This window comes from Leguminivora glycinivorella, chromosome Z (genome assembly GCF_023078275.1).
Source record: "Leguminivora glycinivorella isolate SPB_JAAS2020 chromosome Z, LegGlyc_1.1, whole genome shotgun sequence".
Classification (NCBI taxonomy): Eukaryota; Metazoa; Arthropoda; class Insecta; order Lepidoptera; family Tortricidae; genus Leguminivora; species Leguminivora glycinivorella.
Window position 1 is genome coordinate 34,151,475 of NC_062998.1, and position 288,358 is coordinate 34,439,832.

Consider the following 288,358-nt stretch of genomic DNA (forward strand, 5'->3'; position numbering starts at 1 on the left):
AATCTCCAAGAGGCCTTGATTGGAATGAAATAAAAAAAATTGAAAAATACTACAAATGTGAGAAAACTGGCCACTTTTGTTTTGTATGGCAACTTTTAAACGGTAAGAGATAGCCGGGGCTGCTCGACCAAATGTCATACAGGGTTTTAAGTAGAAAAAAGTTTCATTAAAAAAATCAATATGGCTGACTTTTTTTTTGAAAAATTTCAAAATGGTCCTAGCGCGCTGAGATTTGTCACACGGGTGGACGGCCACCCGAAGATTAGCTTCGCTGAAATTTGTTATGTAGGGGTTCTCGGGGTTGGAAAATCGATCTAGCGTAGCCTTAGGTCCCGGAAAACGGCGAATTATGGAGTTTTAATGAGTTTTTCTTTCGCGTTAGTAAACGTTAAATATGGTCGTTAATTTCGCCCCGCGCACATCGGCTGCGCTTAGCTCAGTCGTACGAGGTCGGTCTAATGTTCGCAGATAGATTGCAGGTGTCAGGGTTTCGAATCCCGGCCAGAAATTAAGTTTTAATTTTTTGTTTCGTTTTTTTTTTGTTCTTGTATTTATAAGTTTTTTTTTCTAAAGACGTGATATAATAAAATAGAACCGAGCGAAGCTCGGTCGTCCAGATGTTTTAGGATATTATTTATTGATTGGCTGCAAGAAATGCCTAGGAGTATTGGCCGAACGGTAATTAACAAAAATTACACAGTCAAAAGGTTAATTGTCATTAACCATTAAAAATTAATGAACGCCAATTGTCATTAAAGTTAATGTATTTCGAAAAATAACAAACAAATTATCATCGTAATTAAAGAAATCGTCACGGTGAGTTCGTGGGTGAGCAGTATCCAAGATAGAGCTGACACTGAGCTGACACTGGCTCGGCTGTACCTAGTAGAACTCAGGTTTGGTACAATATAGAGATTATATAAAGACACGCTGTTTTGGTACGACTCATCATGATAAGCGCTTGGGAAAGTAGTACCTAAGCTTAGCTCATGCTGAACCCTGAGTCCTGTTAGCGTAGCCAGCGTTTTTGGGTATCTCTTTATGATATCACTGCATGATTTGTTTTGTTGATTTTTACGCTGGGTGACGTTTGCTCTTAACGCGGTTGTACAAAATGGCCGAGGCGATGCCAGTCACGGACGTCTGAAAACTGTCACGACTTCGAAACTAGTCTCCAAAGTACTATATAAAAAGTTTTCACAAAACAACAGTTAAAGCTTTTGAAATGGTTGATACTGTAGGTATCTCGAAAATAATAGATACATCATTTCCTTATTGAGGAATTATACTATGAAATAATAAAATCATCCCCTATCAAAAATAAACACGCCAGTGTTAAAGCCTGTTAAAGGTATGGCAAAAACCATCGTTTTGAACTATGATTTTAATATATATCCATAATTTTAAACAGGCCTATCACAGCTCTCGTTAAATATTACTTAGATACGAGAGACTAATACGATTGGTTGGCCAAAGGCAAGACAACTCATTGTGATTCGCTGAGACGCTGCTGCAAAAGAATACAAATACATAAACATTTTCATTAAACTTAACTATCTTATAATTTAATCTGGGGGCACGGCAGTACCCCCGCCAAGTCGAGCACGAAGCCAACACTGCCGTACCATCCTTTACTGGAACCATTTCGCCGCATTTTCAGGCCCCTATTTGAGAACCTCTGGATAAGACCGGAACGCAGAAATTTTCGTCGTCTAGTAAGCTATAATAACATACTTAAAACTCAAAATTGCAAGTCTGTACGTCGCAACACGGGTGGATAGCCGCCCCAAGATTAGTATACAAAAAGAAAATTTCAAAAAATTCAAAATGGCTGCCTTTGAACGCCAATTGAAATTTGTATGGAGGTTTTTTTTAATCGCCATAGCTCCGTAACGGTAGGAAAAAGGTTAAAGTGCTTGAGCTAATGTTGTACAGTTATCTTAGGTCCATCGAATGGCATTTACAAAATTTCAAAATGGCCGACTTTGAATTATTATTTTTTTATCTTCGGTCCGAGCGCGGTAAAATTTGGCACGTGGTAAAAACGGGGGCCAAAAATAGGAATGAGAATTTTTTTTTGGAAAAGTCAAAAACGGCGGCGAGAGGGGACAAAGTCAAATTTCCCAAAATCAAAGTCGGTCATTTTGAAATTGTGTAGTTCAAGCTTTTTTGACCTTTTTCCTACCGTTACGGAGATATGGTTATTAAAAAAAATCTTCCATACAAATTTCAATTTGCCCACAAAGGCCGCCATTTGAAATTTTACAATAATATTCTTTTTGAATACTAATCCGTCGGCCGTCCACTCGTGTGCCAAATCTCAGCGCGCTAGGACCATTTTGAAATTTAAAAAAAAGTCGGCCATTTTGATTTTTTTTTAATACAACTTTTTTCTACTCCGAGATCTGTATGACATTTGGTCGAGCACCCCCGGCTATCTCTTACGATTTAAAAGTTGCCATACAAAACAAAAGTAGCCAGTTTTCTCACATTTGTCGCATTTTTCAATTTTTTTTTATTTAATTCTAATCAAGGCTGCTTGGAGATTCTACGACCAAAATTAGAGTGCTCTACGACAAACTTGAAAAATCGTCTAAAAAAGACGGTCATTTTGAAAAAAAAATGGCAGCGTCAAAAACAACCCAGGGTCCTCTATGACATTTGGTCGAACACCCCTTGGCTATCTCCCGCCGTTTGGTCAGGCCGTCCAACATTTTTTTACCTGGAACAGGTAGACCGACGGTCGGATTTTTACAGGGTTGCAGGACAAACCTCTATACGGCCACACCAAACACTGCCACCGGCGGAACCTCCTTCTGGCTGTTTTTTGAAAAATGTCAGTCGTGTTGCAGCTTTATATTACACTAGCTTTTGCACGCGGCGTCGCTCGCGTTAGAAAGAGACAAAAAGTAGCCTATGTCACTCTCCATCCTTTCAACTATCTCCACTTTAAAAAATCACGTCAATTCGTCGCTCCGTTTTTCCGTGAAAGACGGAGAAACAAACAGACATACTTTCGCATTTATAATATTAGTATGGATAGATAAATGTAAGTAAAAAAAATACATACGTATTTTGATTACCATTTTTCTAAGGTAGGGTTAAATTCGAAACCAATTGAGGTAATGTCGAAAATCTGTAAAAAGGATACTAATGCCATATAATGAGAATAATTACAATAATGGCTACCGCAGTCTCACCACCTGTGTTTGCACACACGCGCGCGCACACAGACACACGCGGCGGGGGACTTTGTTTTATAAGGTGTACAGATATATTATGCCGCCGTGCGCTTCGTGTCCATTATAAATGAAATTTAAGGAAAATATAGGAAATAATATTCAAGTTACAATTTATTGTTTTTGGGTTTTGTATCCATTTGCATCCATAAATATTTCCCGTCATAAAAATTACACCCTGTATTGTGGAACTAAAAACTGAAATCAATAGTTACAATAATATAATCACGGTGTATGAATAGGAGCGCCGGATCGAATTAGGTACTTCAACATCGGGACAAAAGGTTCTGGAGTTTCGAGGATTTCGTAGGGAAATGTAAAATAATAGTGCATTAGGGTAATTCCGAAAGTCGTCTAATTACGAAAGTCACATAAAAATCACCATTATTTCCATCATATCAAGATTCCCTCTTCGGAATTACCAGAGCATTTTTGTCATTCGGAATTACCCTAATGCACCATAATAAAAATTTACGATAGTTTAGCTAGTTTACTTCGTTTATTTTAGATAGTAGACCTTTACGTGTTTTCGACATTTATAATTGGTCTGTTTTCGTTACTAATGTAATAAAGTTCTTAAGGTTACCTACTATGTATAAGTTTTAATTGGGAAAACTTACAAAAAAATCGGGAGAATCCCGCCAAAGCCCGACCCTCTGGCAATCTTAAATTATGTATGACTGCGCACGAGAAGTAGGTACCTACGCCTCGTGTTACAGCGCGGCGTCGCGCCAGCGGCATGCGCCAACCTGATTGGCTATCGGTTGCGCGCCATACAGCGCAAACATTTAAAATACTACTCTATTGCGTTGCGTTTTATTCTGCCAAATATTGAAAACCCATGGATGAAAGTGACCCAAATTAAAAATGATGACTTGATATCATTTTATAATAATATAGACGTCAACTTATTAACATGAAATTTTTTTTCAGGCTTTGACAGGGTTTTTATTAAAAAAAATGTTTTTATATATATAAGCAATGGATAAAATGTGACACACTTTAAGAAAATATATATATATAATAATGTCCTGAATGGTATAAGACTTCACTTACCAACTCTAATATTTTGTTAGGTGTTTTAGGGCCAATATTAGACATTTTTGAAATATCATTAAACCCATGGATGAAAATGACCCAAAATGCATATGTACATCGGCAACCACGTTGTTTTTATATAGATACAAATAATTTCTTCTCGAATATTTCTTTGACTGAACACTGCTTAAAAATAGAAATACCTAAATTTCGAATTAAGCAGGTACCTAGGACGACCCAAAATATTATTTTTATATTTGATCAATAGTCTAAAAACTATATGCAAAAAAGAAGCAACGTGAATATTATCGAAACCTCAAAAGCTATCGCTACCCGACTAATAGTAACATTCCGGGCCGAAAGGTTGTAAGTAACCGAAGTTTAATATGAAAACTTGACTTTTTTTGTTGCTCTGCTAAGTAGCTCTCGCTCTCGGTCGGCGCAGTCACACATTCGTTCTCGATCCAAATCGCTCGCGCTCGCCGATCCTATACTGAACTAAATGACCAAAGACCGATTCTCAGACCACGGAAAGATTCAGTTCATTTCGGTCATTGATGGGATTTTATTCCTAACAGTTCATAGTTCGTGAACGACACAAGCCTACGGTGCACAGAGTCATTATTATTTGTTAAAAACAAGATATTTCTAAGTTTCAAGTGAAATAATTAATTTATGATAAATTAAATGAAGAATTGATTTTCTTTTGACCTGAATTATAATTATTTTGATTTTAAATCGTGTTTGCATATCGCTAACCGTCTGCCATTGCTGGCTTGAAGGTTCCGCCACCAAGCCATAAAATAGAATTAAATAAAATCCGCCATTGTAGGGTCACAGCCGGTCTTCAGTGAGGCTCTCTCTGTTTCTATTACTACTCTATGACATACATAAAAACGCCTGTATCCCATAAGGGGTAGGCAGAGCGCATGCAACTACTAAAGCGTCAGTGCCACTTTTGGCAAATAAGGAGTTGAAAGAAAACGAAACTGTGATAGTACAAATTAATTATGCCTATTATGAACATTACATTTTATAATGAAATGCCCTTTTATTTAAAAAATAAACTGGTCAAATCACAACTTCAAATAAACGAAGTTTGCCGCATTATTATTTAGAAATGTAACATTTAAGTTATTAAAATAATCTTTCATTAGGTATTTAATACATTATTTGACGCTTGACCACAGAATATATAATAGTACAAGTACAGAAGGCTCACTGCTTTGATGTTCACGAAATGCCGCCTTTTTAAATACCTACAAAATTCTTACAAAGAAACGAGCCGCACGTGCGCGGCGTCCGGTGATAGGGTTACCAATGGATCCAAATGAATTAATACTCACATAAAATTGTGTACTATTAATACTATTATATTCAAGTCTTGGGTACTTTCTAGGTATATATACTGTATTTACATATTTTTGTTCAAGTTCCAACATCACAAGCCTTATTGAACTTTTCCGTGGGACTTAATCAGTAGTAGATCTGAGTGAGAATGTCTTATGGTATTTATTGTATTCAATATGTCTATTTAACTAAGTATTATTAGCCATTCCACACGCGGAAATCGCTTAAAAAAACCTCGCGACGTAAAGTGACAATAGAAAATGGGAACGTGCATTCCGTGAGAACGCGCGCAACCCCTGAGTAGGCCGCGAACTCGCGGCCGCCAGGATGTACTTGTAGCGCGGCGATAGAATCGCGGAGTGAGCCGCCCCTGGCTTGACATTATACCTACAGTGATCTACTCAAGATGTACAAATTAGTTTTGTGAGAGAAAAGACGGTAGACGATACCCGATGTGAAGAGACTGACGAGTTTTATGAAGCTACCCGACATAAATCATCTTCAGTTTAAACACGGCGAATAACGGTCACGCTGGCCGTGACTCGTGCCTGCAGGTTATAGTGCAATAACATTTATAAAACAAGAATAAGATAACCAAACAACAAGTGTTCATAGAAGCTGTGTAAGGTGATTTCACTGAAGTCGAATATGGATAAATACCAAGACAAAGAAAATGTAAAAGCGAAAACAAGGATTCCTTTACCATTGCCACCCCTGCCAGCTCTGCCAAACCACTTGCTTAAAAAAATAAGCGAGAGACCCCCATTGAATACATTAGCTGGCCCTAATGGACTCAGTCAAAATGTGCCCTCTAGTTTGCTTTGCGTGGCTGGACCAAGCAATGCAAAAAACAAAAGCATCGTGGATAGACTGAAAAGTCCTTTTCAAATTGACACAAAATTCGTAACAATGCAACGGGGATGTGAATATTTGGACTTTAATTTTGTTGCTTACCAAGATGATAAGCGAAGAGTTTCAGAGCAAACTGTCATTACTGTTAGCAGTGATGAGGAAAATGAATCAAATGAAAAGGAAATATATTTCACTGATAAAGACAGCCTTGCTAATAAGAGGCGGATGTCAGCAAGCACTCCGGCCCTTAACACATTAGTTCCAGCCAGGGTGAAGAATATCAAGCGAAGCTTAAAGAGACCTCATAGTAGGGAACTGCAAGGGTTAACGCCGCTGGAAAATCGGGAAAAGGTGGATGATAGAGTGAAACGGAGACTGAATTTCAATCAGACAGTTAGAGAGAGGATGCAGACACCTGATTTATGTACGTAGCATAACCTAATCACAAAATTAATATTAAAAAAAAAAAAAAACCCCGACCGCGATATAGTGGACCGATTTCCATGAGACATGGCTAAGAACACTCCCGACTAATTCAGCTTTCAAACAAAAAAAACTAAATCTAAATCGGTTTATCCGTTTGGGAGCTACGATGTCACAGACAGACAGACAGACACGTCAAATGTATAACACCCCGTCGTTTTTGCGTCGGGGGTTAAAAATGATTAATAACAATTTTTTTTTAACTTTTTCCTATTTAGATCATTTGGATTTCTATTAAAATCATATTGTGTTATTTTATTTACAGCACTGAAATCATACATGGCTAATATGGACAGAGATTACGCAGGTGAAATTCTATCATATCTTCTACAAGCCGAGAGGAAAACAGCGGCGCTCCCGCGGGTGAAGAGTGAGACGAGAGCTGGCGTTATCATCTGGCTGATGAAAATAAATGTATGTGTCATATAATTTCCTATCTAAATACAATGAGCCCGATAGGGACATGTTATAAACCTAAATATGTAAATGCAATGTACTAAGAAAACGTGACCAGCACCGGTAGCATGGTCGCGCGATAGACGATAAAATATCAGGCCGTCCCTATCGCACTATTAGTAAGTGCGATAGGGACGGCCAGATGTTTTATCATTTATCGCGCGACCATAATTGCCTGCCAGGGTACGTAGCCGAATGACACAAACGCTCACGAAACGGTCACGAAACGAAACACTCGTAGATATCTATCTCTATCGCTCTTGCGTATGGGCGCGACAGATCCAGACTACCTTTAGCGGCGTTTCGTTTTCGTTTTGCGTCGCAGAAATGCCATTCGGCTACGGCAAGTGGGCAGGCCTCCAGTTGGCCGCGGCTGTAAACGAACCAGCGTCCATTGCTATCGCGGTGCTGATTCAGATTTACACATCTTGTGATGGTTATGATTTTATTTTGATATGACTAAAATATCGATCTTGGTGATTATGATGATTGGTGAATATGGATTGAATTATTTGCTCCAAAATCAAGATTAACGCTAAACACCAAAATGATCTTCAAGGTCTTAATAAAGCTATATTATAATGTTGTCTTCGGTTACCGCGATAGTTACTCATGAAATAAAACTATGGAAACGGATTTAAAGGTCGGGATGAATTTTAAATTCATTATACGCGATTTAATCCGTTTCCATAGTTTTATTTCTATATCAAATGATTAAATTAGATATTTGATAAATAATCCATTTTGTAGTTAAAACTACGAACCTATTATTGTTTGACGAGTAACTAAGTTCGAGTTTACTTCCATAATGATATTGTCATTGACAATCGAATTCAACCTAGGGCGTAGACGGCAACCCAGCCACCATTCAAACTGCGGTGTGGTACCTGGACGCCGTGCTGGCCACCGGCAACGTGACGCTAGAGAATATGCAGCTAGTGGCCGCAGCAGCGTACTGGATAGCGACCAAGCACCACGGCCCGCTGACTCCTGCGTCCAAGCTTGTCAAATACGCCAACCATGCCTTTACGCACCAGAGGCTGTTGGAAGCGGAGAAAGTAATATTGGCTAGATTGGTATGTACCTATACTACATATATACTTCTGAAAAACAGAACCCTTATAGGACCAGTTTCTTGATCATGGGCATAAGACGCTGGAGAACATACAACTGATTCTCGCGGCGGCCTACTGGATTGTGACCAAGCCCCACGGGCCGCTGACTCCTGCGTCCAAGCTTGTCAAATACGCCAACCACAGAACTAAATCTTGATATAGTTCTGTGACGCCAACCATGCCTTTACGCACCAGAGGCTACTGGAAGCGGAGAAAGTCATATTGGCTAGATTGATATGTATCCTGATTTTTTTATGAGTTCCGTGAAGTTTGTTTGATCAGTGTTCTGAAAAGGTTGCAAGTTAAAATCTGTTTTTGTTAATGGATTTTAATTTTTCAAATAATACAAAAAAAATACCTTTCTCACTGACGTAATGCACTAAACCCTGATCCGTCCTTAACACAACATCAACAAACGTCACCTTATTTTATCAGTTTATTATAGTTATAAAATGTACTCTTTGTTTTGTACAGAAATTTCCTCTCCTACCAGTAGTGCCCCAAGACTACATCTGGTACTTCGCGTGGTGGTGCAACCATGAGCGGCCCGGCGAGATCGAGGTGGCCACCACGTTCCTCTGCCTCTGCGGGCTGATGGTGAACAAGAGCCTCTGCTCGGAGTACCCGTCCGTCGTGGCCGCAGCTTCCGTGAGGAATGCACTGTTGTTGCTGAAGAAGAAGGAGCTGATACCGAGACTACAGAAATGTCCAGCGTAAGTGGAAATTCATATTTTTCTATCATGATCACCTTAAACTATAATCTGGCACATACGAGATACCAAAATAATTATGGATCGGTCTAAAATGATTAAATTAATGATTATTTAAAACAGTGAGTAGGTATTCATGGAAGAATATATACAGCTGTTAAACCATTTGAACTCAACATGGTAGGGAATCCCCTTGTTGATGTTGGAGGGGATCCCCTTAAATGACGAGGGCTTCACTTTACGCATTATCGCCGAAAAAGGAAATTTAATGTGTGTTTATCAGCGTTTCGCCTCACTGTGGCAACCTTTAAAGTTTATGTAAATTGTTGATACTATAAATTATTTGAATATTTGTAGGGTGCTAAATCTAGGATTTTAATTTAATTTTATAAGACTCGGTTGAGTTGGCTGAAAGTAGTCGCTCAAGACCGTAACATAAAGTGAATTGTTCTGAGAGCCCTATGTCCCTATAAAGGATAACAGAAATGTATCATCATGAGGGTACCTACCAGTAAAGTTGTAGCAATTGTCTTATTCGTCTATTTTTCCTTTGGTTTTAGATACGTAGCAGCCAAAAAAAAGGCCGCGAACTTATCGCACATATGTGCCATCCTCCGCCACGCGGTGCGCGTAGTGGGCGCAAAGAACTACAGCTACAAGTTCATATTCGAGCAGTACGGAATGCCGCCCAAGTATATCGCGCAGACCATCGTGAGCTCGGCCAACGAGCTCGCTGTCATGGACACTTTGAATACCGCTGTCATATTTTGAAGGGTTCACCGGGTGGGCCCTGTAACAAAAGCCAAAAATTTTGCTGTAGGCTCCTTAAACTGACCAACATTTGTTCAGCGACTTTCAAAAATGTTGAAGTCTTAATTTATATTATTTTCATACAAAATAAATATTATCTTCACGTAATTACGCCATTATTGTTGTCATTGTCGTTGTCTGTCACGCTTTAGACAAAATTAGTAATACATTACCTCTTAGTAAAAACTTTCTTAAGGGTAATAAAATCAAAATACACGTTATTTTTAAAAGTCGCAGAACAAATGTTGGTCTGTGGAGTATACTAGTAGGCTACAGTTATTTTTCTTGCTTTTGTTACAGGGCGCACTCTTGTGGAATGAACTGCACTTGTATTTATGGTTAAAGATTTAGGGCCTATTTAGACGGTACGAGAACTCGCATACGAGTTTTATTACATTGCGGTATTTGATGGCAGTGCAAAATTGTATGTACCCTCAACAGCCCGCAATGTAACTAAAATCGCATGCGAGTTCGCACGCCGTCTAAATCAGGCCTTACTTTTATCCGTAACATCGCTCACATACATATTAAACATGAATGATTAGACATGTCTCTAAATGGTTATTCAATTAATGTTAATTAGTTTGTTTTTAATTAGTCATTCTCGGTAGGTAGTAATTTAATTCAAACATTTTGCTAAATTAATTAATTCGTTGTTTGGTGAAAAAATATACTTATTGTTTTTTCATTGTTCAAAATCATTCTACACAACATATTTAAAAATGATGTAATATTTAAATATAAAACTCGTAATGCATAGATCCGCATAGTTACTAGTATAGTTGTAATTTTATTATAGGGTGTTTAAATGTGACGTAATTACGTATTGCACAGTTGGACTTTGATTGATTAGCAACTAATTAATGACGTATTAAATTAGTTTATTATATGTATGAAATTAAATTATATATGTGACTTTATTTGTTATTGTATCTTGAATAATTGTTACATTGCCGTTAAAGAGATGCTCACAGTTGCTAGTTGTTTTGAAAAGTAGACATTAATAATGAGCTTAATTGTAAATATGTATTAGCCTAATCTGACTTTAATATTAACCATACTTAACTTTCACAAAAAAAACTATGCATTTTAATTCTATGACTAATCATGATAAAATTTATAAAACTCTGACATTCTTAATACACGACACTAGATGTAACATACTTAATAGTAATTGATCAAACCGATTTCAATGTTTTTTAACTTTAATTAAGAGGATATTGAGGGTTATCTGACTTATAAAATAAATCATTTTTTTTGCGTGGATACGTGTAAGTTTAATTTGGATAGTAAGCACCACAATGAAATTAATAATTAAATTAAAGATTTTAAAAGGATATTATTTACTTTTATTGATCACTCGTAGGACTGTATGACGGCGATGAGACTTGAAATCGCGATTTTTTTTAAACTTGCCAGTTAAAAAGGTAAATAGCCACGTGCTAATATACTTCCTCCCCCCCCTCCTCCCTCCCACCTTGCACTCATAAAATGTCATTCAATTTTGGAATAAAAGTAAAGGCGTAAAGCAGAAGCAAACACATTCATTCATAAACATTACAGAGATTATTTTACCGTGACAAAAAAGCACACGGCTGACCCTTAGTACTTACCTACGATAGGCGTACCATAGCCCCCATACAACCATTTCAGCAATAACAAAATGTAGTCGTCGTGTGCACTCGTTACGGTAACAAAATGTGTACGAATTTGTGGCTGTCAATGTCACTGTCAGAATGACTTTTAACGACACTTTATTAGTCGACGTTTGCACACATAACGGTAACAACATGTGGACGAATTTGTGGCTGTCATTGTCACTGTCAGAACGGTTTCTGACAGTGACATTGACAGAATTTGTACACACATGTGTAGGTCTGATTACCGAACTGCTCCTAAACCACTGTATCCGCAAATGACAATCTGAAATACGAAGGTTTCTCAAACTGTCTTGTGAAGTTGTGGACTGGTTGCTTTGAATCATTTAAATATGAGCGAATTAAATAATAATAAACGACGACGACCATTTAAGCACTCTTCGACATTTTATAGAAATGTGGGAAAGTTAAGAAAAGTGCAGAATGATAATACAAATAGATAAGCACTTTATAGTTACTTAATGTATTAAATATATAATTTTTAATTTACACAATAAAAGTAGGAATCAAATGAAATAGAGTACCTATTTACTGTGATATTAATAGAATTTCTGTTGCGCAATGATAGTTTTTTTCAGTACAGATGCTGCTTTTTTTAACGCAGTAGTGCGAGCAAATCAAGCAATGATTCATTTCTTGTCTGGTCGAAACTCTTAGCTTAGATTTAGGTACTGAAAATCGTCGTACGATACACGTGCGAAAAGGACATTCGCAACTCGTGTCGATTTAAAACACTCCCTTCGATCGTGTATTAATTTATCGCTACTCGTATCGATTTTCCTCTTTTCCGCACTCGTATCTACAAGTATTTTGTTTGGGTTACAAAAAAAAACACATTATTTACTCTACTACGTTTTATTTATGTCTCTTTAACATTACAAATTTGTAGATGTATAGATAAGTGCTATACAAAAATCTTGACAAAAGAAGTACAGATCGCTGAAATGAATGTTGATAGTAATATTAATGAAGACTACTTCAACAAGTTAGTGTCAATTGTGAAATGCCGCAAAATACTAGTTGCTCTATAGAAGACCATAATAATATGATCCCCGATCCTTTACAACCCAGCAGCTCGGTACGCACGTTACAATTTTTTTTTAATCTTCTTTAGTGAGGACAACTGAGTACGACGGCATATTTAATTGTTTATAAAGTTTGAGGATACCTGGAAAAAATTAATACATTAGCCATTTTGAAAATCCAATAAATATTCACTGCTTTCGGTCACGCGTGTACGCTGCGACCATTTTGCGACCGTTTGTCGACCGTTTGGTGACCGTTTGGCGACTGTTTTTTACATGGAATATTACCGTCTTAATCCATATTTTAACAACTTGATTGGTTTTCTAGGCATTATTTTTATTATTTCAGTATAGTATATGCACCGGAGCACTTAAACTTCACCAATCAATATACATAACACGCAAACACCGAGTAGTCAATAATATTATTACTGGTTAAACTGAGGTAAATTGATGGCGCGTTGATAAATTTAGACTTATTTTATGAAATCACTCGAGCAATTTAATTGGCCATGGTAATTAGCCCACATTATATTACAAATGCAAACAATATTTGTCTTTAACAAATTCTTACGCCATTACATTTTAATGTCAAATGATTTTATTTCTTTTTTACTTTGACGTCTCTGACAGTCGCCATTTGAAAAGAATGAAATGAACGAATGATTTTGGGAAAGTAGTCGCCAAACGGTAACAATGTGTGCACGCGTAGTGCACACTTCTGTCACTTTTGTGCCTGTTACCAATCGTCCCCATTTGGGTCGCCACGACTAAACGTCGACCGTACTGCGACTAAGCATTGAGACCCGAAGACCTGTGTGTACACAAAATAGGAGGATTTGCGTAGGAACGGCGACCGATTATGGTTATATGGGCCATATACACCTATCGTACTTCTGAACACCATACCTATGGCAGCAGATTTAGGAATTCCAATGAATTCTAAAAACAGAATTAGCTGTTGTCATTCCCCAGAAACGGTTACACTGCCAATCCCTTCTGACGTAGTTTCGAAAAAATATAAAATTGGATACAAGATAATACGAAACAACAAGGAAACATGAAACCGGCTAAGAGGAAAATCCACAACGTAAACCTGATTGGTAGTGGAAGCTAAGTTGATAATGCGATATTAACGTCACTGTGCCATAGAAACAAGCACCTTGCAGACATTACAGTAAATTCCATTTTAAAGACTTTACCAGTATGACGCACTCGTCGGAATTAATTATCTTGTTTATAGTCCATCCCGAGATCTCATAGAGACCGGTCATGTAGCGCACAGTGACATAGCCAAATAAATAATCTATCAATTTAAAAGTCAATGTAATTATTGATAATAAAATTTAAGTGTCTACATATTGAGACAGTGAAAACTAGAAAAATAACAGTGTACAAACAACATGAGGCTTCAGAGTAAGTAGAACCGGTTTAGGTTATGTTGAACTTTTGTAAGGTGTAGGTTACTGGGTTCGAATCCAGGACTTTTTCTCTTTTTTTTTTTTAATACTACGTCGGTGGCAAACAAGCATACGGTCCGCCTGATGGAAAACGGTCACCGTAACCTATGGACGCCTGCAACTCAAAGAGTGTCGCATGCGCGTTGCCGCCTCATTAGAAACTTGTACACTCCCCTTTGCTGTGTGTGCACAGCAAAAAGGAGTGTACAAGTTCAAAGGAGGGTTTGGGTTGCCGACGACTCAAAGGACAATAGACGGAACAAATTAGTTCCGTAAGTCCTCAGCACCCCGCACCCTCGTTGAGCTCTGGCAGCCTTACTCACCGGCAGGGAACACAACACTATGAGACACAATTTTTTGTTTTATTATTACACATAAATGTATATGTACTCGTACAGTAGTTACTGAGCGTTTTCCACAAAAAAGATTAAAAACCTATTCTCTTACATGGTAATAATTTTTGGGTTCGTCGAACTCAGAATTTCTAACATAATTATCCTAATCTGACATTTTTAAAAAATCCAAAAAGTATAGATAAATTTTAGTTTCTAAACTACGATTCGAATGATTTTTTTTTCTAATTGTTTATTTTCAATGGAGCAAGAGTATTCAAATCGCTTTTGAAATCTTAAATTAGTAAATGACAATGCAATAGTTAACTGAGTAACGTAATGCTTTAAAAACTCAAGTGGACTTTTTTTATCTAAGAAGCAATTTCGAGAAAATATTATATTTAGCGAGGGTATTAAAAGTTGTGTTTTATATCTCAACTTAATAAAGAGGCCTAGACCCGCGCTCAGGGTCATTCCTTTTGCAGAGGCTGTCCATTGCCATTCAACGCGGTAACGCGGCGAGTGTAATGGGCACCTTTGCACCAGGGGTTGCGCGGGGAGGCCTCTTCCAGTAGGTTTTTTTTTTTGTTGTTTTATACTCGATGTACGTTTTTTAGTTTTACAGTTATTTAAGTTTTTAAGTAGATTTAATTTCATTTTATTTGTAAGCTTATTTGTACCCATTTTATAATTTGAATTGAATAAAAATTTCACCCCTTAAAAAAAAACTTAATAAATAGAAAAGCAAAATGACAATAAAAAAAATAATATGTTCTCTAAGATAAAATTGATACCTTCGGCTCTCCATTCTTGCTCGGTCAATAAAAAATACGAAATTTATATCCAAAAAAATTCAAAAAGTTTATTGAATCCTGGGAATCGAACGCACCTTCACGGCGTGACAGACGACTGTTTCACCAACGACGCCATTACATAACACGCTGTTACCGACGAAATTGGGCTATACATATATAATTATTGAAATATAAATAATATTTTTTTTTTTTTAACTTCTGATTAGCAGAAACGTCTGCAATCGATGCCACTAGGCTTAGAATAAATTTAAAAGTGGAAAATGTCTGCCTTGGGTGAGACTTGAACTCACGGCCTCTGGATAGATACTCCAGCGCTCTGCCAACTGAGCCACCAAGACCCAGAGGCACCTCTGGATCCAGAGGCCGTGAGTTCAAGTCTCACCCAAGGCAGACATTTTCCACTTTTAAATTTATTCTAAGCCTAGTGGCATCGATTGCAGACGTTTCTGCTAATCAGAAGTTAAAATTTAGCATGGTTAGCGCATCTTAACTGGTGAATTTCCAATATGACTTGGAACTCCGGTTGCCGTTTAAGAAGTTTAACACTCTTACGGTAGATGTCGCTACGGGTCCCATTGACCTTAGTAGTGGAAAAATTTCGCTGGCTTGGTTGAAGTCTTGGTGGCTCAGTTGGCAGAGCGCTGGAGTATCTATCCAGAGGCCGTGAGTTCAAGTCTCACCCAAGGCAGACATTTTCCACTTTTAAATTTATAAATAATAATGTCAAATCCATACTAATATTACAAATGGGAAAGGGTGTTTGTTTGTTTGTTTGTCCGTCTTTCACGGCAAAACCGGAGCGACGAATTGACGTGATTATTTAAGGGGATTTAGTTGAAGGGATGGAGAGTGACATAGGCTAATTTTTGTCTCTTTCTTACGCGAGCGAAGCCGCGGTCAAAAGTTAGTTTATTACAAAAGGGAAAAGCTAGTTACTCTATAATCTGAAGTGGAAGAATTCGTTATTTCACCAAAGATAATGTGTGTTTGTTTGTTTGTCCGTCTTTCACGGTCAAACGGAGCGACGGATTGACATGTTTTTTAAGTGGAGATAGTTGAAGGGATGGAGAGTGACATATGCTACTTTTGTCTCTTTCTAACGCAAGCGAAGCCGCGGCCAAAAGCTAGTACAGCACGGGTAGCATGGTCGCGCGATAGACGATAAAATATCAGGCCTTCCCTGTCGCACTATTAGTAAGTGCGATTATAGGGACGGCCAGATGTTTTATCATTTATCGCGCGACCATAATTGCCTGCCTGGACCAGATTATATTGATGATAATTATTATTTGTAACCATTTAGTAATATTGTCTTCAGTTACCGCGATAGTTACTCATGAAATAAAAACTATGAAAATGGATTAAATCGTGTATAATGAATTTACAATTCATCCCGACGTTTCGAACACTACAGCGTTCGTGGTCTCTGAGCTCAACGGGTGACTGAGGAAAAATTACAATGTGCAAAAGCTACCCACATACCTACATACATATTCATATATATAATATAACTATTTAGTTGTTGAACTTGTTGAAGAAAAACATTCACACAACAATAACATAGGTCAACTAGCTCAGTAAATTTAATGTAAGGAAGTCAGCACATTACTAATACCACTAATACTATGCCCACACTATGACCTATGTACCTGACCTGACGTGTAATATTTTATTTTATCAACAAAGGCATAATAAAGATTGTATTGTATTTTTGTATGAAAATAAAAAATAGGAAAGAAATATAGTAAGAGTCTTTTTTAATACAATATTTATTCTACGAACGCTGTAAAGAGTTCGAAACGTCGGGATGTATTTTAAATTCATTATAGGCGATTTAATCCGTTTCCATAGTTTTATTTCATGAGTAACTATCGCGGTAACCGAAGACAATAATATTTATTCTATTAAAAAATATAAAAAAAACTTAATAAATCCAAAAAAAGTTCAAATGATTAAAAAAGACTCCGGAATAGAACTCGAGATCTCCTGCTTCGTAGTCAATGCGTTTGACCGAGACGCCATTTCGATTTACACTAGCAGCACACCTCGGACACTGGCTATCAAATATATGAAAGAGGCGCGTTCCTAGCACACAGTCTAAGCTCGTGTAGGTGAACGCGAACTATGCTTGTATGAGTGAAATATGACAGGTCGACTGTTCGCGTTTTTGACAGGCGGTAACTGTGAGGTAACCGAGAGGGGGTGGGTGGCACTTTCAGCGGGGAGCGGGAGTGGCCATACTGTACGATAGTACTCTTTTTTATACTGTGCTAGCAGTGTCGAAATACACGATATGTATCTTTATTGACAAAATGCGTCATTATTTCTGAGTCTGCTTGAGTTAAGTAACCCTATTGGGTTGGGACAAATCCATTTGAATTTTTTATTTATTTTAATTACTTGTACAGACACAGAGCCGTCATATTTCGCGCATTTTTAGTTGACATTGTCATCAGTGACACTTGGCTCTTGACAAGTAATTATTTAAAGAAATATCTTTAAATAATTACTTGTCAATGTATGACGGCTCTGTGTCTGTACACAAAATTTGGCACGCACATTTTCGTAAAATAAATAAAAAATTCACATGGATTTGTCCATGATTTCTGTATGAAACAATGTATTTCGTTCAATACTGCGACGATGGATAATGTATAGTAGATGTATGCGCATATTTTTATTTAGTTGTAGTGTGCGGTGACTAAATAAATGGTAGATGTTTTTTGTATGGAAAGCGAGCCACCTTAAATGTATACGCAGGCCATAGAGTCGGCCACAACGTAGGTAAAACACAGACATTTTACAAATAATTCCTTTTATTTTTTTATACACGGCAACTTTTACATATAAACAGGAAGGAAGAAAAGTTCCTTGAATTAATATGTGGCTTCAATTATTGTATAAAATATTTATTTACATCTTAATTACAATTTCATCTTATATCTAAATTACAAACCTAATTATGATTTATGCAAGGAAATATTGTATGTATCAAATTAAAATGAACAATAAATTAATGAATGTAGAGCGTAATGTGGCACGTTGACAATAGTAGTTAGATAAAATATCTGTTATTTACACAAGAAATACAGTCAAAACCGACGACGAAAATAGAGCTTTTTATGCTGAAATACATAACAGAATTAGCAGAAGACAGAGAGCTCGAAATGTCATATGTACCCAAATAGTGGATTATTACAATGTGTTGCCTACAACACATTGTACCTATACCTGATTATCATTTATTTAGTGCACATTTTTGAATACGACGACGAAAAAGATGTACTACAGTGGTCTCAGGTCTCAGTTCCGATATACCAATATGAATACTGCTAAGTATTGTACCTATTAAGTACCTGCCTGCCTATCCTACAGCAGGAGTCGCTTTGATCATATCTCAATATATTTTTAGATACTTTCATAAAACTGACCAAAACATGGACCAGAATGAAATACGAATAGCTCTAAGAATAAGTTATACTACTTATTTTTCAACGTCGAAACATAGACTTACATACTATTGAATGGCGACGAAAAGATGAATAGATGATTGAGAGAGAAGAAATTATGTACAGAAAAAAGAAAAATAGTTTTTGAGCGATGAGTTGCCTCTAGGTCCTATGCCATCCATGACAACGCAGGCACGATTGATAAAAACCTATAAATAAGCAGGTCGGTGGGGTCCGACCGAACAAACAACGAAGAGACTGCAAATTGTTTTGGTTGGAAAATGTATTCTTATTTTATATCACAGACCGATACATTACGTGATCCATTGACTATGAATGATAGATTGATTCCAAATGATGTTGATGATTTGCTTTACAAAGGCGGTTTTAGTGACGCGAATGCGAATGACATCTCTAGGCTCACACGAGCTTAATATCTACAGCACCGAAACTTGGCAATTTTAGTATCGTTTAAATCTTAGTATTAATAGGCAACACGAACATAGACACTCGTTTGGATTTATTCAATCGTCAACTAAATTACGATTTGGTTTCAGATGCCGAAACCTTACGATGAATAAAGTTGTCGATTGAAAGGAAGTGTTAAACAGAGTGCGCGCAGCAGGCTCATGTGTTGGGCTGCAGCGGCCGCGGCTTGATCATCATGGAGGCGCGCTTCAGCGTGTAGTCCCAGCCTCGCCAGCGGAACCACACGATCCCTGCAACCGGACGACCGTGGATTAGACTAGGATACTAACGGTCAGAGACAGGGACGCGTTACATCACAAAATGTCAAATTGATTTCTAATTTTGAATAATTTCTGTGTAATATAATAGGGATGACGACTAAAAATACTGAACACATATTTTTCGCTTTTTCTAATTAATGAAAAAATACAAAGATATATGTAGAGCATCAAAGTTCCGCAGTCGCTTTCGTAAAACTAGTGCCTACGCCAAATCTTGGAATTTAGTTGTCAGAGCGGACCCCAGGCTCCCATGAGCCGTGGCAAATGCCGGGATAACGCAAGGAGGATGATGATAGAGCATCAAAGTTCCGGAGTGGGGGCTTGTGACGTCACTTCTAAGTAAAAATTGTACCTAGGCGTGACGTCACGCGAAACTTCAACGCACTGTACCGTCGTAATTTTTTGTTTTTTGAGAAAAAAGAAAAAAATACGTGTCTAAAATTAATTAATAATCTAACTGACGGACTAATTAGTTTTTTTTTAGTCGTCTCGCCTATTATTGAACGTATGCAGCCTATGTAGGTAGCTAAATATCCACCCTGTATTTGATCATATCGGGTGTTCCGGAGGCGAGTGTGCGTTATATGGAGAGTTACCTTGCCGCGCGGTGAGGTCCTGCGGGTCGTGCAGGTAGAGGCCGTTGAGCCCGCGGCCGCAGGACTTCCACCACCAGCCGCCCTTCAGCATCGACGCGCAGTTCAGCGACGACCGGTCGTTGTCTCTGCAAAACGACATTCTCACGTTAACAGCCTGACAGCTCGATGTTGCTTAACCCTTTCGCTGACCGTGCTCCGCCTGTCGACGTACTGCCACTGAAAATACATATACGGGACTACGGGTATGTCCTTTTTGCGGCAGTATTTCAGCTGTCAACGTAGTGCCAGCGAATGGGTTAAGTCGTTTTTGAGATAAATTGTTTCTTTTTTGAAATAAATTCATGATTTCATGAAAGCTACTCGATAGATTGAGAGTAGTCTAAAAATCACCATTATTTAACCAGTTCTGCGATTTGCTTATGTATAAGATGCTATTTAGTGATTATATATTTTTCAAAAAGCCGCATGTGAACGTTCTACGATACTGGTGCACACTAGTTCTACTTATAGGTAGAACCTACTCAATTCAGTACCTACGGGCCGATTTTTGAGTCTCACGCGTTCGAATTCAGAAAATTGTCACTGAAAATAATAAGCAAGTTATCGTTTTCAACCCGTATTTTAGCGACAAAATCCCGTATGCGAGATTCAAAAATCGCCCCCCTAGTCGTCTCGATGTGAAATACTTTGTCTGGTCGCTACTCGTGGCGTTTTTCCCTACGATTCGCACTATACAGCTTACCTGTTGTATGTGGAGAAGGGGCTGTTGTTCGATCCGTACCAGGGGTCGTTGAGGGAATCTCCGGCGTTTCCTTCGTAACCATCTATTTCAAGTTTGTAGTATTCAGCTTCGGAATAGATCTTGAAGTGCGAGTATTGAGCATATCTGCAATTATAGAAAAAAGCCATTTATTTCTTATAGTTTTTTTTTATCTTAGATCATAAACACTTGTGGAGGAACATCAGGCAGCCGACGAAGCCGAAAAGTAACAAGCGAAACGAGCCGAAAAGTAACAAATTCGTTTACCGCAGCGAGTAAGTTGACCCTTCCAAGGGGCCAGCCAGGAACGAAACTCTTATAGAAAGTCATTTATTTAAGACGCTACAGGAGCGAAAAAATTGGGAATTTTAGTTAAATATACTAGTGTTATTGACTAGATTTATCGCAAAAAAATTGTCCATTCAAGACAACTCAGTTAAAAGATATTGCGAAAAAATCGAGGTTCCGCTCTCGACTGTTTCCTCCTTCAAAACTTAATCAATCGTAACGAAATTTGAGAATCTGAATAACAATGAAATAATCTATGTCGGACCGTTTAGATTTTTTTGGCTAATTGTTACCAATTTTGAATACCACACCTTTTTTTGCCCCATAATCAATAAGGCAGTTTTTGGAAATTTTAGATGGGCTCTAGCGTCTTCAAAAATAAGAATATCAAAAAAATCAAAACGGTCCGACACAGATAAAAATAACAATAATCTGTGTTGAAAAAATCAGTGCTCTATCTTCAAAAACCAGGGAGGAAATAGTCGAGAGCGTTTGTATGGAGAATTGACCCCTCCCGTATCGTCTTAAAAAGAGCAAACGGACATCCTCACCTTTTGTTTCCATCGAAGTCTTCAAGCTCGACACGAAGCATGTAGTCGTCGTTGTTGGTGAGCATGTAGATGTTCTCGTTGCCGAGCCAGAACTCCTTGTTGGGCTCGCCGAACCCGTTCTTGTAGTCGCTCCAGTCCCTGTTGAAGTTCTCGGCCAATACTCCGTAGTCGTCACGCCGATGGATAACCTACATACATAATATTTATTTTTTAATAGTTGGCAAAAATATAAATATCATACAGTGTCTAAATAATGACGAGTCAGTCAGTATATTGGCTCGTTGCACACCGGCAACATATCACGGTATAGGGGAGTGCTGATATGTTTCCAAGTACAGGTTATTTACCAACAACCCGCTAAAGTGAATGCTTCTTTCCTTATTCATTAGATACGAACTGTTTAAGTACCTACTTAGATATCAATTTAGATTAATACCTTTATTGAATAAAAATACCTACAATGTAAACGAGCGACGATGATGTTCAAATGTAAAAAAAATAGTATATAAGTGTTTTTAGATAACTAAATTTAAAAAAATGTATGTGCTGGATGGTTTGGGCTTCTGCATTCGTTTCGAACTTCCTTTTTTACGCACTTGTATCGTAATGTACTATTTTAACATTGCGCTTGAATAGGTAGGTACAGTACCTACATGTACATTCATTTTTGATTTGTGTAGAAATAGGTACAGTCAAGTGCAAAAATACGTATCGATTTTATCCGCTCAAAAATATGTACCGAGACCTTATTCCGCCGACATAAAGTGCTATGGGACATATTTTTGATAAGTTGTACGCACCCATATTTTTACACTTGACTGTACATAGGTAAAAGACACGTTAATTACGTTAGAAAGGCTATTTATGTATTATTATTTTAAACATGCACTACATAATTGAATCGTCTAATGCTAAGATCGAATTCACCTCACTTTTTTATGCCAGCACGCAAGTCCAATTATCAGATATTGCAACTTGACTGGCGTTTACAATTCGTTTCCATAACTTTGAGCTTCACATTTAGATAAGAATCAGATTGCGTAAATAACTAAATATATAAGTGTTTGGAGGACATCGGTCTTGTCAATCAATACGATGAGCTCTATTGCGAAATAACGATGTTAATCGCAGTCGTAAAATCGATAGCACAACATTCGCTAAATTTACAGACCGATTTCACCCATTGATAGACACTTATCGATGGATGCTTACAAGGCTAATAAGAATACAAGGTACGCAGATTCAAACATCACATTGCTTTCTACATCATATATTTGATTAACTCCTACTTTAAACAGTTGGTTCATATTTCTTTGATAATGATTAATATAATATGACATTATCTGTTTGTATGTAAGTATAGCGCTTTGGACCGAGTAGAATTGCAGCCTAATAAGTAATTGATTTAGGGCCCATTTAGACGGTACGAGAACTCGCATACGAGTTTTATTACATGGCGGTATTTGATAGCTGTGCAAAATTGTATGTGACGTCAACAGCCCGCAATGTAAATAAAATCGTCTAAATTAGGCCTTAGTTTCGAATCCAGTTGAATAACCCATTGGAGAACTTTTGAATAATAAGTACATAGGTATAACATTACTAACCAGCAATAATATAATACTGTTAGAAGCCCGCTAAAATATCTGACAAAATCTTACTCGTAGAGTACGTAAAAGTTAAAGCATGTAAAATATTTTGCGGCCTTCGAAAAGTAACATATTATATCCGGTGACTGTACAGTAACCGGCAAAAGTGCATAGCGAATTTATCAATGAATTCATTCATAATTTCTGCATGCAATTTCGCAGCTCACTGTAGGTACTACTGAATTGACAGTATTTTAACCCTTAACCATCTCGCATATGAATGTAGTACATCGCCGTGGTCGTTGTGACATCGCATTAATGGTCACGTTCGCCCACCGCAAAAGCACGTCAGTTGTTAAAGGTTAAAATAAGTACTTGCCGCTTCACAATATAATAAGTATCTACCTACATATCTAAGTTAATAAAGGATAGAAGCTAGAATCCGTAAGTCATCTATGCCTATTCTTGAACGTACTTTTTCCTAATCCTTATAAATAAGAAAGTTGTGGATCCAGTGTGAAAGTGTACTTACAGTCCAGCCACCGTCAGCGACGTTTTGCTCACAGTACACTTTGAGGAACCAGTAAGTTGTGCCCCTGATTTGTAAGTAGTACACTCCCGACTCCCGCATACCTGCGTTCAAGAGGTCCACACAAGAATAACCCTGCAATGAATGAGAAATCGCATTAAATAAATCGCAAAAAAAAGTAAATAAATATTATTGGTAAGTATATTTTTAAATAATTCGATTAAATCCTGTAGTAAGCACAAGGAGGCTTGAGTTATAGATAGTCAGAGAACGACAATACATCGAAAACATCCATTAGTCAAGGAAAAAATATGTTCATTATACAAACAAATGCCTTTCCCGGGATTCGAACTCAGGACCACCGGCTTCACCGGCAGTCACTACTCGCTGGGCCAGACACGGTCGTTGAGGCCAGTTGGAGAGATTAACAATAACTGGTCTTATCTAATAATAACTAATAAGTAAACATTTCGCCCCATAGGTACCAGAATCTTTTAGCACAACTTGTTGCAACAAGCGCGACTTCAAGTATAGACTCGCGCGCGACAAGGCAAGTTATGCTAGAAGGGCAGGAAAAAGTTGGTAAATTTACACATTTCGCTTTGAGCTTCATTTGCGCATGTAAGTAATAAAAGTAGGTACCTATGAGTAATCATGCCATAACATTTTTATTGACAATTTCTTTGAAGTCGCAAGGCTTTTCGCAATGCTTTCACTCTTCTTGGTATACTTTAGCGTCTACCAGTGTCGATGTTGATGTAGTTAAGAGCAACTATTGATGTAGTTAAAGCATTCATTATAAATTAAATATATCAGATTCGACTGACACACAATAACACTACCTATGCTACAGTCTGGCAAAAAAGAGTAGAAATAAAAAAGTGGCAACACTGTATTTATGTGACTGTTTATGTTCTGAAATAAATAAAAAAAAAAAAACACTGTAGTGTTATCCCTTTCAAATCAATATGTGTAACTGTGAAACCCCTTGGCCAAGATAAGAGCCGCTGTTTACACAGTGTTATAAACATTTGCCCTACTGTCCTCTCTTGACAAATCAATATGTGCCAACTTACGGCCAAGTAGCCCTCTACACACATGGCCAAGGGGGTTGGTGGAACTGTTGGCCATGTGTGTACAGCGGCCATGAGATAACGGGACACTACGATGTTGGCATTTTTTAATTTCTACTTTTTTTGGTCAGACTGTAGGTTGGTGTTTAACTCAATAAAATAACAGAAGGCTATATGGCTTATCTATCATATCGACGAGGTTGTAAAATATTGCCTGAATTTTGTAATTAAACGACGGGGAAATGTTGGAATGAAAATAAGATCATCATATTATAATATAATTATTTTTCATTAAAGTCATTAATTAATAACTCGTATCTGCGTATGAGGAAACCATATAAAAAACATCGCTGCATACGATAGGTTAACCCACTAAGGTTAAAAAAATACAATTCGCAATGCTTGAAATGATAACTAGAGTCAGACCAAGATAAGTTTGCAACGATTTTGACAACCTCGTCGTTGGTTTTGATTATCAGTTTCTGAGTCAAGTAGGCACTCGGAGAGCTCTGCTTTCTTCTGCGGCATGCTGGCATAACGTGCCGGACCGCTAGCTTCCCCTATTAAGTCTGTTCATTACACACGTGGAATCTGTCTTTACGTATGACGCCGCGCCGCGGTCACGCGTGTAAACATTTTTATCTGCTGAGAAAAACTCTACTCCTTAACACCGGCAATTAGAGATATATAATATGTTTACCTAAATAATTCATAGTTACAATGTAATAAGCACACTTCTTTTATATTCGTCATGTTCATGTAACATAGAAAGGAAAATCCGCGTACTTTTTTAAACTTGTTTACGTGGTAAAATAAATGGACAGAGCCTCGTTTATCCTAAACGTTAATTTCTAAAATCCAGTTAATAGCTTTTCCTTTCAAAGACTGCTTGTGGCAAGTACTTGTGGCAATAATAGCAATGCTAGAGCGACAGCCCATTAATATCCCAATGGTTAGTAATGGTCTATTTGCTGCCCAAATGTGTCAGTGGCATCTGTGTTGGTCCGAGACCTGATAATTATTCTTTCGGCTTTAGTTGCAGATTGCGCAACGCTGTTTGCAAAGATCGCGAGCTTTCCACATCACACTTACAACTTCACATGCTTAAGTTCACACATAGAAAGTATTTTAAGCGTGAGTGTGATATTACCATTGTTTTAACGCCTCATAAGAAAGCAAGTTTAGAGGCTGAGATTAGATTGGATTAGAATAGCTCAACCATTAAAAAAACTTAAAACCCTACATTTACATATTATATTTTTTTACTATAGGTACCTACTACTACTGTTGCCATTAATTACTTATTTTGAGCGGAGAATCACCAAATAAGTGTGTAGATGATTTTATTATAGTGTATAATTAGGTACTTAATGTTATATTATACCGCGCAACAAAGCGATAGATGAGTCAATTAGTTGTGAAGGAAATAAATACATTACACACTACAACTAATACCACGATTTTCAGTAAGTGCATTGAAAGAACAAAGAAAATGATGTGATTCTGCTGCTTCATTGATTAATTTTAACTAATAATAGTAATAATTATTCACGTAACATGACCAAGTTGTCTCTACTTACTGTTTACAAGCATATCGCAACGTTATTATTACTTTACTATGCCTATTCAGAAAATTATAGTAATTAAGCACGGAGGGCTGCTTTTGTCGTTAAATAACCGAAAGAAAAGGAAAGTCGTGGCTTATTTCCATTATTGCTTGGAGCGCCGTCGTCACGATTCGACTGTTTCCTGATTATAGACATCTTTGGAATTCATAGCGAGCGTAGTTTAGTTTACCCGAGTAAAGACATACTTGTAGATGCGAAAAAGATAACTAAGATATGTTTTAAGCAAATAACGGACCCCTCGCGCTGGGTAATCGTCAGATTGGAAGGTCACTTTGTTCATGTCTTATATATGAACTATATAGTAATTAATATCACCTAAAGGAAATAGATTTATGTAACTATTCATAGATTTAGGAATCATGTAGGACTAAGTAACATATGTGCACACATATTCACTTATTGTTTGGTATTGATACTCAATACTCAATATTTATTTACATTTCATGTGGACACATAAGGTCTTAAGCTAAGTACAGTCTCAACATCGATGCATCTTAGCTAAGTCCTCTGGAATAAAAGATAAAAGTAGAAAATAATGCTCGAGAAAGATGGCCGCAATAGCCGGCTCTGTTAGCTGGCCCCGTAGCCGAATGGCATTTCTCCGACGCCAAACGAAAGCGATACGCCGCTGGCTCTGTCGCGCCAATACGCAAGCGCGATAGAGATAGATATCTACTAGCGCTTCGTTTCGTGAGCGTTTCGTGAGCGATTGTGCCATTCGGCTAGCCACCCTGGTCAGATTAGCTCTTTAGTGGCTGCATACTCGTAATATTTAAGTACGTACTTAACAACTAAGACGAGTTTTTCATTTTAAATTAGGTTAACAATAATTTATTAAACACACTCGACTGAATAAACCTGTATTAAATAGTTGCATCACATGCCGCATAACAGCAGTTCACGTACGCTAAGAACAATAAACCCGCTGTAATAATTGGTAACTGTCGATTGGTGGGAACAGCCGGTTTTTGCGCGCGCGCACAAAGCCGCGGAAAGCACTGTTTATGCGCATGAACCAGATTTACGTAATAAGCCCAGCCCGATGCAACTTTTCTCGAGCGGAACTTATGTACTGTGTTTAAACATACCTCCATCTTTAAAGCGAAACCTATGGAAATAAATATAATCGTGAAAATTTTGTAGGTATATTATCTAACAGATACTAGAGAATTTTAGGGAACCCGTTGGGAATCGAGTTGTATCGACGCTCCGGTATATTATCCCAACGGCACTTTATAAATTAGGTACGAATTGGGTTGAGAATATGTTTACAACAATCCATACTTACTAATATTAAATATGCACGTAATTGCGAAAGTGTGCCTGTTTAGTGCATCCGGTCTATCTACCTCTTCACGCTTAACCCCTGGACCGATTACTTGAAATTTAGTATAACTAGAGAGAGTGAATCCCGGAAAAGGACATTAAGCAATTCTCATTTTAGAAATCGGTCTTGAAGGGGGTGAAAAAAGCGGATGAAACTTTGTATGGAAAAATCAATAAAAATATACCCTAATTATTAAGTTGCTTCAGACTAAGTCACGGGCCAAAGCATGTATTACTATAATTCTGAATACAGCTTTCAGTAGGTACTAGCCGAGTCATGTGTGAAGTTACTTAACTAATGCACTGCATTTTTATCAGTCCACTGCGATTCAAGGATTTAAAAGTTGATTGCATGTAATAATACCCACCGTTGCGTATGTACAGAACTGTTCAGAGCAGAATGTAGAGGTCGCGGGGAGGCAGGCTGCAATGATTGACGCTATAAATTGCTTAAATACTTGTGTCCGTATAATAATAGTAAGTATTTAGTAATGCCCTATAAGTTGACTGACTAGATAAATATAGACACAGCTAGCAGCGGAAATGGTAAACTCTAGTTTTAAGTATTCATACTAATTTCGTAAGCTTTTATTAAAGTTGTTTCCCTAGCCCGATGCCCATAATCAAAAGTTGCGAGTTAAATGTGACCTAGTTTTTGTTTTACAATTGAGCTATGTATCTTAGCTACCTGCGCAACTTCGTTGATAATAGTTACAATATTGTTAGGTCGTCAATTGGATCTGATGATGGGAAACGATGTTGATAACTGCCACTGCTGTGTAGGTATTTAATAAAGAAACCTAACTATTTCTTTATTAAATACCTACAGCCTAACTACCTGGGCTCCTTGAGTTGTGAGTGACAGTAGGTACCTAAGAGTAATCTACAGCCTACAGGGCTTGTACATACTTGATTAGCGCGAGATTATCTTACCGCGACATAGACTACCCGACCCGTCCTTATGTTATTCTCAATAATCCATTTACCTATTTATAAAAAGACGTGTGATCTATAGGTATGTCGCGGAGAGATAGGTACTATCGTGCGCACGCCAATCGTGTGCATGTCTGAATGATATGTTCAAAAATTTAATGCCATAATTCAGTTGAGTTCAGTAAATGTGTCAGACATATTTACTGATTAAACAACTGTATCGTAGTGGAGTGCCGACAGGAACTCTCTGCGAGCGCTGTTGCCACACCACGGGACGTAAAAGGTAAGTGCGTAGAGGCAGGCTAAATAACATTCATTTACCGCGCTGTGCCGCGAATTGAAAGGTAACGGTTGATTAACATTCCGACGCCACAGATAAACTAGCTCGAAAATAAGTTAGGTATACAAATATTACAATTATTTCTAACTAAAGTATTGTTAATAACGTACATTTAACAAATTTTAATTACGATTTTGAATCGGCGGAAGGAAAATTATAGGTCACGTCTAGGTACATTGCCACAAGGTCGTAGTAGTTACAATTAAGATAAGATAACATTTAAACGGAAGTAGAATAATATTATTCTGTCTTAAGTTGAGCTCACATTACTTTGTTAGTTTTTAATAGGCAGTGATAATGACGATTTGCTTTACAATCCCTTCAACAACTTAGGAACCTTCGCTAATCATTCATTTCCTAAAGCTGCAAAAGTATTTATCTAAACTCGTAATATAAAATATCATATTTCATACATCACCTGACTACTAATAGCAAAAGAAAAGTTATAAAAAAATAAAACATTATGGCCAATTAATATTCGTGGTGTGACATTATGAAGAGGTACCTATACGTAGTATACGCTACGGTAGGTACCTAGCTAGTTATGTCATTCGCTCGGCTATCACATGTTAATGGTGGCACGTTTATGTTATGATTGATTCAACGATATAAATGTATAGGCGCACGGTATAGGTATACGAGTATCAAGTATGAATTCGTACAACCCATGAGTAGTAATTATAATATAATAGTTTATGTAACATTGACTCACTTTCACATCTTTATAGTTGGCGACGATCTCCGAGGCGAAGGTGTTATTGCCGACGATGGGCTTGTTCTTGACGCTCGGGAAGATGATGCCACCCTTGCGGCTGCCGGGGCGCGCGCCGGCCGCCGCAGCCGCTCCCACGGCCGCCACGCCCGCGCCCGCGCTACCGCCCGGCGGCGCCGGCGCGGCGCTCGAGCTGCTTGGGGTGCTCGGGCTGCGTGCGATACAACCATTAGTCACAGTAGACGCGCGCACACCCGACTACTAAACTCGCTAATGCGTATGCGTAACAATATCTATAAGGTCAATGGTAAACAATATGTAAACATTCGCTAATCGCTTTGCAGATTCGCTTGCAGATACTTAATAATCAATCAAAAATGTCACCTGTTGACAGCAGTAGAGGTGGGCATAGTGGTGGCGGCGACGGTGCTGGTGCTGGGGTCGGTGGCGGGGTCGTCGCCGCGGAAGCGGCTGGGCGCGTACTCCACGAGCCGGTCGATGGTGGGGTCCAGCAGCAGCTCGGCGGGCACCGGGCGCTGAGCCAACGTCGCCACATCATCTTCTTGTTTTTTCAACCTTTTCTCGACCATGTCTAAGTTTTCTATTATGAGATTGGTTTTCAGTCGTAAATCGTTGTGAATTTGACCGATAGCCCGTTCCTGTCGTTGAGTTTGCGTCAGAAGTTCATCCGATTTCGGAACCAAGTCATCGACTGAACTTTTGGTACCGACTACTACATCCCATACTTCATCCATTTTTTCCGACACACTCATCATAGGGATAATTTTATTTACGAGGGTATCGATTTTACTGCCTTTTGGTGCAGGAGCTGGCGTGCTGGTAGTTGTCCTATTTTTAAACAGGCTGTTAACGTTAATAGACGCCGTTTCTGGTTCAACTATGGCCGCATGCACGTCGGCCATCATGTACAAAACCTTACCCAAATTTTCAGATACGAGATTTATATGGAATTGTAATTTACGATCGACAGTCGACATTGATGTTCTAAGCTGGTCTACTTCTTTCGTAATTTCATTAATAACCTCGGTATTCAGTCCTTTAGCAATTTCTATAACATTGAGGCTTATGGGTTTTTTCTCACTCGCTTCTGCATTGATATCGTCGACGGGTAGGAAGTTGTTATCTATCTGGTTTTTAAGACCAACTAATTTCGAATCAATGTCAGAAACCTTTTGATCCAGTGATTCCAGTTTCCGGTCTAGCAGTTGAGCATCACTAATTCGGTTGACTACCTGTCGTTTAGTGCTCGACTCAGTAAAACTCTTTTCGTCACCTCCAGGAACGTGGCTAAACAGTTTTAAATCGAGATTGCCGAGTTTCGAAATGATAGCGTCCGTTTTATGAATGTTGTCATTTACCCTCGAATCGAGAGCTTCAACTCTTCTCATGAGATGCTCAACAGCCTTGTCCAAATTTTCAATTCTCTGTAGTTTTGTTTCCAGTGTGCTTACAATGACTTCAAATACATTGAAAATATACTGCTCCCTGTAACAATAGAAAATTACAGTAAAATATACAGTCAAAAGAGTCAAAACTGTAATGATTGTAGTTTACTCAATACATTGGTATTCTCAAAGGGTTTTGAAGATGGTAAATTGGAATAAAATATTGACGCTTTGGTATATACACAGCTATCACAATGTCAAATATATTGTTCGCTTAAAGAAGAGGCTTCATTAAATTAAAGTTCACAAAAACGACACAGTCGCAAACACAGTCGCAAAAACGACGGGGTGTTATTTCATGATATTGTAACTTAATTTATTAATTTTATTTAGCTTGGTAATGTGTATTTTCTTTCTTTGTAAACGACGATCCTTATTGGGAGACATAATTATTTTTATTTGGCATCTATTATGTAATTTTTGACGATCATGATGAGAAGATAAACATAATTTTGACATGTAGCAAATTTATAGTGTAATTTTTATCATGAAATAAAGAAATCTAATCTAATCTAATCTAATCTAAGTTTGACGTGTTTGTCTGTCTGTCTGTCTGTCTGTGTGTGTGTCTGTCTGTGGCATCGTAGCTTCCGAACGGATGAACCGATTTAGATTTAGCTTTTTTTTATTGAAAGCTGAGTTAGTCGGGAGTGTTCTTAGCCATGTTTCATGAAAATCGGTCCACTATGTTTTTTGGGTTTTTTTTTCAAATTTTTAATGTCTTTATTAGGTAAAGATAAAAAGTCTACCACACTAGTTGTATGGGTAGGGTAGGTACTGTAGAGGTATTACACTTGCAGCACCAATGGAATGTATGTCGTAAAATTTTATCTCCACTTTACTTTCGATTGTATTTGAGACGTTTCCTAATTCAGTAGCTCGTAGATGGCAAATTAGTGAAATTGGCACCATTGTCCGGTACCTACACCATTTCTTGTCGTTTCGCAACGGCAGAATAGAAACCTAGACGGAGTACGCGCAATGTACGACTGTACGTGCTTGTTTCGTTTATTACTTGGACAATATCGAAGCTGCCTCATAGTTACGCGCCTCTTTATGATGGTTTATTTCGATATTAGTTTTTTATTGGGATGGTGGATTTGTAACCATTCATATACAGGTAGATGTTATACTTTTAAGTTTAGTGAACGAATGGCACAAGAAAGCAAAATGGTAATGTAGGGTGTTTTTTTTAAGTAATAGTAATGTATAGGATAAATGAATACTAATATGTAGTAACTCGTATTTAAAGCCTGACGATCATATAAATCATATAATATTTTAAAAGCATTTTCTTACTTTTAAAATAAAATATATGTTGTATACTACCTATATCAATATTTATCCCCCTGACGACCGCGTTTCAAAAGTGTGTTGGGGCACTTGGGGCTTATAATATGCACCGGTCTACTATGTGTAGCACGCGGGTCGTCAGCTGAATAAAGTTAGAGCTTATGTAGTAAGCTAATAAAAATGTGCATCTACTGTTACAATACTGTTCTGTAAACCTAATACGGGCGAACCTCTTAACGGTGGTGAGTATAGGACGTATAAAATGTAATTAGATAACTTTTACTTAAAATTTTTTTTTTTATCCATACAAATTAATTCGGCCCGCAACGTAATACAAACACACTCCCGTTAAACGCTTGTTGACAGTTGTCATTGATTGTCATCGCAACCACGTTTACAGTACATTGCTGCTGAGATTTTTTTCAAAAATTCTTTATGGGGTGAAAATTAAGAGTAAATCAAAAACACCTCTTAATTAATGATAACAATATTGAATTATACTCCTGGTTTCATTTATCGCCCTTATTACGTTTACGCGCTGTATATTAACTACCACAGCTTACTAAAACTTTAAGTGTTGCTTTCAGAAAGTGTAGCACTACTACTATTTCTGTTCCGTATCGTTTATTACAAAATAATACGTGTAATGCTATAATAACACATTTTTCCTATGCAAATCTTCCGCTTTCTTCTAAAATTATTGACGACGGACATATTATTACACATAACCTGTTATTGAATTGGCCGCTAAAAATCACACAAAACGTTCCTAAATTTGGAGGAATTATAATTTAATGACAGTCTTTAACATGCAAATTACGGCAATTATGTTGTCGAGGGAAACTATCGTTTTATTTACATAACCGTGCTGTCCTATGGACTTTTTAATCGTAGATGTTGTTTGTTATTATCTAAAATTAAATATAATGACCATTATATTTATTACTGTAGAGTTACGTATGCCAAACAAAAGAAATTGAGCGGGAGATGAAACGTAAACCCTTATAATATCTTATGTAAAGTCCTACACTTATGAACTTCCTGAGATATTTGTGATGATAGTGTTTAGTAAAACGTCCCACTTTGTCGCTTACCATAAAGACGTGATTTTCTTGTATCTTTATTTGAGTAAACTGACAAAAAGCGGGTTTATACACACTCACATTCTTGTGTTAATAATAATTAGGATATGCACAAATGGATGTAAACTTATCCTTCAACAATTGTTTTTGTGTTTATGTGCGATAAACGAATTTTTATCTTTTTTTTTATATTCGTAAGGTCAATATTCTAATGACACAAAATTATGTGTCACCCGAAGAGATAACATGCCAAGCACAAGCGAAACGCAGGCATCCTTTAGAAGTCGTAAAGATATCAAGCGTAAGTTAGAATTGGCCTATATGAGTGTATGCGGCGCGCGGCGCACCAATCTTGACGAATCATTGCACCAATGATAACTTGATAAGTTAGTTATTCCTCGCCACCAACAGCTTGATCAAACGGAGAAGGCCCGCGCACGCGCACGCTCGCCGCGGTCTCGTTATTATGCAAGCGCCTCGTAAATTCACACCTGTGGGTAAACTGGCCCGGTTGGTTGTTTTGTAAAAAGAGCTAACTTTAACAACTTTGTGACGAACTACTAGTTTTTTCTCGGCTAATTTTCTCATTTCATTTTGGTCGTAGAAACCTAATTTAATTTGAATCATTGGACTTCATGTGCCGCAGTGCGATTATAGTTGTCATTGAGACCTGGGGCCCGTTTCTCGAAAGGTACAAGCCTTGTATTACAAGTGCGCGAACTGTCAAATCGTATGGGTTGTCATGGAAACACACTTGTAATACAAGGCTTGTAGTTACCTTTCGAGAAACGGGCCACTGGAGGTACCTACAATTCCGAGCACCTTTTGACTTAATTAAAATGATATTTAATGATAATGAAATGTGTAGGGATGTGACGACCCCATCGCCCATTGGTTTTACCAGTGCAATCAGTCAACACATGGCAGATTGTGGCGAGCTGTTGGGAAACAGCGCGTACCCGAGTGCTCCTGGGGAGTTCTGTTACCCGTAATGCGGGTGGGTGGGACAGTACTCTCTACATCTGGCTTGCCTTGGCTGGCCGTCCAGAGTGGAGTCGTTAGGGCTACATGCCCCAGGGGTGGAAGTGAAAATTTGCATGAGATGCGAGTTGGTACAGTGGCTGTTGGGCAGAAAGCGGTGTACTCCTCTCGACACCCTTGAGTTCTCACACCGGTGTTGCCCTTGAGCCATCTTGGATGTCGCTTTTTGTGGGGGCCCATCTTGTGGGGACGAGTCACCGTCTGCCGGAAATAAAATTGGATACCGTTTTATTAGGCAGGCGTCCGGTTTTTTATCCATAGCCTAGTATTTAGTCCATCACATCAAAATAGACCAGTTCATTTTAGATTCCATTAACTCTCAAATAGTCCTTACACCCTGGCGGGTGTTGCCTCTGCGTGTGTCCCATGATACGGGCAAGGGCAACATCCGCTCGGTGTACCCCTTACATTTCATTAAAGTGTCGAAAGGGCCTCTACGCGTTGGCTTCGGCCCCGGGCACGCCTCCCAAAGGTCCGGAATACCATTGTTCCGTGATGGAAAAGACATGAAATGTGTAAAATTTGTAATAGTCTTATACTGAAATGTATTGATATGATTTGATTTGTTAGCAAGCACGTACGAGTATTAGTTCAGTTGAATTGTATCTTGTGTGTCCAATTCGATTAATAGAAAAAAATGGTACCACTTGGAGCCACCTAAGAGCCATTACGTACTGTCTTTATTACAATCTTTTATTTAGGATGAAGACAGATTAAATGATGCCTTTTTTTGCATGGGATTATTTGTACGTAGGTGTCATTTACTTGGTTAATAAGCGAATATACATGTTAAAGATGTGCTTACTGACTAGCAGTAGCTAGAGTTAGCCAGTGTTACTATATTCGTCCAACTTCTTATATAATTGGAGGAAGAGTAATTCATTCGTAAATATCTACTCATATATATCACAAATTTTTTCACCAAGATGCGACCAGTGTTGGCCTTATAGTTCCCAAATCATCAGCATCGGTTCGGTATTCGTTAGCTAAGTATTCGAATTTGGTTCAGGGTCTCATTGTATTGTATAGCAGGCTACGATTGCGGCGAGCGATCGGCCCGCGCAATGCTTTGTTATGCAGTATTTACTAAAGCACCAAGTATTGTTAGAGGAATATTCGCCCCGGTTAAGCTTTAATTGAGCACTACTTTCAGACAATTTGCATTAAACTATTAGGTAAGATAGTTTAGACAGAGCTTCCATAACAGTCTCAATCTAATTACCGTTTAATAATTCTTTTGCATAAGAAAATTGCAAGTATAATAATTGTACCCGAGAATTATACCTCAATAAAGGCAAAGTAATTTTCCATTGCAAATTACATAAATCATTTAAGTATTAGCGATTGATATGGGCAAGACTGTTAGGTTGATGAAAATGGAATAAGCATGTTGTTCTGTTAATGTAAGGTTATCTAGGCTTCGTAATGATTATTTATAAAATAAATAATACTCCGGTACATAGTAAGTATAATAGGAACTATCCAGTTTGTCGCGTCGATTGGGAGCCGAGAGGCCTTGCGGCGCGGCTGCGAGCGAACCAGGACGCGTAGCTAACACATAGATCGCTTACACTCTGTAGCAAAATAAACGCAACTATCATTGTCGCACTAGCTTACATTGGGAAAGTGATAGATAGCGCAAGCAATTGAAAACTTGGCTAGGCCGTCAGCGCGAGCGCAGCTCGCAGTGCAACTCCACACCTCACGTCATTCATTACGCCGTAATGTCGCTGAATTAGTTTAATGTCCTCCTCGGGTCCCCTCCAGCGATAATGAGTTAAAATTTTGCCCACACGGTCGTTAAAGTGACGTGAAGCGCCAATTATTAATTTATTACACAATACACGGTACCTGCAATGAGTTCTGCAAGAATAAGCAAACTAATATAAGTAATCAGGTTTCTGTATCAAAATTGGCTAAATGGTTTAAGCCTGCGGCGGGATCACAGATCATTATATTACTATATTATACACCGTGTTTCACTTAACACTAAAAACCTGAAAACACTTTGTTCAGAATCGAGAGTAGAATCGATTGAGCTATATCTTGATGGGGGTAATATTTTTATTTAAATTAGTATTATTAGTTATTTTTTACGTGCCCATTCTATTGTACTCGTAATACAACATTGTGTATATCGCATTGCTAGAGGTTGTTTACCTTTTTTCAGTATTTAGGGGTATTAATACTGGCCGGTTACTTGGACGATTATTTTTTCCGCTACTAGTTTGACGTTGTTTGTCAGTTTAATCTTAATGTTTATCATAAGTCATAACAAATTGAACTCGTACCTAATTACAACCTTGTCATTTTGAATATTGAGTTTATTTGCTTACTGCGATTACTTACCTGTCCAATTTGAAGTTTACTGTGACAAAGCTTTAAAGTGTTTTACAGTGACATCTTAGCTGTGTATTGGTAAACCTTATGTCGTTGCAGTAACGTACACAAATAAATAGTCTTATGGTTTATGATGGTAGTTAGCAATTATTTTATTGAGTGTAGAGCTAAAAGTCAAGTAGAGCTGTACAGAAAATTAAAAATTCGATTTAAAAAAAAGTAACGATCAGATTAAAAGATGAATACTCTAGATGAGTTTAAAAAAATAAAAATCAGTTGGGGTGTCTGAGGTTTTGAGTGATACCGGAAACACCGTGTATACCCGATTCATCATATAAGTACTTGACGTAACAGAATTGTATGGTCAAGAGATCTGTCTAAATAATTTTGAAACGTGAACTTTTTTTTAAATTATTATTTGAGCTTTATCGGCAAGTAGGTATGTGCATACATTTAATAAGAGATTATGGTTGCGTATGTCTATCAGTAGTTTTTATTTAAAGTTACCTTTAACGTGAGAATATGAAAGGTTGATTCAGATATCAGATTGAAAAGTAGGTAAATCAGGTTATTGAACGTAGAGGTAATGTAGATACAATTTCGTCTTAAAGTACCTACCAGATATTTTGCGCAAGAGAGATCTCGCAGTTTGGCGACTTTAAACATTATTGGGTTAATGTTCAAATTAGTGAAACCGTCCCAACCAGTTACAACACAGTAAAATGTTCCAATAACTTGTGACTGCTTACAACGTAACATTATAGAAATGGCATAGGTAGGTCGGTGGGTACTAACCCTTTGACAGATTTACATATGTAAAATCGTACAAAAAAGAGAACGACGTTTACGGTGTGCCGCTATTAGGACACCACATGATGGGTTAACATATTTACAAAGGATGTGATTTAATATGTAGGTACTAGGTACGTTAGTACATATTATATTTTATGTTTTGTCTTAGTTTCCATAATTATGTCAGTTTGTTCATACAAATAAACCTATTTTATGTAATAGACGCATGTTGTACTGTACCCGATAAAGTTAATCTTATATCCTCTCAAATATGTATATATTTTAGGTGTAGTTTTAAACGTTGATAAAGTTCTCTCGCTTGTATAAGTGTGCAAGGAAATAAGAAAAGTAGGTACTTACTAGGATACTTCATCTTTTCTCTTACAAATATGTAGTGTTATTAGGTACTATAGGTAGATAAAGCACACAGTTTTGGCATTAAATTATGAGAAATACTTTGAGGAAATCGTATTATTCTTCATTTCATTAAATTAAAAAGAACGTGCAATCTGAGACGAGCATACCCTACAATGATCAGGGGGCCGATTTTTGAATCTCACGTCGTTCGAATTCAGAAAATTGTCAGCGAAAATAGTAGGCAAATAGTAGGCAATTCACCGTGACAATTTTCTGAATTCGAACGCCGTGAGATTCAAAAATCTGTCCCCAGGCAACTGATGACAAATGTGTGCAAATCTTTGGTGCAAATGACATGACCTCAGAAATCTATGGCACTGACTTTGACATAATAGATAAGATATAATGAAACATGTAGGACCAAAGAGCATTGAATCACTACGTGTAGGACTCCAAATCATACCAAAATAGAAAATATTAGGATATCACTTCATGAAAACATCGTTAGATCAAAGCTCTACGTAGAGAGTGTATCAAGCACAAATTGAGGACCTTACCGCGAAAGATAAATATTCTAGCAACAAAGAGGAAAACAACGAAACTTTTGGCTATCTGCAACAACTCTAAACAAACATATGGCTTAAAGGTGCGACCACACCGCTGCTTAAAAAATGGTGACGCATCGTATCGTACCATTTTTACCGCATGCTCCACAGACCGCTGCACAAAATACGCAAACGGTAGGTACAGAATCGCAGTGACGCATCGTATCCGTACCGTTTTTACCGAATGCTCCCCACACCGCTGCTCAAAATACGCAGCCGGTACGGAAACGCAGTGACTTTCGTATGTGACACGTCGTGCGTTTCCGTACCGTGGCCGTTTTTTAAGCAGCGGTGTGGGGAGCATGCGGTAAAAACGGTACGGATACGATGCTTCACTGCGACTCCCTACCGTCTGCGTATTTAGAGCAGCGGTCTGTGGAGCATGCGGTAAAAACGGTACGAATACTATGCGTCACAGCCATTCCGTACCGTCACCGTTTTATAAGCAGCGGTGTGGTCGCACCTTTATATTTTATCTATAAAAACGCGTGCGTTGCGCGTGCTTGTGAGACGCGTATGCAATTGTTTTAAAAGTATTTCAATAAACGTCAGTCTCCTGCGTGTTTCCTTGTTAGTCATATTACTAGTTTTTAGTATTATTACACGATATTATTTTCCAGTATTTCCTATTGAAAATATACTATTATATTATAATTGTTTCAGAAAAGGCTTACGAATCATTGCATAATGGAAACTTACTCGTATATAAAGAAGCGACGAGACTTCGGAAAACAGCCCATGTTCTGTGAACAAGGGCCCGAAATGTGCGACTCCATCCTGCCCAACCCCGCGGAACAGAAAGCGTTCATCCTGCGGAACCCGGTACATCAGCCCACTCAGAACACCCCGAACTTCTCGCAGCACGAAATCAACACAAAGCGGTAGATAAAAGTACCTACTCACAGTGACAGTAGTACTAGGAGGTAATTCCTATAGCAAAACAAAGCTAGGCCGGAGCAGTGACTGTTACCTCGTGTCATTTGAACGATGATAAAAAAATACAAAACATTATTTCCTAAAATCAAACTCCTACAGGAGGCAGGGGTAGTAAATGGAAATATTCTAGTGTACGTGAACAAAATAATATTATACACGTACACGTACGAATGTTTCTGGTAGCATTAACGAATACCTTAATCAAAAACATCTTAAATTTGTATATGTATGAGGATATACACATACCTATAAGATGTTTTTTATTATTATATAAGATAGATAATATATAAATGAAATAACTTTATATAATATCATAGAACTATATGTTAACTTAATAGTATTCAAATCACTCCAGCACGGGAAGCATGGTCACGCGATAGACGATAAAATAGCAGGCCGTCCCTATCGCACTATTTGTAAGTGCGATAGGGATGGCCTGATATTTTATCGTCTATCGCGCGACCATGCTTCCCATGCAGATTGCAAGCTTGTGGTTAGCTAAACTAAATAGGTATGACTACACTTTATCAAAATATTTTTCAGAGCTAAATACACTACGACGGGAATCAACCATGCCGAAGGTGGCTGGCCCAAGGATGTCAATGTAGTCGACCCCGAAGCCACGCAACGATACCGCCGCAAAATCGAAAAGGAAGATGAATATATCAATTGCGTCAATGTTTGTTGTCCCGTAAGTTTTTTCAGTTTATCGTGATTGCAGCTTAGTTAAGAAAACTAGTGAAAAACTCAGTAAAGTTCAAATCAAATAAAATTTACAGGGCATGGAACACTACGCGTTACAAAACAACGCTATTGATATGTACCAAATATATTACTCGGACATGGCCAGCTTGCCGCCCGTAGAGAAGAACAGCATGCGGACTGTCAACGTGTACCGCGACCCTCTGCGAGGCCGCCCCGTCTCTTCCATCTGCTGGCAGCCCGACCAAATGCGATTTGCTGTAACTTACGTCGACATGAATTTCTACCGTAACCCACTTGGCAGCATCTTCGGATTCTTATGGGACGTGGAGACCCCCGCGGAGCCATTTATGAATTTCATGCCTCCGTCCATATTACTGGATTTACAATTTAATCCAAAGGACAGCACCATGTTGGCGGGAGGACTAGTGACGGGTCAGGTGGTGATTTTCGACACACGGCGCGGCAGCCAGGCGGTGTCGGAGTGCCCGCCGCATGTGGCGCACCGCGACATGGTGCGCAACGTGCTCTTCATAAACAGCAAGTCGGGGCTCGAATTCTTCTCGGGCTCACCTGATGGTGCGTGCAAATGGTGGGACGCGCGAAATATGTCGGAGCCCACTGATGAAATGATAATTGATATCGCCAAATACTCTTTTGATGTTCCTCATATGGAAACTGCTTACGGTATTAGCACAATGGAGTACGAGTTCACTATCCCGACGCGATTCATGGTTGGCACAGACAACGGTTACGTCGTTACCGGTAATCGGAAAGGAAAAACTCAGCTGGATAAATTACCTGTCGTGGTGAGATATAATAGTTTCATGTATTTAAATATTATTTCAGTAGGCAAGAAAATTGAAGCATAACCAGTAGTTATTTTATTGACATAATTTGCATGTAGTTGTGTTGTAGGTAGTAAGTAGGTCACTTTGACGTCAATTTAGTACTATTCATTTAAACGTAGGTACTTAATCGCACCTGAACCTCTACCACGAGTTATTGACTTTTACTGTGACGTAACATGTTCAGTTACCTAATCCCTGAATGTCACTGAAAATTTATGTAATTTTTGGTTCTAATAAGTAACTATTTAGAATCGCTGTACACTTTATCCATACAATAAAAGTATTTTTACGTGGCGTTTACGCTGATTGAGTAACATATTCTAAAACATCACAAAGTCAGGGTTGTAGCTTTGCATATTATACCTATATACCGTGAAATTTAAATGGCTTATATTATTATGTATTTACAGCGTTTCCACTTCAAACGATATCCATACTGATATTATAAATGGGAAAGTGTGTGTGTCTGTTTGTTTGTCCGTCTTTCACGGCAAAACGGAGCGACTAATTGACGTCATTTTTTAAGTGGAGATAGTTGAAGGGATGAAGAGTGACATAGGCTACTTTTTGTCTCTTTCTAACGCGAGCAAAGCCGCGGGCAAAAGCTAGTAATAAAATAAATACAGTTGCGTAGAACAAATAATCCAGTTGATAATGTGGTTCCAGTACCCAGCACACACTGGTTCGGTGCGGGCATTGGAGCGCAATCCGTATTTCCTGAAGAACTTCTTGTCCGTGGGCGACTGGCGGCTGCAGGTGTGGAGCGAGGACTGCCACGACTCGCCCGTGATCACGACGGCCGCCACGCGCCACAAGATCACTTGCGCTAATTGGAGCCCCTCCAGGTTTGTCCGTTTTCTGTGCAGCTGCACAGTTAGAACACATCAACAAACTTTAACTGTGACCGGCCGGCCTAGACGAGGCGATGATAGAAACGCAGCTGCAATCAACAGAACAGACAGCCTCTGTTTGGACAGCTATAACCCACTGTAACCTTTTAAGTACGGAGTAGAGTAGCTCCAGCATGTGTTTCCAAGCCAGAAAAATATTGCAAAAAATGTACATATGTGATAAGACTGATAAGACAGTAACATCACGCGATGATACTCGTAGTGGCACCACCAGGCATAATTTTCTCATAGCAGAACTGTGTGTATAACCGCCAGGTGTTCCCTGCTGCTGTGCACGGGCGCGGACGGCGTGATCTCCGCGTGGGACTTCCTGCGCAGCCAGTGCAAACCCATCGTCACCATGTATTTAGGCGATGACCCGCTTGTCAAAGTCAAGATTCACGAGCAGGTATACTTACCATGCATACTTACTTCATTATATATATTAAAGGCGATACATTTGGAAGGAGCCATAAATTAGAATGGATCAATAGTTCAGAAGGAGCAATAACATTAAATGGATAAACAGCTCGGAAAGAGCAATTAAATAAATTATTCGATTTCGAAACTACAGACTGCGACTCAGAATCCTGCGAGTACCTATACCACTCGCGTTGGTTGATGGTTACTACTCTATGACAGCTAAACATTTTTCTTGAAATACTTTTTTTTTAACAAATCCAACCAAATGAGAATTGAAGATACTATCATAAAAATCATCATTAGAAGCAGAAGTAATAAAGAAAACCAAAGTAAAACTATTAGGTGGTCCACGAACCATCGATCCGATTCCAAAACGATCGAAATTCCAATTAATATTACTTTGATACATATTTTAAAGGTTTTTACTTTGTACAGGGTTCCCTAGTAGCTGTTGGTAGTCAAAAGGGCAATGTGTCTATGTTAGAACTATCAGCATCCATGACTGCATCCGGCAAGAATGACAAGAATCTCATGTTGGCGGTAAGTTACATCAACATTCGACGTGTTTCTGTCTATTAGCTATTCAAATTGCTATACTCTATCACTATCTATATCATTTCGGGATCTACTTGGAAGTATCTAAAATCAGAAGTGTAGTAAACAAAGGAAATTTTCCCACGCATTTACTCCTTTAAAATACCTTATGACAAGAAGGTCAGCTAGCAAATTTTGACGATCTTATTAAATTCTAATTAAATAAAAATGTGGGAATATGCGTTTAGATATTTGACCGCGAGACAAAGCGTGAAAAGATCCTCGAGGCCCGGCTTCGTGAAATCCGTCTGAAGCAGCGGCAGGCGGAGGAAGGCAGCCCTCGACACAGTTTAGGCCTCGACGATCCCTCGGCCGGGGACCGCGACTTGGCCGAGGCCACTACAGACTATCAAGCTCTTGTCAAGAAGGAACTCGCTGCCATGTAGGAATTGAGCTCCACATAGCACAATAATTTTCAATGGAGTGATTTCGATGGTCATTAGCCACGTGACGTGATTAAGCTTATGTGCGTGGCATACGTGTGCTTTAGAAGAATAATGGGATTATGAAAACACATGTTCGATTAAATTAAATATGGCTCAAATTAAATTAGGTACCTATGCTTTTTTAGTTGTATCGTACCTAAATACATGTAATGAGGGTCTCGATATTGCTAGATTAGTCACATTTTGTTGTACCTAATCAGATCAGTTTTGATATCGTGAATTATCATATGAATTAGATAAATAAAATTGGAAATGGAAATCAATTATCGATGTACGATAATCTCCGATTTATCTAAATCAATTGACTTACCTTTAAATTGGCAGATACCACATTTAGCTATCCAAATTCGCAATAAAAAGGCATTGGTCATAAAACCTTGTACGTTGTCCTGGTGATGGAACACCTCATTCGCGTAAAACGGCTCATTTGCATATAAGATATAACATACTTTTGTTAGGTAAATCTCATTATAATCTTTAGCTATATGGTAAAACGTCGTGTAACATAGACTTGTAGGCGTGGAGCAAAAATATGACCATGAAAATTATTATTTACTCACTTATCTAATTTTGTTCTTAATGACCTAATAAAACTTAAGTAAATCCTCGACCAATTTCGTGTCCTTGGTTAGTCAGTAATTCGTTACGAAGTATTAAGTATTTGTGATTAATTTATATTAGGTAATTAAGTATTATAGAATAATATAGACATGAAATAAATGTCATATACAAAGAAAAAGTGATCATGGCCTCCAAGTGTCCCGAGCTGGAATCGAACCAGCGTCCTCCGTTTGTTTATAAATATAATTTAATTAATTACTTCGCATGTCGCTTAATTTAGAAAGGAAGATAAAGAAACAACCCAAAATAGTCCGTCCCATAAAAAGAGTCATTTTTCAGAATTCTCAGAACTTAAAACATACGCTGTGATTCTAAGAATATGTATGTATTTAAATAATAAAATAGTTCTTTATGTTCAATAAACGAACGTAGACAAACAGCCTTATTTGTACCAATAGTCTGAGCCAGTTTATGGCGAGCGCGACGTTATTCAAGCAAGACGGAAGACATTGGTACACGAAAGCGTTGTGGGCTCAGCTTTATAGAGTTTATAGGATAACCAATCCAGATTACGCCAACCGAACCAGATTAGGTAAGAGTACAGTCTGCAACTAATGGATGAAACAAGGCGCCTAAAATGTCTGCTGCACTCGAATACGTTCAAAGTGGCAGATATTTGAGGGATCTACGTACGAGCATATCTGCAGTTCGCGTTGAAAATATCTATCGAAACCTAATTTTATTATTATGTGTATTAACATAGCATATCTTCTAAACAGAGCACACTTGGATATTTATACTGCGTAAATAACCACCTTATGACATCATCTTATATTCTATTCTAATGCAGTATTTTTAGGAAATTATAGAGGCGAAGAGACTTAGATCGTGTATTTATTGAAATGTAAATATATCGTTTAAAGGAAATGCGCACCAAGTAATTTTATTTACTACTCTTGTTACTTACTGTACTACGACTTTTCATATACGTTATACAGGGTGGCTCATTCAAATCGGTCAGTTTGGGAAAGTCTGAAACTATAAGACATACGAAGATCTGTTCCTAGGAACCATGTCACCGATTTTAATAAAAAGAAAAACTGCATTCATGCATTTGAAAAAGAAGCTGTTGAATACTCTAACGTTGGTCACTTCGAATCGAACATCTACTAAAATAAATTAAATTATGTGAAAACAATTCATAGATACATTTACAGCTTAAGACCTACACAATCGATATTTGAATAGAAAAACATGTAAGTTTTTTTTTCAAAACAAGCGGGTTCGATTCCCCAGGATTTTTTTTTTCAAAAGTATCAATGCAGTTTTTCCTTTTATTAAAATCGATGACATGGTTCCTAAGAACAGATCTTCGTATGTCTTATAGCTCCAGACTTTCCCAAACTGAGCGATTTGAATGAGCCACCCTATATCTTTATATGCATTCAAAAGACGTGTGGTCCTCGTACACACAATTTTAAGTGTAAAACAGTCTGTAGAGGTAAATTACAAGACCGGCGATGATGTTGCTCAAAATTATTCAAATTTCGTTACAGCCATGTCATGTGTTAATTGCTTCGCGTTGCCAAATAGAGCCATACACTTTTCTAGACTAAAATGTAATCTTTAGTATCTTTACTTGCAATTGGCAACAATTGGTAGCTACAAGCCGTGAATTCTATAAATTTCGATGATTACGAATATATATTATTATAATATTTGAGCCAATTTCGCGTCTATTACTCGTTTGCAACTTATTAAACAATGTAGGAATAGAGCGAGACTGCACCTCAGTAATTTGTTGTAAAGTGTGGGTGGGAAATGTACGGTACATATATGTTGGTAATTATAAAATTTTGTTAGATTTAACGCTATTCTATGGATGTAGTAATAATTAAAAAAAAAACGAATAAATGAAATAGTACTTTTATGCACGTGTTTTTATATTGATTCATCGTCATACCTAAATCATAAATTCATCATAGTTATCGGACCACTCGAGTTTGCGCGTGTATGTAATCATGTAACGTGTTAGTGTTTTTGGAAGTTTATGTATAATATTAATGTATATAATAGTTGATTTTTGTTTAATTTATTATCTAGAGTATAAAACGCAACTTTTGATATGCATTTTGCAAGGAAAAGTAACGTATATAACCGCCAAAAAAAATGGTTGTCGAGCTTAAAGTATTCATGTCAGTGTTTGTTTTTCATCGGACATTTACTGCCACCTCTTGACAAAGGGTGAAAACTTTTAGGTAAAGGCAAAAGATACTGGAATTGTAAAATTTAATGTGTAGTGTCGCCATCTAAGCGACTATCAGGTGTTGAGCCATTTGGACGAGCATACGTTTCTCTTTATGTTTCCGAGGTAGGTACGTTTTTTCTTATCTTATATGATCTTATACCAACTTATATGGATATAAATAAATCTATTAATGATTTCCCTTGTTGGTAGATTTGCAAATCGGAAAAGTTTCTTGGGAAATCTTAAATTGGAATTAAAGTAATAATGGCCAATTAATTTCAATATAAATTCTCCTCCTCATCGTCGCTTATGTTGGCTTACAATGTGAAATTAATTTAAATTATATTTTCTACGATTTGCATTCCTAAAGGGCTCCAATGCCAGACAACTAACTCTGATGTTATTCTGCGTGTATCGATCGAAACATAATCTCTGGTGAGTGATTTTATACGTTAAATCAAAAGTATTTATTGCGATATGCAAACGGAATAATCCGTCGCTCGAGAATTTAGCCTAATAGTTGAGCAACGATCCACGAGACAGATCGTACGCGGCGATCGATAAGCTGTAATAAATGCGCAGTCCGGCCGCCGTGTCTCATGCGCATGTTTTGGATCATGTTTTGTTGCGAGACACAAAAGAAACATTACGACAGCTCATTAGGGTACAGAGGCATTAATACCTTCTTTCTACTACTCGACATTAATTTGACTACACTACAATTTTCGCAGGTATGGAGTTTGGAGCAGTAATTGAAGATTAAGGGTGCCGTGCATCCGCGAACATAAGGACACAATCGAACCATAGAACAAAAGACATCAACGAACATTCAACCCTCAACCGTGAACTTCGTTTGGATGGAATTTAGGTACATACATAATTATAATATCATGTAATTCCCCAATTAAAGGGGAATAGGGCTTGGTATCCACTCGGATACCGTAGCGGCTTTGAAATCTTATGCAAACATGTCTGATACTCGCATTTCTGTATAGTTAAACAAGTACCCAATTACTTGTACTTTATACCTATATGGCTTGTATCACATTATGTTAAATTCGTGCTAACTCTGCGAGCAGCCATTAGCTACTTTAGGTGTCTAAAGTGACCTCAATACACCGTTTAGAATTAACAACAACTAGCAAATAGGCTGTAAATGTAATTTAAGTTTTAAAATATACTTTATTAAACTTAAGAAGTACCCGTAGGTGATTGGGCCAGTAATTTCAAGAGCAAACCCATTTCAGTAGGTAGTCTTAAAATTGTTCTTATGGTAAATAAGGTATCTTTATAAACCGTGTTCTTTTAATTAAATTGATCTATCAGAATAAATCTTGCATGCAGCTGATGCAGCAAGACAGTTCAGCGTACCGGCAATTGTCATCAGACATCGTCTATTCTTCATAGTATGGACAGTTTCGTAAGCTAAAGCACGTCCTGTTACGGTCACTACGTGGTTGACGGTCCTGTCTATTATTTTTCCATTTTGCGGCAGCGGTTACGTAACTCGCGACCTTGGCGGAGTACTCTTTGAAATCTGACTACTATCCGGTGAGTGGGTCCGGAGGCTGCGACAACTACAATAGCCTTTGGGCCTCTGTGGTTACAAACGCGAGCCGGTGGCGTGTGAGATAACGCCTACTGATTTGTGATTTTGGTAATTTATCATAACGCTTGGTTCACGCCAGACGATCTGTCTGGCCTAATCGAAATGTTTTCCCCGTTTTCAACTGTTAGTGTCCACTGGTCACATATGGCACGCGTGTGCAGAGGACACATCAAGCACTCCAGGTAATAATATAAAACATGATTGATTCATTTCGATTAGTTGAAATTGATGATAATGATTATGAAATGATTGGGGATCAGTAAAAATTGTCCTGGTGCATCTTATAAAAATTACTTCTTCAAAAATATTGTTACCGTAATCAATTTTTTAACGCGTAGACGCTACATAGCGTAGATCTCTATAACCCTTCCATATAAAGTGCAAATAACCTGGCTCTGCAGTACCAATTTTTTTATGGGATAGGAGGCAAACGAGCAGACAGGTCACCTGATGGTAAGGGGAATGGGGAATTACATAATATTATATGTATGTACCTAAATTCCATCCAAACGAAGTTCACGGTTGAGGGTTGAATGTTCGTTGATGTCTTTTGTTCTATGGTTCGATGGTGTCCTTATGTTCGCGAGTGCATGACACCTTAATCTTCATATTCGCACGAATGTTGTCTACGAAGCATGTGCTTGACAACATGAGCAAAGTTTTGCGGCAGCAATGCATAGGTAATACCAAGTTATACAATATTATACATACCTTACATTTACTGGTAATAATGTAGGTACTTATTTAATTCTAGATCGTAAAACTGTTAAATCTTTTTAATAAGCCTGGCTAGCGTGAAGAAATGGACAGTTACCAGCAATAATATGTTATTGCTCGAAGGCCCCAAAAATACCTGCAACGGTCATAGTCGTAGAGCAGTAAGAGCGTGTCACATATTTTTGCAGCCATCGAAGAGTAAAATATACCAGTGACTGGAAATATTGTTGTCAGTGATACTGAAAAAATATATATACATATGTATTGTCAAGAGATATAGACACAACCTTGAAAGCAACATTAAGTATCAATAATCCAGTTGCAATTTGATAAAATGTCAACTCGCTCGTTATTTTTTGTGTATGTCGTACGTAAGTATTTCATATCCTGTCAAATTGAGCTATTTTTAGAACCTAAAGTTAAGGTCAATATCAATAGAACAGTAAATTAATGTAAACAAATATGACTACTTTTGTTATCATTCGACATCTAACCTAAGAGTTTTAATTAAATATTTTTCACTACAAATGATCTTGGATCGAACCATTCGTTTTAAACCGTAGGCCATGAATAATTTGATCTCGCTATTGTACCTAGTAGTAGTTAAGTACCTAGTCCATTATATACCTATTTCATTAAGACTATGTAATATTTATGCAATAAATGTTTAAAATCGCCATCAATAGAAATTGTCAACCATGTAAACAAACTATTATACAAAATATCAATATTTTAGCACAATTTTAGTATTTTTATGGTTGAGGATCATAATCGTGAAATGAATTGATTAAATAACACATGGATTTAGCCAGTATCTGATGAGTTAAAATGGAAATTAAAGACATTTTGACTACAAGGTTTGTTTACATTGTTCACATTTGACGGCGACTTTATGACTTTTGAAATTAACCCTCATGCAGGACTTTCATGAGTGTCAGCCAGCTCTTTGTTGGTGGGTCGAGGAATGGTAGCCACCGAAACACTTCGCATACCGTTTCATACTTTGTCAGATGTTCAGAAACTACTTTGAACAAAAAAAAATCGTAAGCCGGTTGAATGGCGGTGGGTAGGTCTTGATTATGATTATAGGCTGCTTTCTTTCTATACAGTGTACTTTCTATACACTAACAAATTAGCTTCTCTTAAGAACTGTTAAAACAAACGATTTGCTAAAATATTGAATTCATATGAAATGGAGTTGAGTGAGGTCACGGCCAACTCATAACTACTGTCTATCATTTTGCTTATGATTTTCTGATGCTTTATTTCGTGCACGGTCTAAGATATCAGATATATTTTAGAAGTTAGGAACAGACATTAAGTTCCCTTTTATATGAGTTTGAGTGATAATGTAATACCAAAATAACTAAGGTGAGTCACACAGGCAGCGATTATAATTTATCGTAAACGTAGGCAGACGATGCGTTTGTGCATCAAAACAAATGCCGTTAAATAAAAATAAAATAATAACGCCCACTTGCTCCAAACCTTTAACTCGGGGTTAGTGGGCTGTCATCTGTCAAATTCCATATAAAATGGTGGGTTAACCCTCGGGTTAATCCTCCATTTTCGTTGGTGCCAGTGGACCTAAGTGTAGATCTGTGCAAACTTAGAAAAAATAAAATTTCTAATAGTCTAAAACAACATAGAATAAAACCATTTATTGAATCATCGATGAAGCAATAGTAGCTTTGTTTTAGAAAAAAAAACGTTTAGTATCTATACCTAAGGTGTAACCATTTTTGTAAAAATGATCTAATATTCAAGAAGTGGGCTATGTTAGGCACTGAGCCTTACATGGGCCAAGTATTTTACCTACTACAAGAATTAATAAGGAGTCACAGATATTTAGGTAGGTATTAGGTATGTATTTAATTAGTGCTTAGACCTTTTAGTCCGCTTAGTGTTTTTAATCGATCATGCTCCTGTTACACGAAGTTTTATCTTATTTATAATTAACTTTGACTACGACGATTAAAAGATTAACTGATAAGATAACTTGATAATTCCAGTTAGATTATTCCATCAACGTCTACAATAGTCCGGAAAAACAAGACCAAAACAAATAAATGGATCGGCCGGCCGCGCGAGACAGCTGGATTACCAACCGAGCGTCCGGCGGCGGCGCGCGTAGCCAAGAGTACAGTCGTTGACGCTCCGTAGCGTATCGTGAACTTGAGACCAAATTAAAAAAAAAACTACCAAAGATGGCCGAATGACATAGAGACATTGTTGATAAGACCAGTGTAATATTAACTTAATTACTTACATAGACCAGTTTAAAATAAATGTGACTGTATTCATGTAATTCGCATTTACGAGTACATACGTTCTTTTTAAACGTTTTCTTATACCGGTAAGGGCATTTATTTGTGTGATGAACACAGATAATTTGTTCCTGAGTCATGGATATTTTCTATGTACAGCGGGGCAAACCTCGACTGGGGGACAAACGTAACTGGTCCATTTTTTCCATGTTTTACAATGTTTCTACATATTATTAAATAGAGTGTCCACCGCTTATTTATGTTAGGCGTGTTCAGTGGATACATATATAGTGGGTACATGTAGAACTCAACATCATAGTATAATAATGGAAAAAATGGATTAGTTACAATTGCCCCCAGTCGAGATTTGCCCCGATGTACCTTAAATTTACCTATACGAGTATGTGAGTATATCGTCGCCTATCAGACTATCATCCATAGTACAATATTTTATTTTGTTTCATAATAAAAATTTGCTGTTGTATAAATCCGTTTAATGTACAATAAACTGGTAACTATCGTTTCGAGTATAGTTCTCCCTCTATCGCCCTTCCGTATTGGTGCGGCACAACCGCGTATCGTTCGCCATGGAGCGTTAACACTGTACTCTTGGCTACGGGCCGGGACGTAACATGTTATCTAACATGTCGCGCAATGCATTGTGTCGTGCCCCTCATGCCACTAATCTAATTAAGTAACTTTTAAGTACCTGTGAGAATTCAGAACATTGCAATTTTATGAAAAGGTTACATTTTGCGCCATTGCACTGGAAACATTTCAGTGACTGACTTTTTTATGCGTACAAAAGGTTAAGATCGAGGTACGGTGGTTGTGCTAGTTTCCGTCCACGTATATTATGTGACATTTACACACGAAACCTTAAATACATAATTTTTACATTTTTACACATGGTGTTTTTTCCCGCACTAGGTACTTCACAAAGTAATGCATTTCTTGTCAAGTCGAAACTTCACAGGGCCATATACCTACTGAAAAACATCGTCCCTTACACGTGCGAAGAGGAAATTCGTAACTTGTGCTTTAATTTATCTCCACTCGTTTCGAATTCCTTCTTTTCCGCACTTGTAGCGTAATGTACTAATTGTACGCTATGCTCAGGATTCAATGCTCCCATGTGCCACAATCTACTATTTCTTGGAATTGCATTCGGTTGAAATGAATAAACAACTATATTGTAATATTTAAAGAATACCATCGTGCGTCTTTATTGTTGTTATGCGTGTTTGTGTCGCAAAGTATCATAATATTTAGCGTATGAGTGTGAATTCGCTGTTTCAAGTTACATATGGCAAGGCGAAGTCTTATAAGGAAGGACGTACGATATAATTAAGACAGAGACATGGCAAGTCGTTAAAAAACAGACTTTGATTAAAATACAGAACAAATATGATGGTGGCTGGATTTACCTGTAAGGTCCGGAACTAGGGAGAAAATCGGTTTCAAGGCATTTCGTAAAAAAAAACATTACTAGGAACTCTATGACTAGGAATCTATATTACCTATTACTTATACACTGATTACAAAAAAATTGGTTATATAGCACATATTTCAGAATTAGTATTACACCCATATATTACATATTTGAATAAATTGTGGTATGCCACAGATTTTGGTATGACAAAATTAAGAGCTCAAATTAAAATACCTATGGCTCTTGAAACCCTATTCCTTATGTATTCCAATAATGTGACGCAATGCACGATGCGGATTGATACATCGGTTCCTATAGGTCGAGGTGAATACTATTTGCGTAACTTTTCAAACTCGCAGTGATATAAAAGAATATAGAACAAAATATAACTTAAAGTCAATAGGTTCTTATCAGAAAAACTCGTATGCAAAGCATAGTAGTGGCTCGGTGTTCGCGCTGGGCGCTGGGCGGGGCGGAGGCTGGCCGTCGCCGTCGTTTCGTTGCGCCGAGCGGAACTCGCCGCGGAGGTCAGAGCGAGCGGTGTTTATGGCCCGTTTATCAAATGCGTCCGCGCAAGGTCTCCGGCTCTTAAAACTCGGCTTGTTACACCGCGCTACCAAACACACCACTGCGTCTACTAACACCCTACACCTAACGCTTTAACGACTAGTTTACACCTATCTACACGCATTACACCTCATTCAACTGCATATTACGAAGTAATAGTACACACAAATGTTAACTACGTAGGTACTATATGTAACCGAACGACACGAGATCGAAAGCCGTTTTCGGTGAATATTGTTTCGTTTGGATTATTGTCGCTTGCATCGCGGTAGACCGTGAACGAATTTCTTTCATACTTTGCTTCCGCTAATTCAGGACCTTGGCAAGTCTTAATTATCATTAATCAATGTAGATACAAAAGTAGGGTTTATAGCTGCCTACAAATAATGGTGTATATTTGGCTTCTTTCATATACATACTCGTGGAGTCCGAGAGTAACATTATCTAATGGGACATTTATCTATACTCGGTTTTACACAAGGAAACCGAATAATTTTAACAGCTTATACCTGATCATATTTCAAGACTAAAATGTCACATAAACTCTTCTGGATTTAGCTTAGATGCTTATTTGATGGGAATGGTGACATTATGGGGAATAATCTAACTATCCTTATTGATGGATGCCAAAAAGTGTCAAGCAAAACATTGCAAAACTTTGTCAGATCTCGTGTAGAGCCATGCTTCTAACTCTACATAGTACAGTCAGCCAAGAAAGTGGTTTACCACTTTTCGACTCTATTTCAAACACATAAGGTCGAAAAGTGGTAAACCACGTGAAATTTTTTAAATAGAAGTCGCTGACTGAAACAAGAAAACTCATGCTAACGGGGTTACATACACACTGGCATATAAAGCCTCGCTTGACAAACGCATCAAAGGTTATGGCGTTGTGGGCCACAGGGTCGCCAATTTGTTTTTTAGGGACCCGCATTGTAATTATTGCGGTCCGTTTCGGACGCCAGCACATCAAACCTCGATCTTAATTGGAAAGATCGGCGGTCCGGATCTGCCATTAGGTGACCGCTGTTTTACATCGTAGTCAATACAGTATGTAAACTAACGAAAACCATTTACTGTAACCCGTAAATGACCAGGTGATACTGAGAAACTTTTACTATGGGATCAACCCCGAAATCACGAAAATATCTTCTGACAGTTTCATAGGTAGTTTTATTTTATAGTAAGTATTTCCTATGGGAGAGTAAATTTTTATTTCGCGTTTTGGGTGTTGGTCCCATAGTAAAAGTTGCTCTGTGTACTTAAATATTAACAGGCTTCAGTAAATGGTTTTCGTTGGTTTACATACTGTATATTTGGCTTGATAGGTTTTTAACTTTCGATAAGACATTGTTTGACCTGCTGACGAGAGACCTCGAATTAATTTTTTCCACTTGTCGACTGTAATCTGTCAATTAGGACACCACAGACTAAACTATAAGTGCTAACTTTTCAGTGTTGGATACTCTATGGCAGTTCCGACTCAATTATAATAAGCTCATTATAGTTGACTTTAGTTAACTGTAATAATTCCAAAAATAGAACTTCATACAATTTCTATACTAATTTGCGATACCTGGCAAATTTTCCTGCATCCGAAACACATTTTTTTATCTGTCGCGTTATCGGCCAATCAGAGACGGTTATTACAAACAATTGGTTCCTAGGTAATTCGATGTTGATACAACGGTGAACGACTCTTATTAACATTAATTTTCACTTGCATGAATGATATTTCCGTCCATTGATGATGAAGATGATGACTCGTAGAAAAAGTATTGTATACAATAGTCATATAATTAAGCTTTTCTCTCTCGTACCGTACTATTAGGCCACTCAACAAGCTTCGTGGCCTAAACATGGTACTCTACTGAAAAGCTTTGTATTATATCACGATTGTATAAAATATTATTATTACTTTCTTATAATTAGCGATGCTTTTTAAAATATTACATGTAATTTGTGGTGTTTAAGTAAAATAAATAAATAAAAATAAAGTAAATAAAAAGCTTATAGTTAAGTCTATCTTACCTACTATATGTATGTATCAAAGGCAGGTGAAATAGACTCACTTTACATGTAATAGTTATAGTATTTTTAAGAGTCATTTAAAATTTGTGCCGACATTAAATACATGACGTAACATGACGCCAGCATAAATCAATATTTCCTTTTCTGCCTCTGTACCACCCATCCATCCATATCCGAGCGATAGAGAGGCAGATAACGAGCAATATATGTTTCATGCAGCGTTTTGCATCTGTCAGGCTGAGTGCCGCGCGCGCAGGTTGATACGCAACTCTCAGCATTGCGCAATCACAGTGGCAGTTGCACCCAGATGGATAAATCGATCACTATCTAATTGCCGCTCGTGCCAAACTATTCGCTACATATGTTATATTAGTCATTCCGGACTAGACACGGTGGTGTCTCGTTTGCAACATACCTACAGGCATCAAGTTAGTGAAGCAGTCAAGGTGGCCAAAATTTTCGTCACACCAATATATATATATATATATATAGTCGATTCGATGGCATCGATTTCGATGACGGCGACCTCAGCAGTCAAAGAGTTTTTCCTCTTGTGAGCTTTTATATGGCCACAGAACACCCCACTAGAAGCCAAATGCAAGCGATATTGTTCGAGACGCAAATCACCAATCCTTGCGGGGTGAGGCGGGCGCGCACGGTGCTGCCATTGGTCGTTTCAAATAATGGCGCGCCTTTATGATTAGCAGTAGGGATGGGAATGGGACATGTCTATTATAGACAATGGTACCGGTACCAGTACTGTGGTGAATTTGTTTTGCAACAAATTATAATATTGTAATTAAATTATAATAAGGCCTAGTTACCCTTCGGGTTGGAAGGTCAGATGGCAGTCGCTTTCATAAAACTAGTGCCTACGCCAAATCTTGGTAGTAGTTTCCAAAGCGGACCCCAGGCTCCCATGAGCCGTGGCGAATGCCGATGCCGGGATAACGCAAGGAGGATGATAATTGTGATAGCATCTCAATAAAAATCATTCTAGTAACTAATAACTAAACTGTGCATTTTTACTTACGTTTACTAAGTTAAATAACCAACTAAATATTCTAAACTAATCAATGAACTAAATACCACTACAGACTCTACAGATTCTAGATAATTATTCACTATTACAAATCTGCTTTCTTTTATATTTCATAAAATGGTAGCACATGGTACGAACGGCAGTACGAAGTTCCCGCAACAGACATAAACTAACATGGCCCCGTGCCTAGTCGTTTACGTGAAAGGGATAGCATATCACATTTTTAACTCGGTAAAGAGGGATGGACGCGCCTCGGCGCCGCTCAGCACAACCATATTGACCAGTATAAATGAACTCCGCGGACAATAAACAATATTCAACAAAATAATTAATTTGACTTAACTGTGGAATGTTGTTCCATCTTTTTTACATGTAGTAGTGTTAGAAGACTTGCCACACCACTCTATGCTGTAAGAGACCATTGTTTGCAACCAAAATTGATTATTTAAGATTTTTTCCCGAGCGGACACGGACACTGTTAGCGGGTCGTATACTTGGGCGCTACTGATCGGTGTCGCACGCGTTCAAACTTTTATAAACCTGATTTGTCGTATGCTTGGTGACCGCGAGTCGCCCTGTAAGGGCCATCTTGTTGTATTGATCTGTGTATATGGCTTAATATTTAGTACGATATGCCGTACCTACTATTTGACCGACATGGCTGCTATATTTGATGCTGACTGTACTAGATTAATACAGGGAAATAGGAGCAAATACACCTGAAATGCAATGTGGAATGAGTACCTAGACTAGACCTATAGTAAATTTAAGAGACCCTCATCTTTTTCGTAGTAGGTACGTACCTACCTTACCATGAATTTGACACTGACAGATTCGTTAGCGTGTGCGTAACTCATATAAAGATACATGCATCATAATCCGATATCGATAAGATTCGCAGGTCCACTAAATTTCATATGAAGATTAAACATTTTATCTGAATTTTACTCGAAGCAAGGCTGCCATGAATATAAACCGTTGCTCATTCTCGTTAATGATAACTAAAAGCGTAACAATAGTAAGAGATTTTACTAATGACAAGTATTACCTAACACTTAATTCAATTTTATTGCGTGGGTAGATATTGTGAAAGTATAAATATTTAATGTATTTTACTTAATTATCATTTTAAATATTAAGCTTGAAGTTCAATTATGACTATAATTCACTGATTACAAAATGACTTTTCGTCTAACCTGGCAGCGTAGCGAACATGCCAATCGTCTACCTACGTTTTATAGCGAACGAAACACGTAAGGCTGATAGAGATATGCAAAGCGTTCAGCTGTCATAGTTGTAGCGCCAGCAATTGTACCTCATGACAATCCCTAGCAGAAAACAAAATTAAACGTTTTTGTTTCGCTACCTACTAAATATTCCTCCATTGTAATGCCATGGAAACAGTAGCGTTTTCATTCGTTTATATGCAATTGAGGAAGGTGTGCTCGACAACTCAAGATCCAGAATCAAGTCTAAAGTGCAAAGAGTCTTCTACACCATTTCCTGATGAAGATACTCTACGCCGACGTCGTATGCCTTACGTATGTCCGATAGCTTGCAGGATCTTCGTAGCTACGGTTGACGCTTGACATAAGTCTCTCTTGTCAACAATTCGTACTTGTCATAAGTGCTTCCAAGACGCAAATCCACAAACAACCACCAAGAGCTAGCGAACTTGATCCAACAGCATTTTATCTTGACGAGAAAGCACTGTAACTATATACTATACTATTCGGCATGATAACACCTTTATTTTTAATTACAAATGGGCTTACTTACCCCTTATTTGCCAAGAGTGGCACTGAAGCTTTAGTTTCATGTGTTCTGCCTACCCCTTTGTGGGATACAGGCGTGATTGTGTGTATGTGTGTAAATGGGCTTACTCTTGGCCACAGACTAGCCAAAGGCAAAGACGTGGCCTACCTTGGTTTCAGAGACACCACACGGAATCGCGAACGCCGGCTAAAGGACGTCTTGCTGACTGAGTTAACAAAAGCCTGCAAAAGAGTCTTTAAGACCAAGCTCGGCCTGGTTGGCCATATAAAAGCCCATAACAGGTAAAATCATCCTTAATTGACAACATTTCATATTTTCGACTACTACTTTTTATTGTTTGGTTCGAAGGAACTGAATATTTAAAAATACACGTATTTTTTTATTTTTCCCAAAAACTGCTATTTTAATGCGAAATTCCCTTTTTATTACTACTTCGAACAGAAAGAGCGTAAGTTACAAACGTCAAGACACAGCTTCGTGACGTCACATGTGTTGTTTCATACACCTAAGAAAACGACAAAATCATTCCTAAAAAAAAGTTTTAACAGTCAGCTTAAACAGTCTGAGATGTCTGACTGTCAAGTGGCACTGTCAACAAATATTGAATAACTACGAGCTATGGAATGTAGAAGTATAAGGAGAGAAATCTGTCAAAGTAGAACAGTCGAAAATGACGTGTCATACCCTTATGTACCTGCAATTGCAGATCCACCTGGTTTTATGTCTGCACTTCTGAAACTTAAAACTTTCGCTCCTTACCTCTAATCTCCATACTACGAGCGGTGATAGGTGTCACAGTACTCACAGTCAAACTCAAGTGACATCCCAACCGGAAGATTTTTTTGGTTATAGTGGCAGCTCTGAACAGTCTGAATTGACTATGTGACGTCACTTCCCCTTTAAACTATTTTTCAGAATTTTTTACTAAAAATAAGGAAAAAAAATATTAAAAAATATATTTTTGTGATCTACAGGCGTATATCTCGAAATGGTTTTCGATTTAAGGACATTGAAAATTTTGAAACGTTGTCAATTTGTGTGTGTGAGCAATTATTATCTTGGCTAGGTCCCCTGGAATATAAAGTCGTAGTAGGTACATACGTACATAATAAATAAAACAAAAATGGTTGATACTTAAATTGAGTCACACGGGTATTCCGATAAATCTACACAAATAAAAAATATCTGTTAACATTTTGTACAAGTCATGGAATTCATGTTTCACAAATTTAATGTATAGTTTTTTTTTTTTTTTTTTATGGGATAGGAGGCAACGAGCAGACAGGTCGCCTGATGGTAAGCGATCACCGCCGCCCATGGACACCCGAAACACCAGAGGTGTTGGAGGTGCGTTGCCGGCCTTTAAGATGGGTGTACGCTCTTTTCTTGAAGATTTGAAGGTCGTATCGGTCCGGAAATACCGCAGGCGACAATTCATTCCACAGTTTAATAAAATAGTCGCTCCTTAGTGCTTTAATGTTAAGCAATTACTGTTTGGTAAAAAATCCAATTAGTATGTTCGTTCTTTCTACGCAATATTTAATTAAACACCTTTTAGATAGAACACAAGTTTTTTTTAAATATTATAGGTACTTAAGTACACGTAGTCACCAAAATGATTTATATTTGTAAAGTGTGCAGCTACGGTGCGGCAAACGGTAAGCAACACAATCTTACATATCAGACTTATATGAAGCTCCTATTAACAACATTGAAAATGGCAATTTATAAACTAGGTACTAAAGCACACATCTTCATAAACTACAAAAAGTAAGTAAGTATATTGGTCTGACAATCAAAATAATGTAGTAACTATGCATAAGATATAGAGTTACTATACTTACTACGATTCAACTTCAAGTAGTAATGCTAATGTGAGATGTGTGTTTTTTTTTTCAAAGTAGTGAGGCCTATATGTAATATATATGTATATTTTTGTCTACTATCCATGATGAACCAGCAGTGATGATAATTGTTATAACCCCATTAAAATCTACTTATGATGACACGCATAACATTGAACATAAAAGTAAATAGAAGCAATCTTGAATAATGAATTGTTTCTAGTTCGATATAAATTTGCATTGATTTGCAAAAATAATAATTTATTCACCGATATACACGATAATAGCGGGTCGGCTATTGCGTAATTTTGAGTATACCTACGTTGGACCAAAGTTCAATGTCCTATTAAATAAGAAAACCACTTTTCAAACCAGTTCTTTTCAACTTATTATTTTGACAACGAGAAAGCATTTATTTATTTTTCCCCTCACTAGCTTGGAAACACGTGTTTTGTCCTTTAATACCAGCGGGTAAAAACGCATTTTATCCACTAGTGGGTAAAGTAATTTGACCTTGAGAAAAGTCAAATTAACTGCTTTAAAATTGATAAAAGTAGGTGAATCTAGTAATAAAGATGATTTGCCACCTGTGGAACTACTCTGGAAGCAGTGATAATAGTTATTTGTTATACAAGGGGGCAAAGTTGTATTTTAACGCCGAGTGTGGAATTGAAAAACGAGCAAGTGAAAGGATTCTATAGTTGAACCACGAGCGAAGCGAGTGGTTCGAGAATAGAATCCTGAACTTGCGAGTTTTTTAACACACGAGAAGTAAAATACATTTGCACCCGAGTGTAACACAAAACTTTTCCCCTCACTATAGCGAGGAAACTACAACGCACAAAATGCGTTTATCTCTGCTTCCAGTAATTCCACAGGTGGTAAATCATCTTTATTACTAGATTCACCTAATTTTATCAATTTTAAAGCAGTTAATTTGACTTTATTCAAGGTCAAATTACTTTACCCACTAGTGGATAAAATGCGTTTTTACCCGCTGGTATTAAAGGACAAAACACGTGTTTCCGAGCAAGTGAGGGGAAAACGCATTTTTTGCGTTGTAGTTTCCTCGCTATAGTGAGGGGAAAAGTTTTGTGTTACACTCGGGTGCAAATGTATTTTACTTCTCGTGTGTTAAAAAACTCGCAAGTTCAGGATTCTATTCTCGAACCACTCGCTTCGCTCGTGGTTCAACTATAGAATCCTTTCACTTGCTCGTTTTTCAATTTCACACTCGGCGTTAAAATACAACTTTGCTCCCTTGTATAACAAATAACTATTATGTCGCCAATCAATACATCCACTATTTACTTCAGTAGGTATATACAATTATACACACTACATACTTATATGCAAGACGAATTCTCGTAAAATTAAGTCCACAAGTCTCTTAAAAAAGGAAACAACCTTGAACCTCTTATTATATCAAGCTTTAGTAAAAGTAAACCGTAACGTTACCTTATGGGTCTTAATTTAAATGTTGAAGATGGAAATTGGTTTGAAGCTGATAATAAACGATCGATGCTATCTGTCTTAGTCCAATACTCGGTGTAGGCACGGAAACTAGCTCGTCTTTTTAGAACGAGTAGACCTAGACAAGAGGCCCTTCTTTCAGGTTCCGTATCATATCATAGTTTACTCTCTCGATCGCAGTAATAAGGAAAAGCGATAGCGACTGATAAGTATATATGTAGTATGTAGGTACTACAATACGCCACAAAACGATAACGATTAGCTACTTGTCTACGCGGCTATAAAGCTGAATCGTTTAGTCTCGGATAAATATTAAATATAGAATCGATTTAGGTATCCGAGTTAATTTAAGCGATTGAGTTTGTCATAGTATAATTGTTTTATACCAGAATTCAATGCTAGGTTCTTGGTTTATCCAAAAACAATACCAAATAAGACCTACTCGATAATCGGGGTCATATGGTTTATATACGTTCGCAGCGACCCAACAAGCGCCGGCACCGTCCTCACACTGAGACAATTCGGCGCATGCGGGGAGATACTGCGGCATACCACAGTCAGTATGCTACCATACAGGGACTCGTTACTAAGTGTGCTAATTTTCTCCCCCGTCATCCGCCGAGTAGCACCAAGCACTTCCTCTATTGCAGTCCCGGTACTTCAGCGCACATGGGAGGCTACGGCGCTTTTGTTTGACAAAACGTCAATTTTGACACTGAAAAACTGACATAATATCCGATCCGTATATAGAGCAAATTTTGGAAGGATATAATATTGAATCAGTCCGGTAGTTTGTGTTAAACGAAATTCAGATTAAGTTACTTCAAGATTTAGGTATGTATTTCGCATTAAGGAGGAGTTAGCAAAGACGTGGCATTTGTTAATTTTTTATTTATAGCATAATTATAGAAAATATCGTCACAATGAAAGTGCACACAGTCATATCGTCTGTATAATTGCATGTTATCTAGTGATTAATAACTGAATGGAGTGAAGTGGTAAGATAAATGATGAAACAGAATACTGACAGGCGCCTGAAGGCGACGCGCGCCCGTTCACCGCCTTCGGACATACATGCGCCAGGCGAGTGAACTGTATCGAGGAAAGAGTTCCCGTAGTGAAAGTTCCAAGTGGACATTTAGCGAAACGCCGGGTTTCACAATGTGCTCTCCAAGTGTGGCGTAATGAAATACCTGGGAAGGTATTTTATCAAGTGCGGCGAAACGAGGCTGGCTGGTGGTAATCGTAGCTCCGAAGGCACAATTTCAGTAATTTTCTTTGATACGAATTCCTTAAACAATCTCAGTTATAAGTACTGCGTGTTTTTGCAATGGCGTCGGGTGTTAAACGTCTGCCTTGACCGAGTATCGCACCGCGACCCTGCAACGGTCTTGCGAAGATATAACAATAAAGATTTGCTCTATTGTCCCGAATTTTTTCTCATAAATTGATACTTAATAACAAAGCCAAAAAGTGTTCGATTGTGTTTAGGAAACACCGATAACCGGAATGATTTATCGTTCTCTTACACACTTGATTATCTCATAGTGTATTCGAAGATCGCAGCCTTGTTTTACTCGTTGTTTCAGTTTATGTCATTCGCTTCCAGCTTGTACAGTCGACGACAAAGAGATGTATTCACATATAGTAAGAGATAGGTACATTTTATATATTGCAGTATAGCTGTGTAAAGTGAAAGTGTAAACGCATAGGAATATATATTTATCTAAATAAGGTCGAATCACTCTTTTTTTACTCCACAGATAACACTAATAGCAGTTAAGTTATGAAAAACCAGTGCCTTGGGAAATTCTCGGTTTAGCTTCAGAATAGACCCCCGGCTACCAATGAGCCTTGGCAAAGGTACTAGGTTAGCGCAAAGGGGATGAATATGAGTAGGTTTATTGACACTTGCATTTAATCTATTAAGACAATTAGATAAGCCTACATAGTAATTTAATGTATTTATCAACGTAGCGAGCTAGGTATATATAAGTATGTATCTATAGCATAGCAATGTATACAATGTTTGTTACCTTAAGGTATACATACTGTAAGAACTTTTTCTGTATCGATATTTTCAGACCCGACTGTAAAAGAGCGACGTGCCATTATTGTTGCTTGTCCATTTGCCCACATTCGTAGATAGTAAACTACTTACTAAAAATATCGACTTAAACTTAAGTGTGTAGAAATGAATTTTGCTGACGAATATACAGAATGATAATCCAGACGTGGCGAACTCGCTGCGCACACGCGGCGAACTCGCTGCGTACTCGCGGCGAACTCGCTGCGCTTTCAACTCGCCCGTAAATCGCAAGTGTGACAAGACACTGACATACTTAAACATTTTGTAATTGAAAATAGAGCGGGTGACACTAAAAATATAAAGATTACGAGTCAGAGTTATTAGTTGCATTCGACAATCTAAAACAAATAATTTAGTTACTCGTTGCCCAGTTTCAAATGTCGTTTTAGAAAATTTCAACATTTAGTACACATTCAGTTTGCGTAGAACCTTTTAATTAATTGCGTCCTTATGCTGCGCACAAGCACATGTACACATTAGGTGGTCGATGTACAGAATAGTAGCTTTGGACGTTGCTCGAATTTGTCACGATCTTTGTGCAAATCGTGTAATTTGACCTTGCGGTATTTAAGTAACTACGATGTTCAATTATGAGAATGGAATATAAGCAATGTCAAAACTAGAGCAAAAGTACTATCAAACAGGTTATTTAGATGAACGATTTAAATAAATACAGGCAGGCAGGTTTAGTGAGTAAAAGGGATATGTTTATAATTTTGTGAACGCGTCGATGGCTGGAGTAGGGTGGTTGCGCAACGCGGTCGCGGCGCGGGCGCAGCGTTGGCAAACAAACACCGTCGGCTGGCCTGCCCACCGAGCACTGCCCGGCCAGCACCCACATTTACATATAGGTACACGGTAAAACAATACAAATTAACATCACTACGCCTATTATTTAACATTATAGGAATAATATTAGGAATAGATAAAGTAAAACTATGTCTACTATCGATATTCTGATCGAAGTATTACATAAGAACCTTCCAAGTGTTTGATCTCTTATTAAAAAGATAAACAGAGTTCACAAGGTTCAGTAACGTTTAAGTAGTATGGTACAAACTGAGATCGTGTGGCTGATTTTCGTGTTGAAAAAGAAACTAGGTGGTGGTCGGATTGTCGCATACCGGTATTTGCTCCATACAAATAAAGAATTAACATTTAATTTTTATGGGATAATGAATTTAGATTTAGAAAATACGAACTAAATTTTAAACTTACATACTTACATCAAAACGATTGATAAATGTGACGCTCTGGCGCTATCATTGTTGGTACTTGGCTGACTTGTTCAAACCAATAGGTACCATTGGCATCTAACGCAACATAAAGCAAAATAATTATCATACAGAGGTTGACAAATCAATAGGTTACGCTATTAAATAATACGTCTAAATTATATTTACTAATTTAACATGCGAACTTTGAACTCGGATCATTGAGTCACAGATTTTGTCACAAGTCGAGACACTGTTACAGTTAACGCTTATTGCTAAATAGTAAGTTTATATAAACAATCCAGTTTAAAGACCAGCAGAACCGCTCGGTTGCATGTCGTATCGTATTATTCGGAACTCCATACATAAGTGAAGTGGTGCTATAGATGCTTAATAACTTAATGGAATCAAGAGACATGTTTTTTCAAAACAGTATTATGCATTGAAACAAATGAAGTAAAGCAGAGAGTGCTGAATGCGGGTGAAAGATCTACTATGTTTAACTAAAGCGAAACTAAAAATCCATTAGGGATCATGATCAAAGTGCACATGTGTACATATGTAGGTATATGGCTACCTCTCATGGCACGAGGCACGAGTGCGGCATCTGTGATCCGAAATAGAATCCTTATTTTGTAATAGGTAAGTATTACTTTTTTATCTTCGAACGATTTAGCTCCGCCCTACCCTAGTTCAGATTGGTAGTTTATAAGAAGTATTAGGTATTGCCTATGCATTACAGTTTTTTTTAATTCTCCACCAATGAGGTGAACATTGTACTTGAGATCATCGGGCCGATTTTTGAGTCTCACGCGTTCGAATTCAGAAAATTGTCACTGAAAATAATAAGCAATTCACCGTTTTCAACCGGTATTTTAGTGACAAAATCCCGTATGCGAGATTCAAAAATCGCCCTCCATACTCTAGATATCCTAATTTAGTGTGATTTATACAATATTTATAAGTGCGGCAGGCCGAGAGGTTGAGACCCTGTAACGGAGGTATCTCGTGACAATGACCACGAGCGAAAGTTCATTTTCATCTAACGCCGTGGCTTGCTTGGGCGACGGTCGCGCGATGGTCGCGCGACGGCGATGCGACGCATACGAAATCAAACCTTATCGATATGGAAGTTATGAGACGCGACGGCGACGGTCGCGCGACCGTCGCCCACGCAAGACACGGCGTGACAATAGGCTGAGAATTCATTACCACCACATCTATACAAGGAGAAATCTTTCCTACCTGCACACAAAGATTCTCGTTTCTGAATGAATGACGTAACTTAATTCAAGTAGATGTACTTACCCAGCCTGTTACCTCCTAGCATCTATCAAGAGCTTTCTTAATTTACATTTAGATACATTTGTTTCATTTACATTTAACTAAAAAATATGTGCAGAAATTAAGCACACAATGTCTACCATGTCGCATTCGTTCATTCAATATAACCGTACATAACTTGTTACATATTAATAACATAATGTTATCATTTAATGAGGAAATAAGCACTAGCACTTACAGAACATATAAAAAAATCTGAACTGTCGAAGTTGCTGTGTCACTACCCCACCATAGGTCCTTGATCGAAAATCAGCATAATTATGAAAGTGTAATAATTAGTCTTTTAAAATAGCTTTGAGCGAACAAGACATTATGTATTTGGCCCTTAGAACAAGAAGTTGATGGGTAGAAACATGTTTGATTTTTAGGGGGAGGGTTTTCAACTTCAACTTGATATTATTTGAGCTACTACGCCAAGTTTGGTATCTTTTTCATAACTCGAGGATTCTGAAACCATTCATGAAAAACTTAGGGTCCCCCCACATCTAGTGTCTCGCGAGCGTAGCGTCGGGCCAACTCTATGGAAAAAGACGCGACGTCGACGCGGCGTCAGGCTTTGCCATACAGTTGGCCCGACGCTACGCCCGTGAGACGCCAGATGTGGGGGGGACCCTTAGGTAGGTACTTGAGAATATAAGTTTACTTAATTAGCAAACTACTTTTTAACCTTTAAATCTATGTTATTTTATAAGGCTATTAATTTTCCTTGAATAAATTACAATAAAACTCAAATTACTGGCTATAACTTAAAACACAAATCAAAAGGTACAGAACTACTCATAGTAGACCTGCAATAGAGACAATTATAAATAATTCTAATTATTGATTCTAGGTCCCTAGAAAATTCTTTAAGTATATAGTTTCTTAGTTATTTTCTGTACATTACAGAGCAAAAAAGGCAATACCTACCTACTCAAATGGCGAGCGCATGACACAATTATTAGTTGTAACGATTACTGCTTCCGCGACTTGATTGAGTTAACTACTACGGCCACTAGACATGGCATTACGAGGAGAGAGGCGCTGTTGTTGTTGCCGTGGCCGTGTTAAACACTCGTGTAGGATAGGACACCCTTTAGTAATTTGTTGCAAATAACATGCAATGTCGGGAAGGAAGAAAGTACACAACACGACATCGTAAACTGTCTGTTGTAATTAAAATCGGCATAAGCATGCTTCCATATGAAATAATTCCTGTATTATTAAAATGTACATGGTGCTTGGAAATTAGCATGCCTACATACTACAGTATAACTGAAGTAAAGTGTTAATATTTTAAATTGTAGCTTCTAGAGATACTTGAAAAACCCCCGACCTAGTGGACCTATTTTCATGAAACATGGCTAAGAACACTCGACTAACTCAGCTCTCAAACAAAAAAAAACTAAATCTAAATCGGTTCATCCGTTCGGGAGCTACGATGTAACAGACAGACAGACACGTCAAACTTATAACACCCTGTCGTTTTTGCGTCGGGGTTTAAAATACAGACAGATAGAGTCGTACCATGATCCTTTTGTACCTTTTTAGTACGGAACCCTAAAAACGATGTTATTAGAAAATATGTCTACCTTATACCTACTGGAGCCTGTACGATTTTTTTTTAATTATGACATAAATTAACTAGCGGGATAAAACTCCAAGCCACTAAGTTAAAAAAAAAACAATGACAACTAGGTATATTATCTACCTACTTATTCGCCACGGACGTCTACTGATGGACACAGACCTCCACCGTATTAGCCATTTCGTCAGCGTCCCTACTTTGAAAACATTCTGTATCTCACACTGCTGCTCAAAGTTGAAACGTCTTTTGCACTGACAGAAGAAGATAAGACTTTTTTCGAGATCATTGGTTATCTAAGCTAGTGCATGTGGTTGTTCGACACTGCGGTTTCCTATTCGTGGCCTAGGTAAAGTTTACTTTTATAATGATTGCTTATACTATATAATAGCTTAAACTTAAGCGGTTTAGAATAGAACCGGCCGTTGGATACAAGATACGGCCGCAGTAATTGATTAGTTTACCTCGACTCGGTCAGCGGCACTTGCCGTCACTCGGGCGCGCGATAAAACTACATTATCAGAAGCGGTAATGATTTTGTATTGAAAGCCGACTTCTAATAGTTCAAATATGGTTACTTAGGGCTTCAATACCCTCGTAACGCCCACCAATCCCACCATACAAAAAAAATGGTAGAGAATTTTGATCCTAGTTGCATTTTAAATTGAGTTGAGTTTCATTTGTTCGAAAACTTAGAGACAAACGAAATGCTACTTTAGTTATTCAAATGAGAGTTAAAATTCCATTAAACCCGAATGTACATCTTATTGCACATTGGGCGGCGAGAGGTTATAGACCATTGACCGGCACATTGTTACTTTTATCCAAGAAAATAATGACGTGAAACCGATTTCTTGATATGGTAACGTTGGGAGCTACTGCAAATAAGTAAACATATTTTTTAAGAAAAAAAAACCGCCGCTTTTGGGGTTCTGGTGAAAGGTACTTGCGAATGTTGGATTATATAGAAATGCGTAGGTATTTTTTTAAACTGCTTTTAATGTAAATCTTTGATTATTTGATGGAAACACAAATGAATAAACGTATACCGTTAAGGTTTGAGGAGTTTCCTTTCCTCAATTCCTCATGAATCCGATATCTGATTATAAGAAATCGAGCTTGACACTGTTCTGAACGTAAATGCATAAAAATATCAAAGTCACTATAAATGTACCGTTCAGATTTGAGGAGTTCCGTTCTAATCATCATCAGCAGGTCCACTGCACCAAATGTCACTGTTCTGAACTTAAATGCAAGCTGTTCTTATAAAAATAAGCGCGTTACAAAACACGGAGAAACTAAAAAGCAAAAAATAATAAACCTTTGAATTCAGATTTCTTATCGTATTGCAATAATCTAAACATCCAAATTATAAACAAATCAATTATTTTTGCAGTCGGTACCAGACCTGTTCGTCGCCTTGCTATTGCCTGTTTGCCCCACCCAACTCATACGCAGGCTGGCACCGACTCCAAAAATAATTGATTTGTTTATAATTTGGATGTTTAGATTATTGCAATACGATAAGAAATCTGAATTCAAAGGTTTATTATTTTTTGCTTTTTAGTTTCTCCGTGTTTTGTAACGCGCTTATTTTTGAAGGCGGTTTTATTTTTTGTTAAAAAAGTTTATTTATTTGTTGATTTTTAGTGGTTCCTATTGATATTATATGTATCAGTCCGAATACATGTACACTAGTGAAAGAATTATCCTTTAACTCCTAACCATTGAGGAGTTGACCTTCCATCATCAGCTCAGCCACATAAAATTATTACCATCAGGCGTAAATACTGGTTTACCTTTGAAAAATACACTGAAAACATTACATGTGCCTATAACATTTGAAGAGTTCCCTCGATTTCTCCAGGATCCCATCATCAGACCCTGACTTGGTGCCAATGGGACCATCTCGGGGTTATACCCGTTCGATCAAAAAAAAAATTTTGAAAATCGGTCCACAATTCTCGGAGATATCGAGGAACATACATACAAAAAAAAAAAAAAACATTCAGTCGAATTGAGAACCTCCTCCTTTTTTGAAGTCGGTTAAAAATACCAAAGTCACTATAAGTGTGCCGTTCAGATTTGAGGAGTTCCGTTCTGACCATCATCAGCAGTTCCACTGCACCAAATGTCACTATGCCGTATGTAAATGCATGCTGTTCTTATAAAAACACAAAAATCACTATATATGTATGCCTTTAAGATTTGACGAGTTCTCTCGATTTCTCAAGGATGCCATCATCAAAACCGGGTTCTGATAAAAATGGGACCAATCTGTATGTATATACATTCAATCAAAATCGGTCCAGTAACGACGGAGATATCGTGGATCAAACATTACAAAAATACAGACGAATTGAGAACCACCTTCCTTGAGATTTGGACGGCGGTTAAAAATATATTTATTTATGAATTCGTCAGAATGCTACTTACTGCTGCTACTTAACATCAACTAAATGCAACTATTATATGCCTGTGACGTTTTACAGATATACCTATTTACTAGTTGTGTTTACTTCAACCTACACAGATAAAGTTGTTTGGAAAACTGGACGGTCAATCACACACGGTTCTTTTTCGTGTAAAAACTGCCTGCGTAGTTAGTAAAAGCACAGAATATATAATAGTACAAGTACAGAAGGCCCACTGCTTTGATGTTCACGAAATGCCGCCTTTATAAATGCCTACAAAATTTTTACAAAGAAACCAGCCGCACGTGCGCAGCGTCGGATGATAGGGTTGCCTATAGATAGATTAAAACGAATTAATTACTCAGATAAAATTTTATACTATTATATTTAAGATACTTTATCGAGGTATACGAGTATATACAGTATTTTGGTTTAAGTTCCAACATCACAAGCCTTATTGAACTTTTCCGTGGGACTTAATCATTAATAATAGATCTGTGTAAGAATGTCCTATGGTACATATTTTATTCATGATGTCTACTTAACTTAGCATTTTTAGCCATTCCACACGCGGACATCGCATATGAACCTTAAAAAAAAACTCGCGACTTAAAATAACAATAGAAAGTGCGAACGTGCGTTCCGTGAGAACGCGCGCTACCCCAGATTAGGCCGCGAACTCGCGGCCGCCGGCATGTACTTGTAGCACGGCGATAGAATCGCGGAGTGAGCCGCCCCTGGTAAAAGGAGTAGGATACCCATAGGTATCGCCAGCTTAATGTTACTTTTACTTATGCCATTTCATCACAAGCTTAAGGGCATATTTAAACTAGGTAAAACGTCCGTGGTAAAGAGAAGAGTCATGAAAGGTACTGGTTGCTTTATTTTCTCGTTTCGCGTAGACTCTATATTTGGTTGTCGGCTCACGGTGAGTAATCACTAATCAGTTAAGCGCTTCACACTTCTTAGCTTGTTACTAAAGGTAAATGCGTAATGTAACCGTGTTTGGTAAGAGTTTGGCTGCATCAACCATTATACCGTTTTTAGGATCTTAATTAAATAGACTTTACTACCACAAAATATGATACGGTAAACGATGAGGAAATTAGATTCAAATGTTAAACACTTCAAGGCCTTGTTATTTAATAAGTACCTACCTATATGTAGTAACTCGTACGATATAATTATGTTACAGGCTATGCCTACACATGGATTGGAAACAAAATATCAAAAATACTGAGTGACCCTTTATGATAATTATTTATGTACCTATACACTTATACAATGTTCAACAGTTTTAAAAGCAGTGAAGATGCGCTTTGATCGCGATCACGGCACGCCGCGCGTGCGCGAGCTGCGCGTGCATACACCAGACCGATACAAATTTGATAATATCTAATTAATACATTTCGGATCACGAACACCCCAAAGCTAAGTTCAATGGTCAAGGATAATTTATTTCAAAGTATTATTATATTACCTCCTTAATACATATGTACCTATTTGTGTAGGTACCTACTGTTATTACTGTTAAGGGTCCCCCCACATCTTGGCGACCGGTCTGGCGCAGTCGGTAGTGACCCTGCCTGCTACGCCGCGGTCCCGGGTTCGAATCCCGGTAAGGGCATTCATTTGTGTGATGAGCACAGATATATGTTCCTGAGTCATGGATGTTCTTCTATGTATATAAGTATTTATATATTATATATATCGTTGTCTGAGTACCCACAACACAAGCCTTCTTGAGCTTACCGTGGGCCTCAGTCAATCTGTGTAAGAATGTCCTTATAATATTTATTTATTTATTTATTTTATTATTTATCTAGCGTCTCGCGAGCGTCGCGTCGGGCCAACTGTATGGAAAAAGACGCCGCGTCGACGCGACGTCGACGCGGCGTCAGGCTTTGCCCATACAGTTGGCCCGGCGCGACGCTCGCGAGACGCTAGATGTGGGGGGACCCTAAAAACTACTACATAGCGTACATAGCTAATTAAATCACTTACATACTTATGTATGTCTAGGCACACGTAGCCCACTGAAACATGAATTTAGTACATATAACGGCGGAATAATACGTTTCAATAATTTGCACTCCACATAGTTTCATAACAAGTATTTATAATAATAAAGATATCAAACACAAAATTAACCAAACATACGTAGCCGAGTGCGCAATCAGCCAAATTTATGTTTTATTGCCCAGCGAACGAGAAAACAACGAAGGTTAGGGTGTGATTTGTTAACTTGTAAGTATATATAAATGCCAATATGTACTTACTTATGCCTTTTTAATCTTTCCATTTATGTGTGCATATTTTACTAAAGTGATTGATTTCTTACATCTTATTTATGGGATGGACATAACTAAAGGAAACAATGCTCGACCACAATGCACAATTGCCCATATTTATGAGCTTCGAATACTAAATTTCTATAGAATGGGCTAACCTCGATAGCTTAACATACTCGTATGAATTAACCCAACTAACCGGTATACTTCGGTGACTAGATGGAGCTGTTATATCTATACCGGCCAAATACATTTTTATAACCAAATCTATACCATTAGGTAATTATATGTCCAGTACGCTGAGATAACTGACCCCATTGCAAACTAAATCCTATTCAATTATTACTGTAGATTGTAGATCTTGTACAAACTCGTACTAGCTACTTAATGCAGTTGTTCAGCTTCCCTAAAATTTTGGTACATGACGGTTTCCCAAGAGTAATTAATTTATTTTGATAACATTTATATACTGTTATTCGTCATAATATTTTAGCGTTCGTTTGGTTTCTGAATGTCAGGATCATGCATAACATGCCAATAACGATACTCTAAATCTGTCAGAAATACCTACTTGTATATTATCCGTGCATCTCCTAATAATATAAAAGGTATGAACAGATGAACTATTAAACTTAGATAAATCATACTACATAACATATATATCAAAATTTCAATTGACAATTATATGAGTTGTAAAGTTAATGAAATCAAAAAGATTGTTTATATTATGCTTATGAGAATCGTAAACGTCGTGTCGGATCATCTGAGGCGGAATATACGAGACAATAAATATCGTAGTTAAATAATGTAGATTTATGCAGCCGAAGTGTGTCAGCCAACTGAGACTTCCTAATTGCAAACTTTCATGCTTAAATATAAACAATATACTGAATAAATATTACCTAACATAAAATATTTTCGGTCGATTCAGTCGATTGTAATTTTTTTATGATACATGAGAGGAAGCAAACGAGCAGCCGGATCGCCTGTTGGTGGGCAGGTAAGCGATTACCGCCGGCCATGGACATGGACACAGTCATCAAAGGGGTTGCAAGTTGCGCGCCTTTAGCCTTTATACGGGGGTACGTTCTGTAATAGGGTTGGAGTTGGAACCATAAGGTTTGAAAGTGGTAGCTATAATCTTATGGTGCTATTATCTGTTATGTATAGAAAATTCTATTACAATTACATTAAGACACTTAGGGTGAGCAATTTGACAGCGTGGGTTCGCCCCGCAGGCCTTGCGGCCCTCAGGGCTCACGTGCCGGCCTCTCTCAGGGACGCTCCGGGCCTTCGGCCCTACGCGGAGCTCGGCCTTCGGCCCTACGCGGAGCTCGGCCTTCGGCCTTCGCTGGGTTTCGAAGCTCCGCGTCGGGCCTTCGGCCCGCCGCTACGCTTATTAAGATACTTTTAGATATTGTTTTGCTTGGGAGCACAGTCTGTACGCAGCTCGGCCTGCGGCCTTCGCGTGCTTGGGAGCACTCTCTGCCTTTCCTAAGGTGTGGGTCTTGTTGTATGGTACCATTAATGTTAATAAGTCAAAATTTTAAATTAAAAGAAAAATGGAAAAATTCACACCTCCGGCAGGACTCGAACCTGCGACCTTTGGCCTTGCCGGGGCCATGGCCCATGGTAAAATTATGTAATATCGCTCGCAGACGTTTCTGCATGATAAAAAACAAATTTAATAAGTCATGTTTATGTCTTCGCGGAAATATAATAGGCATTTCGAATGTGATAAACTGACCGGGCTACGGCGACAAACCTCTTGCGCCAATAACTGACAAGTCTGTTTTCATAATTCATAACGCAGTGTTGCTGTTGCATCAAGCGACTCGCAATGCTATGCTTTACGAACGCTATAGCTCTTCTATTTCAGTTTCCAAATTTTCTTGCCGACTTATAATATAAGGTACAGCGGGGCAAATCTCGACTGCGGGACAATTGTAACTAATCCATTTTTTCCATTATTATACTATTATGTTGAGTTCTACATGTATCCACATCCACTGAACACGCCTACCATATATCATCAGTGGACACTATTTAATAATGCATAATTGCATACATACATACATACATATAATCACGCCTGTATCCCATAAAGGGGTAGGCAGAGCACATGAACTAATGCAAATAATGCAAACATTGTAAAACATGGAAAAAATGAACCAGTTACATTTGCCCCGATGTACCTTAGTTTATAGCGTAGGATTATACACTGCATAGGCCGGGAAATTGCAACTAGTGGATGTAATTTTAATTTCTTGTGATGAGTTAAGTTCGACCCACAAATTTTCACTTAAGTATTACCTAGTCGAGGCATAGTCGTATACATAAAGTGGTCTGCTCAAAAAAGAAACGTAATGATATATTAAGTCATAGGTTACGAAAATATACTTATGAAAAACGGTATTTAACAAAATTATTGACAAAATTATTTCCATCTTGGGCGATAAGCGAAAATACTTTAATCCTTCGGTCTGGCCAGGATTCCATAAATGAGGCTATTACCTTTAGTCTTACCGCGTAGTTTTACCAGTTGAACCACTGGGAATTTTCTTCCCAATAGACTTACTGATAGTAAGAGCTAGGCAATAGGTAGGTTAGGTTTGTTAGGCACCTATAGATGCCCGAAGGGCAAACAATCTAGAAATAGGAGCCCCGCGCAGCGCGCAGCGGGGCTCCGTCGAAACAGTTGTCGCGTCTGGTTTCGTACAAAAAATCAGTAAGTCTATTGGGAAGAAAATTCCCAATGGTTCAACTGGTAAAACTACGCGGTAAGACTACAGGGAATAGGTCCATAAATGTATAGGACGCTGTAGATTTTCTTCCTTGTTACTCTTCTATTCTCCACTTTAGCTTTGCTAACAAATCATTGTCTCCGTTACTAAATTCGCAGGTCGACCGTAAGATTCGGAAAGGTCAAAGTTGATCATTGCCTTCACGGGCCGCCGGCTCGTCAAAACAAATGGCAGTTATCTAACATTACAATCAGAAGTGGTGCGAGCGGTCGCGGCGCGTGCTTCTTCTATGCAAAATTTATTTGATAGTGACCGGGGGTCTATCTTTGCGCTGAAGGTGTTAGCATAAAAGTAAGATAAGTCGACATTAAGGGCCAGTTGCATCAACAACATTTGACAGACATATCATTGTCACACAGCAGATGTCTAAGAAACTTCCCATACAATAAAATTTAACGAATGTTTTAACGGTGACTGACTGTTTGATGCAACCGGCCCTAAATATTTCAAAAATACCTACATATCACTTCAACCGCCGTAGCCAAATAAGTGACAATCGTTGACGATACGAATCTGGCTCTGTCGCGTCTCGCGTCGCTAGTGTCGCTACAGAAGAGCGATAGTTAAGAGGATACGGTAGCGAAAATGCTAAAATGGAAAGGAGCCCCCCTTTCAACTTGGGAATTTTAGTTAAATATACAAGTGTTATTAACTAGATTTATCGAACAACTCAGTAAAAAGATATTTCAAAAAAATCTTTACAATCGAGGTTCCGCTCTCGACTCTTTCCTCCTTCAAAACTTAATCAATCGAAAAAAAATTTGAGAATCTGAATAACAATGAAATAATCTATGTCGGACCGTTTAGCTTTTTTGGTTAATTGTTACCAATCTTCAGTATCACACCTTTTTTGCGCCACAATGAAAAAGGCCGTTTTTGGAAATTTTTTATTGGCTCTAGAATCTTTAAAAAGCAGAATATCAAAAAAATCAAAACGGTCCGACCGAGATAAAAATAATAACAATCTGTGTTGAAATAGTACATTACGATACAAGTGCGTAAAAAAGGAAGTTCGAAACGAGTGGCGATAAATTAAAACACGACCAAAGGGAGTGTTTTAAATCGACACGAGTTACGAATTTCCTTTTCGCACGTGTATCGTACGACGTTTTTCAGTACAGATGAGCCTCCGAAGTTTCGACCTGGCATATAATGAACCACTTCTTGCACTAGTGCGTAAAAAAAACAACATCTGTACTGAAAAAATCATTGCTCTATCTTCAATTACCAGGGAGGAAATAGTCGAGAGCGTTGTATGGAGAATTGACCCCTACCGTATCGTCTTAAAACTAGCTACGATATTACGCTTATGAAGCAGATGTGATAATGATGTCTGTTGTCTGTAGACCCAATTTTTGCTCTTACTTGATACATATTTTTAATATCTTTTACTCGTAATACCTTAATGAGCTAGGTACTTATTTTTCGTATCGTTAAGCTTCATTTTATGTGGGACAAGTGCGCCACGTGGGACATTTTGGATTGGAAACACAGATTGTCTTAACGATTAAATTAGAAAACCTAATGTTACATTTTCGAATGAAGTTGGTAGGGTACCTAGTCATCATCATCCTTCTTGCGTTATACATTAGGATCCGCTTTGACAACTAATCCCAAGATTAGGCGTAGGCACTATACTCCAAACGCTAATTCAAGTCCAAAAAAACTACGACAGATACGTCAATGTCACTTAGCTGTCATTGCTGTCAATGTCACTTATGTCACTGTCAAGATACTATTCAGAATTCGTCAACCTTTTAAATAAATACATTCTTTATAGCATATAAGAAACCCAAAATACAAAATTATACGTGTGATCAAATTCGCGACTGGTGATGCTGGTGATGATGGTGATGTGTGGTTGATGTTTTTTTCCCGTGTTGTGTGTGTTTTTTTTGTTTGAAAACTTATCAGTATAATTAGTGGCAGCGTCTGCCACAAATTATGAATCTTGGTCATTGGTATTTAGATTAGGGGTATTTGTGACAATGCATAACTCCTTCATGCACGTTTCCAATAATTAACTTACTTACACCTAAGATAATGTATAAATAAATCACAAATTTATGCACTAAATGCAATTTCTGCACATGTACAATGCACATGAGTATTAAATTAGTCACACAATATCTCAACAGGAAACAACAATTTAACAAAAAACAAACACTCAACAAGCAGAAATCACCACGGAGCACAATAAAATGACAAACCATGGTGTCATGGCCGCCTCCGAAAAAAATTGCGGCCATGACTACCATAAAACGCGATGTACACAATTTCGTTCATAAGTCAAGTATATATATATCACAATATCTGAGGTTTTCTTTACCGTAAAATAATGTACCAAACGTTATGAACACCTGAAGTGATACAAGCGCAAACCAACTTTGCAACCAAAAATCATAGAAAATATTTTTTTTTATTCGGACGTCGTAGTATTTATGTAAATAAGTAAATACTTTTAATTATTTAAATCAAAGGTTTGAAATTATCAATAAATAAATTATCTTTGCGTGTGCTTTTATAAAAAACCGGCCAAGAGCGTGTCGGGCCACGCTCAGTGTAGGGTTCCGTAGTTTTTCGTATTTTTCTCAAAAACTACTGAACCTCTCAAGTTCAAAACAATTTTTCTAGAAAGTCTTTATAAAGTTCTACATTTGTGATTTTTTTCATATTTTTTAAACATATGGTTCAAAAGTTAGAGGGGGGAAACGCACTTTTTTTTCCTTTAGGAGCGATTATTTCCAAAAATATTAATATTATCAAAAAACAATATTAGGAAACCCTTATTCATGTTTAAATACCTATCCAACAATATATCACACGTTGGGGTTAGTATGAAAAAAAAATATCAGCCCCCACTTTACATGTAGAGGGGGTACCCTAATAAAACATTTTTTTCGATTTTTATTTTTGCACTTTGTAGGCGTGATTGATATACATATTGGTACAAAATTTCAGCTTTCTAGTGCTAACGGTTACTGAGATTATCCGCGGACGGACGGACGGACGGACGGACGGACGGACAGACAGACATGGCGAAACTATAAGGGTTCCTAGTCGACTACGGAACCCTAAAAAGATTATACTATTCTACAAACAGTTTCTTGCATGCAGTGGCAACATCGTAGTAGATTTTTTGGACTTGAATTAGCGTTTGGAGTATAGTTTTATGTAAGCGACTGCCGTCTGACCTTCCAACCCGAAGGGTAACTAGGCCTTATTGGGAATTAGTCCTGTTGCCTGGACAACAGTGGACTGAAATGAATCTGGCAATAGTTAGCATACGAGTACATACCTAAAGCGTAAAAATAAGTCTCGCCGGCAAACCTTGATAATAATTATTAAATACCATTAAGTCATTAAATTGGCTATAAACTAAACTGATCAATCCAATATCCACACTGAGAGAAATTTGCATTGTGAATTTAACAAGTTCGACTTGTTGCGGTTTATCCGTTTGAATCAGCCAAACGTATGTTTAAAACAATATGTGTCAGGTTGTTTTTATAAAATCGACTTGTTGATTCAAATATATTGCCGATTCAAATGACAAGTAGCTTGTTTGAACCAAAGAGCACGTAAAACTTGTTGAACGAACATGAAAACTGGTTGTATTTTCTCTCAGTGCAATTATGCGAATAGCTACTAATAGAATAGATAGGATAGATACGATTTTCATCACATACTTACAGCGTGAGGTGCAGTCGGTGCGACCAAGCGCGGATCCAGCTTCGTGCCCAGGGGGGGGTCACGTGGTAAAGGCCCAGGCCCCAGAGGGGGGGTCACGTGGTTTATTTATATGGCCAACCTAGGCTCCAGGGGGGGGTCATGACCCCTGACCCCCCCCTGGATCCGCGCATGGTGCAGACTCCACTGAAAGAAAGGCCTTTAGATACTATATATCTAATCCTGATTTCCTGACAGACTCCTTGGTAGGATACGCTAAGGTGGCGGCGACTTTTTAAAATGTTATTTTAACCCTTAAATGCAAAAGGTTTTTCATAAGTATTGTATTGTATCAAAGTAAAATTGACGCTGGATTTCAATTCTTCTTAAATCATTTAGCAAGTATATAAGCAGAGGGCGGAATTGGTCATGGCAAAAATCAAACGTCAATAGAGTTGGAACGTTAAATTTTATCGACATTTTCAGCTATCGATAAAAACAGTCACCTTTTAAATTTCTGCCTGTAATTGACCTCTGATTAGCTATTCGACCATTTGATTTTGACCTCTTTGACTAGATTAAAAGTAAATTGAATAATATTTGATTATCATTTTCGTCACTAGTCCTCTTGCAAAAACGTTTGAAAAAAAAAATGGTTAATCTAAAACGAAAAACAATCAACAAATGGACAAAGAAGTATCCTCGTCTTACTTACGACGAAAACAACTCAATCAGTTCTTCTCAATCAATCACTCAATAATTTCAGTTCAATCGATAGTCGATAAAATTTTACGTTCCAACTCGATTGACGTTTGGTTTTTGCCATGAGCAATTCCGCCCTTTATATATAAGGTACTATGAATTTCAGATTTAAACTTTTTATTTATAGTTTAGTTATTTAAGTATACACTTAAGTAGCTTTATTAAGTTTGTTATTGTTTGATTTGCGTTGCAGTTCTCTTGCTCTTGAGTTGCAGGGGTCCATAGGTTACGGTGACCGCTTTCCATCAGGCGGACCGTGTACCTGTTTGCCACCAACGTGGTATAAAAAATTACTCTTGGTGTGAGCCGCCGGCCACGCATTATTGTGCCCCTAGGTAGGTACAACATTATGGTAGAGCAGAGCACCCGAAACGGCAGATGCCCTGAGCTGTCGGGACTGTGTTCGAATCCATCATTTTTCAAGCATTTCTTCCAGGGGGGCGATTTTTGAATCTCGCATACGGAATTTTGTCACTAAAATACCGGTTGAAAACGGTGACTTGCTTATTATTTTCAGTGACAATTTTCTGAATTCGAACGCGTGACACTCAAAAATCGGCCCGCAAGTTTAAAATAACTTACCTATTACAAACACGCATACCTACCTATTTATATCTATATAAATAATTATAATGTTACGACAACATAACTGTGAAGCGATTGTATCATAAAATCTATATCGGTTTGGAGGGTATTCGCGGCACAAACCGGTATCCTTCGAGTTAAACCATCTTGGTAACACTGTCATAATTAGCTAACAGCAGTTGCACAATTCGATATCTAGTCTCACTTGCTTGTTTTTAATTGAACTAATAGTTATTACAACGGGAATTAAATAAAAACATCATAAAAGTTTATTACTCGCCGCTGTTTTTGAAATTACGAATAGCTATAAATGTTATCCAGCTCGTGAAATATGTTTTTTGTAAACATTTTAGTGCGCAGTCGTGAGAGAGTAACGTGTGGAATTTAATCGAAGTATGGTATGGCAATGGGTCAGCGCGAGGCTGGTGCGTTTGATAATTGTTAATATCGGGAGTGTAGAATAGTTGTCATTGCGCCGGCGGCGGCGCCCGCGGCGCGGCGGCGGCGGTGCGGTGCTGCGCGGATTGCGTACCAGCGACAAAAACTCTTGGCTCATAACGAGGTGCATTCGCTGCGCAGTGCCATCACCACCTAGCCTAGCTCTAATGATTATCCCTACTGCTGCTGCGATTATCTTTGTTAAAGTTATTATAAAATATTGCATCTAGTGTTAATGAATACTGATGTTGTAATTAAGTTTTAATACATTAAGCCCATTAAGGAGTTACCACCAACAGTAGTAATTATTAACTATACTTAGTTAATTGATTGAAGTTATTTTATTCCAATATTTTATGGCACAGATGATTGGCGTATGTACGTAGGTATTTAGCTCAGGCAGAAGTTCTACGAAAATATAAGGTACTTATTGTATTATTAAACATAAATAATAATAAAGTTTAACAGGAAACCAATAAATAAGAGACACTAATCGCTTCTAAATAGTTGAGTGCAAACTGTTTATTTTAGAATGCGGTGTGGCAATGCGCAAGATCGATCGTATTAATATTAATATAATTGTTGCGGCCCGCTCCATTATTCAGGCGTAGTATTCGCTAATTACACTTACAAATTCATTTTGACGTTTCTATTTTTTGGTTAAAGTAGGTAATCATTTCGTGAAAAGCAACGCGTTTTACCAGCTTTCTTTTAAATGGACATACTTATGGTGATTGTTTAGATCATGATAAAGATAATTTGCGAATATTTTTGATCCTAAAGACTAAACAAGTACTTTATTTAAATCCGTACGAGTTGACGATGTTTTGTGATCCGTCACATTAGCATAGAATCTGCGCCACGCACCTATTATATATATAATAATTAATAAGTATTTAGCGCCATAAATGTCATAATATTATAATTATTATAAATAACCCCGTTTGTGATTTCGTCCGTCTGTAAGTGGTTTAAAAACTTTCAACCCCAATGATGTGTTCATAAAAAAGTTTCGTAGTTCAAGAGTAATTTAATTTGTAAGCTTTAGATAGGTTCGTAGTTAACGGTAGGTTGACGATTAGGTTTGTACAAACGGCATTTTTTGACCTAACACACTGACACACAGCGTATCTATTTTTAGGTGATTAGGTGATATAGTACAAAAAAGTACGCGTCCTGGGCCCTGTACAGAACTAATACTCACAGAAGAGTACATAACACGTACCTGCGTATTATGAATTGTTCGCTAATGCATTTGTCGATTACGTCGAGCCATGTAGCGCCGTTTAAGTAAGTACTTACCTTCTTCGTTAAGCTTAGTCGATATTCAAGGCAACATATAGTACATAGGTACCTACATACATATGTTGGGATTTTTTGTTTATAAGTATAGTTTTTCATGGTAAAACTATTTAATGCTCATTACTTTGCAAGTATTAATTAATATCGTTATAAAAAATGCCGCCAACGTGTGTTTTGATGTATAAAAGTGTCCGGAAAATAGCCGAACGGCATGAATACATCTGCACTAAGTGAAATAATGCATCTGGGAACACTAAAATACAAAATAATCACAAATAAAGTCAAAAGGAAACAAACACTAAATAGTCGATTGTCAAATACTCTGTGTAACAAAATTGAGTCATTATCAACATTAGGTACTTTAAAATTACTACGCGTGAAGCATAGGCGTAATAACCGAACAATAAAAAGTCAGACATAAAGGTGCAGAAACACTGGTTAAGTCAACAATAAAGTATTGCCGCGCCGCCGCCGCAGTGAACGGCAGCCAGTGATTTACTCAATCGACGATTGTAACGTAAACGTGATAACCGAGACTAGGCTGTAATCAGCTTCGCGATTAGATCATACTACACCGACCAAATTTATAATTTCAAGGAAAACTATTGTTTCCCTACCGTTTTACCGACCAAATTTATAATTTCAAGGAAAACTATTGTTTCCCTACTGTAGCATATAAAAAGGACGACATTCAACAATTGAATTAGAATTTAGCTAAATAGCTCATTTTGTTATCAATGACGCACTCAAGTAGGTGTTCTAGGTTTCTATGTAATTTCGATGCTTACTTCACCAAACCGCAAAACTAGGTAATACCTAAGTACAAAATTTTCGACGCTTAAGTAATGAACAAGGTTCATAACTCGAACTATTGGGATGATTGTAATAAAACAGTCCCCTTGGACAAGAAAGACGGTGCCAAACATATCGTTTATCTACAAGCATTAGAAAAATAACCTTCCCTCACCTATTGAGGTGGGCGTTTGCGCTAACGCGAATACAACAAACGTCGTTATCGAATTTATCTCGCTCTGGAGGCCGTGCAGGCAGTATCTAAACCGATCAACGAAAAACAATGGAACTGTAGTAATAACAGAATTATCTCTAATAAACAATTACTGCCTACACGAACCGGTCATTGGTAGGTCTCAGAAAATGACCATTGAAGGTCGTGTGTGATTCGATTTGGTAATATATATCACTGGAATTATATCAATGAATTCTGCGTACCTAATATGCCTGTTTGCGCATGTACCTTCCGGTAAAATAGTTTGCATATACCAAAAAAAATGTTCCTTATATGTATAAATAAGCAACAGTAATAACAAGTGATTACTAAGCTCTTTTTATTCGAGGTGTAGTTATTTTGTTAGTTCATGTTTAGGTACTAAAATAGAGAAGCGGCGTGACTAAAGTCGAGATGCTGTCTTATTATACCTAATAAGGAACTTAAATGATCTAAAGTTCTACGCATGCTTACACGCTGCACATAGCTACCATCTTAAATAGTAGGTAAGTAAGTAAGAATTAAGTACTACTAATACTAGTGGATTTAAAATAATAAACAATAAGAGGTAGGTATTTTTCTCAACCGAAAGGAAAAGTCATTGCCGCGGGAAACTTGTCGAATTTCTTTTCGTTTCAAACTTAATTCAAGAGTTTCATGACATGACGGACGTTTTTTGACTTAGGTACCTGATATTATAATGAATCAGGCCGTGCATTAAAATTGTAGAAATGAATAAATCACATTGACGCGGTTTCCAGTTGCTGTGCCATCACCAGTGTGATAATCGCCTAATTGCGACCAGCAATTCACGTTAATTGCTGCGAGTGAACGTGTCTAATGTGTTCAAATGGAGCTAAAATTGCGATCAAAAGTAATTTGAAAGGTTTTTATAATGGAATTTTAGGTTATGATTTATGAATACTGCTGTCATTCATGCAATACCTCAGTCACTTTTGTAACGCATGCAATAGAAAACTTGGAAAAATGGTGTTGAGGTCCGTAGTGGTATGTTCGAAAGAGTAATAGGAAAGTTCAAACTATAGTAACAGGTAAGCTGGCAGGTGCGTCATGATCAAAATCAGACATAGCTTTACCGTAGGTAACCAGTAGTTCCCACACCCACCCCACCTCCTGTGAAATCTGCCCTGGCCACCTAAAATCCTTCGTATTAATCACAAATAATTTACTAAAACAGGTACCTATTAAAATGGATAACTCTCTTAACACAACTGGGTATAGGTAAAGTTTTTTTTCTACTCGTCGACTTTAATCTCTCAATTAGGACACCACAGACTAAACTATACGTGCTGACTTTTCAGTGTTGGATAGTCTTTGACATTTAGTCAACTATAATATGTCATTATACTTCACTTTAGTAGTTAACTGAAAAAAAATTAAAAATAGAACTCCATACAAGTACTATACTAATATGCGATACCTGGCAAATTTTTGTGCATCTGAAACACATTTTTTTATCTATCGCGTTATCCACTAATTAAAACATAAACAGAGACGGTTATTACAAACAATTGGTTGCCAGGTAATTCGATGTTGATACAATGGTGAACGACGCTATTAACATTAATTTTAACTTGAATGATGATATTTTGGTATACTCTTGGGTCGACTCGTTCGTTTTTCGTCACGTTCCTAAATTTGTCCGATTCTGCTTTCGTCAGATAATACACTGCATTCATTGCAATCTATACCTGCATTCATTGAAGTTGTAAACATGTATTAAATAAAGTGAAATTAAACTGAGTAAAGCTAAAATTAAACTTAAAATAGAAATTAAACTAAATAAATCTAAAATTAAACTAAAATAAAATGTATTAGGGAGGGTCCACTGACACAATTTGATATAAGTACAGTTTTATAGTTGTCTTCACTGATAATGATAATCACAAATATGTATCAGGTTTGCCGGCGGACCATCTTTCTTTACGTCAAACTACCAATGTAAACTTCGTTCTCGCTATCAATAGTAAAAGTTTAGATAATGTGATGTTTGAAGGTCGGGAGTTATGAAATGAAATCTCCTTGAGCTTTATCACGCCTGTCATCGTGTGAGTCGAAGTGCTCTCTCTAGGACCTAATTATGCATAATTGTAATATCTGTTGACCAAATTGGTCATTGTTAATACAGATTGCAATAGGCATGCGGTACTGATATTTTATTGAAAGAGTATGTTGGAGCCGTTATGGAGTAGGTATACTTATTTAGTTTCTTGTCTAAATTTCCCCAAGATGTCACTGTTCCAGACGCAAAGTACGGTTTTTCATCGAGCATAGAGCTTTTATAAAAATAATAATTATTAAATAAAGGGGAAGCAAGTACTAACTAAGATTTATGATAAGTTTTTGGCAAAACATTTTTTATGTGAAAAGCCCAATGTAGTTTCAAAACATTGTTTGCAGAAACTGACAAATTGTGCAATAACCTAACCACAAAATTAAAATTTTGAAAAAACCCCCGACTGCGACATAGTTGACCGATTTTCATGAAACATGGCTAAGAACACTCCCGACTAACTCAGCTTTCAGACAAAAAAAACTAAATCTAAATCGGTTCATGCGTTCGGGAGCTACGGTGCCACAGACAGACACACACACAGACAAACAGACAGACAGACAGACAGACAGACAGACACGTCAAACTTATAACACCCCTCCGTTTTTGCGTCGGGGGTTAAAAACTACTTCTAAGTAAGTATTTGTGTTTTAGAATATGATCCGAGTTGCGAACGCATTTATTTTTAGGGTTCCGTACCAAAAAGGTACAACAGGAACCCTTATGGTGCGACTCTGTCCGTCTGTCTGTCCGTCTGTCACATTCCTAAATATCTCGAGAACTACTAATGCTATCAACTTGAAATTTGGAATAGTTGTGAACATTGTAAACCTCTACAAATAGAAAGTATAATTTTTTTAAATATATTAATTTTAATTGTAGAAAATGGCCAAAATGAAAGGGGGCAAACTGTAAATTTCAAGTTACTAGGTCAAGTGGGGTATCGTTGGAAAGAGCTCAAATTCAACGTAAATAAACTATTTTTTATAATTTTTTTGTTGTGGAAAAAAAAAGAATTTTGAAGGAAAATGTAAAAAAAAATACCGTTCCCCCCCTTATCTCCGAAGTTTACCAACGAAAAATTATGAAAATTTTAGTAAACATTGGTTTTATGCTATATATTACAGGAAAAATATAATCGTGTTTGTATTTTGAATACTTTTTTTTTAATTCACAAAAAAACTTTTCAGATTTTTACTTTCAATTTACCCACCCTTGCGGATGTATATAGAATAGAATAGAATAGAATAGAATATTTTTTTATTCGTAAGCACTTAACAACGACGATAACAATATAATATACACAAAAATTAACGACACACAAACAAGTAACCATACACACAAAGGCTAACAGACAAAAGTGCCACGAAATGGTCTCATCTCAGCATGTTGCTGGCGACTTCCAGCGCTGGTCTTCCGATGAGGCCATTCGGTGAAAACAATCACGACAGGTAACAATTTATGAATACAACACTAATAAAAATAAAAAATAGCAAAAAAGAAAGTATGCAAAAGACAACAAAGATTTATAAGAGACATTACATTATTACACAATATTATCGGGTCGGACTCGTCATAGCTGTACATTAAAATATGACTACATCTAGCGCCATCCGGCCATTACGGGAACTAAAATGACATAACAAAAAGCACGAGTACAAGGTAGGCTTGTGCCGTTTCGTTCGTTGATCTCGTACTTAAAATTAATACTAGATGTTACGTAAACCATCTTCTGTCCCATAAAGTAAAAACTGTTTAAATCGGTTAACATTATAAAGAATTATCCCTGAAAAACCAGGTCGCGCAAATTAGTTAGCAAATTGACCGGGAGATGGCGCTATACACTATAATACTCATTAGTGCCTATACTTTTGTCTTCTAGTCAAGTCATTAGAGTTATATGAAAATATGAGATTATTTTTACTAGGTAGTTTGAAAGAAAGTTTGTACGGAACCCTCGGTGGGCGAGTCCGACTCGCACTTGGCCGGTTTTTTTGAAATGCTAATGATTGCACAACGGGTATAGAGAGAATGTTCCCAGTATTATTATTTTGATCCACATAAAGAAGCAATATCGGTTCAGTTTAAATAATATAAATAAATAAAAACAAAATCGATTGACAAAAGTCACATGAAATGTAATGTCCTATTGTAACTGACAGCTGTCCTAGATTAATTTCAATAATTGCAACGTTAAGTTATGGTCAATGAATTAATGAATGGTCTTTAGTATTTTTTCCCACTCCATCTTGACTGACATGTTGGCCGGCATAAGAAAACACAACACACTTTCATAACTTAGGCCCTTGGCCTTATTCCACATCGTTAATTTGTATACGCATACTAGAAATCACATTTGAAATGAGACGCGTCTAGTGTGCTCTGCGACGTAGAGTGATCATGATCATCGAGATATGACATAAGATAAAACCTATTGGAACTGATGTTGATTTCAAATATAGATGCAGACAAAGTGCCAAAAATATGTATACACGAGGTTATTGCTTACATATGGGTTAAGGTTGTAAATAAATATTGTTGACACTTAGGTCGCATCTATATTTAATACCTTGACTGTACATGAGCCCAGGTCCCGTAGCCGAATGGTATTTGTGCGATGCGAAACGCCGCAGAAATATAGTCTGGTTCTGCCGCGCCAATACGCGAGAGCTATAGATAGCTACGAAAGAGATATTATCGTGAGCGTTTCGTGAGCGTTTGTCACTGCCCTGTCATTGTACCATAAAGCCTGTATGTTTGCGATAAACTCAAAAACTACTGAACGGATTATTAGGTGGTCGCCTAAGAATAGAGTGATTATTGAGGAAGGTTTACTTTGGTTACATGAGAAACAACATTACAACGTTACAATACACATTAGTACGTGTGACCGAAAGAAACTAGAATAGTTTACACTACTCGCCGTTGTAATTATTATACTATTGTTTGTGTGAACGTTTAAATGTGAGAGTACTGAGTGGAAAAGAATTTGCTGCGAAAGTCAAGTGATGCACGCAACACAACTTCATTACTTCGAGACCAAATGACTTCTGTTATAATACTTATAATTTTACCTCAGACATTTTACTAACGAATCTAATAAACAAATGAGATTAGCGAATGAAGGGTGAGACTGGAACTTGACCAATTGAAACACGTTAAAAATATTTCGATTAAGGTCAATACGGGTAAGTGTAGCGACGGGGTAAATAATAATCAATCTTTTGTACTAAGAGTAAAAGTTACCACCGGCGCAAATGGTTAGGAAACGATGATTATGAATTCCTAAGAGTATTTTCTAACACATACACCGTTTTTTTTGTTTCCCGTTAAATTCGACACGCAGTTCGGTTCATCATCAGGAACCACCCTGTATATCGCTTTTTGTTAAATTCGATTTTTTTTTCGTTTCCAAACATAATAAATGGATGAATTAGTGTGAGAGGACCTTATTCATAACATTAAAGTCATTGTCAAGTGTTTGACGGTACATGTCAAAACAAACAAATAACATTAGGAAGTGGTAAGGGATTCCACTCCCAAATATTTTTTTTTGATAATTCGATAACCGTAAGAGTTAAGAGGAGTTTCTTAGAGAAATTGATTGTATTTGAACTAAAGAATCATCCCTTAAAGTTAACGGAATTCGATAAAAACAGGGTGTATATAAAAATCAGCCTTGAGAATTTAAGGAAAGATAGTGTTTTAAAAAAAAAACCTTACAGCAAAAAAATGGCCGAAGGGTCGAACTAGGTAATATGCAGACATTAAACGTGAACTCTACATTATCCCAAAGTTTCATCCTTGAGAAAATGAGGAAGGTCTGGCGGCTCCGGGCTCTTAACTCAATTTATAGAGGAGGGAATATTTTGAAACGAGATCAAATGTCTGTACGTGTAAGTATTGAGTAATATTTGATAGTGAGGAAAATATCAGTAGAGTAGGGCCACTATTACCATAAGTAGGCTTCCGCCCTACAATCAGACAAGCTTACGTAAAGCTCTCTGAAGCACATGAGCGAAATTCAGATTCAACCCTTTAACGATATGACGTCTGCTTTTAGTCATTCGATTTTGAACTGTAATTCTTATTGTAGAGATGAGTTTTTGTCTGGTGGCAAATATTTTGCAACTACCGATTAAATCGTTAAAACTATATAGCTTATTACTAGTGCTCGGACACTGGCTCGGTTCGGCTCGCATTGATACGTACGTACTCTACGTAGCAATTATGAGAGGTGATACAACCTCAGATTATTCCTTTTTGACAACCCGAAATATTCGAAAGGTTTAGTGCCATTAATAAGAAGGAAACAACAGGATTTGAGTTTAATTGCTGTATATCTACGGCTTTGTATTTAGCTACTTTGTAGGAGGTGTCGTTTCTGAGCGTTAGTATACCTACTATTTGTGAGTGAAAGTGATGTGACCATTCATGTCGATATTAAATCAACTATGGGGTCTATGGGTTTTATATGATTAAGGCAAAACAAAAGGAATATTTATTACATTCTTATATAATATTTAATTGGCTTTTTGGCGCCCGGGCGGAAAGCACAAGAAAACTTTATGAGCTTATTAGGTAAGTTTATTTTATTGTGAGACACACAGATCAACCCAGCCCTAAACTAAGCAAAGCTTGAACTATGGGGTGCTAGGCGGCGACAGACTCGTACATAGGTAAGGTATGTAATGTAGGTACTTATATAGATAAATACATACTTATGGTATACGTAGACAACATCCATGACTCGGGAACAAATAACTGGAATTTCGAACCCAGGACCACGGCTTAGCAGGCTAAATCTCTACCGACTTAGGCCAAACCGAACATCAAATAGTAAGTACTTGCAGTGACCGAAGCCGGTTTTAATTTTAATTTTACTAACATTAGTTTCACCCATTATAAGTTATAGGCTATTATAAAATTAAGTACCGCGAAGCGGATATTGACTATAGCTTCTGCAACTTCCCTCTGTCGTAATGAAATCGATGAAACTGTATTGCTGTCATAAGAGATACATTTGATATAGTAAGTAGGTAAGTAACTAATGGCCACTTGCACTAACGAAAATGGAGGGTTAACCCGAGGGTTAGCCCACCACTCACCATTTTATATGGAATTTGACAGATAACAGCCCACTAACCCTGAGTGGTTGGTGCAAGTGGGCCTGAGTAATCAGTACCTAGTGTACCTACATCTGACTGATATCACAGGCCTACTTCAAGTTCGGGTTAACCTTGTTTTGTGCTATATGAAAAGGTAATTAGATAAGAGTCCAATAGATCCATGATTAAAATTGGCTGTCAAACCTCAAATCTACTGATTCGCTCTCCAATGTGTAGCAATGCTAGTGACATTATACTAGAATCGCCCAGAAACTTCTTCCTGTACTAACATAAGTTGACATTGACATTTAGACAAAACTGCGCACGTTAAAACAGCACACACTGGTCCGCCAACGTTTGCACGACTGAGATGCAGCTACTTGCTTATTCGATACGAAAAGGCCGCCTGTACTGAAAACAGTCTTTTTAATCCAACTTCAAAGTTCACGCGTGTGCCTTAGGTCCGTTCGCTTATCGTCCTTGGTCGGCCGACTATCCCTTCCAAGCAAGTGTTGGACGTCGGTTACTGAGTAAGCGCACGCATTTTTACCTAGCTGACAAGGCAACGTGGGTAATTTTGTAGCATTAATACATAGTTAGGTACTAGGTACTTAATTAAAATAAAATGCCTAATGCCTGAGTTGTTGTATTTAGAGTCAGAATAACGTCAGAAAACCGAAGCCCGTAAATAAATATCCCCTTAGGTTGGCAAACATTATGATAGTCTGCAGCGAATGCGTGTAGAAAGAACTAGCATACCTACAGCGCACTTCATTGACCTGCTACGGTAACCAACGATATTAGCAATCATAATTAGCACTAAGAGCAGTAACAATACCGGTGCGTAACCTTGATCTCATTTCGAGTTTCTGTCGTCCACCTGTCGGTAGCCTTTTAGACCACGAATACCTACTCAGTTAACGTAAGTACGAACCTACTTCTAATGCATTGCATTTGGTCAAGGAACGAAATTAATCACCTTGTTTGTACTTTTAAGTTCGAGAAAACTATAATTACCAACAGATAATTATATCTTACTGTATTTACAGGATAGTCAACACTTAATTCCAAAAGTGTTTGAAGCTATGAATGTCATTAGCTACTCGCGGCGTGTGGTGAGCGCTAAACTATGTCATAAGACCTTGTCTGCATATCGCTGTCAATATGCAGATGATGAAATTTAACATTGTCTATCTAGCTTAATCAACGAATTCTGCGTCTCGTTACTCACTTGTCTATACTGCATTCTAAAAATAGATCTGTACGATTAACCAATAAGTATAAGTATAATCTAAATAAAAGATGATTAAATAAATAGACTAGTTCATTTTAGATTCCATTAACTCTCAAATAGTCCTTACACCCTGGCGGGTGTTGCCGCTGCGTGTGTCCCATGATACGGGCAAGGGCAACATCCGCTCGGTGTACCCCTTACATTTCATTAAAGTGTCGAAAGGGCCTCTACGTGTTGGCTTCGGACCCGCGCACGCCTCCCAAAGGTCCGGAATACCATTGTTCCGTGATGGGAAAGACATATCTAAATAAAAGATGATTCCAAGTATGAATCTAATACTTATTGCATTTAAATAAACGTAAAGATCGCTGTAAAGTTATCTATAGCAGTTATAAAACTAGAAATTTTATTTATGCTTTATCGTGCAAGTATGAAGCCATTTTTACTGCGACCAAACATGCAAAGTTTGTTACCAATTATGTTCTTAACAAATATTATTATTTTATGACATTATGTTTACAAAACAATATCGCTGATCTCTGTTGATCAGTTCGGTTGCAAATGAAGACAATTATTATGGGTAGGTCACTAGGTAATATGGGACGCTTGAAAAGGCTACGGAAAATGTTTCTTGTCTTCTGGCTAATGTAATGTAAAATAAGTAGGCACGAAACTAACATTAAATGAGAAAGTACATAGCTTCAAACGTTGTCTGCTACCTGTTCAGGTTGAAACAGCTGAATCTGCTTCATCTTTAAACAGTTCAAAAAATCGACAGAATATAATTACTTATGTAACTAGATAGCAACCCGCCCCAATTATCATTATTAAAATGGTTACAGTAAGATATCCGTAAAAGATACCTAAACGTATGTCATCGCAGACTTTTTTGTGGATATATGTATAAACTTAACAAATGAAACTCAATTTAAAATGCAACTAGGATCAAAATTCTCTAGCAAAATTGTTACAAGGTTAAGTAATAAAATAATAGTACATTACGATACGAGTGCGAAAAAAGCAAGTTAGAAACGAGTAGCGACAAATTAAAACACGAGTTATGAAGTTCCTTTTCGCACGTGTATCGTACGACGATTTTCAGTACAGATGGCCCTTCGTAGTTTTGACCTGACAAGAAATGAACCACTTTTCGCACTAGTGCGTAAAAAAGCACCATCTGTACTGAAAAATATATTAAAATTTGTTTATTTCCGAAAAAAGCCTCACATGGGTACATTTAGCTATACTGACCGCTACAATAGGCAAATGCGTGTCCCGTGGAGTGGAGATGTTTACAAACTTAAATATCATTTCATTTCATTTATTTATTTTGCGACCAACATAGGATCATAATTATATTATTAAAATTAAAATACATTAAATTAATAATTAATAATTAATTATTAATTAAATTAATTATTAATTAATATCGATAGAATCTAAAAATCTAAAAAGAAAAACAATAATGGCGACTAGTACAGATGTAGTGCGAAAATACTTGCCTTCGTATTGTTACGGAAACGTACGTGTCATGCTATTTCAGTCAGTCTCAGTACAAAATGTACTGCCATTGACTGAACTAGCATGACAAATACAAACGTTTCCGGAAAAATACGAAGGAAACCCTTTTCGCACTACATTTGTACTACATATATACACAACGTGTTTTTATTGATTTCCGTTAACTGTAAGGGAAGGTTCTTTAGGGGAATTACAATTAATTTCTCTTAGCAACTATTGGGTCATTCCAGCGAAACCGACACCATAGGCATAAAAATTAAATAACTTAATTCATACTTAAATCTACATCTAGAGAATAGAACATTATGCCTATTTTTATGAATCAATGAGTTTTTCCTTTTTGTGTATTTTTTTTGCATTTTATTCGTGTCCGAACGTACCCCTAGCGCCAGTTGTCTAAGGTGGTATATTTATACCCTAAGTTGGCAGCGCTATTTCGCGCCTTTTATAAACATTACGGAGAAAGTGATATGTGTAAAAGAAAATATATTTAACGCTGTTTAAACCAGGGGCAAGTAAATATAAATTAATCTTCATGGTTAGGATTTATTGGGCTTCTACACAATGCGTAAGTCAGTCCCGCCCGTCACAGTAAAACAAAGTTTTTTCTTGTTTACCCTAAAAGTATCTAAGCTCTTGTTGTCTTGCTTTGTGAAAGTAACAATTAGGTTGAGATTGATTATTTTAGCCAAAAAACGCGTTGCATTTGTAAATAAAAAAATACTTTTTAACGCTTTTCAACGTAGGTCCCACCCGTCACTGACGGGTGAGCAGAATGGGTTATCTGGTAAAACTGGAGTTGGTGAGTATAAAATCGTTCTTTTAAGTTTAGTTAAACCTAGCTGGGTTATACTAAAGCAAATTATATGTGTAATATTGCTTAATTCGGTTGTGGTATTACTTTATAGAACACAATGAATGCTATGAATCAGGAAGAAGTCTCTTTCATTAAAACTGGTATAATTTTAGACATTCGTCCTGAATCGCTGATAAAAGTATGCAGTAATAGACTGTTTGACGATGTTTGACAATTATCTGAACCTTTAAAAATTTAAGATAAAAAAAATTTTTTTTGTCTCAATGCTCCAAGAAAACTATTGAAACTATTACTTGTAACATTAAATAATTCATTAAAGAGCTGATTTAAAGTAAATACAAAAGAACTGTCTTTATATTTTTCATATATTTGTATGCTCAAATGTTACTCGTCCCACCCGTCACAAAGCACTGTCCCACCCGTCACAAGCATTGAGAAGGAAAATTATTTTTGTTTTAAGAGTTATTTGCGTAAATTATACTAATACCTAATCTATACAATATCAGGAATCATATAAAAATTGGTTGTTTAACAAAAGTTTTATAGTTTCTTACCAATTGCGAATTGTGTAAGTCAAGTCGGAGAGGAGAGGCACTTTGAAGTCCCACCCGTCACACTTCTTATACCATCAATTTCTCATAATAATAATGACATTTTCATACTTTTTTCGATGGTACAGTAAACATTGATTATTCAGGTAAGAGATAATGTCGTATTCAATACGCTAATTGTTGCTGTTTGGCAGAAATAAAGCAAAATGTAGGCAAAAAAGAGTATAAATGTCCCACCCGTCACAATGGAATGACCCTATTGTCTTATACTATAATGTTATATTACTGTTATCGAATTATTCAAGAAATTAATTTAAAGACTCAATAAGTGTAGTACCTACGGCCTTTATAACTTCTTAGTATTATTTATTATGTCATGTGACGTCGATTATTACTTGACACTAACTTAAATGTAATTCTTAAGGGTATCTCACACTGATTACGATTAGAGTTAAGAGATTTTTAAAGAGAGTAAGGAACCTACTCTTAAAGTTCAAGGAATTCAATAAAAACACGTTGTATACACCTTCCACAAGTATTATTGTGCGAATAGGTGAAAACCGCATGAAAATCCGGTCCGTAGTTTTAGAGTTTATCGCGTACTCAGAATCGCGAGGTCTTTCTATCCTGATAGGAGAAAAAAAAAGTCCTAAGACTTCCATACATTTTTCAAACCTGCCATTCCGTTACCGCCATACAAAATGCATGAAAAAATGGTAACGGAATGGGAAAAAACCTTGGGACACTGGGACCACATAAAAAAAATTTAAATCCAAAAAAAGAGGGGAGGGGGACAACTTTGAAAAAAATGGCCCTTATAAGGACATTTGCAAAGGAGGGTGAAATTCACACTTTTATACCAAAGGTATGGAAGTACCGGAACATCAATGTTCTGTAATGCGAAAGGGAAAGATATTTTTTCTATTTTTTTCCGTAAATGGTGGGTCAAATTTATCCTGCAGAGGCAGTTATTAGTTATTACTTGGTTATTACTAAAGGTAGGCTTGGAGTAGACAGTTGCAACGTAAACTAGCGACAGTAATAAAGTTTACCTAATCTCTGAGCAATTTGATTTGTGTAAGGTCTCCCCCAATATTTATTTATTTATTTAATATCCTGAAATTTATGCTACTTAGGGCCAGTTGCATCAACCACATTTGACAGACACATCATCGTCACGCAGCAGACGTCTATGGAACTTCCCATACAATAAAATTTAACGAACGCTTTGACGGTGACCGATGGTTTGGTGCAATCGGCCCTTAAATATGTATTAATGGGACCAGTCTCACTAATTTCTCAAGGTTTTCCATTTTACTAGTAGGTACTACTATGTAACCCGTCCACCCGTCCCGTAACTGCTAAGGGGAATCTCTTGGGAATTTGCAAATAGGTCTAGCCAGAGGAATGAAATTCTAGGAAAAAGGGAGTAGACTGACCCTTAAAATTATACGTACGATTATTAAGTAAGGGTTTATTATAAATTAAGTGACGAGTTCTTTAAAAAAAGTCGTCTATTCTCAAAATGAGTTTACCTTCAGTTAATTACTGTACAACATCAAAAGATCACAATTCGAACTCTGCTCTGTACAGTCTGTACAACTCTTCGAACAAGCCTTTGCAGGAGTTATGGAACTCGAGTGAGAATACTTTCATGAATACTATATATGCCCGCTTTTTATCTATCTAAGCTAATGTGTAATAGTATAAGTAGATACTTAGGTATTAGAGAATTAATTTCAAACCATGTCAACATTTAGGTAACCAACAACAATTTAGGAATTAGAGAATACTACCAATGTGTAGTGGAGGTATACACGGTGCTCGTGAGCATTGCGAGAAATTTAGCTAGAGCTATTAGAGCTGCTACTTAGGCACAATGTTTTTCAGTACAGATGGCCCTCCGAAGTTTCGACCTGACATACAGAGTGGGGCCTGTAACAAAGGCGAATAATTGAACTCTAGGCTATTCTCCTTATATTGATCTACATTTGTTCGGCGACTTTTAAAAATAACATGTATTTTGATTTTTATCACCCTTGAAGGTTTTTTCTAAGAGGTAATGTATTGCGAATTCTGTTAAGTCTAAAGTGTGACAGACAACGTCAATGACAACAATAATGGCGTACATTGAAGCTAATATTTATTTTGTATGAAAAATTAAAAATTTAAAGACTTCATAATTTTTGAAAGTCACTGAACAAATGTTGATCAGTATAAGGAGAATAGGGGTCTATATTAATTCGCATAACTGAATACTCCTAATATGAATTGGCATACCGTTTATTACGCATAATGTTTAATACGCATATCATTATTTCGCATAACAGATTTCGTATAATGCTAATGCGCATAATGTAAATTGTTATAACGATGAATTGGTATAAGTATAATAAGCATAACTTTGTTTCGTAGAATGTTTAAATGGCATACAAGAAAATTATATTTTCACCACACTAACGGGTAACGGCTTACTTTTCTGTTCGAAAATAGATAGCAAAATTGCATTTTATCCACAAGAGTTCAAAGTAATTTCATACAGATTTAAACTTGATGTCTTAAGCTAGCTACTTAATAGAATTTTACCCATAAATGATGATTTTGAATCATAAATATTGAAGAAATAGATGGATTTGATTTAATTTGATGTTTTATAGTCAGTATTTTGTTCGTGTTGGGGTGGTGACAAATTTGGTTTTCAAACTCGGTGGCAATGTTTAACGTGCCGTATGAAGGTTAATGTGCCTTGAAACCCTCGCAACGCCCAAGATTCCAATTTTTGAATATTGGAATCTTCCGCTTGCTCGGGTATCAGTATCGGCACGTGCGATCTGCGAAAATCTGAACCATGAAATAATATTATTTAAATACTATCCATTTTCAATTTCTTTAGTAAGGTACAGCGGGGCAAATCTAGACTAAAAGGCAATTGTAACTAATCCATTTTTTCCATTATTACACTATTTCCATTATTCCATTATTACATGTACCCACTGAACACGCTTACTACATAACTGGTAGACACTCTATTTTCTGAAAAACACTCGGGCCACGCTCAGTGTAGGGTGATTGATGTACATATTGGTACCAAATTTCAGCTTTCTAGTGCTAACGGTTACTGAGATTATCCGCGGACGGACGGACGGACGGACGGACGGACGGACAGACAGACATGGCGAAACTATAAGGGTTCCTAGTGGACTACGGAACCCTAAAAAACGAAAAAACTTAATAAGTAATGTATAAATAAAATAAAGACTCCTTAACTCAAATAATCCTTTTAATTTAAGATTAGCAGATAAGTTCATAAATGCATGTATGTTTCTTAAAAATAAACAGTTTTTTTTTTTAAATGCAAACATTGTAAAACATGGAAGAAATTGACCAGTTACATTTGCCCCCCACTCGAGATTTGCCCCGCTGTACCTTACTTACCCCTATTTTTTTCATGCTTAATAAGTGAGACAGTATAAAATTAAACACTCAAAATCGAGCGCTCGAAATTGGAAAATCAGCCTCTGATTGATCCAATCGCTTTCTCCATAGATTTTAGATTTAGATTTCTTTATTTCATGATAAAAATTACACTATAAATTTGTTACATGCCAAAGTTATGTTTATCTTCTCATCATGATCGCCAAAAATTACATTATGAATTGAAAATAATAAAATGAATAGTTTCTCCCTATAAGGATCCTCATACAGTTAGTAAGTATGGCAATTCATTTTAGGATAATTAAAGTTATACGAAATAATAGTATGCAAATTTCAATTATGCAGATTCATTGTTATGCGAAATAAGAATTATGCATTTTTAATATTATGCTTATTCAATGTTATGAACAATTATGTTATGCCAAATCTGTTATGCGAATTCAAATTATGCGAATTAATGATAGGCGAAATAGAGGGCACCCGCAAAAAGTAAATACTAAACTTACTCACGTGAATGCATCAAACATACTAATGCAAATAATAGTGTAGTAAGATCTCATATCAAACATGTAACCTAAACATAGATTACTTAAATTCTAAACATAACATGTGTTAGTAGTAAACACACAAAAATGTGTCATGTACCTAATTTAATGTAAGTAGCTACTTGCAACTAAAACGAAAAGTTTTAAAACATGCAGTCTTGTACAAATACAAACTTATACCCTGCAAGCTTTTGATTTATGAAGGTGCTTACTCGTAACAACTTAACTACTCACATAAATGACTGTAACAAGCATTAACTTTCCAAATCACCTTGTCACTTTGTAAAGTTGTTGTTCCCAAAAACCGCTGAAATAGTAAACAAAGCAGCATAGACTCACCTATTTCGGACAGAGTTCCGGGAGGAGAGTGTAATATTTCTGGAAGGCAACTTCGGCGCGGCCGAGGTGCTGGGCGCAGCCGTCGACGCGGGCAGCGAGGTCCGCGGCAGCCGGCCGCCGGCCGCCGCCGCCCCCGCCGCCAGGAGCACCACCATCCACCACCTGGACATCACGAGAACACGATTCACGGCACGAGACGCGCAACACACGCTCGACCTACTGTCACGATAGCGACTGACAGACTCGTTGCGTCTACACCCGCGACGACGTTCACTTTTGTTGTGGCACTGGTGACGGCTGACGACCGCCCCACTCGCAATGAAAGTGGGGGCTTTCACTAGTACTCGGCATACGCGGGCCACCCACCGGACTGGGCGAGCGCATTTTCATTCAAGAAATCATTATTAACGTTGAAAGCATTGATCAGTGTATCTGTTAAACGGATCTACACCTGCTACTTTTTACAATAGATACCTCTCGTAATGATCTCTCCCGCGATTCTAGATGACTATGACTATCTTGAAATTTTGACGCGAAAGTATTCGCTTACAATTATTACGTAAGAAGCTTGGTCTGTTATTAGATAATTTAAATATATTACTACTGTGGCTCTTTCATATAATCTGGTCACAAAAGTTTAGGACAGAATCGGTGAAGGTATCAGGACATACAAAAACAAATGAGTAGGGTAGTTGCACCATTAGATGACCGACACCCAGAAGATGACCAATGGGTCTAAAAATGAAAATAATTAATTCATGAATCATTTTACGCACCCGGGAGTATTTTTCTTAAACACAGCAACTCATCGCCGACGCTAAAATTTTAATTCCCAAACAATTGAGCCATGCATACGTCCGTGAGCGGTCGTCGAGTTTGCACTTCACGCTAAAATCTCATGTTGTATGGATTTCTTATTAAGGAAAGGCCTTCAAAATTTAAGTTTTTTAATTCGTAAAAAATCAAATATTACTTTTTTTGACCGGGTTTACTTCCGTATATATTATATATTCTTGCCTGTCTCCAATGTTTACATTATTAAGAACTAAGTTTTTTTACTTATTTTATGATATATTTGGTAGTCAAGTTATGGTTCCAATATTGTACGTTCGTGCCAAGATGATCGACGGTCAACTTTTGGACAAAGGCTCGTTTTTTCAAATGTTATTATAAATTCTAATAAAATAGATAGATGTACTTTTTGTACATCAAACTGATTGTTTGTTGGTCGTTGATTTTTTTAACCAAAAGATGAACGGAGATTTTTTTCCTAATGAGGATTTATTTTAGTTTAAATTTGTATGAAAATGGGATTGTTCAACTAAAGAATCTGTACCCAAAACGTGAACTAGGAAAATTTACTGATTCATCTTTTAGGTTGCGTTACTTGCGTTCTTTTAGGATTCCAGCAAATGAATTGTGCATCAAATTAGTTCGTTCAATTCATAAATGTTGTGTCCAGAACATGAACCAGCTAAATTAATTCGTTCAAGTTTTAGGTAGTGGTTGCAAAGATGAACGCTTTAATTTTTAGAATATTTTTTATTTTTTTAACTACGAATATTTTTTACGATAATTTTATATTAATACCAATGCATTTACAATAGGCGCAAAGTTAAAGTGTTTCCCTCAAATGCTACTTTTGTCCCCGCCTGTTGATCTATTGGAGTTACATCGTTCATATATCGGGCACATTATTCTAACTTTATCGTGGTTCATCTATCGGGGTCAAATCGTTCAGAGATAGGGCACGTTGTTCAACTATTGGGAATTTTGACCCCTTTTTAGATATATTGGGTTGGTAAGAAAGTAATGAGCGATCGATTGAATTCCACACAAAATTTTTGAGAGAGTTCTAGAATCTTCTATGGTCGAAAGTATATAAAGGGCGAGTCGCACAGTTTCTCGTCAGTCATTCACTAGCTGTCGCCGAGCTAATATAAGGAAGAAAATGGACGAATTAAAAGTGCATGTAAGGCATTGCTTACTATATGAATTTCAGTCTGGCCATTCAGCCGCCGAAGCAGTGCGTAATATATGTCAGCGTGTTGCTCCTGAAGTTGTGTCTGAGGCCACGGTGAAACGATGGTTCCAGCGGTTTCGTAATGGCGACTTTTCATTATCAGATCAACCTAAGTCTGGTCGACCGGTGAAGATTGATGTAGCCAAATTAAAAACCTTAATTGAAGGAGATCCGAGGCTAACGAGTCGTACTCTTGCTACCGAGTTAGGCTGCTCTCATGTCACCATAGAAACACATTTACACGAGTTGGGAAAAAACTACAAATACAGTGTTTGGATACCGCACGAACTTGATAGAGATCAACTAAACCGCCGTGCCGATATCTGCATACAACTTCTGTCTTTTCGCCGCACATTCAACTGGTTGGACCATCTTATCACTGGAGATGAAAAATGGGTCTTATATATAAATCACACACGCAAACGTCAGTGGCTAGCTCCAAACGAAAAAGGAATAGAGGCACCAAAAACAGAGCCTCACCCGAAAAAAGTTATGCTGTCCGTTTGGTGGGATATTCATGGTATTATTCACTGGGAACTCCTACCAAGTGGAATGACTGTTACCGCATCAGTATACTGTAATCAGCTTGAAAATTTAAACCAAAAAATCTGTCAGAATCGTCCACAGCATGCTAAAGTTTTTTTCTTACACGACAATGCTCGCCCACACATTGCAAAAGTGACTCGGCTAAAGCTATTGGAGCTAGGTTGGAAAGTGATACCTCATCCTCCACCGTACTCTCCAGACTTGGCACCTACGGATTACGCATTGTTCAGATCGCTAAGCAATGCCTTGAATGAAAAAAAGTTCGATGATCAAGCCCATCTACGACAGTACATAGCTGAGTTTTTTGAATCTAAACCTAAGAACTTCTTCGCCGATGCTATTCATTCTTTACCAGAACGATGGAGACAAGTAGTAGATAACGAAGGCCGTTATATTTTTGATAAATGATTAAAATAATAAATTAAATAAAAATTACAATATTGGTTATGATTCGCTCATTACTTTCTTACCAACCCAATAATTATTTTTATAAAATTACTGAATCATAACACGAGTCCCGAAAGTAGCTTATTCTAGACTCAATTAAATGCGGTATCACATAAAAAAATTTAAATTGTTGGAAACATAATGAAAAAAATTGTCTTAAAAAGTTAAGAAATTCGCTTAGCTGTTCATCTTTTGGTGATTTTACCCTACGAGTATACCTGTAGACGTAGACCAAGCTGAAGTTTCGGCAGATTATAGACTACTAGCTTTTGCCCGCGGCTTCGCTCGCGTTAGAAAGGGACAAAAAGTAGCTTATGCTCCATCCCTTCAACTATCTCCACTTAAAAAATCACGTCAATAAGTCGCTCCGTTTTGCCGTGAAAGACGGACAAACAGACAAAGCTTTTCAGATTTTTACTTTCAATTTAAGCACCCTTGCGGATGTATATCGTACTTCAAATGAATACGAGATGTTACGTAAATCATCTTCTTTCAAATAAAAACTGTTTAAATCGGTTAACATTATAAAGAATGATCCCTGAAAAACCAACATACTATGTACAGGTCGAACAAATTAGTTAGTGAATTCACCGAGAGATGGCGTTATACACAATACCTAATGCTCATTATTAGTCTTCAAATCAAGTCATTAAGAGTTATGTGAGAAACATGAGATTATTTTAACTAGGTTCTTTGAAATAAGTTTGTACGGAACCCTCGGTGGGCGAATCCGACTCGCACTTGGCCGGTTTTTATTTTTTATTGGTTGTATACAATGTTACATAGGTACCTATAGATTGGTATCCTTTTTTATAAAAACCCAGTTCTGGACGTCATGCTCCCCGGCAGAACCACATTGTCTTTCGGAAACATTAACATATCAGAAAATATCTATAAAATTCTAGGACCATTTGGAAAAATTCTATGTGCCTAGTTTTTGTGTAAATCTGATTTCAAAGTGGTTCTGCTACAGAGCTTCCTCCCAGCAGAACCACCAAGATATTCTTCTAACTACACATGCTATTTACACGCATACCACATCAAATAATTCTATATTAATTCTATATTTATCTAATTTACTAAATCACTCTGTTTATTCCGAATACACGAATTTACGATATATCAAACTAAATAGACTGAACAACGCCTTGATGCAAAGCTTTGAAAAGATATAGTACTCATTATTTGCTACGATGATTTGTGCAGGCGCTTGATACATAGTAGTTTGACATGTTATAAATTTGTATATTCAGAATAAAAAGAGTGATATATTAATCTGGATAAATATAGCATTAATATAGAATTATTTGATGTGGTATACGTATAAATAGCATGTGTACTTAGAAAAATATTTTGGTGGTTCTGCTGGGAGGGGGGCGTCCATTAATCGCGTCATACTGTATAGGGGGGGGAGGGGTCATAGAAAAATCACCAAATATCACCATGGGGGGTGGGGGGGTCAGGAACATATCACGTGTATTTTTTTTGTTCCTGTGTGATACACTGTGTTATAGTTAGTAAACGAGAATTCATATTTCTGAGCAATTTTTTTAATATATCAACTTTAACATAACCAGACTGTCAAAACCTGAGCTGAGTTTTAAAAATTCATGCGCCGTAATTTGCCTCGCAGTTGGCACTTGCGTTGTGCAGTGCAAAGAGCAGCTAGGTGCAAAACGGTTATTAGTTTGCCCTCATCACGTATACCTACTTATAGACGGACGGTCAACCATCATGGCACTAAATATTTTGTTAAGAAAAAAACGCCGCTTTTGGGTTTCTGGTGAAAGAAACTTGCGAATGTTGGATTATGTAGAAATGTGTATTTTTTAAACTATCCCTTCACTAGAACTTGAGCTGGTCCAAAATGTGACATGAAAACCCAACATTCTGAACGAACATAACGAAGAAAATAAATCTCCTAACATGAGGTACGCGTCGTTGAGGAGTTCCGTTCTGCTCATCATCAGCAGTTCTACTGCACCAAATGTCACTGTTCTATACTGTTCTTATAAAAATAACAAAGTCACTATAAGTGTGCCGTTGAGATTTGAGGAGTTCAGTTCTGATCATCATCAGCAGTTCCACTGCATCAAATGTCACTCTTCTGGACATAAATGCATGCTGTTCTCATAAAAACACATAAATCACTATATGTATGTATATACATTCAGTCAAAAAAAAATTCAAAATCGGTCCAATAATGATTAGATATCAAATAACAAACATTAAAAAAAAACCGGCCAAGAGCGTGTCGGGCCACGCTCAGTGTAGGGTTCCGTAGTTTTCCTTATTTTTCTCAAAAACTGCTAAACCTATCAAGTTCAAAACAATTTTCCTAGAAAGTCTTTATAAAGTTCTACTTTTGTGATTTTTTTCATATTTTTTAAACATATGGTTCAAAAGTTAGAGGGGGGGACGCACTTTTTTTTCCTTTAGGAGCGATTATTTCCGAAAATAAAAATAAAACGATGTTAGTAAACCCTTATTCATTTTTAAATACCTATCCAACAATATATCACACGTTAGGGTTGGAATGAAAAAAAATGGTTGTCTATTGTTTGCCCGACAGTCATTTAACATAATATTCATTTGCCCGAATCTAACTTGCCTGAATTTCATTTGCCCGAATGATTTGTTTACCATAAAAATCATATGACATACTCGTTGTTTATCCGAATATTACCTTCCATAATCATACAATGCCATACTATTTGTTAGCCATATTATTAAGTGCAATAATATGGTTTCATAGAATATTCAAACGCCATAAGCAATTATTGCCATATTAATTGTTGCCCATATTATTACCTAACCTAACCTACTTTCTGATAGCAGTTTCATTTTCCAGGGGTCACAGTTCTAACCTAACCTAACCTACTTTTCCAGCAGTTTCATTCTCCAGGGGGTCACAGTTCTAACCTAACCTAACCTACTTTCTGATAGCAGTTTCATTTTCCAGGGGGTCGCAGTTCTAACCTAACCTAACCTACTGTCTGATAGTATTTTCATTTTCCGGGGGGTCACAGTTCTAACCTAACCTAACCTACTTTCTGATAGCAGTTTCATTCTCTAGTCCTTCTAGTATCTATTATAGTAGTTTTCGATTCTGCCAAAGCACATTATGGAAATTGACTTTTCTGGACGCTAATTTGTATGACAAATGATGGTATGGAATGTGGTAATTACGGATTTCGATGATTCTGACAAATGACATTATGGAAACTGACTTTATGGGAAAAAAAAATATCAGCCTCCACTTTATATGTAGGGGGGGGGGGGGTACCCTAATAAAACATTTTTTTCCATTTTTTATTTTTGCACTTTGTTGGCGTGATTGATATGCATATTGGTACCAAATTTCAGCTTTCTAGTGCTTACGGTTACTGAGATTATCCGCGGACGGACGGACGGACGGACAGACAGACATGGCGAAACTATAAGGGTTCCTAGTTGACTACGGAACCCTAAAAACAGACGAATTGAGATTTGGGCGGCGGTTAAAAAGGCGACAAATTTGACAAATGTTGGGCTCAACGGCTAATTGTCTTCATAAAACCTGTCCCTTCCTAAACCTTGACGTTGTTGGCGGAATCATCGACGAGCCATAACACTTAAAAATTTATTAAAGATGTAAGGGCGAAGGTTCTCGACATCCAAGCTCTTAACAAGCTTGGAAGGCAAAACAAGGTGGATACCGGGAACTGGTATGGATACCGGGACACGAAGGCTTCATTGGCAATGAAAATGCTGATGAACTTGCCAAGGCCGGATCTGAAAACAACTTCATAAGTCCGGAACCTTTTGTGGGCCTTTCACAAGGAACCATTAAAACGGCTATGAAAGACCGAACAAAGGCTAATCACCAAAAAGAGTGGGATGCCCTGGTAAATCTGAAACATTCAAAGCTCTTTATGCGGAGGGTTGACTCTGGATGGAGCAAAAAGCTAATAGGAAAGCTAGGCAAAAGACAACTCCAAATTATAACGGGGGTGTTCACAGGCCATTACGGGGTCAAAGGAATCTTGGCCAAGATGGGACACGCTGACAACACGGATTGTCGCATGTGTGGAGGAGAGGAAGAGACCGTCAGACATCTAATGTGTGAATGTCACGCCCTCGCCAGACAAAGAATGAAGAACTTTGGAGCGGGCTACCTGGTACCAAAGGACTTCAGAGAGCTACCCATGAGCCTCATCATCCGATACGTGGAGATGGTCGAGAAGCTCGTGAATAGCTGAAGGATCTTAGGATCGTAGGGGGTAGTGTATCCGGAAGGGCCCCCGCAGATTTAAGATAAGATAAGGGCGAAGGTTTGATTCCCTAAGAAAATTTGAATTTCGCGCCATTTTTAGTGCCAAGATTTGGTTGATTCGTTGATTCATGTATTCGAAAAAAATCTACTTAAGTTGCCAAAAAATTACACGTCATATTGGCCGGGGGGGAGGGGGTCCTGAAAATATCACCAAAGATCACCATGGGGGGGGGGGGGGGTCTAAAATAAGCCAAAAACGTATGACGCGATTAATGGATGCCCCGAGGAAGCTCTGTCGCAGAACCACTTTGACATTAGATTTACAAAAAAACTAGGCATATAGAATTTTTCCAAATGGTCCTAGAATTTTATAGATATCTTATAGATATTTTCTGAATTTTATCCGAAAGATATCTTAATGAGTATAATATTTTTTTTCATTTGATAACAATGTATATATTTATGTTTCCGTATAACAACAAAATAAAGATAGTTATTTATAATGTGGTTCTGATATACGACTAGTATAATATAACTAGCAAACAGTATAAAACATTTCATGAAGTAATTTTATTCTTTTTTGAGGGGATCGTAGTTCTAACCTAACCTAACCTACTTTTTTGATAGCAGTACGTATGTTTAAGGGTCACAGTTCTAACCGAACCTAACCTATTTTTCTGGTAGCAGCGCGTTGTGTGTAGGGATCACAGTTCTAACCCAATCTACTTTTCTGGTAAATGATGGATCTAATTTATTGTACAATTTTTTTTATTCTAACTGTGCTTTAGAAAGAATCTGTGTTATACAATTTATTTATTATCGGAAATAAGCATTATACTTAAAATATGTTATAGTAAATGTTATTCGAAGAAATGATCATTATATTAAATAAGAATTATACAATTTGTTAGTATATTATTTGTTGTTATATGATTCAATAATTATATCAAATGATCGTTATAACGACTAAAAATATATCAAAAAAGGTTATATCGATCGATACGCACCCGGGGAGCATGTCGTAAAAAAGTGGCATTCTGTTTAGTCCGTCAGTTAGATCGTCCAAAAATATTGAACACATATTTTTCGTTTTATCTAATTAATGAAAAAATACAAAGATGTGTGGGGGCTTGTAACGTCACTTTAAGTAAAAATTGTACATAGGCGTGACGACACGCGAAACTTCAACGCACTGTACCGTCGTCATTTTTCGTATACGAGAAAAAAGAAAAATATGTGTACACAATTTTTTGATAATCTAACCGACGGACTGAATAGTTTTTCCTAGTTTTCTGATTAGTGATTACTATTTAGACAATCTTTCACAACCTAAGCATTTTCGCCATTCCGGACTACTGTTACGTACAAACAATATTAATAACGCTATACCTAAGTTTAAACAATACATTGTATACTACTTTAATCTAGTTCAAAATCCTACATACAAACCAATTTATCGTCTTCAGCTTTCATTGCGAAGAGAAAAGAAGAGTGAAGAATAGGTGACGAAATTAGAATGGAACGAATCTAAAAACTTGACCAAAAACGAATGAGATGATCAAAGACGGAATTTTCGGTGTAACGTTTTGACATAATCTTAGCAATAAGGCCAAACATTATACATCGCTATATTATTTTTGCAGGCGCTATCATGAGTTAATCCTTTAACCATTTTGTCGTATGATCTAGTCATTCGATTTTAAACTGTAATTCTTATTGTAGAGATGAGTTTTTGTTTTAACCTTTCGTATGCGTCTGTCAAAAAATTGTCATTAATATATTAGTCATAATAAGTACATGTTAAAGTTGAAACAATATGGAGCAGATCTGCTCCTAAGCATACGAGAGGTTAAGTATGATGGAAAGTAGTTTGCCGCTACCAATTTAAAGTTAGGAACATACTACGCGGACGTCCGTCGTAAAACGACCGCGACCGCGACCGATCAGTGTGCACGGAACAAAACATCCAGCGAGCCAGATTTCGATCGGACGTCCATGCGCTCAAGGCCACGTCCACGTCCGTCGACCGATAGTTTGCACGGTTATGTGTATTTCCATTGTCCAGATTCCCGTCCGCGGTCGATTCACGACGGACGTCCGCGTAGTGTGTTCCTAGCTTAAGGGTTAACAAGACTCTATTCAACTGTTGGTCAGTAACCACGAACGATAATATTACTTACCTGTGGGCCCCATGGCACAACCAGATGGACAGAGTTTGGACCACGGGTCGGGTCGCCTTGCCTCTCGTGTGGCCACACACCAATACCTCTACTAGTAAATTACGAATAAACCGTATCTGTCAGCAGAACAATGGCTTTGACAGCGTCCGTCATTGCCCGCATCAGACAGTACACCACATTGTTCATCAATCATCAACCAAATTTAGCGGAGAATTGGCAGATCGACGACCGCAATCGATTATCTGAAGTCTGACATTTTAAGCATTTAAAGTAGAGAAACGATTTGCCCTACGATAAATAAATAATTACCCCTAGTGGTTCTTGGCGATCAAAGAGTTAAGGATAACTGATATAATTGTGCCCAGCGCAGGTTGCTAGTAGATATCCTATAGTTAGCATAGCTTTTTCTTTTTCTGTAGACCCGTAATAATTGCTTATTTTTATTCCAAAAAAGGTATAGTCTGTAATATTAAGATATGGAAATATGTATAACCACGCAGTATTAAAAAATAGGAAAAATGTGAATATATTCCTTTTATTGTAAAAAGTTCATTTAAAATTTAACAGTTATTTTAAACAATTTTGTCCACGAAATTAAACATAAACCTCAAATAACAATAGTGAGCCAAACAGAGAGGTGCACTAGCCCAGGCTACATCTTCGGGCAGGGTGTCTTGCGTATATAGTTCTTGCCAGAAGGCAGGTCAACCACGGTCACTCCGTCAGGAAACACCTCACTCACCTTATCCTCGGGAACAGTCGGAAGCACCATGCAGTCATCACCCATCTGAAGACATTTTACTTTTGTTCAATATTTATATTGGATAACACAATGAAACGAGGTTTGGGAACAGCAAGAGAAGTTCTAATAAAGAAAATTATTTGAGCAAGAGATGTAACATGCATAATAAACCCGTCTTTTTCGAGTTACGGAGGTTTGTTATTAAATAGTTCCAGATATAAGAAGATTGTCTACTTTTTCGAGTTATAGAGGTATAAATTATATACCGAAACGTCGAGAAGGAAGTCGTTGGTAACTTCGACTTAGGGCCGGTTGCATCAAACCATCTGTCACCGTTAAAGCGTTCGTTAAATTTTATTGTATGGGACGTTCCATAGACGTCTGCTGCGTGACGATGATGTGTCTGTCAAATTGATGCAACTGTACCTTAATGAGGTTAAGGGCCGGTTGCATCAAACCGTCTGTCACCGTTAAAGATGGGAAGTTCCATAGACGTCTGCTGCGTGACGATGATGTGTCTGTCAAATGTGGTTGATGCAACTGGCCATAAATATTTAATGTTAAGATGCTACAGGAGCGAAAATGCTAAAATGGAAAGGAGCCCACCTTTCAATTTGGGAATTTTAGTTAAATATACTAGTGTTATTAACTAGATTTATCGAATAAAAATTGTCATTTAAGGTGGCTCGCTTAGGTTACCCGAAGCTCAGGCTGCGTTAGATGGCGTTAATCTGCAAATTACCAGTCTTATTTTTTTTGTGGAGTCGTACAGGCATTTATATACTTTCAATTATGCTTCGCGAACATTTAATATTAAAATTGACGTATTACAACAAACATTCAACTTCTCATTGTAACGTTAATCCCCTTAATGTAGATAAATTTACTATTTTACACTATTTTTAAGTACCACTCACACATACAAACAGTGTTTTTGTATTCCTTCTAGTCGATAATTTCACGCGGCGACAGCTTGTTTAAATAGCCTTGCGGTAAATACGTGCCATCGCATGATTTGCATGGAAGTACTAGGTTCGAATCCAGGACTTTTTCTCTTTTTTTTTTAATACTACGTCGGTGGCAAACAAGCATACGGTCCGCCTGATGGAAAGCGGTCACCGTAACCTATGGACGCCTGCAACTCAAAGAGTGTCGCATGCGCGTTGCCGCCCCATTAGAAACTTGTACACTCCCCTTTGCTGCGTGTGCACAGCAAAAAGGAGTGTACAAGTTCAAAGGAGGGTTTGGGTTGCCGACGACTCAAAGGACAATAGACGGAACAATAAATTAGTTCCGTAAGTCCTCCCGTCGTCAGCACCCCACACCCTCGTTGAGCTCTGGCAGCCTTACTCACCGGCAGGAACACAACACTATGAGACACTATTTTTTGTTTTATTATATGTACTCGTACAGTAGTTACTGAGCGTTTTCCACAAAAAAGATTAAAAACCTTGGTAATAATTTTTGGGTTCGTCGAACTCAGAATTTCTAACCTAACATAATTATCCTAATCTGATATTTTAAAAAATTCCAAAAAAGTATAGATAAATTTTAGTTTCTAAACTACGATTCGAATGTTTTTTTTTTTCTAATTGTTTATTTTCGATGGAGCAAGGGTATTTAAATCGCTTTTGAAATCTTAAATTAGTAAATGAAAATGCAATAGTAAACTGAGTAACGTAATGCTTTAAAAACTCAAGTGGACTTTTTTTATCTAAGGAGTAATTTCGATAAAATATTATATTTAGCGAGGGTATTAAAAGTTGTGTTTTATATCAAAATGACAATAAAAAAATCAAAGTGTTCTCTAAGATAAAATTGATACCTTCGGCTCTCCATTCTTGCTCGGTCAATAAAAAATACGAAATTTATATCCAAAAAAATACAAAAAGTTTATAGAATCCTGGGAATCGAACGCACCTTCACGGCGTGACAGACGACTGTACACCAACGACGCCATTACATAACACGCTGTTCCTGACGAAATTGGGCTATACATATATAATTATTTAAATATAATAATATAAATAATAATGTCAAATCCATACTAATATTACAAATGGGAAAGGGTGTGTGTCTGTTTGTTTGTCCGTCTTTGACGGCAAAACCGGAGCGACGAATTGACGTGATTATTTAAGGGGATTTAGTTGAAGGGATGGAGAGTGACATAGGCTACTTTTTGTCTCTTTCTTACGCGAGCGAAGCCGCGGTCAAAAGCTAGTTTATTATAAATGGGAAAAGCTGGTTACTCTATAATCTGAAGTGGAAGAATTCGTTGTTTGACCAAAGATAATGTGTGTTTGTTTGTTTGTCCGTCTTTCACGGCCAAACGGAGCGACGGATTGACATGTTTTTTAAGTGGAGATAGTTGAAGGGATGGAGAGTGACATATGCTACTTTTGTCTCTTTCTAACGCAAGCGAAGCCGCGGGCAAAAGCTAGTACAGCACGGGTAGCATGGTCGCGCGATAGACAATAAAATATCAGGCCGTCCCTGTCGCACTATTAGTAAGTGCGATTATAGGGACGGCCAGATGTTTTATCATTTATCGCGCGACCATTGCCTGCCTGGACCAGATTATATTGATGATAATTATTATTTGTAACCATTTAGTTAATATTGTCTTCAGTTACCGCGATAGTTACTCATGAAATAAAAACTATGAAAACGGATTAAATCGCGTATGAGTTTAAAATTCATCCCGATGTTTCAAACACTTTACAGCGTTCGTGGTCAACGGGTGACTGAGGAAAAATTACAATGTGCAAAAGCTACCCATATTCTTGTACCTATATAACCATTTAGTTGAAGAAAAACATTTACAACACACACACAACAATAACATAGGTCAACCAGCTCAGTAAATGCAATACTTTACTAATACTATGCCCACACCATAGTATAATGTATAATGTATTATACCAGACCTATGTATAATGTGTTATACCAGACGTGTGTATTTTATTTTATCAACAAAGGCATAATAAAGGATTGTATTGTATTTTTGTATGAAAAATAGGAAAGCAATATTATAGTAATAGTCAAATATTCCATTAAAAAAATAAAAAAATACACTGATGACAATGTCAACTAAAAATGCGCGAAATATGACGGCTCTGTGTCTGTACACAAAAATTTGGCACGCACATTTACGTAAAATTAACAAAAAATTCACATGGATTTGTCCATGATTTCTGTATGAAACAATGTATTTCATTCACTACCGCGACGACGGATAATGTATAGTAGATGTATGCGCATATTTTTATTTAGTTGTAGTGTGCGGTGACTAAATAAATGGTAGATGTTTTTTGTATGGAAAGCGAGCCACCTTAAGAACAACTCTTGGTACGGAACCCTAAAATCAGTCTTTTTATTTTAAACTCTAGTAGTAGACTAATTACTCACCTTCCAATCCACAGGAGTAGCAACTTTGGCTTTGTCAGTCAATTGTAACGAGTCTAGGATACGTAGAATCTCACTGCAATCAATAAAATCTCACTTAACAACTTTTGTAAAGTTTAATAATAGTATAAGGATAATAACGTCCATTGAAGTGTAAGCAGCAGTGAAATCTGCACATTAGTATAAAAAAAATCTTTATTTTAATTGCATGTTTGAGTCACAGGTTTACATGTGTGTGCCAAATTTCAAGTTGATTGGTTCAGTAGTTTCGGAGAAAATTGGCCGTGACAAACACACAAGTGATCCTATAAGGGTTCAGTTTTTCCTTTTTGAGGTATGGAACCCTAAAAAATAATACCATCATGCAATAACACGAATATTGGGGTCACTATCAAATTTACCTTATCGCTAAAAGACTATATAGCTGACACGTCTGGATTGTGTTATGTCTTTGTGGCTACGTAGACATGAATGCTAAATGTGTCTTTAGCAAAACGTCTGGATCTTAAAACGTAACAATTTAAAATGATCTAACTGCAAAACATCTTCATCTTCGAATGTCTGTATTACAAAACAGACATGAACGCTAAACGGTCAAGGAGCAAAAAATCTGGATTGTTTAATGTCTTTATTGCTAAATAGAATAAACGCCAAACGACCCGTTAGCAAAACGTCTGGTTTTAAAATGCTTAAGTGTCTTGAGAATTCAAACCTTCTCGCACTGTTAATAAGAACTGTTCTGTTACATATTTATAAACCATGGCGATGACACATTATATTTCCGGACGTTTTGCTACTGAATAGTTCTGTGTTGACGTCAATTAACTAACTACACTTTTGGCTTTTTAGATATGCTAATCATACGGACTATGTATATTTCCAGACGTTTGGCTACTCATTCATTCTAAGTCTTAGCCATCCAGTTAAATTTACTTTTTGCTGATTGAGTATTCTACTTTCATGTCATCCCAGCTGAATTGACTTTATACTGACTGTATATTTAAATTTTCTGACATCTAGCCGAAATAGTCGTTTAGCGATAAGGTAAACTTGATAGTGACCCGAATATTGGAGAGCCAATTTAACATCACTGTGGTAACAGGCTGAAAGACCTTATACATAGTAACTGTAAGTTAACTAGCACTAGTATCATAATGTACTTTTATGTTTGAAATATAACAAAATACTTACTCAAAGTTCCTGCCAGTGGTAGCAGGATACAGAATAGAGAGCCGGAACTTCTTGTTTGGGTCAACAATAAAGACAGCACGCGCAGTCAATGGCATCCCTGCGACATCCAGCTCATCTTTGTCTATCATGCCTAACTGAGTGGCTAATTTGCGGTCAGAGTCTTCAATTATAGGATAAGGGAATTTCTCATCCTCACTGCAACCTGTAATATTAACTTCCTAAGTTACTGGCAATTAGGACAGAAGAAAACTATGGGGCTTTAGCTTGGGGCTTATGGGGCGCATTGCAACTCAATGAATTGAGTTATTTCACATTTAACATTTTTAAGCCACCAAGGTCTACTTTTAATATCGAAATTGTGGGGTTATATTCAAAATAGTTATCCATTTTTACAAAATATAACTAATCTCTTTAAGTACATATGTGTCGTTTAACTTCAAACTCTGGTAAATCCATTCTGCTATAAGGTTGATTATCTTTCAGATAATAACATTTTTTTTATAATAATCAACCCTAAAGCAAAATAGTTTTACCCGGATTTGAAGTTAAGCAACACATTATGTCATTTTGGGCAGTAATAATTTTGACTCATATTAATTAATCAAATTTATAATTTGACTGATGTAATCACTCAGGAGTTGATGGCGGACACTACAACAAATATTATGCTAATTATTATATTTTAGTAAATAACAGCCTGGAAAGGTCCAGGCGGTAAAAGACAAAGAAAACAGCCACTACACTATGGGCTGACAACATCAGAAAAATAGCTGGGACTAACTGGTAGTGGGAGGCCCAAGACAGAGACAAATGGAAGTTACTGGAAGAGGACTACACATCTTCAAAGGGTTCTAGTGAAACCTTGCTTTGAATATACTAGGTTAATATTAAGTGTTAAATAACTACCTGTAAAAACCAGGAATAAACACCATTTTTATTTATATTTAAGTCAAATAAAGAGAACAAAACAATGACAGTTTTCTTCATCCTCAAAGCTAAAACCCTCATGAGTCACCTATCTCAAAAAGACTTTGTAGTGAATAATTAATTATGTATTACAATATTATACATGTACCGGCATAGAATTTAATATCCTTGCACCATTCATGGTGTGATGTGATGGAGTCACAAGACAATCCAATAACTTTCACATTTCGACGTGTGAACTCAGGATACAATTTGATTACTCGAGCTAGTTCCGTTGTGCACACGGGCGTGAAATCCGATGGATGCGAGAACAATATAGCCCATCTGTAAACGTTTTACAATTTATTGGTACATATTATAATTTGGTCCTGAATATTACTGAGGATTAATGAAATTACATGTATTGATACCAGAAAGCCAGAGGTATAAATTACAAAGTAGCGCCGGTGTCTAGAATAATCTAAGAGCCACATGACTAAATTTAATACTACAAATAAAATACTTACGAATCGCCTAACCAATCGTGAAAACTTATTTCTCCTTCTGTAGTATTGGCTGTAAAATTAGGAAAAATATCCCCCAAAAACATGTTGATTCACTCGGATTGATAGGGTAACAATAGGCCTGACAATTTGACAAAAGTGTTTATTTAACAAGCACTTATTATTATTATTATTTCAGCAACAAACAAATAAGTGTGACGTGTAAAACCTTGAATATCCATGAAGTGCACATGCACGTTATTCGTTTGTTTAAATTGAATGGAATTCAAAGCATATTCAAAGTTGTTTCATTCACTGTCATTATGACGTATGTTAACTTATTGCCAGCATTTCTAATAAAAGCTTTAATAGACTGTCGTACCGAATTTCAAACTTAAAGCTAAGAACATACTACGCGGACGTCCGTCGTAAATCGACCGCGGACGGGATCTGGACCACAAACTACTAAGAAGATTTCATTGTCCAGATTCCCGTCCGCGGTCGAAAGACGGACGTCCGCGTAGTGTGTTCCTAGCTTAATACTCACTGGATTTACGACGGATGTCCGCGTAGTATGTTCCCAGCTTTAAGCTAGGAACACACTACGCGGACGTCCGTCGTAAATCGACCGCGGACGGGAATCTGGACAATGGAAATACACATAACCGTGCAAACTATCGGTCGACGGACGCGGACGTGGCCTTGAGCGCACGGACGTCCGATCGAAATCTGGCTCTCTGGATGTTTTGTTCCGTGCACACTGATAGGTCGCGGTCGCGGTCGTTTTACGACGGACGTCCGCGTAGTATGTTCTTAGCTTTATGGCGGCTCAAGCTAGGAACACACTACGCGGACGTCCGTCGTGAATCGACCGCGGACGGGAATCTGGACAATGGAAATACATATAACCGTGCAAACTATCGGTCGACGGACGTGGACGTGGCCTTGAGCGCATGGACGTCCGATCGAAATCTGGCTCGCTGGATGTTTTGTTCCGTGCACACTGATCGGTCGCGGTCGCGGTCGATTTACGACGGACGTCCGCGTAGTATGTTCCTAGCTTTAACGTGTGAAGGTGTGTAAGTGTGTGTGTGATTGGAAAGGGTCATTTTTTGTATGAAGTTGACGTTCTTCTCCTAGTGAGTATTATGACGTCCGAACGTCCGTGCGCTCAAGGCCACGTCCACGACCAACGTCCAAGCGGACCAAGATTGTGATCTAGTCCTTCAGTGTGTCAACACTATAAATTATTTAGCCGGTATTTAATAATAACCCAATTAATTATTTGTATACATTTTATTTCACTAAATTTATCAATGTATTCGTTCATCCTATACTAATATTGATTATATATAATAATAATAATATTTTTAAGTTTGAGTACTGACCAGAGACAAAATTGCAGATCTATAGCATGTGTGGTACAGCACTATTTCCGATTGATTAATCAATGGCGTCACCATTAACGTTATAATCCGTAACGCGCTTTTTTGCAGTTATCTTCTGTATTTACTACGATTTAAGTTAATATATGGTGTATACATTGTTTCTACATTGCAAGGTAAGTCAATATATTTTCTGTTTCAATATCTTATCAATGGCTTGGCAGTGATGCATGATCTTTACTCTGCCTCGACTTCTCATTTCACACAAAATGGACGTCAAATTGTATTTTATCGTGATTATGTAAAAATGATCCTTAAGCTACGATATTAACAACGTACCTTCGCATTTATTGCTGTTATTTGTATTACTAGATATTTAAGGAAGTTCCTTACTCGTACAACGTTTTTCATCTCCAAAAATACCAACGACGATGTAGTAAAAGGTGATGAGACATGACATGGTTGAAATATTAATTATTTTAGATTCAGACTTGGTTTGGAACTTGTATATTATCTTATTATTTTATTTGCACTGTTTTATTTTTCTTCATGCACAAGCTTACTTTGTAATATCAGTTTATTTACATGACATAAATAGGTGTCATTGTCCTCTTTCACTCTGTCAGAGAAATAGTTTCTGTACGAAGTAAGATCTATGATTTAGAGTAGGAAACATGCTCCTCAAACCTATTCTGATGGCATAAATATATTGTGCAGCTTTGCTTTTTTGACTGTGATTCCAAATGAGTATAATTATGTATATTTAAACAAAACAAAGAATTTTCTTTATTTATTTCTTTATTTATTTATTCCTTAAATTAACATTAACAGCCTAGCTAAACATGTCAATCGTACAGGAGGGTATAAACATGAATAATCCTTCACACATGAATAATTTTGGAGATATTGTTTTTTTTTTTCATCAAGCAATAGTCTAACATTCATAAGCATCAAGTGAGCAAGCCATTGTTATCAGTGGGTTGTTATTAGTGGCAGGCTGTTTACATATCATTACCAACTACCTAAATTAAGCATTACTTTTTGTGTTTGTCTCTACTACTGGCTCAAGCGATTGTGTTGCTTTGCTTTGTAAGCATTTTCCTTGCTGTAACTGGAGTTTAGTTACAAATCATGTTATTTTACTTTAATGCTCTTTCTTGTATTAACAGGTACAGTGAGCTGCAGAAATGCATGGCAAATTTATCAATGAAATTAATTCATAATTTATCAATGAAATTAATTCATAATTTTTCCATGCAATTTTGCAGCGCTCTGTACTTTTGTTCTCTTTTTATGTTTGTGTTGTTTAACTTTGACATGCTATACTGGAAAGAAAAAGAATAATGTTGAAATAATCCTGAGCATGGATTCAATTTACCCAAATATTTTAACTATCATCAATTTGTCAAGTATATACAATATGTAATATCTGTTTCCATTCCAGACAATATTGCTGCAGAGGTTGCTATGATCAAGGAATTATTGTACAGAGTAATACATTAGCAAGAGTTCATACCAAGATGCAGACTATCAAGTGTGTGGTTGTAGGAGATGGTGCTGTCGGCAAGACATGCTTACTTATCAGCTACACTACCAACAAGTTTCCCTCGGAGTATGTGCCCACTGTGTTTGATAACTATGCCGTAACTGTCATGATTGGCGGGGAGCCTTACACTCTAGGGCTCTTTGATACTGCAGGTTAGTCAATTGTACACATACATTAATAGCAGTACCTACCTATTAAGTGTACTTCATATACATGCACCCTTTACAGACTAATTAAATAAAACTTAGAGCCGATTAGAAAAGACACTTCGACAATTAAAATAGTAACAGTGTACATTGAGGATTATATAATAATTAGTATTTTAGTATAAAGATGAGAGTTAAATGATGTTAAACGAAAGTTATGCCATACTATCCCATAATATCATGGAAAACTGCAAATTCAAGTTCTGAGATAATCTCATATACTTTATAAATCATGTTTATTTTAAGAGGGCTTTCGTGTTAAAAATAGTGAAATCGCAACCGAGCACTCGATCATACCGTGTGTGGTATCAAATTTAAGGGCTTTGCGAGTAGTTTATAAATATATATTATAGGACTTTTTCTACTTGGTCTAACAAAATATGAGAAAATGTCCAAAAGTGGTAATAATTGTACCGGTGAAGGCTCGTTTTCAAAAAATTGGCAAAAATCAATAATAGCAATTTATAATCACTAAGGCATAACAGCAATTTAAGTAAACGTTGCAGATTAATTTATTACAAAACTTACTTCGATGTGATGTAGATTTTCAAAGAAATTGTCACTTAGTTTTAGGTAATTTCTGAAAAAAATTGAATTCGCCTTAGGCTAGTTTACTCTTTTTCAAAAACTTAAAATAAAAATCTAGTCTGAAATGATTGTGGTACAGGATATACGAATTATAAATTTACCCGTTTTAATATTCAAAATTGTCCAAATTTTACAAATAAGATCGACTGATTCAGCTCTATACGTGCGTTTTTCTAAATGTGCATTAGAGAAAAATTCATAATTAATTTAGTGAGTTAGTTTTCAAAAATCCAGTCTTATAAAAATCAAGATAATAAGATGCTCTAACTGGAACTTGAATTAAATAAATCTATTGGATAACGGAAAGTGTAGTATTTCACCGACTAAAACTATCAATTTTACATTCTTTTGACGTTTTTTTTGAAAGCAGCCTTAAATAAGTTTATTAGCATTCACAAGCCAATGAATGTATCTTGATGTAATTTGTTTACTTTGTTATATTCCAGGACAGGAAGATTATGACAGGCTACGACCACTAAGTTATCCGCAGACTGATGTTTTCCTTGTATGCTTCAGTGTGGTTAGCCCAAGTTCATTTGAAAATGTTAAGGAAAAGGTTAGTGTCTATTTCATAATGTACTCATATTTTTATATGCTTTTTTATACAATAGATTATATTGAATTACATCTCTTGTGTTTTCAGTGGGTACCAGAAATAACACACCATCAGCAAAAAACACCTTTCTTATTGGTGGGGACACAGATTGATCTTAGGGATGACCCTGTTACTATGGAAAAACTCGCTAAGATAAAACAAAAGCCTGTATCGTTAGAACAAGGAGAAAAACTGGCAAAAGAACTGAAAGCAGTTAAATATGTAGAATGCTCTGCTCTTACACAGGTTAGTGACTAGCCATAATTTATTTATTTTTATGTGAAAATATATGATTACATATCCTTGTATCATCATTTTTAGGTTGAGTCTCTCCTAGGGCTCAGAGTCCTACCTGTAGTACTTATTAATTTCTATTCTCAAATCAAATCTTTATTCTCTGCACTAAAAGTTGTAATTTTTTTTTCATTTGTATTGCCTTAGGAGGTTCAAGGTGTTTGTTTATAATACATAATTGTTATGTTCCAGAAAGGGCTGAAGAATGTGTTTGATGAGGCTATACTGGCAGCACTGGAGCCTCCAGAGCCCGTCAAGAGAAAGAAATGTGTGCTACTGTAATGTTTGGCGACTGCGGCGCTGCACGCCGCGACGCGAGCGGCCCGGCGCGACCTCATGCACGTATAAAACTAACACTGTAATATTCAACTTATTTTTATAAACTTATAATTATTGAATATATGCCATAAACTAAAAATAATGAATATTACAAAACAATATGGGTTTTATACTAAGACATATGTTATTCAGGCCTTTACAGTTTTCCATTTATTATTATTTCTAACATTTGTAAAGACTATTTATACCCAGTATGTCTTGTATACAAATTAAAATTATTTATAAATATTACAAAGTCTGAAATAGGTTTACTTGTCACTAATGCTAATATTAGCATTAATGTTTGGGAAAGACTTTGTAATGGAATAACATAAAATGTAAATGCAGTATTTGCTAAAATAATAAGCAACTTCATGCACAATTTTGCTATGCACAGTTTAATACTATGCATTTCTTATGTTTTAATTACGACTTTATTAAATGTAACCTAATAAGTTAAAAAAATAATCATTTACGCCTTTCATTTGTGACAGCCGTCTGTCTATTTGTGTGTTATTTATCTTATTAAAATGTGTTCTTAGTTTGTCCTTCAAAATAAAGCTTTTTTTCCATTATTATTAAATATATTCCAGTCAAATGTATTATGTGTCAGGAAAAATAACTAATCCAGTTATAATTCCTGGAGTTAACTTTTACCCTAAAGGTATATCATGCATAAAACATTTACCCTCTACTACAAATAATAAAATATGCTTTATAAAGTAAAAGTTAATTTAACAAGTCATGAAATATTTTCACTGTGGCTGATTGGATCCATATATCTTAAATAAGTGTAAAAATGCATTCAGTTTAGTCATAACATTGTTTATTCCAATGGTCAATGAAAATGATTTCATACTTTATGTATCTATCTAACAATACATGTATTCCGGTCGATTTTAAATAAAGAATAATACCAGAAAGGTATGTTATTATGAAATGTATCAATTATAAAGTTATGATTAGTAGTATTGGCTAATTAATAACAATGCAATGCGAATTTGACTGAATTAAATGTATTCATTCCAAGTAATGTTTTTCTCACATTTGAAAATAGTTTTTCTCTGAGGATAATGAGAAAAGAAAACTGGATGTATACCATGATTACTTAGAACACGATATACTAATTCGAGGTATTCAGTTAGTCTTAAAGTATGTTTTTATTTCTAAGATATTTTTATTTCATAAAAATTGAAATGTCTCATACGTTTCCGAACGCCGGAGAGGCAGTGGAAGTCTTAATTGGTTTGAGCTATGACTTTGAGTAAACAGTCAGTAAGAACTAAAGTAACATGATAGAAAGGAGGAGTTGATTATAAAGAATCCACTCCATAACTTCTGGGAAGTACCTTCTTTAGCGTTACATTGTTAATTGAACCAGATAAAATTACCTATGTCTTCTATTTATATTTTATAACTAATCTTTAAATTTAACCCAAAGTACCGATGGATGAAGTTGGTCCAATTTATTTCGGTCGATTGAGCCAATTTTGATACTCTCATTGCATTTTACATGAGACCGAGCTGGTCTGATAGTGACACCTGAAGGAAACTAGCTCAGGCACGCTATATTATATATACGCCCATTATGAACGTGATTGCAGTAACAATCAGAATCAATGTCAGACACTTATTTTTAGAACTTTAATCCTAGAGGTAGTTGAAACTCGAAAGATGACAATTCATAACTTGTAACTGTACCTGTATCTAAAATTAATTTGAAACATTAAAATATCTACAAACAAGTATTAAAGCAATAAGATGAAGATTTTACACCGCTCCGAACAGTAGCTTTGCTAGCAATGCGATAGTACGTAAGTGATCGAATGTTTTGTACCTAATCTCGCCTATAGATAGACGGTGTTGACCGAAGCCAAGTCCACCTAAGTCAGTGGTTGTGAGGTGGCTGGCGACGGTTGCGCAGTCGACGTCCTGATGCCAAGCAAATATTCTAAACTATAGATGGGCCCGTTCATTTAATTCCGACCGACCATTCGTTTGTCATGCCTCAGTGCGAAGACGAGTTCGTATCACGCACGCCATTTTGGCGAACCGTACAATATGGCTCGAATTCGTGGCATAACACACGGCTGTACTGGCACTAATCTTTACGAAGTAAGAGTGAGAATGATATGAGCTATTTAGTCCATTGCATATGCAGCCATCTTGTCCCTTACGCTCTGTGAGGCTACGGTAGCAAATAAATATGATGCCAGAGCGTTCGTTCGGTCCGACTACAGTTAGGTGCCATGTCCTTGTTTACACTGTGTATGCGTCTTCACCAACAGGCGGGCCGTATGCTTGTTTGCCACCGACGTAGTATTAAAAAAAAAACAATTAGCAATCGGATCATTGTTATGTTAATATGAAATGTGTAATTTGCTCTCAATTTAAAGCTGATTCGGATCTGACTTTGATGTGAGTGTGTCAATGAGGTAGTGCTATTAAAATGTCTTACATTGGTACTCCCACACTTTTCAGCCAGTTGTCAGTTAGATATGCCAGTATGATAGCCATGGAGTCTGTACTCTGTATACAGTGGAAAGGTGTATGTTTTTGCCAACGAATCTATAGGTACTTAACATTGCCTACTTGGCTAACTTGGTTTCCAACAAAAAAAAATATAGAAAGAAGAAAAAAAGGAGAACTTTGATAATATGGCGCTTGGTAGGCAATGTTAAATAATTATAATAAATATACTAGTGATATGATATGAATGTTTCATACGATTTGGTGTCTCAGTATTGGGGTGGGTTTAAATCCGGAAATCGTTTATAAACATGACAATAATTACTATCTGCTCATACCCAGTTGCATGTAGGGTTATCTTTATGATTTCCAGATTTGTGCTTTACAAACATTCGGCCTTGGTAATTTTTTTACAGACGTAGTGCGAAAAGCTTTTCCTTCGTATTTTTATGGAAACATACGAGTGTAGCATGCTATTTCAGTCAGTCTCTGTACAAGATGTACTGACACTGTCTGAACTGGCATGACAAATGCGAACGTTTCCGGAAAAATACGAAGGAAAAGCTTTTCGCACTACGTCTGTAGGTATGGTTTGTTCGTTAGCAGGGAGCTTGACGAAATAGAGAGTATTGTCTCGTCAACTAGTCTCTGTTTGTGTTGTCAAGAAGATTACAATTTCAATACCGCGTTACACACATTGTTTGGCATCACACATAGACTGATATGTAAATTTACATGAATAATGTTATTGTTTGACTTAAAGTAATCCAAACATACCCAATCGCCCATACCTACGATAAAAATATGTATAAGCTATTCTGTGTAGTAATTAAACATTTAAATATCGTTTCTTGTAGGTATGATTAAAATACGTTATGTGTAACACAATGAATAGTTAAAATTAAAGAAATAAATAGCAATCGGTGTATTATGACGTCGACTGTGCATTAGAAATAAATCGCGTTTTTATAACTTTTGTATAACATTAAGTTTAGATCTAAACGCAAACCGTTAAACAGATGACTGAGATGGTGCAATATAAAGTAGATTTTGTAATAATTTCCAACCGACGGGGCTATACGATACGTAGGCATCGAACCACTCGCCGCACTCCCGTGTCACGTTCTGTATCATTTTACGGATTATCATTATTACATACGACACCAGGACAAGTTAACTGAAGTATTATTTTTGCATTCATCTATATTTCGTGGGTTTTTTGACATATATCACTTTATTATATTGGATATATTATATTTTCTTGTGTCCGCAAGGTAGTGTTAGGTGTATATTGAATTAAATATTATAAGTTAAAAACATTACGTGTTTTATTTTCAGTACCTTATCCCTAAGGACAGATAAAGACATTTCCAAGTCATAGACGTTCTAAAAAGTTGGCATTTTTGCTGTAAACAATACACGTGATGCTCTCCAGCAACCCCACCCTTGTGTTTTGGCATTTTTTTTATACGAGTATACGATTGGTACTGACTTTGTACCCCTTTAGGACTAAAGCCGAATGAAGTTGGGGTTGCTGTAAAGTAGAGGGTCCTCCAAGCAGCCCCCTACTCACTTCCCACATAGGCTTCAACTTTTACAGCAAAATAAAAGGCTAGGCTAGAATGTATTTAAATTCTGTCTAATTTTCATATAAGTATATATACATCGTAGTCGCCAGGATCGGAAATGTTGCTATTTCAATGGTAAATTCTAGAGGATTGATGGAGTTCCAGGGAAAGGGCTCCCTAAACTACGTGCAGTCTTGATTGACAGAGATTGAAACTGTCATCTACGGGCATCTAGTCTAGGTACGTTAGGGCCAATATACACGAACTCACGGACTGCACGTCAACCTTACACTAGACAATCGAAATTAAGTCTTCTCTCAGGAGCGATTTAAGTAAGCGTGTTCTCCTTTAGTATATAGGTATAAGCGTTATAACGAGTACAAAATGAGTATAGAATAGGTATTTACTTTAGTGGCAACTTCTACCACCGCAATTACCGCATGCCCTGCGACCTGCGATCGCTCTACTATGCACAATGAACGCGCGTAGCTAATGACGACCATAAGGGGATGCGCCCACGGGCAACTTTTTTCCCACATCCAGTCTATGATGGGCTAGTGTAGTGAGAAAGTGCGCCCACGGAGCGACGCAACTTTTCATAGACTGGATCAAAGAGCATTGAATCACTACAAACGTAAAATTGGACTGGACGTGAGAAACAAAATTTGGACAAAATAGTTGGTACGACAAAGTTGTCCGAGGACGCATATTATCCTTATGTATTTCACCTTAACCGTTAACCTCTTATATATTTTACTAGCTTTTGCCCGCGGCTTCGGTCGCATTAAATTCGAAAATTGTGGAATGCTCCATACAAACTTCTACCCCTCGTTTCAGAGAAGTGGGGGGTTAGAAAGAGACAAACAGTAGCCTATGTCACTCTTCATTAGGGTTGTAAATAGAAAAAAAACCAAATGTTTTTTTTCAGAATTATGAAAAAAAACATGAAAAAAACCGAGCACCATGGTTTTTTTTCTAGATATGGTTTTTTTTCAGATGAACAAATAATACGACAATAACGGTTTTTCGTGAGTTGTAACGTGTTTCGATAACAATAACGTACATTTTAATTCAATTAACATTCAGTATACAAACGTTTATTGGGGAATCCCCGATGCTGCGTGTAGCGTGGAGAGGCGGTGGTGTTGCCAACAGTAAATAGTGATAACTACCAACTACAGATTTCATAAATGTTATAATACATAAATGTTACTTTTATAAGACCAGAAATTAAAGTTATTTGACTAAATTCGTTTAATAGGTAACATTAAGTCTAAAAAACGGTATAAAAGTATTAACTACTTCGCAAATTTTGAGATTTCATACTTTAGAAAAAAAACATACTCCAGAAAAAAAACTGTTTTTTTTCACGGTTTTTTTTCATGTTTTTTTTCAAGCCAGAAAAAAAACCGTTTTTTTGCAACCCTACTCTTCATCCCTTCAACTATCTTTAGTTAAAAAATCACGTCAATTTGTCGCTCCGTGAAAGACGGGCCAACAAACAGACACTACACAGTGAGTATTATATTCTTTGCTACAAACTTTCCCATTTTTAGGGTTCCGTACCAAAAAGGTACAACAGGAACCCTTATGGTGCTACTACTAAATATCTCGAGAAGTACTAATGCTTGTCAACTTGAAATTTAGAATAGTTGTGAACGTTGTAAACCTCTATAAGTAGAAAGTATAATTTATGAATTTTAATTGTAGAAAATGGCCAAAATGAAAGGGGGCAAACTGTAAATTTCAAGTTACTAAGGTCAAGTGGGGTATCGTTAGAAAGAGCTCAAATTGAACGTAAATAAACTATTTTTTATAATTTTTATGTTGTAAAAAAAACAAGAATTTAATTCACAAAAAACTTTTCAGATCTTTACTTTCAATTTAACCACCCTTGCGGATGTATATCATACTTACATAAATGAATACAGGATGTTACGTAAACCATCTTCGTTCAAATAAAGTAAAAACTGTTGAAATCGGATAACATTATAAAGAATTATCCCTGAAAAACCAACATGCTATACAGGTCGAACAAATTAGTAAGCAAATTCACCGAGAGATGGCGCTATACACAATAATTCTCATTAGTACTTCTAGCTTCTATATTCCCATTACGAATTGAACGGAATAAACGTAAATAAACTGCTGTCACTGTCAAAGTAACACGTGCAGCTCAAGTCAGGGGTTCTTAAAGTAAGGGCCTGCAGAAAAACAAATAACTTTTAACCAGTTACATATTAACCATCACTATTACACAGTACACTTAAAATCGTGAATCGATCGAACACGGTGACTGTTATGTTATATTATTAAAATAAAAATCGGTCAAAAATTGACGAAGTTCTGTCATATCAGATACTTACAAAACCAATAATTTAGGGTCTGGCCGGACTGCCATAGTAAAATCGCCCCTGGCTCAATATGAAATATTGATATGCAGGATTATTCGTATTGTTACTACATGTACTACTACTACTGAATATTATGCCTCAAACTATTTCCGTTTATGAAAAAAATTAAAAAAAAAGAAATTTTGTTTTTTATTTTTTTCTTTAAAACCGCGTATCCCATTGACTTGTTCTTTGGATATTTTATAGATATATTAGGGATACATCAATTTAAAAAAAATGAACTTCCTGACTTTTTGTTAAGCACATTTTTTTTTTAATTTATGTTTTAAATATTTTTTTTTTACCACATACGAGTTAGCGACACCTACTATATTTTCATATAATAATCGCGATTTTATACTCTATTACATATATTTTTATCAAAAATATTAGTTTGGATCAACAATGTCAAAATAAGTTATTTATGTATTATTACCCTTTAGTACTTAGTACGTTGCTCCTGGAAAGTGATGTATGAAAATTTTGGCATAATTAATGGAAGATATTTTTTTAATTGGGATATGTACATTATAGGCCGAAGTTATTTTTCATCAACCCTCCCTACCCCTCCCCCCTCTGCGTCACCCTTTTACCCTCCCTTAAAGAGCCCAAAATGCGGTTTTTCTAAATTATTGACAAAACCGTTGAAGATACAGAAAAAACGTGTAGCAACGAAATAATTCCTAATAAATTTACTACAAATCTCTCATTAACACTTTAGTGCTAGCTCTTATAGTTTTCGCGTGATCCGTCACAAAAGTTGGTCCTTGCTGCAATTTTCTTTAAAGAATATTAAAGTGTTCTCCCAAAATGCTTACGAAATCGTCGAAATTTGTTTGATACGACTAAAATATTGTAAACTCATGACTATAATTAAATTAAGGGGATAAATCACTACCATGGATGGGACTTGAACTCACGGCTTCTGGATAGAAACTCGAGGGCTCTACCAACTGAGCCACCAAAAGCTCATCTCTAGTTAGCGAATCTTTCAGCTTTCTACTATATGAATCAATGGTACCCCTAGCGTTATTTATCTATCATATCTATCAATCTAGAGGCCGTGAGTTCAAGTCCCGCCCATGGTAGTGATTTTTTCCCCTGAAATTAATTCTTCAGTTTATAATATTTTAGTACTATCAAACCGATGATTTCGTAAGCATTTAAGGAGAAAACTTTTCATTCATCAAAGAAAATTGAAGAAAGGAGCAACTTTCGTGACGGATTGCGCGAAAACTATAAGTGCTAGCACTAAAGTGTTTATGAGAGATTTGTAGTAAATTTATTAAGGATTACTTTGTTCCTACACGCTTTTTCTGTATCTTAATCGGTTTTGTCAGAAATCGAGAAAAATCGCATTTTCGGCTCTTTAAGGGGGGGGGGTAGATGGGTGACGCAGAGGGGGAGGGGTGGGGAGGCTTGATGAAAAATAACTTCGGCCTATAATGTACATATCCCAATTTAAAAAAATCTTCCATTAATTATACCAAAATTTTCATACATCTCTTTCCAGGAGCAACGTACTAAGTACTAAAGGGTAATAATATATAAATAACTTATTTTGACATTGTTGATCCAAACTAATATTTTTGATAAAAATATATGTAATAGAGTATAAAATCGCGATTATTATATGAAAATATAGTAGGTGTCGCTAACTCGTATGTGGTAAAAAAAAATTATTTAAAACATAAATTAAAAAAAAATGTGCTTAACAAAAAGTCAGGAAGTTCATTTTTTTTTAATTGATGTATCCCTAATATATCTATAAAATATCCAAAGAACAAGTCAATCGGATACGCGGTTTTAAAGAAAAAAATAAAAAACAAAATTTCTTTTTTTTAATTTTTTTCATAAACGGAAATAGTTTGAGGCATAATATTCAGTAGTAGTACATGTAGTAACAATACGAATAATCCTGCATTGATATGATATGCAGATATTTCATATTGAGCCAGGGGCGATTTTACCATGGCAGTCCGGCCAGGCCCTTTATAACCACCTTATTATGCACCATCGGATTTGAAGACATTGTTACTACCAGTCTACCACATAGTCTCGCAAGTTGCTGAAAAATAATGTTTATCGGCCCGCTACTTGGTAGCCGTTCCGTAGTTTTTCGTATTTTTCTCAAAAAGTACTGAACCTATCAAGTTCAAAATAATTTTCCTAGAAAGTCTTTATAAAGTTCTACTTTCGTGATTTTTTTCATATATTTTGGTTCAAAAGTTAGAGGGGGGGGGGGGACGCACTTTTTTTTTCCTTTAGGAGCGATTATTTCCGAAAATATTAATATTATCAAAAACGATCTTAGTAAACCGTTATTCATTTTTAAATACCTATCCAACAATATATCACACGTTGGGGTTGGAATAAAAAAAAATATCAGCCCCCACTTTACATGTAGGGGGGGTACCCTAATAAAACATTTTTTTCCACTTTTTATTTTTGCACTTTGTTGGCGTGATTGATATACATATTGGTACTAGGGCTTCCAAATACCGGACCTTATCCAATACCGGTATTCATTCCGGTATTGGCGATTTCAATACCGGGATCCCGGGATCCCGGTATTGTAATCGGGTACATATAAAAACCAAGTAATTTGCTTAAAATAACAAATTTTATTCAAAATCTCGTTTGTTACTTTTCATGCGTGTTGTACTACAGCGAAATCTTGCCAATCCGACTTAGTGATATGTCAAATCGAATACATTTCGAACTTCATGCGCCAGATCTCTAGTCAGGTGATAATGTAAGTTAAATATCGCCGCTAGATCAGACATTTCGCAAGAAGACGCGGTCATAGCAAACCATGTTTTCTGCCACATCGATCTCTTTAGGCCTGGAGTTCAGATAGAACCTGGTAGTTCAGTAGGTAATCTTTTACATTGTATAGTCAGTGTTATTTAATGATGTCATTGTACTGTAGATTTAACTATAATATCACTTTATTAAATAACAAGCATTAAGAGTATTTCTCGATTATACTCTACAGTTTCATCGTTGACTTTTGAAACTAGAACATGAGATGATTTTTTTTGGAAACACATTGTAATCAATATCTGTGGTACAATTCAGTAGTATTTTTGATATTCGTGGCGCTAGAGGCGCTAAAGCACTAATAAAATAAATCCGCCAAATCATTGAACAATTAGCCATAAAAGCTAAATTATCCGACACAGATTATTTTATTACAAATCACATAAAGAAATAATCTATGGAATCACACATTACTTTGCGGAAATCCATGATAATCAAAACCAATAAGATTACTTCGCGGAATAGGAACACTTAATTTACGGATTAGAAAAGTAATTTTCTTGATTTTGATAATTCAGATTTCCCAATTTCGTTACTATAGGGAATGTTACGGCAAAGTTTTGCGCTAGAGTTTAACACATTACCGCACACGCACAATAAACCATTGAGTAGCTACGTTATACGTTAGTTCGTATGCATTAATCAATTTTTTGGAAAAGTTATATCTATGATATAGATGCAGCAAGGTGATTTGTTTACAGAGGGTCTGTGGCCTGTTGTAACTACGTTTGACGTGTTGCTTTTCTGTCACACTTACGTGCGAGTTCACAAGTGCGACAAATGTGTCAAATAAGGTTCGCGGCAGGCCCTCCTCAATGAATGCTTTTGACATGTATCTTTAATTCTTTATCTAGGTAATCATCGAAAAAACCATCATTTTCATACAGATATTGTAAAACACCAAACAGAAAATGTGACAAATCGAGAAACGAGAGCAAGAAGCAAGATTTACGCGTGTAGCGACCATCATGATGCAGAAATATAACGTTTTTGATGAGTAATTTACGTTCATTTGCCATAATTTGTTAGTTACTAAAAATACCGGGATCCCGGTATTACTAAATTAAATACCGGTATTGAAATGTGCCCAAAAACAGGCGGGATCCCGGGATCCCGGTATTGGAAGCCCTAATTGGTACCAAATTTCAGCATTCTAGTGCTAACAGTTACTGAGATTATCCGCGGACGGACGGACGGACATGGCGAAACTATAAGGGTTCCTTAGTTGACTACGGAACCCTAAAAACGGCTTTTTCATTTCAATAAATATACCAAAACGTTTTGTGTTGAAATTTATTTTCGTTTAAACAGAGTCATTATCTGTGTAATGGAATATGAAAAGATTTTTAATAAACTTGTAAAATATCGGCATTTTTAATACCTCGAATGGTGCAATTTTTTATAGCACCGGCCACACCTTTGTTTACAATATTCCGGCTATATCAAAATAGGAATATAGTCAAGTCATTAGAGTTATATGAGAAACATGAGATTATTTTAACTAGGTAGTTTGAAATAACTTTGTATGGAACCCTCGGTGGGCGAGTCCTACTCGCACTTGACCGGTTTTTTTAAATATTTGTACGGATATTCATTACTTTTAAAAAAGTGAAGCCGTAATTAGCATGTAAATAGTATTTATGCTGCCTGCCAGTATTTATTAAGCTATTATTTGCACCCTCCTGGATAAGGTTTACTTTCATTAATGGTGCACATAGATTTCATTTATATTGAGTGATCATTTGTTTTTTGACAGATTTGATTTGACAAAGACGTAATGATTTTATAATACCCATACTGTTGTATCTCCCCTTTTATATTTATTAGATACTAATTATTGTTTATATCATTATATTTGAAAGTTATACGACTTCCGCTGTCGTCTGATATGAAAATTTCAAGTTTATAATGGGCGACGGTTTAAAGCTGTCCAAAGGTTGGTATTGTGTACTATTAAACCTAATTCAAATAAGAGTATGTATTTCCGAAGTAATATACCTACCAATAGATATAGGTATTAATTATAAAATAGTAGTTAGGAGTTATGAGTTGTGTTTCAAACAGTAGTAATAGGGGTTATGACATGACATGCATTTTCATAAATATTTCTGATGATAGAAAAGTTGGTGTTTCCCTGACCCTCCAAGCAGTAAGATAGCTAACAATATAAGCTCTAAAGATATTTTTGTGTTGGTACCTCCACACGTACACTTCGTAATAAAAATAAATAAACGGACCTTAAAGGATACATGTGCAGTGATTTAGAGTATTAATACTAGTTTGTATGTTTCTTTCATTGGCTGTCAAATATGTTCTCCAACTGACGCTCCCTGCTGCTGTAGGTATTCGTGAATGTTGGTATAAGTATTGCATGATTTAAAAAACTGAGCCAGCTGGAATGTTAAATATTATACACGAAATGGATGGATAGAGACGACAAATTTCAAAATCAAATAATACGCAATATGACATTTTAGATAAGCGCCATAGGAGCTCAAGTAGCCTCGGTGGAACCGCGGTAGAAGGAACACGATCGGAGCGAAAGCTGGATTTGGCAGGTGAAATTTCATCGATTACTACAAATACGTTCCTACATAATAAACAGCATTGTTAGCATATCTATCAATTTCTATTTATGGGTACTATACTTGCATAAAGCTTTCATTACTTTTCTAGAATCTATTGCTGAAGTAGACGATCAATTTGCTTTAGCAGAAGCACGATGCGAAAATTTACAAGAAAAAATCGATTTAGTAAAAGTGGTCAAAAAGAAGAAAAAACTTAAAAAACTGAGGTATGTGGACGTGTAGCAGATAGACTAGATAATGTGTTATGAACCACGATTTTTTTAAATTTTGTAGTAGTTAATACTAACCTCTACTCCACTTACGCTTTTTTGAATACTTATACGTAGGTATACCTACGACGGAATATATTAGTTCCTCAGTTGATTATGTAAGTATATAGGTACGTACTTATGTACTTATTTAATCTGCAAAAAGTGAGAGTTGAATTTACTGCATAAACCTCAAGGTCCTCGAGTGTATATTAAAGCATAGTTAATTTAGAATTGGTACGCGATGGGAGGAATTTAATTTTTAAATGAAAAGAAAAAAGTAAACAATATTTTTTATTGCAGAATATAAAAGATCGTTTATTAATTTATAGCGTGTCACATATATTTCAATCATTCAGTATGTTTATGCACAAAATTACGGACTTTTCTGAAAATAGTATTCATCATCCTCTGAACAAGATTTTCATCCATCTTTTTTGTCTGTTGATTCCGTGTGGACCGCAAGAGTGGATATTTTGAATTATTTTGCCACTATTATTTAATTGTCCTTTAATGAAATAATGATTTGGGCAATAATTATTGCCTAGTAGTTTTCTGGAAATTCAACAATTTAGCAATCATTGACCCAGACCAAGGGGATTTTTCACGTATTTGTTCACAGTGCATTTTCGCCGGTCAACGTCCATCATCAATAACTTACAAACGCAAAAAGTTAGATCAACCAAATTTCTAATATAGAGTTATCAACGTATTAAAATTAAGATGTGATTATCAGTTTTTTTTAATTTTTAAATATATTTTTTTATTCGTCGCTAAACGCGTGCCAATACTATGTTAACTATGCTTTACATACCTATGGTCGATTAAAACACCTACCTAAATTCATAAACTGTTTGGTTTCTAGTATGACTCGCGTAAATGAAGTACCAGTGCCACCAGAAAATATGTCCTACATTACTGTAAAAACACAACCTAAAAAGAGTAAGTATTATTCCATAGGTATTTAACTATTTAGCGACTTACTACACATACACAATATAATTATTTGGGTAAGTAAGTAAACTTGGCACCATATAATATTGACTGGCGCGGAAAGGTAACCAAAAAAGATATGAGTACTTAATCATCAAAGTGAATTGAATAGGATATTTTGGCTTTGGCTGCTATTTAGAAGTATTACTATCTATGTGGTCTTCCGGAGCATTTTTCATACTTTACGTCATTAGACTGGCATATAGATACAAAAAGACTCAAGATGGATAAAAAGTCATTTCTTGATGATAAAGTAGGGAAATTCCATCCATTTACGATTTGGCACATTAACAAAGTTTGCATAATACCTATTGTATAAAACATTTAGCAACTTTCATAAGCAATATATATGATAGATTATCAAATGAATACGTACAGAAATTGTTTAATTATCCTCCTAAGGCCAAACCATATAAATTAAAAAGGATAATTACTTACCACTGCAATTTTAACTTATTGTGTGTAGAGTTTATGTCAAAAATATAATACCCATATTACAACCATTAGTAGTGGTAACTGCTGGTATTTTTCCCCATGCCCCAGCAGTTACCACGGTAGGAAGTTGAGCAATGGTGTACCTATTGTTGTTATAAAATCACGTAGAAGCAATCCAAACGCGGCAGCGTCGACCAGAGGTGCCCAGCCTCAACTCGGCGGCCGAGGAGCAGCGGCAGATGCTCGGCCAGATGCGCGGCTACAACGAGGCTTACTACGAGCCGCAGCACCAATATCAGGTTAGTTTAATAACTGATCAATCTTCTTTGATTCCCCTTTAAATTTTAAGTCACATTATTAACCACCAAGATGTCATCTGTGCTTTTGCCAACCGCATTTAGCCAACAGTTCAATGAAACGTAACTTAAGTAAAAAACTTCCCATTGGTACCTATACAATAAAAAAAAAAAAATTCAGTCGAATTGAGAACCTCCTCCTTTTTGAAGTCGGTTAAAAATACTGCTTAAGTACCTAAGTACGTTTCAACGGTGACAGGTGTTTTTCGTCGGATCGTTTCGGTTAATACATTTTCAGCACTTTTGGCTGTAGCTCGATTATTTTCCTTGAAGTCGTTTGTAGGTAGGTATATTTATTATATTGATTAAATAATTGTATTATCTTAATCCAGCAAGCGCAAACTACGGAACCAAATCGTCAGCGGACGCGCGATCGCAGGGCACGAGCCGATGGAGACAGTAAGTACTTATCATTATCAAAACTAATACTTTGAAAAGTATAGTATGTAGATATTTATCGGTCACATTTAAAAAATAACTATGAAATTCCTAAACGTGGCCTGGTTTCAAATGTACCTATCAGTTAGATATAAAGTTGCAATACCTACTTACTTTGAATTTTGAATTTTTTTATTAAATTGGTGAGACCGCAAACTTAAATTACTCAAACGGGACGAGTCTCCTTCAAGTGCCATATATTTAACAAAAAAAAGGAAATCTCCGACTAAAACTTACCATTTGGTTAATTTTAGGGGTAATGTGCGGGAGGAGCGTTCAAATCGACGGGCCAGTGCTAGCGGAGCCGCGGCCGCCCGACGACGTTGATACCTCGGACTACGAGGAATATCACCAAAACGAGTTGTATGTTGTATTCTTTTGTATACCTACAGGTTGATTTTATGTGAGTTATGTAATTATGTACCTACCTAGGTCATCCATACCGATCAACTTTCAACATGCGACCAACCAAAATGTCTCAAAAAGAAACTAAGTATTATACCACCAAGCATGCACCACAGATTCTGAACATGTTTGTGTTTTTTTGTAATTGAACTAAATTGTACTCCTTGTAGTTCCCCCAAAAAGCCGTCGCCTGAAGGAAGGCCACTATCCCCGAAGAATACCGGGCGTCGAAGGCACGTTCCGAGAGATGTTCCGATCAAAACAGGTACATTATCATTCCTTTTATTCGTTACCTACCATGTGTACGCATAAGTACTAGGTTTTTGTGTCTTTAAAAGTTTACCCATTTTACACTCAATTTGTACAGAAACAACAGGATTAACATGTTTCACTTACCTGCTAAAATTGTTCCAGTCCGGGAAAAGTGGAAGGATCGGACACGAGAACGAGGATGGCACGCTTCTCCAGACAGACGTGCCGTGCCCGCGTATAATAATTGTACGGGTTTATGTTTACCTATTTACCATTGTAACACACCCTTCATTAGTTCAATAACTATTCAGCATATATCATATATTATATCAGCTAATATGGCAAGGCGGTACATTTTAAATTCTGGTTCCAATATTAAGTCGAGACCACCAATTGACATTTTATTGGAAAGACAGTTTTTTTAATTCCGTAAACAATATTAATGAAGGAGACTAAAAAAAATCCATCCTTAAAGTGGCTTATCAATATAGTGGATACTCAAATCCAAAGACTCTGTGGTAAAACAAAATTAGCCATGTCAATAAGACGTAGTTCTGAAGTGGCCTAGATGTTTGACGGTGTATACTCTGGCGACAGTTACGTCGCAGCTCGGCGGGGACGAGCCGGGCGAGCGGCCGGTGGTAGAGCTGTTCAGCAACAACATGAAAACCGCGGCCTCCAACGTGTCCACGCGGCAGCCCGTCGCCACGGAGAGGAAGCTTAAAAAGGGTAACTCCACGTCTGCGTTCTATACCTACATAAGTACATATCTTACGCCAAACAAAAGTATACCTACACTACTTTATTACTTATATACGTTATAGATGCGGTAAGGTTGCATATACATATTTTTGGCATTTGACCTCGTCTATATTTAATACCTTGACTATAGCTATCTCTTTTTGCGAATTTAAATCCATTAAATAGCTAGGCCTCCTGTTGACTTATTATACCTCACTTATGGCGCGGTCCCGCACCTACACTTGTCTGCAAGAAGTCCTCGACGGAGCTAAAAAATGTCTTATTTCTACTTAATACAGAGGAATGAATAACTTTTTGACTATATTTTCCTATGTTTTAAGTAACCCTACGGTTACCTTAACGCACTCTAGCGACTAATAACGTTTTTTGTAGTGGGTATAGAATATAGATACTCTTTCATGATGATCTACCTTGTAGATGTACGCGACGGTACGCGTCGTGGAGTACGCCCCGTTCGGGACAATTTCAACGACCAAAGGACAGGCCCCTTGGGCGACGTGTCAACACAACCGGTAAAGAACAAGGTTACTTAACGATTTTTTTTAGAAATGATACAAATACCTAAAGTTGCATCCAAACACATGTTGAGAGTTCTGCTAATATTCGTAATGCCATATCTCGTTATCCAATGGGAATGAAAATATATCTTTATGAATGTTCGCCAGTATGTGTGTGGACTGTGAATACGTACTACTTATTCGCACAAATGACAGGAGGCGCGACACCCGCACAAGCTGAAATATCGTTGTCGTCGCTACGAGCTGCCGACCATGGCCTCTCAGATGAAGCAGGCGGGCGCGCGCTACTACCAAGGCACCGGCGCCTACCCCAACATCCCGTTCGTGGTCAGCAAGAGCACCGCCCCCTCGCACAACATCGGCGTCAACATACAGCAGGTAAGCAATCAATTACAAGGTGTGTAGACAAGTTGCTAACGACGACGCCCCGAAGCGTATTGATAGCTAAGTATATCGCTCTTATGTATTTACAAGTTTACGAGTAGGAAGTTTATATAAAAAAATTATTAAGTCTATTACGTTTGATTGTTTACCTATAGGTGTTAAACGGCCTCAAAGTGCAGCAGCCCTTAACTGGAATTCCACCTACAATAGCACATCACATGGGTAATTTATAATAGAATTATTGCTAGTTAAATGTCTATTGTATTATGGAGTGAATTGGCGACTAATTGGACATTACTTATTGCAGGCTTAGGACACGTTTCAACGTTTATGGTTAATAACAACATAGCGGTAAGCGTCAGACTAATTTTAATAAAATTGTACATATTTATTTAATTAAATACCTGTAACGAAATCCTTGAATCAAAAAGTATTTAATTTACAATATGGAAGACTCGGTTCCATTCCCTTGACTGTTTTTATTATTGTGCAGCCAGCGTTGTCAGAGCACCGCGAGATCAACACGATCAAGCTAGGTCGGCGGCTGGTGCGGCTCCCGTCGCAAAAGTACATGTCGTACAACCGCGCGCTCAACCTATACCGCGAGGGCGACGGCATGGTGCCGCGGTTCCTGCGCGCCATCAGCCGCCCGCATTACTTCTACACCTCCATGTACAAGTGAGTTCGCTGTGCACCTCCACACATGACACAACCGCGCGCTCAACCCGTACCGCGAGGGCGGCGGCATGGTGCCGCGCTTCCTGCGCGCCATCAGCCGCCCGCATTACTTCTACACCTCCATGTACAAGTGAGTTCGCTGTGCACCTCCACACATGACACAACCGCACGCTCAACCCGTACCGCGAGGGCGGCGGCATAGTGCCGCGCTTCCTGCGCGCCATCAGCCGCCCGCATTACTTCTACACCTCCATGTACAAGTGAGTTCGCTGTGCACTAGGGCTTCCAATACCGGGATCCCGGTATCTCGGGATCCCGGGATCCCGCCTGTTTTTGGGCACATTTCAATACCGGTATTTAATTTAGTAATACCGGGATCCCGGTATTTTTAGTAACTACAAATTATGGCAAATGAACGTAAATTACTCATCAAAAACGTTATATTTCTGCATCATGATGGTCGCTACACGCGTAAATCTTGCTTCTTGCTCTCGTTTCTCGATTTGTCACATTTTCTGTTTGGTGTTTTACAATATCTGTATGAAAATGATGGTTTTTTCGATGATTACCTAGATAAAGAATTAAAGATACATGTCAAAAGCATTCATTGAGGAGGGCCTGCCGCGAACCTTATTTGACACATTTGTCGCACTTGTGAACTCGCACGTAAGTGTGACAGAGAAGCAACACGTCAAACGTAGTTACAACAGGCCACAGACCCTCTGTAAACAAATCACCTTGCTGCATCTATATCATAGATATAACTTTTCCAAAAAATTGATTAATGCATACGAACTAACGTATAACGTAGCTACTCAATGGTTTATTGTGCGTGTGCGGTAATGTGTTAAACTCTAGCGCAAAACTTTGCCGTAACATTCCCTATAGTAACGAAATTGGGAAATCTGAATTATCAAAATCAAGAAAATTACTTTTTCCCCTCACTAGCTCGGAAACACGTGTTTTGTCCTTTAATACCAGCGGGTAAAAACGCATTTTATCCACTAGTGGGTAAAGTAATTTGACCTTGAATAAAGTCAAATTAACTGCTTTAAAATTGATAAAAGTATGTGAATCTAGTAATAAAGATGATTTACCACCTGTGGAACTACTGGAAGCAGTGATAAACGCATTTTTTGCGTTGTAGTTTCCTCGCTGTAGTGAGGGGAAAAGTTTTGTGTTACACTCGGGTGCAATTGTATTTTACTTCTCGTGTGTTAAAAAACTCGCAAGTTCAGGATTCTATTCTCGAACCACTCGCTTCGCTCGTGGTTCAACTATAGAATCCTTTCTCTTGCTCGTTTTTCAATTCCACACTCGGCGTTAAAATACAACTTTGCCCCCTTGTATAACAAATAACTATTCTAATCCGTAAATTAAGTGTTCCTATTCCGCGAAGTAATCTTATTGGTTTTGATTATCATGGATTTCCGCAAAGTAATGTGTGATTCCATAGATTATTTCTTTATGTGATTTGTAATAAAATAATCTGTGTCGGATAATTTAGCTTTTATGGCTAATTGTTCAATGATTTGGCGGATTTATTTTATTAGTGCTTTAGCGCCTCTAGCGCCACGAATATCAAAAATACTACTGAATTGTACCACAGATATTGATTACAATGTGTTTCCAAAAAAAATCATCTCATGTTCTAGTTTCAAAAGTCAACGATGAAACTGTAGAGTATAATCGAGAAATACTCTTAATGCTTGTTATTTAATAAAGTGATATTATAGTTAAATCTACAGTACAATGACATCATTAAATAACACTGACTATACAATGTAAAAGATTACCTACTGAACTACCAGGTTCTATTCCACACGAGCCTAAAGAGATCGATGTGGCAGAAAACATGGTTTGCTATGACCGCGTCTTCTTGCGAAATGTCTGATCTGGCGGCGATATTTAACTTACATTATCACCTGACTAGAGATCTGGCGCATGAAGTTCGAAATGTATTCGATTTGACATATCACTAAGTCGGATTGGCAAGATTTCGCTGTAGTACAACACGCATGAAAAGTAACAAACGAGATTTTGAATAAAATTTGTTATTTTAAGCAAATTACTTGGTTTTTATATGTACCCGATTACAATACCGGGATCACGGGATCCCGGTATTGAAATCGCCAATACCGGAATGAATACCGGTATTGGATAAGGTCCGGTATTTGGAAGCCCTACTGTGCACCTCCACACATGACACAACCGCACGCTCAACCCGTACCGCGAGGGCGGCGGCATGGTGCCGCGCTTCCTGCGCGCCATCAGCCGCCCGCATTACTTCTACACCTCCATGTACAAGTGAGTTCGCTGTGCACCTCCAGTCCTCCACACATGACACAACCGCGCGCTCAACCTGTACCGCGAGGGCGACGGCGTTGCAATATGAATTAGATACAATTGCCTCTTTTCCACACTTTCAGTATCATGAAAGTAACTGCCTGCCCACTGTTTAATTAATAGTTATTTGTTATACAAGGGGACAAGGTTGTATTTTAACGCCGAGTGTGGAATTGAGAAACGAGCAAGTGAAAGGATTCTATAGTTGAACCACGAGCGAAGCGAGTGGTTTGAGAATAGAATCCTGAACTTGCGAGTTTTTTAACACACGAGAAGTAAAGTACATTTGCACCCGAGTGTAACACAAAACTTTACCCCTCACTATAGCGAGGAAACTACAACGCAAAAAAATGCGTTTATCGCTGCTTCCAGTAGTCCCACAGGTGGTAAATCATCTTTATTACTAGATTCACCTACTTTTATCAATTTTAAAGCAGTTAATTTGACTTTATTCAAGATCAAATTACTTTACCCACTAGTGGATAAAATTCGTTTTTACCCGCTGGTATTAAAGGACAAAACACGTGTTTCCGAGCTAGTGAGGGGAAAAAAATATTTACAGTTTAACAAGTGATGAAGTAGTTACTTACCTAGATTGCAAATTATTTATTAGCAGATGATTGATATAAGTTAGTTAGGTACAATCAGTTTCTAATAACGGATGTTTACTTGGCTTATTAAGCAGCTTGGCTACGACTCGGGAGGACCTGGACGCCGCGACGTCGAAGGCCAACAACGTCGCGGCGCAGGAGGCCAAGCAGAGCCTGGCTGAGTACGCTAGCCTGTACCGCGAGTACGAGCAGCTGGACAAGGTGAGCGTTCAACCACAGAACAAAATATAACTAGGTACTAATGTAATACAGAAAGACCACTTCCTAAAATACCGAAGATTGACAGCGGTTCAGCATGAATCGTGTGGCCTCTTTTCAATCGCAGTAAAGCAAAGCTTTTCAAAGCAGAATCGGACAAATTTAGGAACGTGACGAAAAACGAACGCGAAAGTAGTTGTATCGTGTATTTGCCTCTCTGTTGCTGGAATAAACAAGAATGGTGGAGATACAGAAAATGGTATGTCTATATTTGAGGGAGGTCCTGAGGAGGCCAGGTCAATTTTACTATATCACAGTTAGGTACTTCCTACGAGTCTCAAGTTGGTTTCCTAATCAACGCTATAAACTGGCGTTTAGTTGCGATGCACGTTGCACTTTACGAAGGAGTCGCATTCGTTTTTAATGATACCGCTTTCCATCAGGCGGACCGTATGCTTGTTTGCCACCGACGAAGTATTAAAAAAATAACCACAAAATTTAAATTTTGAAAAGAACTCCGACATAGTGGACCATAAAACATGGCTAAGAACACTCCCGACTAATTCAGCATTCAAACAAAAAAAAAGCTAAATCGAAATCGGTTTATCCGTTCGGGAGCTACGATGCCACAGACAGACACACACACACAAATAGACAGACAGAACGTCAAACTTATAATACCCCGTCGTTTTTGCGTCAGGGGTTAAAAATAGTAACGGTGATTAATGATGCTATATAATAATGTTGTATTTTTGAAGACGCTCCGCGAAGGCAACTATGAACCCGAGTGGGAACGTCGGCGAGACGAGATTTGGAAGGAACTGGCGTTACGGGAGGAGCGCGTCCGCAAGGTGAGATATTTAACTCATTAAGGGCCACTTGCAACGCTTAACTCAAGGTTAGTGGGCTGTCAACTGTGAAATTCCATATAAAATGGTGTGTTAACCTCGGGTTAACCCTCCATTTTCGGTGGCGCAAGTGACCCTTAGTGCGTTTTCACATTATCCGATCCGATATCGGATGTTGGACCGGTATCCCATACATTACAGGCGCCATCTTGGATTTTTTCCATTGAAATCCTTCCGACATCCGATATCGGATCGGATAATGTGAAAACGGACTTATAGGCACGAACAGTTGGTGAGACTAACAACAAATAGGGGAGGTAATTAATTAAAATAATGCCTCATGCTGAGTGTGAGCGTCTCACAATATTCCCGTAGGTACATATTTAAATACTACATTAATATATCAGTGGAAACTTGTTATTGGCTCATTGTTTCTATGTTATAAGCCTTATTATAACTTTAGCTGTAAGTTTTCCTAGCAAATAATAGTATTTTATACAATCATGATATAATACAAAGCTTTTCAGTCGAGTACCATGTTTAGGCCACGAAGCTTGCTGCAGTAACGAGAGTGAAAAGCTTAATTATATCACTATTGTATACAATACTTTTTCTACGAGTCACCATCTTCATCATCAATGGACGGAAATATCATCATTCATGCAAGTTAAAAAACGAATTACCTAGCAACCAATTGTTTGTAATAACCGTCTCTGATCGGCCGATAACGCGACAGATAAAAAAAAATGTGTTTCACATGCAGGAAAATTTGCCAGGTATCGCAAATTAGTATAGAAATTGTATGAAGTTCTATTTTTGAAATTATTACAGTTAACTAAAGTCGACTATAATGAGCTTATTATAATTGAGTCTGAACTGCCATAGAGTATCCAACACTAAAAAGTTAGCACTTATAGTTTAGTCTGTGGTGGCCTAATTGACAATATTACAGTCGACAAGTAGAAAAAATAAAATATGCAACACCCATACACTACGAACCGTATTGTAGCAGCCCTGTCACCTCGTAGCATTTGTTTGCCAATTTGTCGTGTTTTTTTTGCCAAGTTTGTTGCTTTAGAGGCCGACGCTAATAAAAGGTATATCGATCTACAGATGGTACAAGACTACAAGGGATCGAACGCGGAGCTGGCGCCGCTGCGCGCGTCCGCGTCCACCGCCGAGGACAGCGGCCGCCGCCGCTCCTGCTACAAGCTCGGAGACCAGCAACATTGACGCCCACTCAACAAAAATATACATTATGCCAAATTTACTCCCACTTCTCGGGATCAGTAGAATTTCTAAGGTGAATGGACTTTTTTTATTGTTACGCTAGTTATTCTTTGAATGTAACGGCGTTATCTCATTCAGTGCGAATTACAACAACGATGTTGAGTAATTCCAGTTTCTTGTCATATTTAAAAATATTTGATATGAATGAAAAATCATTGTTTTGAGAAGTGGCTATTACAAGACGCCAAGTTTGTCCTCATAGCATTGACCTCTCGGCACACTGTGACGTAGCGTTGTTATCTTAAGTGAAAGATGACAAATATCATATAACTGAATTCTACAGTATCTTTTTATTACGTTTCAAAAATTTAAAATCTAATTAAAATTACAGTATTTGGTCTATAGCTTTTAACCTTTTCAACGCCGTGTTAAGCAAAAACGCTGTTACAGACGCCACGTTACTGAAATGTCAAAACGGAATTTGAGCTTTATGTAAGTCTGTTGTATTTTTGTCTGTGACGGACTAAGTCCGTTTTCACATTATTCGATCCGATATCGGATGTCGGAAGGATTTCAATGGAAAAAATCGAAAATGGCGACTGTAATGAATGGGATATCGGTCCTACATCCGATATCGAATCGGATAGGTGAAAACGCACTAAGCCGGCATGGGCGTTGAACCTGCGGTGCCAATTTATACCTACATTTATAATTACTGACATACTTTGGAGATTACTCCCCAACTAATAAGGATTCATCGATTTGGAAAAATAATATTTTTACGAAACATTTTGTACATATATTATATCTAAAAAAGTCCACATTGAAATTTTGGGAACGTAATAGGAAACCTAACTGACATATATTTATATACCTACCTGAGTATACCTACTAAGAAAGACTTAAGCATTATTGTAATTAACTCGCATATTGGGTGTTTTCCTACATTAAAAATTATTTGTAACTATTTATAATAAGATAAAATATGGAAAGTATGCCAAGATATTTAGTCATTGAAATAGTAATAAATAAATTGGTGTCGATCTTTTCGTTTAATTTGCGTTACTTTACTAGAAAAAAAAATGTTTCCGGGACTCAGGACTCAAAAAAAAGGCTGACTCTAGAAATAAGAGATAAGTGTTACGTTAATATAGTATTGCTTACTAATTACCACCCGAGTCGCGGAAGCATTAACATACTTCTTTACGCAGAAGGAGGATGGTATATTCGGCTTCGTGTTATTTTTTTTGTACCAAATGTAAAAAGTTTTAGCCCTGTAGATGTTCTTTGAATTAGTGTAAGCTCTGTGAGCAGTAGACCTTCGCAATATGCTTAGAAAATGTAATAATGAAAAGCACTTCGGCAAAACCGGAGCGACGAATTGACGTGATTATTTAAGGGGATTTAGTTGAAGGGATAGGCTACTTTTTGTCTCTTTCTTACGCGAGCGAAGCCGCGGTCAAAAGCTAGTTTATTATAAATGGGAAAAGCTGGCGACGGATTGACATGTTTTTTAAGTGGAGATAGTTGAAGGGATGGAGAGTGACATATGCTACTTTTTTTGTCTCTTTCTAACGCAAGCGAAGCCGCGGGCTAAAGCTAGTACAGCACGGGAAGCATGGTCGCGCGATGTTGCGATTATAGGGACGGCCAGATGTTTTATCATTTATCGCGTGACCATAATTGCCTGCCTGGACCAGATTATATTGATGATAATTTGATGATAATTATTATTTGTAACCATTTAGTTAATATTTGGCCAGTAAATTGGAGTTAGTTATAACATAAGTACTTATGTAATAATAATAAAACGGTTATGTAACCTAAAGGAAGAGCGGCGCCTCCCAACACAGGCATTTTGCTTACCGGGCGGCACCATCACCTTACATCATGTAAACAGTGATTTATGAAATAAATAATTTTTTTTTTTTTTTTTTAATATTGTCTTCAGTTACCGCGATTTGAGCCAGACCGGCCGTCTTAATATTAATATTGTACGCATACAACAGTTGCCTTTTGTTTATAAACGTTGAATATGTATAATGTATACTTGTATACACATATAGGCTACTTGCTTCTTAGTGAAATCGGCTTCTTTGTAAGAACTGTCAAGGCGAATTTGAACAACTTGCTAATATGGAGTTTGTATGATGTCGAATTGGGTGACGTCACGGTCAACTCAGTTACTTTATATATTCAATGTAATTATCAATTTAAGTCACGACGGTCTTAAGCGTCCTGTTATCACATTTCCGCATTATCAAAGAAGTGAGCCACCACCAGATTTCATGTAGGTACCTACAGAGAAGGACTCTTGTACTGTACTAGACATAAACCATGAGGAACAAACACATATTCACATTTACTAAATAAACTGTAATATATTTATATAAGTAATAAGAATTCACATGACTTAAACTTAGTAAATATGATTTTTTTGATAAATAATGTAGTACAGAGTTAAAACATAAAACAATTTTATTAAGGGTAATACCTGGCGAGATATAAATAAACTCAAAGTAATTTAAATAAATTAGTCAAATACAGACAAATATCTTAAATATGATGTATATTATATTACATATTACTAGTTATTTACATTCGAAACTTCAACAATAATTACCAATAATTACTTAAAACATCTTCGAGTGTCTTAATTTAATTACTCTGGTTACGTTCTAGTACTTATTAAACAAGGTTAACTATTAACAATACGAAGTTCAAATAAAAACGGTAACTATTAATGTATAGCTTAATTAACATTGTTAAGAAGTTAGACTACTACTTGTGAGGACTTAAATCGTTGATAATATTGTGCAAAATCAATAATTCTGTTATTTCTACATATATTTCTGATTAACCATTTTTCTGGTGTACTCTTGGGTGGACACGTTCGTTTTTCGTCACGTTCCTAATGTGTCCGATTCTGCTTTCGTCAGCCATTCTTCGATCGTCGATGGTCTTTCTCAACTTCGCTGTAACGGTCAATTTCGCTGTTCATCTTTATCTTCATCCGGCTCGTTCTTTACTCTTCATAATCTTATTTCGGAATGTTCGCTGTTAAATCTATGTTTCTCGTGTTTTTTCGTAGTCTTAGGTCGGTACCAACTTAGAATATGACCAAATACGAAATGACGAAAAACGATTGAGTCGAAATAAGAAAAAGGCCAACAACTCATTATGGTCAAAGACGATAATGACTGCAGACTAAGTTGACGAATGAAGAATGGCTGACGAAAGCAGAATCGGACAAATTTAGGAACGTGACGAAAAACGAACGTGTCGACCCAAGAGTATGCCAGTTTTCTAAGATAGTCATGGGTCATACTCTTTCACAAGAATCATTAGAAAGATTTGGTTTACGGTTGGTAGGTACTAAGCTGCTTTAGCGTTTGTATGTCTAAATACTAACTATACAGCTTTTTACCCGACTACGGCAACGCAAAAGGAGGGTTATAATTTTGACCGGTAATGTGGGTATGTATGTATGTATGTATATGTATGTATTAAGACGATTCGAATGACATATCGTTTGTGAAATTCTAATGCGTACTTTAGAAGTTATGAGGGAACAGATGAACATACATACATACACACGCACAAACGATATATACAAACGATATGTCATTCGAATCGTCTTAATCGTCCGCTGGTTATAAGCTATATGACGTCACCGCAAACGAAACATGGCGCCCTCTAGAGGTCATAAAGTAATTCGACATTATTAATCAACATAACGAGTTAAGTTTTATTCAGTGAAAATATGTTATAAATGTTAATTTTGTAGAAATTCGCAAATAAAGCAGATTGAGGCAACGAATAAAAGTTTACGTAGTAGGACTTAAAGTGAATTAATAAACTAGTAGGTACCTACTCTTTTGTATTTAGGTTCTTAGATACGACGTACGCAATCCTTAGCACCCCAAACTTTTTTTTTACTTAGTCGACCAACCATCGAATAACACTTACTATGATAGAAATTAGGTTTTTAAAATTCCGTTAGAGATACGTATAAGTTATGATGCTTATAGTACACAGAGCTGCGAAGGTGCATGATGAATTGCATAGGTAACCATTTCAATTCATATCTACTCAATTTTATAAGACAACTCCATTCATAAAAGCATAAAGCATGCACTATTACAACTTTGTATAGGTATCTATTGTTCTACTAGGTCATAAGGGGTCTTTAGAAAACCGAACGTAAGTAAGTAGTTAATTTTTCATTTTGCCTCGCTCTCCAGACCATGACCTAATCCAATAAATATTATAAGATTTATGTACAAGCCCTGACTCTAATGATTGTTTTTACTCCTTCAATTTCAAATAAAGATACCTTTCTTTCATAACATTAGTCAAGTTAGGCCTAGGTGAATAAGAATAGTGTTTAAAGAAACCTTAGTGTCTAGATATTTTGATGCTGGTTTATACATGAGTTATATAACCCTACTTTGTTGATATACCGATATATTTGACGAAGTGGTGCACAATCTTAGAAGTGTTAATTAATTAGCTAATATCAGTTATGTTGGCCATACGTATTCAGTAATCTCGGATGGTTAATGGGAAGTTCAAATAGGTTCCTACTAAAGAAAAAATGCTTGTATGTATATATACATACGTGTAAAATGTGCGCTGTAAAATCACAATTAAATTCTAGACTTTTTTCTAATGTTTGTTATTTATACTGTTTCATGCCCTTCGTGGAATCAGGTGCTTTAAGTACCTATGTATAGTTTATTTTGTTGATAATGTATTTTTATTAGCTAAATAAGTAAAATATACAATATTATTTACCTCTCCGGTAAGTACCTAATATCTAAACTTATGGCCAATATAACATGAACTTTTATTAATTGATAAATGTGCGCGGCCGGCAAATCATCCCTCTCTGTCGCTTACCCTAAGGACAAGATTTCATTTTATCTTGATCCGTCAAAGTGCTGTTATGGCAAGCGATATTATATAGTGAGAAGTTCGGTCAGCCGCTGGCACAAGTAGGTATATGGGTGAAGTTAGTTGCGCGAGTCGGTAGAGGAGGGTAAGTTTTCCCCGTCGAGCTTGTGTCGTGCGGCGTGCACGTAGGCCTCGGCGGCGATGGCGGGCCAGGCGTCCCGCGCGGCGGGCGCCCCGGCGGCCCACTCGGACGTCGACACCTCCGCCGGCCGCTCCGCGCTCTCGGTCTTCGGCGCGCACTCAAGGGACAGCGGCTTCGGGGTTTCAATCCTGTACAATATACAAGTTTCATTTAAGGTTTTGGGTGGTTTTAGTCAATTGCCATGAAATGGAGTTTCTCGAAACTACAAGTTACAACTTACAAGCGGTAGTCAAAGTCTAATATGACAAGTTGGAAAGAGATTTCCGCTTGTAACTGTAACATTCAGTTTTGAGAAATGATCCACAGATTAAACACTTGTGAGGTCATATTATTATATTACATATGGTTCTCTTGTCATCTATTTGTAGTTAAACTATCATTATTTAAAAACAAATGAATTCAATTGGACTTTTATTTCAATAAATATTTTCTTCTACTCAGTCATGCACTCTTAGATAAAAAAATACCTCACGCGTTCTGGTGACTGCATGGCATCGTTCGTGCTTGATATTTCAAGGTCTTCGGCGTAATTTAGGTGCAATTTTTCACCGTCGTTTCGTGGTTCTTTTTCTGAAAAATAAATTCCTCGATTGATACCTCAAAATATGAAGGTCCTTGAAGTAGTCGAACGATCGATAAAATAGTTAAATTTCTATGGCAATATTTGTTGTATATGTATGTGTCGCAGGGAAATGGCCAAAACAGAGATTTGATCAAATCTCTAAGGGATATGATCAAATCACGCAGGATGTCAAAATGGCGAATCCATTTCATCATTTCTCTAGAAAATTTCAGTCATTTGACTAAATCCCTGACTCTGTTTAGTGAAATCACAAAATCGGCCAATAGACATGGCACGTTTTGTCATTTCACTAGATTTGTTTAGCGATTTGACAAAATCCCTGAACCACAACACTTATGAAGTCAACTTGTTTTATCATTTCGCGACGAAATCTGTCCAGAGATTTGATCAAATCACCATATATATTATATGTATACCATATTTCAGTTAAGACTTTATCATTTCCCTAAATTCGTTTAGCGAAATGTTAAAAGAAATTGACTTTTTGAGTTCGTTTCGTCAACTTACTGTCGTGGTTCAGGGATTTTATCAAATCCCTAAACAAATCTAGTGAAATGACGAAACGTGGCGTGTCTATTGGCCGATTTTGTGATTTCACTACACAGAGTCAGGGATTTAGTCAAATGACTGAAATTTTCTAGATAAATGATGAAATGGATTCGCCATTTTGGCATCTTGCGTGATTTGATCATATCCCTTAGAGATTTGATCAAATCTCTGTTTTGGCACAGAATATATAATAGTACAAGTACAGAAGGCTCACTCCTTTGAAGTTCACAAAACGCCGCCATTCTAAATTATTACCTACATTAACAAACGGACCGCACGCGTGCAGACGACATTGAATTCTATTGCGCCGCGCGAAAGTCGTCGCCACTGAATGGGCCGCGAACTCGCGGCCGCCGGCATGTACTTGTAGCGCGGTGAAAGGATCGCGGAGTGAGCCGCCCCTGGTTTTGGCCATTTCCCTGCGACATATGTATGTACAATACACTTTATTGTACATAAGACAAGTTAAGACATAACAATACAGTATAGATGGGTACAATGTTCAAAGGCGAGCTTTTATCCATATAAGGGATCTCTTCTAGTTAACCTTTGAGCGAATTTGGTACGTAATTTCTGGAGTCTTGTCTTGTAATTAAGTTGGTTGATAGAGTTATTCTCGTTTTCGCTTAGAGTACCTGGGCGACCGAGCTTCGCTCGGTGTTCTATTTTATTATACTTCTTGTGTTTTTTACATGACAGACTTACCACTTCCAAACAAATTTGTATGAAAAATCAACAGTAAATCACTTAAATAAACAAATAATTGATACACTATAGTTGTATAGGTACTTTATTTTACTTTAAACATAATTATCTGACAGTTTACACAATCAACATAACGCATAATAGCACTTCTGTTTGAAGTATTGAGTTTTAAAATAAATAATACTGAGATAACGGAAGAAGCTTAAAATTCGTAATAATAGAGTATATTGAATAGTATCAGGGGCGGCTCACTCCGCGATCCTTTCACCGCGCTACAAGTACATGCCGGCGGCCGCGAGTTCGCGGCCCATTCAGTGGCGACGACTTTCGCGCGGCGCAATAGAATTCAATGTCGTCTGCACGCGTGCGGTCCGTTTGTTAATGTAGGTAATAATTTAGAATGGCGGCGTTTTGTGAACTTCAAAGGAGTGAGCCTTCTGTACTTGTACTATTATATATTCTGTGATAGTATGGTATAGAGTTATCAGTCAAGATTTTCGAATGAAGCGCCATCTATTATTAAGTCGCATCTACGACAACTTTTCATGTGACTTTCCATGCCTAAAGGATTTAAGAACATAAAGTATAAAGCATGTGGATCTCCTAGTGAGTATTATATTCTTTGATGTGGACCCTCTTAAACGTGGAACGCCACATATTTATGGCAAGATTTCTAAATAGGTCCTTCATCTACCAGTCACATTAATTAATAAATATTTGAACGCTAACTTATTTGCCAATAAAACAGGACATTAACAAAATTTACAATTTAATACATGTAATTGGCCATAGAATTGGACATCTAGCGAAAATTTTGGACATCAAAAAATACTTATACATTTTACGATAACAATCATTACCCAGTTTGCGGGGGTAACAGTGACATCTAGCGAACAACTTGCACTACGGCATAAAATTGTTTTTCACGCCCTCTATCGTTAATTTTCCTAAACATATACAAAGTACATCGGATTTACTATTTCCTTTGACTGAAAACACCGTGTCATAAGATTCATAAGTTAGTCAATGTTTGTTAGACTTATATTGACCGGGATATAGACCGTGATTACCTTTTTGATTTTTGTCGAGCTCCCGATATTTCGACGCAGTTGCATGCATCATGATCACGGAAAACTGACGAAGGCGGGTGGATGTTAAAGTTGTATAGACAGCGCGCGATCTACCCTCCTTCGCGCGCGTCGGCTGCGTTCACTTTCAGCGTTACCACTGGTCGCGTTCACACTCGATGGTCTGTCCAAACACACTATACTCACAGTGTCACTACGTTTGTTCAATTCTGACTTCACCGGTTTTTTACACAAACAAATCACTGGATTCCATACATTAGATAGTTTGAAGCCATCCTCACGATTGAAATTTTTATATTTGTGAATCTCAATGGCTTCTCTTACCAATCTCGGTATGTAGTGGCGTTCCGTCGAAATTACCTTAGGACTATGCAACTCGATCCAATGATTTGCACCCGACTCGATGAGATGTTGAGCAATAGCAGACTTGCGAGTATCGTTCTTTTTGACTGCAGCAATGTGTTCTTTAATTCTGCAGGCAATAGTGCGCTTGGTCTGCCCTATGTAAGAACTGCCACAACTGCACTCAACTTTGTACACACCAGGTTTTTCCAGAGGAAAATTGTCCTTAGGTGACCGCAAGAACTGTGCAATTAAAGAACACATTGCTGCAGTCAAAAAGAACGATACTCGCAAGTCTGCTATTGCTCAACATCTCATCGAGTCGGGTGCAAATCATTGGATCGAGTTGCATAGTCCTAAGGTAATTTCGACGGAACGCCACTACATACCGAGATTGGTAAGAGAAGCCATTGAGATTCACAAATATAAAAATTTCAATCGTGAGGATGGCTTCAAACTATCTAATGTATGGAATCCAGTGATTTGTTTGTGTAAAAAACCGGTGAAGTCAGAATTGAACAAACGTAGTGACACTGTGAGTATAGTGTGTTTGGACAGACCATCGAGTGTGAACGCGACCAGTGGTAACGCTGAAAGTGAACGCAGCCGACGCGCGCGAAGGAGGGTAGATCGCGCGCTGTCTATACAACTTTAACATCCACCCGCCTTCGTCAGTTTTCCGTGATCATGATGCATGCAACTGCGTCGAAATATCGGGAGCTCGACAAAAATCAAAAAGGTAATCACGGTCTATATCCCGGTCAATATAAGTCTAATGAAAATAACCGTGAATCATTCAATGTTTGTTGTTTCGTATCCTTGACCTGTGTCGCCATCTAGTTTTATCATAAATAGTACTTACATCGAGCGAAAGAATTCTGTCTTAACAACTCAACTACTCCACACGAGATGGCGCGCGTTTTGCCACGAAAGCTCAAATAGAGATGGCGGTATGTGCCTATTATTTCCGGATAATTCTAGAATGTAATAGCACATCTGTTTGAAGTATTGAGTTTTAAAATAGTACTGAGATAATACAAGAAGCTTAAAATTCGTAATAATAATTTAAACACTTAATGAATACGTAAGTGTTTTCACCCGCGAATCATAAAATTCATAAGTTAGTCAATGTTTGTTATTTTGTATCCTTGACCTGTGTCGCCATCTAGTTTTCTCATAAATAGTACTTACATCGACCGAAAGAATTCTGTCTTAACAATACAACTACTCCACACGAGATGGAGCGCGTTACACCACAAAAGCTCAAATAGTGAATTTTTCTATTCGTGTTAAGTATTCTTTTCATTAATATAAAAAGACTTGAAAATATTATAACACCTCGCCCGCGAATTATAAGTTACCTAATGTTTGTTGTTTCGTATGCGACGCCTTGATCTGTGTCGCCATCTAGTCTTTATAATAAATAGTACTTACATCGACCGAAATAATTCTGTCTTAACAATACATCTACTGCACACGAGATGGCGCGCGAAGAAAAACGCATGAAAACTCGAAAATTCGCGTTTTCCGAGACCTAAGGATAAGTTAGATCGATTTTTCACCTCCGAAAACCCCCACATAATAAATTTCAGCGAAATCGTTAGAGCGGTTTCCGAGATCGTCGGTATGTATAAATAAATAAATAAATAAATAAATAAATATACAAGAATTGCTCGTTTAAAAGTATAAGATATCTATGCACTTTATTTCTATTGTAATTGTATAACTATGATAAAATAAATTGTTTCTTAGGTCAAACAAAGCTGAATTAGCCCGATAGCCTCGAGACGTGATATCTGGGTTTTGTGACTGTCATGGTCGAAGTTGATGGTCAGATCAGACCAGCCAGCGTCGTAGAGCGGCTCACGCTGCATCTCCTTCAGGTGTAGTGAACCATGGTGGAGAGTTACCGTCGAGGTTGATGGGCTGGTCGGGCCAGCCGAGCGAGTCGCCCTCCACGTCGACGGGCTCGTCCTCGGCGCCGTAGCGCGGCTCAGGCTGCATCTCCTTCAGGTGTAGTGAACCATGGTGGAAAGTTACCGTCGAGGTTGATGGGCTGGTCGGGCCAGCCGAGCGAGTCGCCCTCCACGTCGACGGGCTCGTCCTCGGCGCCGTAGCGTGGCTCACGCTGCATCTCCTTCAGGTGTAGTGAACCATGGTGGAGAGTTACCGTCGAGGTTGATGGGCTGGTCGGGCCAGCCGAGCGAGTCGCCCTCCACGTCGACGGGCTCGTCCTCGGCGCCGTAGCGTGGCTCACGCTGCATCTCCTTCAGGTGTAGTGAACCATGGTGGAGAGTTACCGTCGAGGTTGATGGGCTGGTCGGGCCAGCCGAGCGAGTCGCCCTCCACGTCGACGGGCTCGTCCTCGGCGTCGTAGCGCGGCTTACGCTGCATCTCCTTCAGGTGTAGTGAACCATGGTGGAGAGTTACCGTCGAGGTTGATGGGCTGGTCGGGCCAGCCGAGCGAGTCGCCCTCCACGTCGACGGGCTCGTCCTCGGCGTCGAAGCGCGGCTCACGCTGCATCTCCTTCAGGTGTAGTGAACCATGGTGGAGAGTTACCGTCGAGGTTGATGGGCTGGTCGGGCCAGCCGAGCGAGTCGCCCTCCACGTCGACGGGCTCGTCCTCTGCGTCGTAGCGCAGCTCACGCTGCATCTCCTTCAGGTGTAGTGAACCATGGTGGAGAGTTACCGTCGAGGTTGATGGGCTGGTCGGGCCAGCCGAGCGAGTCGCCCTCCACGTCGACGGGCTCGTCCTCGGCGTCGTAGCGCGGCTCACGCTGCATCTCCTTCAGGTGTAGTGAACCATGGTGGAGAGTTACCGTCGAGGTTGATGGGCTGGTCGGGCCAGCCGAGCGAGTCGCCCTCCACGTCGACGGGCTCGTCCTCGGCGTCGTAGCGCGGCTCGCGCGGGCGCTCCTCGCGCCGCTCCTCCTCCAGGTCGTAGCCGAGCATGCTCTCCACGGTGTGGTGCCTCTTGCGCGTGCGCAGCTTCAGTCGTCTCTGCCGGTTGGCGCGGATGCGCTGGTAGGTCTGTTTGGTACAAATTAGGTATATCAACACTTTTTTATGGCAAATACTTAATTGGAGTCCAACTCCTTGTATGATAAAATACGACGCTTATTCTTTCAAGTCTCTATTCGAGTGTGTGTCAAATCAACTGTAAGCCTGAAGTATAAGTTTAAGCAGTACCAGCAAGTAATTGAAGTTATGAAACGCTCAGACAACAGAAGTAGAGTAGAAGTAAGTACCTCCCAGCGCGCGTCCTCGTCCTGGTGATGCAGTGAGTGCGCGGGCGGCGCGGCATCACGCGGCAGCGCGCTCAGGCTGTAGAGGTGCTGCAGCTCCTGCAGGAAGTGCGCTTGCGCCACGCCCGGACCGAGGCGTGCGCCGCATACGCCGCAAGCTGACTTCCGTTCGCCGTCGGCTGCAAATAGTTCTCAATTTAAACAGACTTACAACTTATTCACGTTTTAGATAACTAAGAATAGTTATGCTTGAGGTTTCGGCAATGTCTAAAAATCATGTCACTTCAGAGCCCGGTGCTCTGTTGTCGTCCCACTTCAAGGACTGGTTTGGTACCAGTTGGTACAAGTTGTGCACTTAACTTACGGGAAAAGAAATCATGCGAGTCAGTGCAGGGCGCAGTAGCTGGTGGCTCGTCGTCCTTGCAGGGCCGCGGGGACGCCGAGGCGGCGGAGCCCGGTGAGCTGGTGTCGTCGCGAGGGTAGTGCCGGTACAGTGGCGGCGTGCTACTGTCATCCCGGACGCTCTGCGACGGACAAAATAACTACAATGTTATTATATTTTTTATTAGAAAAGCTAGTCGATTTTTTTGTTAATGGAATTTAGAAATAAAACGTTTGTAGGTAAGTACCTCTGACTTTTACTTCTAGGGTGAGCATTCTAGTAGCCTTGTCACTGACTAGAGTACTTGATTTTACCCAACGATTTTACCCTTTCTTAAAATTTGGGAGACCGAACTTTGCACGGAAAACAGAGAAAAGTGACACCGAGCTAGATTGATTATTACTGTCCCTAAAAATGCCAATACGAATATACCTGGCCCCGTAGCCGAATGGCATTTCTACGACGCCAAACGAAAGCGATACGCCGCTGGCTCTGTCGCGCCAATACGCAAGCGCGATAGAGATAGATATCTACTAGCGCTTCGTTTCGTGAGCGTTTCGTGAGCGATTGTGCCATTCGGCTAGCCACCCTGTAAAATTTTATACAATTCGTGAGAGCCGTTTCCGAGTTCACCGAAATATACATATAAATACCTATATGCACATAATTATATATATACAAGAATTGCTCATTTAAAGGTACAAGATGTTCTATTTTATAGGTCTTTTTATCTTTAATTAACACCCCGTAAAATACCTGGTTTACTACCCCCAGATTAGGAACCGCCGCTGTCCTATTAGAACATACATACCCTGAGAGCTTGTCCGACGGATTGTCCAAGTGCGTACTGCTCCCCCAGGTGCCTCGCGAAGGCCTTCCCCGGGTACAGGGGGTGGAAGGCGCCCCCGATGGGCCGGAAGGCGCCGCAGCCGAAGCTCTGCAGTGCGGGGTGCAGGAACTGCGGCGCCATGTGGTGCAGGAATCCTTCCATCGTGCGCAGGTATTCTAAATGCATAAACATATTTAATCGAATGTACTTTTAGAACGTTTTTCTCGCAAGCGTGACATAGTAGGTATTCGCTATATGCGCGACTTATGCTGCCGTTATTTGAAGGGTGTTGTATGTTACATGTTATGGAGTCATCAAATTCGTTCTAACGGTTGCCGCTATTCATGAGTTTCATGACGTTCCATAAGGCGCTTCACACATTGACGACGCGTCTCGTTGCGAGACGCGCAGCGACGGACTCGCATGCAGGGAAAACGCCACCAACGCGCAACGTCCGAGTTTTTTACGCACTACGCGACGCCCCGCGTGGGCCGCGTGCCTTTCGTCTCGCGTTCATTTCACATTCGAACGTTAAGACGATACAGGAAGGGTCAATTCTACATACAAACGCTCTCGACTCTTTCCTCCCTGGTTTTTGAAGATAGAGCAATGATTTTTTTCAACACAGATTATTATTTTTTTTACCTGTGTCGGACCGTTTTTTTTTTTATTATTCTTATTTTTAAAGATGAGATTCTAGAGCCCATAAAAATTTTCCAAAAACGATATTGATTATGGCGCAAAAAAAGGTGTGGTATTCAAAATTGGTAACAATTAGCCTATAGTTATAGTTTCATAAGTTTTGAAGGAGGAAACAGTCGACAGCGGAACCTCGATTTTAAATATTTTTTCGTAATATCTTTTAACTGAGTTGTTCTGAACGAACAATTTTTTTTCTGGTCAATAAAAATTCCATTTTAGCATTTTCGCTCCTGTAGCGTCTTAAGGTGAGAGCAGTTCCTATTTGTCGATAAAATGGAAACAGAACTTTTTCAAACGTGCGGTGATACTTACTGTTTGGTTTTTGTACAATCGAGTCATAAAACCCAGAAGACACTGGGTACATCCCTGTTTACAAACCAGACGTATAAATGGGTCTTTTGTTAGATAGTACCAAGATTTAAGGCAACAGAAGTAGGTATAGGTAGGTATACAACCGCGTCATTTGATTGTTTGGTAAGCTAAGTTGGAGAGATTATTTATTTATTCATTTATTCGAGAAAGTAACAGTTATTTAAAAATAAATTTACATTTTTTTCTAATTTTAATATAATAATTTTTAATCAAGACTGCGGAGCAGTGTGTGAAGCGCCTAAGATTAAGTGTATTTGTGACAATCAGGGTCACTCCTTCATGCATTTTGCCAATAGGGCAAAGGGTGGGTAGCGTAGGAAGATTTTTACATTAGTGCTCAAAAACAGTGTCGGTCAACTGAGCGCCAGTCGTGACGCCGATATAAGTAAATGTACTAAACTTCACACTTGATAAGCAGTTTTATGACAAAATATGTTTATTATGATTTTTGCACATTTTTAGTTGAGCTAAATGTGTAAAGCTCATTCAGAAAGAAAAATATGAACAAGTAAATTTATCCTTGTTACGACCTCTCAACGAAAGTAACAAAGCAGTAATAATTGTTTATTTTGAGAGCGGTAAGTATTGCGTCCTCGATGCGGTTAGCACAACACTCGGGTCCAGTAGCCGATGGTTCGTTTAGAGTTGAAACAATAAACTCCTGACGTTTTTGTGACCGACGGTGTTGGTGGTCGCTATCACAGACAACTGAACTAATAGACATTAAGTATTCATTTTGAGAATATCCATACTAATATTATAAATGGGAAAGTGTGTGTGTCTGTTTGTTTTTCCGTCTTTCACGGCAAAACGGAGCGACGAATTGACGTGATTTTTTAAGTGGAGGCAGTTGAAGGGATGGAGAGTGACATAGGCTACTTTTTGTCTCTTTCAAACGCGAGCGAAGCCGCGGGCAAAAGCTAGTGTACTTATATTTCCTTTTAAAAAATTGTAAACGAATATTAAATTAATTAGAGTCGGTACTTGTTGCTTTAAACACGGGGTATCCCATTTCAGGCACATGTAAACCATCTTATTTTGTGTCTTTTTAGGGTTCCGTAGTCAACTAGGAACCCTTATAGTTTCGCCATGTCTGTCTGTCCGTCCGTCCGTCCATCCGTCCGCGGATAATCTCAGTAACCGTTAGCACTAGAAAGCTGAAATTTAGTACCAATATGTACATCAATCACGCCAACAAAGTGCAAAAATAAAAAATGGAAATAAATATTTTATTAGGGTACTCCCCCTACATGTGAAGTGGGGGCAATTTTTTTTTTCATTCAAACCCCAACGTGTGATATATTGTTGGATAGGTATCTAAAAATGAATACGGGTTTACTAAGATCGTTTTTTGACAATATTAATATTTTCGGAAATAATCGCTCCTAAAGGAAAAAAAAGTGCGTCCCCCCCCTCTAACTTTTGAACCATATGTTTAAAAAATATGAAAAAAATCACAAAAGTAGAACTTTATAAAGACTTTCTAGGAAAATTGTTTTGAACTTGATAGGTTCAGTAGATTTTGAGAAAAATACGGAAAACTACGGAACCCTACACTGAGCGTGGCCCGACACGCTCTTGGCCGGTTTTTTTTTGTAACTTCGTGTAATTTCGTCAGTTAAAATCATAATTGTGTTAATTTTTACATCCATCTTCATATCTTTGCTAGGCGGTTCTTAATATGATAAGAGTTTTTAATGATTCACGGTTATTTTCATATAAAAATTTCGATCGTGAGGATGGCTTCAAACTATCAATGTATGGAATCCAGTGTTGTTTGTGTAAAAAACCGGTGAAGTCTGAATTGAACAAACTTAGGGCCCATTTAGACGGTACGAGAACTCGCATACGAGTTTAATTACATTGCGGTATTTTGATGGCTGTGCAAAATTGTATGTAACCTCAACAGCCCGCAGTGTAACTAAAATCGCATGCGAGTTTGCTCGCCATCTAAATCAGGCCTTAGTGACACTGTGAGTGTAGTGTGTTTGGACAGACCATCGAGTGTGAATGCGACCAGTAGTAACGCTGAAAGTGAACGCAGCCGACGCGCGCGAAGGAGGGTAGATCGCGCGCTGTCTACGCAATGATGCATGCAACTGCGTCGAAATATCGGGAGCTCAACAAAAATCAAAAAGGTAATCACGGTCTTCATCCCGGTCAATATACTTAATGTCCTGCACAATAACACCCCTTCACTAGCCACACGCAACTGTCATGTAATATTTTCAAATATTTACTTAATAAGCTTGACCAGTCTTGACCGGTCAATCGCTCAGTCTACTAAGTATAACAATATCATTTAAGTAATTGCTTGAAGCACCTCTCGCCTTCGGATTATCCTTTGTGCGTTAACAATTATTATCCATAGCTATACACGATACAGTTCTACAGTGAGCCCCTTAATTACTTAGTCTTGACGTCACTGCCTAGTTGATTTGACAAATTAGCATTCATGCTCTGGGTAATCAGGCTATGGGCAAATATTGGGGCGTCTTGAGCCTTTGACGTGCGTTTTGTAGCGGACTGAGAAACCGCATTGTTGACCTATTATCAACGGCATATGCTGCCTCTAGCTTTCAGGAGAATCAGGAGCACGCTTCAAACGTACGCTTGTAAAGGGCAGGTGCCACATCTAATCTAGTTTTCAAACACTAAGTCGAGATGTTAGTTTAGCAATTGTTTTAAGGTAGGTATTTCTTTGATACAAAAATATATTTATTTACATGAACATATTTACATAATTATATAAGAAACTAAGACTAAACTTAAAAGCTCGCTAATGTCTAAAATATAAAAACAACATAGAATAGAACAAAAATTACTAAATTACTTAGTTTTTTAAAGATTCTTGTCTCAGTTACTAATTGTTTACATACAGAGAGTTAATTAGACAACTGCAATAACTTAAAATGTAAAGTGATTAGCAGAGCCCGTAACTTTCATGCCGATGACATAAATTTGACGTCACGTTGCATATATAATGATTCAAGTGTTTTATTTAATAATTAATCATTATTCATCAATCATTTATTAATAAGTGAAATAATTAATACTTACTTGATACGTGAAAAGTAAATTAAATTATTTGTTTTTATTTTTCATACATACATTTTATTAAATAGTTTTGTTACCATATTTCAATAAATTATTAAAACAAAACAAATTGTTTCCTTTTCGTTTCACGTATCAAGTAGGTATTAATTATTCCACGTACGAATAGCTTTCTCTTGAAGTCATTTGTACATGATTACATTGATTAATGAATAATGATTAATTATTACAATAAAACTATTTGAATCATCCTATATGCAAACGTGACGTCAAATTGATGTCATCGGCATGAAAGTTACGGGCCCTGGTGATTAGATATAAATTATGTATACTCAGCAAACAGGTCATACTCAGCAATTTTTAACTATGAGACCAACCTCCCATTTTCAAAACCTTGTACCTAAAATTGTTCTAATCGAGCTTGATTATCAGATAGAGCGCGTGAGTGCTTAATCGTTGTGGGTTTAATTAAGACGATAATTGCCGAAACGAGTGAAATTTAAAAAGATCCCAGACTAAACGAGGAAAACTTCCAACCCAATCAAAATTAGTTTTTAAATATTATTTATTCAAAATCATCACTTAAAAGTAAACCCTCGATCATCACTAGGAATCCTAGGGACATCGTTTAATATCGTAATGTTTTTTCTATGTCGGGTACCAATATTAATTAGCCAGCTCGGTTAAACAACAACTTAGCCCCTCGTAAAACAAAGTACAATATGTTATAATTTACTTGGCTTATATTAGAAATCCTGATATGTTCGCAGCTTTACCTAGCCGAGGAGCAGTTGGCACTCGTTACTCGCAGCCACCATTCTATTGCTACACGTAAACAGTGGAGAAAAGAATAGTATGGCCGGAACCCGCGGTAATACGCCTAACGTAAACGTTATGAAATGGTACACATGGTGCATTAGGTACGGGTAGAACGGCCGCTGCAGACTTTAGCATGAATTAGAGATAAACTAGTAAGTATTGAAGTAGTTTACACTGAGTAATAAGTTATCATCGCCGAAAATGGACCATCGTTATTTTTATTTTTCTCATATACCTACAGTATACACATAATTAAAGCTCATTCAAACTTACAAAAAGAGGCACTTTTGGTTCTTAACTGGGCTAAGTATCTTAGGCCACCTGCGGGCGTATTATGCTTCTAATTTTATCACTTATCCACGTGGATAAAGCATCCGTTACGCTTTGGCAAGTACGTCAGTGTGAGAGTGACAGATGTCTTATCCACGTGGATAAGTGATTAAATCTCCTTATATAAAAAGTACCCAATTTCCTAATACTTCAGATAATTGTACATTGAATAAGAAGTTTGCATGCAGATTGTTGCATCCCTTTAGCCTAGCTTGTCGACATGAAAATATCAGGGTAAAAAATCTATAATGGAACTTTATAAGTATATTTGTTTTTTATCATGCAGAAACGTCTGCGAGCGATATTACATATTTTTAAATTAAAGGAAAAATGGAAATGGAAAAATGGAATGGATTTTTATAAGTATAGTTATGAATCCTGTGTATATAATACCTGTCCGCTTTTCCCTAGAAATAAGTCTGGCTATAACTGTTTTGTATTTATTTATTGATATAGGTATGAATTAGATTATTTTACTTTTCATTTGTTTTCTATCTGAACACATCGTATACGCAAACAGCAAATCATCCATCCAGCCATTTCCGTTTGAGCGGACACCAATATATCAGATTGTAATAGGCCAATAAGCGGGCAATAAAAAGGAGCAAGCCGCCGTTGAAAGAAATACGGCCCTGATTTATGCCCGATAGGAATGCGCACCGCCCCTTTTTCAATAAGTCGTGATAAGAATCATTGCTACTTGCACTACGGGGGTATGCAATTAAATAACCAGCTGAGCTGAGGAGCATCAGCGCGCTTTTCAGGTTTTGGTTTCCCGACGGAATCTAAAAGTCATCGTCATCATGTCTTAAGAGTTTTATCGATGGAGTATCCAGTTTTCTGTCCTGCGTGCGTAGCCGAATGGCACAAATGCTCACGAAACGCTCACGAAACGAAACGCTCGTAGATATCTATCTCTATCGCTCTTGCGTATTGGCGCGACAGAGCCAGACTACCTTTCGCGGCGTTTCGTTTTCGTTTCGTGTCGTAGAAATGCCATTTGGCTACGGGGCCTGTGCTAGCTCTTTAACTTTTTGATACGACGCGGGTTTCTCTATCTCTCTTGCGTCATCAAAAAGTCATAGATCTTAATGATAATCTTCATAGAACTTAGAGGTGTGAATTTTTCTATTTTAACTTTAATTTAAAAATATTATAAAATATTTGTCGCGATATTTTTATCTGATTATTTTTCACTACTTACTCATTTTTAACCGTCGCCTCATATCTCTCAAGAAGGACGGTTATCAAGTCGTCTGTATGTTTATTTTTTTGTTTTTTTTTATTTTTTATGTTTGTTCCTCGATATCTCCGTCGTTACTGGCCCGATTTTGAAAATTTTCTTTTTGATTGAATGTATATGCATACAGATTGGTCCCATTTTTCTCAGAACCCAGTTCTGATGATGGGATCCTGGAGACATCGAGGGAACTCCTCGAATCTGAAAGGCATACACATGGTGATTTTTGTGTTTTTAAGGGAACAGCATGCATTTAGGTATGGAACAGTGACATTTGGTGCAGTGGAACTGCTGATCATGGCCAGAACGGAACTCTTTAAATCTGAACGGCACGCTTATAGTGACTTTGGTATTTTTATAAGAACAGCATGCACTTTCGTCCAGAACAATGACATTTGGTGCAGTGGAATTGCTGATGATGGTCAGAACCGAACTCCTCAAATCTGAACGGCACACTCATAGTGATTTTGGTATTTTTGTAAGAAAAGCATGCATTTAAGTTCAGAACAGTGACGTTTATTTAGTTATGTTTGTTAAGCATATTGAGTTTTCAAGTCAAAGTTTGTCAAGCTTCGATTTCTTATAATATAATCGGATTCATGAGGAATTGAGGAAACTCCTCAAACCTTAACGTTATACGTATATTCATTTGTGTTGCCGTCTAATAATTAAAGCCTTAAAAGCAGTTTTAAAAAATACTTACACATTTCTACATAATCCAACATTCACAAGTAGCTTTCACTTTCAAGGCGACGGTTTTTTTTTCTTAAAAATTATTTACATCTAGTCAGTCAGTTCCCAAATCGAGAGAAGGCCACCTTTTGATTTTTAGATCCGTTGTTTAATAAGTACAAAAATAGGACGTAGTTTTTCCTAAGCGGGCCACAGACTGTCAGTTTTAACTATTCAGGTAGGCACTCGTCCCACCGCGAGCTAGTAAGCTATGAGCTATCGGCTATAAAAACGAACAAAAGATAACCACCCCCGTGCGAATAAAAGAGACACGGCGATATTGATAGCTCACCGCTGGGCGAGTAACTATAAACATCGCCGTGTCTCTTTTATTTACACGGGAGTGATTATCTTTTGTTCGTTTTTATAGCCGATAGCTCATAGCTTACTAGCTCGCGGTGGGACCAGTGCCTTAAAATAGAACTCATGAAATTTCGATTACATCGTCAGTTCAACTGCACTGCTCAAAGATTTGCCTGCACGCGTAAGTTTTAATTGAACAGTTTAACTTAACAGTTAAAAGTGATGGTCTGTGGCCCGCATTACACTAACGATAGCCACGGGTCCGTCTAGTAACACAAAATCCCTTGTAGCGTTTTGTAAAATTCAGCGAAATTGTTATTTATATATTTCAGTCGTGCCCATTCATAAATAAAAATAAACAGATCGGGCTTACAGATTGCAATTTTTATTATGGATATTCAATGAGAGCATACAATGTTCTTTTTGTACCTATGAAGAGTCCCCGTCTTCCCTTAAACCTTATTTCTCACACAATGCCCAGTTTGGTTTGCCAGATATAAAACATTGATTAATATCACACGAATGAGTATACTTTCGCTTTGCAGAAATAATATGATATTTAACAAATGTGGCATTACCATCAATCTTCAACAAAATGATGTCGTAATCCCATTATTAAACAGGCTTCACTTTTGTCTCGAGAGCCACTGACGATACGTCTGAAAATTAGAATTTTGTTTACATATGTATGATACCTATGATCTACTTCAGTCAGTATAATGAAATTTTTGAAAAGGAGGAAGGGATATTTCATATACCTTACACCGAACACAAGTTATTTAGGCACAAGAGATCCTGTAGAAGTTATACGGGGGCAAGACAAAATTGACTTCCTGTACCTTGATTACCAGCATTTCTGAAGTACATATGGGTCGCGACACAATCGCGGGTGGGTCGTGAGACTCGTGAGCAGGTATTTAGTGGGTCCTAAACCTAATAGGAATTCTGAACGCTACTAGTTGGGCCCAGAAATTGGCAGATTTTGTTAAGTGGGTCGGAACCCTGTCAGTTTAACATCCAAAATGTCTCATTGACATCCAAAACACACTATGAGAAGATTCTCGAACTTGATTCTCAAACATCAAACAACCATGAAAGTAATTTTATTTTTGATACAAACTTTAATCACCAGCTGTAAATTTTTTTGGTAGTTTGTACTCAAATAGAGACAAGTCCCTCAAACTCAATTAGGTAGTTTGGTTTCATGAAAGTTTTTGGTCACATTACCTTCAAATCCAATCAGCTCGAAGGTACGTATGGATAACATTTGATTGCATTGTTACCTGATTAATTAACGGTCAAAATTTGAACTCCACCAGAAACCAAAAAATGAGCCAAATATATTTAACATGACCATTGACCCGTATAATTTAGGCATAACTACATATTAAAAATACCTACAAGGTCATTAATAGCACAATTCAAAAAAAAATTGAAGTTGTCTTCTACTTTTTAACCGACTTCAAAAAAGGAGGAGGTTCTCAATTCGACTAAATGTTTTTTTTTTTTTGTTAAGTATATTAACTTTTTTAAATGATAGTTATTTATTTTACAAGGGGGCAAAGTTATTGTTTAACCGCACGTGCCAATATTGATACCCGCCGAGCAAGCGAAAGATTCCAATATTGAACCGCGAGCGTAGCGAGTGGTTCAAAAAGTGGAATCTTGAACGTTGCGAGGGTCTCAAGGCACGAAGGTTAAACAAATTTTGCTACCGAGTGAAACACAAAAATTTTAACCACACCAATACTATGAAAATATTAACTGAAATAAAACATCAAACTAAATCAAATTCATTAATTTATTTAACATTTATGATTCAAAATTATCATTTATACGTGGATTTTAATAGCCAGCTTTGTACATCGAGTTAAAATTTGTATGAAATTACTTTGCACTCTTGTGGATAAAATGCAATTTTGCTATCTGTTTTCGAATAGCAAAGAGAGCCTGTACCAGTTGGTGTGGTTAAAACTATTTTGTACTCCCGAACTGTTATTCGTCATTTACAGGGTCGTGCCACCTTTAAAATCCTGCAAAACAGTTAATCCTCTAATACTCGTGGCGGCTTTATTAATAATTTTCGGCTTCGCCTCAAATTGTTACCCACGCCACTCGCCTTTTTTGACCTCCTTTAAATGCCGGTTGCATAAAATACGATTGTAGAGTATATTCGTAGACTTCAGTGCCTCTACCATAAAATCGTAGCGCTGTAGACGTTTCCGTAACTAAGGTGTTAAATACGCGAGTACGAGCGAGATTCACGGATTTTTTTATGTAAATACCTGGGTATTTATCACTAACTTTTAATCATATTTTCCGTCCGACGTTATTCTTATTTATATAAAAAATAAATGTGTGTTGACAGTGTTGACTGCAAAAACTGCCAGAATAAAAAAAAAACTATTAGAATTATAAACTGTCTATATCGTTAATTATTCTAATAATATCATTATTCTTGTTGACGTATTGGTCGGCCTCACCTTAGCCTGGCAGTTGTTACAGTCCGAGAACATTTGTGAAGTAATATGTATGTGTGTTCGTATATCACAGGAATTTTACAGAATAATTATTAACTATAAAGTATACCTATTGTAACAAAATTTGGACCATAATTATATGTACATATTGTGTAAGCCGTATCGGTTAATATAAGTTTAGAAAGTAATATTTTATTTAAAAAAATTGTGCAAGTCTCCTATTGAACATATGTATAATGGGGGACTGCACAAATACAACTCAAAATGAATATACATTGTTCTAATAAATTAACATGTGGTACATACCTACATTACCAACATCACAAAGGCCGTAGCAGGATAAGGGAAGAAAAAATGCCCTTTAATGATTAGAAGTTGGTTTTTTTTCTATAATTACTTACACACAGTTTTGTTGAAAAATTCCTAGTGGTTCAGCCGGCAGAAAAAAAACCAAATTCATGAAATATGATTTTTCTCTAAAAGTATTTAACTCTATCATACAATCTTTTTTCATTTTGGTTAACTAAATAGTACTTATAACCTGGAAGAAAATTGAGTCTCCAAATTTCTGCAAAAAGTACGTAAGTCAACATTAAAAAAAAAAAAATAGTTTCTGAAGGAGGGACCACTCTAAGTGATACTTCTAAAAAGGCTTATTTAATGATCTGTCAGTCATATAAGTTTGACAGTTAAAATCGAAAAGCAACAGTGTCAAAATTAAAAAATAATGTTGGTTGAATTTTGTTACATTTTATTGTTATACCGTTCTAACACCGTCAAATAACTTAAAAATTTATTTCCTGATCAAATGTGTAAAAATAAAACAAATTTTCGACAATATTGGCTTCAAAAAGATATACAGGGTATATTTTGATAGCGGGTCAGTGAGGGCAGCTACCAGATCCCGTGCTGCTACGCAAAAACGGTCTAAGGAGACATTCCATCTATTTCAAATTGATGAAGATTGGCGTTTACAGATTTTGGAAAAAACATTTTTCACAAACTCTTTTTTGATGATAAAAGATCCCATTCCTCTCAAGGATCAAAAGTTTGTATGGAACCAAAAAAAAATCCGGCTAGAAAATCCACAAATTGAGAAAAACTTTTCCAATACAATTTGTATAAAAAAAATATTTTTTTATTTTCACATAAATTTTAATGCCAAACGATTCCATTCTTATTCAGTATCAATAGTCCTAGAGATCAACTTACGGTAATGTACTAAAAAGCCACAAAAAAAATCCCTATGTGGAAAAAGGTGAAAATGTATTCTAATTTTACTATATCTTATGTTACTGTTATGTTTTCATACATTATTACGGTCCGTCAATGTAACAGGACTAATTGGCGTAATTACATTACATAATACATTTTCACGTTTTCTCCATAGTAAATGTATGGGGAAAGTTTTCTTCAATTTGTATCTTTTTAGTACATTACCGTGAGTCGTATGTAAAAATAAAAAATTGTATGGGAAATGTTTTTCTTGATTTGTGGATTTTCTAGCCGGAATTTTTTTTTTGGTTCCATACAAACTTTTGATCCCTGAGAGGAATGGGATCATTTGGCATCAAAAAAAAGTTTTTGAAAAATGACTTTTTTTCTCACGCCCTGTTGTACCTATGTTATTTCCAAAATCTGTAAACGCCAATCTTCATCAATTTGAAATAGATGGAATGTCTCCTTAGACCGTTTTCGCGTAGCAGCACGGGATCTGGTAGCTGCCCTCACTGACCCGCTATCAAAATATACCCTGTATATCTTAAAGCCAATATTGTCAAAAATTTGTTTTATTTTTACACATTCACACAGAAAATATATTTTTAAGTTATTTGGCGGTGTTAGAACGGTATAACAATAAAATGTAACAAAATCCAACCAACATTATTTTTTTAATTTTGACACTGTTGCTTTTCGATTTTAACTGTCAAACTTATATGACAGACAGATCATTAAATAAGGCTTTTTAGAAGTATCACTTAGAGTGGTCCCTCCTTCAGAAACTAAAAAAAAATTTTTTTGAAATGTTGACTTACGTACTTTTTGCAGAAATATTATAGTTGGAGACTCAATTTTCTTCCAGGTTATAAGTACTATTTAGTTAACCAAAATGAAAAAAAGATTGTATGATAAAGTTAAATAATTTTAGAGAAAAGTCATATTTCATGAATTTTGTTTTTTTCTTCTGCTGGCTGAACCACTGGGAATTTTTCAACAAAACTTTGCACAATCGTACTACTAAGTGTAAGTAACTATAGAAAAAAAAAACCAGCTCCTAATCATAAAGGGCACTTTTTGTTCCCTTATCCTGCTACGGCCTTTTTACTCGTGTAGTTAATAGCGCTTTTGGAAATCATCGCCTTGAAATTCAAAAATATTGTGACCTCTCAATAGTCTCAATATAAGTTTTTATCCGAGCAAGTAAAACGTAAACAATAATAAAATTGATTTAATTATATTTAGTTGAATGATCCGATTAGCCATTGCAACGATTTCGCAAAATAATCTCTATTTTAAAACAATTTGCACAATAAGATTTTTGCATGTATTTTTTTTTATTTCCGTTAATAAGGGAAGGTTTCTTGAGTCAAATACGAGTACAATTAAATTTCTCTAATAAACTAATGTCTTAATTCTTACTATTTAATGTTTACGTTTGTTACGCACTAGAATTAAGTTTATTTTATGTACCCTTAAAGTTAAAACTACCTACATACATTACTTTTTACTAAAATTAAGACATATGCTTTGCTATTTTTTCAGTATTGGGCTTAATATTATAACTACCATTAAACAAAAGAAAATTATGTATGAGAATAGATTTTATTCTAAACATTATGAGGATTTTCTTAAATAAATTGCGAAACTATTTTAGAAAAAAAAATATCACTATTTATTATTAATTTATCTTTAAGTACGTACCACGTAAGTACGTAAAGACTACGTTTAAGTGCGTAAATTTTAAATAAATTTCAAACCTGTTTTCTAAAAAAAACCTATTTATTGTAAACCTAATCTAAAAATCCCAAAATCATCCGATATGTAGTAGAATAATAATAATATGAACTTACCTTAATAGCGCAGCTGTAGTATAGCGACCCGCGAACGACAAGAGAACTGCGGCGGCCCGGAAAAGCTGCGGGAAAGCGCGCACGCGACGCGGCGGAGCAGACTCGACTGCCGCGGGGCCGCGCTGGCTGGGCGGGCGGCGGCAGGACACGCCCAGAGACACCCAATCACACTTACCTTTTATAACTGAAAAAATCTCCAAGTACTTCTTTCAATTAAAAAAATACTCTAATATGTGCTTTGTTAAGATAATGTTCGATTTCATAATTGATTTTTTTTTAAATATTTGTCTGCATAGAACACTATAAAAGCAATAAAAAACATCTTAAAAATAAAAATATTTTTTTTTTATAATTTTATTTTGGGTTTTATTTACTATTAGTAGGTAAACTACAACTAATAATAATCGTTTCTTATTTTCTAAATTAGTTATTGCATTGAGAAAATAACAAAATCTAGTCAAAATACAACTAGGGCGGAGCATTCCTACTCCGACCACTCCCAGACCCATCTGTGCTACGGCAGAAAACAAATCGATTTATTGGGGATTTGCATTACTTTTAATCCAGCTTACTCGTAGCTTAACAGCGTAACACAAGCAGCATGCACCGTATATGGCAACTACATACTCATCACTGCTCAACATATCATGCCTTTTGTTTTCTACTTATAGTTGTAAACAAAATTGTGCCATTTTTAAAAACTGCTCCTAAATTATTAATACCTAGAAGCCTTACAAGGTTTATGGTTTACACTTTCTTTGTTGGTTTTATGTAGATGCTTTATAAGAGCCGGTTGTATCAAACCGTCTGTCACCGTTAAAGCGTTCGTTAAATTTTATTGTATGGGAAGTTCCATAGACGTCTGCTGCGTGACGATGATGTGTCTGTCAAATGTGATTGATGCAACTGGCCCTTACAATTGTGCAGTTCCTAGAACTAGTGCCCACATCTAAATCTTAGTAAAAAAAACTCAAATAGGTCTACATTAAAGCCTATGGTGAATTTATAACATTGCATATAGTATTAAGAGTAAATAATAGCAAAAAAAGCTAAATCTAATCAACAATTCCAAAATATTGGTATTTTTATCAATTAATCACTAAGTCACATTACATCCATAATGTAAAATACACTTTAATGGAACAAGTAATGCTATGAAAGATACATTTGTTCAATATTAATGGAATAAGTAGGTATCTAAAATTAGTTTCTAAAAACTGACAGCATTGTAGCATAGTAAACAAGAGTCATAGAGCTGCTTAATATTGAAGTTTCATTTAATTCGGTTATTTCTGAAGGATTTGGTGGCAAGATAAAAGTCATCACTGAAAAAAAAATCACCTGACGAATTCTTAGTAAAATGTTGCTAAGAGAGTTGAGTTCATGTATAAAATCCATACTAATATTATCAATGGTAAAGTGTGTGTGTCTGTTTGTTTATCCGTCTTTCACGGCAAAACGGAGCGATGAATTGTCGTGAGTTTTTAAGTGGAGATAGTTGAAGGGATGGAGAGTGACATAGGCTACTTTTTGTGTCTTTGTAACGCGAGCGAAGCTGCGGGCAAAAGCTAGTAAAAATAAATAATACTCGGTGTAAACTTGAATGAGTTTTACTTACTGCATTAACCATGAGATAAGGTATAAAACATACTAGTTTAGTTTCTTACTCCAAAGACATAAAGAAATAGTTTTATTTTGCGAAATTCCATAAATAGAGCCGGAAAACTGCATACCACCTATGATGGACTAGGAACAATTTACGAAAAAAAAATTTTAAGGAACAATCCTATGATAAAAGAACGCAAGCTAATATTAAATTAATTTTGGTGTATATAAAATTGACTCATTGAGTTAAGTTGGCTTTAAAAGTAAAATTTTAAACTTATTTCACTGTCCATTATTGGGGATCCACTGCTGGAGCACTGACCATGACTGAAATAATAAAAAAAAAAACCGCCGCCTTTGGGGTTCTGGTGAAAGCTACTTGCGAATGTTGGATTATGTAGAAATGTGTAGGTATTTTTTAAAACTGCTTTTAATTCTTTAATTATTTGATGGCAACACAAATGAATATACGTATACCGTTAAGGTTTGAGGAGTTTCCTCAATTCCTTATGAATCCGATTATAAGAAATCGAAGCTTGATAAAATTTTACTTGAAAACTCAATATACTTAACATAACTAAATAAACTAAATAAATGTCACTGCTCTGGACTTAAATGCATGCTATTCTTATAAAAATACTAAAGTCACTATAAGTGTGCCGTTCAGATTTAAGGAGTTCCGTTCTGATCTTCATCAGCAATTCTACTTCCACCAAATGTCACTGTTCTGGACGTAAGTGCATGCTGTTCTTATAAAAATACCAAAGTCACTATAAGTGTGCCGTTCAGATTTGAGGAGTTCGGTTCTGACCATCATCAGCAGTTCCACTGCACCAAATGTCACTGTTCTGGACGTAAGTGCGTGCTGTTCCTATAAAAATACTAAAGTCACTATAAGCGAGCCGTTCAGATTTGAGGAGTTCCGTTCTGACCATCATCAGCAGTTCCACTGCACCAAATATCATCGTTCCGTACGTAAATGCATGTTGTTCCTTAAAAAACACAAAAATCACCATATGTATGCCTTTCAGATTTGAGGATTTCCCTCGATATCTCCAGGATCCCATCATCAGAACTGGGTTCTGAGAAAAATGGGACCAATCTGTATGCATATACATTCAATCAAAATAAATAATTTCAAAATCGGTGTAACGACGGAGATATCGTGGAACAAACATTTAAAAAAAAACATACAGACGAATTGAGTACCTTCCTTGAGAGATTTGAGGCGGCGGTTAAAAAAAAACTGTTCTGTAATACGCTTGAAATGTAAAAGAAGGATAGCACATTCAATTTTTAACATGCTTAGCGGTAGAATGTTTACATCTATCAGTGAAATATCAAAAATATGCAATTTTAAATGGTCCATGATTGGGGCCGTCACCTTTAGTACCTGTAATTACTTATCAGACCCCGTATATTTTCTGTACACTGCAATAATTTCTTTCGTTATTGGTTTGATTCGTAAATCATAGGCAAAGTCAACTAGGATTCATCAAAAATATGTCTATTTTAAGGATAAAGCATGACCAAATTAATCGGAAAATATGTAAGTCATGACAGCAAAGTAAAATATCAATTACACCAATCGTTACTCCAGCACACCGTCTCATAATAATGGCAAAGTCATTTATTATCCCGCTTACTACAACTAAGAGAGGGCAATAAAAATGAGAAATTATTTTTAATAATATTGTAAGAACAGGGGCACGCACGGTGACACCACACAATATTTTGGTGGCTGTAATACCCACCCTTATTATTATAACCGGGCATTCTTCCGCAGACTAGTGGGTAATAACCCCGCCACTTACTTTACGACCTCAACGCAATTTTATGTGAGAATAAACTATGATAAACGTCTATTGGTTTAATGTGATGAGCGCGGATAGCGTTGTGCATACCCACAAGTAGGCACACCAGGTACTAGAGAAAACGAATTTCACTTTAATAGGGTAACCAGTTTTTTTGGATTACTTTGTATAAAGAAGTAAGATAATTCCCTGTATAATGATTATAATGAAATACCAATACGACAGGTATTTCATTATAATCATTATACAGGGATTGAGTAGGAGTCAAGCAAGTTAAACTTTAACTAACTTAACAAATTAGTTACGTTCATTAATCCAATCAATTGTGGGTACTAAAGCACAAATAAAGCTAAACGCAAATAATACTTAGATGTATGTAGTACTTTATGTGAACACTGGCTGAAATTGACACGTTCTAACGTATCCGTGAAAATACAATGGTAAAGGATTACTTATGTTATGATCTACCATCTGTCAAAGGCTACAGTAATACGTACATTCTTACATGAAATAGAATAGACAGGGTACCTACCTCTATACACCTATCTCCATAGGCTGAAGCATTATCCTTCAACCGAGGGAAAACGAAGCATATCCTGGTGACGAGGCTTGGAATGCGCCGCGATTATGAAACGCCATTTGTCAAGTTTTTATTGGGTACCCCCGAGCATCCATTGTTGTCCCCCTCGCCCCGCGTGCTCGCTGGACCCTCGTCTGGCTGACGTTCATTCATAATTTTTATAACTTGTTAACATTTTGCGGTGTGTTTGCGGCGACGTGACGGCATCGCTTACAAATGGCGTTTAATTAAATTTTATCCTTCTCTTTACTTTTTATGGGTTTCCTGACTCCCCGTACTCTCTGCATCGAAACTGCTGTTGAGCTAAGACAGAATAAGACTTAAGTATTAACTATTAGGATTTTTTTATTCTGTGATATCGCATTTGGAAAATACCTAGTTGAAAAAAAAAACGCCTTTTAGCACTAGTTTTACCTATCCTTACAAAATAAATCATAATATTACATATAGAGAATAGTGAGAGAATACATGAATAGGATAAAAATGAAAACGTAATGTTAGTTTCTCTAAATACCGAAAATATTATTAGGGGGGACATATTCAACAGTGGAAAGACGGAATTTGCACTGGACTATAGGGCGTTTATTTTAAATGTCGTGTCGTGTAGAGTTGCAATTATTTAATTATCGAGATATATTTAGGTGTTTTTTTTTAGATAATAAATCATTATAAATGTTTATTATATGTACGTAAGTACCTACCTAATATTGTTAAAGCTATTGTTGATGATACTGTACCCCAGCCCCGTACGGTAATAGTCAGTGGTTGTCAAAAGTTGAGTGTTTACTGGACGTCTGTATAGTTGACCCAAAATTAAATGCAGCATAACCATTTTTTCTCATACGATTAAAATGAATGTAAATAACCCTTTGTTATTACACTTAGCATACCATAATATTTTGATATGAAACAGTATAAGCACGGACCAACAGCCATATTAAACGCATCGTGGTATCGTCGAGTTCCGCCGAGGCATCCATATTTCGCGCTTCGCCAGTCAAAGCGGGCGCAGCGAACATTTTAATATCTCCACCCCAACACAACACTCATCTACTTGAACGCTGCTCGTCTTTCTGTCTTTAATGATTCATAATATTTCAATGAATTAATTGCATAACATAGAAGTACTTAATGTACCTACACATTTAAGCAAGCAAAAATAAGGTAATGGCGCCTATTAACGTGGTATTAAGGAAGATTTCAAAAGATACCAAAAAATTAAGGGTATCAAAGCTCATTAACGACCACAAATATTTTTTTTATGGAAGAGTATTTATTGAACTATTAGTTTTGAAGAGTTTTAGGGTCATTTTAGTTTATTATATGTTATAAAATGATTATTGAAGCCAACATACCTAAATTTTCTATTACCGTGGTAATGAACAGGCTGCAGTTCTATTAACGCGAATTGAGATTTCATTACCGAGGGTATGAATGACAGTGTTTTTCTGCCATCGGTAAATAGAAACCCATCTCAAAATTCGGAGCTTAATACCGACGGTTGAATATACAAATTATGACAAATACATATACCAATACTATCCTCCTTTATGAATACCCACAGAAAACTCAGTTTCACCTAAGAAATCTGTACTTACGGTACACTAAATGTCATATTTTGATACAAGACTAATATGTCGCTCGGTAATAGATACTTCTATAGGAACCCATTACCGACCCAGACAAATATTGCATGGATCGGTAATAGATTCTTATATATTCTATTACCGAGGGTTATCTGATCGTACCATCGGTAATAGGCATAAATTGGAGTATTATAAAATCTAATTCCGACCCATAAAAACAAAGTCATACAGATGTATTTTCATTACAAATCAAAATAAAATATTGCAACCTTATATTAAAACCAAGTTTACATAACTGGTAAGTAAGCATCAGACTTTATGTCAATGTTTAAAAAAATTGACAAATTAACGGTTTTCATAGAAACTACGAAATCAGTCATGAAGTTTTTGCTAAAAATTAAGGTTTTGTTGAATAATTTTCATACCGCGTAAATAGTTCTTTGATAGCGTGAATAGATCAAGATTGAAACAATCACATATACTTAAAATAAAGCAAAAAGAACTAATATCACTACTTTAACTATTACTGTGGTATACCACAGTAATAGAATCTACTCACGAAATGGCGCCTTTCACCGCTGTCTTTTAATTTCCACTTTAAACACATTTCCAGGCTAAACAATATGTAAAAAGTACTCAGAAGTCATGTAGAAAACTATAAACAATAATTTGAAATGCATAACTTTCACCTGTTTGCCATAATTATTACGTAAACTACTAAATGAGATTGGAGTTCACTTAGGTTTAGCGTCACACGTCAGTATGACACAACCTCTTCTCGCGGCCCCGTGGCAAAAACTGTCAAATAGCGAGCGTCTTCTTTCATTCACACTCTCTATCGTCTATATGTGCGTTAGTCAACTAAACAGGCTTCCTTTGTGTGAGTAACTTTTTTTAAGAAATTGGTCGGTTTGCCTATAAAATGCGTATTTGCAAATGCGGCGGTAATGGACGTCGATTTCGATACCCGCGTTGATAGCCGCCGTTACCTTAAATAAATAAATATTGGGGGACACCTTACACAGATCAACCCAGCCACAAACTAAGCAGAGCTTTTACTATGGGTGTTAGGCGACAATATATTATACATACTTATTATAGATCAATTTCAATATACATAGAATACATCCATGACTTAGCAAATATCTATGCTCACCACACAAAATAAATGCCTTTACCGGGATTCGAACCATCGACCGCGGCTTAGTGCGTTCACATTGTCCGATCCGATATCGGATGTAGGACCGATCGGATATCCCATATATTTATGCCGCCATCTTTGATTTTCGCCTTTGAAATTCTTTCTATACATCCGATATCGGATCGGATAATGTGAAAACGCAGGAGGCTACCGACTAGGCCAGACCGGTCGTCATTAGAATGTGAAGAAGTTAATAAAGATCAAATATACCTACAAGTATGTGTAAGTACATTCATAAAACATAACAATTTGCTTGGAATTTACCATGTTCTTGTAAAAATGTATCAAAGAGAGGGGAAAAAACACATTTTTTTTTTAATTTTTTACGACCACGACTGGTAAAGAAAGTTGCATTTTATCCACAAGAGTGAAAATAATTTCAGATAAATTTTAACCTGATGCCCTAAGCTGGCTGGTAAAATTTACATTGAAATTATAAGTTTGAATAATAAATGTTTAATAAATAAATTGTTATCATTTATTTTTGTGTTATGTGTTTTATGAATTGGTTTGATATCTTAAAGTTAGTATTTTCCTCTTTTTATTGTGCCTTAAAACCCCCACAACACAAAGTTCAAGATCCCACATTTCAAACCATTAAATATTTGAATATTTCGCTTGCTCTGGTATCAACAGCCTTTTGCCCCATTGTAAAATTTGGTACTGTTTTCCTGTAGTTTTACTACCTTTCGCGGCGTTTCGTTTTCGTTTCGCCTCGCAGAATTGCCATTCGGCTTCAGCACGGAAAAAATGTTGACTGACCCGGTGACCCTTAGTCCGTTTTCACATTATCCGATCTGATATCGGATGTCTGAAGGATTTCAATGGAAAAAATCCAAGATGGCGCCTGTAATGTATGGGATATCGGTCCGACATCCGATATCGGATCGGATAATGTGAAAACGCACTTATAATATTTGATTCTTGGAAGCAACAATAATAAAGTGATTAAAACGTAAAACAAATGTATGTATATCTCTTATATGTATTTATTAATTCAATTAACCCTTGCGAACCTATCAACTACATTTACATTCTACATTTCTTAGTCCATTCGCAAAGCGACAGACTGCTAGCAACACTTTCTACTGGAGCAACTACTCGTACCTCCTCCGCTTGCAACCATCATAAGAGTCGTCCATAATGGCATCTGCTAAAATAGAGTCTCTCAAGCACCTTCTCCGCTTGCAAACATCATGAGTGTCATCGATGATGGCCTCCGCTAGTATGGAGTCTCTCAAGCACTCGACGTAAGAGAGCGGTACGTTGATGTAGGAGGCGAGATGGTGTTCCAGCATGGGGCGCGTGCGGCCGAAGTATCGAGCGCACGCCGCCACGGCGCCCGCGGCGAGGTGCGCCGTGCGCACGGTCAGCGGCCGCGCGCTTGGCTCGTCGCAGCTCGACGAGTTCGAACCTCCGGACAAACGACGCGGTGAGCTTGACTATACTGTTATTATCAGTGATCGGGGATTTGGATGCCACACGGGGTGAATGACCTCAAACATTATGCTAGTATACTAGCTCATATAATTTTTTTTTTATTATTATTTATTTATTCTATATTAAAAATCATACATTTGTTCATACACCAGAGTGCCATGAAACCCTATCAGGTTTGTGTTGACACTCGATTCGTGGATACATTTTACATTTAATTTATTGTGATACATAGGATAAATTAAAGTTACAAATCAATAATTAACACTACAAAATTAGCGGGTAAAAATGAAATAGCACCCACTCAAGTAGATACACAACCGACCGTGCATTGCATTCCTTATCTCACTGCATCGTGCGCGTCAAGAAGGACTTAAGCGGCTAAGGTTTTCCGCTAAAGCTTTATACGACCACAAAATTTGGTCGTATATACCTTTATACGACCTCAAAATGTTAGTTGGGTATGGATATTGGATATGCCGCGGGATTTCCAGGTTTTATGTGGTTAGAAGAAGGGCAGTTTTTTATCATAATATTACGTACCTACCTTTATATTATCAATTTATTGCTATTACGGGTAGGTAAATGTTTATTAAATGCGACATCAAATCATCATTGTTATTTACTGCTGAATGTATTTTTCTTTTTAATTAGTTTAGTATAGGCCTCAAACTAAAATATGTGATTTATATAAAAATTCACTTTACTATAGATAATTTAGAGCAAATTTAACACACATTTATTATTTTCTTAGTGAAAAGAAAGTTTGACTTTTTTATATTAATACACAATACGTACATTTCTCTACTATTTCATTATTTTATGTAATCATTCCTATTTACCTATATCATAACCAACACTTGCTTATTCAATGTCGTTCATTTTATAAATATATTACCTACACGGCAATGGTGTTTATTTTTCGGCCAGTTACTTGTAACCTCATTGTTTAGGAGCTACGGTAGTTGCTTACCATCAGGCGATCCGTTTGGTCATTTGTCTACTATGAAAAAAGAAAAATTATCACGGGCCGGACGGCATATCACTGTTTCTACTTCGCATCCCGCAGTGTGGCATCCAAATCCCCGATCACTGGTTATTATACATTTAAAACCAAGGTGCAAGACGTGGGTTTCGTCATTACCGAACTACTTAAAATGGTGTTGGGCTGGACATGTAGCTAGGCAGAGTGCTGGCAGATGGACTAAAATGTTAACGGAATGGTGGCCGCTTACAGATGTAAAACATTCTTGGCATTCGTTGGCTCGCTGGGTGAAAGACATCCGGAAAATTGCGAGTCACATCTGGATGAGACTAGCTCAGAACCGGGACAAGTGGCGAACTAGAATGCCTATGCTCAGAAGTGGACGATAAAGGGATGATATGGTGATGATACATTTAAAAACTAAATGGCACAGCTAAGAATCGAGTCAGATGAAAATAAATCTATGAGAAACTTGAAACGATTGTCTGACTTTTTTTTAATTAAAAAAACAACACCTATTTATTTTTCCTAATACTTTTCAGCCGAGTACCATGTTTAGGCCACGAAGCCTAATAGTAAGGTACGAGACTGAAAAGCTTAATTATATCACAAAAACATGAAATAATAATATGTACTCACTGTGAGGTGAGACGTTGGCGACCCACCGCACGCGGCGGTCTAGCCGGTCGCGCTTGTACTCGGCCAGGTTGACGACGATGGCCAGCGGCTCCAGCAGCGTCGGCGGCAGCCGCGCCTGCACCGCTAGCAGCTCGGCCACCTCCACGCTCGTCCACAGCGGCACGCGGTAGCCTGCAAGGGACAACTGTTATCGGAGGACTACGGAATGGACCTCCACGCTCGTAACGCTGGCAGCTAGGTACTAACTTACGGAACGGTCTACAGCGTAGAGCGGTTCGCGTCGTAGAGGAGAGGGTACGTTGATGCCGACAAATATATACAGTTATGATTGTTTATTTTTAAAACAGTGGATATTTTTGTAAATAATTGCTCTACACAATTTTTATATGAGCTCACATTCTAGTTTAAAACCGCTTCGATTATTCTCCGTTTATAAATATTAAGTAATTAAATATGTACTAAGTAAATAGAAAGAACTGACATCCAGCAGAGTGTACTTAAACTCAACAGCCCATAATGTAACTTAATAAGATAAATATTCAAAACAGGAACAGGTTTGTTTCGTAAGCCATTGAAGCTTTCAACGTCTATAATACGATATGCAGAATTCCCTATTTTGAGAGGAGTACTTCAGTGGAAATATTATTGGAGGAGTACTTTAGTGGATATATTAAACCAATAACACTCACTATTAAGCTAACTAATCTATCAAGCACCACGCTACATTACATCAAACGGCAGTCTCTAATTGACAGTTACCGGAACAACGCCGAATAGCTACAATTATTAATGAAATTAGCATGATTGGGCTGACTGACCGATAGTTTGAAACACGTGGTATTCCCACGTGACGACATCTTTGACGGAGTGGTGGACGCCTTGCCGGTAAAGGTAGCTGCACACGTGCGAGGCCGACAGGGAGAGAGCGGCAGAGTTGCTCTTAGCGGCTATTTGGACGCATGATGCGATTAAGGCGGGTATTCTTGAGCGAAGTCCCTGCGTAAATCGCTGGATTTGGTGACTATCTGCAAGTTTGATATGTAATAAGTCTCGAGACCATTTTAGATGTGTCGACGTACTACGTACGTCCTTTGATATATGTTTAATTGTTTACAAATATAGTGTATGTGATTTTAAGATAACTATATATAATAAATGTTTAAATAATAAAGTTAGATGAAATGTTGCCAAGAAACTGTATCAGCCGTCCTAGCCGAAGTTGTCTCTGTTCGCTCTCCATAACCCGTATTGGTCCAGCAGAGCTATCGGCCTTTCGCTCTCTCCGGAGTGTGAATCATGAATCAGCTAGGCCGACTGATGCAGTAAGCGAATTCACCACACGTACGATAGCGCAACCCCTAGCTAAGGTCATGTCTCAACAATGTTCTAAAAAAAAGTAGTATGTACCTACCTTATGCTATAAACGTACCAAAGTGCTGCATCTGGCTATAAAGGTATCGCTCCATGAGGCGACAGGCCAACGCGGCCACACCTGGGGCTCGCGCGCCCAGCTCTGCGCTCACCGCCCACACGGCGGCTCGACCCTGCTTCTCTAGAAGGTGCATTCCCCAGTCCCGAACTCCGCATGCTTCTACATAGACAGTACAAGCAAACAACACAAGGTTCACGAGAGCTGACAAGAATCGAATACTTTAAAATTTGAGAAGAGTCACACAATGTATAGGACCCCATACGCTCTACGACTATTCTCTATCTGAACTGACTGTCTGCGCTGCGGTCCAGAGCATACCCATCCGCTCAAGCTTATGCTCATTGGAAGTCAGAGAACATGCCCCGTAAGTTCCATCTATATACTTAGGTTGAACTTACGGGGTCATAAGATTGCTTACAAGGTAACTTTACGTGCATATTTAGTAAATAAAATTCTTATAATTTTATGCTAACCTTCTATGAGTAGAGATGAAACGAAATGATAGGTCTGTGGAGCAGACGGCCAGACCAACTGACAGACATACCAAAACTAAAATTTTCTCATCAAGGCTACGAAATCCTATTTAAAATGTTGGTACCGAAATACTCATTTTCTTACCCTCCTCCTTATAATCATCGGTTACTCTTCGCATCCAATCTGGCATAAGGTGTAAACATGCATAAAGAGATGACTTAAATCCGGATCCCATTTTCACTTATAACGAAGTAAAGGAACTTATATCCTAACCGTTCTATTAATTTTAAAACATTATATTTACATTCACTCTTAGTATTTCAATATGAAAGTAGATTAGATTAAATGATACGTATAGTGTTTATGTAGTGTTTGTTTATATTCGTGACAACAAGAAATCTTTTAATTTTTTTTAACCATAAACGAATATTTATTTTACAATTTTCCCTCCTTTTATTTTATTGCCGAAATCAGTTTTTTTTTTCATAGAACTATTATTCAGCATAGACATGCCACTCGCGTGTGCCAGTGAGGGCATACGCTAATCATATGCAGTGCGCCGAAGTTAACAAGTAACATATTTATATATTTATTTATTTATATTTTAAAATTTCTCAAAACATACGAGAAACATACCATACAAAACGTAGTTTGGTAAACTAAACCGGACAAAAGTAAGTAATAACCAAGGACCATATATTATTATAATACGAGACAGACAAAATGTATGGGCCTTTTAAGGCGGCTTAAAACTAGATGGCGCTGTTTCGCAGCCTGGAAGTGGTCAAAATCATTTTTTCCCTAAATATTTTTGCGTGTTTATATTTTTTATATGAACAAATGACATGCTTCTTTATTTTAATATCATGATATCTCGTCAATACACATTTTGAAAAAAAAAATTGTAGGCATCATCAGTGTAGTTACGATAGTATTTAATAGGTAGCGCTAAAAAAATGAGGTACGATTCTTAGTATGGAGACTGTAAATCCTATAATAAATGATCCTTGATAATAACAATTTCTCTGGTATTCCTACTGATAGGGCGTCTCGTCATTTGCCTCTCAAGTCACCTCTATACTTCATCTATACTTAATATATATCTATGGTATTATTGCCATAGATAATATTTGAATTTATTTCATGACCATAGAGATTCTAGTCTTTATCTATGTTGCGCATATAGGCCGAAATACATTATTAAAACATGATGGGAGCAGATAAGTTATACTTCCGTGGCAGATAACACGCGAACGCGTGTTGAGTCGAATCAAATTGTAATATTTTCTATGACTAGAATTCACATTATAAAAATCCGACGAGACGCCATGCTCTAACAAACTGCAAAGTGTTAACACGTTGCGTTGCGTCGCGTTTTAATATTGTGTTTCGGCCAAGTTTCGGCCTATAAAGCTAGGAAGCTAGGAACATACTACGCGGACGTCCGTCGTCAATCGATCGCGGACGCGGATCTGGCCCCGTAGCCGAATGGCATTTCTCCGACGCCAAACGAAAACGAAACGTAGTCTGGCTCTGTCGCGCCAATACGCAAGAGCGATAGGGATAGATATCTACTAGCGCTTCGTTTCGTGAGCGTTTGTGCCATTCGGCTACGCACCCTGGACAATGAATATATACGATTAACCGTGCAAACTATCGGTCGACGGTCGTGGACGTGGCCTTGAGCGCATGGACGTCCGATCGAAATCTGACTCGCTGGATGTTTTGGTCAGCCGAAGCTACGTCCCGAAGACCGTGCACACTGATCGGTCGCGGTCGCGGTCGCTCAACGGCGGACGTCCGCGTAGTATGTTCCTAGCTTGTGGCAAATAAATTAATACACAATCAAATAAATTGAGAATTTAATTGTGTCTTGCTGTGAAATACAAAAGCGCTTGATGCTATTGTGCATTAAATAGTGAGCAATTGCCAACTTTTAGCATGCAATGCAACTCTCGAGCCCAATGAGGAGGCACACCAAGAATTTTATATTAATTCTTGAGGCACACTGATATTTTATCCCGCCAGGCGGCGCCTGTGCAAGTGTCTATAGCAGCCGGAGCTATAAGTTCACATTTTTGACACATGACAGCATCCACAAAACGTAAACTGGCGCTGGCAATGAAATTTTAAATAAAATCCTGTAATAATATTTAAAAATAATCAAGTACTATAGAAACAATATTTCGCTTACTTTAAACATAATCTAACACATGTTACATTTTTGCGGATCTTCGTTAATGAGTATATATTTTACGATATCAATTTATCACACAGGATTTACTTATTATGTCATTTATCATTCATTTTTAGGGTTCCGTAGTCAACTAGGAACCCTTATAGTTTCGCCATGTCTGTCTGTCCGTCCGTCCGGATAATCTCAGTGACCGTTAGCACTACAAAGCTGAAATTTGGTACCAATATGTATATCAATACCGCCGACAAAGTGGTAAGATAAAAAGTGGAAAAAGATGTTTTGTTAGGGTACCCCCCCTACATGTAAAGTGGGGATTGATTTTTTTTTCATTCCAACCCCAACGTGTGATATATTGTTGGATAGGTATTTAAAAATGAATAAGGGTTTACTAAAATCGTTTTTTGATAATGTTAATATTTTCGGAAATAATCGCTCCTAAAGGAAAAAAAGTGTGTCCCCCCCCTCTAACTTTTGAACCATATGTTTAAAAAAATATGAAAAAAATCACAAAAGTAGAACTTTACAAAGACTTTCTAGGAAAATTATTTTGAACTTGATAGGTTTAGTAGTTTTTGAGAAAAATACGGAAAACTATGGAACCCTACACTGAGCGTGGCCCGACACGCTCTTGGCCGGTTTTTTTTATTTTTAACCTAGTGCTGTGGCAGAGTCTGTCATTTCGATTCAAATGACATTTCAGTAAGTTTATAGAAATCGTATATTTGTTTAAGCGCCTCCTTGTACATAGGGCCTAATCGATTCAACCAATTCGTAAATAATCGCTAGATTTGGCAAACGATAGGTACGTTATCGATACGTCTTAGCCACATCGCAACATACTTCAAAACAAATGTGTCAAAAATGTGAATTTACAGCTCAGGCGTGGTTCAGGCCACGTTCAGGCACTTGCTCAGGCACAATGGCACAAAGGCATGTCACTAATGTCGTAATGTCACTATCATTCATATGTAAGAGAGAGAAAAAACATATCATCTTCTCGCTCTCACGTATGGACTAATAGGGTGGCGCCATCTGTCATAACCTTTGAGTGTGCCTCCACATTTTAAATTTAGTTTATATCAAAGAATATAAGCCGTTTGGTGTCGTATTGGTGTCGTACATTATAGAAACCTCTTTTCTTTCCTATGCTCTGTCACATATGTCTGTCACACATTGAACCTGTCATTATTAAGTCTATAGCCTGTCGTTTTGTTATTTTATGTTATTTTCTGCTTGGTGGCTTTTGATTCCAAATAGTATTGTTCATTGTTTTAGTTTTTAGATAATTTAACAAATCCTTGTCGAATTCCATATAAAACGCGTGTTAAAATACGTTTGCGAAGGCGTATCAAGATAATGTTACTCGAGCAATTTAAAATGAAAAGGTCCATATGAAAGCAGTTAGTATCTAGTAGAAGATAAGACTAGCAGGTAGATACACCTCTGAGAACAGCGCAATATGTGGCGGCAACTAGACGTATAAAGGTAGGTATGTAGCCAAGTGAGCATAGAGTGATATGGGCGCCAGACTTTCACACAAGCAAAACGAGTAAAATAAGTAATACGGTTCCAGGGAAAAGCGAGACAACGTGGGCGTGGCACCAGCAAGGCGGAACATTTTTCTCGCTGACTCCGCCCAGTGAAAACTTCCCGCCCCACGCGCCATCACGACTGTTTGTAACGTAATCCCGTAGAGTAGAACGACTAATGAAAAAACCGTAAGAATATTATAAAACGTATCATGGTACAATTAGGGACTCGCAACCAAAAGTATATTATGTAAGACATCTTACTGACTTAGGCTCCCCACAGACAGTCTTAAAAATTCATAATCTTAAAAAAAACTTGTATGCAATCTGACAGTTCAGATCTGTCAGTGTCTTGTCAGTGTCAGTTTGAACTGTCAGATTGCATACAAGTTTTTTTTAAGATTATGAATTTTTAAGACTGTCTGTGGGGAGCCTTACTATGCTGGTCGATGATCACGTTCAGTGCAAGAGAGTTATGGACCAGGCAGGCAATTATGGCGGCGCGATATAGTATTTTATGCAACTGGTGGTTAAAAGAGGTCAAAAAAGGCGAGTGGCGTGGGTAACAATTTGAGGCGGAGCCGAAAATTGTTAATAAAGACGCCACGAGTATTTTTTGACTCAGTTAAACACCGTTGCATACAATACTTTTTAGGGTTCCGTAGTCAACTAGGAACCCTTATAGTTTCGCCATGTCTGTCTGTCCGTCCGTCCGTCCGTCCGTCCGTCCGTCCGTCCGTCCGTCCGCGGATAATCTCAGTAACCGTTAGCACTAGAAAGCTGAAATTTAGTACCAATATGTATATCAATCACGCCAACAAAGTGCAAAAATAAAAAATGGAAAAAAATGTTTTATTAGGGTACCCCCCCTACATGTAAAGTGGGGGCTGATATTTTTTTTCATTCCAACCCCAACGTGTGATATATTGTTGGATAGGTATTTAAAAATGAATACGGGTTTACTAAGATCGTTTTTTGATAATATTAATATTTTCGGAAATAATCGTTCCTAAAGGAAAAAAAGTGCGTCCCCCCCCCTCTAACTTTCGAACCATATGTTTAAAAAATATGAAAAAAATCACAAAAGTAGAACTTTATAAAGACTTTCTAGGAAAATTGTTTTGAACTTGATAGGTTCAGTAGTTTTTGAGAAAAATACGGAAAACTACGGAACCCTACACTGAGCGTGGCCCGACACGCTCTTGGCCGGTTTTTCTACGACCAAGCACTTACTTTGAAAGAAAATTATAAATTCAATAAATACCTACTTTCAGTCATCTTAGTTATCTAGTGGACCACCTACCATTTCGAATATGCAGTTTGAGTGCAAACATGAAAATAAAACTGTCTATGGTACATGGTTCTTTGAAGCCTGGCCACTAAGACAAATCGAGTCGAGTTGAATCGAGTTCTCATACATTTGAATGCGATTCGACGCGTAGCCAATGATCGCAGCAGAAAACGAACGAGTCTCGACTCTCGACTCTGCGAATGCCAGGCTTTATCTGACATTCTAAGGTTGGCAACAATGTACCTATTTCATACAATATTTTAATTTTCTACGATGAAGTGATTGGTTTGTTAAATTGGTAGCAATGTATTTACTGAACTGTAACAGCTATATCGTGCTACTGCTACTAAATGTTTTCAGGGTATTATAGACTAGATAGACTTGTCCTGACATCTTTTATGTAGGGTTTTAAAGTACTATGCACGACCTTGTAAGTCACGAATAACAGTACGGGAGTAGAAAAAATTATAAAACACCACGGACGGCCTGATATTTTTCCCCTCACTAGCTCGGAAACACATGTTTTGTCCTTTAATACCAGCGGGTAAAAACGCATTTTATCCACTAGTGGGTAAAGTAATTTGACATTGAATAAAGTCAAATTAACTGCTTTAAAATTGATAAAAGTAGGTGAATCTAGTAATAAAGATGATTTAACACCTGTGGAACTACTGGAAGCAGTGATAAACGCATTTTTTGCGTTGTAGTTTCCTCGCTATAATGAGGGGAAAAGTTTTGTGTTACACTCGGGTGCAAATGTATTTTACTTCTCGTGTGTTAAAAAACTCGCAAGTTCAGGATTCTATTCTCGAACCACTCGCTTCGCTCGTGGTTCAACTATAGAATCCTTTCACTTGCTCGTTTTTCAACTCCACACTCGGCGTTAAAATACAACTTTGCCCCCTTGTATAACAAATAACTATTATCAGTTATCACTTATCGCGCGACCATAATTGCCTGCCTGTGTACGTAGCCGAATGCACAAACGCTCACGATAATATCTCTTTCGTAGCTATCTAGCTATCTCTCTCGCTCTTGCGTATTGGCGAGACAGAGCCAGACTATCTTTCGCGGCGTTTCGTTTTCGTTTCGCCTCGCAGAAATGCCATTTGGATACGGGGCTGGGGATCGATTTTTGAATTTCAAACACACGTATTCGCCGTTCGAAAGTCTGTGGAAAACGACGTAATGGTATTTTTGAAAAATGACGGCTAGTAATTTTAAAACTAGTGGTAATGACCACTCGTTTTCGATTCTGTTAATAAAATTTAAATCGCTAGTAGTGGAGATATTATTGAACGAATTCCACGAAATCGAATGGCCGAGATTCAAAAATCGGCCTCCTGATCTTTAGAATAGGTAGTGTCATATTTATAACTGACGCATGTCTTTTCAAAAGGGCTTAATTTAATTTTTAATTGTTTTATTTTAACTATCAATAACGTACATATTTATTGAAACTAAGAACTCTCTCTCTCTCTCTCTCTCTCTATATCTCTCTCTCTCTCTATATATCTCTCTCTCTCCCTCTCTCTCTCACTTTCTAACAAAAAAATCTGTAATGTATGTACAGTCGCCATCAGATATATAAGAGCGCCCGAGGTACTCAAAAATATCTGAACACGCCTCTAACGCCTAGGCAATAGAGGCGTGTTCAGATATTTTTGAGTACCTCGGGCGCTCTTATATATCTGATGGCGACTGTACAAATGAGGAGGCACACTCAAAGGTTATGACAGATGGCGCCACCCTAGGCACCCTATTAGTCCTTTGCACTTGCATTGCACAGATAAAGGATTTCATACGTGAGAGCGAGAAGATAATAATATGTTTTTTCTCTCTCACACATGAATGACAGTGACATGCCTAGACACTTGCACTGGCGCCGCCTGGTGGGATAAAATGTCAGTGTGCCTCCTCATTGTTATTTTTAATTAAGTCAGCACCTCTGTATCACAAGGACACAACAAAACATTCCTAATATTCCCATAAAAAGAGCTTAATTCTAAAAATTATACAGTAAAGTCAGTAATTAAAATATTTTAATTTAGATTGTAGAAACGTTTTGCAGTTCCATTTATGTCAACTTACGTTATCAGTTATCACTAAATACGAGTATATTGAAAATATATTATATTTCCCGTAATGTTTATTGAAGCAATAAGCCCTTTTAAAAACACTCTTCAATTATTAGATTATTACTATTACTTATTAGTATCGTATGACATTTCAAACAAGACGTTAATTGGACAAGGTATAGAAATCATCACATATTTATGCCGGTGACTGTACCTTGTAGTGGATGGTATGGCATTGTTCTGCAGACCCTGATCTAATTATCCTACACCCTTCATCTGAGTATTCTAAGTAATAGATCGTTGCTCAATTAAGAAAAGGTATCCCCAATGGTTTACAATCTTCGTTTTACTTTGGTTTAACTAAATAACGGGACCACATAAAACATATTACAACGTGTTTTTATTGATTTCCGTTAACTTTAAGGGAAGGTTAAGCCTTAACCTTCCCTTAAAGTTAACGGAAATCAATAAAAACACGTTAAGGACAATTACAGTTGACGTTTCAAAATTTTCAATGTCCCTAAATCGAAGACCATTTCGATAAACGTCTGTAGAGCACAAAATTATATTTTTTAATATTTTTTTTGCATATTTTTAGTAAAAAATTCTTGAAAATAGTTTAAAGGGGAAGTGACGTTACATAGTTGTTCGGAGCTGCCACTATAACCAAATAAATCTTCCGGTTGGGATGTCACTTGAGTTTGATTGTGACACTTATCGTAGTATGGAGATTAGAGATAAGGAGCTAAAGCTTTATGAGTATCAGAACAGAAGTGCACATATAAAACCATAGATAGGTGGCGCTGCAATTGCAAGCACATAAGGGTTTGACACGTCATTTTTCGACTGTTCTACTTTGACAGATTTCCTTCCTTATACTTCTACATTCTATAGTTCAGTTCAGTTTTTAAAATTAAATGGCTTCAGTCCATTGGGACTATTTCGCCAGTGTCAAGGTGATATGAGCTAATATTGGTAATTTTTGTACGGCAAGTACGACATTGTACGGTGACTTAGCACTTGTAAATTGATAGCTAGATTTTACAAGAGCACGTGGACTACCGGTCGTTTACGACAAAAAAGAGGCTAAACGCGTTTCGAGAACAATTCTTCATCAGCTTCTCACTACACCATTAGTTTACTGCATAATAAGCTATCAATATTACACTTTAAACAACATTATGAGTAAAAGAAAAATAAATTATTCACGACACGAAACCGCTATGATGGCGTCCCAACCGGAAGTCCCCTACATTCTATAGCTCGTAGTTATTCAATATTTGTTGACAGTGACAGTGACACTTGACAGTTAGACATCTCGGACTGTTTAAGCTAACTGTTAAAACTTTTTTTTAGGAATGATTTTGTCGTTTTCTTAGGTGTATGAAACAACACATGTGACGTCATTAAGTTGAGTCTTGACGTTTGTAACTTACGCTCTTTCTGCTCGAAGTAGTAATAAAAAGGGATTTTCGCGTTAAAATATAAGTTTTTTTTTAAATAAAATAATACGTGTTTCTTTTATTATTGAGTTCTTTCAAACCAAACAATAAAAAGCAGTACCTACACAAAAATATGAAATGTGTTCAATTCATTTCTGTAAGAAAATAGTATCTTTAACTCTTAAAGTGTACGGCTAACGGTAGTACTGCTTTTATAAATTACTAGTATCAAGGATTGTTTATTTAGGATCTACAATCTTCATACTAAGAATCGTAGGTACCTCCATTTATTAGCGCCACCTATTAAACTGATGATGCCTACAATAGTTATTTGTTATACAAGGGAGCAAAGTTGTATTTTAACCGAGTGTGGTATTGCAACACGAACTAGCGAATGGATTCTATCTATGGTTGAACCCCGAGCGCAGCGAGTGGTTCGAAAATAGAATCATGGGCGAAGCGAGTAGTTCAAAAATAGAATCCTGAGCGTAGAGAGTGTTGCAATACACACGAATTAAACTGGTAAAGGCTTTCTTTGCTATTCGAAAACAGATAGCAAAATTGCATTTTATCCACAAGGGGGCAAAGTAATTTCATACAAATTTTAACTCGATGTCTTAATCTGGCTGCTAGATTTTACCTATAAATGATGATTTTAAATCATAAATATTGAATAAATTGATGGATTTGATTTATTTTGATAGTCTGTATTTTGTTCGTGTTGGTGTGGTGAAAAATTTTGTGTTTCACTCGGTGGCAAAGTTTGTTTAACCTTCGTGCCTTGATACCCTCGCAACGCTCAAGATTCCACTTTTTGAACCACTCGGTACGCTCGCGGTTCAATATTGGAATCTTTCGCTTGCTCAGGTATCAATATTGGCACGTGCGGTTAAATAACTATTTTATTTCAAAATGTGTATTGACGTGATATCATGATATTAAAATAAAGAAATATGTCATTTGTTCTTATAAAAAATAAAAACGCAAAAATATTCGGGGAAAATATATTTATGGCGACTTTCAGGCTGCGAAACAGCGCCATCTAGTTTTAAGCCTAAAAAGCCCATACATTTCAGGGGTACGCTTTTTTGTATGGGGTTTGTTAGTTCCGTATTATATTGTTCTTGATTGTATTATTTATTATGACATGTGCCGTCAGATGTTTGACACTAACTGTAATGTTATGTATATGTATGGTCTCTTACATTTATTAGTTAATTTATTATTATTAATTATTATGTATGATAACGATGAAAAAAATGTTTTTTTCCAATTTAACTAAAAGTAATATCCCGGGTGGTTCTTGATAATGTACCCTAACGATGTGTCGAATTTAACGGAAATAAAAAAACGAACACGGTGTATACTACTTAGTACTTATACGTATTGAGGAAATATTACGCCCACTAAGATATGATACAGTAGCGCAGTACCAAAATTAGTGTTTCAATCATTTATTTATAATAATGAAGTGCTTGAGTTTTTCAATAGTTATAGAAATAGAGCAAAATATTATTGCGGAATAAGCAACGAAAGAAAAAAATGCGAGTGGCGTACTCGCCCTTATGACCTGTTTTAAACACCAGTTGTATAAAGTACTAATTAAAATCAGATCAGCTCGATGTTGACAGTGGCTTTCGTAAAGATAGTGCCTACGCCAAATCTTGCCTCCAGGACCACCAAGTTGAATTCCTAAAATGTTGGATTTGCAAAAAGTTGAATTTGCAGGATGTTGAATGTTAAAATGTTGAATTTGCATTCTGTTGAGTTCTTTTTATGTCCAAATTGCATAAAGTTGAATTTGCAGCTTGTTGAATCCTAAAATGTTGAATTTGCAGAAAGTTGATTTTGCGGTATGTTGAATCCTAAAATGTTGAATTGCCATAAGATTGAATTTGCGGTAGGGGGTAGCAAAGGTCCCGAGTGATACTTTAACAGCTGATAGCCCTAAGTGCGATACAAGTGAAAAAATTTCGTAGTTCGAAAAAAATGAGTTTCGATTTTTTCGGCTTAAATAGCAATCAGGCTATTGACCTTGTCGGCTGTTGAAGTAGGGTGCATTGGGGTAATTTCGAACGTCGTCTAATTTCGAAAGTCACATAAAAATCACCATTATTTCCATCATATCAAGATTCCCCTTTCGAAATTACCCGAGCATTTCTGTATGTCGAAATTATCTCAGGGCATACAGAAGTATAAATGGCGAACTTAATGCTTTGAAACATTCTCTACCAGTCAACCAATGGTCAACCAACAGTCAACCAACTAGAAAGATTAAGTAGGTCTTTAGTGTTAAACGGGGTTTATTTGGTAATTTTTATGTGGATTGTTCAAAGAATCGTGGACTCTTTTAATCCTGATAGCCTGATAGGAGAAAGGAACTGTCCCAAGATTTGTTTTCCATTCCGTTTACCATTTTTTCATAGCTATATCGGTAATGGGATGGACAATCCCAAAAATGTCTGGAAATCTTGGGACAATTTTTTCTCCTATTTTGGTCCTACCAAAAAGCTCGCGATTCTGAGTAAAAATCATATTAAAAAATACCCATGTTAAAAAAAGATTCCAGGAATATAAACTTGAGTTCCTAAAATGTTGAAATCCCGAAATGTTGAAAGTATACATTTTGAGAATTCAACTTTTTAATATTTCAACGTTATAAGAATTCAACATTTTGCGAAACTGAAAAAAATCAACATTCTGGGAAAGTCAACATTTCGGGATTTCAACATTTTAGGAATTCAACCTGGTGGTCCGGGAGGAAATCTTGGGATTAATTGTCAAAGTGGACCAAACTCCAAAGAGCCGAGCCGTGGTAAATGCGGAATAACGCAAGGAGGATGATATGATAAAAATAACATTAAAACCATAGTGTCTATTATCTGATGGAAATATCATAATAAATATCATATCATATCATATCATTTATTTCTTGCTTTTGTGGGTTTACAATAGATCTTACAACTAGACATCAGTGCTTTTACCACAAACCCTGTTAGGGCGCTGCATTATTATATACTTATAAACTAAAATATACAATATTTACAACATACCTAACTACCATGCAGTTTACATATGTAGGCTCTTAAAACTATTCAGACTCCAAAAAGCAATAATATTCATTTATATCATAAAAACAATTGGCAACCAAAAATTCTTTAAGAGTTTTATAAAACAAATTTTCTTTTTCTATTAATTTTATACAATCTGGTAGTTTATTATAAATATTTACACACATATGATGCGTGCCAGCACTAACAATTTGTAATCTAGTGAACGAGCTTACTAACCTATCTCTATTTCTTAAGTTTTGAGTCAAACTACAAATATCTTTGGCTTGTCTAAATAGCTGTTGATTATTCCTTACAAATTTACATAATTCAAAAATATAAATTGAGGCTAAAGTTAATATTTTCAAACGGATAAAGTGCGGTCTACAACTCTCTAAACTACTAATATTGACTAAAATTCTTATGCATCTCTTTTGGAGTTTAAACACACTATCAACATGCGCGCTGTTGCCCCACAATATGACACCATATCTTAACAATGAATGAGCGTAAGCATAGTATGCACTGGTAGCGGTTCTTAAATTAGTGCATTTTTTAATTCAGAAAGCGCATATGTAAACCTGGCCAATTTTCCGGATACTTTTTCTATGTGGTCCTTCCAGTTTAGTCCAGAGTCGATCTCAACTCCCAACAGAGAACATGAAGTAACCGTTGCTACTTGGTTATTATTATACTCGTACTCAACGTTCAAAGGCGTTTTTTGACGAGGTATAATCTGGATTAACTTTGTCTTAGAGACATTCAGCATAAGATTATGATCACTGAGCCAATTTGTTACCTGGTCGAAAAATAATTGTAATTTTATTTTTAAATCGTCCTCATTGTTACATTTAATTACGGCACTTATGTCGTCGGCATAGAGGATGCACTTGTGACTCAAGACATTAGGTAAGTCATTTATGTATAGCAAAAATAAAATACATCCTAAAACGCTGCCTTGTGGTATAGAATTATTTGTTATTTGATTATTCGATCTAACAGTGCTGGTAATATTATTTTCAAAATCATGATACTCAACTTCTACGCTTTGTTGACGATTTGCCAGGTATGATGAAAACCAATCATGAGCAGGGCCACGAACTCCTATCTGATGTAGTATATTTAAAAGAATTTGATGTGACACTCTATCGTATGCTTTGCTCATGTCCAGTAAAATGGCTATCGCGTACTGTTTTTCATTTATTATATTTAAAATTTCATTTTGGAATTGATATAAAGCAAACACAGTTGATCTCTTCTTTCTAAAGCCGCTTTGACTGTCGTGAAAAATTTTGAATTTGTCGCAAAATTTTGTTAGCCGCTTAGCCATGATACCCTCAAATATTTTGGAGAAAGTTGAAAGTAATGCGATAGGTCGAAAATTTTTTGGTTCATTTGCAGATTTCATCTTTGGTACAGGTTTAATTATGGTTATTTTTAGTAACTCTGGAAAGACACCAAGCAGAAAGGATTGATTTATCATAAATGTTAAAGGTCCCACAAGTTCATCTCTGCATTGTTTGATAAGTGCAGGTGGGAATTCATCAAAACCAAAGCTCTTTTTGTTTTTAAGACTCCTAATAATAGTACTTACTTCATTTTCAGAGACAGGGTACAAATACATTGAATTACCAAGTCTCGTGGCAACTGATGGTATTTTCTTTTTTGTATGTGGATCATCTACGCCTATGGATATAAAATAATCATTAAAAATATTAGCAACATCTTTAGGGTGTTCTATAATAACATTTTCGCTATTCAGTTGTATATTCTGCTTTACATATTTGCTGACTCTATTAGTCCGCTCCTTTATGACTTGCCACATAGATTTGGTAACGTTTTTGGACGTGTCAATCCTTTTAGCAAATTGTATTTTTTTAGATATTTTTATAGCTCTTTTTAACGTCTTTTCATAATTCTTATAGTATTTTTTAAATACTATACTCTCAGTTTGTAGGCTAATCAATTTCAAAAGTCTTTTATTTTTGCATGAAATCTTTAAACCAACACTTAGCCATCTTTTTGGAGGTTTTTTTTTAAGTTTTATGACTTTTTTTGGAATACATTTATCAAGTATATTTGTAAGGTGTTCATGGAAAGCTCCATAATTTTGATTTATATCTTTATCTGTCCTAATGAAATCAGACCAATTTAAAGATTTTAATCTCTCCTTAAATGATTCTATATTTTTAGAACTAAATAATCTCTTTTCTATTTTAAATAATTCCTCATTATTATCAATGTTCGTTTCTAATGTTACTTTTACACCTTTATGATCTGAAAGACCAAAATCTGTAATACTAATACTTTTAAGAGGTTCTGTAAAATTTGTAAATACTATATCTAAGCAAGTCGAACATGTAGCAGTAACTCTTGTGGGCTCTTTTACATTCTGGATAAAGTTATACGATTTAAAGAGATTTTCGATATCTTTAGTTAGTGTTGTATTTGCAAGGAAGTTTACGTTAAGGTCCCCGCCAATTATAATGTTTAATTTACTATATTTATTAGATAATAAATTTAAAAAAGTTTCTAGTTGCTTAATAAATATACTAATCTCTCTAGAGCTGTTAGGCCAATAAATAGCAACTATCAACACATTATATTTAGGCATCTTAATTGCACATATCTCGATAATATATTCAATAGACAGCGATTTAATATCTTCACATTCTATAAATTCAATTTCTGATTTTAACAATATGCATGTTCCTCCTCCTTCTCGATTTTTCCTACAAAATATACTTCCTACATTATATCCTTCTATGGTAAGTAAGTCTTGCTTGGTTTCAGTTATCCATGTCTCAGTTAAACAGATAATAGATAGACCTAGTTCCTCCGAAAGAGCCTCTACCAAGTGCATTTTATTTTTAATGCTTCTGATATTAATACTAGGAAATAATACTAGGAACTTATAAAGATTGTGCTACACATCATATTGCACTACGAGTATTAAATGTATTTTTTTTAATAAGTCGATAAGAAAAAGAGTTAAGGTTCTGGTTTAAATTAATTGTAATTGACCTAAAGAACCTTGCCTTAAAGTTAACAGAAATCAGTGAAAACACGTTGTATATCAAACCCAATTAGAACCAAATGAATGTAATTATTGTAATAAAACTTACTAAATATTTATTATTAAAAGCATCTCGAAAGTCAAAAGAATTTCGAAAGTCACATAAAAATCACCATTATTTCCATCATATCAAGATTCCCCTTTCGAAATTACCCGAGCATTTCTGTATGTCGAAATTATCTCAGGGCATACAGAAGTATAAATGGCGAATTTAATGCTTTGAAACATTCTCTACCAGTCAACCAATGGTCAACCAACAGTCAACCAACTAGAAAGATTAAGTAGGTCTTTAGTGTTAAACGGGGTTTATTTGGTAATTTTTATGTGGATTGTTCAAAGAATCGTGGACTCTTTTAATCCTGATAGCCTGATAGGAGAAAGGAACTGTCCCAAGATTTGTTTTCCATTCCGTTTACCATTTTTTCATAGCTATATCGGTAATGGGATGGACAATCCCAAAAATGTCTGGAAATCTTGGGACAATTTTTTTCTCCTATTTTGGTCCTACCAAAAAGCTCGCGATTCTGAGTAAAAATCATATTAAAAAATACCCATGTTAAAAAAAGATTCCAGGAATATAAACTTGAGTTCCTAAAATGTTGAAATCCCGAAATGTTGAAAGTATACATTTTGAGAATTCAACTTTTTAATATTTCAACGTTATAAGAATTCAACATTTTGCGAAACTGAAAAAAATCAACATTCTGGGAAAGTCAACATTTCGGGATTTCAACATTTTAGGAATTCAACCTGGTGGTCCGGGAGGAAATCTTGGGATTAATTGTCAAAGTGGACCAAACTCCAAAGAGCCGAGCCGTGGTAAATGCGGAATAACGCAAGGAGGATGATATGATAAAAATAACGTTAAAACCATAGTGTCTATTATCTGATGGAAATATCATAATAAATAATACTAGGAAGTTATAAAGATTGTGCTACACATCATATTGCACTACGAGTATTAAATGTATTTTTTTTAATAAGTCGATAAGAAAAAGAGTTAAGGTTCTAGTTTAAATTAATTGTAATTGACCTAAAGAACCTTGCCTTAAAGTTAACAGAAATCAGTGAAAACACGTTGTATATCAAACCCAATTAGAACCAAATGAATGTAATTATTGTAATAAAACTTACTAAATATTTATTATTAAAAGCATCTCGAAAGTCAAAAGAATTTCGAAAGTCACATAAAAATCACCATTATTTCCATCATATCAAGATTCCCCTTTCGAAATTACCCGAGCATTTCTGTATGTCGAAATTATCTCAGGGCATACAGAAGTATAAATGGCGAACTTAATGCTTTGAAACATTCTCTACCAGTCAACCAATGGTCAACCAACAGTCAACCAACCAGAAAGATTAAGTAGGTCTTTAGTGTTAAACGGGGTTTATTTGGTAATTTTTATGTGGATTGTTCAAAGAATCGTGGACTCTTTTAATCCTGATAGCCTGATAGGAGAAAGGAACTGTCCCAAGATTTGTTTTCCATTCCGTTTACCATTTTTTCATAGCTATATCGGTAATGGGATGGACAATCCCAAAAATGTCTGGAAATCTTGGGACAATTTTTTTCTCCTATATTGGTCCTACCAAAAAGCTCGCGATTCTGAGTAAAAATCATATTAAAAAATACCCATGTTAAAAAAAGATTCCAGGAATATAAACTTGAGTTCCTAAAATGTTGAAATCCCGAAATGTTGAAAGTATACATTTTGAGAATTCAACTTTTTAATATTTCAACGTTATAAGAATTCAACATTTTGCGAAACTGAAAAAAATCAACATTCTGGGAAAGTCAACATTTCGGGATTTCAACATTTTAGGAATTCAACCTGGTGGTCCGGGAGGAAATCTTGGGATTAATTGTCAAAGTGGACCAAACTCCAAAGAGCCGAGCCGTGGTAAATGCGGAATAACGCAAGGAGGATGATATGATAAAAATAACGTTAAAACCATAGTGTCTATTATCTGATGGAAATATCATAATAAATAATACTAGGAAGTTATAAAGATTGTGCTACACATCATATTGCACTACGAGTATTAAATGTATTTTTTTTAATAAGTCGATAAGAAAAAGAGTTAAGGTTCTAGTTTAAATTAATTGTAATTGACCTAAAGAACCTTGCCTTAAAGTTAACAGAATTCAGTGAAAACACGTTGTATATCAAACCCAATTAGAACCAAATGAATGTAATTATTGTAATAAAACTTACTAAATATTTATTATTAAAAGCATCATTTAAAACCTACTAGCCAGCATAAATCAACAACTAAATATTAGCACCAGATTACTTTGCCCTGAGTCCGATTTCGTTCAGTATGCGTATCTGACCGCTACTGGCTGCAAATTGGCAAATTGTTGAGATTGATATCGCCGGGTCCCGGCGCCTGCCATTACTCACTATCACCAGCACTATTATTCACAACTCTGGCTCACTGGAGGTACCGACCAATATAAGGTTGACATCTGCTTTCACATAGTTGCTACGGGTCATGGGGTGAAGTTATATCAGGATCCAGCTCCAAGACACAGTAGTTTGTTGGATAGGTTGCACGCCGCTAGCCCGCCGATACGTAGGGTTCTATATTTATTAGGTCGTTGTATTTCGGGAAAGGGCTACCTACGTTACCTTTTTTTTTCAATATTAGTAAACTGGCCAAAAACATGTCGGGCCGTAGTAATTTGGGGTTCCATAGATAGTGTCCGTCGCAATGGGCCACTTTCAATGGAGCACAGACTATTAGTGGGTATGATATCAGTGATATCAACCTCATATTATAGAAAATGTTGTTTCATAGTCAACAATCATATGTATACATTAAACGCCTAATGCATGTAATAACATATAATTAAGAGTACCTAACACTGTCTCAATTCCGTCATACATACTCGTAGATGAAATCAAAACCGTTAAATGTTTTGTTTGCACTCAATAACTTTTCTCGCATGTCTAATATCATAAAACAACAAACACTCACACATAGTCATAAAACGCATTGCTATAGATTCTTTCCCTTTACTAAAATTGATATTTCCTCCCCTGAACTAGTATTAACCCGTGTTTGAGGATTTTTCTGTCAACATCTGATATGTAAATTCTACCCGACTTAAAGGTTCGGAAAATGCTCATACTTGTATTATCGTTGTTATTTATTTTCTCTGGTGAGCCGTAAAATATGGCAGTATGGAAATGCGGGGATTTGGCTCGTAGTATAGTTTGACAGGATGACAGTTATAGGAGCCGGCTGGGTGGGGGCGAGGGGTGCCGCCGAGATGGCCTGTTAACTCGTTTATTCCGGTATGCTATACGTATGTCACATGTTCATTCCTGAACGTCCCCTTTTATTCATATCTTGAGATTCATAGGTCTCAGGCGAAGACCAAAATCTACGAATACCTTCGCATTATGTGTGTGTGATGCTGATGGGTTTTTATTCGGATAGGTACTAAATAATTCTCAAACTTTTGACGATTTATTATAATTTAGGTATATTGAATATACAAGTTTCATGTATTGCAATAATGAATGTCAATTTAGTTTATGGTCATAATACTTACCTTGATCAAAGGGTGACTAATGTACACTTTACACACTACCTACACACACACGAATTAGACCCACTTCAGCTTAAGTATAAAAATAGCATGCAATATCGGACTAAGAATGCGGGGCGGGGTTCCAGAGGTAAAGATAGTTTCTTTGTTCGCTCAGACGTATAATTGGATGCAAAAGTTAGCTTTTATCCCTTCCTGTAAAGTTGCATTAAACCAAGCAGAGTGATTTAAAAATAACCGTAATAAAGTGCGTACCAAATTTATTGCCACCTGGAACAAATTTAACTAACGAGAAAAAATTGGAGCTAACCGCATGCTGTCCAACGCCATCTGATAAGATAACCATCTACAATGACATGTGCTAAAAAATGTCAGGAACTTTTAAAAATCAACCACTTCAATAACAGAATAGAGTTCAGAATTCTTGTCCTCGGGTAGGATTTAGCACACGTATGAATTGCACATTTAGTTGCGAGGGTGCGAAAACTTGTTGTTATCTTGAACGAGGCCAATTTCGGCAAATGGATACTAAGTCCTAACTCTCGTATCTTTTATGTCGTGTGGAGCTCGCGTAAGTACTTTAAAAATATCGACAACGACATATTGGCAGGGCCAGCATGTGAACGCCTAGCAAGCAATTTGGAACGGATTTGCTTTACTACCGCGGGGTGTGAACATGTGAGATAGGGGCTGAAACATTAAACTTGCTAATGTGAAATACCTGATGAATTTGTTATGCAATACGTTTTGCTATTGTTCTAAATATGAAATAGCACCATACAAATCTAAGCTATTTTCTTTACTTGTAATGGCTCAACCACGGGCGAGTTTCATTCATAATAAAGTATACTAGTTTACTTGTGTTTAACCCATCAGTGTGAATATATAAGTAAGTACCATTGTTTTATAAGTACAATAAAATCCTATGCAGCAGAAAGGGTTTATTAACATAATGATAGCCAAGTAAATCATCATCATCATCCTCCTAGCGTCATCCCGGCATTTCCCACGGCTCATGGGAGCCTGGGGTTCGCTTTAACAACTAATCCCAAGATTTGGCGTAGGCATTAGTTTTACGAAAGCTACTGCCTTCTGACATTCCAACCCGAAGGGTAGGTAACTAGGCCTTATTGGAATTAGTCCGGTTTCCTCACGATGTTTTCCTTCACCGAAAAGCGACTGGCAAATATCAAATGACATTTCGCACAAGTTCAGAAAGACTCATTGGTACGAGCCGGGGTTCGAACCCGCGACATCAGGATCGAAAGTCGTACGCTCTTACCGCTAGGCCACTAGCGCTTTTGATGATAAATGAATAAATATGGCATTAATATTCAAATGAGGCACTAACTTACGTTCAGATCACCACCCCTATAATAATTTGCAATGAACAAGTGATAAAACCAAAGTGATATCGGTCGAGTAGCCGGCCGGTGGTCCCGCCGCCGCCGGGCCGCGGCAGCTCGCGCCCCGCTGCCGCCCTTTGACGCCAATTCATGCGAGAAGTCATCCACTTATCGTCCGCGTGATCTAATGTCGACATTTTTCCCGTTTTTCCCCATCTTTTCGCCTGGCCGATTGTACTCCAAATGTGACATAATTGAATCAACCGTCCCGAATCGACGTTGCTGCTACAAATTAATTCGGACAGATAAACAGAAGTGAAATTAGCAGCTCGTCTAAAAGCATATTATCCGTAGTACCGTAAACTGGGGTTACTTTGATTCTTGAGGTTAGATTGATAAAAACTTACTTTTATTTTTAAACGCAAAAATCCACGTTTCCGAACGCACCTGCCCATTATTTTTTCAAGGTCGGCAATATCGATAGTAATACTGCCATTAGTTTCTTTGACGAAGTGAACAAGTATTGTCATGGGCAGTGCGGAATTGCGGATTGCGTGTCAAAATATATAGTTTGTTGATATTTTTCATGTTCAAATAACTTCTAAACTAACGTCTTGGATATTAAAGTAAAAGGTTCAAGGTGAATATTACCTGAAATGTGTTTAGCTATCCATTGGATTGAGTTTTGTGTCATAAATTCAAACTAGGCATTTTATTACTGATTATTTACTTACCTGCCTGGGGTATCTTTCATCACCTACATGGGGTAACATTGATCATACTTACATAGAGTAGATTATTGTGTGATTTTGTCAAGTTACTTATTAAGGCTGATAATTTGATCTTTTTTTGTGACAAATCTTGAGACAATCTTGAAAAAAGTTGATTTTTCGAAGATGGTAATTTTTATTTTTGAACAAAGTAACCCCAAAATAGCATTAAACAGTTATAATTTTTGAACCTGCAAACCGATTCTTATCTTTCCTTGAGATAAAATACTTCTGTAAGGGGTTAAAATCGAACACCATTAAAAAACATCAAAGTAACCCCAATGTAATTAAGTTTGATCTCAACGTTTTGTTTTTATTTCTCCATACATTATTTTGTTAGATTTTTTAGATATTTAGCAGTGTAAAAGACTAAAAAAAATTGATGTCCCCATTTTTTTTCTTTTTTTAACTGCCGCACCCAAATCTCAAGGAAGGTGGTTCTCAATTCGTCTTATTTTTTTTTATGTTTGTTCCACGATATCTCCGTCGTTACTGGACCGATTTTGAAATTTTTTTTTGATCGAATGTATATGCCTACAGATTGGTTCCATTTTTATCAGACCCCAGTTCTGATGATGGGATCCTAGAGAAATCGAGGGAACTCCTCAAATCTGAAAGGCATATTTATGGCGATTTTTGTGTTTTTAAAAGAACAGCATGCACTGTGACATTTGGTGCTGTGGAACTGCTCGACTGTTCGCGTTTTTCACAGACTGTAACTGTTAGGTAACCGAGAGGGGTGGGTGGCACTTTCAGCGGGGAGCGGGAGTGGCCATACTGTACTCTTTATTATACTTTGCTTATAATGACTTTGGTATTTTTATAAGAACAGCATGCATTTAAGTTCAGAATAGTGACATTTATTTGTTAGGAGATTTGTTCTCTTTGTTATGCTTACATATTGAGTTTTCAAGTCAAATTCTGTCAAGCTCGATTTCTTTTAAGTAATCGGATATCGGATTCATGAGGAAATGAGGAAACTCCTCAAACCTTAATGGTATACGTATATTCATTAAATTTGTGTATCCATTTAATAATCAAAGGTTATTAAAATCAGTTTTAAAAATTACCTACACATTTCTACATAATCCAACATTCGCAAGTACCTTTCACCAGAACCCAAAAAACGGCGGATTTTTTTTTCTTATAAATTATTTACCCATTAGATGTAGAAGTTAGAGAAGTATAATCTTTAAAATTGATCAATGTAACCCCAGTTTACGGTAGACGATTTGTTTATAAACATATTATGTAAGAACATATTTATAACTATGTCGCCGGTATCTATGTGACCGGTCTGGCTCAGTCGGTAGTGACCCTGCCTGCTAAGCCGCGGTTCTGGGTTCGAATCCCGTTAAGGGCATTTATTTGTACAAGCTTTGCTTAGTTTGGGGCTAAGTTGATCTGTGTAAGGTGTCCCCAATATTTATTTATTAATTAAATCAAAAAAGTCATCAAGGTACTTCAAAATGGTTTCAAATAAAACGTCAAACTTAATCAAGTTAAAATTTGTATTAATTTACTTTACATTCTTGTGGATAAAATGAAACTTTCTCGTCCGTTTTCAAAGAATCAAGGGAGCCTTTACTGGTGTGGTAATAACTATGATATTTTAACTGGTCTTAACTTCTTATGATCCGGCACGATTTTGAGTAAGGATTAATTAAAGGATATTTTTACCAAAATATTAAGTCACTTAAACCAGTGACAATAATTACGCGTATAAATTATTGCAGGTTTACTACCTAACCTACCTATAATAATAATCCATAATAGGAAAGTGTGTGTGTCTGTTTGTTTATCCGTCTTTCACGGCAAACCGGAGCGACGAATTGACGTGATTTTTTGAGTGGAGATAGTTGAAAGGATGGAGAGTGACATAGGCTACTTTTTGTCTCTTTCCAAGTCCTCACTTCCATAAAATGGGGGGTGGACGATTGTATGGAGCATTCCGCAATTTTCGAATTGAACGCGAGCGAAGCCGCGGGCAAATGCTAGTATAATATATATGTTTTCAGACACACGAATACAAGTACAAATAGTTTGGTTAAGTACGTTTTGCCCCAGCGTACCTGTTAGCTCACTTTCACAAACGAAGAAGAGCAAAACAGAAACACTAGAAAATATAAAAATGTTACCATCCCCAACTGTAATTACCTACACACAAGTGCTATCAAATAAAACGACAGTTTCCCGAGTAAAGGAAAAGGCTTTGAGGCGCTCGTTCTATGCCAACTGTAATGCAATTTGAAGTGAGAATCAAAGCGGAGCTACCCTCCCGGTATCGCGCCGCGCAAACATGATACCTACGGTTTTTTAATCTAATGGAATAAAAGCAAGACAACCTTTTTAAATGTTTTTACTCTTTCAAAACTGTTTCATTTAAGTTACGTTACTGGTTGAGTTGGTAGCTTAGGTTAATGCTAAAAAATGGGTAAAAGCACTTATCTAGAAAATTAGATACATATTTCTTATCAACTACTTAGTTATATCAAATACATTTTATACAAGCCAATAGTTGTCTGTGCTAAAAATTAAAACTCTACAATACAACTAAAGCCCGACCAGAAATATATGACTACGCGCCATGTTGCGGAATTAAATTAGAACTATTTTCTTCATACTAAACTGCACTGTCACTCCATAGATCAGAATAACAGCGCCCTCCTGACAATTGTCATATATTTTGTGCCCTGTTTATCAAAACTTACAAGCCTTGTATTACAAGTATTTTTCCTGTAAAATTATTCATTATTACAAGAATGTGTTTATCAAAACTTCACTTGTAGACTACAAGTTACAAGTGACGTTTTTAATTTTACAAGTATATTGTTACACGTGTATTCGTGATTCTGTTTATCAAAATATTACTTGTACGTTACAACTTGTAAAAAATAACGCAAAAACCTTGTCAAAAACAGTGTCCGGAGACCCTCTATTCCGTATTACAAGTTCACAAGTGTCGGTTGGTTGGTGTTTTTAATTAGATTTCATTTCAAAATGTGGCTAAATGATTTGAGTGGCCACGGAACCAGATTTATAATAGTCATGTTTATACAATAAAATATATAGTAGATTATATTAGAAGGGAGTAAAATTGCAATTGAATCCTGAGCATAGCGAGAGATTCAAGTGCTAACTAAAGGTGGACATTTTGTTAATACTATATACTGACAACATGAAGTCCATGAAGGAAAAGTGCAACTCTGCTCCCTCCTCACAGAGAAAAAATGTAGCCTTTCCCTTGAGGGATGTGAAAATATCATTTTAAAATTCCGCTTCTAACGAATAGGATTTGTCGAATTATATCAATTAGCTCACTAATTCCAATAAGGTCTAGTTAACCCTTCGGGTTGGAAGGTCAGATGGCAGTCGCTTTAGTAAAAACTAGTGCCTACGCCAAATCTTGGGATTAGTTGTCAAAGCGGACCCCAGGCTTCATGGGCCATGGCAAATGGCGGGATAACGCAAGGAGGATGATGATGATATCAATTAGCTCATACATGACTATGTCAAAAATTTAAATGGCCATGTGCCGGAAAAAAAAATATATGTCAGGCACAGACGTTATACTATTCAGCCATGTATTTAACTAAGTAGTCCACAACCGTTTAAAAACAAAAACTAGTGACATGGCGGGGAAAGAACATGGTGGCGGTACTTTGATAAACAGGGCAGTCAGACTTTACAACTCGTCTATCACTCAGATTCTAAAACAATTAACTTTTCTAAATACCAATCTTCTAAATAGTTGTGTTCTCCATTTTATTCTCTGAATGTAATTACGCTATAATATCAACGTTGAAAGACCGTTGTAAGCACAAAATATCATTAAATTAGACGTACAATTTGGTTTTACACATCACTGGCAAATAAGCACACACATTAGTTCAATGCATATTACAAGTAAAACAGATTTCCCGAGCAGAGTGTAGTGACATCGCATATCGCTGTTAACAGCGCCTAATTCGACATGTATAATTTTCAAATTTCGTGTCATTTTGAAACCAATAGTTGATTTTATCAAGTCTTGATTCTGTCAACTGTAAAACATTACATATTTAGTACAAAAACTCACGCCTGCATCGCCCGCAGCATAATTGAACCCGTATCCCACGGCCGATTTCTTAACCCGTGGGGAAATTCTTAACCCGTCACCACACGGGTGACTGTAAAACCGAGACATATTGAACTTTTGATTCTAGCAAACCTGCAAGCATTGATTTCTTCCGCATTAACAGAAAATCAACCCCATAGGTCAGTTTTCGCATGTTGAATAAGTGGCCAGGCAATGACGTGGCGGGGGCGGGCAGTCGGCCACGCACTAATTACGCCGTCACGTGTCACACGGGCAAAACACCGCCGAGGTAGGCCTGCGCCCCTGTCGATACACCACCATCGATTACTTTTGCACCCGGGCGGAAAGGAAAGTGAACTCAGCACGATTTTAGCCTAGGGGCAAATTTCGACTGAAATACATGAAAGATGACGCACCTAGCGTTTTTGATACGGCGATAGTACCCAAATAAATATGGCTGCGGCCTGTAATAAAAGCAAAAAAAATAACTGTGGGCTAGCTTACTCCTGACCAACATTTGTTCAGCGAATTTTAAAAATTATGAAGTCTTAGTTTTTTAATTTTTCATACAAAATAAATATTAGCTTCAATGTACGCCATTATTGTGGTCATTGACATTGTCTGTCACTATTCGCAGTACTTACATTAAGTACCTCTTAGGAAAAACTTTCAAGTGTGATAAAAAATCAAAATAAAAGTTATTTTTAAAAGTCGCTGAACAAATGTTGGTCAGGAACAACTTAGCAACCATCCACTGTTTAGTCCATAACGAGTTTCTTGTGACCAATTTCACTTGTCGTTGAACAAGTTGGACTAAACTTAACGCACTTTACACATGTTAATATTAATTCCATAACGTCGACAACGTAGAATAGTTTAGACCGCGACATCCCTATCCAGTAACAGTACAAAGTACGCGGTCAGAGGCGGGTGTCCCGCACTGATATGGCCGGCCACTGCTGCAAAAACCGTCAGCAAAACGCGCCGCCGGCGGTCGCCCGCTGCACTACTCGACCGCAGGCTGCACCTGACGCTGTCGCTCGCCACTGCATAGTTTAGCGTTGGATTTTAATTACTTCATAATAATATTGTTTGTTTTTTGTACCTAAAGGATTTTTTGTAAAGCTACATATAATAGTATAAGGCCGCGCCATGTTCCTAAATTTAAAACGAATGACGAATGTTTAGGTATTAGTATATAAATGCAAATACATTTACAAGTAAATATTTATTTGAGTTAGAATACTAACAATAAATTATTGCATATTCAATTTAGTGAAATATGTTGAAATTTAATGTTGAATTCGTTTTGTGTTTCGGTGTAAAACTAAGTTAATTCAATAACTCTGTCTAAAAATGAGCTGTACCTATGTGTAGTTCAGACACAGTAGTGGTTCAGACATTGAGTTGCCTGAACAGGCTTAGATGTAAACTCCATCTGTAACTGATTGAAAGGCGCACCGAGGCGTCGAGGGACTGAAACGCCACAATCAATCCGCGGTAAATTATATAAAAAATACATTTCAAGCTTCAGCTGCCGCCGAGATGGTTTCTTTATTAGTTTCCTCGGGGCACGGCGCCCGCACCGGGGGACGTGTGAAAAAATCTTACCGGGATTAAGCCCCCGTTTATCGGCTCCGAGGCGGACTTATAGCCGTAATACAATCTCTGTTATGTCGCGCTAGGATTAACTGTGCGTACGGTTACGTTACGTGAAATATGTTTTTGTTTTTGGAATTTTTACGTGTTTTGGTGGTGAAATGTTTTTAAGTACTTTGTTCTTTATTTAGTAGTAACTAGACTGAAATTGTAATAATCTTAATTTAATTGCTGTTAAATAATTTTATTGATGAACGTGTAATATTTATAATATTATTAATAAAATGTCTATGTCTATGTCTATGTCTAAGTATAGCCTGACAAGTTTTTATTTGACCCTCGCCACGTTGCGGATTTTCAGCTGAACTAATTTCTTTTACTGGCAAGGATTAATATTTGACACCCGTCGTCGAAAGTCATTGAATGTCAGTGATGTAAACGAGAAGTAAATATTTTAGATTTTCTAACGGTTTCATCGCAAATATGCCCAAAATAATATTTAAAAAAGTGAAAATAATTATACTTAACGAGATAAATTACTAACAACAAAAAAGAATGAAGGATTTCACAGTATTTCGATAACAATGTTCCGAAATCGGTTGTTGACATGTCCGGTACTGACAATGTATAGTGCAGTTCTCCTGTACTGATTATTTAATTTCGATTTAGCTTAATATATATTTTGTTCTTATTTAAGGTGTCTGTAGCTCAGCCGTGAAAAAAAGATTTATAGCAATAAGGAAGAAACGAAGCGTTACATCATTGATGGCACCAGTATAAAACAAGGTCCCACGCCACCCAGTATAAAAAAACAAAATAAACATCAACGACTTGGATAAAGGCACAAGATTCATGGATTTTAGGCTGTACGGAAACAAGTAGCGAGTATTTAAACCATGCTTATTAAACTTTGATTCTCTAAACCCTGTTTTCATTTTCTACAAATATTTACGCGAAACCAGTACACGCTGTCCCCATTATACATGACGTCCGAACATTATTGCCATATGAAAGCGGTTTGTAGCGAGACTCTTTCAGGGTCAAATAAAATCTTGTCAGGCTATACATGTATTACGTTTAGATTCAACTTTATTAGTTTTAATTATAATTAAGTAGTTTGGAATACGACGACGTAGTGTGAAAAGGGGTACACATAAGTAATGCGTAATTTCATCATGATATTTACGACATTAGCTTCCTAAGCAGGGTTACAGATTGTTTATTATAGTATATTTTTTAACCTTGCTAATACTCAACATGGGGAAATAATTATGAAGGCTTTCAAACTACTCAATCAGTTTATAAAATGAAGGAAACAATTTAAAATTGGAAGAATTTCAGAGTTACCTTACGAAAACAACATTTTTGTTCGTTTATTCGCGATGTTTCAACAACAGGCAGTCCCTATGATCACCGCTTTCATCTATAACTCTCCTCCACCGTCCATCTAAATTTAAAGTAGCAAGACTAGCAAGTTGCAAATCCCCGCAAATTGAAGGCGCCATTATCGAGTGTAGCAATTTGCACGCAGCTGGTGCTACGCGCTACGCCACTGCTACGAGCGGCTACGCCGTAGTCCGCAAGGAAATCACCGCCGCCGCCGGCGCCGACGTAATGTTAATTTCACTTGGGCGTTAAGCCTCTATAATACAGACTGACACACATTGATTCGCATACAAAAAAAAATTACCGAAATATCCGTAAGCGATCATATCGAAAACAGTAACGTTTACCATTTTACCGCAAAGCTGTGTTCGTAGCCGATAACATATTTCCATTTGGGTAGGTACCTATGTACAGAACATGCTTCGTAAAGGCAAAACGATACTGTATCATGTATCCACTGATCACGCCTACCATAATTTAATAATGCAAACATTGTAAAACATAAAAAAATGGACCAGTTACATTTGCCCCCCAGTCGAGATTTGCCCCGCTGTACCTTATTGAAATGTTTTAGGCATTAGCGTATTTTTCCATTACGTACACGCGTGGCGGCGTCGTTAGAGGGCTGGCTCGTAAATAAGTGAGATGTTGACGATGAGCTCGCGGGAGGAATTGAAAGTAGAACTGGATATCGCACTCTTACAAAATATCTACGTTTCGGAAAAAACAGCAACGTCTGCAAACAACATGTAGGTACTCAGCATGATTGCCACGACAATTTTGTAATAATGGTTTGTCCCTTTCTGACATATTTAGTATGATAGAAAGTGACAAAAGATTTTTATCGGATTGTCAACTTTAGTGAACTTTTGACGACCGGTCTGGCGCAGTCGGTAGTGACCCTGCCTGCTGCGCCGCGGTCCCGGGTTCGAATCCCGGTAAGGGCATTTATTTGTGTGATGAGCACAGATATTTGTTCCTAAGTCATGGATGTTTTCTACGTATATAAGTATTTATATCGTTGTCTGAGTACCCACAACACAAGCCTTCTTGAGCTTACCGTGGGCCTCAGTCAATCTGTGTAAAAATGTCCTATAATATTTATTTATTTAGTGAACGTTTATAAATAAGGGGTTTAATTTGCACTGATTTTACCTACTTCCGATAGAAAATTTCATTAAGTATACTTACATAGGATAATGTATCTCTGTCGCCAAGTTAAAATGTGAACTGACAGTTTACTTTACGTCAAACATTTTTTTTTTCTTCCAAGTACTTACCATTAATTTGGGTAACATAACCTACACATTTTGTACGTAGGCTGTAGGTGAGTTTTCACAGCATCATATGTATTACAGCATTTACAGCTAAAAATGGATATACCTAAATAAAATAATTCCTTAAAATATTACGAGCTCACGAAGTCATGAAGTTAAATTTTATAGTTTACATACCCATCCAAATTGGATAGGTACTGATCCCCTTTCTATCCCAGTCTGTATCAACGTCCTTACTTGTTACGTCCTTGATGGCCGATAGCAACTGCAACATTAGCTGACGGTGCGATTAATTAACCTCGATACCTCGATTACTACTGAGAAAGGGCCGCTAGAATTATACTATAATAATTTCAATCAATATATCATTAGGTAATCGTTTAATATGCCGTAAAACAGAAGTTTGTTGAGAGTTAAACGTTGATAATAGGAGATGGCACCACAAGGGATATTTTCGGCGAGGCCGTTTATTGAATCCTGAGCATGGTGTGACGTGCGCTGCGTTTCACATAATCATAATCATGTTTTAAAATATAATTAACATCCATATAGTATATTAATGTAGTTCATCTTTCACTTCGTTATTGCAATGTGAAACAATTCTCAAGTAAGTGTATGTGATTCCGCAGCGTTAAACTCGGTGTCAGTTTACATCAAATAACAATCTAATGTAAGACTATAACTACTCGTTTCTTATATGTACGTAGTGAACGCAGCGGTAAACGCATAAGCATCTTCCTACAATTCTTTGATCGCATGCGTTTAACGCTGCATCTAATTGAACGCGCTTTAGTAGGTATATACAGGGAGTCTTAGGCTTGCCACAGACAGTCTTAAAAATTCATAATCTTAAAAAAATATTGTATGCAAACTGACAGTTCAAACTGACACTGACAGAGCTGTCAGTGTCAATTTGCATACAATTTTTTTTAAGATTATGAATTTTTAAGACTGTCTGTGGCAAGCCATGGACGATCTTACCGTAGACGTCGAGACGGTTAATATAAGGATAACATCTGTAAAACGGACAGATTGGCTTAATGGTGTTTTCAAAGTTGAGTTGCGCGGAGAAAATTTTAGTTCGCGTGAGCCACTAATGTCAGGGGTGATCGCGGGGAGCGGGGACGATTAGCGGCAGCTGTCATGCCTAGTGAATATGTTATTTATTGAAACGAAGTGCGCGGAAATTTTCAGAATTTGCTGACTGGCTGCTTGATTGTCGGTTCTGATGCACTTTCGTGAGTTTTTTATTGGCTATGAAAACTTTGGTAAGTAATATAATTAATTGAGGTAACCTTCCTTTAAGGTACACCCTCATATCTCTGCCCCTGCTCCTGTCCGTCTGCTTCAATATTGCTACTTTGCTATAACACGACCACGCCGATGGCGACATTTTGATTTATATTTAAAATGTCACCATTAATTCATTTTGAAGCAACATTAGTTTACATTGTGCAACACCAACCATGGGCATTGGCGTCGCGAACCGTGCGGCTCGACCGCACACGTCAGAATATTAGATCGGCGACATTAATCTGTCGCCGCAAGCCTGTGCGCCGCCTGCCGCGCCACGCATATTCAGAGACACGCCAAAATAAACTAAAAACCACTCAATGCCCTAGGAACAAGGTATACATATGATCAGTCAAACAGCGTACGTTGTCGCCTACGACTCTCAGCCGCACCAGCCTGCTTAGTCAAAGTGACCGTCGCATCGTTGACGTTACGTGGCGATCGAAACGCAGTCTGGCTCTGTCGCATCACTACAGTAGTGCGATAGGGAGAGCTAGCAACAAAGCGTAAGCGATTGTGACGTTGTCTAAGTACCCAGGCAAACAATCAAAAACCCAATTCGGCACGAAGTCGCGGTTTACCGTTCACCTCTTATCTCCGGTCGTTGACTAGCCTTTGAAATGGGAATACCAGAATCCCGTGCGGTCAAGCCCTCATCTAGAACAAGTGATTTCCAATGTAAATACAAGTTTACAGTAATTTTCATGATATTTCAATGTACACTTGGTTTAATAATATATGAATTTATTTTTTAAGAGCAAATTGTTTTACTATTCATTTTTGCAATTTTTAAACGTTTCTGAATACTCTCGTATTTTTACCCATGGCCCATAGGACAAATTAACTATACTAGTTCTAGCGTATAATTTATCCTTTAAGATTCTCGAAAAGATAATCCATACAAGTAGGTTAATATTTCCGTATCAAACACAAATATGAAACAAGCTGACATTATTAAACCAATATGGTAGAAGAATCGGAAGAATTTTGCAAACGGTCATATAAACGCGCAACGCGCAATAAGGCCTTTGTTATTTGTGGGGTCGAAACTTATTCATCCCGCAAATCCGCTCATGTATGAACCAAATCCTGCCCGGTCACCGCTGATTGCATTGTCATGTCTAGTGGACCGTGCCCTTCGCAACTGAATGGAAACCTTATGTAAGGGAAAACGAGTGTGAATTTCGAGTAACGATGAGTGAAGCCACGGTAACCCACGTCGTATCGGTTTGTAAAACAAGCGAGCCAACGTGATTGGAATGTTTTATTCGACCCTTGAAACATATGAGACCGATATGATGTATGTTTTATGTTTGACGTAAAATTTATTGATGATATGAAGTGTTAATTCGGTTTATTATTGTTGCATATTAAATTTATGTTCGCTAAATACCGTTCGTTTGAAAAAGGTATGTAGGTAAGTTCATAGTGCTAAATATATATACTTAATAAGATTAATAATATTTACATAAACAAATAAATTTATTCAATAAATAAAAAGTGACTAGTATGTACAATCTTAAACAATTAAAATATAAAAATTAAAACTAAAGTACCTTAAAATAAATATACCTACCTACCAACTGTGCTTACAGCAAGCTATTAAAAACAATTAGCAATGTACAGGTACACGTTGCAAAACTTTTTCACAATTTCCTACTGGAAATTTTCATAAGAAAATTCACAATCAAGTTGCCATTGAAGACATTCTCTTTAAATGTATTTTCCCCTCACTAGCTCGGAAACACGTGTTTTGTCCTTTAATAGCAGCGGGTAAAAACGCACTTTATCCACTAGTGGGTAAAGTAATTTGACCTTGAATAAAGTCAAATTACCTGCTTTAAAATTGACAAAAGTAGTTAAATCTAGTAATTAAGATGATTTACCACCCGTGGAACTACTGGAAGCCAGTGATAAACGCATTTTCTTGCGTTGTAGTTTCCTCGCTATAGTGAGGAGAAAAGTTTTGTGTTACACTCGGGTGCAAATGTATTTTACTTCTCGTGTGTTAAAAAACTCGCAAGTTCAGGATTCTATTCTCGAACTATAGAATCCTTTCACTTGCTCGTTTTTCAATTCCACACTCGGCGTTAAAATACAACTTTGCCCCCTTGTATAACAAATAACTATTATTATGCAGCGTTCTCAATAGTTTACGATCGCTTCATTTTGATGTCTGAGTTACACTTTGGCGTCTTTTAACTCTTCAAATGACAAATAGAAATTAAACATGCGAAAAACAATTGACACCGAAAATTTTTGATGATGTCTCAAGAAACTTCTTTTTGTGATTTGCTAAACTTGCTGCTGCTTCTTTGAATAGGTACCTAAACCAACTTTGATCACAAATAGTTACGTTATACGTGTACGTTATGTGATGTGAGGACATTTTTCATGAGGCTCACGCATCAGGCGGGTCGCTTATTGTCAAACTTGCACAATAATGAAACTCCTCTCGTCACGCGTTCCGCGCGCGGCGACAGATGTTACCTTCTCAAAACAAACTACTATTGATACTTGTATACTTTAGAACTTCGAGCCATGGCCATTAATTTGGAATGTATGATATTAAATATAAGAGGAAACGGACTATAGCTCCTACTTGTTTGTTATATGTATATATTATGTTGTTTTGCGCACAACTTTGCGCGCGTCTCGATTAAAAGGTAAAGGGTGTGTTCAGCAGGTTCTTACGTTTTACATTAGGGTGTATTGGGGTAATTTCGAAAGTCGCATAAAAATCACCATTATTTCCAAATTGCCCCGCTGTACCTTAATTGAATTTTGTAACAAGATTTTCATTACAACGAAATGAATGTGTCAAGTGACAGTGTAGTTCCAACATATACCTCGACTGACCAATAGATAGTATTGTTGTCAGAGATCATGTTAATGTGTGGGTGTGGGGACATTTCTTTGGGCCATCTTAAAAATTACCTATTTATTTATTTAGCCTTTATCGCACCAAAATCAAAAAAACCGGCCAAGAGCGTGTCGGGCCACGCTCAGTGTAGGGTTCCGTAGTTTTCCGTATTTTTCTCAAAAACTACTGAACCTATCAAGTTCAAAACAATTTTCCTAGAAAGTCTTTATAAAGTTCTACTTTTGTCATTTTTTTCATATTTTTTAAACATATGGTTCAAAAGTTAGAGGGGGGGGGACGCACTTTTTTTTCCTTTAGGAGCGATTATTTCCGAAAATATTAATATTATCAAAAAACGATTTCAGTAAACCCTTATTCATTTTTAAATACCTATCCAACAATATATCACATGTTGGGGTTGTAATGAAAAAAAATATCAGCCCCCACTTTACATGTAGGGGGGGTACCCTAATAAAACATTTTTTTCCATTTTTTATTTTTGCACTTTGTTGGCGTTATTGATATAAATATTTGTACCAAATTTCACCTTTCTAGTGCTAACGGTTACTGAGATTATCCGCGGACGGACGGACGGACGGACAGACAGACATGGCGAAACTATAAGGGTTCCTAGTTGACTACGGAACCCTAAAAATAAGTACAAATGGCGAACTTAACGCATCGGTAGGTACCAGTTAACCATTACTCAAGCAGTTAGTTTGGTAATTACAAAGTAATATGTATTGGTATTATACGAGCGTGTATGAGAAATGTTATGAAAGTGTGTGAAGCGAAAGTGGTTTGTCAGGATCGTAGTAAATGGAAATCCGTGATCTCTGCCTACCCCTCTGGGAAACAGGCGTGATTGTATGTATGTATGTATGTATATGTATTATATGTTGAGTAATATGTATGTAGTTTCTAATGGGTTGGCAACGCGCATGTGACACTCCTTGAGTTGCAGGCGTCCATAGGTTACGGTGACCGCTTTCCATCAGGTGGACCGTATGCTTGTTTGCCAACGACGTAGTATAAAAAAAAGTAGGTAAGCTAATAGTTAGGTAAAACTAAAATGTACCTATATCACGGTGAAATATGAAGTCGGCTGGCTAACTTATGCCGTGGCAGCATAAAGAGCAGGGGAACGAGTTTTAAGTCGCGACGACGTGTTAACCCCATTATCAGGGGCGGGCTTAGGCCTAAGCCGCGGTGACAGCGGCCAGATTTATACGCGACCGGCCAATTTGCCGATGCCGTCCTGATCACTTATTGACCATTAGTACTGGACGTACCTACTCTAACGAGCTTGGCGCCTCGTTACGTCAAAATTAAAGCGATTGCCAAAAACGCTCTCATACAATTTTACTGAGTCTACGAGTCGTTTTCGTTTCGCGTCGTAGAAATGCCATTCGGCTACGGGGCCTGGGTATGTACTGGGTATGTAGCCAAATGCACAAACACTCGAGATACAGATGTAGTGCGAAAAGATTTGCCTTCGAATTGTTACGGAAACGTACGAACGTGTCATGCTATTTCAGTCAGTCTCAGTGCAATGTACTGACATTGACTGAACTAGCAGGACAAATACGAACGAAACCCTTTTCGCACTACATCACACAGCTTCGAAACAGATATTATCGTTATCTGTTTTGAAGCTGTATCTCTACCGCTCTTGCGTATTAGCGCGACAGAGCCAGACTGCATTTATGTCGGCGTCTGGCGACGACGATTGCCAATCGGCTACGCCGGTTGAGGTACACCTACGCGCGCCGCTAATCCCCGGATCCCCGAAAGCCGCGCATTTCACGCCTCTTTATTACATTAATTTAAATGTTTGTGCGCTGGATCCCGTCGAGCCATCGCTTCTGCACCGCGCCGCGCCAAATACTGTCGATACTAATGTGTTGGATTTAACATGCACACGTTTATATATTTGTATGTTTAGTAAAACGCCCACTTTGTCGATTGTTGTAAAGCCGCTTTGTCAGTTTATTCATATAAAGATACAAGCAAATCTCTTATTTAATGGTAACTGTGGTAAGCGACAAAGTGGGACGTTTTACTAAACACGCTTACATTTGTAAGTACTTTTTGTCGTATTAATAATATCAAGTACCATTTAATCCCATACTAATATTATAAATGGGATAGTGTGTGTGTCTGTTTGTTTGTCCGTCTTTTACGGCAAAACGGAGCAACGAATGGACGTGATTTTTTAAGTGGAGATAGTTGATGGGATGGAGAGTGACATAAGCTACTTTTTGTCCCTTTCTGACCCCCCACTTCCCTCAAATAGGAGATGGAAATTTGTATGGAGCATTCCGCAATTTTCGAATTTAGCGCGAGCGAAGCCGCGGGCAAACGCTAGTATTTCAATAAAGCAGCACATACAATGATACCTACCTTTTGTCATAACATAAAGCTAAGTTCTTGAAACTGGTTTGCATCAATCTTGCAGCTCGGCTAACGTGTAATATTAGCCAATGGAGGACCGCAACTCCAGTGGTGTTACATGCGCGCTGAACTCAACTAGACTGGACACAAAACTCTGAGTAAAGTCTACAATTATAAATCAGGAAATAAGCATGACGACTTTTTTAGTCACGGACAAAGAGGATCGAGTATTATAGAGAGTTACTGTCGAAGTAAAACGTGTAATCACAGTGCATAGACTGCCATCTCTTGACACAGGCTTAAAAATTTTGAACCTCAGTTTTGACAATTTGGCCCATATTCTTAGCTTAATATGTTTTAAAATGTCAAATATTAATATTAGCGCCATCTAGCTGAGCGTACCCAAAAGGTGTAATGCCATCTAGGCCACGGTACCTTTTTCTGTATGGTACTGATGTACGTTTTTTTCTTAGACTGTATCTGTCTATACGGAGTTATATATAGCTTTGGTCACGGAACAAATTTTGCGATTTTTCCAAAACATAATTTTTAAGAAAAAAAAACCGTCGCCTTTCGGGTTCTGGTGAAAGCTACTTGCGAATGTTGGATTATGTAGAAATGTGTAAGTATTTTTTTAAACTGCTTTTAATGCTTTAATTATTAGATGGCAACACAAATGAATATACGTATAACGTTAAGGTTTGAGGAGTTTCCTCAATTCCTCATGAATCCTATTATATTATAAGAAATCGAAGCTTGACAAACTTTGACTTCAAAACTTATGCTTAACAAACATAACTAAATAAATGTCACTGTTCTGAACTTAAATGCATGCTTTTCTTACAAAAATACCAAAGTCACTATGAGTGTGCCGTTCAGGTTTGAGGAGTTTGGTTCTGGCCATCATCAGCAGTTCCACTGCACCAAATGTCACTGTTCTGGACGAAAGTGCATGCTGTTCTTATAAAAATACCACAGTCACTATAAGCGTGCCGTTCAGATTTGAGGAGTTCGGTTCTGACCATCATCAGAAATTCCACTGCACCAAATGTCACTGTTCTGGACGAAAGTGCATGCTGTTCTTATAAAAATGGCAAAGTCACTATAAGCGTGCCGTTCAGATTTGAGGAGTTTGGTTCTGGCCATCATCAGCAGTTCCACTGCACCAAATGTCACTGTTCTGGATGAAAGTGCATGCTGTTCTTATAAAAATACCAAAGTCACTATAAGCGTGCCGTTCAGATTTGAGGAGTTCGGTTCTGACCATCATCAGAAATTCCACTGCACCAAATGTCACTGTTCTGGACGAAAGTGCATGCTGTTCGTATAAAAATACCAAAGTCACTATAAGCGTGCCGTTCAGATTTGAAGAGTTCCGTTCTGGCCATCATCAGCAGTTCCACTGCACCAAATGTCACTGTTCCGTACCTAAATGCATGCTGTTCCTTTAAAAACACAAAAATAACCATATGTATGCCTTTCAGATTTGAGGAGTTCCCTCGATTTCTCCAGGATCCCATCATCAGAACTGGGTTCTGAGAAAAATGGGACCAATCTGTATGCATATACATTCAATCAAAAAAAAAATTCAAAATCGGTCCAGTAACGACGGAGATATCGAGGAACAAACATAAAAAAAAAAAAAAAAAAAACATACAGACGACTTGATAACCGTCCTTCTTGAGATATGAGGCGACGGTTAAAAATAGAGGCGCTCCAGACAAAATTGTTACTCATTTGCTTTTCTGTGTTATTTAGTCCAGAGGGAACTATTATGTATAAATTAGGTAGGTATCTACTAGTACGTAACTGCAAGCGCCGTGTGGAACAGTAAAGCTTGACGGGTACCGACCAGCTGGCAGGCACGCCGCCGCCGCGCGCCGCACGGCAACCGTAGGATTAGTCCTGTCAACACACCTGGACCGCGGCAACAAACGGGCGTAATTACTCACTCTAAGCTGTACAGGCGCGCGAATATTTACTCCAACAACGCCGTTAAGTTATAGCTCTATAATCCGATAAACAGATCACTCGCTCGAAAATTGTGTTATCGTCGCTGTAAAGTGTTCACAAGTCGCCGCTTTACGAGGGCAGGCGTCGGGGGTATGCAAACATAAAAATTCTCTATCGGGACTAATAGGAGCGAAACAAATAAAAGGATACGTAAATAGAAGCGTCGGATAAATTCCAGTGGGGCTGGAGTGCGCGTAAATCCGCGCGATTTGTATCTGTGACAGGGAGAGCCCCCTCGCCGGGCCCGCGCCCGCGCCCGCGCCCGACCTCCGACACAATTAATTTGACAGATACTTTTGCAAAGGCCAACTAATCACGGCACCCACCAAATATTCATCTACCAACCCACGCAGCGATGACTTATTGCTTAGCACTAAAAATCGCGCGCTAATCAGTGTTATTAAATACTCTGCTCAAATTTACAATCGTTTTTTTGTAACGATACATTTGTATGAATATATGTATAAAAGTATTTGTTTTAAATATAATAGTTATGATAGTCTTTAATAGGTGGCGCTAAAAAATTGAGGTACAATTCTTAATATGAAGATTGGCCTATATAAATCATCCTTGATATAGGCCATTTGCTTATCGCTATACCTATACATAGATAAAACAATGTTAAAGTACTTATTACAGTCAATAATCATTAATTTAGATATTTAAATAGTTACATCGATTCATTTTTACTTCACACTGCACCGACAAATAGATTCCGCGCCCGCGCCCATCTCTGATTACCCGTCCGTGACGTCAGACGTCGGTTCAAAAAGCCGTCCACGTTTCCCCGCGGCGGCACGAGCGCGCTCGGTCACGTCTATGCAAATGATATTAAATTAGAAACGCTTAATAACAACTGTGCCGCTCTTCCTGTAAAGAGGTGCAATTACACCAATCAAATTGAAATTTAGAACACTAATTGTGCCCGACATGTTTTATGGCTGAGCTTTAATCTGGAGACGGGATCGGGACAATCTGTTCAGAACTCTCGGATTAAACATTGCTTTGCAATTAACTATGCAAATTTTTATGATCAGTTTACATTTGATATGAACAAGAAATTCAGAAGTACACTACGTTTTGTGGTTGAGCTGAATTCCGAGAGTGTACTAATACTTTGCTTTGTTTTCTTCATATGTCCTGCATACATGCATACAATAAATATTGGAATGGTACATCAACAGCGGTAGATTTAAAAAGTATGGCACATAGATGGTTATTAGTGTCATTCAATGTTTATTCAATGCCTACATTTTTACCAGTACTAACTGCGTGGGCTATTTCAGCGACTTTTGTTCACGATTATGACCGAACATTTGTTGGAACGTTTTGTATAAGTAGCTACAGGGGTGCTTTTGGTTCTCAGTGTTCTCACAGATTGGTAGATATTGGAGCGCGGCGCAGCGCTAAGCCGCCGGGCGCCGCGCGCACCTGTGACCGCATCGCTCGGGATTTAGCCCGCAACTTAACACCCCTAACTTACATTAAACGAAAAACTCCAGAGCTCTGGATGTGGCATAGTCATAGTTTATGCTCTGAGGGCACAGTACGAGTATATTATATTGGATAAGGAACATAACCCTGTTACTAGATTACTATTATCGACTACTTGGACTATTTTTACTCACATTTTTATTTACAAGAATGTTTATGATCGAACATTGGTTTTTAATGGTAATGGGGTATGTTTGGTTCGAGTGGTAACAATTTGAGACTATTTGACTTTGTTTGCAGTTTCCTGTCAATCAATAATAACACATTCGATGACAATACGCGTCCACAGACGGGGCCCCTTCCCAACGCACAACTCTTACTGTCAGGTACTGTGTTATTTTTTTTACTTAACAACACTTGTAAATGTAGTATTTATAATTAATTTTACCTTCCTTTTTAATAGGTTACCCGGGAGACGTAAGCTTCAAACAAATTACCAGTCATGTCGTAATCACGATTAGATAGGCACGCAAATTGATGTGGACGTAGTACATTGCGTGCTGAATTATTATTACGAAGTAAATATTTGACAGTCAAAAGCGTCGTCCATATTTAACAGACGAAATCAAAATATACATCGGCCCAACGCATCGGCCACATCCATCTTCATTAATGGGTCTATGGTGCGAGCGGCGCGTCGGAGTCGCCCTTGATCGCCGTGTTGCTGTTGTTATAGCCGTTAGATTATCCCTGTAATACCAAACGATATATCTGATATTGAAATTGTACTAACACGAAAACTGTGCCAGATGATGCCAATTTTTAAATAAGCTTCTAGAGCGGGACTAATATTTTTTTTGTTGCTGTTGTACCTTAGTAAAAAAACAGAAAATAGTTCATACCTATAGTCTTTAACCGTGTTTAATTACTAGTGGGATTATTATCTTGCGCTAAGCGTCGAAAAATGTCAAAGTGTACCTACTCAGAACACGTCAGAGCGTCAGCCCTTGGCTTGTAGATTATGCGATAGTTTTTAGTTTGACACTAATTATAAGTATTTTGATTTAGGTGCCTGGCTAGTCTATATTTTTCTGTATGTATGTAGATCTCTAAGTTGCTACAACAGATAGAAGACATATGTATAGAGTATGTTCAGCTACTTAATTATAAGTACTGCCCACCTCTAAAATGTCCTCTGTATATGTAGATTTGTGATAACTGAATTATATTCGACCACCTTTAGAAATTAAATCTAAACGGGTAATTCAAAATAAAATTACAACGAGCAAGCAATTTAACAGCCAAAATAAAAGGTCACAACACATTTTTTCGTAAAGGAGTGTTCATCGCAAACTACGTTAAAATGATTTAACTCCCCCAGATAGCGCTCGCCGCGGGAGTCGTCCTCGGGATCGGGCTCGCCGGCTAATAAACGCTTATCAACGCCCTCATTATCACACCCTTAACATCGCTTTAATGTCTTGCTCTTGAACAAAACATATTTAATCACATTTTTCCCCGCCAGGAGAAAACTTTTTTAAATTTCATAAATTCCGTGCGGCGGCGAAACGGCCGGCGGGGGAAATGCGAGGATGACTCGGTTTTAATCTTTTGAAATTGGAACAGTTTTGTTCTTAATGACTTGTTTTTCGGTCAAATTTTTATAAGCTTGCCTGTTCGACTAAGCTGATTGTGGATATCAGAAGCATCCATAACACATCTCTGGTGGAAAGGCACCCTTAACAGTCCTCAGCTAGCTCACAGGATAACGCGCGTCCGCGGGAGAAAAATCCTCCTATCGGGTAACCGTATTTACCATGAACTTGTATTTTGGTGGGGTTCAATATAAGTATATAAATTGTCGCATCCCATAAAAAAACTGTCGATAAAGCATTATATCGAACACGAGAGAAAACCAAAACCTAATAATCATCGGTTTTTCTAGTCATAAATCTGCGCATCCACGGACCCTATGGTCGCACACTGCGGCTTCTTCTTCTTCAACCTAGCGTTTTCCCGGCCTAGCGCCAGGGTCCGCTTTCCTACTCAGTCTTCTCCACTTTGCCCGGTCTTCAGCATACTTAGACGTGAGATTGTTCTCTTGTATGTCCGCTCCCACGACGTCCAGCCAGCGTTTCTTTGGGCTACCGGGGCCGCGTGACTTAGAGCCTTGGACAGTAAAGACACTCAACTCATTTGACTGTAATTCTACTTTTTAGAATCCAAATTTGGAACTACCCGACTTTCGGGAGTGGACAATATGAACATGATTTTGTAACCGTTTTGCATCAGTTGTCCTAAACCCTAAGTAAGTAATAAAGTTGACCTAAATTATTTAGAATGATCTGCGATTAACATCGTCCGTACACCGCTGATCATTTTAAATGCGAACAAGCGAATCATCGAACTTTACGTTTTAGCAGTCGGGGTCTCGAGGGTCATAACTCACGACAAGTGGCGATCGCCGCACGCCGCTCGCTCGCTTGATCTTTTAAGCCCGCCTTTACGGCTCGCGCGATACTAAATTATAATATAACACGTCGTAAATTCTCAAAACTATCCGTCTACGACACGGTAGACTTTAGTGCCAACTTAATAACAGGGACAACTTATATTACTTATGTATAACAGCAATACTACACCTACTCATATACCGTCGGAAACTTTTAAAGATGGCGAAATTTCTATAAGATATATTTTGATACTAACTAGGCATTCGAGGTCCTTAGTTTAGGAAATGAAGGTATAATCTATAATTATACTATGTTTTCTACAAATACAAACTTGATAAAAATCTCAACTTTTACATCTGTAGCTACTTATACACCTACGCTACGCAGCGTTAAAAATCCGTAAAAACGCATGAAAATATGGCTTTATGTAAGGATGTCACCTACTATATGTATAATGAGCGAGTGACTCAGGTGTAGTAGATTTAACCGGATTGTCAAGTGTTCTTCTGAACGAATCTCCCCCATATTTAAACACAAAATGAAGAGCCTACAAGCAAACAGTATCGTAGCGCGGTAAAAAAATAAAAAAGGGATGTCGGCGCAAAGTATCTTGCCTACCTACTCGTTACTCGTAATATTCGAAGCCATGGCGAAAGAACGAAATTGAATATTAAATGAAATAATTTATGCCATATTTATCATTTTGCAAATGAGAAGTCTCACCTTAATGAAAACGCCGCTTCAAATTTTAACTTTGTTTCAAAATTTGCTTTTACTGGTTATAAAAATATCCAAAGCTTTCAATAAAAGTTCTCAGTGCGCGTTTGTCTATTCCCTAACAATTAACTCAAACATGAAGCACTACATTTAGGTAAACTACCATACAATTTTACATACGGGTAGGGCATGAATCATGATTTATTAGTCAATCAATATTATCAATAATCAAGCTGAGCGTAAATAAATTCGGTTAAGTATCATTACCAAATTTCAGGACTGTTCGAGAGATTTCTAGTTATGGGTGACTCAGCGGTTGTACTACATTTACACTAGGTGCAGTGCCTATACTCGTGATCACTAAGATATGATTTCCTAGTTATCAATTATAATGGTACGGTAATCATATGTATTCTGTACCTAAGTCACCCAATGTGCTTAATGTTTTCTAACATGTAGAATGACTAGTCGTAATTAAGTGGTCTGAGCCGACCTGCATGCTGGCAATTGTGTTGTAAATCACAAGGGATCAGCCTATCGCCGCTACCCGCATCACTCAGGTGATCGCCGAGACATTTGTGACCAACGAACCGGGTACTCCCCGTATTTTTCACTAAAAGTATAAAATGGCTATAATGTTTTGTTTTTTCTTAAAGTGCCGATTTGATATGTAATATAGTATAGGTATTTCATATTTTTAACCATTGTCTTTTTTCTGTTTTGCTCAAAGAAGTTAAAACTGATTATGAAAAGTATTTGAATTGTTTATTTTAGTACAAAGTAGGGTTTTTGTGGTGTTATCCCCACGAATAGGTGATTGGATTACCTATATACTAGGTATGGTAGCCAAGTAGCCATGCAATGGATACTGCTCCGAGAGGTTCTACGCGTGCTACGCCGTAGACCTAGCCGGTAGCAAAGTAGTCGGCATGATAGAATATTTAGTTATTTTCACCACACCAACTGGTAAAGGCTTTCTTTGCTATTCGAAAACAAATAGCAAAATTGCATTTTATCCACAAGGGTGCAAAGTAATTTCATACAAATTTTAACTCGATGTCTTAATATAGCTGCTAGATTTTACCTATAAATGATGATTTTGAATCATAAATATTTAATAAATTTATGGATTTCATTTGTTTTGATGTTTTATAATCAGTATTTTGTTCATGTTGGTGTGGTGAAAAATGTTGTGTTTCACTCGGTGGCAATGTTTGTTTAACCTTCGTGCCTTGCTAGTCTTGCTACCCTCGCATCGCTCAAGATTCCACTTTTTGAACCACTCGCTACGCTCGCGGTTCAATATTGGAATCTTTTGCTTGCTCGGGTATCAATATTGGCACGTGCGGTTAAACAACTACTTTGCCCCTTGTAAAACAAAATTAGTTATCCCTTAATAGTTACATGTATTGGGCATTTTCCGCAAGTTGCCTACCATTGTACCTATTTTCCATGAAAGAAGCATTGCGTTTGCGTAGCACTATTAGGTTGTTAAATACCTTTTAAGGGTGTTCCGAATGTATTTTAACAAGGTGAAAATTACCTCTATTGACGTATTGTTATTGTTACACTTACAAAATATACGATGGAAGAAATGCTTAATGTTTTATGTTAACAGAAGAGATGCTACTTGGAAATGATACTTAGCAAGGCTTAAGTAAGAATAAATGCAGATTTTAAATAAAACACCGGGCAGGTAAGAGTGGGGTGCGGGGGGTTCGTTAAGGTTTAATTAAATCGTCCTTGGCGGCCTCTCGCGCTTTAATTCCACCGTTATTAACGCTGTTAAAAAGTGAGCGGCCGGGACAGAGGCGTCCGTGGAGCCGCCGGCAACTGTTTAGTGCGATTTCACATTATCCGATCCGATATCGGAAGGATTTCGATGGAAAAAATCCAAGATGGCACCTATAGGTAATGTATGGGATATCGGTCCTACATCCTAGATCGGATCGGATAATGTGAAAACGCACTAATCATTGCATAACGGCCAAATACGTTTTACAGTAGTTAAGGCGCAAATTATTTTTTTCTTTATGGGATAACGGATAACTGATGAAAACGGCTATTTAAAGGTATCTAGTACACCTAGTTCACTTGTTTTAAGCTTACCGTTAATTTTTAGGGTTCCGTACCTCAAAAGGAAAAAACGGAACCCTTATAGGATCACTTTGTTGTCCGTCTGTCCGTCCGTCCGTCCGTCTGTCAAGACCCTTTTTCTCAGGAACGCGTGAAGGTATGAAGCTGAAATTTATATCAATTACTCAGGTCTACTGTCCCTTGAAGCTGTGAAAAAATAAAACTTCTAAGCCAACGCAATCAAAAGATACAGCCGTTTATGCCGCAAATTTTCGACACTTGCAAGGGAATCAAAACCTACAGGGTGCTTCCCGTGAACTCAGAATCTTGAAATTTGGTACGAAGCAACGTCTTATAGCATAGATAAAGGAAAAATTACGAAAACCATAAATTTTTAGTTACATCACATAATATATTTTTTTTTAATAATTTTAACCTTACTACCCATTTCCTCATAAACGCGTAGAGGTATTAAATTGAAATTCATACCAAATACTCAGGTCTATAATACCTTTAAGCTGTAACAAAATCAAACTTCTATGTCAACGCAATCAAAAGAAACAGCAATTTAAGCTGCATATTTTGAAACTCGCAAGTACTCGCAAGGGAATCAAAACCTAAAGGGTACTTCCAGTCGACCTAGAATCTTGAAATTTGGCATGAAGCAACGTTTTATAGCACACATAAAGGAAAAATTCCGAAAACCTTAAATTTTTAGTTACATTACAAAATATTCTTAAATTTATGCTCCTCCATCTTTCCCCATTGTAATGTTATGAATTTCATTTTGCAATAAAAATACCATAGTTATGACTCGATTGTCGTAATGAACGAACTTTGTAAACCTTGCAGGTTTGTACGGAACCCTCGGTGCGCGAGTCCGACTCGCACTTGGCCGGTTTTTTTTTTATATAAAGTCCGTAACTCATAGTTCCATGAGCCGTGTTAATGAAAACAACACTATAAGGCCTGATTTAGACGGCGTGCGAACTCGCATGCGATTTTAGTTACATTGCGGGCTGTTTAAGTTACATACAATTTTGCGCAGCCGTCAATACCGCAATGTAATAAAACTCGTATGCGAGTTCTCGTACCGTCTAAATGGGCCCTAAGGCATAGAGGAATAAGTAAAGTGAAGATTCCATACATCAGTAAATGCGAGTTATTTGTATAGGCATAGTTAAGTGACATCTAGCGACTATCACGCGTCAACTAGCGTAAATTATTAGTACTGCCAAAGACATATATAACTCCGTATAGACAGATAAAGTCTAAGAAAAAAACGTACCTCAGTGCCATACAGAAAAAGGTACGGTGGCCTAGATGGCATTACACCTTTGGGGTACGCTCAGCTAGATGGCGCTAACATTAATGTTTGACATTTTAACACATATCGAGCTAAGAATATGGACCAAATTGTCAAAACTGAGGTTCAAAAGTTTTAAGCCTATGTCAAGAGATGGCAGTCTATGCACTGTGATTACACATTTTACTTCGACAGTAACTCTCTTTAATATTCGATCCTCTTTGGTACTGCTACTGGTCAATAGACATGCAATGCTTGTGCAACTATCACAAATTCAAATATTATGTTCATTACAACTGTGTCCACGTAATATTTCCAGTCCTCGCCTAATGTTTCTCGGCTCGCTACTTGAGAGATTTCCTGTGACGTAAGTGGCCGCGGCATCCGCGCGGGGCGATAAGGTGACCCCCCTCCCTTCCCGTTTTCCTACGGCCCACCAAACTGTTTGGATTTTAATTTCATCCCTAAGTGTTGTTTCCAGAGATATCTTCACTTAAGTACTAATTTGTCCCAACTGGAACGATTGAGCCATTTTTACGTTCCCATAGCAGTCACTTTAATTTGTTTGACTTTGTTGATTGCACCTAATTACAAATGGATGTTTTTGTTATTTGTAAGAAATATAAGAACTTGTGAGATTATAGTTACAGGAATTCATTATCATACTTCATACTTACTAATATTATAAATGGGAAAGTGTGTGTCCGTTAGTTTATCCGTCTTTCACGGCAAAACGGAGCGACGAATAGACGTGATTTTTTAGGTGGAGATAGTTGAAGGGATGGAGAGTAACATAGGCTACTTTTTGTCTCTTTCTAACCCCCCCTTCCCTAAACTGGTGGGTGAAATTTTATATGGTGCGTTCCGGAATTTCCGAATTTAACGCGAGCGAAGCCGTGGTCGAAAGCTAGTACCTACATTGTATAAAAGTGCTCTTTTTTAGTGAATTACAGGTGACGTACCACCATACTTACACACTTAGCGTCCAAAATCAAAGTGCTATACGGATTTTGTCGTCGTTTGTCGAATGCATTTTGCAATAGTATGATAACATTGTTAACCTCTACAAATTGAAAGTATTATTATTTTTTAATTTATTAATACCTTGTTAATTAATACTAGTTATAGAAAATAAATAAATAAAAAGCGCTGGTGGCCTAGCAGTAAGAGCATGCGACTTTTGATCCGGAGGTCGCGGGTTCGAACGGGTTATCATGTACTTGTGGCAAAACCTTTAAATTTCGTTTTCGCTCGAAACCGGTTTTTAGGGGAACGCTTTCATAAAGGTTTCGTTCTATTAACCGGTTTAGAACAAAATAAACCGGTTTATTCCGTTGCATGATAGGTAATGACTGTTCTAACCAAGGACCATTTAATACTAGACTGATATAGCCCATACAAAAAAGCGTACCCCTGAAAAAAGCTTAGTTTTTGCTTTAAAACTAGATGGCGTTGTTTCGTAACCCGGGAGTGGAAAAAAACATATTTTCACCCATATTTTTACTTGTTTTTATATTATACTATGAACAACTATCAAAAAACTTTATTTTAATATCAAAATATTGGCTCAAAACACAATTTTTACAAATTGTATTTTTTGGTCGGCCTCGACGTAGTTGTGATCGCATCGCTGGCTAAGTTTGTTCGCATGTTGTCTAATTATTGCCAAATAAAATGACTAGATGACGTTGGTGGACTAGGAAAATGTCACATCCGTTTCGTTGTTCATTAATATAATATACTTAGTGATAATAAACCTATATGTTAAGCTCAAATACGTTCAACAAAACGCAATCATTGTGCCAACAGATGTGACATCCATGTCACATCACAAATGTCATTGTATGATTTATTGAATATTCATAATATGGATATTAAATATTTTAGAATCGCAGCAGCAATGCGAGTAGAGATACAGAATTAATAACTGTATAAATTAATAATTGTATTGACCAATGACCTCATACATAAATTTACCAGTTTAGGTGACAGAAGGCGAATCCAATTAGTAAACATTAAATGTGCTAAGGAAAAGAATCTTTCCGATTTTCAACGGGACACGGCTGAAGGGGCGAGCTGGTTTCGACTGCGCCCATGCATCTCAATTATCCAGAAAGTTCATTCGAAGATCATTTTGCTTATAATAATCTGAGTAATCACAGTGAACGGTTTGACAGTATTTCAGCTAACATTTAGAGAGACTTGCTAGCTTCGTCGGTCAGGCTTCGTCTTGGACAGAACGCGGATAGTTCAGCGTTTCTTGTATGTCACTCCGAGCACCCTAACCATCGGCAGCGTAGGCCATGCACTGGCCGACTAGGTGTGGCACTTTGGATTACGTTTTTATAATAAATTAATGATAGATTGTATTGTTTTGGTAATATATTTTCTACTCTTATACTACTCGTTTGGTACTCGTATAAACCTAAACTGAGATAATAAATGAATAAAAAGAAATAATTAGTGAAACTCTGACATAAGTAATAATTAATGAGACTACGCGTTTTCACATTATCCGATCCGATATCGGATGTAGGACTGATACCTCATACATTACAGGCGCTGTCTTGGATTTTTTCTATTTAAATCCTTCCGACATCCGATATCAGATCGGATAATGTGAAAACGGACTAAGACAATAGATACTTGGTTAGTGTTATATATGCCTATGTATATCCCACCAAAAACATTCTGTAATAAATAGCCGTCTCGATGGAACTGCTTGTTTATCTCTAAAAAGTAATGAAATCTACATAAAGTTCCTTACTGCGATTTCTTTATTATTATAGTTAACTAGCCTTTGCTGCGGCTTCGCTCGCGTTAAATTCGAAAATCTCTCCGCAAACTTCCATCCTCCATTCTAAGGAAGTAGGGGGATATAAAAAGAGACAAAAAGTAGCCTATGTCACTTTCCATCCCTTCAACTATCTCCACTTAAAAAATCACGTCAATACGTCGCTCCGTTTTGCCGTGAAAGATGGACAAACAAACAGACACAAACACTTTCCCATTTATAATATTAGTATGGATGTTGTGTGACTTGGCCGTTTAAGTGTAGTGGTGCTGGCGACAGATTGGTGCAATGGTGTCATGGAGCACCTGGTTATAAACTTCTTTATACCCTTGTGTATAAACAAGTTTATAAGTTTCATATTCGATGGTCCGAGCTGAGGTTCGTAAAGCCATGAAGCCAAGCTGATAATTATTGACGCTAAACGCCGATCGAAGTCTGAAGCAGTCTGAAGTGGGTGATAGACGTACGATACGAGCAAGTATGCGTACTTATGGCTCGACAACCTTTTTCGATTGTGTGTCACCGTAAGTACGCGTAAAAACCGCCGCGCATAGTAGTCGACCATCCAACGCGTACTTTGCTCGTACGCCTATCACCCACTTGACGTCACGCCAACACTTTATGGAAAAAGCGGGTTTTCGACAACTACCAATAAGATTTAGACATTCAAAAATCTTCAATAATACTCAACTGTTTCGGTCGCACTCGTTCAAATATAGGGGAATATATTGGTGTGAGCGAGACGGTCAGGAGATTGATTGTCAACATGATATCTATCATAAACACCGTTCGAAATGGCCTCATTAAAATCTAAATTTTAAATATATTGCAAGTAACATTACTAATCATTGACGTCACGCTCAAAATGAAAGAGATAGAAAATTTGACAGTATGGTACTCTTTTGCATGATTGTCATAATTCAAAATAAGAACGATGGCTTGCGTTGTAAACAGGGACTGAAACATGACACGGGCCCCTAGCGTCATCTATATACTTTTCACTGTATCACTTGTAATGCCGTTGAACTACCGCGTGCGTATTTAAAAAAAAACAACATTTTTATTCAAATGACACTCTTAGTGACATCTAGCGACATAGATTTACGGCTGCCAACGGGGTACGGTATTTAGTATGGACTCTGCTGGTCCTTTATAATCGTCCTTGGTTCTAACCAAACAAAAAAAAAGTCGTTGTGTGAACGTAGGTATTTGCGCGGCGCCGGTGATAAATAAAGTTCTCATAAACGTTCGCGTTCTTTTGAAAGTTCGGGGTAAAATCGAAATCAAACTAGCGAAGTTCGCTAGTTTGAAGGCTGTACCTACAGCGACATTTAGCGAAAACTTGTACGTCAATAAAACTGACCAGCACGGGAAGCATGGTCGCGGGATAGACGATGAAATATCAGGCCGTCCCTATCGCACTTACAAATAGTGCGATAGGGACGGCCTGCTATTTTATCGTCTATCTCGCGACCATGCTTCCCGTGCAGGGTGCGTAGCCGAATGGTATAAACGCTCACGAAATGAAACGCTCGTACTCGTAGATATCTATCTCCGTCGCTCTTGCGTATTAGCGCGACAAAGCCAGACTACCCTTCGCAGCGTTTCGTTTATAGACCCAGAGCCCAGGCCCGCCAGACCTTCCTCAAATTCTCAAGGATGAAACTTTGGGACAATGTAGAGTTCATATCGGCGGTTAATGTGTGCATATTTTCTAGTTCGGCCCATCGGCCAATTTTTTGCTATCAAGTGATGAAGGTGAAAAAAAAAAGTGCTTACTTTCCTTAAATTCTCAAGGCTGATGTTTATATATGTGTTAGAGCACGTTGTTAGAAATTGGTTATCATCAATGCCAGACCGTTTCCGCCGGCCATAACTTTTACCAGACGCGACAAAGTTGGCAAAAAACGACTCTACTTAACTTACCTCATTTTCTCAAGCCTGATTTTGATATATGATACGCAGGGACCTGTAACTAGACCGTTTGTAAGCAGCCAGACCAATCGGATGGACCCAACCATCCGCCAGACCGACTTAAAGTTTCGATAGTAGCATTAGTAGAATTGAAATATTCCGGGTCTAACTATAAAAGCTAAAAACTTGAATTTTCTACATTAAGCTACGTGTATATTGTATACTTGACGTAATAAGCGACTTTCAAAAATTTTACTTCTAAGGAAATAAAAAAATGAAAGTTTATATGTGGTGCAAGATTAATTTTAAGCTATGAATTTTATTTACACTGCGTAAGTACATGTGTATTTTATTATAAATATAACTTTTACCAGACGCGACAAAGTTGGCAAAAAACGACTCTAACTTACCTCATTTTCTCAAGCCTGATTTTGATATATGATACGCAGGGACCTATAACTAGACCGTTTGTAAGCAGCCAGACCAATCGGATGGACCCAACCATCCGCCAGACCGACTTAAAGTTTCGATATGAGCATTAGTAGAATTGAAATATTCCGGGTCTATAAAAGCTAAAAACTTGAATTTTCTACACTACGGGACATCCCGGGGAAACCGGAGGGACATCCCGGGGAAAGGAGGGACATCCCGGGGAAAAGGAGGGACATCCCGGGGAAAAAAACGCTATTTGGCTACGGCACCAGTATTTATACATTTTACGACAACAAGTCGTTAGCCAGTTTGCGGGGGTAACAGTGACATCTAGCTAACAACTTGCACTACGGCATATAATTGTTTTTCACGCCCTCTATCGTTGAGTTTCCTAAACATATCCTAAGTACATCGGATTTATTTGACTGAAAACACCGAGCATCGAAATAATCAAAATCGCTCAAATCGTTGCCAGGTTCGACTCAAGCGCACTCTATAGGTAATTTTAAAAACAAGTCCAAATGTTTACACTTCACTAATTCAACGAGTTCAACGCTAGATGTCGCTAGTCGCGATCATGGTATATGTTGAAGAAATGCGGTTAAAATAAGAAACAGATTAGTATTTTAAAAAATATATTTATTTCTTCCTTATATATGATCAAATATATAATAGATTCCAATTATTGGAAATTTATAATGGCAATTACGCAGTTATTGAACGTATGGCTGTATGATCATCATTTTGAGTGATATGATTCACACTTATTAAAAAAAACTTAACGTCAAACAAAACCAACATGTCAAATATATTTGGAACTTTTCCCCCTAAGCCCGTAATGTGTTTTATACAATTAACTATAAGATTTTGGTGAAATAACTATATATTTGCTCCCTTTGGATTTAAATATATAACTATATCTTTAGATGTGTTAATTTATGGGTATGTTTTGTCGTGAAGTGTCATTAGTGCTGTCAAAATTGCGTGGTCGGTCAATTGGTGCAATACAAAGCTGTACAATTCCAAAGAAAAATACCTAGAAGGCGGCATGTAAATGCATGATGCAAACCTCAGAAGTAATTGCCGTTATTACATCAAGACATGCGATCATCGTTGAATTGCACGATTGTGGAAACCCGACTCCCGATATAACGTTCCCATTAGTCGGGCCCAATATTGTTGTGAAGTATTCTTGAACTCCGGCCTCGTGTTCGGCGGAGACGCACAATGGCCGGGAGTACGTTACCTGAGCGGGTAGCACAGATATATTACACCTACGGTTTATTCTGTTCCTCTAATCCCATTGCAGTTATAGGCTTTGCTCTCTCTATTGTACTCTTTTGTTGGTGAGTATATTAAAACACATCTAATTAAAGTACCAACATAAAATCATAACTTCTAATCATAAATAAATCATGTGTTTTTGTTTATAGTTACCCCTTACTAAATGTGCCCTTACCAGGAAATATACCAATAGTTGTCAATTTGCCATTACTTGATACCATGGAATTCAGTAAAGCAAGTTGCAACTCTAACAACTGTCTCCCAGAAGGTAAGTTCATGAAGTAGAATAACCAAATATTATATGTAGAACCAAGTTATTCAATCTATTAGTAATTACAATGATATTATTTGATAACACAACACTTATGTGAAATAACTTGACTAGATACAATGTGCTTCAAATAATAGGTATATTCATTCCATATTACCAGCGTAAAACTTGGGCTCAAAATTACTTGCACATCTAATCACATTTAAAATTAAAATTTGTTTACATTATGAAGAGTAGAATAGATATAGCTAGAAAAGAAACTGCATATAATGTATATTATAAACTGAAATAGATGTTGTATAATAATCGGTTCTCAAAAAGTATGACTAGTTGCAATGTTAGCTAGTTGCCACAGTGAAGGTGTTAAAACACTAAGCAATATAATATTTGATAATAAATTATTTTTCCCCTCACTAGCTCGGAAACACTTCTTTTATCCTTTAATGCCAGCGGGTAAAAACGCATTTTATTCACTAGTGGGTAAAGTAATTTGACTTTGAATATAGTCAAATTAACTGCTTTAAAATTGATAAAAGTAGGTGAATCTAGTAATGAAGATAATTTACCACCTGTGAAACTACTGGAAGCAGTGATAAACGCATTTTCTGCGTTGTACTTTCCTCGCTATAGTGAGGGGAAAAGTTTTGTGTTACACATGGGTGCAAATGTATTTTAATTCTTGTGTATTGAAAAACTCGCTAAGTTCAGGATTCTATTCTCGACTACTATATACAACTATAGAGTCCTTTCACTAGCTCGTTTTTCAATTCCACACTCGGTGTTAAAATACAACTTTGCCCCCTTGTATAACAAATAACTATTATTGCTTCCCAAATAACTTCATAAAGTAACTGTTCGGACATGCAATAAAAATATGATTAAGTTTGAACTTTAATAGCTGTCAATACAGTTGTATAGAATACTTCACCATATATGGCTTCTTGTGCTGTAAAAGGTTAATTATAAGATTTAAGCAATTATGACCTCCATGCTGTTTTTCTGCCATATTCCATAATAATATATTACTTTCGTTTCCAGATTCATCTCAAACATTAGAACTACTGTTCAATGAGACTCAAAAACTACCATATGTTTGGGCCAAAGACAAACCTCTGCTTTATGTGCAACAAATCATACTGAAAATAGGTGTGTATAAATAATACAGAATTTTTGTAGTTTAATAGTATTTTATTTTCTTGCTCCGCATAATTATTATACTCGTACTTCAAATGCGATTTCTTGTTCTATGTATAATATATTATAGTGAGCAAAGATATGGCATTATATGGGCCACTTATTTAACATCCAGGTTAAGTTACATACCATTTCTTTTTCAACATGATGTGTTTATAAATAACAGACCACAAAAATCCATAATAACACTGACTGTAACGTGACATGCATTCATAGTTATTTTACCAGCCTAAGATATCAATGATGTACAAAGTTACAAAACTGCTGCATCCCCCTTATGCCCCTGCCACACTGTCTAATGACCTGGGGCCCGTTTCTCGAAAGGTACAAGCCTTGTATTACAAGTGCGCGAACTGTCAAATCGTATGGGTTGTCATGGAAACACACTTGTAATACAAGGCTTGTACCTTTCATAAGTTACAATTTATAAGTGCTTGTCAATGTCTAATATGACAAGTTAAATAAATAAATAATAAATATTATAGGACATTCTTACACAGATTGACTGAGGCCCACGGTAAGCTCAAGAAGGCTTGTGTTGTGGGTACTCAGACAACGATATATATAATATATAAATACTTATATACATAGAAAACATCCATGATTCAGGAACAAATATCTGTGCTCATCACACAAATAAATGCCCTTACCGGGATTCGAACCCGGGACCGCGGCGCAGCAGGCAGGGTCAAAAGAGACTTCCACTTGTAACTTGTAACTTTCAGTTTTGAGAAATGGGCCACTGTTATTAAAAATGCTATAATGTATTACTTCAAAGAAACTTCACAGTTTTAAGAACCAAATGATGCCTCACTCTGGTTACTTTGTTGTATTGCTCCTTGTACAGTCACCTGCAATATCATATTGCTCTTTGAAGGCTGCAAACATATGTGACACACTCTTATGGCTACTTTATGTGTAGATAAGATGTTATCTCGGCCTTCACAGAGTAACATTTTATTGCTGCCATTGCTGGTGATTGTATAAGTATTATAATCATCTAAATAGGTAGGAGGAGAACACGAGACTTATTTGAATTAGTAATGGTGAATGTTCTGTATAGGTAACATTAACTATAATTTGTATATAGGAGTGTCACCCTGGAATAGCAACCTGCGTATGTGGGATGCATTTAGAGCTCCGTTGCAAGAGGTCTTCCGGTTGTTAGAAACTATAAAAAATCATGAGGACCCTGAAACGTAAGTTATTATCTCCTTATTATTATTATTTATTTAATAAATAGTATAAATATACAGTGCTCCACAAAACTACGGTATAAGTTTGACTGCGGAGTCAGAAAATCAATTAATACTTCTCAGGTTAACAGTGGACAACGGTATTGACATAAAATACATAATTAAAATGTTTACATATAATTATGCTCATCATAAGGTGTACCTACACACACTTTTTTCACAACAAATAACCTGTCATACATGCAAATCATTTTTTTTACCTATTTTTGTTTCAACTACAACAAAAACAAACTGCCATTATTTGATCTTGACCTTTGTGAGGTATACAGGTATTTTTATATGTTTTAGTTTATTATATGTGTCGCCCAATATTTTGTTTAATGTTAATAGTTTACGCAAAGTTAGACTATAATGAAGAATAAAATTTCCATAATAAAGTCAGTATTTTAACTGTTTCCCAGACTTAAAATCTGTACAGATATAGTGCGAAAAGGGTTTCCTTTGTATTTTTTTCAGTCAGTCTCAGTACATCTTGTACTGAGACTGACTGAAATAGCATGACACGTTCGTACTTTTCCGTAACAATACGAAGGCAAATCTTTCGCACTACATCTGTAACAACCACATACGCATCAAGAGAATTTCAACTATATTGCTCTAATTTAAGATTCATAGTTTTCAACTTTATCTAGAAACTGGTTAAATGGAATATACAATTTAAAAAAAACCTTGTGGAAAGACTTCTAAATTACTTATTATAAAAGTTATATTAATGTGATCATATTTAAAACATATTTGAAACCAAATTCTACATTTCAGTAAAGGCAGCTTATCCCAGTACTGCTACCAGATAGGAGGCATAAAGCAGCAGAACAGTAAAGCGAGTTTAGAGCGGGTGTTGCCCGAATACAGCTGCCTCGTGCTGTCGCCGGCCAACCTGTGGCAGCAGAACCTGCAGACGTTCTCTATGGATGTCAATGTTGTGAACACCGTTCTCTCTTACCAAGTAAGTGCCTTTGTTTTGCTTTAATTAGTAATTAATAAGTAACGGTGCTAAAACTATGTCCTATTTATTGAAAAAAAACTTTAAAAGGTAACCATGGAGTTGAATAAAGTTTGATACATTAAGGTTGAACTTGAAAAAAAAATACTAATATGAAAATTAAGTTTAAAACTAACAAACAAATATAAATTATTATGTATAAAACAATTGTTACCTTTAAAATTAAGGTCAAAATATGAAGTAAATGTTACTTGTATCATAGTATAAGTAGTTGTTAAGGGAATTTCTATCTATCTACATTAAGGGCATCAAGCCTGTTTAGTTTATTTCGTTCTTAGTTTTTACTTCTGGGGCTGGGCTGGGCTGTTGTGATTCCAGATTACAGTATAAAGTTAATGAATTTGACGTTCAAAAGGTAATGTCTTCTGTTAATTGTTGCGCAGAACCTCCCAAAGAGCAAAGTGTCGATAGCAGAGATGGCGTTCGGCATGCAGCTGCGCGACTGCGGCATCAAGCGCTACCCGCTGCGCGCGCGCCCGCGCGTGCTGCAGTTCGCCGTCACCGTCTTCTACCAGCGCGTCGAGCCCAGGTCACAACCACATACCTATACCACACACATATATAACTCCGTATAGACAAAGTCTAAGAAAAAAACGTACCTCAGTACCATACAGAAAAAGATGGCATTACACCTTTGGGGTACGCTCAGCTAGATGGCGCTAATATTAATATTTGAAATTTTAACACATATCAAGCTAAGAATATGGGCCAAATTGTCAAAACTGAGGTTCAAAAGTTCTAAGCCTGTGTCAAGAGATGGCAGTCTATGCACTGTGATTGACAAATTTTACTTAGACAGTACCTCTCTATAATACTCCATCCTCTTTGCTTATACCTACCTATCTACCCACACTATTTTTACTTTCTTGCCCCCTAAGTGTATGTGAAAAAGTTTGCAGTTAATGAAAATATTACGTTTACAGATTTTTAAATTCCCTGACGAAAAAGTTGAGAGCAATGTACCCCCTGTACCAAGAGCAGCCGTACACGCACGCGGAGGAGCTGACGCTGGTGTACTACCCGGGCCAGTTCAACTACCGCGAGCTCGTGCCGCTCATGATCACCTTCGTCGGGATATTCCTCTACGTGTACTTCTCCCTGAGGAAGATCGAGTACATACGGTCCAAGCTCGGCCTGTCCGCGTGCGCGATGGTCACCATCGCCGGCAGCCTCTCCATGTCTATGGGAATATGCTTCTACTTTGGCATTTCGTTGAGCCTCCAAGGCAAAGAGATATTTCCCTACCTTGTGATTATCGTCGGGCTGGAGAATGTCCTCGTGCTGACCAAGAGCGTGACCTCCACGGACTCGCGGCTCGACGTCAAGATCCGGCTCGCGCAAGGCCTCAGCAAGGAAGGCTGGTCCATCACCAAAAATCTACTCACAGAAATAACCATCCTGACCGTGAGCTTCTTCACGTTTGTTCCGTTCATTCAAGAATTTTCAATATTTATGATAGTCAGTTTAATTTCCGATTATTTTGTTCAAATGGTTTTCTTCGCAACCATTCTCGGAATCGACGTCCGGCGCATGGAATATTTTCAAGAGCAAAATAACAAACTTCATCTAAAGGAGTACTTTAACGCTAACAACGCCCTGAATTGGAGGTTTGAGAAGACCTACACAGACGAGAGCAGCATGTCGCCTCTTAGAATGACGAAGTCGAAATCACACCCGAGGTTAAACGGCTTGTCGCAAAACAGTCCCACGGACGTGCTGGCGAAGCGCAAGTCCAGCCCGCAGGCGCAGGACCAGAAGGTGCCGAAGCGGATCCGCCTCGTGAACATGTGGGCGAGGACGCGCTTCTTCCAGCGCGCCTTCATGGTGTGGATGCTGGTGTGGATATCGATGATAGTCTACAATTCCGGTGTAGTCGATTACTTTATAACTAATCTCGACAAACCGGATGTTAGTAGCAAGACGGACAAGAAGAGCGACGTGAGTTTTCTTCCAAAGAAACCGGTTGATGTGTTCTACAATGACAGTAGGAGCCCGATAGTGTTTTCGCCGCTTTTGGAAATGTCAGATTCGGATAAAAGCGTAGGGAACGCAAACGACACCATACTGCTGAAACATTCGCCGCACTCCCGTCCGTGGTCCAGGTTAGTTACATTAATGATTAAATCAATTCAGCAACGACTAGCGCAAAAATTCTATTCGACATTGCAGCGAGATGCAAATAAGGAGACACATAAACGAAAGACTGGTTTGCTATAATAGGCCCTCTGTTACTGGTCTTTTTATCATTGACTAACTTATCACACCCCATTACATGTAATTATACCGGGTTAGGAGACGCTGGTCTCGACTATAAATTTAATGACGCACAAGTTTATTGTTTCTTTATATTCGCATCTACATAGTTCGCCAAGCTAAGCACGGATGCGCATAGTTTGTTAAGGAGCTGATTGTGTTACGATACAAATTTATAAACTTTGATAGAGTGTCAGCGTACCACTGGTCGGCGATACTGGGGCAGTACAACGAGTCGCTGGCGGGGCGCGTGGTGGCGGTGCTGCCGCCGGTGCTGCTGTCGCAGCGCGTGTCGCCCGAGCGCGCGGCCGCCGTGCGGCTGCCCGACGAGCGCGACCCGCCGCCGCTGCGCTGGCAGGCGCTCGCCGCCGCGCTGGATCCGCTTGACACGCTGCCCGGTACGCTATTATCTTTCGTTACCCGGCACCGTAGCCGAATGGCATTACTGCGATGCCAAACGCCGCAGAAATGCAATCCATCTCTATCGCTCTTGGGTATTGGCGCGACAGAGCCAGACTGCATTCCTGTGGTGTTTGGCGTCGCAGAAATGCCATTCGGCTACGGGGCCCGGTATGCAGCCAATTCTTTTTACTAGTAATAGCAGCCCCTCAGTAAAAGAAAAGGATCGAGTAGATGCAACTCCGCCCGTGGCTTGATTAGTTCACGAAACAGTGGCTTATGTTCGTCAGTCTTCTTTGACGTGGTTTTGTTTGCACAGAGTTCGAGCTCACAGATGGCAAGAGTCAGCAAAAGCAGTGGCGCAAGCCAACAGAGCTGCCAATATACCCGACGACCCCCATGGAGATCCTTCTGCTGGCCATCCTGTGCACCATAAGCGTGGCCGTCATCGCTTACATGATGGTTGTGCTCTACAGGTTATATACCTCAATTCAAATATGGGTCTTTTGATAAGTTCCCAGAGCTTTTTGATCTAGCCAGAAGTTTGATTTCTTCAATGCTCTTTACAAATATCGCTCGTTGATATCCTTAAAACACGATAAAAAGTATTTCGCATTCGTTTAACCAAATAGTGTTCAAAATACAAATAAGAAATGCGTTCTTTTTTTCAACATTACTACGTTGTGTCAAACAGGTGCGTCTGTTCCCGCAACTATGCGGAGTGGCGCGCTTCGTGGAGCGAAGATGACGAATATCGGAAAATCATTGCGAAACAACCAGCGGTGCAGGTGAGCCATTTCTACTTATCACACAATAGGCTAGTTTCCTACTAGTCAAATTAGCTTCTTTATAAGGACTGTCAAAACGATTTGCTAAAATGACTGTATTCGTGAGCAGTGACGTCACGGTCAACTCAATTACTTAATATCTTTCTATTTGACTTATTAGATAGAAATTATGTTTAAAAATAACTACTGTCCATATTTTTCTTCTAATTATTTGGTATTTTATTTCGTGCACTGCATAACATATTTTGTGTAGGAAAGATTATTGGCCTGCAGGGTTAGCACACGATTGCCGCGAGTGTATATGTCGCCGCGAGATAGACTACCCGTTCTTATGTCATTAATACAGTTAAAAGAAGACGTGTCATCTATCTCGCGGCGACATACTCTCGCGCAGTCATGTGTCATGTGCTAGGCCTACTGATGCAATTAACAATTAACCATGCAAGTTATTAATAATCCTAATTAAGTTATTATAATAATACTAACTTTAGGAGCATTAATATTTTCAATGATATAAACATTCACAAATCGCCAATCGGCCAATTGACTAAAATATCAGTATAGCCAGTGACGTCATAATTCCATGGCAAATTCATTGAACATATTCAACCTCAAATTTATTTATTTATCAAATAAATCAATCTGCCAAGATTTTCACTTTTGGTATCAGTAAAAGGTAGATTTTTGAAGCTAGGCGACAAATCTTCATTTGATCGCTTGCTGAAGTTGTTATTATCGTCAGCTGGTGACAGAGGCGGTGCCGCTGGTGGTGGCGGGGCACGGCCAGGAGGTGGAGTGCCTGGTGACGGACGGCGAGCAGGTGGTCAGCTCCTGCCTGCAGGGCCACGTCAAGGTGTGGGACTCGCAGAACGGAGAGATCCTCACCAACATCGACCGCGGCGCGTGAGCAACATTCCTTTACTTATGTACCAATCAAACCCTCAAGCTTAGGTCTTTGACGTTTTAGAGTAAAGGTTCCAAAAAATTGCATTCATTGTATGGAGAAAATGAACAGTGTCCCAAAACGGTTACGTTCTTTCTAGAACCTAACATCGTAACTTGTACTCTGTTTGAATGACACTTGAGAAATACACAATGGATAAATTTTACTTTCTAAATTTTGAAAAAAATCCCCATTATCAAGTACCTAAGTAATGTATTTTGATTGATTTTTCTTTCCAGGTTTTTTAAACTACAGAAAGAACTTGCTGACAAAGTGGCGAAGAAAAATGAACCTTTGAACCCTACTCCAGGTCAGGAAGACTTTGAATGTACATTGTAATCAAATGACGTATCTAATCCATACTAATATTATAAATGGGAAAGTGTGTGTGTCGGTTTGTTTGTCCGTCTTTGACAGCAAAACGGAGCAACGAATTGACGTGATTTTTTAAGTGGGGATAGTTGAAGGGATGGAGAGTGACATCTTTCTAACGCGAGCGAAGCCGTTTTATTAGCTTGGTATGAAGAGTAACAATGTTTTCCCCTCACTAGCTCGGAAACACGTGTTTTGTCCTTTAATACCAGCGGGTAAAAACGCATTTTATCCACTAGTGGGTAAAGTAATTTGACCTTGAATAAAGTCAAATGAACTGCTTTAAAATTGATAAAAGTAGGTGAATCTAGTAATAAAGATGATTTACCATCTGTGGAACTACTGGAAGCAGTGATAAACGCATTTTTTTGCGTTGTAGTTTCCGCGCTATAGTGAGGGGAAAAGTTTTGTGTTACACTCGGGTGCAAATGTATTTTACTTCTCGTGTGTTAAAAAACTCGCAAGTTCAGGATTCTATTCTCGAACCACTCGCTTTGCTCGTGGTTCAACTATAGAATCCTTTCACTTGCTCGTTTTTCAATTCCACACTCGGTGTAGACTGTAGACGGTGAGTAGGGGTACAGGGTAGAACAGTAGCAGAAGAAAAACACTAGTTTACGAAATGAAAGTAACAATAGGTAGCGGTCGCGAGGGACAGCGTGCATGTGTGACAGTGGTCAGTTAGCAACTGATTCGAGTTCGGTACAGGTACGTATGTATCTATGTATATATAGTACGGCATATCGCTCGCGCTCACTATTCCAAGAGTAAGTATATATTTATTTATATAAGGAGCACAATATAATACAGAATAGGTAAGTAAAAAAGGTAAGTATTAGTTTTAAGTCTTTTTCCTAGGTTCTGTCGTCTACAACCTCCCGCCCAGTACTGCTTCGGCAGTACTCACACTGGTAGGCGTACAATGCGAGCTGCAGGGCTCACCAACAACACTCGTGATCTTGTTTTCAGATGGTCCTTTCTCATTTGGTCCTTGCCGGAGCACCGCAGCATTTTCATATAAAACTTTACTAGTAATCTGGTCACATAGTTTCTTCGATTTAAAATTACAGGTTTTTTTTTTTTTTTTTTTTTTTTTTTACGAAATGAAATTTCAGGCGCCGCGTCTATTTGGCCACCAACTCTCACCAGTCCATCTTCATCCAGGTATGGAGCCAAGGTATGTAGTACAGGTAAGCTATTTTTCTTTAATGTTTTCTCTTTAGTTAGTAAGGCTATCTCCACACCGAACGACTGTATCTGTGAGTATCTCAATATTAGGCATTCTGCGCATGCTAGTACGGTAGATAATCGTTTCATTGACGATATTTTATTTTCGCAGGCGATAAGGGACACGACACATCTCCGTTATCATTCACAAGTCTCCAGTACCTATGCGACGGCTGCGAAGGCGGTTGGCGCTGCGTCACAAAACAAGTTCCAGAACACTTGTTGTCTCTTTCGCACTCGTTATGGATTTCACAGACGTAGAAAAATACCATCTTGGCATGTTGAGATGCATAACACTCTTAAGGTCGGCAATCCATTGTTTAAATTCAATAAATAGCTCCTTAGATTTTTTTTTTTTTTTGTTCCAGGATAGGGCTGTGTTCCAGATGAACTTCAGCAATATTTTTCCTTTTATTGTTCCAGGTGCTAATATACCAAATATATTTGACATAGTAATGCGTAAAATTTCTCGCTAATAGTCGGCGTTTTCTTGAATTCCAGCATGTCTTTAGGTATGTTTTAAAAGACACATCAACTGCCCTAGTTCTGCTCCCAAGGTTCGCTGAGTTTTATTTTCGCCATCTACCAGCAAACTTTCTCCATTAGTACTTAATTGGTCTTTAGGTAAGTGTAACAAAACATTTTTATTGTTACTTGTCCAGCCACGTATATCAAATCCACCGAATTTATGCACCGTTGAAACATCGTCAATGATATTTATCGCTTCGCTTTCTGTGGACAGCGAGTCTATGAAATCGTCTACGTAGTGACTATGCATGATAGCACGGACGGCGTTAGGCTTCGTTTCGATGATTTGTTGAGCGTTCTTATCTCTTATAAATTGTGCAACGAACGGGCTACAATTTCTTCCAAATAAAAGTGACATCATAACATATTGTTTTATCGGTTGACCTTGATTATCTCGCCACAAAAAACGGAAGGCGTTCTGATCTTCTTCTCGTATTTTAAGAAACATGACACGTATGTCCCCCGTTATTCCTATGGGGTTTTCTCTGAAGCGTAACATAATCCCATAAAGTGAATTTAATAAGTCAAGGTCTTGACGTAAATAATCATTTAGACTTTTTTCGTGAGAAATACCAGCACAGTCAAAGACTAATCTCAATTTCTTCTTTCTGGGATTGTCTACCCCAAAATGGGGAATTACCCAAATTCTGTTCCCATTTTCGTCGGGTCTTACTTCTCTCGCGTAGTCATTTTCAAATAAATGTCTTATTCGCTCGCGGTATCGTGAAGCATATTCTCCGTCATTTCGCAATCGCTTCTCAACAGATTTTAATCTTTTTTCCGCAGTCGAGTAAGATTCCACTAATTTTTCTTCATTTTTCCAGGGAAGCCCCACCTCCCATCTGCCATTTTTTAACTTTGCCGTATCATTTAAAATAGAAATCGCCTGTTGTTCTTCTTTATTTTCCCGCTTTTTTGCAGTTACGCCGACACTTTCCAAGTTAAAATAATTTCTCACCGTTTCGTGCAATAACACATCTGCGTTGTAATTATCAGTAGGCTCGTTCGCATCAATAAATAAGACTGCAGATTCAACAAAACAGGTTTGCTCGGCCGGTGACAACACAGCTGACGCGCATGTGCTTGCAGGGGCGGCGAGCCGGGCGGGCGCACCGCTGTTATCACAGCTAAGGCGGCCGGCGGGAGGGAGCGAGCGAGAACGATGCGCGCGCGCAGGTGAGTGTGACACGAACAGGACGTTGCTTGCAGTGCGCTGCCTGGGCGAGGTTTGATTTGTAGGGCCGTGCACACACCATCCTAATACAGTCAATGTAGCACAAGGATCGTTCCACTTACGCGAAATTATTTTTCGAGGCATAATTAGGTGATAATAATCTTGTCCGATCAATAGTTCCGGTTTCACATCCGCGTTCACAAAATGTTGATTATTTAATTCAATCAAGTGTTCATAGTTTTGAATATTTAGTTTTGATAGTTTTTGCACAGGTATATTCAGTTCTGACATTTTTCGCGCACGTAATTTAAAACATTTATTGTCCATGTTTGATATTTTTAAGTCCACTATTTCAGATTTGCACCAAATTTCTCCAGATTCCCAGGCACCATGTAAACGCATATTTCGAGTCTTTCCAACTAATCCCACTTGATTTACCACTTTGTCCGAAATTAATGATACTGCTGCACCGTCGTCTAAAAAGGCGTGCGTTGTGATCATGCCCTTAGGACCGTGAACATTGACACGAACAACTTTTAAAAGTACTTTGCTGTTGATATCACTAACACTTGCAACGATACTTCTCCCAGACGCGGGCTCACTTTCTGGCTGTGAGGAGTGAGAGTCATCATCATCATCATCCTCGTCCTTGTCTTCAGAGATAACATCCACGGCGTGAACTTGCTTGGGGGCTTGTTTGTTGATAGGATAATGGAGCAGTGCATGGTGTGGCTGTGCGCAGCCGTCCTTGTCGCACATCGGCGCTTGGCACATTTCCTTGTCATGATCAGCTGATAAGCATTTAAAACAAATTCCGTTGTTTCTTACAAAGTTCCAACGCTCTTTGCGTAATGACTTTTTAAATAGTCTACACTTTATTAGGCTATGAGGGGATAACTTGCAAAACTTGCACTTTTCTGATTGTTGACTTATAGCACATATTGCATGTTGTTTGAATGAACTTTTATCATTATTTATTTGCTTAATGTTTAGTAGACTGATGCCAGATTCGGTAATTTTTGTAGCTTCTTCTGAGAGGAACTGTGATAATAATTCCAACTTGGTCAGCTTGACGTCAACATTTATATCCTTATGTTTGTAATAATAATCAGACCACTTAGTTAGCAGAGCAGTAGGTAACTTAGATAAGACGACCGTACAAACACTGACGCCTTTTAGGTACTCGTTTCGATTGAGCGTTTTTACTGCTGCCACGAAGTTTTTAATTTTTATTGAAAATTTCACTATATCCCCAATATAGTCCTGAGGCAATGTAGGTATTTTCTTGATATCATTCATGATTTTATTTATAATCAGTTCTGGGTTTCCAAATTGTAGCTGAAGGGTTGCCATGATGGTGTCGGGCGACGAACCACTCGTGAGTAGCGCCGCTACTGCCTCTCGTGCCGCTCCGACGAGGCACTTCCTCAAGCGCCACATGTTCTCCTTCGCGCTGTAGTTACAGAGTTCTGTGGACTCATCAAAGGATTGTTTGAAGTTTAGCCACTCCAGGGCGTCACCAGAAAAGGTAGGTAACTCTCGTGGTGTACTCAAACGACTAATTAAATTATTGTTTTGTTTGCAGGTGGAAGCTGTGAGATCCTTAAGGGCGTGTGCCAGCATAGACACGGTGGCTTCTGCATCATTGGCGGCTAGCGCCGGCGGGCGGCCGGTGACGTCACCCTCCTCGCGAGCACGTTGAAGCACTTGTTGACCTTGGTCGATCCACTTCTCAATCTCACTTCCATTATTCTTCTTTTCACTTGACTTCGACGACGATATGTGACTGTATTTTTCTTCCAAGGCTGCTAGATCTGCCGCTAGCTTTTTCTGAACCAATTCAGACTGTATGCGAGCTAATTCCTCTGCAGCTCTTATTTTTAATTGTTTGCGTTCATCCACTAATGTACTCTTAAATGATGCAGACTTCGAGCGATTGCTACTGCGCGAACCGGACGGGTGGTGAGGCTCTTTATCAGCCGGGTCCAAAAACATTTTTGAAGTACCCTCTCCTGGATCAGGTGCTACGTAAGTCTTGTCGCATTCCTTGACATTTTTCTTCGAGTCTTCATCAGTGGACTCCTTAGTGAGTTGCTTCACATCACTTTCCTCCATATCCGCCTGTTTCAGTTCGCGTTCCTGCTTTTCACGTTCTCTTTTTAGGTTTCTGCGGGTATTCACCATCTTGCGCGGCGATCAGGTAATTCCTAGATCCGGCTCGAAGACCACTTTGTAGACTGTAGACGGTGAGTAGGGGTACAGGGTAGAACAGTAGCAGAAGAAAAACACTAGTTTACGAAATGAAAGTAACAATAGGTAGCGGTCGCGAGGGACAGCGTGCATGTGTGACAGTGGTCAGTTAGCAACTGATTCGAGTTCGGTACAGGTACGTATGTATCTATGTATATATAGTACGGCATATCGCTCGCGCTCACTATTCCAAGAGTAAGTATATATTTATTTATATAAGGAGCACAATATAATACAGAATAGGTAAGTAAAAAAGGTATGTATAGATATAAGTATAGGTAAGTATTAGTTTTAAGTCTTTTTCCTAGGTTCTGTCGTCTACACTCGGCGTTAAAATACAACTTTGCCCCCTTGTATAACAAATAACTATTATTTTTTTATTTTTTATGTTACAGCATTCCAAGAAACCGTTGCAGCAAAACAAAATGAGGTATGTAACACAGCCATATAATATATTTTCATAAGATTCTAAAGCCGAGTTTAGACCTGCAAGTTATTGCTGCAAGTATTGTATAGCTCCATTGTTTAAGGGAAAATGCAAAAGAGAAGCCATCGACGGATACAGGCCGGTCGCCATTATACCTGTTCTAGCCAAAGTATTTGAATACGGCCTTAGTGCGAGAATAACAGACTACCTTGCGGCTACCGATGCGCTATCCGACCGGCAATATGCATATCGCAAAGGCCGCTCGACCACATCGTTAGCACGTCGCGTAGTACGTCAAATACTAGAGGCTCGAGAGTGCAAAAAGCAGGTCGCAGTTATTTGCTGCGACCTATCCAAAGCGTTTGACGTGGCGGACCATGGGGTGTTGGAAGACAAACTGCGCCATTATGGATTTGCTGACAGAGCTCTCGCGCTCATGATGGACATGCTGCGCGACAGGTCCCAGGTCGTGGTCGCGGACGGCGGCCGCGTCCAGTCGGACGCGATACGTACCAGCATGGGCGTGGCGCAGGGCTCATCGGTCTCCAACATTTTGTTCTCCCTTCTTCTCAATGACCTACCAGACGCTATACACACTGGTGAGATATTTATGTATGCGGATGACGTTGCGGTAGTTGTCTGTGCTCCGACCTGCGACGCTCTAGATGCACAGCTGAATGTGACTGCCGGAATTCTATCCGATTGGTTCCGAAATAACGGTCTAATTTTGAATATAAAAAAAACTCACTTCATTCACTTCGACCTCTCGGGTAGACAAATGGAGTCACTGTCAGTAAACGCCAACGGAGTCTTCATAGATCAAGTCACAAAGACGACCTTCTGGGTTTCGAGTTAGACAGAGGACTGACTTGGGCGGCCCATATCGATAAGGTATGTGGCAAGCTGTCAGCGTCTTGTTTTGCCCTAAAACGGCTGGCACGAATCCTCCCCCGCGATATGGTGCGAAATTGTTATTTTGCATCGGTGCATGCTCATTTGCAATACGGGGTAGATTTGTGGGCGAGTGCTGCAGATTGGGAAAGGGTGTTCCGACTTCAGAAACGCGCCGTAAGAGCTGTAGTTCGCATTTCGCAGACAGAGTCGGCGAAGCCTTACTTTAAGTCTCTGGGCATTTTAACCCTGCCATCTATGCTGATACTACAAGCAGCACTGTACGCGCGAGATCAAATAGAAAGTACACCTCAGAGTGAGAGTAGCGAAACCTCCCGTCGTTATGCGGTGCGTTCATCTCGAGCCGAGAGAAGGCTTCCGGCCGTGCCGCACAGGCTGGCCAAGTCAGCTAAGCTTGTACACGTCATGGGCCCAAAGGTATACAATCATCTACCTAATGAAATAGTAAACTCGCACAGCTACACAATCTTTAAATCAAAACTCAAGAATTGGCTAATCGAGCAGGCCTTCTATGACCATAAGGAATTCTATAACCAGGTAGTGGAACCTTCTGCACTTTGCAGGTGTTAATTATATATTGTTAATTTTGATTTATGTTTCCTATTAGATATAGGGAATAACTATGTAATGTAAATGACCTGTAATTTTATTATTAATAAATTGATTATGATTATAAGTAAGAGCAAGTGGCAAATATCTGCATCTCTTTCTTGCATATACTTCTGTTTTAAAACTTGCAGCAAGAACTTGCTCGTCTAAACCTGACTTAAAACATTGCTTAAAGGTGTTAATGACAGCGTCCGCCATGACACCTGTAGGTATTATTGCGATGGGCACCAATAGTACGACATCTTTTTTGTATGGGGAGTTCAAAAGGATCCACCGAATATTATGTTAGGCCGATAGTAGGTACACTATCATATATATTACCATAAGTTTGTATGCCTACCTTTTTCTCCAACGTGAAGAAAAAGGACGGCATGTTATCTATGAACATATTAAGTAGATGGATTGCTTTACAGCCCGTCCTCTCGTTGCGCAAGGGTCTAAGCAACCACTTGAGCGGGCTGCGGTTCCGCGCCCCCCGCGACTCCGCCACACACCTCTCCCCCGCGGAGACCACACGATACGACTTCGCCAAGACCTACAGGTACTATTATAAGATCTTAGCTATATTTTCAGCCCTGTTTAGACGAATACATATAGGACTTTCATTCTCTATCGATATATTATCGATATCGGCATTATCGCCTACAGAGCACCTACAATAAATTAGTCGGTGACGGGGACAATCCAACCCAGGGGACCGATTTTTGAATTTCGAACGCACGAATTCGCCGTTCGAAAGTCTGTGGAAAACGACGTAATGCTATTTTTGAAAAAGGACGGCTAGTAATTTTAAAACTAGTGGTAATAATACCACTCGTTTTCGATTCTGTTAGTAGAATTTAAATCGCTAGTAGTAGAGATATTTTTGAACGAATTTCATGAATACGAATTGTCGACATTCAAAAATTGACTCCCTGTTTTGAAACTTGGGGGTAAAATTCAAAAACCTAATAATAATAATTAGTTTAAATATTACAATTTTAAAATGAGAACCTTAATATAATAAGCACAATACAGAAATCAAGAAAAATTGACTGATATTTGAGAATCTATTATGCTAAAAGCTTTGTCGCTTAACGTCATTCTATACTAAATTGGTCAACTACTCCACAGGGAACTTTATTGCAGCGATCAACACGACGACATATACAGTTACGAGGCAAAAGAAAACGTGGACATTAACAATTTAAGTATAGACAAAGATAGTTTAAGTGTAAATAGTTCGAAAGACAGTGATGAAAATAGTTTTGTAAATAAAAGTGAGTCAGTGAGTGGTTTGCGGAACAGACACAAGGGTAAACTAGTGAACGGAGGCGCCGAGAGCGCGTGGTACGACGCGGAGCCGGCGGAATGGCGCGCGCGGGCCGTGCGCGACTCGCCCATTTGGTGCATGGACTTCTGTAACGACCTCATCATACTAGGATGCGCGGACGGGAGGCTCGAGTTTTGGGAAGCGAGCTCGGGGAAGCTAATGGTGAGTCTGTTGTATTGTCCCGCGAAAAAAGAGGGACTGGTGCTTTTATGTTCAAGTAATACTCGTAAACAGAAAATTTGGCGTGCACACGTAGATGAATTTTGCCATGATATTGACTGGCTGTAATATAATTATGTACCTACGTCAGATATAGGCCAGAAGTTTTATTTTTTGCTACTAGTCTTTATAGGGTGAAGTCACATCACATGCAGATATCATATATACCATAGATTAAGCAAACGTATCTACTTAGCGTGTCAAATGAACTCAGTGAAATCCACTGAGTTGTCCGTCTTTAATCGCAGCTTGCAGCTTTCGGGCGTCAATTTTTGTAAGTTGAAGTCAATCAAAACATAAAAAATGCCTCGTTACGTGATATTCAATTGCAACAACACAAAAATTATGAACAATCAAGAGCCTGAGACATATTTAAAATTACAGGTAAGAAACAACTTCAGTACAAAATTTGACACGCTCGGCCCCTATACAAATAGATGAACTTGTTTCTTCTATATAAATAAAGTTCTGTGAGTCACATAGACTATCAGCATCGACCCGCATCTTATGTATGAGAATTCGCTCGTCAGTATGAAGACGGTAACGCGTCGGAAAACTGAAAGCAAGCGTAATTTCGTACGCATGTTCATACTAACGAGCGATTTCTCATACACTAAAAGCGGCTCGATGCTGATAGATGTGACCACCCATATTCTTGTTCGCTTACCATACTGACGAGATTTTCTTGCGTCTTTTTAGGGTTCCGTAGTCAACTAGGAACCCCTATAGTTTCGCCATGTCTGTCTGTCCGTCCGTCCGTCCGTCCGCGGATAATCTCAGTAACCGTTAGCACTAGAAAGCTGAAATTTGGTACCAATATGTATATCAATCACGCCAACAAAGTGCAGAAATAAAAAATGGAAAAAAATGTTTTATTAGGGTACCCCCCCCTACATGTAAAGTGGGGGCTGATATTTTTTTTTTCATTCTAACCCCAAGGTGTGATATATTGTTGGATAGGTATTAAAAAATGAATAAGGGTTTGCTAAGATTGTTTTTTGATAATATTAATATTTTCGGAAATAATCGCTCCTAAAGGAAAAAAAAGTGCGTCCCCCCCTCTAACTTTTGAACCATATGTTTAAAAAATATGAAAAAAATCACAAAAGTAGAACTTTATAAATACTTTCTAGGAAAATTGTTTTAAACTTGATAGGTTTAGTAGGTTTTGAGAAAAATACGGAAAACTACGGAACCCTACACTGAGCGTGGCCCGACACGCTCTTGGCCGATTTTTTTAAGAATGAACTGTCAAAATGTCATTGCGGCTAAATTGTACGCGAATGTAAGTTCAACAGCCCGCAATGTAATTGAAATCGCATGCGAGTTCTTGCGTCTTGTAAATGAGCCGTTACTGTTTTATTAATAACTGACTTTTGCCCGCGGCTTTGCCTGAGTTAAATTCGAAAACTGGAATGCTCCATACAAACGTCCACCCCCCATTGAAGTGGGGGGTTATAAAGAGACAAAAGTAGCCCATGTCACTTTCCATCCCTTCAACTATCTCCACTCAAAAAAATATGACGAACAAACAGACACACACACACGTTCCCATTTATAATATTACGAAGGCAGAGTGAAAAGTCTGGTAAAAATTTAACTATTTGTGTTATTTTTGATAAAGTATATATTTATTTTTCAACTTAGTCTCCTAACTCAATACACGTGTTCCAACGTTTTTCTAGTTTTTACATTCCTTCCATAAATAACATGATTTCTCTAACCCTTCAAAATAAGGCTTTATTGGTTGACAAAACTGCTTTGGCCTTCTTCGGCGCCGGTTTACCCGAAACAATCCATGGTTTTGACTGGTCCTTGGTTTCCGGTGTCATGATGATGAATCCAGGTTTCATAAACTGTTATGAAACGATGCCAGAAATCCTTTTTATTATGCCTAAAAACATTCCTCAGACATGGTCACCCTAGTGCGCTTTTGGTCTACTGTGAGCAATCGCGGCAGCCAATGGGCGGATAGCTCTTTCGAACCCTTTCGTCTGAAATGCCTATAGTATCAGCTATCTCGCGCACGTTGACTCCTCGGTCATCCAATACTGGTGTAGTGACCTCAACCGGGCGTCCGGGTCGGTCGGCGTCATTTGTGCTTGTCCGGCCACAACGAAAATCTGTAAACCACGTGTGAATCATTTTAATCGACGTCCGTAGCAGAGTCCCCGTAATATTTGCAAAGTGTTTTATTTGTATTCGTAATGGTTTTATTTCGCAAAAAATAATGTTTTATCAGAACACGAAATTCACTCTTCTCCATGGTTGCTAAACTCAAGCCGATTGTTTATTTAATTGCTAAAAAAAAACTAATGGCGCGAACTTGCTGAAAATACGCATTTTTCCTCCAAAAAGGTTGGACTACATTTTAAGAATATTTAATTGGTGACAGTTACGCCCTGAATGGGATTTTTACCAGACTTATCACTCTGCCCTCGTAGTATGGATTACTAGTATGATTGTTCTATGAACGTTTTTTGCAGTGTATGTGGTGGGGCCTTGAGCGCGGCGGCGGCGTGACGCACGTGCGCGCGCTGGCGGGCGCGCGGCGAGCGGCGGCCGCGGCGCTGGGCGGCCAGCTGGCGCTGCTGCGCTTGCACGCCTACAACGCGTGCTCCGGCGCGCAGGTCGACTGGCGGTTCAGCACGGCGCACAGACGCAGTAACACACTCTTATACATTTTAATTTTACCTTGTATACACGGCGTCAGATATATCGGAGTGGCGAAGATGCTCACAAAAATCTGAACATGCCTCTATTCTATTGTTGAAGCGTAAGTGTGCGTGTTCAGAAACTTAAAAATGTTATGATTCTCGCACAAACGCTGGCTATACATATTGACATACATCTTTGTGACCGAAGTTTGCCAAGCTGACCGAGCTTACATACGAGCGTTACACTAAAAGCGAATAAGTGGAGACTTTTGACACTTATTGAACTGGCTAGAATTTTAAGTAAGCAGTCATTGTTAGCGCTTATGAAAAGTTTGAAAGTAGTATTTGATGTGCAGCTCACAAGCGGACGGGGTCGGCGGGCTCGCTGCGCGGCGCGGGCTTCGACGACTCCGCGCGCGCGAGGCTCAGTCTCTCCTTCGACTCCGACCAAGCTGATGGAGACGGTAAATTCCTTATTTAATTAACTTACGGAGATCTAACGGTAATGTATAAGAGATGGAAAGCCCATTACAGTTGCACACTTATAGCTATAATACAGTATGTAAACTAACGAAAACCATTTACTGTAACCCGTAAATGTCCAGGTGATACTGAGAAACTTTTACTATGGGATCAACCCCGAAATCACGAAAATATCTTCTGACAGTTTCATAGATAGTTTTATTTTATAGTAAGTATTTCCTATGGGAGAGTAAATTTTTATTTCGCGTTTTGGCTGTTGGTCCCATAGTAAAAGTTTCTCAGTATCACCTGGACATTTACGGGTTACAGTAAATGGTTTTCGTTAGTTTACATACTGTATATTTTAGTAGGTAGTTCGTTTGCTCCGAACGCACCGTTTTGATTTCCAACTCAATGAGACCATTGATACTTATTGCCCTTACCCTCGTTTGCGAGTAAGTGTGATGAAACTATAAGTATACCTACTTATAGTTTCAGTATTGTTCACAAAAAAAAATAGTTAACATACACGGTGCTCGTGAGCATTGCGAGAGATTTTAAGAGCATAATCCTGGTCCCATTTTAAGACTAAAAATTTATATTTTTCTGAATTTCGCCTAGTTTCAGAGTTATTACCAATTGAAAAAAAAAATGTCTTATAAATGTCTGTTACTCAGTACAAAAGCTTTTTTAACGGCGTTGATGCCATTATGGAGAATAGTCTCACTATCCTCATTGATAGATGTCAATATGTGAGAAGTAAATCCATTTACACTTCGCGTTCAGCATGGATGGCTCGTCTAACGTTGGCCCTTTGCCATAAAATACCCAATATAGTCAAAAAAATAACAGTGCTTCACCCTGGTGATTCCTAATCATAATAAATAAATAAAATAAATATAAAAAAGCCTTTATTTCATTCTCCACAATATTTTGTTGTATGAGTAAGTAAATTCTTGTAAATTGAATTAGAGTTTATTTGTAGAGACCCCTCTTTGGGTGAAGGCCTCCTCCAGTGTTCGCCATGTTTCCCTGTCCTTAGCCTTTTGTGGCCAGTCTTTCCCAGCTGTGGCCTCTATTTCATCAGTCCACCTCTCACTACGCTTCCCTAGGGTTGTAAATAGAAAAAAAACCAAATGTTTTTTTTTTCAGAATTATGAAAAAAAACATGAAAAAAAACCGAGCACCTTGGTTTTTTTTCTAAATATGGTTTTTTTTCAGATGAACAAATAATACGACAATAACGGTTTTTCGTGAGTTGTAACGTGTTTCAATAACAATAACGTACATTTTAATTCAGTATACAAACGTTTATTGGGGAATCCCCGATGCGGCGTGTAGCGTGGAGAGGCGGTGGTGTTGCCAACAGTAAATAGTGATAACTACAAACTACAGATTTCGTAAATGTTACTTTTATAAGACCAGAAATTAAAGTTATTTGATTAAATTCGTTTAATAGTTAACATTAAGTCTAAAAAACCGTATAAAAGTATTAACTACTTTGCAAATTTTGAGATTTCGTACTTTAGAAAAAAAACATACTCCAGAAAAAAAACTGTTTTTTTTCACGGTTTTTTTCATGTTTTTTTTCAAGCCAGAAAGAAAACCGTTTTTTTACAACCCTAGGCTTCCCGCGTTTTCTGGTCCCGGTAGGGCCATTCCATAGTGTGGTTATTTCTGCCCATTTATTGTTGTTTGGGTAATTCCATGTAACAGAGTAATGTAAGTGACCAATTATTTGCATGTTTTTTTATTCATGGTGCTAATTTAAATATAAATATATCTAAGGATTAAAAGTAGGCTTATCTAGAGATAAATTAAGACTTCAATTTGCATCATAAATAAAAAAACATGCAATGAAGTGGTCACTTACATTACAGTTACGTGGAATTGCCCGTTTGTACGTGCTACATGGCCATACAGTCCTTATATAAATATATTTTGAACAGAAATAGTAGTCCAGCGGATCGCGCAGTGCCGGCCGCACCAGCAGCCCATCACCGAGATGCACTCGGAGGGCGGCCGCATCCTCACCGGCGGCCAGGACCACGTGCTCAAGGTACACTTACATGTTTCCACTTTCTCTAAAGGCTCCTGCCATTTCTCGAAGCTACAAGGTACAATTTACAAGTGGTTGTCAATGTCTAATATGACAAGTTGGAAAGAGACTTCCGCTTGTAACTTGTAACTTTCAGATTTGAAAAACCGGTCAAGAGCGTGTCGGTCCACGCTCAGTGTAGGGTTCCGTAGTTTTCCGTATTTTTCTCAAAAACTACTGAACCTATCAAGTTCAAAACAATTTTCCTAGAAAGTTTTTATAAAGTTCTACTATTGTGATTTTTTTTATATTTTTTGAACATAGGGTTCAAAAGTTAGAGGGGGACGCACTTTTTTTCCTTTAGAAGCGATTATTTCCAAAACTATTAATATTATCCAAAAACCATCTTAGTAAACTCTTCCTCATTTTTAAATACCTATCCAACAATATATCACACGTTGGGGTCAGCCCCCACTTTAGAATGTGAAAAAAATATCAGTATCCCCCACTTTACATGTGGGGGGTACCTAGCCTAATAAATCAGGTAATTTTTTTCCATTTTTTTATTTTTGCACTTTGTTGGCGTGATTGATATACATATTGGTACCAAATTTCAGCTTTCTAGTGCCTACGGTTACTGAGATTATCCGCGGACGGACGGACGGACGGACGGACGGACAGACAGACATGGCGAAACTATAAGGGTTCCTAGTTGACTACGGAACCCTAAAAATGGGCCACATGTCTCTCCAAACCTCGACCCGCCAAGCTTTCCAATCCAATTAACTGATTAGCCAGCAACAATTATTTTTATAAGCCTAGGAGTAGTTCTCCGCTTTCACGCTGACGCGCAGATTTGAGAAATCTAACCCCTAAGGCACTGGTCCCATCGTGAGCTAGTAAACTATGAGCTATCGGCTATAAAAACGAACAAAAGATAATCACTCCCGCGTACACCGTGTCCAATAAGTTTGAATAGAGCACAAATAGCCAATAAAACAAAATGAACAAATAGTTACTACATTATTATTATATTTTATGAATGGCACTCTTATTTACTACATTCACAACACATGTTTTGGAATAACTCCAGCATTAAGAGGCCGTCAATATCAAAAAGTAGAAAATCGTAAAATTGGTAGTTTTCTACGTCCGGTTTTAGTTTCAGTATATACTTATTGATAAGAAAAGCACTTGTTTTTAACAGCGCGTATTCTTATCTACAAAATCAGTAGTTAACATCAAGGAAAAGTTACTCCCTGAATTAATTATGATTTTTTTCCTGACGCTAGTTTAAGAAAACCCGCAAATAGTGCTCACGTCTGAGTGAGCTGAGCTCAATTTTGTATACTTTAGGCTGCTAAAATTGATGTTGTCGCATTACTTATATCCTAAACTAAAAATTCAGTAGTTTACATGTGTGTTATCATGCTACTAAAATACAGTAAATGGAAGTTAAACGACATCAATATTTGTCTAAAAATACTTCGAATCAAATGTCAATTACTTCGAAAACCTTTTAGGCAAACAAAAGGCTTTCTTGATAATTATAAACTTTAAGTATGTGTATGCAAAATAGTGTGTAATACAAATCAGGAAACACTTCTAATTTTAGATACATACTTACTTAAAGTTGTAACTAAAATGCGGTCGGCCCCTGTCGGCATCTTCATAAATTTGAATATGTACGACCGTGTTTTATTTTTAAAATAATGTTATTTTATGAGCTAGATAACTGGACTACAGAATTATTACCTTTTCATATTTTTCCTTACAAAGAGAACGAATAAAATCAATGTTGAATATAAACTTTCGTAAATTTTCCATACAAACGTCAAAACTGTGAACAGATTCTATGGAGTCAGACGCCCGATCGGGCTCGTTCGGAGCGGACGTGTCGCCAAATTTGCTCCAATGACATTTGTTTTTGACACTGGAAATCATATACGGATACAAAAAGATTGCCAGTGCTATGAATGTATTCAAAAGTAATAAGGTAAATAAATATCGTCACGTCTAAAAGAGTCTCAGTTTAAAATCGTTTTTTTTTGTGTTGTTTACTACTTATTATTGTTGAGAAATAAAAAAATATATGTAACTTTAATACAATGATAAGAAATATAGGTATTTTTTGTCTTCTAAACTTTATTAAAATGAAAGAGTTTTAAAATTAATTTTAACTCGTTGGACTTTATTTTCATTATACTGGTCACATTCTTTAGTGTGTCAGTGTGTGTAACATTCTCTATCGCGAAGAGACATTCAGTGTGGCGTATGAAAAAACTAACAGAACTAATCATTATAATTATATTCTATAAACGATTATTTACATAAATGGCGAAATTATTAATTGTAATAATATATTATGTTATCACAAAATTGTTCTGTATGACTTACCTTCTTACGTTCAATATAATTTTTAAATGGTGTTTGCACACGGGGCACGTAACCTTATAGATTCAGACAACTTTAACTAAATTTTGAAAATTATTATTTTAATGAAGAATTCTATATATGGCAACAATTTTACATGTAAACTGACTGTCAACCTCTGTTCATACATAACCTCAACCTTTGTCTCAGTGCATTTATAACGGATGTTATAATGGCTAAACCGATCAGGAACAGTGAATTATTTTAATTCATTCGGAAAAGGGTTTAACCATTTATAATTAGAATAAACGAAGCACTGTTTTTTACACCAGAGTTGTTTTGATTTTATATGGTGTTTGCACAAATTTATTTTGAAAAATAATCGGAGTCAATTCGTGTGAGATGGTAACACTAAATTGACACTGTCCGCAATCTAAACACGCGGCAGCGTGTCAAGCCAAGTTCAAGTAACCGAACTGGCAGACAATATCGCGTGTGTTACACGAACTATTTGGAGCCTCTATGGGAGTCCTCACAACAAAAACTATTTCATATAAACGTCTTAAATTTGGCTCTTATATTGATATTTGTGACATACATATTATGTGCCTATCGTGATTGTTTCACCGGATGGTCTGATCGGAAGATTAGACCATTTCGTTGGATCTCCTTCTTGTTTATGTCTTATTATTTGTAACGTTTATTTTGTGTGTGTGTTAACGAATAAATTAATTATATTCTATTCTATTCTATTATAAAAGTTATAAGAAATGATATTTTATGTCATCAATTGTCATAAAACATTTTGAGGACTGCCATTGAACTTGGCACCCGTTTAGATCTCTCTGCTTTTGTCGTTGACGCCAACAACCAAGGCATATATAATATTGAACTTGGCTCATATTTCCCTTTTTTGGTTTTGATGGGATTTTAACGTTACAACTGATCTTCAGTGAAACTAATAGACCTGTCTTAAGTTCCTCTCACTTAGGTCACTGACCTCTTCCAGTAAATTGCGGTAGTGTGCGAAAAGTATGTTGGTGAGTGTGACGTGCGTTAGTGTGTGTAAATGGGGTAATTTGACAGATACTGAATTTTTACCCATCGTGACGGGCTCTTAACTTGTTTACCAGCCTCAAACGCTTCTCAAACGGATCACACGCGGCACGCACCGCTTTCTTCACATTTCATCCCAAATACTCTCGATAACCTTTTTGAAATGATCTAGGTTTATGATTTTATAAAAATTTAGTCTTCAAAGCATGTATGACCATACAAAATAGTCTAATACGCCTAAACCTGGAGGCCTGGGTGGCCACTCATGTTTCGGATAAAAAACTGCCAAATTAGTCTGAAACTACGCTAGAATACCATTTGCCGAATGTGCTGGAGGTGCGTCTTGTTGGGACACATGATACTCATTCCCAAGCATCCTTTTTAACTTTAAGGCATTTTTTTCTCCAAAACCTTGGTTTTAAAGAAAAAAAACGTTGATTTTAACGCTTTTATCTGTAAGTACTGAAGGTAGTTTACCTCGCTTACATACTGCATCCCACACCTGGGCCGATGGTGAGCTCTGGAACCTAGGCACATTTTTCTAGTTGGCCGGAACGTTATCTATCCTCGGTACCCATAATAGTTTATTTTGGACACGTGGCGTCTGTTTTATCACATACAGATTCTCCTTATAAAAAATAACTCGTCACCTGCGTGCCGAGCAAGTATTTTGTTGGCACTTTACCTCTTTGTTTTTCTTAGACACTTCGGAAATTTCATGTACTTTGTGCTTGTATTTTATTAAGAGGAATATACTCTTTAGTTTAAATAAGAATTTGATGGCCTGTGATCCCTATATCTTTAGAACTGAGGTAATATTTGAGTATTCGGACTTATTGGACACGGTGTAAATAAAAGAGACACGGCGATGTTTATAGTTACTCGCCCAGCGGTGAGCAATCAATATCGCAGTCTCTTTTATTTGCACGGGAGTGTTTATCTTTTGTTCGTTTTTATAGCCGATAGCTCATAGCTTACTAGCTCGCGGTGGGACCAGTGCCTAATAGTATGTCATTTCATTATGAACCAGAGTTTGACAAATCTAATCTCCAAAAATATATATGCATGAGTAGTGTATTAGTTTTAGTGAATGTAACGGTCAATACTTGAAATGCACAACAGAAATGATGGCAGTTGAATGTTAAGCCACTGACTCGTGAGTGAACCTCGTGAACTCCGCAGGTGTTCAGCAGCGCGGAGCTCAGCCCGCTGTTCACGCTGCACGGGCACTGCGGGCCCATCACCAGCTGCTTCATCGACCACGCCACGCCCACCATCGCCGGCAGCGGCTCGCAGGACGGCCTGCTCTGCGTCTGGGATCTGCACACTGGTATCTTACTCCACTCCACTTACCACACGAGGGCCCCTCCCCTACGAGTACCAACACAGACTCAACTTGCACACTGCCACCTATCCTATCAGACCCCCATCTTGTTACGCCGGCAGGGCTAGGCTAGTACATGATTGACGCGAGATAAACTACCCTTCATTATATCCTTAGCACAATTAAAAAAAGACGTGTGATTTATGCGCGGCGTGACACTATCGCGGCAATCATATGCAAACCCTGCCATAATCAAAAACTAAAATTGCAAACCAGACGAAAAGGTATACTAGGCCACTATTCTATATGCCAATAATACCCAATGTATGTATAGGTGTCAAAATATTATGTAAGGTACAGCGGGGCAAATCTCGACTGGAGGGCAATGTAACTGGTCCATTTTTTCCATGTTTGAGAGTAGAGAATAGAGTGTCCACCGGTTATATATGGTAGGCGTGTTCAGTGGATACATGTAGAACTCAACATCATAGTGTAATAATGGAAAAAATGGATTAGTTACAATTGTCCCCCAGTCGAGATTTGCCCCGTTGTACCTTATTACTGAATATTAAGGTGGCTCGCCTAGGTTACTCGAAGCTCAGGCTGCGTTAGATGGCGTTAATCTGCAAATTACCGGTCTTATTTTTTTTGTGGAGTCGTACAGGCATTTATATACTTTCAATTATGCTTCGCGAACATTTAATATTAAAATTGACGTATTACAACATACATTCAACTTTTCATTGTAATGTAAATCCCCTTAATGTAAACTAATTTACTATTTTACACTATTTTTAAGTACCACTCACACATACAAACAGTGTTTTTGTATTCCTTCTAGTCGATAATTTCACGCGACGACAGCTTGTTTAAATAGCCTTGCGGTAAATACGTGTTATCGCATGATTTGCATGGAAGTACTGGGTTCGAATCCAGGACTTTTTCTCTTTTTTTTTAAAAATACTACGTCGGTGGCAAACAAGCATACGGTCCGCCTGATGGAAAGCGGTCACCGTAACCTATGGACGCCTGCAACTCAAAGAGTGTCGCATGCGCGTTGCTGCCCCATTAGAAACTTGTACACTCCCCTTTGCTGTGTGTGCACAGCAAAAAGGAGTGTACAAGTTCAAAGGAAGGTTTGGGTTGCCGACGACTCAAAGGACAATAGACGGAACAAATTAGTTCCGTAAGTCCTCCCGTCGTCAGCACCCCGCACCCTCGTTGAGCTCTGGCAGCCTTACTCACCGGCAGGAACACAACACTATGAGACACTATTTTTTGTTTTATTATTATACATAAATGTATATGTACTCGTACAGTAGTTACTGAGCGTTTTCCACAAAAAAGATCAAAAACCTATTCACTTACATGGTAATAATTTTTGGGTTCGTCGAACTCAGAATTTCTAACATAATTATCCTAATCTGATATTTTAAAAAATTCCAAAAAGTATAGATAAATTTTAGTTTCTAAACTACGATTCGAATGATTTTTTTTTCTAATTGTTTATTTTCGATGGAGCAAGGGTATTCAAATCGCTTTTGAAATCTTAAATTAGTAAATGAAAATGCAATAGTTAACTGAGTAACGTAATGCTTTAAAAACTCAAGTGGACTTTTTTTATCTAAGGAGTAATTTCGAGAAAATATTATATTTAGCGAGGGTATTAAAAGTTGTGTTTTATATCTCAACTTAATAAATAGAAAATCAAAATGACAATAAAAAATTAATATGTTCTCTAAGATAAAATTGATACCTTCGGCTCTCCATTCTTGCTCGGTCAATAAAAAATACGAAATTTATATCCAAAAAAATACAAAAAGTTTATTGAATCCTGGGAATCGAACGCACCTTCACGGCGTGACAGACGACTGTTTCACCAATGACGCCATTACATAACACGCTGTTACCGACGAAATTGGGCTATACATATATAATTATTTAAATATAAATAATAATGTCAAATCCATACTAAATATACTAATATTACAAATGGGAAAGGGTGTGTGTCTGTTTGTTTGTCCGTCTTTCACGGCAAAACCGGAGCGACGAATTGACGTGATTATTTAAGGGGATTTAGTTGAAGGGATGGAGAGTGACATAGGCTAATTTTTGTCTCTTTCTTACGCGAGCGAAGCCGCGGTCAAAAGCTAGTTTATTACAAAAGGGAAAAGCTAGTTACTCTATAATCTGAAGTGGAAGAATTCGTTATTTCACCAAAGATAATGTGTGTTTGTTTGTTTGTTCGTCTTTCACGGTCAAACGGAGCGACGGATTGACATGTTTTTTAAGTGGAGATAGTTGAAGGGATGGAGAGTGACATATGCTACTTTTGTCTCTTTCTAACGCAAGCGAAGCCGCGGGCAAAAGCTAGTACAGCACGGGTAGCATGGTCGCGCGTTAGATGATAAAATATCAGGCCGTCCCTGTCGCACTATTAGTAAGTGCGATTATAGGGACGGCCAGATGTTTTATCATTTATCGCGCGACCATAATTGCCTGCCTAGACCAGATTATATTGATGATAATTATTATTTGTAACCATTTAGTTAATATTGTCTTCAGTTACCGCGATAGTTACTCATGAAATAAAAACTATGAAAACGGATTAAATCGTGTATAATGAATTTACAATTCATCCCGACGTTTCGAACACTACAGCGTTCGTGGTCTCTGAGCTCAACGGGTGACTGAGGAAAAATTACAATGTGCAAACGCTACCCACATATGTACCTACATACATATTCATATATATAACTATTTAGTTGTTGAAGAAAAACATTCACACAACAATAACATAGGTCAACTAGCTCAGTAAATGTAAGGAAGTCAGCACATTACTAATACTATGCCCACACTATGACCTATGTACCTGACCTGACGTGTAATATTTTATTTTATCAACAAAGGCATAATAAAGATTGTATTGTATTTTGTATGAAAATAAAAAATAGGAAAGAAATATAGTAAGAGTCTTTTTTAATAGAATGTTTATTCTATTAAAAAATATTAAAAAAAAAACTTAATAAATCCAAAAAAAGTTCAAATGATTAAAAAAGACTCCGGAATGGAACTCGAGATCTCTTGCTTCATAGTCAATGCATTTGACCGAGACGCCATTTCGATTTACACTAGCAGTGTCGAAATACACGATATGTATCTTTATTGACAAAATGCGTCATTATTTCTGAGTCTGCTTGAGTTAAGTAAACCAATATCTATAAAATAATTACTTGTCAGGAGCCAAGTGTCACTGATGACAATGTCAACTAAAAATGCGCGAAATATGACGGCTCTGTGTCTGTACACAAAATTTGGCACGCACATTTTCGTAAAATTAATAAAAAATTCACATGGATTTATCCATGATTTCTGTATGAAACAATGTATTTCGTTCAATACTGCGACGATGGATAATGTATAGTAGATGTATGCGCATATTTATATTTAGTTGTAGTGTGCGGTGACTAAATAAATGGTAGATGTTTTTTGTATGGAAAGCGAGCCACCTTAAATGTGTAGAGACAATGAGAACTAAGTTTGTATGGAAATGCAATTTCGCGCGGTTTTAAGTCTGTAAGCGATTTTGATAAGACTGGTGTGCATGTTTTATTTTAAACGTAAAATTGTAGAATATTATGCGTTAGTTGAACGCTTGCACCGGTTGGGTTATCAATATCGGTGTCGCGTTAGTTTGGTCCTTGTGTAATATGCGAGACGACTAAAAAAACTATTTAGTCCGTTAGTTAGATTATCAAAAAAATTTGGACACATTTTTTTTCTCGTAAACGAAAAATGACTACGACGGTACAGTGCGTTGAATTTCCGCATGACGTCACGCCTAGGTACAATTTTTACTTAAAAGTGTCGTCACAAGCCCCCACTCCGGAACTTTGATGCTCTGTATCTTTGTATTTTTTAACTAATTAGATACGGCATCGCTTCACGGTTAGTATTCCAAAAATACGCACTAAGCGTTTCGCTTCAACATTTATTTTGCGAACCGCCAAGGAGTGGAATGCCCTGCCTGAGTCTGTGTTTCCACATGAGTACAATCCAGGTCTCTTTAAAGCAAGAGTAAATAGGTATCTCATAGGTAAGGGTGCTCCACCGTAGACTGCATCATCACTTACCATCAGGTGTGATCGTGGTCAAACGTCTACCTATTCATACTAAAAAAAAGCGAAAAATATGTGTTCAGTATTTTTGGGCGATCTAACTGACGGACTAAATAGAATGTAATTTTTTCCCTCACTAGCTCGGAAACAAGTGTTTTGTCCTTTAATACCAGCGGGTAAAAACGCATTTTATCTACTAGTGGGTAAAGTAATTTGACCTTGAATAAAGTCAAATTAACTGCTTTAAAATTTATGAAAGTAGGTGAATCTTGTAATAAAGATGATTTACCACCTGTGGACCTACTGGAAGCAGTGATAAACGCATTTTTTGCGTTGTAGTTTCCTCGCCATAGTGAGGGGAAAAGTTTTGTGTTACACTCGGGTGCAAATGTATTTTACTTCTCGTGTGTTAAAAAACTCGCAAGTTCAGGATTCTATTCTCGAACCACTCGCTTCGCTCGTGGTTCAACTATAGAATCCTTTCACTTGCTCGTTTTTCAATTCCACACTCGGCGTTAAAATACAACTTTGCCCCCTTGTATAACAAATAACTATTTTTCATCCGTATTGTGTGTTGCGTGCAGGAGCGTGCCTGTACAGCATGCAGGCGCACGACGGCGCGGTGACGGCGCTGGCGTACACGGCGTCGTACGTGGTGTCCAGCGGCGCCGACGAGCGCCTCTGCATCTGGGACCGCTTCCAGGGACACATGCTCAACTCCATACACATTGTGAGTACCTACCGTATCGAATACCCCATCCCAATTACGCTTTTCTCAATCATTTTTTCGCCAGGTTGCGATACTGAGGCGCCAGGTCTTTCTGACAGCAATCTTCCAAAACCACTAATCAAATAAATGTCTTATGGAAGTTGGCGCGAATGGAATAAACGAACTTTTAGGTATACTGAGGCACTGGTCCCAACAAAAAAGGGATAAAAAGCGAGAAAGCGAGCGATTGGTTCATCTCTCTTCGACGAACTATAAAATATCATCGTGTGTCTCTTATTTACACAGGAGCTACTATTATTTTGTACGTTTCTATAGCCGATAACTGATTGCTTACTCGCTTTTGGCCGGACCAGTGAGCTCAGTTGAGACCATTGGTGGCAGCTGTTGTAAATCTATCTATTGGTGACATAATATGAGATGTGTTTATAAACGTTTATTGCGCCAGGGCCTGAACTACATGAGCCGCATGCTGCCGCTCACGCACACTCTGCTGCTGATGGGCGACCGCAGCGGGCTCGCCGCCTACGATCTCAGCACCGGCGACGTCATCCGGAGAGTGCTCTTAGGTGAGTCACTTTCATTGTTTTATACTGAGGACAGAGATGGTAACCTAGTTTGTGACTCAAGTCGAAGGTTGTCAGCGTTAAATAAACAAAAGGTAAATGTTCCAGGGCAAAATGACGGGTGCATATTCGTGAGACAGATTCTACCTCTGAAGGACGCCATCGTGTGCGACTACGCGACGCAGTTGCGCATCGTGCGCTTCCCGCTCGTGTCGCGCCTCGAGGACATGAAGAGCGACTGAGCCGCGCGCACTCCTCCACACAACCACAAAAACACGCCCGAGCTGATTCCTTACAAGCTGCGTCAAGTGAAAGCTGGTTTTTTTGTGGCCAAGGCAAACTACTCAATCATGATCACAATCAACGAACATTATTTGCAATTAATTTTAGAGGTAGCAACATTGCGTTTCTAACAAAATCACAAATAAATATCGCGTGTTTCTGACGTAGCGTCGAAGTCAAGGGTACTGTAATTGTATTAAACATGTGTCCTGTTTCAAAGTGTTAAGCGTACGTATTTTTGATACTTTCGGTGTATGTGCATTGTGCAGGCTACAAGTATAAACTAATTGCAAATAGAATATGTTTGAGACGTAAGGTCAGGTGGGGTAAGACTTAGTAGCTAACAAACGACCGCACCGCACTCCGTCCATGGATTTTTTTCACGTAAACGAAAGCGAGCAAGAGTTATTTTTTCTCGCTCTCACTTACGTCAAAAAATCCAGAGTCGCGGTGCGGCGCGGTCGCCGGTCGTTTGTTAGCTACTAACATAGTTGTTTATTTTACCCGGGACAATTGCAAGACCCAGTCTTATCCCACCGTGATAATTAGTTTTTTAGCGTTAGAAAGAAGGTAATTTAGTCTTGAAGTGCCTTTTTATAAAAAAATGTTTCAATAAAAAAGACATTGCAAGATGGTTTACCTTTTATACAGTGCTAAAAACGAAGAAGTTGGTACAGGAGCCTACGATGCTAATAATTACTCGGGCTAGTTAGACGCACTCGTGTAAATCCAAAAAAAATACATATTGGATTCCTGTACTACTACTGCCATCACAACCACAATTATAACGACAGACTTTTATAGTGTCTTACCAAATTAATGTAAGTTTAAAAGTAATAATTACCTATATGTATTTATGAAATATCAATTCGTAATAAAATGTTATTTGTCTAACATTACATTTAACTTATTGGCAATCATTATTTAATATATTTTTCTCCTTTACAAAACACCTCCAACAATTCGTCGTTACGTTATCCGAAGAATCAGCCGAAGCAAAATGGTAACGTTTTTGATAACGCTATGGATAGGGAGTATTATGCGTGAGTTATAAGTTTGACGTGTCTGTGTGTGTGTCTGTCTGTCTGACTGTCTGTTTGTCTGTCTGTATGTGAGTGTGTGTGTGTGTGTGTGTGTGTGTGTGTGTGTGTGTGCGCGTGCGTGCGTGTGTGTGTGTGTGTGTGTGTGTGTGTGTGTGTGTGTGTCTGTCTGTGGCATCGTAGCTCTGGAACGGATGAACCAATTTAGATTTCGTTTTTTTTTGTCTGAAAGCCGAGTTAGTCGGGAGTGTTCTTAGTCATGTTTCATGAAAATCGGTCTACTATGTCACGGTCGGGGGTTTTTTCAAAATTTTAATGTTATGTTTTTATATGATTCTACTATTTATTATTTATAGTACTAAAATTAAATGTAACACAACACATCCCAGACTATGAAACTAGAAAATAATATTCAAAACCACTATTATTTAAACGCGGCTATTTTGGCGCGCTCAATCGAGTGAAATCTGACGTCACACGTGTACACACGAGTGGGGGGCGAGAAAAGAATAAGGGCCCATTTCTTAGACGGTACGAGAACTCCATACGAGTTACATTGCGGTATTGGCTGTGCAAAATTGTATGTAACCTCAACAGCCCGCAATGTAACTAAAATCGCGTGCGAGTTTGCACGCCGTCTAAACCAGGCCTAACTCTTTCTCTCTCCCACTTACAAACGTCAAGTGTAACATGACGGCTCATTGCGTTTTGGGAATTTGTGTGGGAGTTTAAAAAAAAACACCTTTTGAAAGTACATAAGATATATAAGATAGTCACGGAGATTTCTACGGCTGGTAGTACCTACTCTGTTCCTGGAGTATAATTATGTATAAAAATTGAAACATCATAGCATAACAAAAGTTATGTTTTTTTGGATAAAACTAACAAACAAATTTGCAACGTTAAAACACTGTTAGTGTGATCATCAGGGCCCGTAACTTTCATGCCGATGACATAAATTTGACGTCACGCTGCATATAGGATGATTCAAGAGTTCTATTTAATTATTAGGAATAGAATCCTGAACTTGCGAGTTTTTTAACACACGAGAAGTAAAATACATTTGCACCCGAGTGTAACACAAAACTTTTCCCCTCACTATAGCGAGGAAACTAAATACAACGCAAAAAATGCGTTTATCACTGCTTACAGTAGTTCCACAGGTGGTAAATCATCTTTATTACTAGATTCACCTACTTTTATCAATTTTAAAGCAGTTAATTTGACTGTATTCAAAGTCAAATTACTTTACCCACTAGTGGATAAAATGCTTTTTTACCCGCTGGTATTAAAGGACAAAACACGTGTTTCCGAGCTATTGAGGGGAAAAACAATTTAAATCATCTATATGCAGCGTGACGTCAAATTGATGTCATCGGCATGAAAGTTACGGGCCCTGGTGATCATCTTTAATTGAACGGGTTTCAGTATCTCTTAACTGTAACTGGCCAGTATTTCCGCTGAACCACAATGACATTTAATACATAGGTACAATAAAATTTGTGTCAATAAACTTGAAACTTGGGTGAATCCATTCGGCTATAAGGTTGATTATCTATAAGATCAGATTATTTATTGTACATATATTAAACCTTAAAGCAGAATAGCTTTACCCAAGTTTGAAGTTAAGCTACACAAATGTTGACATGAGAGATAGTGTTAAACGTCTTTTCAGGTTAAATGCACATGGTGAATATTTTTTGATGAAAATTACAATAAAATGTTTGTTCGGTAAATGAAAACATAAAAATCTCAAATTATTTGGTTAGTGCTGTTTGAAAGTTCACTTTCTATTAAAAGATTTACCATATAATGTATGTATGGCCGGATTTCATTGTGTACAGTCTTTACTAGGTCATGGGGGGTATCGCTAGGAAGAGATCAAAGTATATCAAAAGAAGAAAAAAGTTCTGGAAATAACATTTTTTTTAAATATAAAAAATAATACAGCCCTTATCTCCGAACTTTACCAACGAAAATTTATTAAATTGTTACTAAACATGGTTATTATGATAAAATATTAACAGGAAAAATAAAGTCGTACACGTGTCTTGAAAACTTTTTTTTTTATTTACAAAAACCTTTCAGAGTTACATTTTCAATTTAACAAATAATTACATTGTGTTTTCTACAGAATAAAATATAAAGAACAAAATGTTAAAATCGGGGCACGCAATAAATAACTATCCCATAAAAGTCACCTTCCTTACTTTTAAGCTCTCGCGCAAATGTCTCTATTTCTGAATAACCTTTGAATAGAAACAGGTTTTTTAAACTCATTATTACAAAATTGTTCCACAGCCACTGATAACAATACTCTTTCATGGACAGGCAGTATTTTACATTCTACAAAAAGTTGATCATATGTGCTATTTTTACATTTAGCTTTTATCTTTTCATCAACCATTAATTTCATAAATCTTATTTGTAAAGCTTTTATCTTATCTAGGTAAGTTTTGAATGTAAGACCGTAGCTCGCCAGTCCGTACGAGAATAGCGAGTCCACTAGCGCATAGTACACCATATATAAAGTGGCCCTATTTAATACGAACTTCAGATGGTGAAACTTTACAAGCACTGCTCTCAATCTTTTACACACGGCGTCAACTTGTGGCTGCCATGAGAATTTCGAATCTATGAGCAGACCTAGGTACTTGTATTGTTGTACCACCTGGAGCTCTGCACAGCCGCACGCGACCCGGCCGGCCGCGCACTGTGGAGACACTCGTTAGTTTACTTAATTTGCCGATAGATGTCGCTGTACGTTCAACGCTCATTAAGTAGAATCTCAATAATCCGGAGGTGGTGGAAAGCGATTTAAATTCTACTAACAAAATCGAAAACGAGTGGTCATTACCACTAGTTTTTAACACCCGACGCAAAAACGACGGGGTGTTATAAGTTTGACGTGTCTGTCTGTCTGTCTGTATGTCTGTCTGTCTGTCTGTTTGTCTGTCTGTCTGTGTGTGTCTGTCTGTGGCATCGTAGCTCGCGAACGGATGAACCGATTTAGATTTAGTTTCTCTGAAATCTGATCTGTCTGAAAGCTTAGTTAGTCGGGAGTGTTCTTAGCCATGTTTCATGAAAATCGGTCTACTATGTCGCGGTCGGGGGTTTTTTCAAAATTTTAATTTTGTGGTTAGTTATAAAATTACTAGCCGTCCTTTTTTGAAAAATAGCACCACACACTTTCGAACGGCGAATTCGTGCGTTCGAAATTCAAAAATCGATACCCTGGCCTGGAATTAAGACTATTCTCCATATAAGTTCATATTTTTTATGAATGTCATATAAAAGACTACTAAAATAATAAGTTCAAATGAAATTGAACCATTATCCGGTTTGTAGCCATTATTGAAGTGAAATCATCTGATAATTTACGGCTTACGCATATTGATTCGATGGTAAATTGGGACTCGAAATTATCTTTCATGTCTATTTAGTGCCGGATTACTGGACGGTTTCGGACCATCGAAGTTTCGGATTACCGAGATTGTATTGTATATCTATCAATAACCGTGTGTATGTTTTTCATAAATCACAAACTTAATCTCTCAGCATGCAGCCAGTCCCTGACCAATGATAGACCAGGGACGGACGTTCTAGAGACTAATATATGCAAACAAAATCTTACATACCTATATCTTAATCAAAAATATGTATGTAGCGAAACATAAACGTGACTCACACAGCAATGCACCCAATACACTAACATAGATCAGTCAATGAATGCTCAAAAGGGGGGTCTAGGTGGAATGGCCGAAAGCAGAAAGTTTCACTACGGGATGTTGTTAGGGGTAGTCAGGAGACATACATACTAAAAGTCCTCGGACTTTGGACGTGAGCTCGAAGAGGGGGGGATGAAAAAAGGTCCCATTTTTTGGTTTTTTGCTCATATTTCAAAAACTATGCGTCATACGAAATTTTGGTTTACCACACCTTGAAAGCTTATAAAATTCTCTATAACTTTGATCTAGAAACTTTTTTTCTATTCTCAACCATTATCTAGGTATGAGCTCCTAAAAACTGTTTTTTTTTTTTAATCGTTTCCCCCCCACTTTTTGCTTCATACATTGCTCCATGTCTTGCAAAATATTTATTTTAGACAAAAGTTTTCTTAAAAAATCTTGTAGATCATTCAAATACCTATCATAATATGTGTACATATGCTTTTGGGTCATGTACCGTTGAATAATTATACGACTTGAAAACGAAATGAAACAACAAATGTATGTGATAAACGTGTAAAATATGTATTTCAAGAACATGATTGTATTACGATGCTGTATAAATGCATTCACACAACAGGTCACAATACAATTAGCTGTATATAACGGCCTTCTCACACCCACATCTACCACTACTACAATCTGTGGTGCACCGGCAAAATATTGACTTCAGTATTTCTTCCGGAGCAGCTGGTACTTTGGTTTGCACAGGAATCAGTAAGTTGCTTTCGTTCCGTGCCATCCCCATTCATCATCCTCCTTGCGTTATCCCGGCATTTGCCACGGCTCATGGGAGCCTGGGGTCCACTTTGACAACTAATCCCAAGATTTGGCGTAGGCACTAGTTTTACGAAAGCAACTGCCTTCTTACTTTCCAACCCGAAGGGTAACTAGGACTTATTGGAATTAGTCCGGTTTCCTCACGATGTTTTCCTTCACCGAAAAGCGACTGGCAAATATCAAATGACATTTCGCACATAAGTTCAGAAAAAAGTCATTGGTATATTAGCGAGGGAGGTAAAAAAGTGTGGAATACTAATACAACTAACTAACTTAGTTTCGGAGGTTAAAACTGCAAATAACAGCTTAAGTTACAATTATGTCCTAACTCTTAAAAGTTTTTTACTACTATTCTACTTTAAATCAAATTTTAATGTAAAAAAAAGATTTTTACTTGATAATACTGGACCAAGTGCGCTAAAATACTCGTACTCTTAGACCTAGAAATCGAGTACTCTTAGATCATAAACTGTTATAAATTTGAAATTCTCATGAATGCAGAAATAACCTCATTGATTTTGTTAAAACAAATCCGAATTTTTATGTTATTACGTGAACAAATATGTTAGTTATGTTACTTTGTACCTTTGAACGGCTCTCCTCTGTAAAATCATGAGTTTACACTTGTCTCAGTATCCTTAGGAGGCATGGATATAACTTACACGTGTTTTAATTTACTCGCTGCCTCTTTGGGCGGGATGATACTAATCGGTGTTTGAAATGCTGTCGGTCTCACACCTTACTACTGTCAACACTGCAATTCTCTATTATAACCTTGTGTGTTACTGTGTTTGTTGTCCCAAATAAATCAAACAAATTGAAACTGTTTCTTCCATGTCATCTGGATCAGATGTGACAACTGTATCTTAGACAATATCCTCCCCGCCGTTATCATCAGTGTCTTCCTCTATCCTGGGGGTGTCGTTGACTTTCGATCCGGAGGTTGCGGGTTCGAACCCGGCTCGTATGACTTTTTTCTGAACTTATGTGCGAAATGTCATTTGATATTTGCCAGTCGCTTTTCGGTTGTAACTAAACCCCGCTCACCTTACTTATTTACTTACTTACTTGACTAATCAACAGTATAGTTAACCCCCCTTTAAATACACCCCGTAAACTTGGCCTTGTGATCGTCTAGCGTGAATAAGTAGAACCCTTCGAAGTGAACCGCGATAACCTAGATCCTTTAATGAGTATCAGCTGTATTTTTGACTAATTTTTAAATTTTTATTTATTTATATTTTGAAGAAGAATAAAGGTTATTGTAGCATAATAATATAGTGTTATAGAAGAGTATTTTATCAGATTTAGGCCTAGAAAGTTATATGTGAGAAAGTTAATGACGTAATGAAGAAATTTTTAGAATAAAAGTTAGTGAGTGAAACATACATGAAATAAATATTAAAAAATATTTTGGTAATCATCCGCTACGCCTTATTAGTGGTCCCGGCTTGGGCAAGGGCTTGCGATGCGGTATGGGACCCCTGACCCGACCAAACCACTTTATCGGGCATCCTAAGCAAGTAAGCCTGAAGGGCTATCTATCTACAAACTAACCCCTTTTTTATTTTGTTTCTTTTCACTAGCTAAACCCCCCTTTTCCCCAATACTGCTAATAGACCATAACTTCTCGATCCTTCTAATGTATCATCAAGGCTCCGAGTAGTTGCTACCACTGAGAACGAAGTAAGTAAGTCTAGTAACTCCTTGAAGCTTTTGACTTGTCATCAGTGGACGGCGCTCGCATGCCACTGGGCCCTATAACAAACTTATGCTTTTTATTCCAAAGTATAGTTTGTTTCCCTAACCAACTTGATAGAATTTACCTTGAAAAACTAGTTAGCAACACTCACTGGCTCGATGCTACACGAAGAATCAGAAATTGCTACCACAATTATTAATTTCACTCAAATAAATTAAGTAATAAGAGGTTTTATAAATTACCAGTTTTACCACATATATTAAGATAATAAACACCACATTTAAAGTCCATTTAAACATATAAATAGTAGTAGTTAAATTATTTCTCCACAATACACGTTGACCAATTATAATTTAAGACCAATCATAACAGAACTCTACTTTCATAGAAATAGTGTGTGACTCTACCCTAATCCTATTGTTTTTCCTACTCTAACATATCTGAAACACAGACCCTCACTTACCATAGATCTTGTGTTCAGAATATGTACAAGTGTATCCCTACTAGAACTGTACAGTTCAGCCAGCGAAGCTGAGATAGGCAACCTATAGGCTTGTGTTCTGATCCCCCCCTCTGCTCTTGCCCGCGGGCTAGGGTAGCAGAGAGTAGATCGCCCTATCCGTGTATATATCCAGTATTCTAGGACACACCAGTACCAGCCACATGAGAGACCCAGCTGCGATCAACTTTACTTAGATGTGGATCGATCACAACCGAAATCCCCAGCGACCAACGCCAGCATGGACTAGAGCACCGAGTAAATAAATATAAATATATATAGGACCCCAGCCTCAAATACTGCCGACTTCAGTGAGCAAGGATTACTCCTAATGTCTTTCGTCAATCGTGAAAGTCCTCACTTCCATCTAACAGTTGGACTCTTTGAGACCGGTGAGAAAGTACGCCTTTTGTAAGTATAAATAAGGCGCCCAAGCCCTCCACTTGGAACAAAAAGACCCCTAAACGCCTCTTATTTGACACCGTAAGGGAAGAAGCGCCTAGCCGGACAACAGTCTGTCACAAACAATGATCTGGCTTATAATTTTCACAAAATAACCCCATAGAAAATTACTAAGTTCAATTTTACTGACCAACTAAACAACTGAGTGAAGTTTCCTTTACGTGCTATAATCTAAGCTTAGTTTTGCAAGAATTACTCCCTACAAAACCAAACACAGACTTATCTCCAAACACCAGCCATACATCGACCCAGTCTTTGTATTGCTTAACGGCACTCATGAAACAAAGCACAGAAAACTTCACTATACACATCAATTTAAATGTAACACTACACTATAAATAGAACACTAAAATAACCCCACAACTGACAGTAAAGCAATTCCACCATAGGTCTAAGTTCAACTGTACGACGATATTGTCCCCGCACAACCAAACAGAGACACAATTTCAAAGTTTACAATCACTTAGAATAATTTCCAAGTAAAAACAAACAGAGAAATAATAGCAGAACAACTTCACTCACCAGTATAACACACAAAAGCCAGAGACACTGTTAGTCTTGTAGATATTTTAAGAATGACGCGCGTCGGCTCGCTCCGACCCTTTTATAGATTCTAATTGAGACATAATTGGGACAAAACTGGGACATAATTGGGACTTGGGACATACTTGGGACATAATTGGGACACAACTGGGACATACCTGGGACATAACAGGGACACACTTGGGGCATAATTGGGACTTGGGACATAACTGGGACAGACTTGGGACATAATTGGGACACAACTGGGACACAACTGGGACATAACTGGGACATACCTGGGACATAACTGGGACATAATTGGGACTTGGGACATACTTGGGACATAATTGGGACACAACTGGGACATAATTGGGACTTGGGACATAATTGGGACATACCTGGGACATAATTGGGACTTGGGACATAATTGGGACTCATATAAGAAAAAGATCATAAGTGCTTTGTTTACTAAGTCATATGCCCTACGCAATAAAGTTCACAATCATCGCACAGTTGTTTGCTTGTCAACAGGTGCAGATTGCACGTGTTTTAGAGAGAGACGGAGCTATTGATATTGATACCTATCTAGTTCAATAGTGGAGCGTTCCGTAAATCGATAAATATTATTTTGTGAAAGATTGTTTAAATCAATTTAGTAAGTAACTTCGCAATGAAAGATCACATTTGTTCCTAATTGTTACATTGAATGATATATTCAGGAAGTATAATAATCAATATCAGTGATTATTAATAATTGGAACCAAGACGCAATATCGGAACGCCACTCGTTTGACAGATCAGATTGTTAGTGTCAACACTCCATTCATGAGAATATAGTTTGTAAATAAACTTTTTCCAATAAGTTGTGCATCGAATAATAGCGAACTCTATGAGTGACGACGTCACCAAACATGTGATCAACCATCACAGATACCATTTGTTAAAACATTCAACGAAATCCCGAAGGAAATATGCACCAAAAAGTTTGTCAAGGAAAAGTTGATTCGCCGCAAGTTTTATATGTAATAACGAGTCCACCTCCTCGTCACAGACGCTTGTTCTGTTACAACTCGCCCCCGATTGGATTTCTTTTATAAAATACAAAGTGGTTTGTAAAAAAATCCAATCTCACTTAGCAAAAGAAACAATAAAATTGAATAAAAGAAAAATATCTCTAGATCAGTCGGAAATATCCCCCCATTTCTAATCGTGTGGTGTGTATTCCAATACTATGCAACTGCTAGCGACTCAGTTTTGAAATTAGCTCATCAGAATTTCGACAATGAACCATGATAACCCCTTTCTCAGAGTCCACGCATCGCCAGGGATATCAGGTTGTGAATCTGATAGGTCCTATTAACCCGTTCTTGCTAGCTCGTTCCCCGGTCGCGGCGAATATTCATTCCATCCACACTGTTGGACCGGAATAATTACCGTAGTAATTTCAACGAGTTCACAGTAACTTCCCACGCAATTACGAAGAAACCTTTAGAGCTCTCATTATAAGTCCAGAGCCTTCAATCTCCATTGTCGGAACTCAAACCAATTCCTCTACCTAATCACTCCAGCCACATGTTTTGGCGCATGTCTCATACTTGAATAAAATATACTGACTTAAGATCTGTTTGGATGTGTTTTTTTTTTTTATAAAACAAACCTTAAATGACATAAGCATGTACCTCAACTCGGTACCATATCATGATCAAATGAAGAAATGATTTGATGATACTAAACTTCACATATTTGAACAAATAACAAGGAAACAAATATTGAAAAGAGCCTCGTTCTCACTAGACGATTTTGGCCCTTAATTATGTCGATTGTCAAATACATCCCATTCAAGATGAGGTGTGTGGTTTTCGTATGGGTCTCATTACCTTGTGTAGTAGTAGTCACAAAAAACTACCCTTGAAATGGGTCGAATCCATTGGATTTTAACCTAACCAATAAGAATTTTGTGACTAATGTGTTCCCAAAATCCCCCCTTGTTTGTTCCCGCAAATTCCGAGCAAACTAGTTTTGACTACTTTCCAGCGCTGTCTGTCTGTATCAATCCACTCATTCCATAAAAGAAACATTCGAGACACACTTTCATATCTTACAACCGTCATATCCAGCCATTCAATCTATCAAACATACATCTATAAGCATTCATCACCTCTAACTTATACACATACACTCGTTCATTCCTCCTCAATTACGCTTTCATTCGATTGTTTACAGAAAGCCAACGCTTTTAAAAGTAATCAAAATAAATAATAAAAATGAAAATAAAATTATATAATAACTTCAAAAATTTACGTATCCCATTTTACCCCACTCTACTTTGGACTCGAAGACAAAGAAAATTTTATTTTATTTATAAGAGGTCCTACATTCATCAATATTTAATTTTTTTAAAGTAATTACTAACCGCAAGCCATTGGACAACATGTTACACCTTAATCATAATTTATCTGCTACAAAATTGTATGACGATCGAGCATACCAACTTAAGAACAATGACAGTTTGAGTAATGTCGCTAATAGAACACCTTTTGGCGGGGAAAAGCGTATATATATGTTATCTGTGGCTAAATTATTTTCTCTGATCTATCTGTCATGTTTACCGTCAAACCGCTTTGTCCACGAAAGAATGACAGATCTATTTATGTATGGACCATTTTAGCGCTATACTGCCTACAACATGAATCTGTAATGACTTAACACAAATGTTTTCCATTTAATATTTCAAATGTGGTCCGAAGAATAAACTTTCAGATCAATGTAAAATATGTTTGTGTCACTAAGTGAGTTTTAATTTTTATAACCTATAAATTCGTTAGGAAATCAGGCGAAAACGCGTTATTTTAATTCATTGCAACAAGTGTTTGGTGAACAAACCTGGCGAAATCCAGCCTAGTTCAGTGGACGTAACTAAACATGGATACATAACCTTCAAGCAAAGGTAAGCTCTTGTTTTATTCTTCAATGTGTCATGTCATCAAACGAGCCGTTGTTTTCGAAAACCTGCAAACATATCTGTGATCTCCAACGAATAATTGAAATTGGCTTTCTTTTCCGTAAAACGTGAAAATTTAACTTAATGAATTTATCCTAAGTTTATTGGCTGAGCAAACTCATTACTAACTTATTTATGTACTAACTCATGTAGATATGATCTGCAAGGCAGAGGTTCTCAAACTTTTTAATATTTTTTTTCCTTTTGTAAATTTTGTTGTATGCGTTGTTTTTTTTTTTTCTGACACAATATTTCTCACGGGCGTGTCTTAGTTCCAAAATTAAGCGACGCGCCCCCGTGAGTAGATAAATGAAATAATATTGAACCCTATTTGGCAGAACCTAACTCTAAAACTAAACCCTTTTCTTATTCTATAATATATGAAAATTTCTAATGTCTGACTATTTCCTTTCAGTGTACTGAGGACTCACTAATCTGCACTACTAGTAACAAAGTAATCCGACAATCAGACTGGACCCGGTCATGTTAGGTAAGTTTACATACCTACTGTGTACCACATACTACATACTTTTTCTGAACCTCAGTAAAATATAGTTTTATAGTAGTAATGGTGCTTATTATCTACGAGTATGCCTACTTAACAGGAATATTACAAGTTTCAATCAATTTTCATAAAATTATTTGAGCAATTGTGACAATGATCAAGCAGTGGTGGAGTTGAGGTATGGCAAGGTACGACCTCCCAGATGCTGGTAATTTTGTAGAAAATCTGGTGACGATTGTGTAGCTATTTAACTTAACTAATAAAATATGTATGTTGGCATTTGGCATATGCCTGATCCGTGAAATATTGCGACAGTGTAAGGTTCCGTATAAAAGCTGTGTACACAATCTAAGTGAGATAACATGTCATGTGTACCAGTTGAAAATATTGTTCATACATACATACTTGTTTGTACTATAGCAAAAATATATACTTATAGAAAGTTGAAATTCGCACTGTGCATTTAATTTATTCTGAAATTACTGACAGACATAGACTACGGTGACCGCTTACCGTCAAGCGGGACATATGCTTGTTAACCACTGATATAGTATGATGACTTATAAGCTAGTGAACTTAAATTAGTCCTAATAGATTAATACCTATATCCTAACAGACAGACATTTGTTGAAAATATTCAGTATAAAGACTTTGTCAATTTATTGTATGATGTAAGAAATCCTGTGAGACAATACATAGATTATAGAGTGACAACTAACATGCAAACAAACCATCCATCGAAGGATGTACTTGTCATAGTACCACATGCGTGTAGCTATTCAGCATTCATAGAAAAATGGCGGGATGCCCCATATAATATTGTACTTCAGCGCGACAATAAATAATCGCGCCCCCATAACCATTAGACTAAAGCCTATCTTCTTGTATTACTGTCTTAAATCTAGGGCTTAGGTATCCTGGATTATTTTAGGAAAATAATCTTACATCTAGAATATGTTAGCGACCTACTTACTGACCTATCTAGTAGTTATCCTGCCCATAAATGAAATTCTGTATAACAGACGCCTTCTAGGAACATACATAACATCAGAGAGTTCATAGACTATATCAGACAGCATCGAAGCTATCCGATCTCCGGTGTGAAGTGCAAACGTGATGTGAGCTTTCAAAATAGCCCTGAAGATGGCAGAGCCTGCTATGAAAATGTACTAGACATATAGAGAACTATTTGTTTTAACATGAAATTCTATTGCTATTGTACATAGTTCACACACTTATGTTTCCAATTCCGGTCACTAGGTGGCAAACTCTTCTAAAGTGTTACAGTTCCGCGCCTCCTATTATTTCAGATACATGGGTATTTTTCTATAAGTACCTAGTATTTTACGTACTAGCCCCGCCTATCCCACAGCTAGAAAAACATATATTAAGGCACAGAATAAATAATAGTACTTCGCACAGGCGCAAAGGAACGTCAAGATGTGCCAATGCCACCAATTGCTACGTAGCAACGCAACCCGAATGGTGCTGAAATCACCGTAAAATCGGGACGATGTTTAGTTCAACCACTGCGATTATGAGCTAATTTCCTAGAAATATATTTTGTCATAGTTTACTATGCTAATTTAATTTTATTATTTTATGTTTCAGAAGATACCAAAGATAGGGGATGAACATACAATCGATTCTGCATCGATGCATGACTTCGCTCGGAACGCGGCAAGAATTAACAATGGAAGAAAATACTACAGACGTGTTTATTAACAATAAAGTTATTTTAGTTTTTATGAAATAGCGATTGAATAAAAATATTAGGTATATGAGTTTTATTTAGAGATGACATAAGTCAGAAATACAGCACACCCACTCGTCTTCACTGCAACAAATGTAGCCTGGCAAGGCTATAAAATAAGGTTATTAAAATTCTGGTTGCTCGGCACCAAAAGTAACCTTGCAACGGCTACTTCTATTATTTATTTGTAAACCTTGGTATCCAAGATGTGTTCTACAGAGCACATCTTAGATCCTGGTCACGGCACCAAATGTAACTAAACCCCGCTCACCTTACTTATTTACTTACTTACTTGACTAATCAACAGTATAGTTAACCCCCCTTTAAATACACCCCGTAAACTTGGCCTTGTGATCGTCTAGCGTGAATAAGTAGAACCCTTCGAAGTGAACCGCGATAACCTAGATCCTTTAATGAGTATCAGCTGTATTTTTGACTAATTTTTAAATTTTTATTTATTTATATTTTGAAGAAGAATAAAGGTTATTGTAGCATAATAATATAGTGTTATAGAAGAGTATTTTATCAGATTTAGGCCTAGAAAGTTATATGTGAGAAAGTTAATGACGTAATGAAGAAATTTTTAGAATAAAAGTTAGTGAGTGAAACATACATGAAATAAATATTAAAAAATATTTTGGTAATCATCCGCTACGCCTTATTAGTGGTCCCGGCTTGGGCAAGGGCTTGCGATGCGGTATGGGACCCCTGACCCGACCAAACCACTTTATCGGGCATTCTAAGCAAGTAAGCCTGAAGGGCTATCTATCTACAAACTAACCCCTTTTTTATTTTGTTTCTTTTCACTAGCTAAACCCCCTTTTCCCCAATACTGCTAATAGACCATAACTTCTCGATCCTTCTAATGTATCATCAAGGCTCCGAGTAGTTGCTACCACTGAGAACGAAGTAAGTAAGTCTAGTAACTCCTTGAAGCTTTTGACTTGTCATCAGTGGACGGCGCTCGCATGCCACTGGGCCCTATAACAAACTTATGCTTTTTATTCCAAAGTATAGTTTGTTTCCCTAACCAACTTGATAGAATTTACCTTGAAAAACTAGTTAGCAACACTCACTGGCTCGATGCTACACGAAGAATCAGAAATTGCTACCACAATTATTAATTTCACTCAAATAAATTAAGTAATAAGAGGTTTTATAAATTACCAGTTTTACCACATATATTAAGATAATAAACACCACATTTAAAGTCCATTTAAACATATAAATAGTAGTAGTTAAATTATTTCTCCACAATACACGTTGACCAATTATAATTTAAGACCAATCATAACAGAACTCTACTTTCATAGAAATAGTGTGTGACTCTACCCTAATCCTATTGTTTTTCCTACTCTAACATATCTGAAACACAGACCCTCACTTACCATAGATCTTGTGTTCAGAATATGTACAAGTGTATCCCTACTAGAACTGTACAGTTCAGCCAGCGAAGCTGAGATAGGCAACCTATAGGCTTGTGTTCTGATCCCCCCCTCTGCTCTTGCCCGCGGGCTAGGGTAGCAGAGAGTAGATCGCCCTATCCGTGTATATATCCAGTATTCTAGGACACACCAGTACCAGCCACATGAGAGACCCAGCTGCGATCAACTTTACTTAGATGTGGATCGATCACAACCGAAATCCCCAGCGACCAACGCCAGCATGGACTAGAGCACCGAGTAAATAAATATAAATATATATAGGACCCCAGCCTCAAATACTGCCGACTTCAGTGAGCAAGGATTACTCCTAATGTCTTTCGTCAATCGTGAAAGTCCTCACTTCCATCTAACAGTTGGACTCTTTGAGACCGGTGAGAAAGTACGCCTTTTGTAAGTATAAATAAGGCGCCCAAGCCCTCCACTTGGAACAAAAAGACCCCTAAACGCCTCTTATTTGACACCGTAAGGGAAGAAGCGCCTAGCCGGACAACAGTCTGTCACAAACAATGATCTGGCTTATAATTTTCACAAAATAACCCCATAGAAAATTACTAAGTTCAATTTTACTGACCAACTAAACAACTGAGTGAAGTTTCCTTTACGTGCTATAATCTAAGCTTAGTTTTGCAAGAATTACTCCCTACAAAACCAAACACAGACTTATCTCCAAACACCAGCCATACATCGACCCAGTCTTTGTATTGCTTAACGGCACTCATGAAACAAAGCACAGAAAACTTCACTATACACATCAATTTAAATGTAACACTACACTATAAATAGAACACTAAAATAACCCCACAACTGACAGTAAAGCAATTCCACCATAGGTCTAAGTTCAACTGTACGACGATATTGTCCCCGCACAACCAAACAGAGACACAATTTCAAAGTTTACAATCACTTAGAATAATTTCCAAGTAAAAACAAACAGAGAAATAATAGCAGAACAACTTCACTCACCAGTATAACACACAAAAGCCAGAGACACTGTTAGTCTTGTAGATATTTTAAGAATGACGCGCGTCGGCTCGCTCCGACCCTTTTATAGATTCTAATTGAGACATAATTGGGACAAAACTGGGACATAATTGGGACTTGGGACATACTTGGGACATAATTGGGACACAACTGGGACATACCTGGGACATAACAGGGACACACTTGGGGCATAATTGGGACTTGGGACATAACTGGGACAGACTTGGGACATAATTGGGACACAACTGGGACACAACTGGGACATAACTGGGACATACCTGGGACATAACTGGGACATAATTGGGACTTGGGACATACTTGGGACATAATTGGGACACAACTGGGACATAATTGGGACTTGGGACATAATTGGGACATACCTGGGACATAATTGGGACTTGGGACATAATTGGGACTCATATAAGAAAAAGATCATAAGTGCTTTGTTTACTAAGTCATATGCCCTACGCAATAAAGTTCACAATCATCGCACAGTTGTTTGCTTGTCAACAGGTGCAGATTGCACGTGTTTTAGAGAGAGACGGAGCTATTGATATTGATACCTATCTAGTTCAATAGTGGAGCGTTCCGTAAATCGATAAATATTATTTTGTGAAAGATTGTTTAAATCAATTTAGTAAGTAACTTCGCAATGAAAGATCACATTTGTTCCTAATTGTTACATTGAATGATATATTCAGGAAGTATAATAATCAATATCAGTGATTATTAATAATTGGAACCAAGACGCAATATCGGAACGCCACTCGTTTGACAGATCAGATTGTTAGTGTCAACACTCCATTCATGAGAATATAGTTTGTAAATAAACTTTTTCCAATAAGTTGTGCATCGAATAATAGCGAACTCTATGAGTGACGACGTCACCAAACATGTGATCAACCATCACAGATACCATTTGTTAAAACATTCAACGAAATCCCGAAGGAAATATGCACCAAAAAGTTTGTCAAGGAAAAGTTGATTCGCCGCAAGTTTTATATGTAATAACGAGTCCACCTCCTCGTCACAGACGCTTGTTCTGTTACACGGTGAAGGAAAACATCGTGAGGAAACCGGACTAATTCCAATAAGTCCTAGTTACCCTTCGGATTGGAAAGTCAGATGGCAGTCGCTTTCGTAAAACTAGTGCCTACGCCAAATCTTGGGATTAGTTGTCAAAGTGAACCCCAGGCTCCCATGAGCCGTGGCAAATGCCGGGATAACGCAAGGAGGATGATGAATGGGGATGGGCACGGAACGAAAGCTACTTACTGATTCCTGTGCAAACCAAAGTACCAGCTGCTCCGGAAGAAATACTGAAGTTAATATTTTGCCGGTGCACTACAGATTGTAGTAGTGGCAGATGTGGGTGTGAGAAGGCCTTTATGTACAGCTAATTGTATTGTTACCTGTTGTGTGAATGCATTTATACAGCATCGTAATACAATCATGTTCATGAAATACATATTTTACACGTTTATCACATACATTTGTTGTTTCATTTCGTTTTAAAGTCGTATAATTATTCAACGGTACATGACCCAGAAGCATATGTACACATATTATGAAAGGTATTTGAATGATCTACAAGATTTTTCAAGAAAACTTTTGTCTAAGATAAATATTTTTCAAGATATGGAGAAATGTATGAAGCAATAAGTGGGGGGGGGAAAACGATTTTTAAAAAATTAACAGTTTTTAGGAGCTCATACCTAGATAATAGTTGAGAATAGAAAAAAAGTTTCTAGATCAAAGTTATAGAGAATTTTATAAGCTTTCAAGGTGTAGTAAACCAAAATTTCGTATGACGCAAAGTTTTTGAAATATGAGCAAAAAACCAAAAAATGGGACCTTTTTTCATCCCCCCCTCTGCGAGCTCACGTCCAAAGTCCGAGGACTTTTAGTATGTATGTCTCCTGACTACCCCTAACAACATCCCGTAGTGAAACTTTCTGCTTTCGGCCATTCCATCTAGGATCGTTCGTTGACCAAGCTAACATGCTATATGTAGATAACGGGAAAACTAACCTTTATTTTATTTTATGGTAAATAACTTAAATTGGGACTGGCAAATCACCTTAATCTTCAAAAAGCTTGAAATCACCTTAATCACCCGAGTTGATTCAATTAGGAGGCCGAACCCTACTGTTGAACCTCAGAGATGGTAGAGGGCGCCACAAGCCTTCGTAAATTGTCATATACTTATGTGGGTAGGGTACTGTACCTAGAAGTGATTAATTAAACGAAAGGGTTTTCCGGCACACTTTCTAAAAATATATTTTAATGAGGACAGGAATTTCTTTTTAAAGCCGAAAAATAACTGTCTACTATGTACATTTATACCGGGTGGAGTCTGTAACAAAAGCAAAAACATTAAACTGTTTGCTTATAGGTACTCCTTAAACTGACCAACATTTGTTCAGATTTCATACAATAGTACATTACGATACAAGTGCGTAAAAAGACAACCGAAGGGAGTGTTTTAAATCGACACGAGTTACGAATTTCCTTTTCGCGCGTGTATCGTATGGCGTTTTTGAGTACAGATGCCCTCCGAAGTTTCGACCTGACATAATAATATAATGAACCACTTCTGGCACTAGTGCGTAAAAAACATCTGTACTGAAATAGTACATTACGATACAAGTGCGTAAAAAAGGAAGTTCGAAACGAGTGGCGATAAATTAAAACACGACCGAAGGGAGTGTTTTAAATCGACACGAGTTACGAATTTCCTTTTCGCACGTGTATCGTACGACGTTTTTCAGTAGGTACAGATGAGCCTCCGAAGTTTCGACCTGGCATATAATGAACCACTTCTCGCACTAGTGCGTAAAAAAAACACCATCTGTACTGAAAAGTAAATATTAGCTTCATTATTAATGAAGCTAATGTTTATTTTTCATGCGCCGACAATCTATACACGGTTTTTCCGTTATCACTCAAAACCTCAGACACCCCAACTGATTTTTATTTTTTTAAACTTATCTATTCAATTATTTAATCTGATGTCTATTTATTTTTTAAATTGAATGTTTAAATTTCTGTGCAGCTCTACTCGACTTTTAACTATACACTCAAAAAAATAATTGCTAGCTACCATCATAAACCATAAAACGACTTATTTGTGTACATTACTGCAACGACATAAGGTTTACCATATGTCACTGTAAAACACTTTAAAGCTTTGTCACAGCAACCTTCAAATTGGACAGGTAATCTCAGTAAGCAAATTTAAACCCAACATTTAAAACAACAAGGTTGTAATTAGGTACGAGTTCCGTTTGTTATGACTTACGACCATAGCTGGGCACCGTTAATCAAATAGTTAACTTCGATAATCGTTAATCCGTTACTTAAAAAGTTAACTTCGTTAATCGTTAAAGCGATACATTTCGGTAGATTTAACGGAAGTTAAAGTTAATCGATAATCCGTTAACACGTCATAAAAATAGGACTCCACTGTAGGTATTATGTATTTCTATTTACTAAGTATCCACCAAAAACCATTGAAACCTGTGACGCCAATCGGTAAAAAACCGAAATGTAATAAATACGGTCTCTTCGGGCTTTTACCGCTGTTGGTTGGCTAAATCCTACGTTTTACTTCGGATTGGTAATTATAGGATCATTCATGCGGTCGCGATCGTGGTGCGCCGGTTCTTCAGATTGAGATTTGAGATGACAACTCGATGCTGTGGGCCACGATAACTCTAACTCGATGCGTCGGTTGCGCGATTTGTCTGTCATGCCTGATGATTGCACTCTATTCCCAGGTTAGTGATCGATCTAGCACGCCTAATAAGATTTATAAGATCTCGAATAAGTGATCCAAAGTCGCCAATTGATCTTTAGACTGTTTATAACCGACGGATCTGCTTTTACCGATAAAACCTAGGTTTTGCCGTACTACGGGCTTTTACAGTAGCAGTAAGAACGTGGTTTTCGCGGCGCAGTGAGCCGCTTGGGGTGCTGGATTAACGATTAACGGACTCGATGAAATTTAACGGAAGTTAACGAATCCGTTAACATTTTTTAAAGTTAACTTAAAAGTTAATCCGTTAATCGAAATGTTAACTTCGTTAATTAACGATTAACGGATTAACGAGTTAAATGCCCAGCTCAGCAGTTCTCGAAAAGTTTGTACAAAAATTAAGGGAAAAGTTAAATTTGTTTTTATTAATTCCTATTTTGTTACCAAGATTTTGTTAATGAATTGAGATTTTATTAAGTTTTATTTCGTCATTAAGGTTCTCTAGTATCTATATTTTCTTAATTATAACAATTATCCTGTAGGTATATATCTTACGAAAGTCGAATTATATTACTAAATGTTGGTAACAAAATAGGATCAATTAAAATTTGATGACGTGGCATTGTACAAAGTTGACGGGAATTGCTGAGCTATGCTTACGACTTATTAGAGGTAAACATTAAAATTAAACTGACAAACAACGTCAAACTCGTAGCGGAAAAAATAGTCGTCCAAGTAACCAGCCAGTATGAATACCCCTAAATCAACGAAGTAAGATAAACATGGAAGCCGCTTTTAAGAACATTACCGTTCAAATTCTTGGCACCGTTTAGCACACATACACAATTACGCCTACATTTACACAAGACAATACGTTTACAGGCCCTGTAATCAAAACTGGTAAACAAAACAATAGTCATCTCTTTTATACTAATGCACACAGATAAGTGTAACTGAAATGCATATAATGTCACTAACTACCAATCAGCGATTTTATTCGGCTAAAAACCTTCTTGCTGTACGTACTGGCCGCTAAGAATTTGCGGTTCATATTTGAATAAAATTTGACACGAAAAGGGATGGGTTTATGTCATACATTAAAGAACCAAGCAGAAATAATTTTAATTTTATGCATATTAAAAAATAACTACATAATTAATTTGTTGTTATGAAGTAACAACCTACATATGAAAATATTAATTATGTCGTACACGTATTCCGCTATAATAAGTATTTTTATGGATAGATAAATTCAATTTATATCTGTATATCAATGTATAGTCACGTTCAGGTTGTTGTCAGTTGCCATCTATTGTTAACAGGTGTTAAACGTAGGCTTTCATTTTATAAATTTTACCTTTTCAGGGGTGGTTTTTCAACAAAATGCCAGCCGAAAAGTGGTTCCAAGATCATAATACGCCGTACTGACACCGGACCACAGGTCACGTCTATTTCTATTCTACAACCCTCTAAATTAACAAGTTTAGGGACGCTTAGTGACGTCATCTGTCATAGACCAAAGGAAACAAATGACTACGCGTATGCTATACCATACGTGTCCACGAATGTGTTCAGGCAGGCAATTATGGTCGCGCGATAAATGATAAAACATCTGGCCGACCCTATCGAACTTACTAATAGTGCGATAGGGACGGCCTGATATTTAATCGTCTATCGCGCGACCATGCTTCCCGTGCAGATGGGCCATTTAAACCACTATGCCGGTGACACAAGGTCTGTGATCAAAATAATCGAACTCCTATGCCACTGACACGTACCTACGTGTGTTTAAACAAGTTTACTGGCCTATGTCGGCCGCACAGCAGGCAGGCAAACATGGTCTCGCGATAAATAATAAAATATCAGGCAGGCAATTATGGCCGCGCGATAAATGATAAAACATCTGGCCGTTCCTATCGCACTTACTAATAGTGCGATAGGGACGGCACGGTATCGCGCGACCACACTTGCTTGGCAGATGTGTTTAAATACTTCATATCCCTATACCGCTGGCATAGGAATAAAAAATTGACTTATGCCAGTGGCATAGGAATGAGAATTTAGTATATCTACCGGCATAGTGTAGGCATTTAAGTAGTAAAACAGTGCCGGGGAGAAACGCTTCGAATAAAATTACACAAAAATGAAAGTTTTTAAATATCAATGGCTATTAAAAATATTGCATAACATCATCCCCATACAAAAATAGCTCGTACAAAATAAATCGAAATAATTATGATCCTCGCCAAATTACACATGAAACTCAATCCCATATTTTTCTCCGTATTTGTTGGAACGACTAGCACATGATATTACAAAACAGTACGGCATATTCTTTTTGTAAACGTTCCGACTGGCCGCCATTAGCGCACTGACAAGCTCCGTGGCACAATTTTGAGGCCCCGCCTACCGTGGCACAATATTCGTGGGGTCATTTTTGAGAGCTCTTTAGACATCTAGGTATATTAACAATCGCTGCCCTAAATACTGAAAAAGGTATAAGTACAACCTCTAGCAATGCGATATGCACAATGCTGTATTACGAATTTGTAGAATGGGCACGAAAAAAAAACTAATAATACAAAAAATATATATATTACTCCCATCAAGATATAGCTCAATCGATTCTACTCTCGATTCTGAACAAAGAGTTTTCAGGTTTTTAGTGTTAAGTGAAATACGGTTTAGATTAACATGGCTAATGATGTTTTTGCCTAATTAAGTTAAAGTAAACTTTATAAAGGTTTTTTGTGGTTTTCAAGTCGTAATAAAATATGGTAGTATTTTTTTCAGTTAATTCGACAGTAATAAATAATATAAAATAGACTTTAAAAATATAATATAATAAGTTTCAGGAATACGAGTATTTCACTTCACTCATGAAGTCATGTCAGTAAAGAATATCGTACCTATAATCTGACTGCCTAATTTACTCCAAAAAACAGAACTTCAACAACCGTATGTGCAGATGCGATAGTTTTACACGACTGTTTTAATAACATTTAAAACTATTCTCCATTCGGGATATCATTTTTGCACCCTTTTTATGCCAATTTTGATCTATCGTGTGGCACAACGCATGCGCGCCGCACTGCGCTCGCTTAAACGACGTAAAAAAAAATTAAGCATCTGCATTTGTGGCATTATTATACGTCCATTGCTTTTACTTACGTCGTTGTTCAGAAAAATATCTCAAAAACTACTGTAAAATGTACTATTTTAAGGCTTTATCCGCAATAAAAAGAATATCGACGTAAAGTCACATGTTGCATTGTTTTACCAAGGGTGCGTATAGGCTACTAGACTCTATAAGTATCTAATTTGGCACAAGAAATGATTATTTCCTGTAGTATTTGACATAAGAAATCAATTTTTATAGATTTTGAGTATTAAAAGTGTATGGTGGCTACGTATTTTCGATTGTGTGTAATATTTATTTCAACTTTGGCCACCAAAACGCTGTCAGACGTGTAGTGACGTCATAGAACCTAACTTAACTTCATGCCGAGTCAATCACTGACATGATGAACTTTATGCCTCATAACTCTCATAAGTCATAAATTAAATGTCAGAAAATTTTGTGCTCAATTCGATTTACGTCATGCGCAGACAATCTATAGATTAACATGGCTAATGATGTTTTTGCCAAAATTAAGTTAAAGTAAACTTTATAAATGTTTTCTGTGGTTTTCAAGTCGTAATAAAATATGGTAGTACTTTGTTTCGGTTAATTGGACAGTAATAAATAATATAAAAAAGGGTCAAGTAGCCTATTTTAAACCACATGACATGTATTTAAAACATTCCACTAGTCATATCCATATTAATATTTAAATCGCTACCTGAAACCCGCTCTCTACTTATTACCTACATGTCTGCGCGATTAATCTATGATTTCGTTTCACTATAGCTCCGCGTTTGAGGAGCGCGTCCCTTCATTAACCCTTAAATGCATAGTGATGTATATATGCATCATGCATTTTTGACTCGGATCTATTGACAGCATGTCAAAATTCAAATTTGAATCTTTGTCAAGGTCGTTAAAATAATTAGGTACTTAAAATGAAGTTAGATCAAAATG

The 288,358-nt window shown here is 37.5% G+C and overlaps 9 protein-coding genes across 17 annotated transcripts; 5 read left to right on the plus strand and 4 right to left on the minus strand.

The window, feature by feature from the left end:
• The first annotated feature begins 6,021 nt into the window (after positions 1–6,021).
• On the plus strand, positions 6,022–11,273 carry LOC125241934. The gene is made up of 5 exons (XM_048150647.1): positions 6,022–6,903; positions 7,228–7,376; positions 8,261–8,494; positions 9,008–9,246; positions 9,804–11,273. The coding sequence occupies exons 1-5, from the start codon at positions 6,276–6,278 to the stop codon at positions 10,012–10,014; spliced, it is 1,461 nt and encodes a 486-aa protein (XP_048006604.1). The 5' UTR covers positions 6,022–6,275; the 3' UTR covers positions 10,015–11,273.
• A 2,353-nt stretch (positions 11,274–13,626) lies between these two features.
• LOC125240720 (dynein axonemal intermediate chain 2-like) lies at positions 13,627–46,120 on the plus strand. Of its 4 annotated transcripts, none has more exons than XM_048148748.1 (8): positions 19,506–19,551; positions 39,506–39,723; positions 40,322–40,469; positions 40,558–41,289; positions 41,998–42,176; positions 42,498–42,630; positions 43,080–43,184; positions 43,427–46,120. In XM_048148748.1, exons 2-8 carry the CDS (start codon positions 39,530–39,532, stop codon positions 43,622–43,624), a joined length of 1,689 nt encoding a protein of 562 aa, XP_048004705.1. In that variant the 5' UTR covers positions 19,506–19,551; positions 39,506–39,529; the 3' UTR covers positions 43,625–46,120. The 4 variants fall into 4 exon arrangements, 2 of the variants coding, with proteins under 2 accessions (XP_048004705.1, XP_048004704.1); XM_048148747.1 differs by lacking the exon at positions 19,506–19,551 and adding an exon at positions 30,072–30,173; XR_007178661.1 differs by lacking the exons at positions 39,506–39,723; positions 40,322–40,469; positions 40,558–41,289; ... (2 more) ...; positions 43,080–43,184; positions 43,427–46,120 and adding exons at positions 13,627–14,152; positions 29,883–30,011 and having other exon boundaries at positions 19,350–19,551.
• LOC125240719 (fibrinogen alpha chain) lies at positions 19,376–98,612 on the minus strand. The gene is made up of 8 exons (XM_048148745.1): positions 98,358–98,612; positions 30,251–31,372; positions 29,867–30,077; positions 23,858–23,989; positions 21,737–21,924; positions 20,880–21,023; positions 20,138–20,262; positions 19,376–19,511 (listed from the first exon to the last, which is right to left on the minus strand). Exons 1-8 carry the CDS (start codon positions 98,525–98,527, stop codon positions 19,420–19,422), a joined length of 2,184 nt encoding a protein of 727 aa, XP_048004702.1. The 5' UTR covers positions 98,528–98,612; the 3' UTR covers positions 19,376–19,419.
• A 9,712-nt stretch (positions 98,613–108,324) lies between these two features.
• Positions 108,325–114,836, minus strand: LOC125241119 (peroxiredoxin-6). The gene is made up of 5 exons (XM_048149449.1): positions 114,580–114,836; positions 114,222–114,397; positions 113,147–113,348; positions 111,959–112,031; positions 108,325–108,595 (listed from the first exon to the last, which is right to left on the minus strand). The coding sequence occupies exons 1-5, from the start codon at positions 114,660–114,662 to the stop codon at positions 108,461–108,463; spliced, it is 669 nt and encodes a 222-aa protein (XP_048005406.1). The 5' UTR covers positions 114,663–114,836; the 3' UTR covers positions 108,325–108,460.
• Positions 114,837–115,979: 1,143 nt separating this feature from the next.
• Positions 115,980–123,275, plus strand: LOC125240967 (cdc42 homolog). The gene is made up of 5 exons (XM_048149191.1): positions 115,980–116,116; positions 117,385–117,638; positions 118,727–118,836; positions 118,924–119,121; positions 119,362–123,275. Exons 2-5 carry the CDS (start codon positions 117,461–117,463, stop codon positions 119,449–119,451), a joined length of 576 nt encoding a protein of 191 aa, XP_048005148.1. The 5' UTR covers positions 115,980–116,116; positions 117,385–117,460; the 3' UTR covers positions 119,452–123,275.
• A 7,241-nt stretch (positions 123,276–130,516) lies between these two features.
• On the plus strand, positions 130,517–143,073 carry LOC125241258. 4 transcript variants are annotated; one of them, XM_048149639.1, is made up of 18 exons: positions 130,517–130,676; positions 131,218–131,298; positions 131,417–131,534; positions 132,442–132,518; positions 133,173–133,303; positions 133,693–133,759; positions 134,053–134,161; positions 134,374–134,468; positions 134,618–134,701; positions 135,053–135,184; positions 135,635–135,741; positions 135,931–136,113; positions 136,275–136,341; positions 136,427–136,470; positions 136,613–136,797; positions 139,826–139,955; positions 140,711–140,803; positions 141,914–143,073. In XM_048149639.1, the coding sequence occupies exons 1-18, from the start codon at positions 130,649–130,651 to the stop codon at positions 142,031–142,033; spliced, it is 1,851 nt and encodes a 616-aa protein (XP_048005596.1). In that variant the 5' UTR covers positions 130,517–130,648; the 3' UTR covers positions 142,034–143,073. The 4 variants fall into 4 exon arrangements, with proteins under 4 accessions (XP_048005596.1, XP_048005597.1, XP_048005598.1 ...); XM_048149640.1 differs by having other exon boundaries at positions 139,829–139,955; XM_048149641.1 differs by having other exon boundaries at positions 130,518–130,676; positions 135,635–135,729.
• A 2,126-nt stretch (positions 143,074–145,199) lies between these two features.
• Positions 145,200–168,062, minus strand: LOC125241839. Of its 3 annotated transcripts, none has more exons than XM_048150490.1 (8): positions 167,956–168,062; positions 162,983–163,063; positions 154,835–155,028; positions 154,006–154,165; positions 153,645–153,820; positions 153,216–153,426; positions 147,596–147,698; positions 145,200–147,256 (listed from the first exon to the last, which is right to left on the minus strand). In XM_048150490.1, exons 3-8 carry the CDS (start codon positions 155,012–155,014, stop codon positions 147,046–147,048), a joined length of 1,041 nt encoding a protein of 346 aa, XP_048006447.1. In that variant the 5' UTR covers positions 155,015–155,028; positions 162,983–163,063; positions 167,956–168,062; the 3' UTR covers positions 145,200–147,045. The 3 variants fall into 3 exon arrangements, with proteins under 3 accessions (XP_048006447.1, XP_048006448.1, XP_048006449.1); XM_048150492.1 differs by having other exon boundaries at positions 147,126–147,256; positions 147,601–147,698; XM_048150491.1 differs by lacking the exon at positions 162,983–163,063 and having other exon boundaries at positions 167,956–168,043.
• A 7,696-nt stretch (positions 168,063–175,758) lies between these two features.
• Positions 175,759–179,986, minus strand: LOC125240423. The gene is made up of 5 exons (XM_048148314.1): positions 179,853–179,986; positions 179,232–179,393; positions 178,621–178,827; positions 177,803–177,973; positions 175,759–176,155 (listed from the first exon to the last, which is right to left on the minus strand). The coding sequence occupies exons 1-5, from the start codon at positions 179,941–179,943 to the stop codon at positions 175,839–175,841; spliced, it is 948 nt and encodes a 315-aa protein (XP_048004271.1). The 5' UTR covers positions 179,944–179,986; the 3' UTR covers positions 175,759–175,838.
• A 50,899-nt stretch (positions 179,987–230,885) lies between these two features.
• On the plus strand, positions 230,886–265,009 carry LOC125240957 (sterol regulatory element-binding protein cleavage-activating protein). The gene is made up of 22 exons (XM_048149179.1): positions 230,886–231,424; positions 231,512–231,630; positions 232,672–232,779; positions 233,918–234,026; positions 234,843–235,029; positions 235,470–235,615; positions 236,010–237,188; positions 237,529–237,737; positions 238,058–238,214; positions 238,433–238,526; positions 239,269–239,429; positions 239,709–239,779; positions 245,416–245,450; positions 247,382–247,509; positions 248,082–248,442; positions 250,986–251,163; positions 251,513–251,620; positions 253,568–253,677; positions 258,268–258,415; positions 263,112–263,257; positions 263,703–263,823; positions 263,929–265,009. Exons 1-22 carry the CDS (start codon positions 231,306–231,308, stop codon positions 264,060–264,062), a joined length of 4,128 nt encoding a protein of 1,375 aa, XP_048005136.1. The 5' UTR covers positions 230,886–231,305; the 3' UTR covers positions 264,063–265,009.
• Positions 265,010–288,358: the final 23,349 nt, after the last annotated feature.

Excerpts from the sequence above, each read along its gene's own strand:
- LOC125241258 (XM_048149639.1), top strand. The coding sequence starts at position 130,649 with ATGGGCGACGGTTTAAAGCTGTCCAAAG. Across the intron at positions 133,760-134,052 it reads GGCACGAGCCGATGGAGACA|GGGTAATGTGCGGGAGGAGC; the intron begins GTAAGTACTTAT and ends GGTTAATTTTAG. Across the intron at positions 134,469-134,617 it reads AGATGTTCCGATCAAAACAG|TCCGGGAAAAGTGGAAGGAT; the intron begins GTACATTATCAT and ends AAATTGTTCCAG.
- LOC125241934 (XM_048150647.1), top strand. The coding sequence starts at position 6,276 with ATGGATAAATACCAAGACAAAGAAAATGTAAAAGCGAAAACAAGGATT. Across the intron at positions 7,377-8,260 it reads TCTGGCTGATGAAAATAAAT|GGCGTAGACGGCAACCCAGC; the intron begins GTATGTGTCATA and ends AATTCAACCTAG. Across the intron at positions 9,247-9,803 it reads AGACTACAGAAATGTCCAGC|ATACGTAGCAGCCAAAAAAA; the intron begins GTAAGTGGAAAT and ends CTTTGGTTTTAG.
- LOC125241839 (XM_048150490.1), bottom strand. The coding sequence starts at position 155,014 with ATGGAAGGATTCCTGCACCACATGGCGCCGCAGTTCCTGCACCCCGCA. Across the intron at positions 153,821-154,005 it reads CTCGCATGATTTCTTTTCCC|CCGACGGCGAACGGAAGTCA; the intron begins GTAAGTTAAGTG and ends AACTATTTGCAG. Across the intron at positions 147,699-153,215 it reads CCAGCCCATCAACCTCGACG|AAAAAGAACCACGAAACGAC; the intron begins GTAACTCTCCAC and ends TTTATTTTTCAG.
- LOC125240720 (XM_048148747.1), top strand. Across the intron at positions 41,290-41,997 it reads TGGATAAATTACCTGTCGTG|TACCCAGCACACACTGGTTC; the intron begins GTGAGATATAAT and ends ATGTGGTTCCAG. Across the intron at positions 42,631-43,079 it reads AAGTCAAGATTCACGAGCAG|GGTTCCCTAGTAGCTGTTGG; the intron begins GTATACTTACCA and ends TACTTTGTACAG.
- LOC125240423 (XM_048148314.1), bottom strand. The coding sequence starts at position 179,943 with ATGGGATCCGGATTTAAGTCATCTCTTTATGCATGTTTACACCTTATG. Across the intron at positions 178,828-179,231 it reads TAGCCAGATGCAGCACTTTG|ATAGTCACCAAATCCAGCGA; the intron begins GTACGTTTATAG and ends TCAAACTTGCAG. Across the intron at positions 177,974-178,620 it reads CCACGTGTTTCAAACTATCG|GCTACCGCGTGCCGCTGTGG; the intron begins GTCAGTCAGCCC and ends TGTCCCTTGCAG.
- LOC125240957 (XM_048149179.1), top strand. The coding sequence starts at position 231,306 with ATGGCCGGGAGTACGTTACCTGAGCGGGTAGCACAGATATATTACACC. Across the intron at positions 238,527-239,268 it reads CGAAACAACCAGCGGTGCAG|CTGGTGACAGAGGCGGTGCC; the intron begins GTGAGCCATTTC and ends TATTATCGTCAG. Across the intron at positions 251,621-253,567 it reads CGACCAAGCTGATGGAGACG|AAATAGTAGTCCAGCGGATC; the intron begins GTAAATTCCTTA and ends TATTTTGAACAG.
- LOC125240719 (XM_048148745.1), bottom strand. The coding sequence starts at position 98,527 with ATGTCCAGGTGGTGGATGGTGGTGCTCCTGGCGGCGGGGGCGGCGGCG. Across the intron at positions 31,373-98,357 it reads CGGAACTCTGTCCGAAATAG|GGAGCAGTATATTTTCAATG; the intron begins GTGAGTCTATGC and ends CTATTGTTACAG. Across the intron at positions 30,078-30,250 it reads ACCTCTACTGCTGTCAACAG|CCCGAGCACCCCAAGCAGCT; the intron begins GTGACATTTTTG and ends TATCGCACGCAG.
- LOC125241119 (XM_048149449.1), bottom strand. The coding sequence starts at position 114,662 with ATGTTTTTGGGGGATATTTTTCCTAATTTTACAGCCAATACTACAGAA. Across the intron at positions 114,398-114,579 it reads CACGATTGGTTAGGCGATTC|ATGGGCTATATTGTTCTCGC; the intron begins GTAAGTATTTTA and ends AAACGTTTACAG. Across the intron at positions 112,032-113,146 it reads ACCACTGGCAGGAACTTTGA|TGAGATTCTACGTATCCTAG; the intron begins GTAAGTATTTTG and ends TATTGATTGCAG.
- LOC125240967 (XM_048149191.1), top strand. The coding sequence starts at position 117,461 with ATGCAGACTATCAAGTGTGTGGTTGTAGGAGATGGTGCTGTCGGCAAG. Across the intron at positions 117,639-118,726 it reads AGGGCTCTTTGATACTGCAG|GACAGGAAGATTATGACAGG; the intron begins GTTAGTCAATTG and ends GTTATATTCCAG. Across the intron at positions 119,122-119,361 it reads AATGCTCTGCTCTTACACAG|AAAGGGCTGAAGAATGTGTT; the intron begins GTTAGTGACTAG and ends GTTATGTTCCAG.